The sequence below is a fragment of the Talpa europaea genome, assembly GCF_964194135.1.
Source record: "Talpa europaea genome assembly, chromosome: 12".
NCBI classification, from domain to species: Eukaryota; Metazoa; Chordata; class Mammalia; order Eulipotyphla; family Talpidae; genus Talpa; species Talpa europaea.
Window position 1 is genome coordinate 64,927,015 of NC_140079.1, and position 288,358 is coordinate 65,215,372.

The window sequence follows — 288,358 nt, forward strand, 5'->3', positions numbered from 1 at the left end:
CTCAGCCTAGGAACTATGCTCAACTTAGTCAAGGCCAAATTTGTCTTGGCCAAACCATGATTAATAGTCAATTTATTTTGCCTTCTAGTCCAGATTCAAATTCCTTGCGGGTACATAGTGGGGTAGAGAAACATCCTTTATGAAATGAGACAGAGCTCGATGAAATAACGGCATACACTATTCTGACTTGAGGCTGTTAATGTCATATTTCCCTTCTTAGTAATATTCATACTAAAGATCACAAAATAATTGAAGGGGAGAGTCTACTTTCCAATCACAGGGCATATTCTCAGTTTTACTACAGAAAACAATAACGTTCTATTTCATGTAAAGCTGGTTGGTCAATATTTTTGTAGGGAAATTCCAAACTGTCACTTCAGAGCCAGGTGCTCTGTAAATTTTCATCTGACAAGATAGTTGTAACTTAAGTCCTTTTTGTAATCAATCAACCAATCAAACTTCCACCTTTTTCTTAGTTTTTTTTTTCCTTAGTATATATTGTAAGTAAGCTACACATATGTGAAAATTATGGGAAATAAAATAGTTAAAAATTCAAAATCCTAGCAGTCAGCATGATTGCTGTCATTTAAGGTGTTTTCTTCCAATCTTGGCTTCCATGAAATGTTTAAATGTTATCAAGATCATGCTGCATATTGTGTCTTACATGTTATTCACTAAATCACAAGTTCATGTTGCTAGAAACTGTTCATAGAGATGGCTTAGCATGTCTGCAGAATATTTTCTCAGATCAATCTATCCCAGCTAGCAAATAATGGTCTATATTAGCATTCTGTTACAGATGACAGAACCCCTAGTGAAAGTAATTTAAGCAACAAAAAGGAGCTCATGATCTTAAAATATCCCTCCAGGACTCAGTTCTCATCCTTCCATTGTGCAGGTCTTAAGTGCAGCCAGCATTCTGAGAGTGGAAGGTGCCTCTTTTCTGACCAGGGGAGTAATTTCTGAGCAATAGCTGTGTTGGGAGTGGGGTACCCTCATCGGCGAGGCCCAGGTCCTGTATATCCTTCCCTATATTCAGGGCTTCAGCTCAGCACCATGAGGACCACAGGGACAAAGAAAATTTGGAGGGGCATCTGAACACGAAGAAGAAATGCTAACTGAAGAGGCATAGAACAGGCAAAAGTTTCAGGCTATTCCTATTTTTGACACCCCAATGTTTCAACATTTTTGTTACTTCCAGGTTTTCCTGTTATAAGAGAAAGCTCTTTATGCAGAAAATATTTTCTACATTGCTGATGATTTTCTTAGGGTTCCCAGTCAAAGGCTATAGAGTACAAGTTACAAATAGCTCTGAAGAATTTATAACAATGTACAGTCCTGCAAGTTAGAGACACATATCTGATTTCACTTATAGATGGAATTAAAAAAAACCAAAAACCCAAAACTCAGAAAGACAGAAAACAGATTGATGGTAATCAGAGGGGAAGAGTTGGGGGTGGGTGAAATGGGTGGAGAGAAGCAAGACAAACAAACTTCCAGTTGTAAGTCAAGGAGATGTAATGGACAGCATGGGGACTATAACCAATAAGATGGTCTTGCAAATTAGAAAGTTGTTAAGAAAGTACAGCAAACAGACTTATTGTAATGATCATTTTGCCACATGTACAAATGCTGAATCATTATGTTGTACATCTAAAACGAGAATAATACATGTCAATTATATGCTCATTTAAAAAAATATAAGAACAAGCCACGACACCAAAAGCACGAGCAACAAAAGCAAAAATCACCAAATGGGACCCTAGCAAACTAGAAAACTTATGTACAGAAAAAGAAACAACAAAATGAAAAGACAACCTACAGAATAGGAGAAAATTTTCAAATCATAAATCTGTTCCGGGATTGATGTTCAAAAAATATAAGACACTCATACAACTCGATAGCAAAAAAGCAAATAATCCAATTAAAAAAATGAGCAGAGGAACTGAATAGACATTATTCCAAAGAGGACATATAGACGGGCCTCCCTGGTGGCACAGGGGTTAAAGACAGCACAATCAAGCTATTGCCAGCCACTGCAGCATGAGTTCCATCTCCCACCCGCCCCCGCGGGCCAGGGAGCAACTCACATGGCGCAGCAGACTTCTCCTGTCTCACCCACTGCTCCCCTCAGCAGTGTATTTCAGTAGATCTGCCTGTTCTGCTCCCCACTCTGTCTCTGCTGAATCCTCTCACCCCCGCCCCTCTGGCTTACACCCAGTTCTTGTATGCATAAATAAGTACATCTTAAAAAAAAAAGAAGACATAGAGACAACAGGTACATAAAAAGAGGTTCGGCACCACTAATCATCAGGGAAATGCATATCAAAACCACAGTGAAATGTCACCTCACATGTGCTACAATGGCTATTATCAAAAAAGGCTAGAGATAACTACCATCTGATCTGGCAATCTTTCTTCTGGTTATATCTCCAAAAGAAATGAGGTCAGGATCTTGAAGCAATACCTGCACTCTCATATTCACTGCAACATTATTCACAATAGCCAAGACGTAGAAACAACCAAAGTGTACACGAACAGGTGAATGGATGAATAATGAAGATGTGGTCTATATTCACAATGGAATATTACCCAGCCATGAAAAGAAGGAAATCCTGTCACTTGTGACAACATAGATGGAAAGTGGAGGCATTATGTTAAATGAAATAAGTCAGGCAGCGAAAGATAAATACTGTATGGTATCACTCATAGAAACGAAGTTAGTGGTAGTTAATAGGGACGGGAAGTGGGGGAAATGAGCAATGTTGGTCAAAAGACACAAATTTCCATTTATAAGATGAATAAGTTGTTTGAGGCTACCAGAAGAGGAGGGTCAGAAGGTAGAAGGAAATAGGGGAAGGGGCACAATAGATTCTGGTAGAAGATTTGTTGGGCTTTGGTGGTGGGTGCGGTGTGGTAACATACATTTGTGGAGGTGTGAACCCATACCCCTAAAACACATCTTAGGAAACCATTACCTCAATAAACATAATTTTTAAAAGAAATGAACGAGTTCTGAGGTATAACATGGCCATTAAATACTTGAGCATTGCTGAGGGAGTAGATCTCAAATGTTCTCACCTTGAAAAAGAGCTGGTAATTAGTTGAGATGACGGATGTGTTAACTAACCCAACTGCGGTAATTGTTCCCGTAAGGTATTAGTGTATCAAATCGACATGCAGAGCATTTTAAACACACACCGCTAAAGTTAGAGGACAAAACCAAAAACAACAACAAAGAAAATGAAATATGTTGCTGAGAGGTGGGGGCCTAGCGTGGAGTTTGCAAAGACATCCCTGTGCTCTGTGACCTCCTGACCCTCACCACCCCCAGCATGAGGCTCTGGGCTACTCTAGCTACACCACCGGTTCTGGCCAGGAGTAACACAGAATATGGAATGGGAGAGGAAGAAGTGGAAAGCTGGGCATAAAAAACCCCTATGTCTATCAGAGTACCCCATCTCCTGGGAAGCAGCACCCCACACCACCATAGCAGCTGAACTCTGGCACGAGCTAGCTCTGTCGTCTTCAACAAGTCTTTTACCTTTCCGGGACTCTGTTCTCTCCTTTGAAAAATGGAAGTTTATGTTAGAGGGCTTCTCGCCTCCATCTAACCGGGAGGGTCTCTGACACAATAGTAAACACTTTACACCCAGGTGTAACCAATCAGGCTTTACCTGTTCCTCCAGGGCCTTTGCATCTGAATGAAGAAAGAGGGCCCCAATTTCTTTACTTCCTGGCCAACATTTTCTGTCATTTTTATTCCAGGCATCCTGGTAGGTTCTGTCATTTTTATTCTGCCTAGAATAAAAATTCCTAGTGGGTGCAGGTATAAGTCATTGTAGTTTTGATTTGCATTTCCCTAAGGGCTGGTGATGTTGAACACCTTCATGTGTTTATTGATCCTTGTATATTTTCTTTGGGAAAATGTTTTTTTTAATTAATTAATTTATGTATATTTTACATCATTGTTCATTTTTAAACAATGTTTCCTTTTTTTATACCCCTCAGGTGTAGTCCCCATAGAATTTCCTCCACCAATTCACCGGAGCACCATCACCACAGTCCCCTGTGCTCCTCCCTCCCTCCCTCCCTTCCTGGAATCCCTCTCCCTCCCCCATCCCTGCAGGATGTCTCTGGTTTATAATTGTCTGTTTGTTTTTGTTTTGTTTTATTGTGTTTTGCATTGTTATTATTTTTTACCCCTCATGTCTTATTTGGCTCGCCTATATTTTCTTCCATAAGTGAAACCATCCGATATTTTTCTTTTTCCGTCTGACTTATTTCACTGAGCATAATTCCTTCTAGCTCTGAGAAGTGTTTACTCACATCTTTGGTCAAATTTTTTTCTGACGAATTAAGCAGAAATTTTATTTCCAGGCTCTTCAAAGATGATTCTTAACAATCTAAAGGTGGCCCAATTTAAATCAAAGGCACATCAACAAAATAAGATACTCGTGACATTTAATTCATTTTAGTTCTATTTTCATATAAATTTGGTAATCATTTGCGTTTAAGTCACACTTTAAACATTTTTTGAAGACATGAGATAATGCATTATTTTTTTTTTTTAAATACAACCACCGCTATAAAGTAGAGTAACTTAAGAAGACAAAGATCAAATCTGCTTCACACACAGGATGGAACAATCTAATACACAACACAATATTATTCTTTTCAAACAAGTTTGCTAAGAAACTGTTTTCATACAAAAATAAAACAATCCTCTTGCTTAGAAAACTCAAGACATCATTTGATTAATAAAGTCATCCTTCTTCCAATTTCACACTCACTTGTCTTCATTTAGAAGTTATTAATAATACATGAAAGTAAAACAAATTCTGCTATTGCGCATATATCTTGGGAACAACAAATTACAAATATTCAAAATTTTAAATAAACAAAAATATTTCCCTTCCCCAAACAAAAGTAAAAACCCAGTAAATGACCATACATAATAATTCAGCTATTGATACACTAACAATTCACTTATGAAAGATGTATTTTGGAATATTTGCTGGTAAAGTTTCTGTTTGTCTTCAGGGTAGAACACTAAATGAATCAAGTCATTATTATTTAAAATTCTACTCCATTAAGTTTCCTTATTTGATTTATAGTTTCTCTAGAATTTTGGCTGCAAGATCAAGTGACAGGAAAGATCTGAAATAGTGAAGTCTTTTGGTGAGAGAAAAGTGTTTTACTGATGAACTACTTCGCGTTTGATCACGTTCCTCAACTGCTCTTCATTCTTCAGAGGAAAGCACTGGATCTGGGCTGGGGGCAGGGGTTGCATCAGGGTGGCCTTGGAAGACATTAAGATGCTGGACACTAAGGGGAGGTCATCAGGGTCCTTAGGCCAATTTTTCATTTTTTTTTTAATTGTTGTAGTTGTAGGAATTATTTCTATACTCTGCATACTTGACTCTTATTAACATATAATTTGGAAATCTTTTCTCCCATTCTATGGATTGCGTTTTTTACTTTCTTGATAGTTTCCTTTATGCACAAAACTTTCAATTTTCGTAATTTGTGCTTTCAGTGTCCTGGCTATTCTTGTAACCTTTTCGTGTAATTTTTGAAGCCAGTTTGTCTTGTTCTAGAACTTTCTCGTTGGTCTTGCAGTAAGACTGACTGATTAATTCAGGGAGAACAATGGGCTGCTTAAGAGGGAGCTTTTTATTAAAGACCGGATTATAATTTTTCACTTACCCAAGTCTTTTCTCTGTGTCTTTTTTTAAGTAATGTTTTCTGTAACTTTTTCATGTAATTTTTGAAGCCAGTTTGTCTTGTTCTGGAACTTTTGTTGGTCTTGCAGTAAGATTGATTGATTAATTCAGGGAGAATACTGGGTTGCTGAAGAGGGAGCTTTTTATTAAAGACCGGATTATAATTTTTCACGTACCCAAGTCTTTTCTCTGTGTCTTTTTTTTTAGTAATGTTTTCTGTAACTTTTTTCATGTAATTTTTAAAGCCAGTTTGTCTTGTTCTGGAACTTTCGTTGGTCTTGCAGTAAGACTGACTGATTAACTCAGGGAGAATCATGGGCTGCTTAAGAGGGAGCTTTTTATTAAAGACTGGATTATATGTTTTCACTTACCCAAGTCTTTTCTCTGTCTTTTTTTTAAGTAATGTTTTCAAGTTTGTTTCATGTAAGTGTTATACTTTTTATCAAGTTTATTTCTGGATATTTATCTTTTTATTATTGTAAACCACTCCAATATTTAAATGCTGATAACTAAAAAAACATGTCTGATAGTCCATGTGAGCTGTAGTATTTCAGACTCTTACATCGTACAAATTCAGGCCGCATTCAGAGCTGCAACCTCAGATTGACTCCAGCAATTTGCTTTATAGATAAGGTCACTGAAGCCTAGAGATGCTGAGTGACTTACTCAAGGCCACACAGCAAGTAGGTGACAGAAATGTCACTAAATCGAGTATTTTTTCTCTACATTTAGTGTGACTCTGAATCCAGAGCGCTCTCATTTTACCAAGCTTCATAATATGTTTGAGCTACTAGGAAAAGAGCAAACGTTCTTACAGATATGGGGACTCTGCTAGGGACTAAATTCAGCCATTAAGAAATTAGCAAAAATACGAAAAAAGGGAAAACAAAACAAAAGTTAAACAAGAGTTAGAGCAAAATTCACACAGGCAGATGCACGTACACACACACACCAAACCCTCAAACCTCCCCTGGCTTCCTGCCTATGAACCAAAAGGGGGAGTGTGAGTTTCTTGGCGCTGTAGGCAGGTGCCTTCTTCTCAAAGGCCCCATCATCCTCCACTTCCTGAGGTGGCAGCGGCAGAACAAAGCCGGCAGAGTCTCCTTGTCTTTGTCCCAGCCAAGGCCTCACAGCCTCTGCCTCCCAGCGATTCCTGGGGGAAGCTTCAAGATGAAGTGGAAGGCACTTGTCATCACCTCCATCCTGCAGGCGCAGCTCCCCGTTACAGGTAAGTGGACTCATGGATGGACCTTTTAAAAATTATTTGTGCATGTTGGGGAGGGATGGAGAGAGGCGAAGAGCGGGTGTCTCCTTCAGACTCCATCTCCCCAAATCAACGGGCAGCTGAGCAGAGGCAGGTCAGGCTCAGCCGTGGCACCTCCTCATATCAGCCAAGGTGGGCATCAGTTCAGAGCCCACTGCTTGAATGCACACCTGCCCAAAGTGGAGATCTTTCCAGTGATAAGAGAGAAAAGTTGGGGAGGAGGTGAGCAGAAAAGCAACCGAGGCAGACCCAGTGTGGAGAAAAGGAAGGAATTTAACAGAAGCTGGATGGGGCAGGAAAGTGTCAAGTGGGCCAGGTTTTGTGTTACGACATTTTTGTCTCTGCATCTCCTTCTTTGACCCCTTTGCTGGCGCATCACTCAGCCCCCTTCCCTCTTCCTTCGACAAAGAACATTTCGCTGGTTGTCAGGCAGGCTCACGCCACGCCACAGCCCTGGCTGCCTTGAAGGCCCCCATGCGCCAGGGCTGAGTGGGGTTGGCGAAGGAGGGAGGTGGCCTCCGCAGGGTTTGGGCGGGTGGTTTGTCTTGGGTGCGCCTGCTCCCCATGTCCTAAGCAAGGGTTGTCCTGTTCCACACTCACCCCAGGCTCAGTGATGCACCACCTCCTCTCACTCCAGGCAGCTCTAGCTGAGGCCAGAAAGCCAGAGATGCTGACAGAATGTGGGGGACAGAGGAGAGGGTGTCACTTAGACATCTTAGTATCAACCAACCAGCCAACAAGAAAGCGCACTCCTCAGCACGTTCCAGTTCAGGGGAGCCTGGTTTTTCGACAATTCTTTCATTTCTATCATGTTTTCTGGCTGCGAAAATGAGAAGAACTAATGAGGAGACAAAATGGACCGTCTTAAGGGGTTGGCGTCGTGGCATTTTTACAAGAAATGAGGCAAGCTAGATTTGAATCTAAAGAAACAGGGAGGAGAGACACAGGCAAGAGTCATTCCAACACCTAACAGCCCACCTCCATGTGGGGAAGTGTTTCTGGACAATGGTGGGAGGGCCAGAGGCCTCCCGTACATCTGTTCCTGCCAGGGACTGTGGCTCAGCCTTGGCCTCACACCCAAGGGATCCTGGGGATGAAGCCATGGCAGGTTTTCTGTAAGATCGCAGCTCTCTTCTCAGAAAAGCCTTGTCATGTATGAGTCACTTGCACAGTGGGTTGGGGACACCAGAGCGATCCCAGAGCTGCCCGTGCTTGGGATATATGGGGGGAAACAAAGGACATGATGCTCAAACAGCTTGTGAATCCAGAGATTTGAGGGGCAGGTCAGATTCTGGTCTCCAGGCCTGAGAATTGCACTTGGCAGGATGTTTCACGACACAGAGTTTCCTCCCGGTCCAACTGTGTTGGCCGTGGGGCTAAAGCAAAGATGAAGTGAATTAGATGAGAAAATGAACGGTTGCTTGGATGTTGATGGTTGCCAGCAGACAAGATGGGGGCCAGGCCCCATTTCCATAAATAACATTCAGGAGGAAAAAACTTTAGACTCATAGAAATTTTTTGACCTTTCAAATGTCACTTGCTTTGCCAGTGTGGAGAGTGAAATTTCAGCTATTTTCAGATGAGGCAACTAGACAAAAGTTTTTCAAGGTGTCCTACCCTGGATGAGATCAGGGAAGGGGGAACTTAAGAGAGGCCTTCAACACCGACGGCTGCTGCTGACAATTTAAGTGGAAGTCACCTCTCTTTTCTTGCTCAGTTCAATTATTCACCCCCAGGCCCTGCTGAAACACCTACCATTTGCTAAGACTTTTTTACTGTGTTTCCTCATAAATGCCCAGATAATTAGGATCAAAGGAAACAACGATCTAACCCGTCTACAGGAGGAGGTAGTCCTCTGCCGACACAGTCACAGGGCCTGAGATTAGAAGAGATAAATGGGGCCCAAATGGCACGGCCATGTTTTTGCCTTCAGAGCCCTCAGGTCCTCAGCACCTCGAGCCCTGCTCCACTGTAGCTATGAGCACACCCAGTGGTCAGTGTGGCCTTTGTTCTTTGTCCAGGGAGGAGAGGCTCAGTCACAGGTCTCAGGAAAAGCAAGCTCCCAGGCTTGGGAGCAACTCTGCTTCAAGGAAGAAGGTAGCTGGCTATGGTGGGAAGAGTCAGGTCAACCACAGATGGAATCCCAGCACTGCAGCTTTTTTAGCTGTGCAACCTTAGGTACATTTCTTAACCTCTCTGAGCTTCAGTTTTCTCACTCTAATAGAAGGGTCATCTTCCTTGCAGAGCTGTGAAAAAGGGAAGTGACTGCACAGCATCTGATATAGAGCAGAAAGCTTATTACACCCTGGCCTTTTCTCTTGCTCTCAACATCCTGAAATAGGAAATAGAAAAGCCCATGGTTAGGGTCCTTAATTTGCTTTCAGTTCTGTTAGAAAGAAGCACAGGGCATTTTCTTTATTTGTTGAAATCCATTTCATCCTTGTTTGATTTTTGAACAGACCCGTAGTTGCACAGGAACAGAGTTGGAAGATAGTAGGTGGCAGGCAGAATTGAGAACTAAATATTTATTTATTTATTTTAAAGATTTGTTTATTTATGCATACAAGAACTGGGGTGCAAGCCAGAAGTGCAGGAGGTGAGAGGATTCACCAGAGACAGAGTGGGGAGCAGAACAGACAGATGTACTGAAATACACTGCTGAGGGGAGCAGCGGGCAAGACAGGAGAGGTCTGCTGCGTCATGTGTGTTGCTCCCTGGGTGCTAGGGATCGAACTCATGCTGTAGTGGCCGGCAGTAGCTTGACAGCGCTGTCTTTAATCCCTGCACCACCAGGGAGAATCCCTACTTATTTTTTAAAGATATATTTATTTATGGGCCTCCCCTAGTGGCTCAGCGGTTGAGCGCTGGGCTACAAAGCTGCCTGCAGCCTCTTCAGCACCGGTTCGATCCCCAGCCACCGGGCGAGGGTCCCACATGGCGCACAGAACTCTCCTGCCGCTCCCGATGCTCCCCTCAGCGGTGTATTTTGTTGGGGTCTGCCTGTTCTGTTCTCCGCTCTGGCTCTGGTGAATTCTCTCACCATCCCGTGCTTCTGACTGTACCCAGTGCTTGTATAAATAAATAAATAAATCTTAAAAAAATGTTAAAAAAAGATATATTTATTTATGCATACAAGAGCTGGGGTGCAGGCCAGAGGTATGTAGGGTGAGAGGATTCACCTGAGACAGAGTGGGGAGCAGAGCAGGCGGATCTACTGAAATACTCTGCTGAGGGGAGCAGCGGGCAAGACAGGAGAGGTCTGCTGCGTTGTGTGGGTAGCTCCCTGGCCAGGGATCACACTTGTGCTGCAGTGGCTGCAGAGAGCTTCATAGTGCTGACACTTAACTCCTTGCACCACCAGGGAGGCCCCCCATTTTTATTTTTTAAACACTTATTCCATAGGGGCTATCCCTCTCCTTTTCCCTCTCCCACCCCACAAGTGAAAAAACACTTGAAAAACATACAATATAAATAGTTTAGGGGAGGATATTGGAGCCAGGTCCACCTGGTCATCACTGGTCAGGGTGTCCATTCAGATTTTGAAGCCAAATGGTTGGTGTGGGTGCCTGATGACTGGCTATTTATATGGAAATTTCCTGTTTTTTAAAAATTGAAGTAACATTGGTTTACAGCATTGTAAGTGGAAATTTTTAAACACTAGATATTTGCTTAACCTGCTTGGGACTAGATTGGATGGTAGTTTTTAAGTGACACTGTGCCAGTTTTTCATCCATGACATTATCACCAGTGGTTTATTCGAAACTCCATCACCTAGCTCTGCTCATCCAGATTGAGCTCTTTTGTTTTCAGCCTTGGCATGTCTCAAACTTGCTTGCCTAGAGCCCACATCAGCAGTCACCAAATAAAAACAGTTCTAGGGAGCCCTTGCTTAGGTGATTAGCAATGCTGTATTTATTTAAAGTCTTTGTCTTAAAAAATTTAATTTAATTTTCACTAGATATACCCTTTTACTTTCAAGAGACCCAAGCTTTGGGTCTCACATTTTATTTGGAAATGTTTGGCACCGCTAGACAACCGTCTTGTATTAGCATTGTCCAAATGCACCCCGGGAATCCTTTCTCTCTTGAATCTTATTTACCTATGGGTCAGCTAATTGATTAAATAAATCGCAGGAATAGTTCCAAATAATTGTCCTCTCTGCTTGAGCCAACGTTAGTTCTTTTTCATAGGAAAGTGATGATAGATTCGATCAGTTCGAACAAACGTTCAGCCAATTTGGTTGAATGGGCCTGTTCGTTAAAACAAAATGATCATTTAGTCAGTGCAAGTACAGAGTCATTTCTTTCAGCCTAAACAGTCGATCATGTTTATGGTCCCTGAGGAAAATGACACCTCAGTTTTGCTCAGAGACACATCCCAGCATGCAGCACAGTAGTAATCTCTGTGGAGTGAATTAAAAAGTGGGTATATGAGGGAATTCTATATGCTTCCATGTGATTCACTGATTTAATTGAGATAGTATATTGGAGGGGCATTGTGGGACTTTTTCTCTAGGGAACTTCATGTTAAAATACTTAAAAAAATCAGACTGGTATAGGAGATAAGGTAGTTTAGGCAAATAGGATGATTCAAAATTAGTTGCAAGGATGGCTGAAGATAAACCTGCAGTTATTAAAATTTTCCAGTTGTAAAATTTCTGGTATTCCTTTATTTTTGGAACTATGAAAATAATCATTTCATATGATGGACCAATGTTATAGCTCAAAAATAAACAAAAAAAACCACATTTTTTTCTGACTTGCTTTTGACACTAGTGAAAAGCGGAACATAAAAAACGCTGTTGGAGAATATTAACTAATGGACTAATATACTAATGAAAGATGAATGGATAAAAGGAAGCGCCTGCAGATGACAGTATAATCCAGGGAATCCAGTTGCTCGATTGCCTCAGAATATGGGAACAAAAAGCAGTATATTTAACCATAATAGTCTAGCTTGGCCTCAGTTACTAAATCCATATTCCAAGTAGCTATCACTCCCCCTCCCCCTTAATTTGAGTTATTTTAGCAAACATATCATAAATTCAGTGAGTTACAAAATTTTTTAAATCCATAATCTTTCAAAGTCAGCTCAGTAACTTTCATTTTCATTTCATGTCACATTCCAATATTTTTTGCAAGTATATATGCATATATTCATAGATGTATGGAATATTTTTTGTGCTTTTTAAAACTATCCTTTTTTAAAAAGAGCATTTTTTCATACTTAGCCTTCATGATTGTTTTTAATTGCTATGTAAACTTCCAAAGTTTATGTATCGTATTTTCTTCACTATTTCCTTATTGTTGGGCACTTGGACTGTTTCTAACTTTTGTTACTGTAACCTTAACATTTTCTTTTGAATTACTTCCTTCGGCTAATTTCTCCCAGACTGGCAATTAAAAGAATAGGCTAAAGTTAAAAAAAAAAAAAAAAACAAAAACAAACAAAAAACACAGTTTGCAAGATCCTTTAACCTCTGTTGAAAATAACTCTGTCGGGAAAGAAAGTTCTTTCCCAACTCCCTGTGACCATCTGCAAGGATTTGTGGCTGCAGGAAGCAGACAATGTGATGGAAGCAGATGGAGACAGAGGCCATGGAGTCAGAAAGAGGGAGATCGAGGCCCTCCCCAGCTCCTCACCCTGCGGCTGCCCACCTTTAGGGCTCGCACTTCCTCTGTAAGATGGCGATCACAACTTGAGCCTCTGCCCGAGGATGGTGGAGTAGAGATGCTAATTGGAAGTGTCTCCACACAAAAGGTGCTTGAAAGACAGTTTCCATTATCATATATGCCTCAGTTTCCCAAGCTGCACAATAAGAGTATCACTCCAATCTACCCTCCCTTACCATCACCCCCCTCCCTCACCTCCCTGTGCAAGAAAGTAGGAGCACTGGTACTAACATGCTTTCTTTTTCTTCCTTTGTTACGAAATTACAGTATAAACTTGGGCAAAAATCTGTCCCTGGGTTTCAGTTTTTCTAAGGATGAAAGAGATTTTCAACTAAAAAATGAATTGCATGTGGTCGTGACATTGCAAACCTTTAAAGAACAATTAGTTACCTAGCTCCCACCCCGTTGGCTAGGCTCACAGAATTAGGAACCTAAACTTCATTTTCGACTGCTGCTCCAAATCCTTTAAAAAAAAAAAAAAAGATTTATTTATTTATGCATACAAGAGCTGGGATACAGGCCAGAGATGTCGGGGGGGGGGGGGGGGGGTGAGAGGATTCTCCAGAGACAGAGTGGGGAACAGAACAGGCAGACTGACTGAAATACACTGCTGAGGGGAGCAGTGGGCGAGGCAGGAGAGGTCTGCTATGCCAAGTGGGTAGCTCCCTGGCCGGGGATGGAACTCGTGCTGCAGAGGCTGCGGATTGCTTCATAGTGCAGTGCTTAACCCCTTGCACCACCAGGGAGGCCCCTGCTCCAAATCCTTTTTAAAATCTGGACTTGCCAAAATTTCTAACTCTAGCCAGTGCCTCTGTTGTGAAAACGCAAAAATGAGGTCCAATGCCTTCTGGCAGGTCCCTCCTGCCTGGGCATCAGTTGCAGATTTACTGGGGACCCCCCAAGGACTTTGCCGGTGAGAGTCTGGTTGTGAAAGCCGGCTCGAAAAGAAAGCAGGTTGCTGTGTGATGCAGCCAAACAGCAGCGGTGGAAATGTTAGTTGCTTCCACTCGTCACTTTGCTTGCGTTATGATGTGCACACTCAGCAACAAGCTGGAGAGGGAGCAAGTGAAACAAATGCATGGAAACATTAAAAGTAGGGCGGCAGGGCCCCTGCCCAGTCCAGACCTTGTCCTCTTACTGCAGCCTTCCCTTCCTAGTTACGAAGCCTTTCCCTGCGTTTTCGCTGGCTGCACCCTCTCGTCGTAACAATCCTACAAAAGGCAGAAAAGGTAGTAGGATCCTCTTTTTATAAATGAAGAAAATGAAATTCTGAGGGTTGATGGCATGCCTAAGTGTAGAAGGCGGCCCCAAACAACAGTTGGGCTGATCCCTTGTTCCGGATGGTGCTCTAGAATGTTCTATACAGTCTCCGTACCAGGTCTGTGCTCATCAGTTGCAATATCATAAAACCAATGAGTGAATTCAAAGCAGATTTTTGAAGGTATTTCCCTTGGGAAGCACTTCTTACTATTTTCCTCTCAATTGTTGAAGTAAATTCTTGTTTTGATGATGAATATTCTCATTTCATATAAATTTTTCTGCTAAATTTTGAAATGTTTGTTAATGTAGAATTATGTTTTTCTCTGGTATATTATTATAGTCTGAACTCGCATTTTCACCAAATCTGGTAAAGTCCCTATTTTCCATTTTATTGTTAACAATGCATCTATTGTGGAGTTTTCTTAAGAAGGAAGGGCCTCGGTTTGCAATTCAACTTTTTTTTTGAGACTTATTTATTTATTTATGCATACAAGAGCTGGGGTACAGGCCAGAGATGTGGGGGGGGGGTGAGAGGACTCACCAGAGACAGAGAGAAACAGAACAGGTAGACTGACTGAAATACACTGCTGAGGGGAGCAGCAGGCGAGACAGGAGGGGACTGCCTTGACATGTGGATTGCTCCCCGGTTGGGGATTGAATTCATGCAGATTGCTTCATAGTGCGTAGCTTAACCCCTTGCGCCACCAGGGAGGCCCTGCATTTCAACTTGTTTTTATACTCACGAGTACACCACAACCAAATGGGTGGAACAAATAGGTAAATCGAAATATAAATTAAATCATATATAAGAGACGGTTCTAAATACTAGCCTGTAATTGATCTCTATAAGAAAGAATCTTCACATGGTGTGTAAAGGTTTGTGTGCATGAGGTTTTCTAGAAGAATAGCAGACCGCAACACACAGCCTCCGAACTGAGACTTCCCTGCAAAATCCTTGGGGAGTGGGAAAATTGCCTTTGAATGAAAATGTTTACAATGAATTCTCAATTATTTGTGTCATATTTTTGCTTCAAGTCCCCATGCATCTGCCTGGGCTGAGCAGAGCAAACACACGGTCAATTAAAGAGCCAAATATTTCAATATCTGTGACCCAGTGGCTGCTCCCAAAGCTGGCTGAGAAGAAGGTTGGGGAAAGAAAGGAGAGTTGTCCCAGAGACAGCAGAACATGAATGTGGGGGAGGGGTCATTTGTACATTGCCTTTGCCAAACTGTGGTTGGGGAGCATGCCTCCTAGTGTAAATCAACACCATTTAGGTTGGTGTTACATTTAGGATCAAACAAATCCTGATTTCTTCTATTGCTGTAGCTGCAAGTCAAGTGTCTTGTTGTGTTTCCCCATTGTGCGCTGTTATATTGGTTCTAAGACTCAACGTGGATGGCAGCGTAGTATGAAGTGAGGTAGAACTGCCATTTTGTCTTGGGGGTTGGGAGTGAGGGCGGAATTGGAGAAGAGGTTATGGGGAAGAGTAGAGAGGGCTAGCCTTCCTCGGTCCAGGATCGGGGATGATAGTTGTGGCCTATTGCACAGGAGGCTGACTGGCCAGAGCAGCAAGCTCCAGAGGGAAGGCAGTTGAGTCCGGTGCATCCATCATGGTAACAGCCCACGCCTGAGCCCCGTCCTGTGGGGCATAGCTCAGCATAGGCGCTGGCAAACCAGCAGGTCAAGCTATGTTTACCAGTGTGTTCTGATGGGGATGCAGGTGTCCACACCCCAGGATGCATGTGCTAGACTATATGGTGTTGTGCTGCATGTGCTAGACTGTATGGTGCTATGTGTTCGGGTGTGTTCCAAGGTGAGTGTACAGATGTGAATGTACTGGTGTACCTGATGCATGCGTGTGAGTGTCTGTTTGCTGATGGATGTGTATTGGCTCTGAAGGTCTGTGTTCTGTGTGCACCAGTGTGTGGTTTTGTGTGTCTGGTGTGTGACGTTAAGAAGAGGGGGGCTGCGGTAGGACACTTGGGTAGAAGGAAGGGCCAGCATCGCATGAGCTTGGATTTGGCAATCTGTGTAGGTGAAGAGCAGGTCTGAGATATCCCTGAGCACATTCTAAGGGTTCTGTGCAGAAGGGACACAAGAAAGGGGCGTCGAAACTGGAAGATTATGGAAAAGTGGGAGTTACTTCCTCATGGACGCACGACTTCTTCGGTTGGTGAGGTCCAGCTCCCCTTAGATGTCTCCCGTCTCCCAAGTAAGGCTGGCGTCTTTCCTTCTTTGATTTCCTCCCATTCCCTCTGCTTAGAATGCTGACTCTACCCCACCCCCACCTGTGGAAAACTTGTCCACCCCCTTAAATTCAAGCCCAGATGCGTGGGGATCTCCCTGGCCCACTGTTGACATTGTTACCAGAGTTAAGTTGACAAAAGAAGGTGGAAAATTATTGTTGTTCTCAGAATTCAGGGTTAAAAACCCAACACAAATAACTCCTTTAGATGAGTCCTTCTCATGGTGGAGGCCCAGCACACAAATAACTGTCGGCAAAAATATCAGCAGCTCCCCAAATTCTCACCAGTTCTTCTATCTTCTGAGTTTGGGCTAAAATAGCCCGACGGCATTTGGCACTTTTCTTTTTTTCTGCCCCAATAATAGATTGACCAACAGCCCTCTCAGGTGGCTCCTTGGCCAGCAAGAGTTGGTATGGCCAGACTGATGGTTATTTTTAATATCTGATTACTCAAACCATTCTGTCAGTCACGCAACTCATTGGTGAGTAAATATTTACCAAGCAGCAGTCACATTCCCCAAGTGAAACCAACAATCCCACAATCGACCCAACTGGCCTGTTGTCCAAACCAGTATTTGGAGATGGAAGTTGATGACTGAAAGTTCATAAGTAAAAGAAAGCTCCCCTGGTCCTCAGGATATGTTCTCGCGGTTTATGATAGTGACTTAATTTGCCTGTAGGCTTACTTCTGTGTGGTGTGGTTTAATTTTTATCATTTCGTGAGCCCATGCTAATTTCCATGCTGAGTTTAATAACAAAGGAGGTGAATATCAGGAGATACCACCCAGGACTGTTTTCAGCTAGGCTAGAGAGCTTCAAAAAGTCCCTCTTTAATTCTTCAGATTAGAGAGAAATCTTTGTCTTTTCTCCCACTTAACGATCAATGCTTCAAAGCCCAGACCTATATAAAATACACAAATGCTTTCTGGACAAAATGAATCTTGTTCATTTTCTTTGAATTTCAGTGGGAACAATAAAGATTGAGCTACAAAAGGTTGTCAAAGAGGATTATTCTTTTTCTTTCTATTAAGTATAGAGGCTTCAAAAGAACAGCTCAGAGAGTCAAATAATTGTATCCACTGCAGCTCACCCATCCATCTCCCTGCTGACCTGGCCTGTGAAATCCCCTTTAAAAACTTGGCCAGCTCTCACCTACCCATTGCAAATGCTGTATTGTTAAATGTTCCCAACCATAATTCCACGAGGGAGGCTGCTATAAAGCAAACTCCTTCCATTTCCACATAGCACGTTGTCAGGAATAGCTTTTCAGGGGGAGGGGAGAGGAGCCTCTAATTTTCAAAGCTTTGTAAGCTCATCTTGGAAAGGAAGCTACTTGGAAACCAGAATTGGGTTGTGAATAAAGTTATAATCACAAGCGTTTGCAATCCAAAGGGGCCAGCAGAGAGAATGTGGAAGGGAAGACTTAGAGAGCAGTTTTTGATCTTTGTGGCAATTTCTTGATTTCATTGGTTTGGAAAAAATACATCCATTAGTTTCTAGCTATGGCTCTAACCACAAAGTCTCAGACTTGAAGCTGATTGAATTCCTGGTTTGGATTCAGACCCTTGGGTCCTCAGAAATTCCTGTCAGCCATTTTGAAGAGCACAAAATGGCTCCTCGATGCTGAGATAGTGAGATTTGACTAATTGGGGATTTCTAATTTAGGATTGAGCATTTTCTAGCAGCATTCACATCTGGAGTGATTTCTATTAAAAAGGAAGGAAGGAAGGAGGAAAGAAACCTTATCTCAAAATTGAACAATCATTTCAAGTTCAGTGAAGAATGATTTCCCAAGGGTCCTCTCTAGGGGGTCCTCTCTATGGCCCTGGATGCTCACCCTACTGCATTCCTTCATACCCATGGCATTTCTCCGTCAAGTATGACCCTGTGTCATCACCTCTTTCCCATCACCACCATGCATTTTAAAAATAATCCTTCCAGAGGGAATATACAAGTAACATTTAATGGCATTTTGAATTATGCAAATTCAAAATAATGCAATACAAAAAGGCTAATAAAGCAGCAATTTATGTGCACTCTGCAGAATAAGATGACTTAATTTTACATTTATTCTTTTGAGAAAGTAACTTGAATTTTGCAAAGTCGTCAGGAATCACCTCTTGTATCATGTAACTTCCTTCTAATTAGAAGTGGTGATATCATGACTAGGCTGGGGTGGGAGTTGGGGATGCTGTCAGTGAATTTTGCCTTCAGTAACAGAAGAGTAGATGGAGACTTTTGGGAAAATTATCTATCACAATGGGGCTGACCTGATATGACGGAGTTAGAGAACATTCCAGCTGAAAAGGAGAGATAGCTTCTAGATTTTCCCGAGGAAGAAATGGTGGTCCTAAGGATAAATAAACCAGCCAAATGTCAGATAATCAGCAAGAGGCAGAGTTAGTACTTAAACTCAGGACTTTTGATTCTTTCTCCAACCATCTATCCCCTGGACCACCAGGTTGCCCTGTTCGAAGTAAATGGTGCTTCTTACTCTGGCTACTTGAATCTTACTCTCTGTGAAGAGGCTTCCTGTTGGAATAACAACCCCAAGAGAACTGCAGGGGCAGAAAGGGGGGTGGTGGCTGGTCTTGTTAGATCAGTCTGCCTGTCCGGAGTCCCTGCTAGTGGCAGACCAGCCACTTCCACGAGCAGGGAAAGAGCCTTTAACTGTCTCAGGAGGTTGCACAGGTATTGGATCCTCCCTACACTAAGAGCCCACCCTCAATGGCTAGGTTCACAATGCTGATGAACCTCGTTTGATCTCCCTCCCCTCCAGTCTCTACCGGCCATACTTTTGTTGTCTGGGTTTTTTTTGAGGGGGGGTGCCACAGGCCTAAACCTGCCCATGCACAGGACTACAGACTGTGTGAGGACCGGTAGCAGCCCTGGGGCCTGGCTTCACATCATCTGCTCTCTGGCAGCCGCTGGGAGAAAATCAAGTGAGCAATCTACCCTGAATCCTTTCAGAAAGAAGGCAAGCAGGGAATAGGCAGAAAGACAGCTGTGAACACACACACATCCCGAAATAAAATACAGTGGGGGGGGCTTTTAGTCTGTGTAGGTGTTCAATAGAAGACTAATGAATGAGTAACCCTATATTATTACTCTGTCTAGATTAAGCAAATATCTTATACAGCAAAACTTTTTTTTTTTTTAAATGGGGTTATGCAAAAGGGGAGCTTTTCCCACTTGATGAGTTTCCTGGAAAGTTTTGGTCAAGAGAATATTATAACAATGTTGAGACATACATTGCTGAATCCTTTAGTTATGCAAAAATTCATTTTCTTATTGAGCTGTTGTCATGTGTGTGGATTTTCATGTACTGGATTTTGTAGAGTGGCCAGATGTCTTTCATTTTCTTTCTTTTTTTTCTTTTTTTAAAAGATGTATTTATTTATTTATTTATATAAGCACTGGGTACAGTCAGAAGCGCGGGAGGGTGAGAGAATTCACCAGAGCCAGAGCGGGGAGCAGAGCAGGCAGAAGGACCGGAGCACACTGCTGAGGGGAGCAGCGGGCGGCAGGAGAGGTCTGCGCGCCATGTGGGACCCTCCTCCGGTGGCCGGGGAGCAGCCGGGGATCAAACCAGCTCCACGGAGGCTGCAGGCAGCTTCGCAACCCAGCGCTCAACCACTGCGCCACCGGGAGGCCTTGTCTTTCATTTTCTTAAACAGAGGTGTGCCCGGCTGCTTACCAAAGAATGGCCTCCCAGGCAGGATTGACCCCTAGGAGCTGGAAGGATTTCCTTTTTGAAGGTTTTTTTTTGTGATGCACTTTTACCTGGGATTCCCACGCCCACCTGGTCTGCCCTTCATGACTCAGAGGGACAGATAAATCCTTCATCCTGCTGATAAATTACTGACATTTCTGACTTCTCCGCTTAGACTGTCCAGGACTGTAGTGATCACAAGGACAGCGGCCCCTGAGCCAAGGCTCTGGCAGCCAAACTCACCTCTACTGGCAGATGGCATCTGTTATAATCACCTAGTTAACCTAACTAGAGAAGACTAAAACCAATGCGAGAAGAGCGAGTAATTTTCCTATTAGGGTATACTTTAACAAGATACTTCATTAACAGCTTGCAAAGGTGAAAATAAAACAGAGTGGAGCCAGTGCAGCCAAGTTACGAAAAGGAGATTTTTTTTCTTTTTGGGGTGACTATTGGAGGAGTAATTAAAGTTTGCCTGCGTGTGGAGAAGGGATTAGAAAGAGCAGATCTGGGGTCTCACCCCGCCCCGGCACCTCTGGCCTATACCTCAGTTCTTGTATGCATAAATAAATAAATCTTAAAAAAAATGAAAGAGCAGATCTGGTAGAGGGAATTGGAAATCAGGAAACACCAGAAGGGAGCTTGGCTGTTCCTCCCCGCCCTCTCCAGCCTTACTCCCCACCCTCCGTGGTTCTGGGATGAAGAGACTGGGGAAACCACTCATACATGGCCTTTGGAACCCGGATCTGTAACCTCCTCTACCAGGCCCGGTCCTTACTTGCCCGGTGGGGGACATGCTCTCTCGAGCCTCCTTCCTTGTCCAAAACAGTCAACTCACAAAGCTCTTCTTCACTGAAGTGTATAATGAAGGTTATTCCCCAAACTCTATCCTGTAAGATGGGGATACCCCACCACCCAAAGTGGGTTGTACATTTTGGAAACAATAGTTTTAACAAAGTCAAGGCAGGTTTTGTTTCTTATCTCACTGTAGGACTTTTCAGAACTTTCTTTCTGCAAATGTGCATTACCCTCCCCAAGGCTGGGCAATTGATGTGACCCCATTTGGCACTATCGTTGCTGTTGTTTTTCCCACTTATTTCAGGGAACATCTACCAAGTGTCCTGAAGAACACAGTTTGAGAAAGGCTCAGTACTAGACTATGTTGAGTGGCTCAGAAAGTCAGAGCTCTGGGAGGGACTTCTAAGAAGGGGGATGCATGGGGCAGGGGGTGGGGGCCTGGAACACACGGCGTGTGGTGGGGGGCTGACAGGACTGGAAGGGGCAGAATTTAATGCAAGGAGAAGGACAGGAAGTCACCGTGAGAGGGGAAGCTGCATGATCAAAGGCGTGAGCACAAATGCTGCAGATAAGGGGCTCTAACTCCTTCCTTTGGAGCAGCTTCCAGGCCTGCCCAGGGCCCATGGCAATCAGGACAGGCAAATGACTGGGGGGAGCAGTGAGGGGCCCTGAAAGACAGGATTGCCCCATTATATAAAGAGACCAGCCACACTTTACCCGTCTTAATAACCTCCGTGTTCAATTCTACAGCAAAACCTACCAACATCCCAAAGATTTAATGCACCCTTTGTAGCAGATGCATCAGGTCCCATCCATACCCCTGGCCTCCTGCTCTGTGCTCCGGCAGTTCCGCCTGCACCTCTGGGTCAAGGCCTCTCTCTGGCTCTGGAGACTGCTCCGCCTGTGCATCTGCAAGCTAGAAGGGCAAAGGTCCAATGCAAGGGTCTGACTTCAGAGCAGCTCCACCAGCCCACACGGCCTTGCGCCTCGCTGGGGTAACTGCGGTCCCCTTTCCATTCCATTTCCTCAAATTTGCCAGCATGAGGAAGCTCCAGCTGTCAGCACTGATAACGAGCTCGATAATGCTCCCTTGATTGATTTCCTCCCCTTTCCTGCCGCACTGCCCACATATCTATTGTATCTGTATCTGAGGGTTGGTTTAAGCACCAAATATTTATTCTCTCACAAGCCTGGAGGCTAGAGGTCCAAAATCAAGGTATCAGCAGACTTGGTTGCTTGTGTGGAAGGATTTGCTCCTCTCCCAGCTCTCTCTAGTTTCCGGTGGTTGTCTGGCTGTTTTCCGTACTCCCCCTAGATGCCTTACCCTGATCTCTGACTTCATCTTCACGTGGCCTTCTCCATGTCCGCACGTCTGTCTCTGCATCCAAACTTCGGAAAGGCACAGTCACCCTGAATTAGGACCCACCCTCATGACCTCATCACAATTTGATCATCTAAATACCCTATTTCCAAAGCAGGTCACACCCCCAGGTATGGGAACTTGGGACCTGGACTATCTTTTGCATCATGGGGCTATTCAACCCACGACACCTACGCCTACCTGGGGACAATATCCCAATAAGCTGCCTGGACTTTAATCTTTGTCTCAGGGTCTATTCTAAAAGGACCCAAACTAAGACATGCTTTTAAAATGGCACTTTTTTTTAAAAAAAAAAAAGATTTATTTATTTATACAAGAACCGGGGTACAGGTCAGATGCGCGGGAGGGTGAGAGGACTCACCGGAGACAGAACGGGGAACAAAACAGGCAGACTGATGAAGCACACCGCTTTGGGGAGCAGCGGGCAAGACAGGAGAGTTCTGTCTCACCATGTGGGATTCTCGCTGGCCAGCCAGGATCGAACCCACGCTGCAGAGGCCGTGCACGGACAACCTCACAATGCGGCGCTCAACAGCCTGCGCCACCAGGGAGGCCCCTAAAATGGCACTTCTGGGCCTCCCTGGTGGCACAGGGGTTAAAGTTGCAGCACTATCAAGCTGTTGCCAACCACTGCAGCATGCAAATTTGATCCCTGGCCAGGGAGCTAACCCACATGGCGCAGCAGACCTCTCCTGTCTCGTCCGCTGCTCCCCTCAGCAGTGTATTTCAGTAGATCTGCCTCTTCTGCTCTCTACTCTGTCTCTGGTGAATCCTCTCACCCCTCACACTTCTGGCCTGCGTCCCAGTTCTTGTATGCATAAATGAATAAAAATAACTCTTTTAAAAAATAACAATAAAATAAAAGGACACCTCAAAGGTTTCAGGAGAGATTGTGAAACTTTCCTAGCACCATATAACAAGGCCCTCACAGAAATAATGATTTGAGTCAGCTTTTTAATTTCTGACTGAAACAAGAATAGATTTCTCCTAAATAATCTGGCAAAGTTGTTCCTGTAATGGCCCAATTTATTTGTTTTGAACACCAGTTGCTATAAAACCATGACAGGGCTCGCTGGGGAATAGTGTCAATACACAACCCAGGCTCCAGGCTTCATCCCTAGGCATCAAGAAGTGCAGGTCGCTTCACCTTGTGGCCTGGACATTCATTTCCAGCTGAGCTGACTATCAAGTCCCCTGCTGAAATGGCACAGATGCAGGTTGTGGGGTTGCTGGCCCAGTTCTGTGTCCTCCCAATGTCCGGAAGATGGAATAAATATGTCAGAAGCCAGGGTGCCTCCCAGCTCGGGAGCACCGGGGTTGCCCTTCAGAAAAACATTGCCAGCACATTCTGCAATCTCGAAATGATTCTAATTCAAGCAGCAGTGCTCTTCTGGATTTTAGACATCCTTTTCTCTGTTCTAGATTCTCCTCTTCCCAACTCTGACATTGTGGCTCTCCATGGCCATGGTCTGAACAGCAGAGATACCATGCTGGAGGGAGAGGCCACGATGGTGGCTGTGGGTGGCCCCTCCTGCCTTCTGCACAGCCTCCTTCTGGTGAGGGAAGAACAAAGTTGTGTTTTCAGGTCGCAGCTGCCAGGGGCCCCAGCTGTGAGGGGGGGAGATTCCACTTCAGTTCTGAGTCAAATGCTTCAATCATGTCCTCCTTGGGAAGAGTCACAAGGAATGGCCGTTTCTGTGTGTAGCTCTTGGCAGTTGTGAACAGTCAAGAAACCCCATCAGGATCCAGCCCTGACTTGCAAACAGCAGTTACAAGCAAGTCCCTTGAAGAACTTTTCTTATACCTGAACAGTGTGAGTGCAAGTTCATTAGGAGTAAACTGTAAATCTAGTGAGACTTGCTTGTTTACAAAATAGGTATATAGGTTAGGACTACAGATGACCTTGGTTTTCTCTATTGCCAAAAGATTGTGTGTGTGTGTGTGTGTGTGTGTGTGTGAGAGAGAGAGAGAGAGAGAGAGAGAGAGAGAGAGAATTAGGATGCAGGAAGGGATGGGAAGATTCTTTGATAGGATATTCATGAAAAGGACATACTTGATACCTCAGGTGAGCTCTGGAAATGGGTGTAGAAGGAGGAGAATGTGTTGTAAGAAGAGAATGTGCTGACTGGCGGCAGCGTGCTTGTGTTCTGCTGCTACAGGATGGTGCCCTTCTTTGTGGGAGAAGGCCAGTTGTGGGTTCATTCCTTGCTAAGGAGTCCACCAACTTGGCAGAAAGGAGTCACATCCAAAATGGAATAGTCTTCCTTTATTCCAGATTCCTCCCCCTGTGACCAACTTTCCATTTACCTTAAAATTCTGTTTCTAAGGATATTTACCTCATCCCTTCGGTATTTCCACGTAGGGCTCCCTCTGATAGCTCATTCACTCCTATGACATCCCTCTGAGGTTGGCATAAGTCCTCTATTTTATGGGTGAGAAAAGCAAATACTAAGTTCTAAGATTTGTTTGAGGATTAGTGTGACTAATAAGTGGTATAACCCTGTTTTGGAGCCCGGGTCTCTGATGCCTTTCTTTTTCAGTTTCCCCAATATGCTGAGCCTCACCATTAAGATGTTTCAGGAAGAGGTGCTGTCAGGAGGGCACAGCAGTATTGGATATGAGACAAATCTGAGTAGGCTCTCCTTTGGGTGACTGGAGCGTCCAGGACCACGTGTCTCCCATCAAGGTCTAATGGAGACCTGCCTGCCCAGAGACACCAGAATCATTGTCCACACCTCCCAGCACCTCCTACAGCTCCATGTCCAGTTGCTCAGCCCCAGCCACTGATGGATAGTGATTGAGGTTGCATGCAGTCAACAGGGGTCCTAATGTAACTACTTACGCAGAAGTCCCAGAGCAGTTAGTCCTAGCTGGGTCCCCTCCCCAGGGCGCCCTGGTGGTTAATGTAATGTCATCTCCCCCCAATAGGGAGGAGTGTTTCTCATCCATCTTGGTATTGTACAGACCCCACCTCTGCTTTGAAGCCTTTGCAGCCCACCCCAGCCCATAATAATCTCCGCTCCTTGAACTCCTGAGAACTTCAATTTTTGTCCCATTCAACTGATGGTGAAGAGCATGGGTTCTGGAGTCACATTTATTGGGTCAAATTCTACCTTCAGTGCTTTTTAGCTGTGTATCTCTGGGGCAAAGAAAGTCTCCCTGGGCCTGGGGCTCTTCAGCTGTTACGTATGAGTAATAATATCTGCCTCAAGGGGGTTTTGTGAGTGACAGGTTCTATATGCATGAAAAGTCTTGGGCTTCAAGCCCAGCACATAAATACTTGATATACTCTGGCTCATGGATCACCTCTCCATGCCATAGTTGATCGCTGAATCATGTCATGGTCCATTCTTGGTTCTTAATTAACTTTTCGTGCAGTTGCACTTTGTTTTTCCAATTGAAAGATTCTTGGGCAAGGACCTTGGCGTTTGCTTCTTGATGTTTTCCTAAATGCCTATAGCATTTACCAGTGGACTGCCTCAAATGAAACACAGTGGCTAGACAATGGTCAGCAAATTTTTTCTCCAAAGGACCAGAGAGTAAACATCATGTGCTCTTTGGACCACGTGGTATCTTTTGCTACCACTCAACTTGGCTGGTGTAGCACAAACACAGCCATAGACAAAATATCAGCCAATGAGTATGGCGATGTTCCAATAAAGATTCATACATAAAACGGGCAGCTACCTGGATTTGGGCCACAGGGTGTACTTTGCCAACCCCTGGTTAAGAGCAATGGAATCAGAAGTCAGACGCTTGGGTCCAAATCTGTCTTCGTAACTTCTCATGTCTGGCTTTCCATGTCTGTTTTTTGTAAACAGGTACTGTTGGTATCTCATAAGACATATCTTACAAGATGCCTGTTCCCTTTCCACAGCACCAGAGACACACCTGAAGTCCCTCCTTACGCAGACACACAGCTGGGGGTGCATCTGTAAGCAGAGAGCACAGGTGCTAAGAACTAAAATGACATACATTTGTTGGGGGAACTTCCTCAAGGCCAATAACCTCTTGCTAAAGTGAAATGGAAAACCAAATGTGATGTGGCTGGTCTGCATAATGAAAGTTTTGTTACTATTCTCTGATTTGCTCTGTTAATGGAGAGTTTAGTCACAGGAGTTTCTATTCTCGGGAACTCACAGCCCAGCAGTGTGTAACTCAATTTGTCCACAAAAATAACTCTACTCTGCATAACAAGCCTTTACAGGCAAGAGGGGGGGAGTTATAAGAAACCATGTGTGTCAGAATTGCTACAAATGCTTTGAGATCATCAGATAAAAATTAATGAACAGCCCACATATACGTGCAGGCCACCTCTCTAATTCATACTGAAGATCAGGTTGAAATCGAAGGCATTTTCTATTTTACATTTTTATAATTCTTGAAATTGTGTTGATTTTTAAATGAAAAACCTAGTGTCTTGTTAAGAAGAGACAAACACAGATGAGAATTAGAGACCGGTGAGCCTCTGAGCTAAGGTGGTGAAAATTATTGTAGAACGATAAAGCTTTGGGTGGTGCAAGTTACATCACTTGGAAAATGAAAACTTAAATCGTAAATGTTGTAGTCATCCTAAAGCCATTGGAATGGGATGTAGTGGGCTCGCAGAATAACCGCCTTTGGATCACAAGTAAAGTAAATTGGATTCAATTTTCCATTTCACAATATAAAAAACAGCCCTCCAGTGCAGTATGAGAAATAGAACACTGCCTGGGAGAAAGCTGCATAGTCAGCTATAATGGAGAAGTCTTATAAGAGAATCCACGTGCCCATGGCGAGAAGTCCACTGTGCATTATCGTCACTAGGTTTACCAAGTGCTGTTACCTGAATTACTTGGTGTAAAAACCACAGTCTTTTAGGATGACTGGGGACAGCTCCCTTTGATGGAGAAGTTAAAATTTAAAGAAGGTATGTGATTTGCTCAAGATTAATTATTGCTAGGGCCTCCCCGGTGGCGCAGCGGTTGAGCGCTGGGCTGTGAAGCTGCCTGCAGCCTCTGCAGCGCTGGTTCAATCCCCGGCCACCGGCAAGGGTCCGACACGGTGTGCAGACCTCTCCTGCCGGTCCCACTGCTCCCCTCAGCAGTGTACCTCGTCAGTCTGCCTGTTCTGTTCCCCACTCTGGCTCTGGTGAATTCTCTTACCCTCCCGCGCTTCCGACTGTACCCAGTGCTTGTATAAATAAATAAATCTTTAAAAAAAAAACTTAAAAAAAATTAATTATTGATGAGTTAGAATTTGAATTCTGTTCTTCCAGGTTAAAAATCCAAGCTCTCCCCCTACACAGTTATGTGGGCAGGTTATGTATATGTCTGTGACTTGGAGGCGGCCTGCGAGAGAGTGAGCAACCCTGTAGAAAAGAATACACTCAATTAAGAGTTGCACAAGTGCTTCCATCTTCCATTATTACACCCACCTGTCTTTTCTGCTTGTTTTCTTCTTAGAGGTTATATTTTCCATTCTTGATTTTAACCCAAAGAAAGGCTAAGTAAATTCCATGGGCCACTCTAGAATAAGACAAACTGGAAAAAAATAAACAATGCCCACTGACAAGCCTTAACAGGATGTGTGGTTCCTTGGCCCCGGCTAAAATGTTGGTAGTTTAACCCAGGAATGAAAGAGCTGTTTTTGCTGATATTTGGTTAATCTCCAGCTGCGTGAAATCCTCCTTGATTGAATGTGTGGAGTGGGGTTTCTTAGCCTCTGCACTATGACAGTAGGGGGCAGATATTTCTCCATGGTGGGAGGCTGTCTGTGCCTGGATGATTAGCATCATCCCTGACTTCTACCCACTAGATGCCAATAGTACTTCCAAGTTGTGACAGCCCCAAATGCCTTTAGATAGTGCGAAGATCCTAATCCCAGGGGAGGTAAAATCCTCCCCTGGTTGAGAACCAATGGACTGAAGTCATCGTTTTTGTTGGCCAGTCACTCAGCAATGGACTGAACCATGATGGGTAATAATCCAGCCTGGCTCATTTTTATCATTAAACTGACCAGTTCAGGAGACTGGCAACTGAGCCATTGCTAAGCCTGTTCCCCAACATTAGTTTAAATGATGGCTTCAGGGGTGCCCTGCAGGCATGACTTTTGGAATGACCACAGAAAACAACCACTTGATGTTGGGGGGGCCCAGATGGCAATAGCCCCCTTCTTTCTTCCACTTACATTTCCGTGTAGGTGTTGGGGTTTAGGGAGGTCAGTCTCAGCAGGAAATGGCAAGAGCATAGATTTGTGAGGCTACCAGGCTTAAATTTAAATTCTGGCTTAATGACTCTCTAGCTATGTGACCTTGGAGAAGTTAATAGAACTCTGAGAAACTGTGTTCTCCCTTATAAAATGAAGATGGCTCTACCGATCCTAAATGGCTGTTGGGAGAATTAAAGTTAATGTGTATAAAGGGCCCAATGTTAGGCACATAGCGCCACTGTAAAAAAAAGGTATTTCCCATAACTATAATTTTAAAAAAAATGAATAACTAAACAAACTGAGTAGAAATGCCAGTAGCATGTCTGAGATATCTCCAGGGGAAATGCCAGTGGTCATGTCCATCCTTGGTCTCAAGGGTCACCTATGATCCCTGAAACATATTCTTACTCTAGTTTCTTCAAGCTCCCAACCACCTGACATCACCCCAATTGTCCTGCTCCTCTGAAACTTGGGGGAACAGAGCATTCCAGAGCAGAGGGTTGGGAACACGTAGATTCATGTAAAGACAAGGCATTGATTATTTCAGCAGCTCATCTAACCTAGGGAGTGAAAAGCAACAATAGTTTCTGAGTCACAGGGTGATAGAAATAAGAACAGATTGGATCTGAGCAGCACAGAAACTGCTGAGTTAGACAGACTAGCAGAGAAGTTGTGGACAGGAGGGGACAGAGGGCTGCCACAGCCCAGCATGTCCAGAACTAAGCTGCTTGCCCCCTGCACCCATCTGCATCAGGGCAGACCCTAGACACCAAGATGAAAGGGCCAGACCTTCCATAGACTATTTGACTAGAACAGGTAAACTACAAAGGAGGCTTTTCCAGCACCACCTCTTTCTCCCTTCTGCAGCAGGAAATCTGTGCTTGGTAAAGGACCTTTGAGATCTCTTACCCCAGCCCCTTTATTTCATTGACCTAAGAACAGAGGTGGTGGAATTACAAAGCTGGTTAGACCAGAAAGACGCAGCAGCCGTAGTGAAATTCAGATCCTGGATTAGGTTGAGTGCTCCTTGAGTAAGGAATTCTGAGTTTATCCCAGGTGAGAGTTTGTGATTCTAGATCTGCAGCCCAGGGCTGACTCTTAGCCCAATGCTCTTCCTCCTGTGCCAGTGACTTCTGTGTCTTATTTTATTTATTATTGCTCTGTCTTATTTTTTTAAAAAGATTTATTTTATTTATTTATGTGTACAAGAGCTGGAGTCTAGGCCAGAGGTGCTTGGGAGGTGAGAGGATTCACCAGAGACAGAGTGGGGAGCAGAACGGACAGGTCCACTGAAATACACTGCTGAGGGGAGCAGTGGGTGAGACAGGAGAGGGCTGCTGCCCCATATGTGGGTTAGCTCCCTGGTCGGGGATCAAACTCGTGCTGCAGTGGCTGCCGATAGCTTCATAGTGTCAAGACTTAATTCCTTGCGCATCAGGGAGGCCCCTGCTCTGTCTCATTTTAACTCTAAATTCTACGATATCAGGTATTCAAAGAGATCACTACTGTCTCCAAATCAAATACCAACAGCATTATCAAGTTTATGTCCTTATCTATTTAATGCTGCCATTAAATGTAGTAATTTACCACCAAGAAAGTTTCTTTTGCCCTAAAATAGTAAAGAAAATGAGAAATAAGCCAAAGGTGACCTAGAAGTCAGCAATCCCACGTCCTCCTATTTAAAACTGGAAGAATTTTATTTTCTGCATTTAGAAACTAACATACACACTCTGAAAGTTAATATTTTTCATATTTTAATGATTACAAGGTCAAAGCACACTTATTGTTGGAAAACATGGAAAATATGGGAAAAAAAACAAAGAAAGCAAAGATCATTTTGAAAACTGTTGCCGCTAAGACTCATTAGCATGCTGGAGACCATCCTTCTAGGTTTGAATATGTGCATTTAGTTTTGTGACTATCCTTGTCACTTAACAATAAATCATGGCCCTCTTTCCCTGTTGTTAAATATTTCTGTACATCAATTTTAGTGCCTATAGAGTACTGTAATTTATTACTCCGCTGCCAATTGTTGGACACTTAGATGGCTTTACGCCCTGAGGAGTTATGAATGGTGCTGCCATGGACATTCCTGCGCATATATCTGTGTCTACATTTGGGGTTATTCCCTGGGCATAACTTTCCAGCAATCGTGTCTCTATGTCTCCCTCACTGTCACTGTCCCTGCTTCCTGGGGCCCATCCTGGCACCTTCATGGGCCTTTGCATTACCTACCTCCCTGGGCAAATTTTCTAAACTCCATCTGATGACCATCTCTCCGTGTCACAGTAAATGTCACACCCCTCCTGGCCTTGCTCGCCAAGGGACAAGCTGAAGACCATTTGTAGCCATGGTGATCAAGACCAAGAAGAGCAGTGAAAGGACCACAATAGTCTTGGTGTTCTTATCCAAAGCACCTCCCAAAGGCAGAAATACAAGGAGGCTGTTTAGGAACAGCCCCCAAATCTCAGCTTTCTAACCCATTTGTTCTCTGCTTACATAATTGTCTGGCCTGGTGGCATCCTTCCCCCCACCCTGGAAGCCCCGCTCGCCAGCTGACCTGCTCATTCCTAATAGCCCATCATCTTTGAGGTCCTCTGAGAACCCCTTCTGGGTTCCCTCTTCCGGTCCTTGGTCCCTCTTTGCAGGGGAGTCAGACCCTCCACGGGATGGAGCAGTCTTCCAGGCCCAAGTGATAAAACTTAGTTGCTTCAGGGATTGGTGGCAAGCTTTACTTCTGAGCAGACCCCTAGCTTATGTGTGAAAGGCCAGTTCCCTCTCTGCTCAGTAGGTGATAAAGCCAAACAGGGAGAGCACTGACTTCCCACCTCCCAGGCAAGCCACAGCGCTCTGCTTCCCAGACATCTTCGCGCTGGATAAAGACCCACAATAGGCCTCTACCCTCCTTCCAGCTCAGAATCCCAAGGAGCCTACACTCTCATGTGCCACTTCCTCACCCCTCACACTGGGTTTCTGATGCAACCTCACCCTCCACACCTGTGGCTTTAACAACTACTCCTCTGTCTGCAGTTGTACCAGGGACACAAATGCAAGGCAGAGCACCCAGCCTCCAAGGAGCACACAAGTCCTCATCTTCTCTGATCCTTAAAACAATCCAATGGTGTGGGGGTGTAAGGAAAGTCACAGAGCAAGATAAGATGGGACAACACCCTGGAACAGTGCTTTTCTCTGGGAATTACTGAGAGGTGCCCTCCTGACAGGGAGGCGAGATCCCAGTGACATGCACTGTTTATTCCAAGGTCTGCGCATACTGGTGTGGAAGAACCATTGCCTTTATTGCCTCCAAATCTTCAGGCCAACCCAACAGTCTCTAACATATTCTGAGTACCTGCCATTCCCCAGTGTAGAAGGAGAACGCCTGGCCCCTTCAGGAAGGAGGATACCGACCCTAAGCGTTGTCAGGGGCTTAGGGAGCTGGCCCCAGGCTTCCAGCTGGACTGTGGCCCACACAGTAAACACAGAGAGACAGCACAGGCCCTTCAGAAACACATTTACTCTCCAGCCACCGCCCCTCACCCCTTCTGTCCTCCATCAGTCACTCCTGACCCAGCTCCAGCCAAACGTTTTATTGCATTACACTTTATTACATGTTGCGGACACTGTTTTTACAAACGAAGGTTTGTGTGTGAAGCATGTCTGTTGGCGCCATTCTCCCAATGGCTTGTGCTCACCTCATGTCTCTGTGGCATGTTTAATTAAGGTGTGTGCATTGTTTTCTAGACGTAATGCAATTACAAGCTTAATAGACAGCAGCATAGTGTAAACCTAACTTGTATAATCACTGGGAAACCAAAGAATGCATGTGGTTTGCTTTATTGCAATATTCACTTAATTGCTGTGATCTGGAATCGAACCTGCAATATCTCTGAAAAGTGCCTCCTGCTCCCCTAACTACGATTGGGAGACAGTCCAGATCACCCTACGATCTCCCCAAACTGCATCCTCATTATGCAGCCCCTGATACCCCACAGTTGAGCCCCAGGAAGGGCTACAGATTCAGCAAAACTAAAAGCATCCCAGGTGTTCTCATTCTAGGGGTTGGTGGGGGAGGGGGGCAGTTGCTGATTCTGTGTCTGGCAGGGTGTTTGCTAAGCACTTCCGGACATGATTCTGGATAAGTTAACCTAGCAGGAGAAGGCCTCTTAAACAGGAAGCATCTCAGAATTAGGCAGCCAGCTTCTGGGTCTGCCACTAAACCAGCTGTGCGGCCTTACCCTGGTCATTTGATATCTCTGACGCTGTTATCTTCTGTATGCTAACGGAGCTTTGGGCAGGAATGATTAGTAAGATTCCTTCTAGTACTGAAACTCAGTCCACTCTGGAAAAGACAGGCAGGGAAAAAATCCACATGGATGTGACGATCAGAATGTGAACATGAGCTTGCTGCCTCCCTCCTCCCCCCATCAGTCAAAATGCTTCCCCATTCCCTACCAACGCCTTTATCACCAGGCTCTTGCCTCCAGAAAAGGAAGAGGAAGCCCTGGAGGAAGAAGGAGAGGGAGCAGGAAGGAGAATTTGCAAAATAGACAGCAACACAGTGAGTCTGTGTTCTGAAGGCCAACCATCAAGGCTCAAATCACTGCTGTCCATATTCTAGCTGTGTGACCTTTGACAGGTCACTGAGCCTCTCCAAGCCTCAGCATTCCCAGCTGAAAATTGGCACAGCAGAACCTATCTCATAAGGCTGTTGCGAGTACCCCAAGATCTCACCCACATTAGCCCTTCACACATGGGCTGTCACAGAGGAAGGACTCAACTGATAGCAGCTATTTCTACATGCTGATGCTTACATTACTCTGTGAATCAGAAAGGGGAAGATGAAAAGACAAATTACAAAAATGGAAGTGGGGAAGAAGCAGGAAAGTTTTGAGGATGATACTGGAATCGTTTTCACTTGCCCAGAATTGCAATGATACACATGGACTCCAAAAAATATCCCTCTCTCCCCCTATCACTTTGCTCTCTGCCCTTAGCAGACCCCCTGGCACCCCAGGAAGGAGGGAGGCCAGTGGGGTGTCCTGGACAGGATTGCCAGCTGGGCCTCCTCCCCTCACACCCACCCTGCGAGGAGTGCCTGTGAGATGGATTTGAGTGGTTTCCCACCTCCCACAGCAGGGGAAGTGTCAGTTCACGAAGGAGGTTTTGGAGGGCGGGGTGTCCCCCATACAGGGTTAACCCTGGTCAAAGAGGTTGTTTATGATTTGCAGCTGAAGAAAACAGCCTATGCAACCAGGGAGGAAAATTCCCCTCCTACTAGATGAGAGGCTTCACAGACCTCATCAACCTCTTGTTTTCTTGTGATTTTTCTTCTTTGTGCTCACACCAGTTTCTACACGGTGCAAGCTGTTGTCTGCCTTTACCTCTGAAAGCAGCAGAAAACATTGGACACACAATAGTACGTGAGGGTCGAGAGGAGATTACCACACAGCCAGGCCAGGGCGCTGTTGTCCTGGGGCTGCAGGGGTTGAGCCTTTCTGGGGGACAAGCAGCTGCCTCCCTGGCTCCACCCCCACCAGCCCACCTCTGTCTTCAGCCCCCTCGCAAACACAGAACGTGAACGAAGTAGATCCGCACCTCCCCAACACACACACACACACAGTCTTCAAGCTTTAGACAGCTTGTATCATCTATGCTTCTAAACCTCCCGCTAAATCTACCATTGTAACCTTTCCTAAGTGTCCAGTGGCATGAAATACATCCATACTGTTGTGGAAGGAGCACCACCATCCATAGAACAGTTTTCATCTTGCAAAACTGTAAGTCTGTCCCCAGCAAATGCTGACTGTCCCCAGCTTCTCCCCAGACCTTGGTAAGCACTTTCTGTCTCCATGAATTTGACCACTCAAATGACCTCAAATAAGTGGAATCCTACAAAATTTTGTTCTTCTGCATCTGGCCCATTTCACTTAGTATCATGTCCTCCGGGTTCCTCCTCCTTGTAGCAGGAGTCAGGATTTCCTTCCTACCCATTGTACGGACAGACCAGTTTCAGCTCAGCCATTCATCCAAGAGTCACTGGGGTTGCTTCCACCTTTTGGCTGGTTGTGAGTAATGCTGCCGTGAACATGGCAGTGCAAACATTTCTTCAAGATCCTCCTTTCAGTTCTCTTGGATATATATCCAGAAGTGGAATTGTTGGATCATTTGCTAGTTCTATTTTTACTTTTCTGAGGAATACCAAACTGTCTTCCAGCGTGGCCACACCCTGTTATGCTCCCACCTACAGTACAATTTCACCACATCCTGGCCAATACTTGAATTATTAACTTTTTTCAGATAATCGTCATTTTAATGAAAATGAGGTGAAGAAATGCCAAACTAAAATGCTTGGATTTCAAAAATTATACATATAGAATAAAATACATTAAGTGTGACAAATCTATTTAACAAATTAATGACTTTAACATGCACATGAAGGTATCACTGCTTATGTAAATGCCTTCAGATGTCGAAAGAAGGAAAAGGAAAGAGGAAATAGAGCAGGAGAAGAAAAATTAAGTAAAATAGGGCACAATGAGGGAAAAGGGTGAAGAAGCTCTAAGGGCAACATCTGGAAGAAATTTGTTGGACTCATGAGGTCATTTCCCCCCCACCCCTCCATGTACCTCAACCCAGCCACCCTCAGGCTCAGATCCTGGAAGTATATTTCTGCTTAGGGACAGCGCGTACTTTCTGTAAAGTGTCCGTGCTGGGAAGAACACAAAGAGGAGCAAGCCACGGTTCCTTACTTGGGCCAGAAGGCCAGGAAAAGGGGTGGAAATGGGGCAGTCCCTGCCTCCCTGGCCTGGAGGCCAGCTTCCTCGCCAGGCCCCGCAGCACCAACACGGCTGCTGCGTGGGCGCAGGCCAGAGGTGGGGCTGGGTAAGGCATTCAATCTTGAGTTTCATGCATTTTTAAAAACCACTTTTGAAGGAGCCAATGTACCACAGTTCTTTCATTTCAGGGAAACTGCCTGTGAGGAAGGGGGAGGTGGGGAAAATTCTGGAACCCGGAAGGGACTCCCCTGGGTTTTGGTCATACAAAGCCACTGCTTCTCAGCAGCTGGGCTCCAGCCCTCAGCCTGAGACCCCTCAGCCTTTCCTGCTGCCCGGTCATGTCACTTGTTAGATCTCAGGCCAAAGGCCACGTGCCTGCACTGTGTCTCTCTGGATTTGTGTCCCTTCATCACTGAAGTATGGTTTGTTTCCCGGCAAACAGCCTTTAAGTGACCAGATGATTTTGCTTCCCCCATCCCTGAGTGGGGTCAACCTTTCATGAAATTCTACCACCAAATCAGATGAATAGAAAGATCACTGTGCAGGGCCTCCCCGGTGGCGCAGCGGTTGAGCGCTGGGTTGCGAAGCTGCCCGCAGCCTCTGCGGCACCGGTTCGATCCCCGGCTGCTCCCCGGCCACTGGAGGAGGGTCCCACATGGCGCGCAGACCTCTCCTGCCGCCCGCTGCTCCCCTCAGCAGTGTACTTCGGTCCTTCTGCCTGCTCTGCTCCCCACTCTGGCTCTGGTGAATTCTCTCACCCTCCCGTGCTTCTGACTGTACCCAGTGCATGTATAAACAAAACAAACAAACAAACAAATAAATAAATAAGTAAAAACATGCATCTATATAAAAAAAAAAAAAAGAAAGATCACTGTGCAGAGTCCACCAAGTAGGCAGGGTGTTGCTGGAGCTCAGTGGGGTATCACCTATTCACCAAGGAGTCAGGGGATCTGTCATTAACCCTTGTGCCCAGACATGGTAACATTTCATCCTATTTGAAAATATATTTTCAAAGGTGGGAGCACCTTTTGTTGTTGGAGGGCTAATTTCACACCTGTGTATTTTATTTTATTTTATTTTTTAAAGATTTATTTATTTATTCATACAAGAACTGGGGTATAGGCCAGAGGTGCGAGGGATGGAAGGATTCACCAGAGACAGAATGGGGAGCAGAACAGGCAGGCTGAGTGAAATACACTGCTGAGGGGAGCAGCGACCGAGTGAGGAGAGGTCTGCTGCGCCATGTGGGTTACTCCCTGGCTGTGGTCGAACTCTTGCTGCCGTGGCTGCAGAAAGCTTTATAGATTGCGTCATAACCCCTTGCGCCACCAGGGAGGCCCACCTGTGTATTTTAAACTGTCCTATTGGCCACAAAACCTTTACTTATACACACAGAATGTGCGCGGGGGACTTAGGAACTCTCCTTTTATCTCATCCATTTTTATTTCACAGTGAAACATCCCTCTTGGGAAAATCCTGACCGGATTGCTAATCTTCGGAAGGTTGTTGGGAAAACCTCACAAATGTATTATGTGTTTCTGGGCCCTGCCTTTCAAGTTGCCTCTGTGAGATGAGGGCAGCTGCCCAAGGACACCCCATTCTTCACACCACCACCAGAACAGGTTTCCCCCTGGCACTCACCAGAGACTCATTTTCCTGACTTGATTCAGAGCTATTTGACCTACAAGAATATGCTCATGTGTGTGGTGGAAACACCTGCAGGAAGAGAAATCTTTGTTTTGCTCTATCCAGGGGGTGTTTCTCTATATTTTCCCCCAATATTACTCAATATTGTCACTAAGGCCTTTTAGCAATAAGCTCTTTTAGAAATTTGGTGAGTACATCAGATAATATTCTTTCAGAGCTGTGTCCTGATTTCTACTTTACAAAGTGCCTCCTAAGAAAGATCGTAAGAGAGTGATTGCCCACCGACTAGATGGGGACGCTGGGGTTCTGGGAAGACGACGGAGCTTCTCAGGGAAGAACACAGTTAGAATATCATATTGCACAACCAGGGTCCATATCTTCTAACTCCCAGTCCATTCTGTTTGTCCGTGTTGCTTTGTCACAAAAAGACACCGGGCAGAGTGTCGTAGAAGATTGGTGGATGTGGGCCTTGCTGCACGACAGCAGTGACTGCTCCCCTCAGCATCTGAAATGTGGTTATCAGATGCTGGACAAAAGTACCAGGTTGAGGCTGCTGGGGGGGTCTGGAAGCTACCTGCGTGCCCCACAGTGCCAGCCAAAGGTGTCTGCCTGGAGGATAGGGTTTGGACTGGCCGAGGCCCAGCCTCCCTCCACGGAGGCATCTCTTTCTAATTCACACAAAGAAGTTGGAGCAGCTTGCCAGGTCCGGCGTGGATGGTGACAGTTCTTTCCAGGGCGGGAAGGAGTGTTTCTGTGCTCACCCTCCCTTAGGCAGCAGGTCCCACAAGCCAGGGTGAAAGGATGTGGTAGCAGAGACTGCCTCTGTAGCGAGGGAAATGGTTTCGTGCAATGGGCTTGTGCCTGCCGAGCCGCAGGCTGTGCCGGAGAGCATGTAGGGTGCCAGACAGGGGGCTGGGCCTGCGGACTCCTGGGCTCCATTCCCACTTGTTCCACCGGCCACTTCTGTTTCTTTTTTGTTTTCCAGTTTAGAAATATGTTCACGCAAGTTAGCTCAGCCAATCTCCACCACCAATCTGGACTTGACCCATTCCCAGTTTTGCTCTGATGCTCAGAGAGGTTAAGCCATCTGCCTGGAATCCTCAGCACTTCTGCCTCCAAGGCCAGGGAGGGCCCCTTGCCACCTCCTAAGGTGTTACTGATGAGCTGCGGTGATTCGAGCAGGCCCCATGTTCCTTCTGAATTTGATTTCTCATATGAAAAATGAGGGGGTTGGTGCAAGAATTAAACCAGCTCCTTGATCTTGCTGTGATGAGAACACATTTTCTTTCCATTGACTTTTCCATGTTACTCATTTCTTCAATCTGGTGATGCTCCCTGATGGGAGCAATAGAAGTGGGGCCAACTGCCTCTCCAAGTATGGGGGTATGACCTTGAAGGGGTCCCAGGAATCACATGGACAGGTGGGAAGGGAAGGAAGCTTCTGGAAGGTGGCCAGAAACAAGTCTTACCTTTCTCCTGCTCTAGTTCTAGGGTCATGTTCTTCGGTGAATGATCTGTTCGTCAGAGCCCTGGCTTCTTTCCATGTCTATCCAATCTCCCCTGGTCTCCCCTGGAACTCAGCCAGAGGGAAATAGGAAGCAAAATTCGCATTGTTTTTGGTGGGAAATAGTCCAGATGAGCCATACTCACCGAAAGGGTCCCTGGAGGCTTGGGGTTGGGATAGGTCTGGAAGGGGGCTTTCTTCATGTCACCCCACCCATGGCCGGGTTTTAACTGCTAAGGAACCAAGCCAGGCAGATCTTCTCCCCAACAGAGCCAGGGCCTCTGAGCCCTTCCTTGTGGAGCCAGCACTGCAGCTCTGAGGAGGAGACAGGGGACCCTGGTCTCAGGGGGTTCACAGGGATTCATAAGAGGCAGATGAATAAGCAGCTCATTTCATTGAGTGTCACGAATCCATGCCTGGGGTGAGTTTCTGCAGCTTTTACTGCAAAACTGTAAATCACTCTCCCAGCCGTGGGACTCTGCTCAGGGATGTCAGGGAGGGTGCTAAATAGGAAGGGACAGGGCCACTCAGTACCGCCCTCCGGCCCTGAGCTCCACCCCTCACCCTGCCTGGGGGTCAACTGTGGATCTGCCTTTCCTCAACACCCTTGTTATTTTCATGACGTGGCAATGATGGGGTTAAATGTCAGGCATGCTCTCTGCTTCCTCCCTTAAAGCCTCCAGAACTTCTCCTTGGCCTCTGAGCTCCCAGAGGGAAGGGGCCCTGAGGGAGTGGCAGAGAGCCCAGAGAAGCCCCCCTGTCCTTGTCACTGAGATGGAGCCTTAAGAAGCTCATGACCACAGCAGCTGTGGGGAAGGGGAGAAAGCAGGAGGAGGGTGGGTAGGGTGGCAGGTGCTGTCTGTCTGATCATCTGAGGTAAAGGAATTGGTCTCCTGAAGATCAAGTTGCTCCCAGAGAAACCGTGGGGGTCACTGGCCTCAACCCAGAGCAGGAGGAGGACATTGCAGAGAGCTTAGGCTGCAGCCGCCTCCGCTTCTCTCTTCAGCATTAGCAACTGCGGTGCAACATCTTTTGCTCACTGGGGAAAAGGGGTGGGCTTGTAGCGTTGGGTTTGAAAGGGGGAGACACAGAGAGAGACAGAGACAATGTCATTTTGACCCCTTTGATCCCGGAGCAATGCGGCGGGTTCAGTGCTGTTTCCAGTGGGGTGAGATGGGGGCACTGCAGCCATAACTGTGGGATCATGATCATCCTCAGGTCCTGGGGATGCCTCTAATTCCTGCACAAACTGTTCAATAGCTAAACTCCCTTCTAGAAGGTGTCCAGGGAGAACAATAGGAGGTCCCCAGGAAGTTTTGGCTGAGAGGCAGCAAAAGAGAGGGCAGGCTGCTTTGGCGGGGGTCACACCAGAAGGACAGACCAGCACTGCTGCAAGGGACCCCAAACCAGCAGCAAGAGAGGCCTAGGCTTCCTCTCAGAGCCAGTCATCATGCCTGGACATGACCCCTATGAAATGGGCAAATAGGAATCTCACAGGACTGCAAGATATGATGATGCTGAGATCCCCACTGCTCTTTCTAGAGAAAGATGACACATGGCTCCATCTGGATGCTGGTGTATCAGTCATTTCAACAAGCTACTTCCTAAGCCCCAAGCGCTCGGTACAGGTGGGGGTCACAAGTGTACTGTGTCTGCCTCACTACACTTCTGGCTTTGAAAAGAAGTGAGAAACTTTACCACACAGAATAATCAGAGCAGTAATTCTGGATTTTTCTTTCCACCTTAACCCGCATTAAGGACGGCACATAAATATGTTTCCTCTGTGCTTGCAAATTTCCACCCACATCCCCCCCTGCCCCCCCAAGTCTGAAAAGTGTTTAGAAAGCAAATGAGGGCGTCCCTGGTGATGCAAGGGGTTAAGCACAGCGCTATGAATCTATCCACGCCCCTGCAGCACCATTTCTATCCCCCTACCCACATGGCGCGGCAGACCTCTCCTGTCTCGCCTGCTGCTCCCCTCAGCAGTTTATTTCAGTCAGTCTGCCTGTTCTGCTCCCCGCTCTGTCTCTGTGAATCTTCTTACCCCTTGCAACTCTGACCTGTACCCCAGCTCTTGTATGCATAAATACATAAGTCTTTAAAAAAATAAAAAACAACTGAGTGAAAATTATGTTAATTTATTATACTATGTTATATATATTAATATGTTTAATGTAATAATTTAATGTAGATATAGCTTTGACTCCTCTTTAAATTTTTCTTTTTTTTTTAAGATTTATTTATTCATGCATACAAGAGCTGGGGTACAGGCCAGAGGTGTGGGGGGTGAGAGGACTCACCAGAGACAGAGTGGGGAACAGAACAGGCAGATCTACTGAAATACACTGCTGAGGGGAGCAGCAGGAGAGACAGGAGAGGTCTGCTGCACCATGTGGGTAGCTCCCTGGCCGGCCAGGGATCGAATCTGTGCTGCAGTGGCTGCGGATTGCTTCATAGGTTGCATCTTAACCCCTTGCACCACCAGGAAGGCCCCTCTTTAAAGTTTTCAATAGAAGTAAGTTATCTACGAGTTTCTACAGTCTATTATAAATAACAGTTTTCTGGAATCATCTAATTCACAATGGCCAAGATCCAGTATTCTGTTCTGTGGCACAGTTTTTAGTTCTGGGTCAAAGAACTTCCAAAAGATGACTTAGAGGCACCTGTCTGAGAAGTGTTAGTACCTGTCTTTTGTAACTAAGGGTAATAGGTTGACAAGGGGTCATTTGTTGGAGGTGTTCAATTTCGATGAGGGTTGCTTGGGCTGAATGACTAGGCAGAAAAAAGTGGGCCCGCCCCATGTCCTAATTTTGAATTTTACTTTTACTTTTTGGCTAGTTTTAAAAATTCATTTTAAAAAAGATCCACTATCCTAAGCATTGGGTCTTGTAAACACTGTAATTACGCTCTATATCAACTTTACTATTGCCTTAAATATTCACATAAATCTCACAAGTGAAAACCAGCTGTAGGTTAGAGTTGTTTCACAACACAAAAATTCCCAAGCCTGCACCATAAAAGTCAAGCAATTGTAGCCTATCACAAATGAAATGAATGGTTCAAAACCAAGTCGTTTCAAAAGCAAAATTATAAAAGTACTTTCAAATCTTTGTATAGCAAAGTAACTGTATTTTATGTAGCATTCATGTGTGTCTTCATGTTTGATTCAGTGCAGGGTGGGCTGAAGAGCAAAAAGTTTTAAAAAGATCCTGCTTCACCTTCTGCAATGTATTTTTATTTTCTTTAAAATCACCTGAGAAGGATGTCAAGCATTGTGCTTGTTTGCATGCTTCAGAGACTGCGGTCTCAGGTTAAAGAGCCACCATCTAACCGTGCAGGCTGGAAGGACTCTGGCATGGCTGGTTGAGCAGCAGGGATCTGCAGGTGTTGGAGTCAGGGTTGGGAAGAAGGGGTGTCTCTGAAAGGGGAGGTAGCACTAGTAGCGTGTGCAACTGCCAGTTTTCTTACATATTAAAGACTTTAGTGTGCGCTCCTGTCAAGTCTTTTTCCAGCTCTATTAATTGGGTTCTCTTTACTTTTTACTCTACTTTCAAAGCAGTTTGCCATTTTTATGACCCTACATAGGCTTTTCCAGATCTTTTCCATTTGGCAAAGGTCGCCATGCAATAAATTGAACACTCCCATCAGAGAAAAAGCAAGAAAACTTTTCTTTCCCTGTAGAACTGGAATGTGCCTTAACAGTGGGTGACCCTGATGAATTGCCTTGAACTGGGAGGAGCCACTGGATCCATTCTTTCTGGATCCAAGGACTGTCTGCCTGCTCATGTCCCAGCCTTGCTGCTGGGTCTGCATGTTAGACCACAGACACTCAGTTATATGGTCCCAGCAGGGTGTGTTCTGGATTCTGAGCTCAGAGCTAGATGTTTTGGTCTGAGACCCTGGATTTACCAGTGAAGTAGAAAATGAGATTCCATGCTCAAGTAACTCACACCCCAGTGGGAGAGGGGAGCCTAGAGTGACGAAGCCACCAAGAGTGCCATTATGATGCCTTGTCTGGTGCTGGAAAGGATCTGGTATTCCCAGGAATTGCTCCATGGAAGGGGCAACCTTGACCGATGGGTAGAATAGGGATTGATGGAGGGAAATCTGAGGTGGGGGGTCCTGGTGAAGGATCAGACCAGGCTTGGAAAGGTGTTATTGAGGCTCCCAGGAGATAGACCCGGTTGGTTGGGAGAGATCTAGACCAGTGACAGAGGTGGAAAATTGGGTGACCAAACTGAGACCCCGAAGCCACACCAGTGGGAGGTAGGTTTGCGATGTGATGCAAAAACAAGCCGGAACTCCTGGGTGGTTTTTGAGTCGGTGGGGAGGAGGGTGACCACCGCCGGGCTGCGCTGTCTGGTGGATGCAGGCGGATGCTCTTGTCATGTAATTGCCACCATCTTGTGGTCACACAAACATGGTCGTGGAAACTAGATCGGCAGGTCTATAGGGGCTTTCACGCTCATCTAGACTGACCTCCTTTTCTTTCCCTTTTTTTAGTTTAGTTTTCATTTCTAGTTTCAATGTAATGCACATTTAATTTAGAAACTTCTAAAAGTACAGGAAAGGATAAAGAAACAAACAAAGTCCATTCTCATCCATCTCTGTAGAGTAACAACGGTTACCTGGGTCACCTATTTCCTTCCAGGATTTATTTCTATAAACTGGTTGTTGTTTTTATGGTTGGGAATGAACAGTGTAAATAACCCAATGTCCATTCGCCATGTGGGTTTTCAGAGAATTGTTGGTTTAAATCCTTAAAGTGACCAGCATCTCACTGTATTTTTAAGCACACCTTGCTTTAGAAAACAGAGATGGAATTTTAAATGCTTTTCTGTTTTTTGAAGTAGTATTTGCTTACCTAGACAATATAAAATGTAAAATTTTAGGAAACTAGGTTTTTGTCGATGAGCATAATGTAGCACATGCAGATGTTGTACACCCAAAATCTATATAGTGTTATAAACCAATGCTACTTCAATAAAATTTTTCTAAAAAAGAAAAATAAAGAGGCAGGAGGAAGAAAATTGTAAAAATGTAAGTGGTCTGCAATTCTATTTTCCAGCAATTACTTAATTTCTTGTTGATACTTTATGGTATTTTCTTCTAGAATGCTTCCAAAATAAGGTGCATTTGAGAACAAGACTGGCACCACACCACATATGATTAGCATCTTGCTTCTTAATTTCATCATATCGTAAAAGTTTCCATTTTCTGACAGTTGTAAGCTTTCTCTTGACCTAACATTATCCAGTATTTAGCATGAACCAGGCCATCCAAAGCATTTTACATGTTTTAACTCACTTAGTTACCACAACGACCCTTGGAGATCAGTACTATTTTTATCCTCACTTCACAGACGAGGTAACTGAGGCACAAAAGGTGGTATTTGAGGCCAGGTATTCTGACCACAGAGCCTATACCCCGTCACCAAACTGCCTCTCCAGTCAGTTCTAAAAGCTTCTTTTACTCAAGTTCTCACACACAAACACATTGACACACAGACCCACATCTACACATACCCACACAACATACATATTTAGCAACGTGCAGACGTACACACACATTCCTGAGTTGTTTTCTATGAGACAAACTTTCACATGTTGAAAACGGCCCTGAGGTGCCCACTCTGGCCTCTCACATGCTCTCTGGAGCCAAAGGCCCTGGGCCATGTTGGTTTTCCCTCAGGCATGTCTGCTCCGGTGTCCCTTTAACGGGGTAGTTGGAAACAAAAGCATCACTGAGGGGTAACCTTCCCAAAGCAGGTGCTTCTCCACCATGTGTGCTGGGCACCAGACACCCACCGCTGTGGCCGGAGGGGCTTTTACAAACAGCGGCTGACTTTCAGTGAGGCCAGTGAGCAGCTAAGCCAGTGTTGAGCAGAGCAGAGCACCTTCTGAAAGGAACCTTCCATTTGCTTGGCAGGGTTTAGGGAGAGCCTTCCCATGGGCCACCCTAGTCCAAGAGAAGCCCTAGCATCAGATCACACCTTCTGGAAGCTTATCCGAATCTAAGAGAAAGTATCCGCAGCCTCAGGAAGGTGCTATTTCACCCCTAACATTGTAGTTACCAGCAGTGTTTTGCCTCCAACCAACTCCCTGCCATCTGAAGGGAAAACCAGGAGGAATTCATGCTCCAAACATTAATAATAAGTGGAGAAAATTATACAATGTGCCATATGTACTTATTTCGGCATGTATCTCCAAAAGATAGCCTTAAAAAAAAGAAAACACACAAAAAATACCACTTTTATGTTTTACCTTACCTACAAATTTGCATTAATTCCTTTGGATCATCAAATATCTAGTTGGTGTTTAAATTTCCCCACCTCTCTCTCTCTCTCTTTCTCTCTCTCTCTCTCTCTCTCTCCTCTCTCTCTCTCTCTCTCTCTCTCTCTCTTACCTTACAGCTTGTTTAAATTAAAAGCCAACTGGCTTATATGTTTTTTACTCTCTCTTCTATGGTTTCCTTCCCCCACACCCTACCCTCCCTCCACCCTCTCTTTATTTCCTTGAAGTGTATTTGTCCAGGAAGCAAGGTTGTTTGTCCCACAGAATTTCCCGCAGCCTGGATTTCATTGATTGCACCCCTGAGGTGTCCTGGGACCTCTGCCCTTGTATTTTTCTAAGGTGGCAGGTGGATCTGGAGGCTTAATTGACTCAGGCGTGAGGGCAGCACATGCCGAGGCTTGGTGTGCTTCCAGCAGGAGCCCAGGACATCCCGCGCCTGCTCTTTGGGCTTTTTGGTGACGTTGAAAGCCCTCCTCCATCACTGCCTAGAGACACTTTCATTAGGGGTCAGCTCTTTTTTTATCTTTCTGGTGAACTACTTCTACAAAGGGAAACATCTCATCCACTGGTCACCCTGATAAATGCCCAAGATGAATGCTTGACTCCTTCCTTATATTTACAATGGTTTGTTATTAAAAGACAAAGCGATTCACTTGATGCCCGTGATTTGATTCAAAATACTCCTGGGAGGGCCTCCCCGGTGGCGCAGCGGTTGAGCGCTGGGTTGCGAAGCTGCCCGCGGCCTCTGCTGCGCCGGTTCGATCCCCGGCTGCTCCCCGGCCACCGGAGGAGGATCCCACATGGTGCGCAGACCTCTCCTGCCGCCCGCTGCTCCCCTCAGCAGTGTACTTCGGTCCTTCTGCCTGCTCTGCTCCCCGCTCTGGCTCCGGTGAATTCTCTCACCCTCCCGCGCTTCTGACTGTACCCAGTGCATGTATAAACAAAACAAACAAACAAATATAATAAATAAATAAATAAACATGCCTCTAAAAAAAAAAAATACTCCTGGGGAGAGGAGCGGGGAGGCATGTAGAAGAAGAGCTGTGAGCTCATCTTGTTGCAGCCGAGTGATAGGTTCACAGAAGTTCCTTCTGCGAGACTATTTTTGTGTATGCTTGATGTATTTTATAACAAGAAGCTTTTTTTTACCAGTCAAAAAGTTAAGTAATGATTTGTTTCACGAGCATTCTTAGAAGGGGGGCAAGGTGGGTGCTGGTTGGTTGGTTTTAGTATCATGATGTCTGCATGGATTTGAATATATCGACATGTTTTAATTTGTTACATTTACTTTTCTTACTGTTGTTTAAGTTGTTCTGTTGTTGGCCAGTCAAAGACTCTTCAAATGGGCATCGAGATTCTTTTATTTTTATTTTTTAAAAGATTTATTTATTTATGCATACAGGAGCTGGGGTACAGGCCAGATATGTGGGGAGTGAGAGGATCCACCAGAGACAGAGTGGGGGACAGAACAGGCAGACCGACTGAAGTACACCGATGAGGGGAGCAGTGGGCAAGACAGGAGAGGTCTGCTGCACCATATGGGCTGCTCCCTGGCTGGCCGGGGATCGAACTCGTGCTGCAGAGGCTGCGGATTGCTTCATAGTGCGGTGCTTAACCCCTTGCACCACCAGGGAGTTCCCAAAGTTCTTTTAGACTTGAGTGCAATGGCCGTGGATGGTGAATGCCCCTTCAGTGTGACCTGTCCTATCTGTGCTATGTGTTCCCTCCCCAGACCTGGGCCATTTGTCCATGGTAGGCCCCTGGCTTCTGCTAAAGATCTCGATTGTATCTGGATACTATCACCTAATCACTTTGAGGTTCCAGTTGCTCTCTGTAACCAGGAGTAGAATTTTCCTCCCCGTACACCAAATAAGTGCCTCAGCCTCCCCCTACCCCCACTACCGCTGCACCCCGCCCCCACCCAAGCAGGTGTCTCAGCCATGCGTTGACTGCTCCGGTGGGTGGGTGGAGGGGAAGGAGATTAGAATCTGACTTTAAAGACTCAGGCAGTAACTTGGTTGAGGCTGGCTCCCCTTCCCCAGCCGCAGTCGCACCCCCGACTCAGACCCAGAGAAAAGGAAAGGAGGGCAGGGAGGGTACCCAGTATCTCTATCTATCTATCTATGCTTAGGCAGATTGATCTTGTGATGAATGGGAGACAAACATTTGGGGAGGAGGCAGTGGGCTGCCTCTGGTTCACACGGCTTTATCTAATCTGCAGGGGTTGCAGTTGTGGGGGTGCCCAGAGCAGCAGAGCCCTTCAGAGACAAGCGCAAGGCAAGTGGGCATAGAAGACTAGCGGGGTGTAGACCACAAAGGGCTTAGGGGTGGATATTCGAGGTGCTACCAAGTAGAAGACAGAGCGTGCTGGCTGACTTCTGAGCATGGAGGGAGACTATGTGGGTGGGTGTGACGAGGATGCTGGTGACGAGTAAGACCACCCAGTAGTGGAGTGAAGTTCTTGCACAAGGAGCAGAGAGCTCTCCTTAACAGGGACTGTCCCAGAGTCTCTGGTGAAGAATGTAGGGGAAGGGGGTTCCCATATGAGAACGGGCACATGGTGCAGGAGAGGGTGTGGATTTGCATGTGGCTGAGGAGAAAGGACTCAGAGCCGACAGGCGCGGGCACCAGCTATGTGGACTTGACTTGAGGAGGTGCACCTTCCCGAGGCTGTCGACGAGGTGGAGTCACGTGTCATCCTCAGGGTGCTGTGGAATGTGAAAGGGGTCGGTGAGTGAGCAACCCTGTGATCACGGACTGAGGGAGCCTCAGGACTGAGGGAGCCTCAGGTCTCTTCTGTGATTCCATGACGATGGGGAATCTGAGGAGACCAAGAAGCCACATTTGTTTTCAAAATGATGTCCAGGCTAACGTTGCTCTCAAATGGAAGTTGGATAATAGAAAGTCCAGCGTAGAAGAGATGGAAAGGGAGAGAGAAGCCACGCTTGCCCCCAGGCACCAGATGGAGGCTCTGGGGACTTGGTCGTTCCAGGGGCTAGAACCCACCTGAGGCCCTAAAAGTACATGGAACTACCGCTTTGGCAGGGAAGATCTCAGAATGGACCTCTCTGTAAGATTATTGGGGTGTGTGTGTGTGTGTGTGTGTGTGTGTTTGCGTGTATACATGCATGCGTGCATGTGTGTGTGCGTGAAATTTAAAGAAAAGAAATGGTAGCAGACATCTAAGCAGCCATCATCTGGCACCTCCCGGGCCTGAGTTACAGGTGGTGTGAGTGGGCTGAAAGCAAAGAACAGAGGAGGCCCTGCAGGGGAGGCTGGGAAAGCCAGAATCAAGGGTTCCCAAGCCCTACCAAGTGTCCCAAGCTGCACGGGTGTGGAGCAGGCTCAAGGGAACCCTTCAGGACATAGAAGCCACTAGACCGCGGTGTCTATGATCAATGCGAGATGGGCAGCCCCCTCACGCATGAATAGATACACATTTCCAGCATTTCCTACAGATGCCTCTGCCCCTGTGATTTTCATTTCTTAAAAAAAAATACAAAAAAACTATGATAAGTTAAATAAACAAGTTGCAGAAGGACGGGTCAGCAAAATCCTAATAGAAATGTAAATGACGCCCTCCCTAACCTTGCTGTAAGACAGTAGCCCGCCTGTGTTGTTACTGCCCCTTTGAAAAAAATCCACATTTTTTTTTGCCTTCTTAATTTAATTCTTCCTTCTTGATTTTGCTGCTTCTAAATAGATGGAGTGGGTTCCAGCAGACTGCTCCCCAACATGTGCACTGTGCCCACAAGTGTGTTCACATGCACTGCACAACAATCAGTTAACCCGGCTGGTAATTTTCTATTGTGAATTTACTCCTAATTTTCTAGTGTGAATATTTTTAGGACACTATCGGAAATAGTAACGTGTCATCCTGAGGTTGCTGTGAGTGAACATAAATTTCATTTCAAAATGAGAATTTTCTAAGCATAAGCATAAAAGCAAAAAAAAAAAATTAAACTACTTAAATTTTAATTTCTGTGTGTCAGAGAGACCAAGTGAAAAGTAGAAGACAAAATGAGAAGATACTCACAAAATAGACAATAAGGAAAGGGCAAATATCCCCAAGTGTAACATACTTTTTTAGTAACCACTTCTTAAGAAGACACCTCAAATAAATAAAAAAATCAAAATTTATCACCATACAATTCAAAAGATGAGAAACATACAAAATGAAAACAAAACACATGACAGAAAAACCTTCAGCATTACTAATAATCAAAGAAATGTAAATTTAAAAATTAATTTTTTGCTCTTTGCTTATCGGGTAGATTGTTGTGTGGGGGGAGAATACATGGGATTGGCACCATCGTTCTGGAGAGTAATTCAGCCCTATGTTCAAAGAGTCAAAAATACTTATTTGTTTGGCCACATAGTTCCATGTGTCTTCATTATTCTTAAGAAATAATTAGATGGATAAAAACATTTATGTTCTAGAATGTTTATTGCAACACTATAATTCTCAAAAATTGACAATAACCTATATTTCTAACTACAAAAGGAATGGTTAGATGCATCATTAAAATAATAATAGCTAAAAATAGTGGAAAAAAATAGATAGTACTAAGTGAAACAAAACAAGCAAACAAAATCCCTAAGGATACAAGCCCATTTGGGGGGAAAAAATGTATTAGAATACATATTGGAAAGGAATATAGTAAAATGTTAATGGCACTCAATTTTGAGTACTGGGTTGTGGGTAATTTTTATTTTATTTCTCATGCTTTTCTAGATTTTTCAATTTTTTTATAACTGAAATTTTTTACATTTTTTATAATGTAAGTGTATCAGCATTTTGATTTCTGTAATGGGGAATGTTAAGCAGAATATAAAAATGATTTCCCCCAGTTTGAATTGAGAAGTAAAATTCAACCTAACGTTCCCCAGTGACCCCAGAAGGAGCAGGTGAAGTGGGGGAAAAGTAAGGATTTCTGCTCAGGATGTGCTGAGTTGTCCCTTGGATGTCCATGTGATCTCAGGATTTCAGAGGAATCCTGGGGCCGCAGATCTAAACGCTGGGTGGACAGCCTCTGGGTGGTATTTTAAAGCCCTGAGAGTGAATGGATGAGATTCCAAAAGGAGTGAGTTGAAGATTAGAGAAGAGGCCTGAGGCCTGACCCTTGAGATTCTGAACACCTTGGGGGAGACTGAAGCCTCAACAGAGAAACCTGTGCTAGTGACCGCCACGATGCCCGCAACAGGCACTTAGTAGCCATTTCTGCAACAAACAAATGAACTCCAGGGACTGATTTATTCTAAAAGTTTAGCCCTTTGCCTGGGAATGTTCATTTTCTTCCCCTTTCAGGCCCAATTCCTGGGTAACAAAAGGAGGAGAGGTCATGCATATTCTTGAAAATAAAGTAATGTTTGAGAAACAACATGTCAAATTAAAACATGTTGACTTGATGCCTGTGAACATCCTATAAGTGTGTGTAAATGTATCAGCATCTACAACCTCTGGGAAGTTGTTTAGTCCTGGGGGCCCAGAGGCCAGATTCCTTCCACAGGGAATCCTCTTGATGGAATGTTTTGCTGGGTCTGATAACTGAAAATCAAATGAGTCTCCAACTTGCAATTTAAGTGATTAGTCCTGTGGCTCTTTAGTTTGGAGCCACCCTTCATTCACAATGCATCAGGAGCCACAGGTTGGCTGGGAAGGGAGGTTTTAGCCGCAGTCAATTTGTTGATTACAATTTAGCAGAAGGCCGGGCTAGTGGCAGAGATGGGGAGAGAAATGTAAGGTTCCCTAGCCTCAGTTTCCCCCTTTTGGGAGCAAGGCAGACTGGGGTAGAGAAACCAGCCCTCCCTCCCCTGTGAGAGCCAGACACACAGGCACCCAGTGTAGGTCACTGACACTAACTCGAAGGAAGGCGGCTCTGGAATGGCCGTGCGGGCTACAGGGAGCTGACTTGGAGGCCTCTTGGCATTAAACTGATGGATGGCCTCTCCGTGTCTGGGAGAGGTGTTTTGGCTCCGCATCAGAGGTCCCATCCATATGAGAGGCTTGAAAAATGGTTCAGATGAAAAAATTGACTCTGTTCAATAATAAATTATAACAATGCTTTGTATTTATAGAGCATCCTTCAACTGGGAGAGCTCTAAGTTCTTTATGGATATTAACTCACCTTTCCCACAATAGAGAAAAGGTAATTGCATCAATTCAATACTTTTGTATCCTTTTTTTTAATGGGGGGGATGGCTTTTTCAGAAATGTTTTCTTATATTAACTTGGTGGCAATAAATCTTCCTTTCCTTTGTTTTTACCACTGGAAATTTTCTCTTATTGAATATTACAGAAGAAATTAAAAATGGATAGCAATGTCTAAAATATGTGAGTATGTGTGTTTATATGTTTGTGTGGCGTAGTATCTATATAAATATTTAATTTTTATGGTTGAAGCCTTCTCCCTCAGTTTTCACAAGCTAGAATTTATTAGCTACTGAACTGTAGGGCTATTACTATTTGCTTTTCACTTAAATGATTTAAAAGTCAATTATAAATTGGTGAAGGCGATTGGAGAACTGTGGCATGTAATATAGTTCCCGCAATTTCAGTTTGTTACCAAATGTCTGGAATGAGGAAGTGTCCGGGGCGGGAAACAGCTCGCAGATGTACCATGATATTAAACCCACCAGACTCAGGCACTAGGTCGTGGGATGTGAGCAATTTTGCTGGGGTTCATCTGGGTGGGTCAGGGGGTGGGCGCACAGGGTGATGGTGGATGTACAGCAGACACATAAATCTGAGAATGAAGCAGAACCCAGGACTGGCCAGAACAATGTCTTAAAACCTGGAAAAGCCAAGACTGATCATAACAACTAGCCCTCGACAGCTCTGTGCTCACACTCCCAGCAACCAACAGAGCAGGCTCCGGTCTGCTCCAGGGTCCCCAGGGAGGGAATGTAAACATTTACTGCATTTCCCATTTATCTGCAAAGGGCCTCTTCTGAGTCACTAAGGCAGAGAAGCAAGCTGCAGGGTGGTAATAACCCAATACAACAGAGTTATTTGTCGAATGGAAAATTCCCCTATGAAATTCATGTCCTCTGAAGATTCCAAATGGGAGATGGAAGTTTTCTGATGGGAAAGAAAGGTGGGAAAAAGGCAGGCACAATACACGGCTGGATCCTGCACAGGGGGCTTTATGACTGTGTTTGCAAGAAGCTCTACTGGAATCAGATTATGTTAACCTCGAAATTAGCTAGGGGCAAATGGCAAATCTTTGCTAACAAGCTTAGAGTTGGCAATAAATTTTAAAAAGTGATGGTGCATCACAATGAGCATTCATAATAAATCTTCAGCTGCCTCCGGGGCTGACCTGGAAGTTGAAAAGGATAAAGTATTCTCAGAACAAGAGGCTTGACTTTGGAGGCCTTTATTAACTAGCTAATCAAAGTGCCCCAGCCTGCCAGTGTCCTGCTGCCTGATTACTAGTCACTTGACTTCTTAATAGTCCCCACTCTTGAAAATTAAAATTGCTGTACTGCAGACATTACGCACTTACACACACACACGTAGGCACATCTGTATATAAGTATATATACCACACGTGTGTAAATATGTATATATAAGTGGTATATATATATACACATACACACACACACACATATATACACGCAGCACTTTTTTGTGTTTTTTTTTTTTTTTTTTTAAGATTTATTTATTTATTTATACAAGCACTGGGTACAGTCAGAAGCGCAGGAGTGTGAGAGAATCCACCAGAGCCAGAGCAGGGAGCAGAACAGGCAGAAGGACCGAAGTACACTGCTAAGGGGAGCAGTGGGCGGCAGGAGAGGTCTGCGCGCCATGTGGGACCCTTGACCGGCAGCCAGGGATCGAACTGGTGTTGCAGAGGCTGCGGGCAGCTTTGCAGCCCAGCCCTCAACCACTGTGCCACCAGAGAGGCCCTTTGTGTGTTTTTTATCCCTAGTAAGTGAAACTGAATTTTAAGAATTTAGTTAATAAAATGAAATCTTATTTTCAGAAAGTTGGGGTTGAAAAATCAGATTAGTGGAATAAATTATTCTGTAGGTTCTCTCTAATGGCAATTTCCCCAAAATCATTAGTTCCAAATTCTAATATTAGAAAAATAAATAACTAAAGTGGCACAATATGCAGATGGACTTAAACTCAACACATAACACCATCTAGTATGTCGGGCCATTCCAAAAGACAGACTGATTTTTTTCCCTAAAGGTCGTCAGAGTTAACCTGGCAAATGGCCAGAAGAGCCTGCAAGGGGGGAGTTCTTTCTTTGTTAATTCCTTTGACGGGGGTACTCCTAAGCACCAGAATTGGGACCAATCATGAGATTTGTGCTGAGCGGCAAACTCCAAAGCAGCAACCAGAGCCCCAAAGAAGTTAATTAAGTTCGAGTCTCTGGCTGGCTGATGCCAGAATAAATCTAATATGTTGTCAGCAGCTATGCCAGACGACAGAGCTCCAACGAGGAATTTCTATGCAGTAAATATCACTTAAATTCCTCTCAAAGTTGGAACTGGTGTCAAAGTCCAAAAAAGCAATATTCCCTGGCAAACGCTGTCAGGAGTGTGTTTGAGCCTGGCCATGTATCATCTGAACGCTCAGATTAGCAGAGAAGAAAGATAGTGAGTTAATATCACCCAGCTGACTGCTCAAAGAACCGCTTTCACTGTAGCCAGAGAAATATGGAGAGGGCACAGCCAGTCATCAATGACCTCCAAGTGGCTACACACTCAGAATTTTCTGGCAGCCTGGGCTGGATAAATAATTCCTGCTGTGAAATAAATTCCCTGAAATATTCAAGAAGGCCCGTGCTTTCCACTTCCTGATTGGTCGGTTACAAGGGGCAGGAGAAACCCTGGTGAAGAGGTGGGGAAGGAGGGGAGTCTAGGAATGGTCTCTAGCCCAGTGCCCTTGCTGAATGAGGGAATGGTCACCCCAGTGAGCTTGGCATGGTGGGCACTGGTAGGAGATTTTCCAAGGAATCTGTATGTGAGGTTGTGAATACATGATTCCATGTCTGGCCTTTGGAAGGGAGGGAGGGAAAGAAGGAAATATATGGAGAAGGGAAGATTGGAAATGGGAGAAAGAGAGAGAAGAGAAAGGCGAGTGGCAGTGAAATAAAAAAAAAAAAATCAATAAAATCCATCAACAAAATTAATAAAAAAAAGGAAATAAAGGCCAGGGAGGAGATGGGATAAAACTACAAGGCTCTGAAGTAAGAGGCACCTTATTTTTTTTTTTAACGGCACACACACTGCAGTAAATACTGCAGCTGTACTTCTGTGTTTCTTTCCCTTTGCTTTTTAATTTTTTTGTTAAAAATATTTCGCTTTTAAACCGAGACAACTGAAGCTTCGGGTTAGAGCTGTTGCCTCAGTTTTCGATTGTTTCAGAGCTAGAACTACAAAATTCTTCCTTTTCACCCCGGCTCCTTTCCCTCACCCTGCTGCCCAGATTTTCTGCTTTCAAAAATGCAGTTGAGAAAGAGACCAGTGGCTTAGGGGAGTTCAAGGTCTTGCAGGAGACAGCCAGTCAGTCCTGAGCCCGAAAGCATCTTCTCCCAGGGGACTTACCAGGGGAACTATTTCTGAGCCATTCTTGGAGGAAGCAACCTCTGGAGATGTTCCAAATGGGACCTCCTGCCCTAAAAGAAAACCGGGGTGTCTGGGACCCACCACGCAGCGGGTCGGCAGCCTCTGTATTTGGAGTTAAGTGTTTGTAAAAAGCCTTTCAGACAAGCGGGTGGGGGAAATAAACACACTGCTTCCTGCACAATACAAATTGGGAATGCAGAAAACTGGGGCTCCCTGCTGGGCTCGCTTGCAATTCCCCGCGGTGATTTGGTTCAAAGAGAGTGGCATTTGCTTGGGAGGAAATTATAAACTTATTATTTCCGTTTATAAATTAAGCTGCTCAAAGGAAGGCAACTTCAAAAACAGTTTTATTACTGCCTAATGAAAAGACAATGGCTCCCGGCCACAATTAGCACATTCTGGAAGACAACGCACAAGCCAGCCAGCCATTCAGAGACTGGGGCTTCTTTTTGTCACCTTTATTAAAGGCATGTGTCTTCTTAGCCAGGGTCAGGATTTCTGGGGGTGTTTATTATCTCGGGGAATGAGAAGGTCATTTCCAGGGCTGCATTTCTCAAGTTAGCAAACAAAACATTTAAAAAAAACAACCAACCTGCTTTTCTTCGTCCCCTGTCACTGACCAAAGCCCTTTAAACAAGTAGGACACAGAATTCACAGGAAAAAAAGGAAAATTCTATAGTCCAAATGAATCACTAGCTTTAATTCCCCCAAAAGGTTGACATTGTCCTTAATGTAATTGTGTTGGGAAGTAAATCTATGCAGATTCAGATCAAATCCAAACCATTCATTTGAAAGAGGTCTATTTATTTAAGTTTCAAAGTTTGAATTCGTTCCACAAAATAACGGCTCTTTGAATTTGATGTTCAAGTAATAAATGGTCACAATTGAGTTCAAGCTGCTACTAATTGGAGGCTGACATGCAGGCTCAGGAGGAAAGAGACACAAGTTGCAAACCTACATACTAGATGCCCCAACCGACTAATTCCACAAAACTGACTTTTATTTTTTGTGAATAAGTATATGTGTGTTACCTTTCCCTTCCCCTTTCTCCATTTACCAAAAAAAAAAAAAAAAGAAGAAGAAGAAGAAGAAGAAGTGATGAATTTTCAGTCTCTGCTTCCAGAAATGAAGGGCTTTGGGTATTTGAAGTCAGCCGGGAGGCAGGATAGAGCACGGCTAATTGGGCGCATCCCGGTGCGCTGATATAAAAGGGCAGCCATGGAGCTGCGGGTTTCTGAGCTTGCTGTATGTCCTGGCCTGTCTGGGGATTAAGAAAAGCTGGCTCACCCTCCACACCTCTGGCCTGTACCCCAATTCTTGTATGCATAAATAAATAAATCTTTAAAAAAAGAAAGAAAGAAAAACTGGCTGGCCCCATGTCACAGGTCCCATTGCAGACTTGCCTGCAGTTCCCTGGATGATTCCTATACCAGAGCAGGCATTGTGACTTCTTTATAAAGAGCCATGAACGGCTCTTGCTGGAGGGGTGCCACAGGAAAACCACATACAGATGTTAGGAAGGATGCCAGGGTGACCCAGTGAGCACGCAGTCGCTATAGAGACAGCTGGATCCTTATGGCCAGGGCTGCTGGACAACATGTCACCACGGCTCTCCAGGTGACAGCTATGATGCCACCTTGGGAAGGGACAATTTTGTACTTGGTGGAGGAGGAACAGGATTATATGATAGTGGGAAGGGAAAAAACGTCTGGTGGGGAGAATGGCGGGGGAAAATGCAAGGAAGAGGAGGAACCACAGGGAAGAGATGTGTGTGCCTCAAGACACAGGAGAGGGGACCAGGGAGGTGGGCTGGAAGGCAGTCTTAAAGCAGGCAGAATGGCTTTTCCCAGAGGCAGAAGAGTTCATCTGGCCTTCTTGGACTGGCTGCTCACAACATTCTGAGAGTGAGAGAGGTGGTCGGGGAAGTACCCAGTGCCTCTTCTCTGTTTTAGGCTGGGAGAAAAGACTTTCCTTTGAAAGTCCCTGGTTGGACCCGGTCTGGAGGAATGTCTCACCTCTTTTCCTGATTCAGACCCTCTAAGAGTCTGGCGTGGGCCCTGGCACTTGTGTTTATAGGTACACATTTACCAGGCTCCCAGCTCCCAAGCTGGGTCATGCCATCTCTGTGTTCAGGATGCCCCCAGAACACCAGCACCTGCCCACAGCTCAGGCTTTGCTCCCTGAATCACACTAGCCCAGAGCACGTCCAGACCCAGTGTCCGGCACACACAGCCCTTTTCTGTGATCAGGGGCCACAGCTACATTTTGGTAGGAGTTCCGGGGATACAGGCCTTTGGCCTTAAAGCAACAAATCCCCAACCTGGTCCTTGTCCCCAGGTGAAAGGAATATCAAGCTCTGAGTGGGAAGAGGTAAAAGATGTGCAACCATCCCTGCTTGCAGTGAGTCCGGGGGTCAGGATCTGAGTTCCAGGCAGGCTCGGCACTTACTCACCCGGACAGCAGCCACATCTTGTGTGACTTTTACCTTGAGAAATGTCCAGCTTTCTTCCGGAGGGCCTCTACTACTCCCGGACTAGGTCAGAACCAACCCAGACCTCCAGCACCCCCTCAGTCACCCACTGCCTGCTGGTGTGTTCATGAAGAATGCAGAATAATTTAGAGATTCATTTTAAATTAGTTTAGATATTCTAAAGTGCAACTAAGAATGGGGTGGGGGGCAGTTAGTACAGGGCATCAAAAATACACTTGCACTATTGTATTTTCTCTTATTTCAAAGTTTTTTATTCCTAAACTAAAGTTGGAAAGTAGGAAAGTAGGCATAAAAAATACTTAAATGACCCATAATTCCACAAACCAGAGACACAGTCACTGTTCACATTTGCTGTCCTTCCTATTGGCAGCTTTTCTCCCATGATATCTATGTCTCTCTTTGTTTAGGGTTAATAATCTAGGTTTAGAATCAAATAGGGCTCTCCAGCTGCCACCTCATGGATTCCTTGTGGTCCTTCTGGGACATCCTGATGATCCAAATAATAGGGATACAGAGACAGTAAGAGGGGAGGAGGTAGACCCAAGTCTCACCCTCTTCCCGTACCCCACCTTGAAATGGGGGGCACTCCCTTCCTTGGGAGAGCGCCACCATGGGAGGTGGCAGCCCCACAGGCTGGCTCTCAGCGGGTGATCGCCCACGTCTCCAGTGCAGGGGCGACAGGCTTTGTGGGGCTTTTGATCCATGCGAACCAAGTACGTCACAGGCGAGCGCTAGCAGGCGTGGGCTGGGCACACAGAGGGTTGCCAAACTGACAAACACACCTCCAGGAAAGCCTCCCAGCTCGGCTCTGCTTCAATTCAGCTGCCTGGCCCCGCTGTCTCACGAATGAGATGCAAAGGAGATTGGAAATGCATGTGACCCTGTCTCCCTGTGCCCCTAACTGGGACTCAATAGAGTTTAGAGATAACACACCCAGCTTGGGGGACTAGTCCACGATCAGGGAGGTGAGAAGCTGGGTCTTCCTGCTACACCTTACTGCACAGATTTTTCTGAAGCCCACATAGTTCTCTTTGACATCTGAGACAGAAAGCACTTGGTCTCAATCATATTGCTTCTTGTCAAACTTTCAGGTATTATAGAAAGAAAGTAGAATACTCAGGAATGAGAGAGGCAGCTCATTCTGGGCTCACTCCCAGAGTAAGGGTTTGGGTAAAACCTATCTACCATTTATTCATTCATCAAACCCTTATGATCACTTCCTTAATGCCAAAACTAGTTAGGGATTGTAGAGTCAAAGACAATTAAAATAGAGCCAGAACTTGTAGAGTTTAACTTTTAACAGGGACAGACTTGTCACCCAATAGTTAGTTCTTGAGAAAATACCTCAAGAACTAGTTTGAAAAGTCAAAAATGTGACCATCAATTTCTTTTTAAACCAGGTTAGCTAGGTTTTCAAATAATAAGTACAATATTTTTTTTTCAGCCTCCAGACACACTTGCAGGAAGTTTCAAATTTAGAGAAATGAATCCAATTATGATCAAAGTATAAGAAATAGATTACAGTGTCCATGAAGCCTGCAGAACAAAGAAAATAGTGTATTTCTTGTATCTTTTTTCTTTTTATAAAATTAACAATTTGATCCATTTATTTAAAGTTACTTTGTTTGAAAAGATAGCTGAAGACTGAAGGAAAACATATTGACTATAGTACTGGAAGATACAACTGAGATTATGCTTCACAAATTTAACCTGTGATCCTGACTTTTCAGGCAGCCTGTAGAATAGAAGGCCATGCCCATTGTGGGGAAATTAGCTCTGCCCGAAGGAAGTGCAGGAGGTAACACTTGAGCTGAGCCTTGAAAGATGAGTACGTTTGTCAAACTGAAGCATTGAGTGGAAGGCGAGCTAAGCCATTTTACTGGAAACTTCTGGGCCCTCTCAGAAGGCCGCAGCCTCTTTCGGGGAGAATCTTGGCCTGCTCTTGTTCAGGTTGGTCTGTAGGATGTTGTCCTGAGTGGCAGTTCTGTTGGCAGGACTGGGCCTGAATCAAATGCAAGGCAGTGGTGGGTCCATGCTGAGAAAGGCCGCACCAGCCTCCCTCCCTCAAGGCCCAAGGCCATCCTTATCCCACTGACTTAAGCCCTATCCAGGGTTTCAGGGACAACAGGGAAGGAGGAGGGCACATTTGGGAATCTGACACTTTGTGACAGCTGCTCATTAAGAAACTTTAAGTAGTTTTCTTCCTGGTGACAAGCTTGCGTCTGCATTACAGAACGGGCACATCTGGAGCAGCCAAACAGATTGTTAAGAGTAAAACCCTTATTTTGGAAGTAAAGAAACCAATGGGGGTAGTGGGGTGGTGGTGGTGGTGGTGGTGTGTGAGTGAAAAGCAACTTCCCTAAGGTCACACATTGGGTGATAGCATTAGCTCAGTCTCCCATAAAAGGAATAACTTGGGTCTCACAAGACCTTTAAAATGTAAGAGGCAAAATGCATTCATTGTGGGGCATTAATGACCATCAGTCAATCAACCTCTCAATCATCTAAGCAATTATGTAATCACTGAGGCCTGGTGATGCCTCACCCTGGGTTCCTAAGGTGGAACTAAAGAACGAGAAGCCTTGCCTTTACCTTTGAGCAACCTACAATCTAGTCAAGCAGCTAAGAACCCCTTGTGCACGATGAGTGTAACCAAGTATTTTTGCAGGAAAAAGAAATTAATGCAGTTGAAGTTGGTGTGGGCTGGAGCTCTGGGAGGAGGTCGCCTTAGGGAAGGTAAGAGCTGAGAAAGGCTTGGAAACAATTGGTGGAGGCAAAGGCAGAAACAGTACCTGGGTAGAGGATGGTGTCAAACATTAAGGAAAAGTCAAAAGCGCCCATTTACATGCAAGCTGGCTTCATTACGCTGCTCTCCCAGGACTAGGAGGTGACTTGCCCTTCCTCCATCTAGGATAAATCAATGGAGGGTCTACAGACGAGGCGGCAGCTCCATCTTGGTTGCAGCATCTCTTTGTTCTTTCCTCCTTCACTGGTCATTCTGGGCTGTTTGTGAATGAGACTTGTTCTCTTCAGCCAACTAACTCTGCAAGGCAGACTAAAGCAGGCTATAGGGAACTCAGCTCCCCCATCCCATTTCCACACAGCCCTGAGCTAATGACTAGGGCCCCTAAATCGCCCAGAACAGCTGGTAGTTCCTTACCAGGAGCAAAGGACCCTGGAGACAGGTGATAGCGTGAGGCACACCGCCCCCCACCCCAGCCCCAGCCTGGCATCTTCCACCTACCATTCAGAAGCCCACAAGTGGGTCTGAGGTCTTCAAGGGGGCTCCCACATTCAGCACATGACCAGATAAGAAGGAAGCAGAGCTAGAAGGAGAACTGTCCTCTTTAGAGTGTTTTAAAGAAAGCAGATCCTCAGCAGCCACGTTAGGTGTGGCATGGTGCCCACGTGAAATTACTGCATATGGACATGATGAAACACGGGGAACAAACCAAGCTGGCCCCATAATGTCAAAGTCATGACTCCCTCAGCGTTTCTCTGACAAAAGACACAGAGTCTGGGGGTACTTGTCCCTGTGGGCTGCTTTTTATCTGCTGCAGAGAGCTTTGGGGCTGCCCTCCTTCAAGGAGCAGTCTGCCTGCAAATACTCAGGTGGATCTGGATACATTCTTAGAACCTTCCAGATCCAATCAACCCAGAAGGCCGTGGTCCATGAAGGGCGTAGTGTACATGAGAACATGGGGGCATGTTAGGCGGCCTTCAGAGACTGGATTATTTAGCTGCCCTGTGTGATTCTGACACAGGCTCCTGTCCACATTGGGTGTGCTGCTACGGGTCAGAAGGAATTAGCTCAACCTGTATTTGCTGGCCTGTATCTGTGCTTGTTATAAACACTTTCCTGATTCTCTTGAGTTAGCAAACAGCAGAAAAAGCTGCAGCGGCCATCTCCTGGCCACCCCTGCTACACCATGTCCCTCACCCCAGGGTTCGTGAGTAAGAATGTAGCCCTGGACACAGGCATCCTGGGTAGATCCTGAAGCTGCACAGAAATGCCCGATCGGAGGGAAATAAAATTCAGAGCTCTCACCTGCTGGGCGTGCACCCCAGGAAAGCCCCATGCCTGCTCACGGGGCTCCAAAATGAAAGCAGCTGTCGGCTCAGGGAGTGGCGGCTTTGACGACATTGGAGTCCCCCTGTGTGACAACACAGAGACCCCTTGTGCTTCCTTGGGGGTTCTCTGACAAAGGGGGAGGAGCTCTCCAGAGGGGGCTGGGGATGGCAGGTGGGGCAGGTTATCTGCGCCTTCAGATAGGGAGGGAGCGGTCTGACTAGGTGGCTGTGCCACTGTGGACACAAGTGCATGAGGCGTTAACCACTATGGACACGTTTGTGTGCGAGTCTGGCCAGTCAGAGCCAGGCCACCTCCCAGTGACTGCCCCAGAGTCAGTGCCGCCTCCCGCTTCCCCAGCAGGCCCCAGGGAATGGCCGGGACCCTGATTCTCGGAGACCCTTGCATAGCCCTCCATGACATCTGGGAGCGGCCCCTCGCTCGACCCCAGGACAGATCCACCCAGCCTGGAGGACTTCTCAGCACAGGGCTGGGGGCGGTGCGGTCGGGGGAGGGGACCGCAAGTGGGGGCGGGCGCCTGAGTGAACGCGCCGTTCAGATGGGAGATCACTCGTGATAACCCCGCCTGGATGGCAGCTCAACAGGAAACCTCGAGCGAGGAGACAGCTGGGGCCTCGGGGAGGGCTGCTGCTCCCGTAACCGCACTGAGAGCCTCGGTGGGACGGGACCGCGCAGTGCCAGCGCCAGGGAGCCCACCCTGGCTGCGTGGGGAGGAAGCCCACCTCCGTCTCTGGGGGAGGGCTGCCCTTTCAGAATCTGAGGGGTGACTTTGGGGCTGAGGTCCAGCACATCCCAGCTCTGGGGCGCTTGGAGAGGAGTCCAGTACCGGAGTGCAGCCCCTGAGGGCTTTGACAGCCTGAGAAGTTCCCACCCTGAGTTGTATGTGGGGACCCAGGTGCAGTGGGCGGGCGTGAGCACAGGTCCTGTAGCCAGTACTATGTCTCCTCTTGCATCCAAGAGAGACCCCAACACCCAACACCAAGGACAACTAGTAGGGCAGCCTTGGAAGGCTCAGTCTAAGCTCCTAAAATGCCAGGGGTTATTTAACCCATGAGGCATCTTTGTTGATTGAAAATAAAAATAGTGTTTTCTCCCCCAGTCTAGGAGAAGCTTGATTCAGTGGGAAGCTGCTGCATGGGCCTCATCCCTGCCCACGCACATGCTGCCCACACACAGACATAGAGCTGTCCACACACATGCGTGGAGGCTGCGAAGCCCAGGAGGCCTGACTCTTGGCTAGGGAGACTCTGTGGGAGGGGGTGTCAGGAACCAGATAGAGACACAGCTTTCTGCACGGCTCTGCTTTCTCCCAAAGAGGTGTCCTCGGCAGCCTTGCTGACAGGATAGTGCCCAGAGGGTAGGTGTCCCAGGCCCCTTTCACCCCGTGGTCTCCCTTGGGTTGCCCAGGCAGCTCAGTTCTAAGTACCCAGAAATCTGCTTGGCCCCTGGAGTGCCTGACTCCTAGCACTGGCTCCCTCTGAAATTTCATCCCATTTCACCTGCCCGGCTCACTGGTGCACAGGTTGGGATGGGAGAAGCGATAGTTAATAACAATTAATAATAATAAATAATGCTTGTTTTTGTGTTCATACATAAATGTAATCATATTCCCAAAATACCATTATAGTGAAAATTTTTGTATTATTTGAGATCCAGACAAACCCCAGTAAGTCATTGCCAGAAATGTACTGAGTCACAGCCAGGTTCAAATAAAATAAAGAAATATATATGTATTATATAAAAATTATGATAATTTAATATATATTGCATGTTATATATTGTATGACTGTGTAGTATATTATAATATGTCTACTATATATATAATTGTATAATATGCAATGTACAATTTACCATTTTAAGCATTTTTACATGAATAATTCAAAGGCACAAAGTACACACAATGTTATTGCAACTATCACCACTATGCATTTCTTGAACTCTTTCATCATCCCCAGAACTTCATCAAGATATATTTTATGCATGTATAAATATACATATGTAGCCTACATAATGTCTTTTTTTGGGCACACAAATACCCATTCTCAAGCTTGCTTTTTTTCTTGCCTAATTTATCTTGGCGATCTGTCCACACTAGCATATACAGATCTCTCTGCTGTGTTGTTGTTGTTGTTTCAAACAGGTATGTATGAATATACCCAAATTTATCAGGTCTCCAGTTAATAAATGTTTACTTTCTTTTTTTGGTTTTGGTTTTTCTTTTTTTGCTCCTGCAGATAGTGACACAATAAATATTCTTGTACCTATATCTGCATACTGTAAAGGCTTATCAGCAGAATAAAGCCTCAGGGAAGTGGCAGCTTCCTGCTAGAATTTTGACATAAGAAGGTTTGATCTAAAGTGGCTCTCTTTTTTAATGACACTAATGTTCAAGAGGATACTGTGGGGTTATGTGCTGTGCAGGGGAAGCACCAGGGCCAGGCGAGCACCAGTCTCTTCCCCACCTCTGCTACACTGCCAACCCCTCCCACGTCTATGACCTCAGGGCAGCCACTTCACCTCCCTGACCTTCGGTCTCTTCATCTGCAAAGAGGAGGCCAGCTTAACTCACTCAACTGTTGTTAGGATCAAATAAAGTCAAGAGTATGAAAGACTTTTGTAAATGCTAAGTATGGAGCAAGTGTTTGATATGGTCGTGATTGTTATAACATCAATCCCCACAGTCAACCAGGGAAACCTTGTGTCCAGACTGGCATCGTGAGGTGAGAATGAGGAGTTGATAGACAGACAGACAGATGATAGATAGGTGGCTAGATGAGCTTACAGAAATATATAGCACATGCACACATACATATTATGTGTATGCATTGCTCTCTTCTCCCTGTGGCTAGTACCATGCTTGGCACACAGCCAGGCTAAAATGAGAGCCTTGTCCACTGACCTTGTGGGGGCTGCTGGGAGGATAGAATGAGTGTAAGTAACTGAAAGGTGAACTCAGATCACCAAAGGCAGTTAACTGCCTGCTATCACTGTTCTCCTCCCAGAGTAAGGCTGTGGGCATGGCCTCTCCCCACGTCCTTCCATAGCACCCTGTGCATCTCCCTCATTGGGGGGCATGGGGTGCTATTTACTTGCTCACTCCCTGCTGAAGAGGCTAGGCTTGTGTTCTTCCCATACTCTTCACTGCGCAGCCCAGTGGATGACCACCTCTGTGTCTGAGTTCCTACCACATGCTCTTGCTTACCTGTAACATGCTTCCTTTTCACACATACCTGGAATTATGAATTATGGTGGCTATTTTCAGAAAAGAAAGCTTTTAGTTTGCTAGAGCTGCCATAAGAGAACACCATGGGCCAGGTGGCTTAAACAGCAGAAATTTATCTCCTGGTGGTTCTGGAGGCTGGACGTCTGAGATCAGGGTGTCGGCAGAGTGAGGCTACTGGGAAGCCTCTCTCCTTGCCTTGCTGATGACTCTGCCCACTGTGTCTTCACGAGGTCTCCCTCTGTGTGTGTGTGTGTGCGTCTCCTAATCTTCTCTTCTCATGAGGACACAGTCACATTGGGTTAGGGCCGTCCTAAAACCTCACTTCAAATAGCCTGTCTCTGAAGGTGGTCACATTCTTAGGTACTGGGTGTCAGGACTTCAACATATGAACTTGGGGGTGGGGTGAAGGACAGAATTCTGCCCAACACAGAAATGAAGGCTTGTGATCAATACGTGTTAATGAAGGATGAAAAGGCAGAAGAATAAATGGACCTGCATCCCTTCAGTAAAAACGAAACCACTTTATTGAAAAAAAACCATTGCTTGGTTCATGGTATGTACAGGATGATGTCAGGAAGAAATAAAGATAACCGCATTTGGGTGAATGCAGACAGTCATCAAGGGTCCCACCCTCTCATCACCCTTTGTCCCCCTCTAGTCTCCATCATTCATGCCACCTTGGTCACATCCCTCCTTGCTATTCAGACACAGCAACCCTGATTCTGTCACAGGGCCTTTGCACCTGCTGTTTCTCTGCCAGGAATACTTTTCTTCCCCATATTCCCACAGCTGATGCCTGCTGACCACTTGCAAAAATAAAAACCTGAAAAACAGAATCCATTTCTCTGTCACTTTGTACTTTCATTTCCCTAACCAGTCGTAAGACTGAGTGTCTTTCTATAAGCAATTTGTTTTTCTTCCTCTGAGAATTGCCTATTTATATCATTTGCTGATTCTTCTCTTGGACTTTTTGTCTTAGCTTTCATTTTTCAAAGTATTATTGATTGAATTTTAAACTTGCAAAAAGCTCTAGGAATGAAGCTTTTTATCATAGAATTATTTACACAGGTGAAAAACTGGAAACAAATCAATGAGGGAAATGATTAAATAAATAGTGGAAGGATTCTCATAAAACCATAAAAGAGGATATTCAGTAAAACTATGAAGTAACAAGAAATGCAAACTATGAATATGTGAAATTACGTGAAAATATGAAGTCATAAAACTAACCGAAAAAAGGGACTCTTCTCAGGGCAGAATTTTTTAATATAGAATGATTACAATTTATAAATAACAAACACTATGGTGTGTGATCTACTATCATGATAATAGAGGTTATATTTGAATGTAGTAGTCTTATAGGCAATTTTAATTTTTCAACTTTTCTGCAAGTTTATAATGACCTGATTTCCTTAAAAAATAAAAATGGGGGCCTCCCCGGTGGCGCAGCGGTAGAGCACTGGGTTGCGAAGCTGCCCGCAGCCTCTGCGGCGCTGGTTCGATCCCCAGCTGCTCCCCGGCCACCGGAGGAGGGTCCCACATGGCGCGCAGACCTCTCCTGCCGCCCGCTGCTCCCCTCAGCAGTGTACTTCGGTCCTTCTGCCTGCTCTGCTCCCCGCTCTGGCTCTGGTGAATTCTCTCACCCTCCCACGCTTCTGACTGTACCCAGTGCATGCATAAACAAAACAAACAAACAAATAAATAAATAAAGCATGCCTCTATTAAAAAATAAATAAATAAAAATGATTATAGGAAAAAAATTTAAGTATTACACAAACCATAACAAGTTTAATGGAAATAAAAATATAAGAAGGGGAAAATTTGCCCATAATCCTGTTACCCCATAATCCTTGGAACCTTTTTCTATGGACATATATGGTGTAGTTGCTGTGACATGATTAGAATGCAGGCTGTTGTGATATAAGTTTAGTGCTACAACAAAAACACAGTATTTGAAATCTAACACAAAGGAGGTGTGGCATATTAATGGGGTAATGATAAAACACATGGTGCCAATAAATTATATAGGTGTGTTCTGCAGATCAAGATGAGGGTGTCACCAGGTGGGTCAGCTTCTAGGGACATTCACTAGAAGATCTATTGATCCTACTGGTAAGGAATCCTCCTTCCCAGCCGAGGACCAGTAAGTCACAATGGTAGTTAGGATTCTCGACCAAATGGTATTTGGGTTCCACCTGGCTCTAGACCTTGGACATGTCATTAAGCTTCTCTGAGTTTCAGTTTCCTCAGCTATAAAGTCTCAGTCACTATGAAGATTGCATAAGAAAACTTCTATGTGCTTCCTGTCATAAAATACTTCAACTCACAGTTGTAATTATTATCCGTGTGTGTCTAGCCTGTATCTGCACCACTGCAGTTAAAATTAATTGCTCAATGAAAAGGAGCAACCCCTCAGGGGAGGTCTGGGAACCCAGGTTGCTGTGGTCAAAGGGTTGGGCATCATACCCAGAACAGATTACCCCCTCACCGCCCCCCACCCCGCTGCTGCCACTGCCTTCCTGAAAGCACATGATTTCCTGTTTTCTAAATTCTTAGCTGCACTGTCATCACCACTTGCTGGTGTTGGAGCCTGGGGGTAGGGCTGGGCAGTAGCAGGACCCTGGGCTAAAAGTTGGAGATGCAAAAAGGAGGTCCGGGGACTAGGCAACTGGCTGCTCCTACCTGAACCACGGGGTAGTAAGATTAACTCTGATGCCATTAACTGCAGTGAACTGAGAGCTGATCAGGTACCAAGCTCACCCCCACCTCCCTGTCCCGTGCCTGGGGAGGTAGATGTGACTGTTCCCTGGTCACACAGCCCGTCAAGCGGCGGAGCCAGGACTGGGGCTCAAGTGTCCACTTCCAAAGTCTCTGTTTTTGCTGTGATGGTAACATACTTCCTACTAAGAGGGGACAAGCTAGACGGGTGGGATTCTAAGGCTGCCCCATGGGAGTGAAAAAATCTGTGGTTTTTGCACTTTTGAAGGCAGAACAAGGACAAAGGTTTTTTGGTGGTGGTGGGTTTTTTTTTGAAGCTGAAAATTAGAGCTCTCCACCAGCTATTGATGGGCAGTGAGCCCCCTGTCAACTGAAGTATGCCAGCAGAGATGGGGGCTGCAGAGTAGAAGTTCCCACAAAATGTGGCAAACTTGGAGAGAAAGCCCAGAGGCACCAGCATACCCCAGAGACAACTGACTCAGCACCAGGCATGCTGGGAACTTTCCAGTTCAGTGACCTTCCTGAGCTTTAATTTCCTCATGTGCAAAACAGAATTGGTAGTAACTCTGCCCATATCAAACCCGAGGATTAAATCAGGTGTCACAGAAAAGGATTCTCTAAAGTGTATGCTGAGTGTAAATATAAGTTACCTTATTTTCAATTTGGGAAGCCAGGAGTCCTCAGAACATCCCTAAAGTGCTGAGTTCCTGCTGTCTGCCAGCCCCTTTGTTCATGGTCTGATCTTAACTTTACACACCGAAAGGTGGGTATCTCCAGCTTGAGCTGGGAATCTGAGAAGTTGCACTCCCACTGCTGCTTTTGCCCACAGATCCTCCATAGTGGCCAAGATAGTCACTTGATACTGGGGCTCATGAGAGCCATGGGGCAGGGCATTACCCCATACAGTATCTCATCTCATTTGCATAATTACCCTTGAAGTCGGTCTCTTTAAACCCCCCTTGCAGGGTGGGGAGGCGAAGCTCAGAGAGCTTGAGAACACTCTCCCCAAACACAAAGTCAGTCACCAAGTGCTGGGTGAGGAGGCAAATTCGCAAGTGAAACAAAAATGCATCATCTGTGCTTTCCAGGGCTTGTTGGGAAGGGGACACATAAAACAGCCATGACTCAGTGTCAAAAGGTGGTGAACAGCAAGGGCTGTGAGTTCAGAGCAGTGAAAATTCTGAGGCTCACCTGAGGCAGAGAGGTGAGAAGGGCACCTGACATCAGGAGAGCCAGGAATCCCATCCAGCTCTGCCACTGACCTGCAGGAGTCCTGGGGATTACTTTGTTGCTCCTCTGGTCTCAGTTTATGGACCTGTGAATTGGGTCCAAATAACCCCCTTGCCTGCCTGTAGGGTGCTTCAGAGAACCAAATCTGATCAGGCCCCAGAAATACAAATTGGGGGGGCTCAAATGAGAGGTGCCCTTGTTAGTTGGGTGGGAGGGATTTCTGCCATGCCCTGCTCCCCAGCAGGGTTTGCTGGAGGAGGCTCACTGCGGGGAGCTGCCCTGTGCTTGCAGTACGACCATGGCAGGGCCGGGCGGATGACAATCTTGCCTCAGAAGCTCCAGGCTGGGAGACAGACATATGTTTCAGATACATCTCACTCAGAGAAACCAGATTCTAAAAAGGCACTCCCCAAACCCCCTCCTGCCCAGGCAGTCCTCTGGGGTCCCAGCATCTTCCTGTTACTAGGCAGTGGGGTGGAAATTCTTGAACATGTGAAGATAACAGAAGGGCTTGGGAGATGCTTGCTCATGCTGGCCGACGAGACTCCGAGATGTTTGACATAGTGAGTGCCTGGATGGTTACTCTGTCCTTGGGCTGCCCTTGGACGCTCCCTGGGCAGAGTCTCCCACCGTCTGTTGCAGTATCCTACTGTGCCTAGTCTTGGTGGTGCTCTGGAGGCTCCCAACATGGCCATTTGAGGGACCGGGCCAAACCCTGCTGCCTCTGAGCTCCATTAGATTGTCAAAGAGATGCTGCGGCTCAGATTCTTCCTCATTTTGTGCTCCGCCTCCGGGGAGATGTGGTTTCTACTCCCAGCCTTGCAGAGGCTGTGACCTGCTGGCCTGACTCATCAATGCCTGTAGAATCCAGATTCCCAGTTCAGCCAGGCCCTGACCACACCAGGTTTGTGACCGCGATGGCGGCGACCTTGCTGGTGGGGAGCAAGGGGCTGTGAGTGACTCAGGGCTGCAACCGTGCTCCCTTCTCACTCCCCAGTGTCCAAATCTGAGATCCGCTGCTGAAAGTACCCAGGCATGCAGGACCAGCTTTCCCGTGGGCGACATCAGAACTTTGCTTGGTCCTGGAGTAACCTGAATCCCCTAAAACAAAAACACACACTCTCAGTCTGGCCATGGTGGTTTGAGGGGTCTGCTCATGTTAGGGTGCCTGCAAGATCCCTGCATCTCAGCCACACCTAGACATGTGTTCTGCCTTCCCCCATTGTACATCCATATTTGCTGTGTGTCCGTGTAGTTGCAGAGATCTGGTCAGGCTGGAGTGGATCACCTGTTCGACCTAGGAAAGTTGGGGTACCCTCAGGGAATTGAGGCAATTTCCCCTTACTTTGCCGGTTCACCAACTCTGTCTTGTACAGGGCCCGGAGAAGGGATTGTGGAGACCTGGATGGGATGGATAAAGGCTCACGGGGTCAGAGCCACCCTCAGGGTTTGCTTTGTAAATAGGGCAAGAGCCCGTCTCTCCAGGCCACCACCGAGTCCTGGCCTATGCCAGGAGGCCATCGCTAGGTCTGCCTTTGTTTTTCCTCAGCACCTTTGTTCTGACACAAAGACAGTGGCTTCTGAGTGGGAAATCACGTGACTGCTCCGAATGTGTCCCCCTCATCAAATGCTCTCGTGGGTTCCAGATGACGCCACAGATGCAGGAGCCGGTTATCTGTGCAGCTGCGAACAGGCCGAAGTCAGGAGCTCGGTGGCTCTTAGTCCTACCCAGTTTAAAAGTTACTGATAACATTTGACTCTTCCCCCTCAAATAAATGTACGGATGGTAATTTGAGGGCAAAGATCAGAGTGATGACGATCGCTGATATCCTGCAGCACGTATTATTTGCCAGGTCCTGCCCCTCAAAAGAATTATTTAATCCTCGCTGCCAACTCACGAAAGAGGTAATACAATCCCCATTTCACAGATGGGAGAACTGAGGCTCAGAGAAGTCCTGTGACACGCAGCACACAACAGCGAGTCTGTGAGAGGGACTGGGGCTATAATTTTGTTCATCCTCTCTGTTTGAAGGTGAACTTTATACTTGTGGGAGGTGTGGCTGCAGCAGCATGCTCTCAGCTCTGGTCTGTGTTCAGGTCCAACTGCGATGGAGAAGGGATGGAGAGCCTGGTGAGACCCTCAAGGTCCCTGGGTTCCCTTTCAAATGCCAGAGTTCTCTCAGGTGCCCTGGATCTGGGGCAGAGGAGAGGAAAGCATGAGATAAATCAGCTTTGCCAGTTTGCTAGCAAGGGCCTGGGAGTTCCCTTTGGGACCGAACGTGGTAGAAATAGAAATAGGTGCAAAAGCAGCTCAGGGGAGGAGCAGAGCAGTCTCTACTTGGGGAAGGCGGTGGGGAAGAAGCTGAGACCCAGAAGGGAGTGGCTGTGGTTCTTGTCTTTGAGTTGGCATTCCGGAAAGCTGCTTTTTCAGAGAAGCCACCCCCGCCCCCTGCCATGTGTGTGGGCTCTTGAGCTAAACCCTAAGCCCCAAGAGGGCAGAAGACCCTACCCAAATGTTAGACATCACTGTCCTTCTAGAGGAAATTTACAAAAACACCCATTATCTCATTTAATTCTCACCATACCCCTTAAGGTAGATATGATCACCCTCCAGTTTACAAACGGAGAAACTGAGGCCCAGGGAAGTGAGGTGACTTGACTTGCCCAAGATCCCACAACTACTCAGTGGTAGGGAAAAGGCTAGAACCTGCCTGATACCTGCATCCTCTGGCATCGAGCTGATGTCCAATGACTAGTTAACCCAGTATGTAATTTTCCTGGGTCCCGAGTTCCTTTGTGGGGTCCTCAACTTGGGAAGTGCGTGCAGTCTAGTTCCCCTCCTCAGCCAAACCGGCACAGCACAGTGTCACGGGCCATAAAATCGCGCTGCTCTTTACAAAGAAAGAAAGAAAACCTGTTCCGATTACTTATCTCTGGGGAGGCACCCAGCCCCCCGCCCCCACTGCACTGACTCTGCACAACACAAAGAAATATTTCTTCTTATTTGTTCTAAATTTACTGTCCAGTAGTTTTTCTGTTCTCATTTTATGTGGCAGGCAACTGAGCGATTTCTCCCAGCCCTTTTTCTGAATCTCAACCACCCCTATAAATCGCTGCTGACACCTTCCCTCCAGGACTAAATGAAAAACTCTCCCCAGCTTTGGTGGCCTCTGCTGGGGGCTGGTTGGTCTCCCAAAGGCCATTAGAGTCCTATTTCAGTCGGCTGCGGCTTTGGGGACTACCCTAGGGCTAGGGCTCAGCCAGCTGAGGGCAGAGCCAGGTGTCTTCCCTGAAAATTTCCTGACCTCTAATGACTGTCTGCCGGAGCCTTGAGCTCTGATGTGGGGGTGGCAGACACGGAGATGCAGAAGATGCATTGGTCGCCAGCACTTAGAGCCTAGACTTTTATCCCCCGACAGGTTGTTTCTGCAGTGTTTTGGGGGAGGCAGGCTCTGTGGGAGCAGCACCCTAATTTTCACCAGGGGCTCAGGTGGCAGGACCTGAGTGGGTTTCAGTGGCTGCTGAATGGAGGGGCCACGCTAGCAATGGCAGGCATTGTCTGCCATTGGAACTGGCCCACATGAAGTCAGCCGCAGGAGTGGGGTCATCGTGAAGGGAGGGCGTGTCGGGAGCTGGGCCAGGGCTGGTCAGTCAGGGCCCTTGGCAGGGCTGGACGGGGAGTCTGGGCTTCAATTTGAGTGACTGGGCCAACAGTTGAGGCGGGGGATGGGACTATGGGAAGTTTACAGAGACCAGCTGCTGAGGACGCAGAGGGAATCCAGGTGGTAATCAAATGTTTGAGGTCAGAGGGATTCATGGGGGGCAGTGGAGATGCTGGGGCAGCCCTGAATCACCAGTCCCCACGGGTCATGGGGCAAACGTCTGCATCAGGATGGGCAGGCAGGGGGAGGAAGAACCACAGACAGACACTGCTTGGGGCAGTATTGGGAGACTCTCTCTTGCCCTGTGTGCTCCTGGGTACACCTGAAGATCTCTGTGCCTCAGTTTCCATCTGGTACTGCTGGGAGGATCTGACAAAGAATGACATCAAAGCAGTGTCTGACACAAAGGAAACACCAAAGAAATGTACTGTTTACACTTTACACTCTGCTTAACAGAAGAGGCAGCTGAAACAGGGTTAACAGCCTGCAGCAAGTCACATAAGCAGGTCAACGCTCCTGATCTGGTCCTTTGCCCAAGAAAAGGCTGCAGCAGCCAGCAGGTGGCGCCCCGGGTTGGGACGAGCCTGCGGTGGATGGTCCAGCCTGGCACCGCTGTCCCTGCACACCACTGGGCGTGAGAAATGCTATGCCCAGCTTTACAGGCTGAGCTGCTGACATGTACCTGGTAGAAGTACAGAACAGACGAACATGCGTGTCTCCTCACCCACTGGGCAGTGAACTTTCAAATACAAATGGCTTATTTTATTTAACCTGAATACCTTTTGTACCTACCTCCCCAACCCCGTTGTACTTCAATGCCAGCGCCAACGACATGTACACTAATTATAGTTTGACAAAGGTTACTATGGCAGTGAGTGGTTAGAAGTTCCTTGGAAATTTGGGGCGGGAGATAGGCTTAACAGAGAGGCAATTTAAGCTGCATTTTGTAGAATGTATCAGATTTTATCAGATGGCAGCAGGGAATATGTAGCAGGGAGGCAAATGGAAGAAACAGGTATGTCCTGGGACTGGCCAGTGGGCCAGGGCTGAGTTGTGGGGCAGGACTGGTGGGCAGGGAGAGGTGGGGCAGGGAGAGGGGGATCATAAGTCTGTTTTTCATGAGACCTCTCCAGGGTCTAGCCCCAGACCCCACAGGGGAGATCCAGTTCAGGGCCTGGCTTCGGAGGACACAGGAGTCAGGGGGGAAGTTAACTCAAAGCCTCACTGTCCTAATTGTGTTGGAGATCGGAAGGATCTCATTCCCCCACCAGGCCTGGTGCCTCCCTGTGGAACCAAGTGCCCTAATTCAGGTGGTGCCATTCATCTGGATATGGGCATCTTACAGAAACTCCCAAGGTACGGGAGCGTACAGGACTCATGCACCCCCGAACCCCATGCCCCCAAGACTGAAGTCCTATGCACACTGAACGTCACCATCCCCCCTACTTTTTGTCTCCCTCCTATCATCCCAGGCTCTGTGGCCCCTCCAGGCTCTACTTCCACTGTTGGGGCAAGCTAGGTTTTCTCAGGCTCTGGGGCAGAGGAGTTGGTCAGATGGGCATGGGGATTGGATCCAGTCTCCTGTCATGATTTTCTTTTCATTTTTAAGATTTATTTATTTATTTATATAAGCACTGGGTACAGTCAGAAGCACAGGAGGGTGAGAGAATTCACCAGAGCCAGAGCGGGGAGCAGAACAGGCAGACTGATGAAATACGTTGCTGAGGGGAGCAGTGGGCAGCAGGAGAGGTCTGCCACGCCGTGTGGGACCCTCGCAGGTGGCCGGGGATCAAACCAGTGCTGCAGAGGCTGCGGGCAGCTTCACAGCCCAGCGCTCAACTGCTGCGCCACCAGGGAGGCCCTGTCACGATTTTCTTGACCAGTCGGGCCACGCTGGGGTGGTAAGGATGTGTCCTCTTACCTGGGGCTGGCTGACCATCTTCTCTCCTGGCACAGAGGCACAGGCCTTTGGCATGCTGGACCCCAGACTCTGCTACCTGCTGGATGGGTTCCTCTTCATCTATGGTGTGGTCATCACTGCCCTTTTCCTGAGAGCCAAGGTGAGTGCCACTGGGCCCTGGGAAGGAGGGTGTGGACGCCCTCACTCTGTGGCTGTTTGGAGAGGCCTTGAACTTGGAAAGTCTCAAGCTTGGTGGCCACTGGCAAAGCTGAGATTAAGCTCTGCAGGCCACACATTGGGCGGGCCGGGGAGGGGCACAGGGATGTCTGGTTGAGCACAGAAAAGAGGCTGCAGAGCCACCAGCCCTGCAGGGAGGGGAGATGAATGGTTTCAAGAGCCAGGCAGTAACGCGCTGCACTCTTTTTCAGTTCAGCCGAAGTGCAGAAGCCCCCGTGTATCCACAAGGCCAGAACCTGGTCTACAACGTAAGTCAGCCCCATGGAGGGAGGTGTGGTCCTCGGCCTGGCACAGGAGAAGGGCCTCCCGGGGGGCACTGGGTGTAGGTCTGAAGCCTCCCCCCCCGCCCAGGGCTCAGATTTTTAACCATCAATCAAGGGATCGTAACTGTACCTGCCTCCTGGGTGTGCCGCGAGGTTGACAGCTGTAAGGATTTGATAGCTGGAAAGCACCACAGTGCTCTGGAGTCTCTTAATGTGGGGTGCAGATTCTGAGAATTTCGTTAAGCCACTTCCTGGTCGTGCAAACGTCATAGAGTCACTGCACCCCTAAGCTGGATGGTGCAGACTGCTAGGTCCCCTTCTCCCATGTTTTCCATCAGTGACCCACATGACTGCATGAGTGAGCTTGAAGCCCTGTGAGGTAGCACAGGCCTGGGGATCAGGGTAGGGGGAGCAGGAAGGTAATAGAATTTTCATGGGGGCAGGACAGCAATTCATTTTCCCTCTACAGTGGGACTTGAGTGGAGCTGGGTAAGCTCTGCACACTGCTATTTCTTTACTTTCTGAGGGGGGCGGGTATTACTTCTCACCCCACGTGGCTGACCAGCAGGGAGAAAGCACTGATGCCCTTGGGGGAACCCGTCCCGTCAGGGTAATAATGCCTGTTCTCTGACACGATGGCTTCTGAGGAGCCCCTTACTGCACCACACCTGGCTCCTGCCCCTTTCTTTTTGAGCCTCTGTGAGTCAGCCTGGCTGCCCCCGCCTGCCCCTGCCCCTCCTCTGAGGTTTTCCTGTCTGTTTAGGAGCTCAATCTGGGACGAAGAGAGGAGTACGATGTTCTGGATAAGAGGCGCGGCCGGGACCCTGAGATGGGAGGGAAACAGGTAGGGTGGTCCCCTCCGGGGCTCCGTGTAAGCTCCCCTCCGTGTTTGGGGCGGGGGGCAGCTGGGAGGAGCAGGCATTGAAGAGGGGCTCCTGAATGCCACCACACTCCACCCTAGCAAGTGCGGGGCCTGGGGCAAGAGACAGCCGGAGGCGCCCACGCTCCAGTAGGCGCCCTAGCCCTCAAGTCCCAGCACCTTCTTGCTCCCCTCAAACTACTCCTCAGCCACGCTGGCGGGTACACACAGTGGCATTGTCTACCCCCAGGAGGAACGACCTGGGCAAGAGGTCTGCAGAGCAAGGGTATAAGCCACAGGGCAAGACTTGGGGCCCAGGTACCCCTATAAGCATAGGGAAGCTCTGGGAAGACCACCTTGCCTGTGGGGAGAGGAACAGCTGGATGAAGCCCAGGAAGTGTCCTCTTAAGAGCAGGGCTCAGTGTAAAGGCCTGGGCTGCCCAGTGGCCTTGATGTCTCTGGTCACAACTGTCCCCTGCAGGCCCTCTGAGCTCTGAGCTAGAAGGTTATTGTTGGAGTGAAGGAGCGAGCAAGAGAGGCCCTCCGCTTCTTTAACCCCCACCCCCACCTCAGCTCTTCTCCCCCGCTGTGGACAAGGGTGCAGGGGCACAAAGGGCCTGTCTCTGTATGGTGAGACTCCTTCCGCCCTGTCTGGCCCTTCTCCAGACAAGGCTCCCCGTGCCTTTCATCTTCAGCCCCAAATCCCACTTGTAAGCCTGTGACAGTGTGGAAATACATCTGCAAGGGGACAGAGGGGCCAGCCCCCAGCACACTCCCCTGCCCCAGGCAAGGCTGCACCACGCTGGCCCTCGGGAGGTACACCAGGGAGCAGGGGATGGACAAGCGTGCATTGAGGGCTCTGGGGGGGCTGGGAGTCCCCAGAGGGAAAGAAGGGACTCAGGCACCCAGGAAAGGGAGATGCTGATGGTGGAGCCCACAAAGGATGGGGGTGTGGGATGAAAACTCTGCTGGCCTAGATTCCTGAGTCTCCCCATGACGTGCTGCCCTTATCTTTTCTAGCAGAGAAGAAAGAATCCCCAGGAAGCTGTGTACAACGTGAGTAGAGGAGGTGGCACATTTGCCCATAAAAGTTTGGAAAGAAGTGCTGGGAAGGGACTCAGAATGGAGGAGGGGGTTGGCGCCATACTCCCCTGGCTGACCCTGCCTTGACCTTCACTTTCCTGGGTCAGATAATGCCTCCCCTGCTTGCTGCCTGCGGGGCGGCTGCTGGGAAAGACCCTTCACATGTCTTCGCTCCCTCGGCCCCCGAGCCTGATGCTGAAGCTCCTGCATCAAGCTGGGGGGAGGTACAGTGAGGTCAGGCTGAGCAGCCCCTCTGGGGGGCTTCTGTCCTGGGGATGTTTTCCTTTACTGTTGAAAGGACATCCTCACCATCCTGGATGGGGATCTGGTTGTGCTTCCAGTTTGTTGGCCAGGTCTGCCATGAAGGGCAGTTGCTCCTTCCCTCCCGTGGTTGCTTGGCCCACGGTCCGTGGCGGTGGCTGTGTAAAAGGGACATTTCACTCAGATAAATGATCCTGGGGGTTCCACCTGAGCCCTTGTCTGGTCCAACACTTGTGTCCTTTGGCAGAATGCCCCCTCTTATCTTGTTGAGCTTCTCAACTCAGTGCAAAGGGCTGGCAGCTCAGAGGAGATTCCAGAGGGCTGAGCAGGAAGAGGGTAGGGTTGGGGCAGAGATGTCTGTACAAATAAGGCCTGGAACCTCAATTCTGGGAGTCAGTGTTCTTTTATTAGTTAGTAATCCAGTATCTCCCTCCCTCTTCTCCAGGCCCTGCAGAAAGACAAGATGGCGGAAGCTTACAGCGAGATTGGGAGGAAGGGAGATGTGAGTGTTGATCTTTCCTCATTCCCAAGGATTGGGGGGTAGGGGGACACTATAAGGGCATTCTCATGGTCTTCTTGACACACCTGCTGAAGGTCTCCATTGCCATCCATTTCTCACGCCACCCATACAAGCCCCCGTGACGGCGCAGAGACAAAGGAAAATCTGGCTCTCACTGCTGGACACAAGATTTGAAGAAGGGGTTGATTCAAGTATTTGAAGTGCACTAATGTGTCTTCGGCACTCAGGACTTGCTCATAAAGAAATAAAAATTTCCAAATGGGGGAAGGGAGTGCTGGACCCTCTAAGCAGGGCCCTGTGGGACTGCTCAGGTTGTATGTCCAGGAAGCCACCTGGTCTGTGCCTGGCTAGGTAGATGGTCTCACTGAATCCCCACAATAACCCAGAGAGAATCGTGGGCCTTCGAGTCCCAGGTTAATTAACTTTTGCAGCCAACACAGCTGGTACTTGGGGAGCCAGAATTTGGAAGGACTCAGCCAGAACTGTGAGCTACTACATGGCTGCCATTTCCAGGGAGTGTTGGTGATGAGTCAGCATTTCCAGGACTGTGGGAGGCCCATTTATTCCAAGCAGTGGACCAGGTGGTCAGCTGCCTGTGACCTAGATCCTATGAGGACCTGAGTGGGCCTGAGCAAGCCTGGGCCTCCTCAGGTGAGGCCTGTCCTCAGGGGAGGCTCCGAGTGTGGCCTGAGGGCCCTTTTCTCCTGGAGAGGCAAGGGTGCTGCTGGGCAACAGTAGCCTCTGATTCTCTGGAGGCCCTGGCATGGGGTCCTTGAGCAGGAAGGCCTCTACTAACTGATTGCTCACCCTTTTCTGGTTTTACTCTCACAGAACCAGCGGCGCAGAGGCAAAGGAAACGATGCCCTTTACCAGGTGAGAGCCGATGGCGGTGCCTCAGGTCTACCTCTTCCCAAGATGGCACCCTCAAACCAGGGCTGAGGTCCAGGCACCCACTATTTGCTTCTTGGAGGTACCAATTGTTGCCAACAGCTGGGCAGGGCAAGCCCGGGCCTCCTCTGCCTGGCAGCCCTGGAGCAGGGGCACTGGCCACACAAGTCACTGCAGAAGCCTTGCCCTGCCCTGTGTCCTTAGAGCTACCATGGGAGGGTGGGTAGACTGAAGGAAAAAACATCAAGGTAAAGAACAACTTTAAAAAGAAAACATGATGTTATCAGGGTCCTGGTTTATGCAAATCAGTGTAAATAATTATATTCTAAAATACAATCCCTTGGGTTTCCATTAGCTACCTGGACTGACTTCAGAGTGGCAAGCTCTGCTGGTGTGTGTTCAGGGTGACATCAGAGAGCCACCAGAATTTACTCTGGGGGCCTGGACCCCCAGAGAAGTGTCCGGTGACATTGGGCCTGCCTGTCTACCTGGCCTCAGACAAATAGCACAAATGTTTTTGCCTGGCCTGGGAGGAGGCTTGGGAGGGATTGCTGAGGTCAAGGAGCCCCTCTTTCCAGCTGCCAGTGACAGCAGGTAGTCTGGGGAAGCCTGGGCTCTTCCCTCATTCCAGTTCAGTCTTCTGCTTGGGGGACTGTCCTTCCTCTTTGGCCTGACAGGAGCTGGCTGGTCCCAACCACTGCAGCACTTGGAAACTGGCCAGAGGGGAGATGTTAACAGGAAAGGAATGGCTGCAAGGCCACTCCCAGCAGGGCAAAGATCCTCAGGGTGAAGCTCCCCACCTGTTATATGAGGGGGCTATTCCAGGGGTTCTGGAGGCTGGTTAGGGGCTGTGCTGTGGAAGATAACTTTAGGCCTCTGAGTGCCGACCAGGGCTTCTGACCTGCTTCTTTTTCTGATTTTCTGACAGGGGCTCAGCACAGCCACCAAGGACACCTATGATGCCCTCCACATGCAAGCCCTGCCCCCTCGCTAAGGGCACGGATTCTACCACTCACAGACCAGAACCACAGACGCCCAGACTGTTAAAGACACCGGATAAAGCATTTATAGCCCAGCTCACTTGTCTCTTCTCCACCGCCCAAGAATACCTCTTTATGAAAGTTGTAACATGTGGTCACGTCAATTCCAGACTGTCACACAGACTCCTTGTCCCTGGATGCTCTGAGAGTGTGACCCCAGGGTTACAGCCTTGTCCCCTCAAGCCCTGCTCTGGGAGCCTGAGAGGCGGGTGCAGCATGCTCTGTGGGTAGCACTGTCTGGGCAGCTCCCGGCTCCCACCTGGGAGACAGACACACCCTGCCGCAGCCAGGTGTTGAGTCTGTGACCTGTAAATTCCCCTGAGCAACCCCCAATGTCAGCACATGTCCTAATAGGCTGCATTGTTCTGTCAGTATATGAGTGGCTTCGTGCCTGCTGTAAATTTGGCTTCTATGTTAACCTTCCTCCTCATTTCAATATAACTTGTGATTGGGGTGACGAGGCTGTTGAGCCCAGTGAGTGGGTTGGGCGGAGGCAGGATGGCATGAGCGCCTTGACAAGTGGACACCAGCCAGCGGGGGATGAGGTGTGAGCAGGGAACCATCATGGAGGCTCAGCTAGAGCCCTGGGGAGACGGGAAGGGCCCCCTCAGGCAGACATTCCGTTACAGAATGGGTGTGCCAGGTTCCAGGGGCACCCAGCGAGGAGTGAGCGCCCATGTCCTGGTGGAGCTCACAAGAGCTCAGGGGCTGTGAGAGCTGAACAAGCTGCGGTAAAGAACAGATTGTCAGCCCAGACACAACAAAGCATGGGGGGACCACAAGGGGGGCACTGGTTCACCTCACCTTGGATGACCCCCCGCATTGTAAGGCTGGAAGGAAGACCAACACCCTATGGGCGCACGGGGCCACCTCGGTTCACCCACTTGAACGTTGCTGTGTGATGAGAAGGCGCGTGGCCATGGACAGAGCACCCCTCTCTGCTTGGGTTTAATTTATACTGGTTGCTACTCCTTACTCTTTTGCATAATAAATGCTTTAGTGAAAATGAGCTTTCCTCTAAGCTTTATTTCCAGAGCTGAGACTGCATTGGAGATCTAGTCAGCAGGAAGTCAGCTGCTGCCCAGAGAGGTGCAGCCACAGACTCAGGATGCCACCAGGGGCAGCGTCACTTCCTTCAGAGACGGAAGAGGGTGGCATCCTGGTTGGTGGCAGTGCAGAGGGACCCTGAGAGTCGCACCAGGTGCCGTATAGTCTGCAGAATGGGTCAGGCTTTTGTGGGAACAAGAGAGGCTGATGGGAAAGGAGCAGTTGGGGTGCAGGGTGTAGGGGCTGCTGGAAAGGAGCCTCCTTATCAGAACACTGTGGGCTCAGGGGGCTGGGAATCAAAAGGGCAGCTGATGCCACAGCACAGCTCAGTCCATAGATCCTGGGAGGGATGGAGGACAGAGGACTTTTCCCTCACAAATGGTCGCTCTCTCCCCCTCAGTCTTTCCTCCACCTGTGCTGGTTCTACATGTGGCCCCAACTCATCCAACCTCTGGTCCATAGTGGGTTGAGACTTGGAAACAGAAACAAAGTCCAAGGCCATGGCCATTAAAAGCCCCTGAGTGGGCCTCCCCGGTGGTGCAGCAAGTTGAGCGCCTCGCGGTGAAGCTGTCCGCAGCCTCTGCAGCGCGGGTTCGATTCCGGGTCAGCCAGAGAGAAACCCACATGGCGAGCAGACCTTTCTTGTCTCGCCCATTGCTCCCCTCAGCAGTGTCTTCAGTCTGTCTGTCTGTTCTGCTCCCCACTCTGTCTCTGGTGAATCCTCTCACCCTCCCGTGCCTCTGGCCTGTACCCCAGTTCTTGCATAAATGAAGTAAAATCTTAAAAAAAAAAAAAAAAGACCCTGAGCATCTGGGATTCCCAAACACATCTCTGTAGGGTGAAATTGTAGTAACCAGGGCATTTAATTTGTAACCTGGCCTTCTAGGGGAATTCAAGTCCACTCACCAAACACCTGCCTAGCACCCACCTATTCTTGGTCCAGCACTTCCTAGCTATCCAGGGTGGATAGAGAGAAAAGCATCATCCCAGAGTCAGGGATGTAAAATTTCATCAGATTTCAACCACATCATAAAAAAGAATCTGGTGTCACTGCTGTCCTGAGACACAGAGGACAGGCTGGTGGCAGCAGTGAGGTGGATGTGAGTAGCTATAATTAGGGGTGCAGGCAGAACCCAGAGAGGTACTGGGTTCACAGGAGGAATGGCCTGAGAACAGGACATTGAAAGATAGTGACCTCCAATGATGCCACCTGGTCATGAGGCAAAGGATTCTACTGGCCCAAGTTCATTAAGACAATGGACAGTCCCTCTGAGCTGCTTTTCCTTTATCTTCTACTTGCTGGGGTTTTTTAAACCAACATTGGATTCATCTATTGTAAAAGTGAGCAAGTAGGCCTCAGACTTAGTTCCAAGGCTGTTGGCTGAGGAGAGCTTGACCCAATTCTGTCAAGAATATGATTTAAGAGGCAAGAGCAAAGTGGAAGTCAGTGGTGGGTGTCAGGCTGACTGGACAGGGCATGAAGACTTACCAGACAACATGCAAGAGAACCACAGAGACAAAGCAGCTGGGAGAGAAATGAGTGGACATGTTCAGATCCCCAGTGAGGGTGGCCATCCCAGACAATGCTGCCATGCTGGGCACTACGGGGGCTCCCCCTTCCTGAAGTCTGGAAGCTCCCTCTCCACAGTGTAACTGGATTCCCTCAGTCCCAAGAAGTTACAGTTCATATAATACAACGTGCCATCCACTTACTTTAAGTAAAAACGGCACACTTTACATAAACATCCTATTTCATAAGTGTTAAAATATGAAGGTCGGTGTCTTAGATATCAAGGAAGTAGGTCACTTATTTGCAAAGAGAAACCAAAATATGCATGTGTGTGTGTGTGTGTGTGTGTGTGTGTGTGTACGTGTGAAGATGGAAGCTTTCAATATTTTAAAAAAATTGCATTACTTTTATGTCATGAACTAGAGGTAGGGAGGGTGTGGCTTTTTTTGAACAGTATTTTTTCAAGGCTCCTGGTTTACAAACATTTGGCTGAACCCAGATTTGACAGGTAAAAACAGGGCCCCTAAGCAATGCAAACTAGGGGGACAGCTCGGAGGGGCCTAGGCAGGGTCATCTGCTTGGCCCTTCAACAGTAGCCTTGTTCTGTCTGTAACTCATGATGCATTTTGGTAGCCGGGGTGGACATTTCTGTGAACTGGTGACTAAATTCTAACTACAGATGTCCTCTGCCTTCAAACCCAGCAATAAAAGCAGGTATTAGTCACATCCTCTTATAGGGAAGTCAGAGTGGTGGATGTGACTGGACGTGGCTCAGAATAGAGCAACCTTTTTATAAAGGTTGGCGGGGTGATAGGATCTCATCTGCACTTTATCTTCATTCCTTAGGATGTGACAAATAGATTTTGCTTTCTAAAGTCTTCCTCATGCTGGACAGTTGACAACTCTTCCAAGCAGGATTTCTGTTACAAACTTGTACTGTATTAATAACCTCATAAATTTAAATGCAAGCTATACATATAAGGAGGGGTGGAATGAAAAGAAAAAGCTCTTTGAGGCAGAAGTAGGGGAGATGAGGACCCATACAATATTTCCCTTTCCATTTGGGGCCCTTGGCAAGATGGCCACCAGGTCCCGAGACAACAGCTCTCTCCACCTCCCAATCCCAGGAGGGCACACTTGAGTGCCCTCTGCTCACTGGTTACACACCTCCCAACCTCTTCAACAAGCTGAAGTTATCTCTGTGGCAAATTCATTTTGAGTCATATTTTTTTTTATGCAGTTAACTAATTTGTTGAAGACACAAAGTGTTGAGTAGTGAAGGAAGCTAAGCTCTGTCCCTCAGATGGGAGCCCAGACGCCAAGTTCAGGATTAGCTTCCTTCAGAGAATGCTCAGGTGGCAGGAAATGCCAGCGGGTCACTTCAGTTTCAACAATAAATGTGACAAAGTTGAGTTCAATGCCAGTTCTGCAGTCACATACAGTGAGACAGGAGCTTTGAAGTGCTCTCTTGCAGGATCAATCAGGACCTGTGCCTATGATCACACAGAGACCTCAGGTCTGGAGATTTCTGCTGCTGGAATCAGGGTCCCACTAAACCACGAGGGCCTGGGGTGGGGAGGGAGCGATGTGGTGGCCACAGTGGCACCTGGTGCACAGGGGGACCCACTCAGGAGGACTGGGCGAGGAACCAATGTGATGACATGATTTTGGGGCCTCTGAGAACACCCACTGGGAGAAGTCAGCTGGGAGGCTTGCGTGCGCAGTCTGAGTGGGAATGTAACTGTGAGCATCCAGAATGCCAACACAACTTCAAAGAAGCGCAAACAATGTGAAAACACTTGAAAAATGGTTTAATGATGTTTTACAACAGAAATGAACTGTACAGTTACAGTAAGTTTAATATATATAAAAAATTACAGCAGACAAATGCATCTACACAAAATCTACCATTTCATTCTGATTCACTGTCGCCTACACAATCTCTCCCAAGCCTGCAGCCTCTGCAGGCGGTCCCAGGAGGGGGAATCATATAAAGGGCACTTTTAAAGAGACAGCACCGCTCACGTTCCCCACCACCTCCTCTGGCCTCGGGAGGCATCAGCTAATTCCCACAAATGTCAGGTTGCTTGTGTTTCAGGTTTTCAAAACCGAGAAAATGTGTTTCCTTCCCAGGGGCCCAGGTAACAAGGTCCCCAAACTCCAAGTGATCAGCTGATTCTTATAAAATAGTCCTATCAGAGGGGAAATGGCTAGCCGGGCGCTCTGGGGCAGTAAGGCTACACAATAGCCACCCAGATCGCCAAATATCTAAGGAGAAATGTAAAAGGACTCCCAACAAACTACTCAGGAATTGTCACTGCCTCATTAAAGCTGCTGGACAATCTTGGAAAGAATCATTTACACCACATCTTAAGTTTCCACAAAAGAGAACTCAAACTCACATTTTAAAGTTAAGTACATAAAACAAAAAGTTTTGGGAGGCCAAGGGGCCAGTTCCCCCTTGTGTCCCCTCCCTTGACAACAGTGGAAAAACACCCCTGAATCAATGTTCAAAAAATAGTAAGAAAAAGGTGGGGGGGGGGAGGGAGTTAAGATATTTAAAGACAGAGAGAAAGAACACATCTTTAGAAAAACACTATCGCTGTCTCTTTCAAACAAAACAAACTCTCAGTTGGAACAGTGATCAGCGAATATGCAATCCAAATTGAACCTGGTGGAAGTTTATTACCAAATATTATGTACACTCAGGACTTTCTCGTTTTCTTCTTTATTATGAACACCTAGGCAGTGAAAACTGTTAATACATACATAGACACACCCAGAACATACAAAAATACTATTATTTCAAACTACTAAGAATAGGACAGTTATTTTCATGCTATGACTTTAAGAGCATTACACTGAAACAAACAAGAATTTAAACGACATTTTTTTTTTAATATCCCAGAAATATACCAAAATATACATCTAAGCTTTGGAATTACTGAGGTTAGACTAATGCAAGTGCTGGGTAATCGTACTTAATACACAAGTCTAAGGTTCTGCAGGAAAGAAATTATCTTTGGTATCTGCATCAGGCTAATATTATTAACATTTGGATTTTGCTTTGGGATAGAGCTTGTATGACCCTAGAACCAAATACCCCCCCACCCCCAATCAACTGAGATTAAAAAGATCCATGTAAAAAGTTCATTTGTAACCCTCCCACCCCCCAAGTTAAAAAGTCACAGGCATCTACCTAGCACAAAAGGTTGTGAAATACAATGCATAGTTGCACAGTGGTGCTGCAGAAAAGGAACCAACTACAAGAAGGAGAAATGAAAAGCTTGATCATCGTTCTGCAGGTTTTCTCACAAACAGCACAGCCACTTCCAAGCAGTTCCAGTAAAGGAAAAGAGAAAAGAGGCTCAGAAGGGCACCTCGGCATGTATTCACGTCCCCGTCCCCGAGGTTAAAGCACCCAGCAGAGCAGCCAGTCCTGCGCCAGGTCTTCAACTTCCCCCACTCTGTGGAGTCCAAGCACATCCACAGTCACCGGCCCCACTGGTCCTGCTAAGCCCTGCGGTGACTGTGGTTGCTGAGGGTGGATTATTGTGGTGATGGGTCCGGGCTATTGTTTGGAAAATCTGAAAGGCCAATTTGTTCCTCGGCATGTTCACAGTTGGCAGGAGTCGGGGCAACTGGTGCATGGCGCTCTACAAGCCCCAGAACATGGAAAGGGACTCCCTGCTTCTGGGCTGGGCAGGGCCCCCACATGACCTCACTCCTCCAAATGCCAGGACACCACAGACTGGATTGACGCTGAAGACTTCCCTTTTCTTTGGTTTTTTTGTTTGTTTTGAGTTTATACAATCATTAAGAAATCTTTGGTTTTGGCTGGAAATTTAAAAAACAAAACAAAACAAAACAAAGAAACCACCCTCCCCTGGCTTATAGCAGCAGTATTAAGACCTGGCAAAGCTTTTTGTCAACAGTGTGGGGTGGGAATTGAAGGTTGGGAACTACATTCAAAGAAAAGGTGAAAGGGCTGGGGGTGCAGCTTCGAGAGAGCCCATTGGAGAGAAGATTGTCAAATAATAATAATATTAATAATAATAAAAACTTAAATATTTGGATTTTTTTTTTTTTTTGGTCATGTCAAAGGAAAAAAAGTGAGATGTATATGCAGCAGTCAGCTTAGAGGAGCCTTTAGTGTCTTCCCTTCCACCCAAAGTCCTGAAAATCAGCAGAGCCCTGAGGCCTCAGAGGGGACGGCCTCCACCCCACCAGGGACAAGGCAAGGGCCAGTGGTGTGTGGCCAGCTGGTGGGTCAGATATTCGGGTGGGGGGGGGCGAAGGGGAGAACTGGTCAGCCCCTAAAGGCAGGGTGGTGGGGAAAGCAGGTGTTAAGAGACCCTGGAAGACCCCTGGAAACAAAAAAGAAGAGAGAGAGAGAGAGAGAGAGAGAGAGAGAGAGAGAGAGAGAGAGAGAGAGAGAGAGAAGATTGCAATTTGCCCTCAGTTTGCAGTAGCTTTTAAGCAGCGACATTCAGAGGCTCTAGGAGATCCCACCCTCGGCTGCAGGTCCCATGATGCTATAGGCCAGAGTTCAATATGACTTTGAGGAGGGAGGGCAGACTTGGCAACTCTGGAGGGTTTAGAAAGTTAAAGCAAGTTACTCAGTCACGAGTTAGAAATGAGGTATACAATAGCTCCTGGACTCATGGTGGAGAGAAAGCCCACACTTACTCGCCTAGTCTTTGCCATGAGTAGATGCGGGCAGTGAACTACAGTCTGCTGGCACAGGAGGAGGGCGTTTCCGAGGACAGTGAGACCTCTTGTGCACTGAGCCATGCACACGTGCCCACTCAGGTGGAGGTAAGAAGCTGGAAAAGTCTGTCTGTCTTCCCCTGTCACCTGATCTCAGGGGAAACATCGTTCATGCTGCAGAAGCCAATGTCAGAAGAGGGTCGTGAGATCTTGGGCGCCCTCCTGTTTCCTTTCCTTCCCAACTGTCTGCAGTTATAAACACAGCCGGGCTGGCCTCGGTCGACTCTGCTCTGAGTCTGTGCCTTCTGCAGACCTGTGCAGGGTCAGAACCGAAGACATGGTCCCCCGCCTGCCTACAACGACAGCCTTTCCTAACAGAACCAGCGTTTTTTGCTTCTGAAAGTGCATTTCATTTCCTGCTGTATTGTTCGGACTTTGAGACACCGTGAAGGCTAGGTGGGAGCAGAGTCTTTTCTTTACTTGGCTCTGTCCTTGTTCATTCGAGGGAGATCCAATTTTCAGGAAGTATTTGGATGTCTCATTTCTTAAACAGCACTGTATCCGGCTGTCTGCCTGCAGACTTGGGGATATAAAGTCAGAGAGCTCAATGCTGCTGCCAGGTTATGAAAGAGCTGTAAAGCTGCTTTGTGAGGCGGTGGCCAACTTAACACAATGATGAACAAGTACACGGAGAAAACACAGGGGGCTTTGCAGCAGACCTCAGCGTTTTTTAGAGTAAATTAGTTTTGGGGCTGGAACTTTCTGACACTGACCTAGGTTTGAGCCAGAAGGTGACTCACCAGTGGGTGGCGCAGACCTGTGCAGAGCGGGCAGATTTGGGGACACAGAATCATAGCCCGCACCTTCCCTCCCCAGGCCCCCCAGGAGCTCCACTTCCATGCTCGAAGTGGAGCACTCTGTTTCTAGCGCTCTTCTCTCCAACATCCCTATTACCTACTCACAAATCTATCTAGCACTTTGAGAGTCACACAGCATTAATACCATTTTTACATAATGTCAGAACAATCAGATTATTAGTAAAACTTTCAAGAAGCTCTGCCAGCTGATCATTTTTTGATGGCATATTAAGAAAGCTACAAGTTTCTTTTCCATCTCGCTTTCCTTGTTCCAATAGCACAGCGAAACAATGAACTGCTCCACTCGGAGCCTGGCTATTTCAGAACCATATAGCTCCATAGGAGAGTGAAGGAAGGTCTTTGGGTTTCCCATGTGTAATCCTGCTCTTGCAAATGCTTATCCTTTACAAGTGACAGAACAGAGAGCGCGCATCTAAATACCACTTGAACTCAAACAAGGGAAATAAAGAATTCTAGCCCCATCTTTTGCCCTCCCCCAAATCTCCCAGCAATCCCCAGAAAATCACTGCCATACTGAGCAACCCTACCTGGGTTTACAGAGCCAGCAGAGTGAAAATAAAGAAGTCTCTCTTCCAAAGCCAGGCTAACCAATAAGAATTCTTTTAAAAACCCAGGAAAGCAGGGAAGGAAAGCAGGGAGAAGAAAAGGAAAGAGACAAAAGCAAAGCCTTGCTAAATTTGAGCTTTCTGCTCTATTCCCTCTGCATATAAGGATAAACAGTGACATAGCAATGTCTTTGGTATCTGAATCCCACCTAAGTTCTGTGAGGTGGCTCGTTTATTTTAAATCACCTTGTTGGACATACCATCTATATTTGAACTCAGGGAGCTGGGAAACTGTCCCAGAGTCTGGGCAGAAAGGGCTTTTATTTTTGCCTAAACCAGCATCATTCCTCATTCACATCCCCACCAAGGACAACAGTCTCCTCGATCTCACCAGCCAGTAGTCCCTAAAGGCCACACCTGATCACTGGTGTGAGGCAAACGGGTTGGCTTTCAATTTCTTGGTCTAGTTTATCTTCGTTTTTCATTTGATCCAGACAGAATTAGCCTCGGTATGAGAAAAGGAAGTTAGGTTTTACAATGTTGTGCACAACAATCAGTAACATCACAGAGGGGAACAAAAAGAACCTGTTTTAGTTTTCCTAGATTAAGATGCATCGGCCGCTCATGTCTCCTTTCCTCTCCAAGTTAAATGGTGCATGTCTACTTCTGCCTCTATTTTTCAACCACACACTTGAACATTCACACTTCCATCCTTTGCCTAAGCTCTTGCTATATCCAGAGGTAATAAATCACTGGGTGAGGCTGTCAGGGCCTGGGGGGCACAGGAAGCCATAGGAAAAGATATAAATGCCCTAGGGGACCCTGAACCTACAGACCACCCAGGTGTAACCTGCATGCCACCACACACTGCAGGTCGGACCACAGAGAGCCCAACAAATCCCAAACCAACTCATGGGGATAATCAAGTTTCCTTTGGCAAGACAGATAAAAGGAAAAACACACACACGAGCAACGTTTTCCTTCTAACATAATCAACTTCTCTTCCCCCACCCCAGCCCTCCCTAACCCTATAAATTGTAACCTATAAACAGGATCCCAAATACATACAGCATCAATCATGTTTATCAATCATAATAAACATCAGTTCAACTAAATGCTACAGCTAGAAATATCTCCACTATTTATAAAGGTTTTTCTTTTTATTTATTTATTTGGTTTTTAGTAAAACCAGTTCTGCAACAATGCTAAGCTATGCTGAGGTATTTTATGAAGGTGCCAGAAGCTAGCCATTACCCTCTAGCATTATCCTCACAGATTAAGGTATCATCACTCAAAGAGAAGAGAGGAAAGGAGATCCAGATTTCAGAATCACCATAAGATTCCCTCAAGTTTACTTCTAGCAAAAGCCAAGAGTAGAAGAGCCAAATCAAGGAAGCGCTTCATGAATGAGGATGGTTAGAAGAAGGCAACAGTTCACAAACAATATGGACATCTGGCCAGCCAACACAGAAAAGACATATTCCCCACCCTCCCAATGGAATCCTTCAAATATCTTGTGGACACTGGAGGGGTGTCCCATTTAGTCTCTCTGGACTAAGAAAAGAATGAGGCAGAACAGGATTAGTACCAGCCTTTAATGATAAAAGCCATTTATTCTATTCCTACCCTGTTCATGTCTGTATTGTGTGTGCCATCTATGCAAACGGCTACTCTTAGTTATTCTTCTTAAAGGAGTAGCAAAGGATACTTTTCCCCTTCTCAAAAGTGAAGGTAGATGCTAAAATAGATTTACCATTTTATAAAGAGTCCTCAAAATGTTTTAAAACTGAAAATAACTTCAAAATGGCTAGGGCCATGCTTATATGAACAATGTCACTTTTTAAAGGTTTTCACACACACACATACACTGAACCCCTAATGGTATGATCAAATTAATCCATCAATTCTTGCCCATTTGAATAATTTTAAAATTCAAGCCTAGTCTTTTTCTTCATGAGCACTGGTGGTCTTTTGAAGTATTGATCAAATTCCCAGAATAAATTGTTGAGGCTCTTCTTTAACTGAGGATTCTCAAATTGCAGGCTGGTATCTGAGGTTGGGGGGCCCTCAAGGGTCCAAGGCCAAAATAGACAGTTGGTCTGAGGTCTGAAGTGGGGATCACATACTCTTGCCTCCTCCTCACCAGCCCAGGTGTCCAGGGTCCCCTGGCTTCTCCCTGTCAACACTTCTCTTTTTTCTTCCTATCTCAGTGATTTTACTGTTTTCTTGGTAAGCAAGTTTTGTGAGGATGAAATGGTTTAGGAACAACTTTGAACTACAAAGGGTTTCTTCTGTAAGTCAAGTGTTTATTATACACTAATTGCAATGTCTACTATCAGGATTTATAACTTTAAAAAAATCTACATTAATTTCCTATAGTTGTAAATGTGTCCAGCTTTCCCAGCAATTTAAATAGAAAATTAAATGTTAAAGATTGAGCTGAATTTAAATATTGTGTTGAGCAAATATCTGTGCTTCTGGGTAAGATAGACAAGATGCCCATTCTCCCCCCACAACCCCCCCCCCCAAATAAGGGCTAATGGGACAAAATAACATCAAAAAGAGGTATAATTGTGCTTCTCCCCCAGCAATGAATTATGTAGAACAAATTGGCAAGATAACCTCACTAAAAATCTTTTAATTAATTCTATTTTCCCTTAAAAAATCATTAATTTCTAATAATGCTTCCATGAAGTACAAATAGATTATGGTGCTACACATAACAAAAGTTGGATTCCTTTGGTTCCATTTCTTGAGTCATAAGTTGAGTGAATGGGGATGGTACTGACCTTCTAATCTAATAAATAAGAGAAAGTGTCCGTTATATCAGCTAATGTATATGAACAATTTTTTTTAATACTACAAAGCTGCCTATATAACATCAGAAACATTTAAACAAATACAGCACTCAACTTATTTCTTTAATTAAGAACAATAATGTTCCTAAGAGAAGCCCTTTTCTAGGTCTTTCTGCTCTGTCCTTTAGATGTATACAGGGTATAAATAAAGTTCATAACCAAACTGCACTGCTTATGATAAGCAGGATTCAAACAATTACATTCACTACTCCCTAGGGAGGGCCCATCACAATGGGCAAATATAGTATCACTATAAATGTATTTAGAATTAGTCTTTGGCTTAATATGTGTTAACCAAATTCAGGGATGGATAAAACTTACATAAACATTAGGGGAAAAAAAGAAAAAGAATACAATGGATTATAATGACCATCAGGCCCTTCTTCCTAGAAATGCAAAAACTAACAAAAGTCTCTTTTTGGTCAAATGGCCCCCCTAAATTTCTAGACCCTCCCACATAAGGTGGCGAAAAGTTAAGTCTGAGTACCTTACTTATTAGCTTAGGAGATTCACTCAATCAAAAAGCATTTCTTGAGATGATTAAGAAAAATGATATACAGTAAAAATGACTAGGTGGAGTCATGAAGCAATATGATCAGTAGACTATCTGGGGATGGTGACAGGGACAGGGAGCGATTTTAAGCTAAACACCCAACAACAAGTTGTTTTAGTGTTTCATGTGTACATGTATAAATGTACCTTTCATTTCACAACTTGTTTTTAAATAAGGGGGGGGGGTAAGTAGTTTTAAAAGTTACCTCTAAGTATCTATTTCTTCTTTTAAACACAGATTTTTATGCTGGTTTAAGGTTTATCTTCATAAAGTGATCCACACACACAAAAAGGCAGAATCCCCTTATCCCAAATTGACTAGAGAATACAGAGAGGGCAGGGAATAGAAGACCATCGTACTGACATTTAAAGCTTAGTATCTCTTTTAATATTAAAGTCTGTTGGTGAATCTGATTTGGGAGAGGGGGCATATTCTGAACCACATAGCTAGCAAGCAAGCAAGCAAGCAAGCAAGCAAGCAAGCAAGCAAGCAAACAGTCTTTCCTGGCCCTTCCTCTTAATCCACTGGGCCCGAGTCCCTTGGGACTCAACACTTCCTTTGGTAGCAATTTGGGGAAATTAGTGCTATAACCTCTAATCCAGTATGGTGGGTATCAGCATTTCCCTCCCTGAATCCTTCCTCCTAAAACTTTCACCTCTCCCAAGGGAGGGATTCATTACTATGGATGCTACAGTATTATTGATAGCTCTAAAATCATTTGCACAAGCTAAAGTTAGAAATGTTAAGTCAGGATAAAAGATTACATTTAACTACATCAGAGAAAAATGGGATGGAGAGGAGAAAAGTTAGTAACTGACATTGCCATACTATTTACACACCCAACTACATAAACTAGTTAAAAATCAAGTTAATGTCTGCCCAGAGGATATTACAATGTACTAACATAAAAGATTAAAACAAGCAGCAACTTTTATATAAAATTAATAAAGACAAATGAAAAAAGAAATTGTCAGTAGCATCTATCTCCTCAATGTGTCTGAACTGCACGTCATAAACTAGTCCATTAGTACAGCAGCTTGCTAAAAATTGACTTTGGTTCAAGCTTAGTTAAAAAAAAAACATAAAAAAACACACCACACATAAAAAAAGGTGGATGGACATTTGTTAGTTTCCCTGCTTGCAGTTCACTGATTTTGGAGGAATTTTAGAGAAGGTGAAGATTGAGAAGAGGAAATTTAGGGTGGTCATTAAATACTTCATGAAATAAAATAGAAAGACAGAACAAAAGAAAATTAACAAGGAGGACTAAATATTTCTGGCCTTTTAATACTAATGTATCTGTCTTCCACTTGGATGGTCACAAACAAAAATACACTCTGAGTCTGTATCACCGCCTTTCCCGACACTGCGAAGAGACAAATACATAGCATCCAAGCTCCGCTGTAGATACAAGCAGAGCAATTAGAACAAGATAACCTGCCTGCTCTCTCAACCCCCAGCTCGGAAAGGGGGAAAAGCACAGTCCTGGGGTAAGTGAGTACCTGGACAACAAACAGGACCTTGAATGCCAATAAGAAGGGAGCTCAGATGAGCCTGCTTTGTGGTGATCCAGTGTTCTGGGCAATTTGGGGGTACAGACTATACCGCAGTCCATTGACAAAAGGGGGAGTTTCATTTTCAAGTTATCCTCATTCCTCTTCCTCTACTTCCATACTCTTCCTTTTCATGGGTTCATTTACATAGTCTAGAAACACCCAGAAATAGAAGCTAATCACTTCCTACCTTGAATAGAGAGCTGTGTATTATTTGAGACCTACCTAGCAGGAGCAATCACTAACAAACCAGAAAGACACTTTAGGTACGTGCAAAGTTCCTGCTTAAAGTCCTCAAAGGTTTGAGAGACCCCTAACCCCAGCTAACCAGGGCCTTCTCTAGTCAGAGAGCCAAGCAGGGTTTCAGGGTGAGAGGGATTCATAAGCCATCGGTGAAAAGGAAGTCTGTGGTTAGAGGAAAAGGTGGTAACCTCTGTCTCTTCTCATCACACCTCTTTTGGTGAAATATAATCGAAGGGATATAGTCTAGTAGAGTTCCTTTAGAAAACAAAAGGAGGGAAACCTTTCCCAGTTTCAATAAGTCATTTTGTTCTTTGCCAAGTAAGTTAAAGGAAGATTGGATGAAAAACTTTCAGAAAATGAAACAAACAAACGAACACACCAACAGTAGGAGCATTTTTCAGGAGATAAGGAATCAGGAGAACCACCAAGTCAGGTGTCTGCAGTAGTCTTTGCTCTCCGGAACCCAATCGTGCCCCGCAACGCATGCGGCCATTCCCATGGAGAGTAGTGGAGCGGCATGGCGGTGCCACAGGATCTGGGCCTCGGGTCATTCAATGATTTGGGGTGAGTGAGAGCTACAGTTCAGCAGGAATTCCTTCCTACACAAAAGTGCTCCAAAGGCACCACCTGATGGAGGGAGGGGCGTGTGTGAAGTGGGAGTGTTTGCACACACTGCCTTCAGCTTCTGCACCAAGCCTCTTGCATAAGTGGCAAAAGAAAATAATTTTCTAGCACCTCTGTAAGAGTCATCAAGGATAAGGAAACCAGCAAGAACATTCCCCGCAGTTAAGAACATTAAGTCCCCCCTTACCCCAAACCCTCCCTTCCCCACAGTGTGGGAGCTCACTGAAATAGGATCCAGGAGCAAGAGATAAACATGTCCAAACTATATATATATATATATGTATATATATATAAAAACAATAACAACAACAATAATAATAGAGATACAGTAATACAGGCCTGCCTAAATTGTACCAGTTAAGAAAGGAACCCCCAACACAATTGATACGATTATAAACACCTTGTTATGACTTAATGGCCTGTACAACAGACCCATAAAAATGATTTTTTAAGAAAAGAAATTTAGACGAACAAGAAATCCCCTTCCTATATTGGAATTGGTAACCCACCTTAACTTGTCATCATGACTGCTGGAAATAAGTAGTCCTTTCACTTATTTTTTTTTGTTTGTTTGCTTGTTTTTGATTTTTTGTTTCTGTTTTTTTTTTTTTTTTTTAATTTTTGGTTAGAAAGTTCTCCAATCCATGAAGCAATCCTGAAAAGACAGTGTTTTATTACAAAATTAGGCAAATGTTGTCCCGTCTCCATCTTTGTTTTCGCAGTATATGTTTCTCCTTCTCTCTCTTGCCCTCGAAACACTGCAAGAGGAAGCCAATCACATTTCCAGTCCCAGCCTGGCTGGCAGCCCCGCAGCCCTGCTCACTGTGCCTTGGAGGCGGTGGTGGTGGTGGAAGCAGCCCCACTGGCAGAGGCCACTGTGAAGAGAGAGTTCTGAATGGACTCAGCTGAGGTGGAGGTGGCATGGAGGCTGGCGACAGGTCCAGAGTTCCCTGCGGAGGCCGCAGCGGCAGAAACCAAGCTGACGGGGTTGCTGGTGAGCAGAGAGAGATTCTGCGGGTTCAGGAAGAGAGGTGCAGTCACGATGTTGGGGGCCCCTCCTGCATTGGCAAATACCAGGTTCCCAGTGGCATCCAGTGATGTTATTGGAAGAGAGCCACCAGAAGCAAGAGCTACAGATAAAACCCCAGAACAGGCAGGAAGGAGAACGTTAACATTATCCTGGAGAAGTCAAACAACACATCACATCAAATGTCTACAGTTTTCCTACACTCAGTGCGGCCCTTAATTGATTTGTGTTCTTAATCACAGTGCTATATTGCCAACTAAAGTTTTTTTTTTTTTATAATTTTGAAAGCGCCTAAAGGGCTGGAAAATTTAATTTAGTGGGCATGAGCAGGACAGGTGAGAGGGAGAGTTAAGAACTCGAATAAATCATTCACATTATTCTATCTTGAAATCACAATTTTATTTCACCTACCTACAAGATTTGTTAAGTCCAATAATTTTGTTTTTACTAAAGATTACTGATTTTTAAAGTTCGTCCATTCAAAAGATTACACAGGCTTAGGTATTAAAATTATCTTTCATAAGGGCAATTGGCATTACTAACAAATTTGAAAACTATATAGTAGGATATACAAGATGAAAACTATTTCAAAAAAGGTTTTAGTTCTAAAATAAGTTATGTATTACTAAATAAAGCACATGATGTGATTAATTTTCCACTTCAGAGGCAATCCACTATGATTTACTTGTACAAAGGAGAATGAGTAGTCTATTACAGGAGGAAATCAGATACATAGTGGGTGTAGGTGGCCCTCGGTAGCTTATCTTATATTAGGACTTGCTATAATGGGTGAGAATTTTTTCTGGGATGCTACTGCTTCTCCATAGAAGGCATTATCAAAATTTTACTTAAAATAATTAGGCATTCTCATTTAGTATCTTATCCTGTTATCTGACAATTTCCTAATATCCTCCCACCCATATAAACACTCCCGCATGTAGATTTGAGAGCTTTTCCAATGACATTAAATATTTGGTTAATTTCTTTCATGATATATAAAGAAGCTAGAACTAAAGGAATGCCCTTGACTTTGGACATGGCCATACAAAGAATGCAGAATAGTGAGACTTGGTGCAGTCTGAAGCTTTTTCAGGTTTCAGCTTAGGATAACAGAACAGGTTTAGATCTTCCAAGAACACCTATTTCTACTATCAATTGTGCCTGAGAGATGACTATTTGCCTCTGTAACACCCCTATAGCTTAACACAATGTTAAGTGAAAAGTGATTTACTACAAATCTTATTCCAAAAAGTTAGAGCTTTACAGGTCTAACCATCAGTTTCAGGTATGACTGAGTCATTAGAAAGTCAATATACTGTGGTCATCTAAGGCCATGTCTTCATTTTGTCTGTAACTAATATTGTCTATGCAGCATGGTAGAGAGAAAACACTGATGTGATTTGAAACACTAATCTTAATGAAACTGACCAGTAGCTTATTTTTGGTTTTTTTTGGTTTTGTTTTGTTTTTTAAAGATTTATTTATTTATGCATACAAGAGCTGGGCACAGGCTAGAGATGCGGGGGGTAAGAGGATCCACCAGAGACAGAGTAGGGAGCAGAACAGGCAGACCGACTGAAATACACTGCTGAGGGGAGCAGTGGACGAGTCAGGAGAGGTCTGCTGTGCCATGTGGGTTGCTCCCTGGCTGGGGATCGAACTTGTGCTGCAGAGGCTGCAGAGGTTGCAGACAGCTTCATAGGTTGCATCTTAACCCCTTGCACCACCAAAGAGGCCCACCAATAGCTTATTTTTGGCCTGAAGAACTCCCATTTAAACACAAACATTTTTAAGAAAAAAATTCTTTGAATAATACACTGATGTCTCTTAAACTGTTTCCCTGAATCATATAACAGCAAGCATCTTCAGGCACAAAGCCCAGACACTAATAAACAAGGCAAACTCTTCACTCTGGCTTGAATGCATCTAGAAGGGGCCCAAGCAGCTTGGAAAAGCATCATTACAGTTCAAGAAAATAGATGCTGTACAAAGATGGGGTATACAAAGGGCAGAACCTAATAAGGAAGTTATTCCGAAAGTCTGCATGATGCACTCTTTGTTCATTCATTGTAAGGCCTTCTTCTCCCATGTGGCCCACTTGGGGGGCTGAGGAGAGTTGGGAAATTTTATTTGATCAATTTGCTTGGAGATGAGTTTTGGGTGACTATATGAATAAACTTAGCTGGGGGGAAGACTGGCCAAATTTATTCCACATAAGAAGGGAAATATCAGCATGACAACCCTGGCTTCTTATAATACACCAAACTAAGTCTATTTCCATTCTTACAAACTAATACTTTGACATTTTTTACATGGACATTTTCTTGGTCCTTAAGTTGGTGAGCTTTTTCAATTCAACTATTTTTCCCCATCAACTTTATCTTAAGCAAAAGCAGCCTTCCTTCATCGAAAAAATAAGTAAAAAGGAGCTCAGTAAAGAGAGAGGTTCTACTGACCTTGAATAGTTGCCAGTGTACTGTTGCTCATCAGAGCCGGGCTGAGAGCACCGCCCAGGGTCCCTGGATTGAGACTGAGTAAGGCACCTCTGCAAGTTCAAGAGAGCATCACTTACTACCCAGCAGACACAGCTGTCAGCTTGACAACACATCCAAAGGGCTAAGAGACAGGAAAAACTAGCTGGGGATAAATATGGAAGTATCTGTTCTCATATTCTTTTTGGTTTGGCTACTACCTCTGAATTACTGTTTCCTTGATACCCACTTCTACAGCGCAAGATAAGGTCATAATCTGCACACAATATCAAACTTGCACTGCCATTTGACTCTTCTTTGAAGTACATCTTTCTCTCCCCCCCCCCAAAAAAAAAAACAAAAAGAAAAAATGTCAGAGAAGGGAGTATATTGACAAAGTAATTCTTATGTTTGGTAACACAACATTGGGAATCTTATGGCTATAAATCTTATTTATGTTTGAGAGTTATAAAGCAGACAGTTAAGAGAATTTAACAGAAATGACTAAGGGTAAGAGCAAAAATTCTGGGCTTGCTTTCTGACCTCATCACTTAGATACCAAGTGGCCTGGTGCTCCTGTCTTCATCTGGAAATAAAGGCATGATTACTGCTTTTCCAGGGCACTCACAAACTTAATCCAATTATAATCGAGAGGCGCATGCTACTATAGAGGAACCCATTTCAAAGGGATTAAATGTACCCATGAGTAACTCCAGGCATGACTTCCTACTTGCTTTTCAGATGTGAATGAGATGAGAGAAACATCTTACCCAGCCGCAAACTGTGAGGGTGCCATCAGGCCTGGGTTCAGTCCCGCAGCAGCAGCCATGGCAGCAAGACTGGCATTTGCTGGCAACTGTGCAGCTCCTTGGAGGGCGGCGGCTGCTGCTGTCTGCAACCCCGATGCCGTCACCATCACCTGGCTGGTCCCAAGAGGAGAGGATAGAGGAGTGGAGGTGGTCTGTGTTGTGCTGGTCTCACTGGCACTAGATGCCTCGGAGGTGGAGGCTGAGGCAGAAGGGGAGGGGCTGAGGGAGGGAGAAGCAACTGCGGAGGGTGCAGGAGGCGCTGTGGAAATCACGGTTGCAGTGTTGTTAGAGGTGGTATCTGTAGTGCCTGAAAGGAGACTTGAATTAGAAGGTGACTGTGAATGTTTCTGGAAGATGATAGCTTTATTCAGCCATCTCTAGAATGCAATTTAATCTAGCACTCAGTAGCCCCCAAATTCATCCTTCTTCACTTACATAGTTTAGTGTTTCTATGGAAATTAACCACAAAAATAAACATGTTAGAATCAAAACCAGAAACTTTAAGAGTCTAAAACAACAAAAATAACCACGGTGGGGCAGAACATAGTTTTTCATTGATAATTTCTTGTTCAAAAAATAGAAGAATCACAGAAGCTAGAACCATGGAGCACAAGTGCTCAGGGGAAGAAACATATAAGCAAAACATCTCTGCTTCTCAAAAGTTCCTTTCATTCAGAAACCTCCTCTGTAGTCTCCATAGAAAAATCTAAACAAAACGAAGGCAAGCAAAACAAAGTGACATATTTTTTTAAAATAAGTGTCAATAACAATGAAAATAACTAGGGTCTCCCCGGTGGCGCAGAGGTTGAGCACTGGGTTGCGAAGCTGCCCGCAGCTTCTGCAGCGCCGGTTCGATCCCAGCCGCCGGGCGAGGGTCCCACATGGCTTGCAGACCTCTCCTGCTGCCCGCTGCTCCCCTCAGCAGTGTACTTTGTCAGTCTGCCTGCTCTGCTCTCCTCTCTGGCTCTGGTGAATTCTCTCACCCTCCCGCGCCTCTGACTGTATCCCGTGCTTGTATCCTTAAATAAATAAATAAATCTTTAAAAAAAGAAAATAACTAAAGGCATATGTTTACATGCCCTTTGTTTTGTATTAAAAAATTTTAGTAACCCTCTAATCATATCAACTTCCAAATACCTATTGCGGTAAACATTTTTTTCATGGAAATGACAACATTTATTGATATAATCAATCTTATAAAAGCATAAAAATGTAGGAAATTTCTATTTAAGAGGTCTTAGGGGAAAAAACTAAGGCTTTAGGAGAAGAACAAACATTTGGATTCAAATGGCTAGTTGACATTAAAAATATCATTACTGAAAAGTAAAATACATTCACTGTTATTGTTTCATGTCTGAGATCAGTTTTGTCCAACAGAAATATAATTCATATTTAATTTTGGATGTTTCAATAGTCCCATTGAAAACAGAAAAAAGAAATCAGTTAAATTAATTTAAATATAGTTTATTTAACTATATACACATGTATATCTGACAATGCTTCTTGGCATTCTAAGATCAAAAATAGTATCTTTTCTTATCAGTTCAATATATCCAAAATATTATTTCAACATGACATCATTATTGGACATTTATGAATTAGTTACTTTCTTCCATAAGTCTTTGAAAATACTGTGTATTTCATGTTTGTAGTACATTTCAATTTGAAATGCACTTAATTAAGGTCCCACACATGGCTAGTGGTACCAATCTCTGTGGTACATTTTTTAAGATAGAACTCAAAAAAGACTAAGTACATCTATAAATCTTTAATACACTCTTTCTGCTGAATCATAGAAGACTGGATATGTTATAGAAGAATGAGACCAATCAAAATTAAATATTTCAAATCTAGAAGGTTAGTACACACTGGAACAGTCTTATGTAAAAAGAAAGGCATTTTTTAAATAAAATCTATCACTATGCTGCAAAAGACTCTTTTAATGTCCTTATCAAAAATTCTGGCAGTTTTGTTCTAAAATCTACTTTGAAGGCTTCTTCTGTCCTAACTAAGAATATCTGGAATTTAACTCTCATTACAACTTAAGGTAATGTTTTACGTATTATAGAGAGGGGAGAAACTGAGACATCACCTGTTTTAGTACTGACTCAACTCTTCCCAACTCCCATCAGGCTGCACAAAAATGTTTTGAAGCTAAAATGGCCCATTTTCATGAGATCCTGTATCTTGAGGTTAAAGGCTAAACACAATCTTGTCCCTACCCTTCACAGTCACTTTCAGACTGTGTATCACATTCTTAAAATCCCAGAGATACAAAGAAAAGATCCCAGTGAAATCTCAACACGGAATTTAACCTGAGTTAGGAGATAATGAATCCAGAAACCATTTAAAGTTGTTCCTGGCTGTGACCTTCCAGGGATCCCAGCCAGTGAATCACATCTTAACAACATGTCTTTCATGACCTTAAATTCTTGGCAACTTAACTACTTGTACAACCTTGATCAGGGAACTTAGGCTTGCTGAACCTCAATATCCTCTACAGCAAAACAAGATGCTACTGGTCACCTCACAGGACTAGCAGGAAGTTATGTCCAAGTGCACAAGATGCTGTACAATTGTACAAGTGTACAATTTGCCTCACATAGTTGGAAAGAAGTTATAAGTGAACGTATCAAGAGAGGCACATCCTCATTTCTTACCTCATCCCTCATCTTTTCTAAAAAATAGCTTTATTGAGCCATAAACCTGGCTCATTTTAAGTAAAAAATTCAATGAAGTTTAATACACTCATGGGTTTATACAATCATCACCCCATTTTACATTTCCACCATCCAAAAAAAGATTCTTTGTACCTATTTACACTCACTTCCCTGCTTCCATATACAATCTCTCTCTTTTTTTTTTCCTTCACAGTTCATCTAAAGTCATCTGTTTTTTGTTTCTACAGATTTACCTTTATGGATATTTCAAATAAATGGAACCAAACAATTTGCAGTCTTTTGCATCTAGCTTCCTTTAGTTAGCATACTGTTTTCAAGGTTTATCCATGTTGTAGCATGAATCAATACATCTTTTTTCTGGCTGAAAAGTATTTCACTGTATGCATATACTCCCCAGCTGATGGGCACTGGCTTGTTTCCAGGTTTTGATTATTATGAAGAACACTGCCACCATCATCTGTGTTAAAGTTTTTATATGAACTCATACATATACTCATGGGTTTTCTTTTCTCTTGGGGAACTGCTGGGTAGGATGAAGAACTTAATGCTTCACCATTAAAGAAACCATCATTTTCATTAGCACCAGCAATGTATGATGGTTCCAGTTTTTCTAAATCCTCACTGATTTGTTATTTTGGTCTTTTTTGATTACAGTGATCCTAGTGACTATGAACTAGTTATCTTATTATGGTTTTAATTTGTATTTCCCAAAGAGTAAGAATGTTCAGCATCTTTTCATGGGCTTTCATTTTACTAGTTATTCCAACACTTCTTTGGTAAAATGTATATTAAAATCTTTTGCTCATTTAAGAATCAGGTTGTTTAAATTTTTATTATTCAATTGCAAGAATTCATATGATATAGTACACTTCCTTCATCATATTTATGATTTACAAATTATTTTCTACCAGTCTACAGTTTTTTTCATTTTCTTGAAAGTGTCTTTTTGAAGTACAAAGATTTTGCTTTTGATAGAGCCCAATTTATAAGTATTTTTTTCTTTTATGGATTGTGTTTTCGATGCTGTGTCTACGGTCTCTTTTGTCTAATCCAAGGTTTTCTCTTGCTTTCTTTCTAGAAATTTTATTTCTTTGATTCATTCTAATTACTTTTTGTGAATAATAAGGATCTAAATTCACCCTCATGCATATGGATCTCCAATTGTCCCAGAATCATTTGTTGAGGAATGCCCTTTCCCAACTGAATTTCCTTGGCACCTTTGTCAAAAATCAACAGAGCATAAATTTAAAGGTTTGTTTCTGGACCAAGTCTCATTAATTTACATGTTTAGCCACATGTTATCACACTGCCCTGACCACTGTAGCTTTTTAGTAGATTCTGAAATCAGGATATTTAAATCTTCCAAGTTCATTCTTTTTCAAAATTGTTTTGACTGTTCTGGGCTCCTTCCATGTGTATTTTAGAATAAAATGACAACAAATAAACCTGCTGTTTCTATGATTGTACTGAATCTACAGACCAATTTAGAGAAAGTTGTCACCTGAGTCTCCAACTATGAAACAAACTATAAACTGTCTCTCCATGTAGTCAATCTTTTTTAAATTTCTCTAAGCAAATTGTAGTTTTCACTGTGTAAGTCTTATACTTCTTTTGTTAAATTTATTCCTAACCATTTTATTCTTTTTGTAGCTACTATGAATAATTTTTTAAATTTCAATTTTAGATTGCTCATCAGTAGTATATACAAGTGATTTATGTATACTGATCCTACAACCTGCAAGAATACTAAATTCATTTATTGGTCCCAGTAGATTTTCCTGTGTGTAGATTCCTTGGGCATTATTAGCTTCCCTTCCCAAGTCAATGTTTTTTATTTCCCTCCCTTTGTTAAACTGATTATAACTTTCAGTACAATGTTAATTAGCAGTTGCAAGAACAACACTTTTATTTCAATCTTGAGAGGCAATGTGTGTTAGGGAGTAAGGGTGGGGAATTCAGTCTTTTACCACTAATTATGCTGTTAGCTGTTTTTAGGTAAGGAAATTATTATTTATTTCAGGTTAAAAGTTTTTATCATCAACTGGTGCTAGATTTTGTCAAATGCTTTTTCTTTATTTACTGAAATGATTATGTGATCAGCTCTGTCATCTCTGGTCTTTGTATATTACTATGGCATATTACATTAATTGATGGTCAGATATTAAACCAACCTTACACTAAGACATGATATATAACCTTTCAATCTTTTTACTATGTTGCTGGATTTGATTTGTCAACATTTTATTGAAAATTTTGAGTCTATTTTCATGAGGGATGTGGGTCTATAGTTTTTTTTTTTATTGTGATAGCTTTGTCTGGCTTTACTATCAGGATTAGTTTGGCCCATTTACAATGAAGTTGTCCTTTTCCCTCTATTTTCTTGAGGAGGATGTTTAAGATTAACTTCATTTCTCCTTTTTATCTGGTAGAACTCGCTGCTAAAGCCATCTGTGCCTGGGCTTTTCTTTGTGGGAAGGCTTTCAATTAAAGTTTCATTTATTTTACTTGTCTTAGGTCTATTTAGTTTTTCTATTCCCTTTCTTTTTAGTTTGTTTTGGTAATCCTTCTGCAATTTGTCCATTTCATTTAAGTTGCCTAATTTTGGGGGCATAAAGTTGTTTATAATATTCCTGTATGTTACATAACGTACAATTCATTCCTAAGAATATACCCAAGCAAACTGAAAAGATATATCCACATAAAAATTCGGAAATGAATGCTCACAGCAGCAGTATTCAAAATGTCCTGACTTAAATGTCCGTCATCTCATGAAAGAAATAAAATGTGATATATCCATACCATGAAATATACCATTCAGCCACAAAAATGAAGTACTTAAAATATTCTGCAACATGAGCAAACTTTAAAAATACTATATTAAATGAAAGAAACCAGACACAGAAGGGCACATATTATAAAATTTCATTTATATGGATGTCCAAGACAGGAAAATCCATAGAGACAGAATAAATTAGTTGTTGCCAAGAGTAGGGGATGAGTGAATGGGGAGGAACTAATAATAAGCATGTGATTCATTATGAAATGGTATTCTGGAAAAAGAATTGATCGCAAAGAATGTTCAGTTGAGATTATTAAGGATTATAGAGATTTTGCAATCAGAAAACATGTCTTTCTGGAGTAGAACAATAATGATCATTCTTGTATCTATTCTAGAAAAGTTTACCAAAGGACGTATGATGTGCTAAGTATTGTGCTGGATACTGGAAAAAATCAAAATGACCCTGCCAATCAGGTACGACTTCTCTTAGAAGATGGTAGACTGAGGATATCTGTGGTTTTCTTCTTCATTTCTACAATCCTATTTTGAATGATGGCAAAGAACTAAAAAGGGGAATGAGACACCTGGGATAAGGACTTGAGATTTTGATAGGTTTGCTGAAATGAAAAAGAGGTTGAAATTGGGTGGGAGAGAAACCAACTTAGTTCAGAAGACTATAGCAGGAGACTATGCTGAGAGTCGAATAGGGATCAGGGCAGAGAATAGGTAGATTAAACAACGTTCACACATCAGCTCTGACAGCAGGCCTTTCACTACATCTACCAGACAGGCCTCTCAGATGAGCAGAACTACTGACATCTATTACCCCTCAAAAAAGACTTTGGAAGACTAAGCACTCTAACATAGGCACTGGCAGGCATGAGTGACGCTCCCTCTCCTTTTAGGAAGGTGTAAGGGTAAAGCCTAGTTGGCCTGCCTACTTTCTATCCATTTGCCCTAAAATAAAGTTTGACAATTCTCTACCCATACTCACAGCTGAGAGAACAAGTGAAAACATGAAAGCTAATACAGTAAGATTCTAACATTTGGAGAATCTGAGGGAAGAGATTTAGGATTTTTTTGTACTACAATCTGAAATTGTGTCAAAATAAATTACAAAAGTGCTCATGACAACATTATAGTAGTGAATACTACTATATAAGGGATACGACAGTGAACAAGTGAGACAAGTTATGTGGCTTAGAGATTGAGGGATTTCTTTTTTTTTTTTAATTAATTTATTTATTTATACAAGCACTGGGTACAGTCAGAAGCGCAGGAAGGTGAGAGAATTCACCAGACACAGAGCGGAGAACAGAACAGGCAGACTGACGAAATACACTGCTGAAGGGAGCAGCGGGCAGCAGGTGAGGTCTGCATGCCATGGGACCCTCGCCCGGTGGCCGGGGATCGAACCAGCGCTGCAGAGGCTGCGGGCAGCTTCGCAACCCAGCGCTCAACTGCTGCACCACCCAGAGGCCTGAGATTGAGGGATTTCCTGAGGTGCAAGATTTGCTGGGCTCAGACTGGAAAAGTTGGTCACTTGGGTAAAACTTAACCATGATGATGCCATATGGAAATCTTTACTCAATTATACAACAACCATTTGATGTAACAAGGACAAAGTAAAGTAGAAATGTAAAAACTCTAGTAACAGAGTAAGATACTTACTGTAAGATGTTAAGAGAAAAAAAGAAGGGCATTAGGATCACCAAAATTGATTTTAAAAAAATGTAGCTAGTTTTGAGTATGTGTATCTCCTTAAAATGACCTTCTAATTCAGACTTTTGCCACATTTTAGGAAATTTCAAAGCCACTTGATTCTTAAAGTCTGAATTATTAGGAATTTTTCTGCAGAAGATGTTTATCTTTGGAATTAATATAACTTAAAATTTCTTGGGAAGGCAAAGTCTAGTTCCTAATGTACCAGATGCTGGCAGTTATGGTAGACAGTTCTGCAGAGGCAGGAACTTCATATTCCTGGGTCCAACACAATGACAACCCATCACCCACAGCTGGCTAAGAAAGCTGAAGAACTACATACTCAAGCAGAGGTTCTGGACTTAGAATTTTGAGGCATCCTCAAATGATTCCTAATAGGGATTCTCACTTATAAATCTTAAATTTTACTAAAAATTGTGTGTATCTATTTTGTGAGGGGAAAATATATAGCTTTCATCAGATTTTCAAAGAGGTTCAAGAACCAAAGGGAGGTCAAGAATACTGTTCTAAGTAAACATAATGATGAGATTTTCTAATAACTTATAAATCAGTAACTATGTAAAGTCATTCATTCGATTTTTACATCATGGTTAGGTAACAGGCAAAGAGGTGTCATGAACTTAAAACGTGAGTGAAAAAATGTAAAATTCCCTAATACTGTGTTAGATTCAAGTTTGTGAAATATCACAAATCCATCCAATGATTTGCTAGCACTTAATCAACCTGGTGAGTAATTACAGAATGCCTCATGCATTATATTTCACTAAAAAACTTCTGATGATAATGCTAATTTATTTTAAATGTATTTGGAAAATGTGCTATTTAAATGAGATCAAAGTAAACATTTTTATTAATCCATTTTATAGTGAGTGTCAGGCACTAAGAAAAATCAAGATTTCAAAAAGAATATTCAGATATTTTGAGAAGTGCTCTACTGGGAAAGACAGAGGAGTAAAAATGCAATTATTTATAATATAGACAGGTGCAAATGAATAATTTCCTCAGGAGGTAAAGGAATATTGTCAAGAAGAACTGATATCTAAGCTGGAATAATTTCACTGCCATCAAGAAGGCAGGTGGAATTGTCAACATATGAGGCTGAGGGGATGTTGGAAAAGTTATTGGTGGACTATGTTGAGGACAGTATGGAAGCAAGACTAGTGAAAGATCAGGGGTCCAGACAAGAAATAACTTTCTTTGAACTGGTGATGAATTTAGATGTTTTCCTCAATGTAAAAAGCTACAGTTATTGAAGGTTATAAGAAGTGTTACTTAGGAAAAAAAATTGTTATTTCTGAAAGTTCTCGAAGCAATGGAGAAGATGCACTAACGTAGGAAAGAAAAAAGAAAATTTTAATGTGAGAGTATTTTGACTAGCCTAATTTCTTTTTGGAATTCAGGTTTTCATATACAACTTTTTAAAAAAGCAATCCATATTCTTAGCCAGAGACTTAATTCACAATCAAATGGCAGATTCGCATAGAAACCCACTATGGGCTTGACCTTAGCCTAGCAGTTGCTTACCTGTAACAGAAAGATTAGTTACCGCAGCGCTGGTCAGAGGGAGAACTGGATTGACTGTAAGGGTGGTTGCCGTACTGCTCGTCACAAGGCTTGGTGTGGTTGCCACCTAGAGGTCAAAAATGAGAATATGCAAGAGCATCTAAAAATCAATATACAGACATTTTTAAGTCCATATTGTGGACTTGTTTTTCCTGTAAAATTTTAAAATTCCAGGCATAACATAATAAAAGAGCCTAAAAATTCATAATTTCCTAAAGGAATTCATAATTACTCTTTGATCTTGGAACTGAAAAATTTGGCATATGGTAGACAGGCCATGATTAGCTGTTTTATTCACTGATATGACAAATAGCTTGAACTAGGATTTAAGAAGAAATAAAAAATTTCTAAATTTTGATATTTCTAAATCGATAATAAATATCATAGTAACTTTTAACCAAAATAAGAAAACTATTCAATAGGATCAAGGAATCTGAGTCTCTTGCATTGACTTATTTTTTCACTGTGGGGGGAGAAAGAAGAGTGTCCAGATGGTCTTGGTTTTGTTTTTAATTGATATGAAAAATATTAAATAAAAAAATTTAAAAACTGAGTTTCTTTTCTGAAATAACCTTCAATATTTGTTTTACAATAGCCTTTGTTCAAGGACAAATAAATCCAAAACACAAAATAGTCATCTAAACATAACAAAACTGTATCTAATGACTATCTTTTTTATAATTATGATTTCATGAATTTTATAATTAAAGTTCACTATTTAACAAAACAGAGTTCACTTTAATAAACCAGTTTGTATTTTTAATACTGACTTTAGTTTGAAAAGACTCCCAATACAAAATGATATTCAAATAAAATAAAAACAAATTAAGAAGAATGGATTAGAAATGTAAATTCAACAATGTTCCCATCTTTGGAACAATGGCTGCCAATTTGGAGTCTCATTTACAGACCTTCTGAAAAAGATCAAGGGAGTTGCATGGGTTTTCTGTGCCCATTCAGTCCAGGAAAACTATTTCAATGCAAACAGCAGAAGCGACTGTGAGGTTATAGTTGAAAGGCCCACATGCTTCAAAGTGAAGATATGAGATGACCGTTTATTTATTTATTTAATCTTTTTTTTACATAGTTGTTCATTTTAAAACAGTATTTGCTCCCCCCCACCCCCAAGGTGTAATCCCCATGGAATTTCCTTCCCCGATGCACCTGTGCACCATCACCTCAGTCCCCTGTGCTCCTCCCTCCCTCCCTCTGATCCCTCTTTCTTCCTCCTCCCCTGCAGGATGTCTCTGATTTATAATTGTCTGTTTTTGCTTTGTTGTGTTTGTACTATTATTTTTTTACACTGATGTCTTATTTGGTTCCCCTATATTCCTGCTATAAGTGAAACCATCTGATATTTTTCATTTTCCTTCTAACTTATTTCACTGAGCATATTCCTTCTAGCTCCATCTACATGGCTGCAAATGGCATAAGTTTATCATTTTTGATTGCTGAATAATATTTCATTGTGTATGTATACCACATGAAATGACTGTTTTAATGCAAATTCAGAACTTGAGGTTATACAGGACTTTGCCATCATTTAGCCATGTAAGTCTAAGTTTAATAGACTGAGCTTTAGGTCCCAATATGAATAAAAAGCAATTAAAGATTTTTTTTCTCAGATAACTGGAATCAGCAGCAAATTTACTTCATGGTTACACAGTAACCAAATAAACTACATCAGAGAAGAGAAAAATAGAACTGCAGTGAAACAGGAAAGAATTAAAAATTGTTTTACTTCAAGAAACATCAGTAAATCCTTGTCACCAACAAGATAAGGTTTAAATTCTTTGTTAACATTTAAAACATGAATTTATATACATTTATCCAGTGTGAATATACATAATAAATTCCTAATTATCATGAAATAAATTAATTTAATAGGCTTTAATAGGTTTAATTTAACTAGCCCATAAGTTTACATCCCCTTTTCTGCTTACCAGTGAGGTTGGGCTGGGGAAAATTGCTTTGATAGGTGAGCTGCTGGTCCCACCACTGCTGGGTGGGTTGATTCGTTTTTCTTTCTGGCGGCGGTTACAAAACCAAACTCGAATCACCTCCTTTTCCATATTGAGCTGTTCAGCAATCATGGTGATCTCTTCCGAGGTAGGCTTTTGATTCTGAAGGGGAGAAATGATCTTCAGCATAACTTTTTAAACTACATGCATAACCTTGTCATTACATAAACAAATGGAGAGGGACAAGTCATAATGAAGGACATATATGTTCAGAATGTTAGGACATATATGACCTACTTAGCCTATTTTTATTTTTTTAAAGATATATTTAATTATGCATGCAAGAACTGGGGTACAGGCCAGACGTGTGAAGGGGCGAGAGGGTTCACCAGAGACAGAGTGGGGAGCAGAACAGGCGGCTTGACTGAAATACACTGCTGAGGAGAGCAGCGGGGAAGTCAAGAGAGGTCTGCTGCACCATGTGGGTCACCTCCCGTGCTGCAGTGGCTGCGGATAGCTTCATAATGCTGAGTCTTAACCCCCTGCACCACCAGGGAGGTCCCAACTTATCCAATTTTTAACAAAAAACTTCTATAGATAGTTTCATGAACATATATTTACTAAATTTATCTATATTAACTTAAAATAAGCTTATTGTTGAATATTTACATTTTTTCATTTTAAAGGTTATTTTAATATAAACATTACTATTAATAATCTTATTGGTTAATAAAGTTTACAATCAATGCAACTTTATGCATTACAGGAATTTAAGAGTTTTATCAGGGTTCATACACACATCTGTCCTTACTTGGACCTCATAATAAGCCTGTGAGACAAGAAAGGCAGGTATTTCAGATGAAAGGACCTCTGCTTGAGAAACTAACTCAACCAATCACACAGTTAATAAATGACAGACCTGATGAAGACTCCTGATTCATGGTCCCTTTTAAATTTTTGTTGGAAGCTTTGATTATGATATTCCCTGGTACAAGAAAAATATTGCCAAATATCTCTTGGCTGAACTTGAAACTCCACAGCTAACATTCAAGGTTTTTAGTGTTCTGGTCTCAACCAACTATTCCAGGCATGCAGATACTAGGAGCCAAGCCACATTATACATGTTCCCCTGATACACTGTCGTCGTCGGTGCATTTCCTACCCAGTGTGGAATACCCATGGATCCAGAGCTCTTGTCTGACTCCCAGGTTAATAGTAAAACTTTATTTTCTCCACTACTTTATCAGCATCCACAGGGGGGAGGCTGTCAAGTTTACCCTGTAAAAACCACAGTGCCAAACACCAGAACAACTGAATAATCCTATATACAATAAGAGTAAAAATCTCAATAACCTCCAAGAAACTCTTCTCTAAGGCCACACGGATGTTGGTCTCTATGCTGGTGCGTTTCTTCCTCCTACGGTTCAAGCCCTCAACTCCCATCCCTGGAGAATTCAGGGCACTTGGGCTGGAGAGAGCTGAATCAGATGAGAGGTTCTCTGCAAGAAAGAAAAAATTACAGAAATCAAATTAGCTGAGCATGATTCATGTGTATAATACGGATCTTAACATCATCAATAACAAACTTAACCAATACAACTTATGTTACAAGTAGGCATGAAAAGATTTTTACAACCTACATTAAGATAGTATAATGGATCTTTCTACTGCTCTTACCGACATTCTTTGTCTCAGGAAGCTTGGCTATATTGTGACTGCTACTTTTTGATTTCTGTTCCTGAGAAAAAAAGTTCACTGGTCTTCCTTTTAGACTCAGCTCTTCTGCTTCTGAATTCTGTTTTATGTTTTGGCTTTGTTTGCTTATTTAGGTATTAGTTCTTGGGACAAAATGAAGAATGCTTCTAGGAAATTACTGAATACTTAATATTTATCTTGCAAATGATGTTTTACTGGTATAGTTTAGGGCGATTCCCCCCAAACAAATCAAGAATGAAAAACTTCTAAATTCTTTAAAGTTAAAACAGGGTTTTGTCATTTATTGGTTTGGTTACCGTAGGTGTATCATACGAGGTGAATGGAGCAGACCCGTGGGTCTTACCTGAGGAAGTCAGTAAAGTTACAAAAGTTGGGGCCTAACCCTGAGCTAAATAAACAGAAATGACCACAGGTGGGAATTACAAAGACCTGATTTTTGTTCACATGTACATTGTCTAGGGAATCTCTGTTGTCCCTTACAGTGCTTAATGATAGTCTATGACTCTGTCACTCAAAATTCAAATTTCCTAAAAGGTAACCTCAACATAAAATATAAGGTACAACTGGTAGCTCTTTTATCCTAAAGATTTATTTATTTATGCATACAAGAACTGGGGTACAGGCCAGAGGTGTAGAGGTGAGAGGATTCACCAGAGACAGAGTAGGGAACAAAACAGGCAGACTGACTGAAAAACACTGCTGAGGGGAGCAGGGAACGAGACAGGAGAGGTCTGCTGTGTCATGTGGGTTGCTCCTTGCCTAGCCGGGGATCGAACTCATGCTGCAGTGGCTGAGGAGAGCCTCACAGTGCTGTGCTCAATCTCTTGTGCTACCAGGGAGGCCCCTGGCAGCTCAACTTTTTATGTATGAAATATGAGGTCATTCTTAACAACGAAAGCAGAAATGTTACCAGGAAAAAGTTTATCATAATTCATTGAGGACAAATAAACTTGTTAACAAATAAACTTGTTTTTCAAGTTCATTTAAAATATATAGGCCTTAACCTTTTCCTCTAACTGCCCATAACCTGTCCAACTCAAGAAATATTCTGAAGCTAAAAATTTCCACTGATTGTATATTACTATAATTACTAAACCATTTAAATGAATTTAGTGCTCAAGTTATATAGACATAATTTATATTGCTCCCCCCATATTAGTAAGCTTCAAGATTCTGTAGTACCAATAATGCAGTAAGAAATATAGACTCCAACTTAATACAGCAATCCTTTGTAAAATTCCAATGGACAATGAGGAAATTTCTTACATATTCACTGACCTGCATCATTTAGCCACTTCTCCAAAAGTGGCTTTAACTTGCACATATTCTTAAAGCTGAGGTTCAAGGCTTCAAAGCGAGAGATGGTAGTTTGGCTGAAGTCATTTCCATACAGTTTACCCATAGCGAGCCCAACATCGCCCTGCACAGTAAGACAGAGCAGAGAGGGGAGAGGAAGAAAAGAGATTCATCTCACTAATGTTTACAGACTTCATTTTAGGGTATCATTCCGATCACTGCTCTAAGCAAAAAACGACAACAAGAACAACAATCTTTCCATTTACTGGATCTCACAAAATCATCCATCCCTAAGCTGGACATGGGACTCCAATGAGGACTGCTAGTGAGGACTTGTTCATGACAACATTAAAATCTGTCCTGCATTCTCTCATTCTCTCCATTTTGAATCTATTCGTGTTACCTTATGTAAGAATGTAGATATCAAATATTTTTACTAAGTCTCATAGTGCTGATATTCTAACAAGAATCTTCATTGATGCAAGTGAAGTGATTTAAGAAATCTTTAAAAATCAGTTTACGTACATCACCTATAGTATTAATAGATATAACTGTCTAGATAAACTTAAGTATTTCTGAGCAAACCAAACTTCCCATAAATCACTTTGAAATCTAGAAGTGATTCTTAGTTTTTTGTTTTTTTCTTTTTTGTTTCCAGTTACATATTTCTGGAGCTGTGGAAAAATCTATTTTTCATTCTTAGTTTGGAATTCAAAGTTTTACCAAAAAATAGATATTCTAAAAAACTACTTTTGTAACCATTATAGAGGTAGAAATTCACAGTAGAGAGGGTTGACCCATTTAGTAAAACCTTCATGGGCACCAGCAAGTTGGTAACCTTAGAGCAATAGAACAATGCTCTCCTGAATATATCACAAAAGATGTCTCTTTCGATAAGCCTATAATCTTTGAAATGTATACAGTGCTTTTCTCTCTAGTTAAAGCTGGGAAAAAAAAAAGCCATTTCTTAATAGTTATTTTATATACAAGTAACACAAGTTATAAGTTCACCCTCTCATTTCAATCTGGTTAGTCACAGGGCAGAAAGGCAACATTTCTCATTGAAAGGACCACATGGGTAATTCTACTATTTTGAGTTACACAACTCCCAACTATCCTGGAAACATTCATTTTAAATAGGGATTATTCCAGTCCTTTGATTTGCCATCTGGTATTTCACCTTTTGGATACTACATTTTAATTAGTACATTCATTAGGTGGTTGTCAGGAAAAAGAAAATTTTTTAAATTTCTTTCTTTCTTTTTTACTGGTAAGCAACTTCTGGTAAAAAGTTTAACAGAGAAGAAATGTTGGAACTATAAGACAAAATGAGGCATAGAGAATACCTGAACTTCAGTTATCAATAGCCTATGCCTTCCCATAGGACAACCACTATCTACATGTGACTATTTAAATTTAAATAAATAAAAAAAATTCAGCTCTTCAGCACCTTTCAAGTCCTCCATAGCCACAGGAGATGGCTATCACAGTGGCCAGCATAGATATGGAATGCTCCCTCATAACAGACAATTTTGTTGATAGTTCTGAGTAGCTGTCTCTAACAAGAATAAAGTGCAATGCTTATTGACTTCCTCCCAATTACAGAAAAACTGAGAGAACCAGCACAGCGTGAGAGGGCATATATCATATATGCATTATCTATGTATGATTCTATCTATGATGTATATTTATTGACATCTCTATAGATTTACTATATCACACATCACTCAATCCATAAACTTTCACTAGGAGCCTGCTATATCAGACACTAACATGCTTTGTTTGGCACATATATTTACATGATGGTCACTGTGTTTAGGATAGCTTTCTAAAAAAGTGGGGCCAACTAAACTTGGAATTCTTTGGGTAGAAAGATATATTGTAGCAGTCAGATGGCAATAAAAAGTTTTCTGACATTGTGTGTGTGTCTGCACCATTTGGTAAGAATTTTTTACAAACTTCTATAATACCTTCCTATGCAAAGCAGTAATACAGATAAGTAAATAAAAAATAAAATACCTGTTTAAACACATACGTAGTGGGAGACTTCAACACACCACTATCAACAATGGATAGATCAACAAGACAAAAAATAAGTAAAGAAACTAAAGCTCTAAGCTCTAAATAAGGACCTAGAGCAATTGGGCTTAACAGACATCTATAGAACACTAAACCCCAAAAAAACAGAGTACACATTTTTCTCAAGCACACACGGATCATTCTCCAGGATCGATCACATACTGGGGCACAAGACAAACATCAACAGATACACAAAGATTGAAATCATACCAACCATCTTTTCTGACCATGAAGGCATCAAACTAGAAATAAACCATAAAAAGAAGGCAAGGAACTTTCCTACCTCATGGAGATTAAAAACCACACTACTGGAAGACCACTGGACTAATGAGGAGATCAAAGAAGAAATTAAAAAATTCTTTGAATTGAATGACAAGGAGGACACCAATATCCTAAATGTATGGGATGCAGCAAAAGCAGTAATAAGAGGAAAATATATAGCTATAGAAGCTCACATCAAGAAACAAGAAAGAGGGCCTCCCCAGTGGCGCAGCGGTTGAGCGCTGGGTTGCGAAGCTGCCCGCAGCCTCTGCGGCGCCGGTTCGATCCCCGGCTGCTCCCCAGCCACTGGAGAAGGGTCCCACATGGCGCGCAAACCTCTCCTGCCGCCCGCTGCTCCCCTCAGCAGTGTACTTCGGTCCTTCTGCCTGCTCTGCTCCCTGCTCTGGTGAATTCTCTCACCCTCCCGTGCTTCTGACTGTACCCAGTGCATGTATAAACAAAACAAACAAACAAATAAATAAATATAAATAAACATGCCTCTATAAAATTAAAAAAAAAAAAAGAAACAAGAAAGAACTCAAAGAAACAACCTAATCTCGAAGCTCAAAGATCTAGAAAAAGAACAACAAAAAAACCCCAAAACCAGTAGAAGAAAAGAAATAATAAAAACCAAAGCAGAAATAAATGAAATTGAAACTAAAAAAACAATCCAAAAGATCAATGAAACCAAGAGCTGGTTCTTTGAAAAAATCAATAAAATAGACAAACCCCTAGCCAGGCTCACAAAGGAAAAAAGGGAGAAAGCACAAATAAACAGGATCACAAATGAAAGAGGAGAAATCACAACGGACGCAGCAGAAATCAAAAGAATAATCAGTAACTACTGTGAACAGTTGTATGGAAACAAGTTCAACAATCTAGAGGATATGGACAAATTCCTACAACTCTACAATCACCCAAAGCTAGATAAAGAAGAAATAGAACACCTAAACAGACCAATTACAAGCAGCGAAACTGAAATGGTAATCAAAAACCTCCTCAAAAACAAAAGCCCAGGACCTAATGGATTTACAAATGAATTCTACCAAACATTCAGAGACGAATTAGTGCCTATCCTTCACAAACTCTTCCAAAAAATTGAGAAGGAAGGGACAATACCAAACACGTTCTATGAAGCCAACATTATACTAATACCAAAACCGAACAAGGACAACACAAAAAAGGAAAACTACAGGCCAATCTCCCTAATGAACACTGATGCAAAAATCCTCAATAAAATTTTAGCTATCAGAATCCAACAATGTATCCATAAGATAATTCACCATGACCAAGTAGGATTCATTCCAGGGGCACAAGGATGGTTTAACATCCGAAAATCAATCAACGTTATTCAACACATCAACAAAAAGAAATATAAAAACCAAATGATAATATCAATAGATGCTGAGAAAGCTTTTGACAAAGTGCAACACCCATTCATGATAAAAACCCTTGAAATTCTTGGGATACAAGGAACATACCTCAACATCATAAAGGCCATCTATGACAAGCCAACAGCCAGTATCATTCTCAATGGTGAAAAGCTGAAAGCAATTCCACTAAGATCTGGAACAAGACAAGGATGTCCACTCTCACCACTGCTTTTCAATATAATACTGGAAGTCCTAGCCAGAGCAATAAGACAAGAGAAAGACATCCAAGGAATCCAAATAGGAAAAGAAGGAGTCAAACTATCACTATTTGCAGATGATATGATAATATACATAGAGAACCCCAAAAATTCCACAGAAAAACTAATTCAACTAATCAATCAGTTCAGTAAAGTGGCAGGATACAAAATCAACATGCAAAAGTCAGTAGCCTTCCTATACACAAACAATAAATCTGAAGAAGAAGAAATAAAAAAAACCATCCCTTTTATTATTGAAACAAAAAAAAATCAAATATTTGGGAATAAATCTAACAAAAGAGGTAAAGGACCTATACAAAGAAAACTATAAAACACTGTTAAAAGAAATAGAAGAAGACACAAAGAAATGGAAAGACATCCCCTGCTCATGGATTGGAAGAATAAACATTATTAAAATGGCCATCCTTCCAAAAGCAATATACAGATTCAATGCTATTCCAATCAAAATTTCAATGTCATTCTTCAAAGAAATAGACCAATTATTGATGAAATTCATATGGAATCACAAAAAACCCCGAATAGCCAAAGCTCTCCTGAAAAAAAAAAAGAAGGGAATGGAGGCATCACACTCCCAGACTTCAAACTATACTACAAAGCCATAATCATCAAAACTGCATGGTATTGGAACAAGAACAGACATACAGACCAATGGAATTGAATAGAAAATCCAGAAATAAACCCACAGATTTATGGTCAACTAATCTTTGACAAAGGAGCAAAGACTATGAATTGGAGCAAAGAAAGTTTGTTCAATAAATGGTGCTGGGAAAACTGGGTCGCTACATGCAAAAGAATGAAGCTTGACCACTACCTCACACCATACACAAAAATCAACTCAAAATGGATTAAAGAACTAGACATAAGACCTGAAACCATAAAATACATAGAAGGAAATATAGGCGAAACACTACGGGATTTGCACATCAAAGACATCTTTACAGACACATCACCCAAAGCAGTGATAGTGAAGGCAAAGATAAACAGCTGGGACTACATCAAATTAAAGAGTTTCTGCACAGCAAAAGAGACAATAACAAAAACAAAGAGAAACCCCACCAACTGGGAGAACATTTTTGCACCCAACACTAATGATAAAGGACTGATCACAAAAATCTGCAAAGAGCTGATGAGACTCAACAACAACAAAGAAAATAATCCAGTCCAAAAATGGGCAGAAGCTAAAAAGAAACTTCTCTGAAGAGGAAAGGCAAATGGCCAACAGGCATATGAAAAAATGTTCAACATCACTTGTAATCAGGGAAATGCAAATCAAAACTACCATGAGATACCATCTTACACCAGTGAGAATGGCACATATTAAAAAAACTAGCAACAACAAATGTTGGCGAGGGTGTGGAGAAAAAGGAACTCTTCTGCACTGTTGGTGGGAGTGCAAACTGGTCCAACCACTGTGGAAAGCTGTGTGGAGATTTCTGGACCTACTAAACATAGAGCTTCCATATGATCCAGCAATTCCACTCCTAGGTATTTACCCAAAGGACACAGAAACATCAATTCCAAAGAGCACCTGCACCCCTATGTTTATAGCAGCACTGTTTACAATAGCTAAGCTTTGGAAACAACCCAAATGCCCAAAAATAGATGACTGGATCAAGAAGATGTGGTCCATATATACCATGGAATATTACTCAGCATTCAAAAAAGATAAACACATGCAATTTGCTGCAACATGGATGGCTCTGGAAGGGATCATGCTCAGCGAAATAAGCCAAAAAGAAAAAGAAAAATACCGGATGGTCTCACTCATAGCAGGAATCTAGAAAACTTAAATAAGGGACCAGGAAAATGAATAACTATAAGAAAGTGAAAATCAAAATCAACAAAAAACTATGAACCAGAGACACTTTTAGGGGGGCGGGGGCGGGAGGGGAGGGATTGGGGTCAGAATGGGGGGCTGCAATTGTATGGGGAATATAACAATAAAATTTAAAAAAAAAAAAAAAGTTAAATGGTGGGCCTCCCCGGTGGTGCAGCAGTTGTGAAGCTGCCCGCATCCTCTGGGTCTACGGTTCAATCCCCGGCTGCTCCCCAGCCACCGGAGGAGGGTCCCACATGGCGCGCAGACCTCTCCTGCCGCCCGCTGCTCCCCTCAGCAGTGTACTTCGGTCCTTCTGCCTGCTCTGCTCCCTGCTCTGGCTCTGGTGAATTCTCTCACCCTCCCGCACTTCTGACTGTACCCAGTGCTTGAATAAATAAATAAATAAATAAATAAATAAATAAATCTTTTCTTAAAAAAAAAAAAAAAAAAAAAGACATCTTTACAGACACATCACCCAAAGCAGTGATAGTGAAGGCAAAGATAAACAGCTGGGACTACATCAAATTAAAGAGTTTCTGCACAGCAAAAGAGACAATAACAAAAACAAAGAGAAACCCCACCAACTGGGAGAACATTTTTGCACCCAACACTAATGATAAAGGACTGATCACAAAAATCTGCAAAGAGCTGATGAGACTCAACAACAACAAAGAAAATAATCCAGTCCAAAAATGGGCAGAAGCTAAAAAGAAACTTCTCTGAAGAGGAAAGGCAAATGGCCAACAGGCATATGAAAAAATGTTCAACATCACTTGTAATCAGGGAAATGCAAATCAAAACTACCATGAGATACCATCTTACACCAGTGAGAATGGCACATATTAAAAAAACTAGCAACAACAAATGTTGGCGAGGGTGTGGAGAAAAAGGAACTCTTCTGCACTGTTGGTGGGAGTGCAAACTGGTCCAACCACTATGGAGAGCTGTGTGGAGATTTCTGGACCTACTAAACATAGAGCTTCCATATGATCCAGCAATTCCACTCCTAGGTATTCACCCAAAGGACACAGAAACATCAATTCCAACGAACACCTGCACCCCTATGTTTATAGCAGCACTGTTTACAATAGCTAAGCTTTGGAAACAGCCCAAATGCCCAAAAATAGATGAGTGGATCAAGAAGATGTGGCACATATATACCATGGAATATTACTCAGCATTCAAAAAAGATAAACACATGCAATGTGTTTGGCGCTGGAAGCAACATGGATGGCGCTGGAAGGGATCATGCTCAGCAAAATAAGCCAAAAAGAAAAAGAAAAATACCGGATGGTCTCAGTCATAGCAGGAATCTAGAAAACTTAAATAAGGGACCAGGAAAATGAATAACTATAAGAAAGTGAAAATCAAAATCAACAAAAAACTATGAACCAGAGACACTTTTTTGGGGGTGGGGGGGGAGGGGAGGGATTGGGGTCAGAATGGGGGGGTTGCAATTGTATGGGGGAATATAAAAATAAAATTTGTTATTAAAAAAAAATAAAAAAAAATACCTGTTTAAATATCACTTCATAATAAGGATAAAAACTAACATTTTAAGTTGGTGACTGGAAATAAAACTACCATCAACTAAAACTATGGCACTAAATAACACTTAATTGAAACTTTGAATACAATTTTACTTTATATTTAAATTATTTAAATGAATAAAAAGCAACAGGTCACTTGGGTAATACACTAATTTTCATTAGTTTGATACTTGGGTAATACACTAATTTTCATTAGCTTGGTTTAGTGCTCTTGTAACTCATAACCATCTTGGGTTCTACCTCACAAAAGTAAATGTTATAAGCAGTTGATTAACACATAATCTGGCCTATATTATATCTTTTGATATGTTTTAAAGCAAACGGGCAAAAGGAACAACGGTATTAGGAAACACTGAATGTACCATAGGTGATGAAAGTGTCATACTATAGTATGCCTTCTAATTAGAGATTGACATTTATAGTAATCCTTTAGTAACTAATTATGTAATTAAACAACTAGGTGTTAAGACATCCAATAATATGTATACTAAGGAAATAGACTATTTTTGCTTTTAACTAGTAATCTGAATGTTTAACTTCCCCTTGATACGTGCACATAATTAAATTGAAACCTTTCAAAACTACAATTGAGGAATATGATATAAAAACAAAGGTTGACTTTCCCATTTTTTTTAAAGGATTTATTTATTTATTTATACAAGAACTGGGGTACAGGCCAGATGTGCGGGAGGGTGAGAGGATTCACCAGAGACAGAGCGGGGAGCAGAACAAGCAGATTGACGAAATACACTGCTGAGGGGAGCAGCAGGCGAGACAGGAGAGGTCTGCCCGCCATGTGGGACCCTCGCTGGCCAGCTGGGATCAAACTGGCGCTGCAGAGGCTGCGGACAGCTTCACAGTGCGGCATTCCACCGCCTGCGCCACCAGGGGAGGCCCGACTTTCCCATTTCTATTTATTTATTTTTTAAAGATTTATTTTATTTATCTATGCATAGAAGAGCTGGGAGGGGCAGGCCATAGGTAGGGGGGAGATGAGAGGATTCACCAGAGACAGAATGGGGAACAGAACAGGCAGACTGACTGAAATACACTGCTGAAGGAGCAGTGGGAGACAGGAGAGGTCTGCTGCACCATGGGGGTCAGCTCCCTGGCCGGCCTGGGGATCAAACTTGTGCTACAGTGGCTGCTGATAGCTTCATAATGTTGAGACTTAACTCCTCGAGCCACCAGGGAGGATGAACTCTCCCGTTTTTAAATTAAACCATGCAGTCAAGGTTTGTGAAATGTTGCCACTGCTATGTCAAATGCTTTTTTGAAAGAAGGAACAGACATGCCAACTAATAGGATAAAACCATAGAGCAGAACACAAGACCATAGGGACTCTCCTTTATACAAGGCAGGGAGAAAGAGAAGCAAGAGCGAGAGGGAGGGGAACACAATAATAGTACTATGTTGGGTCAAATGCCACAGAAAGGTAAACCAATATTTGGGTAAAAAAGATTTTTAAAAGTCTTAACATCCCTGGCATATGACTTAAGCTACAATTTCCTAGGGAACCTAAGAGTATGCTGTGCTGATTGCTTCAAAGCTGAAACACTGTGAAATATGCCAACCTTATACTTATTTAAGATTAACATGTCCCTATCATTCTAGCTATACCATTAGCTTTCTTTTTTAAAAATAAGTCAGATCATTTAGATGCTAAAAAGTGCCAAATCTTTCTGACTTGAAATTTGTCTCTTCTCAAATGAAATTCTTCACAAATGTAATGGCATTTTCTCTAAAATTATATCTAATTAAAAAATCATTTTATGGTCCCAACAGATAATTAGTTTTCATGAGCAAAAATAAATTACCAAAAATAAAATGACATCAAGTAAAACAAAGAAGGAACATTGAAAGTATCTTTTTAAAAACACACAGAACACAGGCAGGGATACCATCTCTGGTTTTTGATCTACCAGAGTAGGTGGTGCATCATTTTACTTTCAACCCAAAATAATTTAGATAGTATTTAAGCTGTGGTTTAAATTTCAAATGGTATTTATATTCACTGGAAAGAAAATGCCATTCCCCCCCTGATTTCATAACCATACCCAATCTAATCTATATTTCAGTAAACTTTTCCACCTAATGATCCCATATCATTTTGCATAAATGTTATCAGTTTAATTCCTTTCCTGTTAAAAGTATTGTTTGTGAGATATTGATCACAGAGTAAGTCTGTGGCAGTGCTTGAATCAAAAATGCTATATACTCAATTGCCTATTTAAACCATTAAACTTACTCCATTTTAAAAGCCCTCTGCTGGGTGACCTTAAAAAAATAATGTGAATTTTTCACCTCACACAGATTCTTACTTGATTAGTTTCAGTTTGGACTTAATTTTGTGTGTGTGTGTGTGTGTGTGTGTGTGTGTGTGTGTGTGTGTCTGTCTGTCTGTCTACAGTTCCCCTTTCTCGGGGATGGGGGGATGGTGGCAGAGGGAGACTATTTTAAACAAGTTCTTCAACCTTTTCCCCTTTCAGCTACTACTGAAAAGACCCTGTAATCTCCACTCTCTCAACTGCACATATATAGCACTAAGAACCAGGTGTAGGTGTTCCTCAAATAATAAAACTGTCAGTACAACTACATCAACCTCCAACCTGATCTTTTAAATTTTCACCATTATTGGTTTAATTGTAATTTCCAGAGGCCTGTGTTCTAAGAAAAGTCTTTAGGCTCTCAACCTAACATTAAATCATAAATTTATAACAATATGTATTACATGTAATAATTTAAACTTGTCAATGAAAGAAATGGCTAAGTATTACAGTCTAAAACTAGTAAACAACAAAGTTGAGGAATATACATGGATTCATAAAGGAAATTTAGATCAAGCTGAAGAGAGAAATCTCTAGGTTAAAGGTGGGTTCATCCTACCTGAGTGAATCCAAGTTTGATTCGTCTTTGTTTGAAAGTCTTGGCAAACTGCTCAAGCTCCTCAAGGTCACTGGGCTCCTCCAAGCTGGGAGTATCAATTCGCTTTGGTGTAGACTGGCTCTGTGGAAGTGTCTGAATTGGGGTTGCTGCTATTGTGCGTGTTGGGGTTGCTGGCTGTTAAAGAAGGAGCCATATACAGGTTATTTGTTATAACTGTAATGTCCTGCAAGTAACAACTTAAGGAAACAGTTATATTCCTGGAGAATTAAGGAGATAATATAACACTATAGAAGACACCAATGTGAAACTATGTATACTATAAATACAAGGTTCAATACATAAACCTATGAAAAAAAAGTTGAATACAAAAAAAAATGAAACATGTTATAGGGGTGTGTGTGTGTGTATACAGATATACATACATATACACACTTTGTGCTTTAAATAAATTTGTCTTCAAAAACACTTCATAAATATGTCACTGTACTACAAGTCCCTAAACAGCAGGGACCGTATGTCTTTATTATTACTATCATACCCCTAACTATGACACAAATATAAGATTATCAAAACCATTTTAAGGGGGAAATATAAATCACCTACAGCTTCATTTTTGTGTATTCAAGTTTTCTTTCACAGGTCTATATTATTTTACCCTGTTTTTAATTTATTGCACTGATAAATTAATTAATCACAAACTTTCTTTCACAAATTGTAAGTAATTTTCAAATCTTCAATAACCAGGTGTGTGTCCCGCAGAGCAGAATAATTTTTATAATAAGATTAAGATTTTAAAAGGCACAAAATCAAAGAGAAAACTTTATTTTATTGAGATATAACTGACATACAAATATGCTGTAAGTTCAATGTCTATATCCTTTTTGAGTTTGAAGATAAGTGTGCACCCAGGGATATACAGCATCACCATATACACTCTAAATGTTTCCTCCCTTCCTCAGATCTATATTTTAGTTTGTAACAGCAATTATGTTAAACATAGTTTTATACTGTTTTTTGCACTTAATATTATCTTTACTCTTTTTTCCTATGGTGTTTCAGTGTTCATAATGAATAAGTTATTCCCCAAAGGTGGCAGAAGCAATAATCATAATTTATTTAATAATTCCTTCATCACTAGACACTTTCATGTAGTTTTCACCAACACAAGTAATATCACAATAAAAAATAATTTGTGCATATTTTCTTCACCTTTGTGATTCTGTAAGGTATATTCATAGAGGATTTTCTATAACTGGAAAAGGAACACCATAAACAATTTCATGGTTTTTGAGATACATCATAATGTTGGTTCTTGGTATACAAGGCTCTCCACATGATTTGAAATAGTTGTTTTTAACAATGTTTGGCTAATTCAGGGACTAAATGGTACTTGACTTTTGCTTTAATTTCTATTATTATTATTATTACTTAAAGTAAAAATTTTCCCAGTGTCAGTTATTATGTCATTTCCTTTGATGTGAAGTGGATTTACATCCATAACCACTTACATAGTAATGATATCTTCTTAAAGAGCTCATTAAATGTAAAAGATTTTTACCCATTACATTAAATAATTTTCCCAATTTGTTTTTACTTTTTAGTGTACATAAATTTTAAATTATCTTTTGGGTGAACTTTTTTGTCCTTTCTAATATCTTCTGTTACTTCAAATCTGAGAAACCTTTTACTTAGTTCTAACTCACATAAAATTCTTTTTAATATTCTGCTAGCTGCCTCTAGGCATTTAAAAATATTTAATTATTTAAATCCAACTAAAATTCACTTGGATGAACACAATCTTTCCTTTTTGTAAAAAAAAAAAAATATTAAATTTCCCTGTTACAGAAACACGAGGTTACTCTGGTTTCCTCACAATCCCTGAGTAGAACCCAGCCTCTGGAGTGTTGACAGGGGGAGGAACAGCCCTGACGCTGCATCATACCTGCTCAGTTGACCCTTCCTGTAGACAGAGTCCAGGTGAACAATGACAGGCCAGGCTTGCAGATCAAACCTGAGGCTGTGAGCTTTCTTCTCGTAATTTACATGGGTCATACACCTTTAATTTTGACCTCATTAGTAATGTGCTCTCTCCAACTGAACTAACTGGCTCACAAAACTACAACAGGCATTAAACAGCCCTATAATTAGGGTAACCTCCTCTCTGCCATCCTGCTTCCTGTTGTTGAAGATAACAAAGCACACTTCTATATGATATGATGACACTGAATAATTTTCAACCTGACCATCTTGGAGTAGCCCAGAACAGTGCCAACCATAGTAGAATCCTTTGTAGTTGTACAATTTCCAGTAGAACTGGTGGATAGGTAGAGGTGAGTCTCAAGTATTAGACTGTTACTTCATCTCTGGGCTTTGTGGAGCCCCATTCTCTGATAATAAAGGACTAAAAACAGGTTGGGTACCTTTAGGTGGGGTGGTTACAGATATGTTACCCCAACTCCAGAAACCTCAGGTTGAATTGGGCCAGATCTAGAAATAGTAGAGTAGAATTCAGTGAGCAGGAATTGGGATGAAGCCACCACAGCCCTGCCACTGTGCACACAGATGTATCCCAGGAAGGAGTCACTAGTATAGGTTTTTTGCAAAACTGCAACCTTAAGTTTATATTCAACATATTTACAATTAAATGTACCATTTAAAAGTATAGTTTTCTGTGTTTTGACAACTGGATATAGCAAAGACAACAATTAAGATATACAACTTTTCCACTGCCCCCAAAAGTTCCCTTGTGTCCTATGCTGTCAATCCCCAACCCATAGCCCCTGGCAACCTCTGCTAAGACTTCTGTCCCTAAAGTTCTGTCTGTTCTAAAATGCCATATAAATTGAACCATACAGTATACAGTCCTTTATATTTGGCCTCTTTCACTTATCACACATTGCTGAAGGTATCAGAGGCACATTTCTTTCTATCATTTATTTTGCACACAAACCCTTTTTAAAGATTTCTGAGTTTAATGCATCCTTTATATATTCTGGATATTTTTTTTATCAGATAAGAGTTATAAGAATATTTCATTACAGTCCATAACTTTTCTTTTTATTCTTTTAAGAGAAACTTTTAATTTTTATGAAATTAAATTTATTAATTTTTCTTTTATTGTTAGTGGTTTGTGTTCACTTAAGAAATCATTACCCTAATCCAAACACACAAAAATTTTCCCATTTCATGAAGTTTATCTGAGTACTGCAATTTTCTTTGTAATTTCAACTCCCAAATGATCACTGTTTATAGATTTTTGTTTACAGAGTTTGTATTCTAAACATGTTGAATTTGGTCAAATCTAATAATGGGTTAGTATTAAGTGACAATTTCCATGATACAGAGTATCAAAGCTGTAAGGGAGATTCAGGATGGGCCAGTTTCATCACCTGCTTTATGGACAGATAGGAAAGTGGAGGTCCAGAGACGTAAAATGACACGTTCAAAGTCACAACTAATGAGAAATTTAAAACCTTTAAATGACCAGACTTGTGCTTTTCATACAGTTAAACTCTGGTGGAAATGAGATAAAACAACATCTGAACTGTGAGAGGAAAGAAAACACAGACATCAGAGTTTCTTTGCTGCATCTGACAGAGGACAAAGGGTATTGATGGGTTTTAACTGAAGCTCAAGTTTCTATTTCAAGTGGTAGTTTCTACTGCCAACGATGGGAAAATGGGGGTCTGAATAGCCAGAACTCATTACTTATTTACACTAACACATATTCTTGAAGGTTTTCAAAGATTACATCAATTCGGTAGTAATGATCAGTCAAGCTGGTAAGCCCAGCTTTGATTCTTTGTCAGATTTTGAAAATTTGTGTTATTTTTATTAAGATATTGAGGAAGATTGCTGTTATTGTTTTTTAAGTTAAATAAAGTCCAAAATAATAGGAATGCAACCCCCATGAAAGAACACTGACCTGGGAGGTGAGGGTGATGCTTGGCTGCGACTGTAGGAGGTTGGCTTGGCTTTGCTGAGGTAGTTGCGTTAAAAGATTTTGCGCTTGCAGGAGACCTGTAAAATAGAAACATGTTATGCCAAAAACAAAAACAAAAAAAACTACTCTGAATGAATGGCAAAAAAAATAAGGTGAAGTGAAAATTGCCAAATGATCTCCTAACAGTTTAGTCTGCCTAAACGTCAACCTTGTTAAGTACAACTTGAGCATGAAGATTCGGAACAGTTAACTAAAATTGGTAATCTTTAATGTATAACCTAAATAACCACTGATTGGCAAATTCTTTATCTTAGTAAGGAATGGATGAAAATGAAAAAGTATTCTAAATGGAAGCAGCTTGAAATTCCCCAAGAGCTCAATTTCTTTACCCAGAATTCATCAGAAAATGCAATTGCATACAAAACCAGAGAATTCTCTATTTCAAGAGCAGGCTACCCCGGAAGTGGAATACATATTTACATAAAAAAAAGATATCAGAATGCATGATCAAGAAGAAAAAAGGTTAAAAAAAAAAAAACAGAAATAGTGAGGAAACAGTAGAGATGCCCCAATGTTCCTTGGGTTGAGGTTTTGCTATCCTCAAACTCTCATGGATCCATTCCATTAACCAATATTACAAACGTGACTGAACTTCATTGTCTGATACAGAAATCACACAATTATACTTTAAAAGGCCTCAAAGATATTTTTAATAACTTAACCACATTTGCACCTTTCCATCTCAAATTTTAAAAGTAATGATTGTTAGAAGCATATGCTTTCGTTATCTACCCACATTCTTCAAATACATCCCCATTAAAAACTATCAAAACACTAAAACAATTTATCCAGTTTATGTTCAGCATGTTGAAGGATTTCATTTAAATTTTTGGCCTAACTCTTGGTTCCTCTGTAAGTAGTAGGTAGAGGAGAGGCCACGAAAAATGACCTTCAATAATGTGGTAATACATGACAAAAAAAAATTATTATATGGATATTGAGTTAAAGTTAAATAAAACTTAATAAAAACATTGTTTTCATAGCCAGTTTCAGGAGTGGGTCACATATGGAAACTGGCACCACAGACACACTCCAGAGATGCTTACCCTGCTGGCCCTGGGGCGTCTGTGAGATGATAAACTGCGCTGGTTGCAAATTGGTAGTCGGATGCACCAACACAAACTGCTGCAGGTTGAGATTCTGCTGTTGAAGCTGTTGCAGTTGTTGCAGATCCTAAAAAAAATAGAATTAAAACATGAACTGGAGATTCTGGAATAGGCGCTAACTTAATAATAAGTTTCCCAGACGATGAAGTCTGTCATATTCAAATAGTCAGTATTTTAATACTTATTTTCACATACTTCCAAAGAGGGTGTGCTCCGGGGGTATTTTTTTTAATTTAAATTTTATTTTTTATATTCCCTATACAATTACAATCTATTTTTTTTCCCTGGGGGTATGTTTTAAATTGAGTGAAGAAACCTAAAGCCACAGCAGAAATTCGTATTTGTGTGGGTGTATATTGTAGCATGATTTACACTGAGCCTAACTTTCAATAGTTATTAAACTCTTAGAACAAATGGCTACAGTTGAGTTGAATTTTATATTTAGAGAGCAATATCGGTTCTGAAAAATAAAGTGAGGAAAAACACATGTTGAATTTTTAAATATTTGATTTTTCTTGTTATATTAAAATTGGGAGTGCTATATCTAAACTCCCATCAATAAATTAGTAGATCTATAATGATTCATAAAATCTGACACCAACTGAGGAAACAGTGTAAAATTTAAAAAAAAAAAAAAAAAGCTATCCATACACAAATCTGGTTCCCTAGCAAATCAATAATACTGGCCTAGTGTTATATAATTTTTAATATGCTTTTATTTTTTTTAGTTTTTTAGAAGAATGTCAAATGTCTCACAGCATAGGCACTAAAAACATTTATTTATTGGTGAAGTGACCAAAATAAAAATATTACCTCGATAACAGACATAAAGATTAGTCTAACATCTACTCCTCACATTTACAATTACCTGGGTTGTTTTTTATTTTTTAAAAGATTTATTTATTTATGCACACAAGAACAGGGGTACAGGCCAGGAGTGTGGGGGATGAGAGGATTCATCAGAGACAGAGTGGGGAGCAGAACAGGCAGATCTACTGAATACACTGCTGAGGGAAAGCAGCGGTTGAGTCAGGAGAGGTCTGTCGCTCCATGTGGGTAGTTCCCTAGCCGGGGATCGAACTCATGCTGTAGAGGCTGCGTTAGCTTCACAGTGCTGTGCTTAACCCCTTGCGCCACCAGGGAGGCCCCCACCTGGGTTGTTTTTTTTTTTTTTTTTAAATAATAAATTTTATTTTTATATTCCCCCATACAATTGCAAACGCCCCATTCTGACCCCAATCCTTCCCCTCCCGCCCTCCACCCCCCAAAAAGTGTCTCTGGTTCATAGTTTTTTGTTGATTTTGATTTTCACTTTCTTATATTCATTTTCCTGGTCCCTTATTTAAGTTTTCTAGATTCCTGCTATGAGTGAGACCATCCGGTATTTTTCTTTTTCTTTTTGGCTTATTTTGCTGAGCATGATCCCTTCCAGCGCCATCCATGTTGCTGCAAATTGCATGTGTTTATCTTTTTTGAATGCTGAGTAATATTCCATGGTATATATGTACCACATCATCTTGATCCAGTCATCTATTTTTGGGCATTTGGGTTGTTTCCAAAGCTTAGCTATTGTAAACAGTGCTGCTATAAACATAAGGGTGCAGGGTTGTTTTAATGTCTAGCCAAACTCTAGCTACAATTTAAGCCCATTCCTGAGTCTGCTTTGGGGGTAAGGATAATTGGGACTAGACTCAAAAGAACTCTTCATCTATTTTACTGATATAGTTATCTATACCTTTTCCTCTCTTGGAGATAAAGGATTTCATTTATCTTTCCTCTCTGGTTGTATAATATGTGCCTCTTAAATGAATTGGTATTATCTCTGGATGCTTTAACCTAAATGTGAAAACTGAAACCAGACAATATTCTAATGCAGTTCTGCACAAAGCTAATCACTCTGCAGTGGAGAGATGACTCGCTGTCTCTCTCACACATGGGTGGCAATGTTCACTGCAGAGCACATGAAAGAACCCATGCCTGCCGTAATTAGCTAATTAAAATAAATACAGTAATCCCCTGCTTCAGAAATATGCCAGCTAATTATTCAAGTATTGTCACTTAACATAAACAGGCAGTTAGTCAAAGAATCAGTTATGTGTTTATAACATCAATTCAAATAAGGAAACAAATGTATTATTTCTAGTTCAGTGGTCAGGAAGGTTAACATTCATTTCACTGACCCAAAGCTCCCAGGGCCTACTGGCCAACACAAATAATCAGAAAGTGACCTTGCCGTAAAGAAAATCTACCTCCCATCCTTTGAGGTGGTCACTCACCTGTGCAATCTGTATGGGCTGAGACAGGGGGATTTGCGTCATGGGCGTGGCGGCGGAGGCTGAGATGGTAGCCCCAGCAGCACTGTGCTGTTGGCTGGCAGAATGTTGTTGCACAGCGGCGGCCAGTAGCTGTGCCTGTGCCTGAGCCTGCTGTAGTAGCAACTGCTGCTGGGCTGGCGTCAAAGTCAGCTAAACAAAATTAGGACAATCAGACAGGGTTGAAGGAGAAGAGCTCCTAGTGCAAGCCTAGACCTTTGAAGTTGGTAACCCAAAATGGTATTAGACCTTAACTACTGACTTCACAAGGTTAGCAGACAACCTTCATTAGTGGTCATGCTAATGACCATTAGCAGACTATCTGAATTAAAATGGTAGCCCTCATTCTGGCCTTAAATAATCATTCAAGCTTGCTCAGGGCTCTAGGGTTCAGGCAAAAAAAGTAATTAACTAGTAAGCAAGAAAAAAAGAATCAATGCTGACAGGATATGAAAAGAAATTTACACCCAACAGAACAGCAAGTGATTATATTCAGATGAATGAGGAACAAGGATGCTGGATCTGACCACAGAAAGAACTGATAAGGCCCAGCTGCTTCCCATTAGCATGAATTCCTGCCATATTCCATCATTTCCATTATGTCCTAAGATATGAGTAAAGAATATGAGCTTCATTTGTTTCTTTTCCAAGTCTCCCTATAGCCACCTCCCCAGCACAATCTTTTCTGTTATTAAAAGCCTTGGGTCTCTGCAACTTTACATCCCTTTTCCAACACATTATCTCCATGAAACAGGTGGTGACAGGCACCCACTTTACATGCAAATGAATCCTAATGCCCAGGTTTAATAGAAGATCCAACCACATGAACCTGGAATCCCAAGTGTCTCTTACTATTGCAGACTAGTTACCAAAAACAAAATCCAAAGATTAAGACAGGAAATATATTTAGAGCATTTAAATTTGCCTTCATACTGCAACTTATTTCGAACACACACCAAAGTAGTAACTATTTTCTTCCTTCCTTTTGGTGACATGCTCTGATCAAAGAAGAATCAGTAATATTCTGAAGTACATGTACAGTCAGTGGCACAACCCTCCTTTATAAAGGGCCCAATACAATTTGTGCGTTAGAGACATAAGAATCAAAATCAAACCAGTCAAAAGTGTAATACCCTTAAGATATATATTTATAAATATTTTATACAACACATAAGCTAATACTAAAACTAATACTAATCTCTGATGGGATTTTGTAAGCAATTTTGCAACAATTCTTAAGAGTCTCCCACTGTCAAAACAGAAATGAAATAAAAATTTTTGTCGGTTAATATGATATGAATTGAATAATAACAAGTAACTCTTCCTTATAACTGCCCCCAGTTACCCCCATCAACAAAAAGAAGAGTTAATAGACAAATTTTCAACAGCAGAAAAACATTCTGAATAGTTGTCTTTAAATAGAGACAATTGGAAAGTAAAAGACTAACATAACATACACAAATAGGTTATTACCAATAAAAATAAATGACATTTATTGAATATTATGTGCCTAGCACTGCTCTATGAGCTATACATGTTATTACTCCTAATTGCTATAATGATATTGTGAGATAGTATTATTAACATCTCCATTTAACTGAAGGAAAACTGAGGCACAGGGAGATGAAGTAATGAGCCCATACAATAAATTACAGAACCAAGAAACAAAACCATCAGAGAATACTACACAGCAACTTAATAATTTTTTTTTATTTTGTAGGTTTTAATCCATTCTTTACTTCTATTCTGCATTGATGTCATAACTCTAAACTGACAACTTACAATTTCTTCAGTATAGTGGTCTCCACCATACGGAGATAATGACTCCACAAAAGATGAAGCAACAATTAAAATGTGGATTTAGAGAAATTTTTAGTTTATCTGCAATGGTAATAAAAAAATACCCTGAAAACCTATGACGAAGATATAATTCCTTTTTCAGAGCTGCTTATGGTGTAGGAGGTTCCTTAAAGACGTAATAGTGCCAGGCATAGCCAAGTTACTGTCTCCTATTCTAATCAGTTCTAATCAGATATTGGCCAATGACAGTTCTGACACAGAGAAAGTATATTACAATTCCCCCAGTGAAGACTTACCCCAGTTATCTGTCCTCCAGCCAGCATAAGCTGGGTCTGGGGGATGGCTGCCTGCACAGAAGGCTGCTGGGAAGGCTGGCTTGGCTGCTGTGAATCCCCCGATTCTTCATTTGATTTAGACTGGGGGGTAGGGAGAATAAGAGATTTCAAATAGTTAATTAAAAGAAGTTTATTTAATAATTCTCCTTAAGAATTATTTAAAATACAGGACTTATTAACGGTTTCCTGATTTTACTTTTTTTCTTTCTGATAAATCTTTTTTTTTTTTAATTTTTTTTTTTTAATTTTCTAGAGGCATGTCTTATTTATTTATTTATTATTTGTTTGTTTGTTTGGTTTATACATGCACTGGGTACAGTCAGAAGCGCGGGAGGGTGAGAGAATTCACCGGAACCAGAGCAGGGAGCAGAGCAGGCAGAAGGACCGAAGTACACTGCTGAGGGGAGCAGCAGGCGGCAGGAGAGGTCTCCACACCATGTGGGACCCTGAGCAGCAGGCGGCAGGAGAGGTCTGCACACCATGTGGGACCCTCCTCCGGTGGCCGGGGAGCAACCGGGGATCGAACCGGCGCCGCAGAGGCCGCAGGTAGCTTCGCAACCCAGCGCTCAACCGCTGCGCCACCGGGGAGGCCCTCTTTCTGATAAATCTTTGTATTCTCCTAGTTTTACATATTAGTTTTCAGCTTTTGGTCCGATGCCAGCAAAGCTGCAATTATAGTTTTTAAAAAGAAAAAAATTTTCTGGTCCTCCACAAGCCAACAGTTTTTCACAAAACCAAATCTTCAACTCTGGAAAAAAGGAGTAAGGAAAGGGCATATTTTCAATCCATCTCTACATTAGCTCCTCCATCCCAACATTCTGACAAGCAATTGGTAGTCAGTCTGAAACTTCTCTATGTACCATTTCAGAGATTGATCACTGAACAACAGAACCTTTGATGTAATAGTTTAAAGAACTGTAAATTTAACATCTCCCATTAAGCAACATATAGACTTAGAGGAAAAATGGTGCAGTCAAGAGGTAAAGAGAATATGTTCCTGAAAGGGGCACTGAGAAAATTTCATGGTAATTAAAACTGGTTATGCAGAACATTAAAATTCTGCATAGATTTGCATATTTCCCACCACCTGTTTTGGGGACTGCAGCAAGGCTAATTAACATAAAGGCTCTGATTAATTCTGCCAGTCATTGAGAGATAATTACAGAGCAGGACTGTAAACATTCTGCACTGGAGATACAGCCTGTTTGCCAACATCTCTCTAAGGGATGAAAGTTTACCATGGCAACCAAAGCAATTTTCCGCCTCCTCTCCCTCCGAAAGGAAGGTCACATTATCTCCTTTTCTTTCTCTTCTTATTTCCATGTGTTACTAGGTCCATATTCCACTGGGTTTCATGGGATGCTCAACCCAAGGTCTCTAGTCATTAGCAACACTGAAATCAATCTTCCAGAATACTGTTTTCCCTCTTGACTGTTAGTCATCTAAACACTATAATGAAAAGAAGCAGTAGGTGGATTGAAATATTATGGAGTAATGCATAATACTTGAACTTTGTATGTTTTGCCATAAGGTTCATAGACGCAAAGTAGCCTGATTTTTGTTTCAAATTTTTTACTGTATGAAGACCATCAATGTCACAATCCTCAGAATCATAACACCTTTGAGCAGAGAGGAACCCTGGCAATCCTCTATACTCCCCCACTTAAATACAGATAGGAAAAAAATGAGTCCCAGGAGATTAAGTGATGTGGCAAAAGTCACATAGCTAGTTGTGGCAGAATGAGAATTCAAGCCTTAGACCTGTCTTAGTCTAGTGCTCTTTCCTCAATGTTATATTTCTCTTAAGACATGAAAAATGATAGATAAAGACATTAGGGAACAAAATGGGATTTGAGATATGATTGGCTTTGTGTTTAGGTATGTGATATAGCTACATACCTAACTCAGAAACATTTTTTACTGAACTTAACCTAAATCTTTGAAAGTAGACTTGTCTTGATTACTGTTGGTCATTCACAGTAGCATGATTTAAATTGATTTTCTTATTGTCAATGATAATCATTTGGCTCTTTATGAGAATCAGTAATAATATTTCTATTTCCTACTTTAAAATTATCACATGTCCACTACAGAAAGTTAGAAAAACAAAAAAAATTAAATAGAAAAACTAATCCATAGCCCCATATCCCAGCTTACCTGTACATTTAAAGACTGAGCAGCAGCCTGTAAACTTGTTCCAGCGAGCTGGACCTATAAATAAAGCAGTCAGGACAATTTAGAGTCTACCATGTTCGACGGTTGTCATTAAGAAGTTAGCATCCGGAAATATTTGAAGAAACTACTAGGTTTATGTCATTGAATTAGAACTGAAAATACAAAGAGGTTTCTCTTAGGGGGTTAAAACTTTATAAACAAGCTTACAGTCCCTTCACCTCCCTTGAGAACATGCTGTTAACATTTCTGAAGCTATTTTCCCATACTAAATTAGCATCATCAGGCATGCTACACTTGTATTAGGGATTCCCTATGTAACATTCATTTGTATTCACTTAAACTCTAAAAACTTAATTCACCTTCCACATTGTCCTCAAGAAACGGGAAAATAATCTACTTATGTACATTTTTTAACATAAATGATCAGAATTATATACTCATTCTATTTCGAAAGTTCCATGTATTCATAACTTTTGGCTAAAATAAAGAATCTGACCTATAAATCACAAATGAAAGTCTGTCACACACACATTTCACATATTTAGAAAGTTCAAACCATGGTGATATTAAAATAAGGGTCATCATTTGGCAACCACAATGATAACTGACTCAGGTAAGCATCAGGAATGGATGAATGCTTTAACTAATAGGTGAAATTTGAAGAGTTACAGAATATTCACATTTCCCATTATCTTGCCATAGATACCTGTTAATTATCAAGGTAAAATAAACTTTTCCTGGGGAAACCTGGAAGTGATTGCAGTTAAAATCACCAATAATGACATCTATCCCTTCTGGTTGGATATAAGAACACAGTGGTCATCAGGAAACATCAAACCCAATTAGAGCAACACTGTACAAAATAACTGGGTTTTCATTCTTCAAAAATGTAAACTTCCTGAAAGCAAAGAAAAATTAAATATAGAGAAAAAGATTGTAAACAAGGGTAGAACAAATGGAAGCCTGAACTAGAATGAGCCGCATTCTAGTGAAAGGCCTTATAAGGTACTACGTAAGGATCCTGGCAACTGACTGGGCACAGATAAAGAAAAAAAATCATGAACTATCCCAGTGTTCAAATCTAGAAGACTACAAAAAACAGTGATGCCATTAGCAGAAAGATGAGTTCCATTTTGGATAGGAACTATAGCATTAAGGTTTCCTAAAATGAAAAGAAAGTATCGGAATGGGGTTAGGGTAGAGTTCAGAGCTAATATTGATGCTGGCCTTTATTTATAAAGGAGAGTCCTACACTTTAGAAAACTCAAACATTCCCCAAACAAGGGATTCACTGTCAAATAAAGTTTCTGAAAAGCTACCCAAATCAAAATGGTTTGAACTTCTTTAAAGGAAGGCTATAAGTTCTGAGCCCCGAGTCTCACACAGCAGGTCGTAGGCAATGGCGGCTACATCATGTTGGATGTCTGTAATTTACTCCCTTCAGTGAACCATCACAGACTCACACTCAGATATCAATAACCAGTTTTACACGTACACTGTTCAAAACAAGAAATTTTCTTTTTCACAAAGCTGTGGGGTCAACAGTTTTAAAGTCAACTGAGCCATAGGATTCCACACCAATCATTTAGAATGACACAAACAGAAACAATTAGCATGAGGCTTTAATCAACTTAAGAATCTCATCTCATATACTAAAATATTTTCCCCAGCCCCAAACAGCCATGTCTTCATTTTTACTCTCACTTGCGCTTGCGCAGAACACCGTACCTGATGGAGATGTCCAAGGAAAGCCTGGGCCTGGGCTGTTGAGATTGCTCCTCCAACAGGAACGGGCTGCTTTTGAAAGTCCAGACCATTGGTTTGTGTGCCTAGAATTCAAGTAAAATAATACAGCCATTAAAACAATAAATTCAATTAAAATAAAGCACTAGACTTCAGTTACCAACATTTATCAGGCACCTATTTCATCAGCATTTTTCTAAAAGACCTCCCAGGAAGATTTGAAAGAAATAGGAAATACAGTTAAATAATTTCTTTTCTAAAGGCACAAGTGCAGGACAAGTAAGCAAACACAGAAAATAAATAAGAAATAAAACAAAAAATAAAATAATGAATTATAATCATATGATAGAAACTTTAGAAGTGAATGCAGTGACTGTACCCATGTACCTAGCATGGGAACAAGCATGCCCTGCACAGGGTGGTAAGAGGCAGTTATCATGTTGTGCAGAGTGACAGACAAGGCACCAGGCTCTCCTCGTTTCACCCTTCTGAATATTTGGCTTGGATAGAAGAAATTCACTGGTAACTTTGCCAAGAGCAAGACAGACTGACTTTTAAGAGCTTTAATGAATGACAGTCTGACATCAAAAGCAACCCTTTATATGACAGAAAAAAATACTTTTACTAAATTCTTTGATCGCAAAGTATAGATTGTGGCATATACCTAATAGGTAAGGGCTCTGCTAGAACTATAATTTTCTAAATGTTATGCTAATGCTTTTTTGCCAATTGTGCTACAATTTGATGTTGGACTAGAACTAATTTATGGAAAGACAGACACCTTAATACTCAGAAATATTTTCTAAGGGATATAATACATTATTTTCAAATTACTGTTCCAGCTATTACTTAGAAATAACCAGAACATTTCTGGCTGAATAAAATATAACAGAGTATAGGAATCAGCAAGAACCATTGAGATACTTGAATATGGTTTACACTTCCATTTCCTACTATTTGAATATCACATATTCTCCTCCAGCCTCTCATACACAGAGCAGACCAGTTAGGACAATATGAGGTACAACCTTAAAAACAGTACCCTTGGGTACTAGCTTCTGCTGTGATATATCCTAACCAATTTCTAGCAAGCATATCATTTTAATAAGAATAATTAGGTAGGTAGCATGATCCAAAATAGCTATTTAAGGTTTCCTTGAGGTAATAAAAAAAGGAATATATGCATATTTGACCTCTTTAATAATCTCATGGTAATTATTCTTTTTAAAAAAAAAATTTATTTATTTATTTATTTATTCATTCATTCATTCATTCATTCATTCATACATACATACAACCACTGGGTACAGTCAGAAGCGTGGGAGGGTGAGAGAATCCACCAGAGCCAGAGCGGGGAGCATTCATTCATTCATTCATTTATACATACATATAACCACTGGGTACAGTCAGAAGCGCGGGAGGGTGAGAGAATCCACCAGAGCCAGAGTGGGGAGCAGAACAGGCAGAAGGACCTAAGTACACTGCTGAGGGGAGCAGCGGGCGGCAGGAGAGGTCTGTGCACCATGTGGGACCCTCCTCCAGTGGCCGGGGAGCAGCCGGGGATTGAACCAGCGCTGCAGAGGAAGCACAGCTTCGCAACCCAGCGCTCAACCGCTGCGCCACAGGGGAGGCCCTCATAGTAATTATTCTTATGGTATTTTCCCCCTAATTTTCCCATGAATAGGAAACTACAGAACTACCTAGACATATACAGTTAATGAAATTAAAAGAGAACACACTGTGTAAAGTAATGCAAAACTAGTATGAAATAAAATTTAAAGTAATTAGGGTCACTTTCATAGAGTTTAAAATTGCACTTTTTGTTTTAGCTATATCTCTATATCATTTCTGTGAACCACTGTACATGATTGTGCATTAGAGAAATACGCTCATGATATATTAAATTGACAAAGCCAAGAGAAGACAAGATTTTGAAAACCAGAGAAGCACTTAGTGATTAAACACATCACCAATTACAAAGTCTTTTAGAATCAAATATTTCACTCTCATGGAGACCATAAACATTCTACCCATTGGTTCCACTTTCAAGTTCCCATAAAAATGATCCCTTGTAAATCATAAATTACTACATAACACAAGACTGATTGCTTTCTGGTATCCCGGTCACAAAGTATAATATAAGAGTCTATAGATATTTAAGTGCTCTGGTGCTGCCCAGGTTGGGGGTAGAGGAGGGATATGGTATAAAAGTATTTTGTCTAAAACTAGTAGGGTAAAAAATAATATTCTTAGAGAACAACTTAGATAAACAGATTTAGGAATCAAAAGTAGGTATGGTTTTTAGTAAGGTGGTGAGGCTACACTGGGCAGTGAAGGAAAGTAGGAATAGATAGAAACCATTCTTGTAAAAGACAAAGGCATAATCTGGGCTAAAAGGAAAGGAGAGGGGAACAGATACACACACATTATAATCAGACTTGAGTATAAAGACAGTAACGGGAGACAAGGATGTTGGGAAGTCAAACCAAATAACATGTGGTTTCGTGCGCTTGGGAAAATAAAACATCCAAATGAGAAAATGAGGGAATTAATAGGTTGGGAGAGAAAGTAAATTATGTAAGATTCATATAAGACATGTAGAACTTGAGAAACCCTCACAAAACAACTAAGAAAAGTGGTCCAGAAACGGCATTTAGAAACGGCAGAGGCCAGAGTTAAAGATTCTATAAGGTTATAATATTAAGAAAGTATTCCTGAGGTGAGCTTCAGAGGTCATATATTGCTCAAGATGAGACAAGTTAAGTGGAAAGAACAAGACATGGAATAGTTTCCTTGATTCTGTCTAGTCACAGAGCAGTGAGGACTGAAATTAAGAGAGTAAATGTATATATCAATTTAGAACAGAAACAGAGAAAGGAAGGTTGGCGATAAGAGAGTATCTACAATAAGAGATGTGAAGACAAAGAGAGTCAGAGGGAAGAAATTAGAAAAGTAGAAAAAAGTCTCAAGACTAGTGTGTCTCAGGAGTCAGGGAGCAAAAGCTACAGGGGGGTAGATTAGTACTGTCAAGCGGTACAGAAAAAATGGTCAGAGCACTAACAAAAAAACCCAAAAAGAATAGAGGCAAACAAAACAAAATTTCACGAAACAGAAAAAAAAAAAAAAACCACATAATAAAAACAGCAACTTGGCTTTTTCCAAAGAATTACATAAATTATAAATTTCTGGTAATGGAGAACAAAAAAAGAGAAGTTACAAACAATTTAAGAATAACAAAGAGCACATTAAAAAAAACTGCAGATACTAAAAAGAAGTTATCATGAACCAATAGAATTCATGATGATAAAATTAAAACTTAGAAATGGTTAACTCTCTAGAAAAAATAAGTGATCCAGACTGACTCAAAAAGAAACAGAAATTCCAAACAGTCCCACAGCATTTAAAGTAACCAAATTAGTAGCTAAGTAAACATTTTCTGCAAAAGACAATAGAAAGTCTGGTTAATTTCACTCTTCTTATTTCTAAAAATTCAAGGAATAAATCATTCCAATCTTACACACCTTTCTTTTTTTTTTGAGGGGAGGGTAATACACACACATTAACATTGCATTACAAAATGTTGATTCTTGATGTACGCATGAATCTTACACAATGCAATATGACTAAAAAAAAGTCCTGACACCAAATCTATCAAAATATAACAAGGCCTATATAAGTAAAAAAATTTTTTTAAATTATTTAAAAATAATAAAACAACATAAATAAATGCTCATTTATTTAAAAACTCAACATTATAAAGATATAAATTCTTCCCAAACTGATCTATGGATTCAAAGGAATTTCATATAAAAACTTCAATGAGTTATTTTCTTTCTCTTATTATTTCATTCTCTATTTCAGAATGGGGGTGGAAAATGTGTATGTGACAGGCTGAATCCAAATGTAAATAGGTCAAAGAGCCAGGATACTCTTTAAAAAGACCAAAGTGGTGGGGTTTTCACTATCAAGACTTCAACACTTAATATAGAGCAATAATAATTAGGATAATATGGTATTTGTTCAGGGATAAACAAAAAGACCACAACAGAATCTGGAAACAGACATTTAAAACATGGTGGGCCTCCCCGGTGGCACAGCGGTTGCCCGCAGACTCTGCAGCGCCGGTTCAATCCCCAGCCGCTGGGCGAGGGTCCCACATGGCTTGCAGACCTCTCCTGCCGCCCGCTGCTCCCCTCAGCAGTGTACTTCGTCACTCTGTCTGTTCTACTCTCCGCTCTGGTGAATTCTCTCACCCTCCACGCCTCTGACTGTACCCAGTGCTTGTATAAATAAACAAATCTTAAAAAAAAAAAAAAGATAAAAAAATAAAACATGGCAGAGGTGGGTACTGCAGATGAGTGAGGGAAGGGTAGAGTTTTCACTAAATGGATAACAAGGTATTCATTAGGGAAAAAAATGAAATTAGACCAATACACAACATACTCCCTCACCCCCAAAAGAAAAAAAACTTCAGGAGGATGGAAATGAACTGCAAAATGGCTACATCTTCATCATTATAATCTTGGGAAAGAGAAGGAATTCTTTATCAAGATCTCAAAAAAGGAAATACATAATTTAAGCTTTGTTCATCAAAGGACTAAGAAAGTGAGTGAAAGGACAAAATATTGGCACACATACAAACAACCAAAGGTTAGTATCCAGAATATACCAATAAAAAAGCCAATGCAAGAGAAAAATTGGGCAAAAGAAATGAATAGGAATTTCAAAAAAGAAATATAAATGGCCCAGAAATACAAAAGATGTTAATCTCCCTGGAAACTAGGAAAACACAAATTAAAATATCAATAAAATACCATCTTACACCCAACTAAATTGGCTAAAATTACAAAATAATGGCAAGACTGAAATTCTCATCCCTTGTTTGTAGCAGTGTAAACCCGTTCAAATGTTTTGAAAACTGGCTGGCAGTACTGAGTAACACTGGAACAAGTTCAGCAATTACACTATTAAGTAAACATTCTGGAGACTTTTCCCACACATATGCTTTTTCACACATATTTATAGCCATAATGTTTGTAATAGCAAAGTCTAAAAATAACCCAAATGTCCATCAATAATGGAATCGATAGAAAAACTTAATATAGTCATATAATAGAATCTTGTATCCAGAGAAAATGAAGTACAAATACATGTACTAACTTGGATGACATTCATCCAACACTGAGCAAAAGAAAAAAGTCACAGAAAATAGTGTGATTTAATTTATATAATGGAAACAGGTAAATCTAATGTATTATTTGAGGAAAATAAAAGAAAAGATGAAAAAGTTTTTCAAAGAAAGCAATGTGGAGGTATGTGAGTTCTGGAAGATGGGGAAAGAATAAGGAGACTGGGCTTGCCACTTCCCCATTAACAAAAAAAATCTTTTTTTTTTAAAAGATTTATGTATGCATACAAGAACTGGGGTACAGGGCAGAGATGCAGGGGGTGAAAGGATTCACCAGAGACAGAGTGGGGAACAGAACAGGCAGACTGACTAATACACTGCTGGGGGGAGCAGCAGGGGAGACAGGAGAGGTCTGCTATGCCATGTGGGTTGCTCCCTGGCCGGCCAGGGATAGAACTCATGCTGCAGAGGCTGTGGATTGCTTCATAGTGCAGTGCTTAACCCCTTGTGCCACCAGGGAGGCCCCCTCCCCAAAATCTTTCTTGATAGAAAGAAAAACCTGAAAGATAACCAGAGGACCCTTGTTTTTTGCAGGGAAAAGAGACGTGGCAGAGAAGGTTGGAAAAATTGCAAAACAATTTTGCCTGGAATGCTACCAGGGCAGCACAATCCAAGAGAGGGTTGGTACGGTTGCAACATGGAACCTTTCTTTTGTTGGTAACTGAAGGGCTCGTGCCCATTGGAGACTACAGAATCTGAGACTTTAGACTGCATGGGAGTTGGGGGCCCAGGGGAATGTACATGACCAGGTATGGAAAATGGGGGGTCTGACTCTGGAGAATAATAGGATTTGGAGCAGTACATATATTTGGCCTAACATAGGGAGAACAGATAGATGCTAGCCAGAGCAAATGCTGTACTGCTAGTTATCAACCAGAGTGAAGGCCAGAGGGCATATACCTTGCACTTCTGCCATTAAGGGGTGCTCAAGGTCACTGACAGTCCTTGCACACGGCTGCATAAGACTTGTCTAAGGTGGTAACTGTCAGCTTGATCCTCTGTCCTCCAGATACAGGCATTTGAAGTTCAAGTCAATGAAGAAGGCCTAGTTAGAAAACCCTGATTTGTGTGAAAAAATATTTACCTTGGGCTCTGCACCTAAGAGGCTTCTCTCTACAAGTGGCTTCTGTGTCATGTGAACTACCTGTCCCATCCTACCTGGGCCCAATGCTAGGATATAACATTCACCTATCCTGCCTCTGCTTCTAATCAAAGTTTAAAGTACCTAGGCACCTAGGCAGCAGGAGCTTCCTCAGGGGAAGGCTCAGTACATGAAAGCCGCTGGAAACAGACACCCCTTACTTGCAACCCTGACCACAGCCACCTCTGGTGCCACAACCTTTAAAAAAGGACTCAGAGAGGGCCACAAAGGAGGTAATCTTTTATGAAAGGTACCTACAAGCCCTGACACTTTCTGATCCACTTATGATTACAGCTAGAACTGCAGCCTGAGGACAATAGAAAGCCACAATTCCCAGATCACTTTGCTCCTGACAGCAACCCTGGAAAAAGTGGTCACAGAACCCTCAAATCAGCAATGGACCACAGCTAAGGGGCTAGTGTTAGCGTTCTGGGGAAATTCTAAGAGACTGGTCTAGAGGAGGTAGTCATTGCAGACTTCTCCCCTTCTGCTCAGGCACCTACTGCTCCTTAGAAGGCTTGAACTCTTGGCACTACCTCATAGCAATCTCTCAATTCCCCACTGCCCGAGTTCCTGCTCTTCACCAAGCACTAGATAGCCAGTCATCCAGGATAACCTCGAAACAAAAACCCACAGAACAAACTGTAAGAAAGTGGAAAAGGAACTCAAACGTAACACAAAAGATGATAAAGCACAAAGAAGACAAGAGAAAGCAAAAGAACAAAGACAAACTACAAAGACACAAAACCAAAAAAACACCAAAGCAACAAAAATGGCAATGAACACTTATATTTCAATAATTATCTCAAAGATACATGACTTGAATCCATCATTAAAAAGGTATAGAGCAGTTGAATGGATCAGAAAAGAAAACTCAACTCTGGCTATCCACAGAAAACTCATCATTGCACGAAAGACAAAAGTAGGCATACAGTAAAAGTCTGAAACACAACCCTAAAAGCAAATGGTAATTAAAAAAAAGCAAATATAGTTATAACAGATAAAACAGCCTTCCAGTTAAAAAAAGTTAGTAAGAGACAGGGACATTATATCATGATTAAGGGCTTAATATAGTAATATAGTTATACAGCACTAACATATATATACACCAAATGAGGGGGCATCAAAATACATAAAGCAATTATTAATAGAACTAATGAGCGACACTGATAACAACATAATAGGGGATTTTTAACAGCCCACTCACAACTACAGACAGACTAACAAGCCAGGGAATAAAAAGGGAAAATGATGTGCTTAATCAGAAATGATGAGCTTAAATGATGTGCTTGATCAGAAGGCCCTAACAGACACTGACAGGGCATTACATTCAAAACAGAAGAATTTACATTTTTCTTAAGTGCACATGGGACATCCTCAAGGATAGGCCAAACGCTGTAACACAAATGCAGTGTTAATCAACTTATGAAGACTGAAATTATATCAGAAAAAGAAAACAGAAGAAACCTCCAATACATTAAGACTAAATAACATGTTTTTCAATAATCACTGGGTCATTAAGAAAATTAAAGCAAAAATTAAAAAACACCTGGGGAGACAAGTGAAAATGAAGATACAGTTATGAGACTCTATTGGTGCAGCAAAGGCAGAACCAAGAGGGAATTTAATTGCAATACAGGTCTAGATTAAGAAATAAGAAACATCTCAAACAATTTAATCTTATGCCTAAAGCAACTTGAAAATGAAGAACAAAGTCAAAATTCAGAAGAAAATAAAAATCAGAGAAAAAATGGAAGCAAAGAAAACAATATAAAAGATCAATGAAACCAAAAGTTCCTCAAAAACATAAACAAAATCTATAAACCTTTAGCCAGACTCACAAAGAGAAAAAATAAACAGAATTAGAAATGAACGACAATAACAACAGATACCATAATTATGAGCGACTATATTCCAACAAATTGGTAATTTTGAATTGGCAAAACTTTAGAGCACTATAGTATACCAATACAGAACCAGTAGAAACGGAAAATTTTAAATGAATGATCACAATCATCGAAATTGGGGTACTTTAAAATCTACCAAAAACAAAAGTCCAGGACCAGTTGGCTTTAAGTGAATTCTACCAAATCTCCACAGAACATATACCTATTTTAGTCTTTCAAAAAAACTGAAGAGGGAACATTTCCTAATACATTCTATGAGGGAAACATTACCCTAATGCCAAAACCACAAAAGGACATTACAAAAAAAAAAAATACAAACCAGTATCTCTGATGAACTTAAATGTGAAAATTCTCGACAAAATACTAGCAAACTGATTTCAACAGTACATTAAAAGGATCACGAACAAGACCAAGTGGGATGGTTTAACATACACAAATCAATATACCACATCAATAATGGAAGTACAAAAATCTTCTGATCATTATCAATAGCTGCAGAGAGCATCTACTGATTTTGGATGATCTTAGATGATCTAAGATCTTGGATAATTTCACCTATATGTGCAATAATAGAAAGCAGAGCAGATAAATGGACAAAGCAAAATAAAAATAAACCAGTAGACACTGATAACTAACCTAAGGTTACCAGAGGTGAAGTGGGTTTGGGTGGCAATGATGATAAAGGAAGTATAATGGATAGTGGAAGGTGTTGTTTTGTTTTTGTTTTTCTTAAAAAAAAAAAAAAAAAAAGACCTACAATGTGACCATTAACACTAAATTCGGATTACAGTTACCTCTGTGGTAGAAGAATGTAATATGATAAGGCTGGATATATAGTGGCCTTCTGGGTAATGGTAACATTCTATTTTGTGGCCTAGTAGTAGAAATATGCGTGTTTAAAACATACATCCATGTTTATATGAGGCTTTTACAATTATTACCTTTACTTTTAAACAGAAAAAGAAACACACACAAAAATAAAACAACAAAAAAAGACAAAACAACAAGAAAAACACCAAATATGACAAAATAGATGCAGTGAAATTTTAGGGACTCTTCCCGCCCTCAAAGAGCAAAACAGGTGATGATGAGCTATGCTGGTAAGTGGGGCTCATTCCTCTAGCACCTGGGGTAGTGCTGGAAGCAAGGGAGATGGCTGTTCAAAGGGCAGATGGTAGAGAGGGTGGAAGGAATGGTTTACCGGCAGATGAAAGCTGAGCACACTTAAAAAGACTGAGGAGAGAAGGGGGTGGAAGAGACACTACATATGTAAGAAAAACCCTGGGTTAAAATAAAGAATGAGAAGTAGAGGGTTATAATAGATGTAAAAGAAAAGGAGACAGTTAGCAAAAAAGATAAAATGTAAAGCCTCAAGGAGGGAGACTGTGGGACTTGAATTAGAGAGCTACATTTTGTCAAAATCCAAAGGTAGTCATATTTCAAAAACAAAACAAGACGACAAAAATAAGGCACAAAAGTTCTGGAGAAAGAAAAGGCTTGGGAATATGTAATGCAGAATGAGGGAATCAATTAGAGATGACTACAAGGACAGATAGCACTGATTACAGCTGAGTTACACTTGTATGGAGTCAAGAGTAGGTGAATGGCCATCTCTCATAAAGTTCTGCTTCTCTCTTCAGAGTGCATCCAAACCTGAGAAAACCACATACTTCTCTTTAAGATTAGCTCAGGTTCCCAGCTTCACACAGATTTCAGACTTAATAGTACCAGCCAGGCTCTAAGACTATCTTCCGTCATGTTTTTGCACTGTAACTCAAAAGCATTACAGTCACTTGTCACTCAATGAGTGGGACAGATTCTGAGAAATGCACTGTTGGGTGATTTCGTCACTGTGCGAACATCTAGAGTGTGATTACACGAATCTGGCTGGTACCGCCTACTGCACACCTAGATGGCATGGTACAGCCTACTGGGGCCACCATATATATATATATATATATATATATATATATATATATATATATATACACACACACACACACATATGTATTATATATATACACACACACTGTATATATAATATACAGTCCATCCTTGATCAAATCATCCAGTAACACATGAGAGTAATATATATCTTACTACTATAACATATTTGGTCCTTCTCCAAGATTTTGTGGAAGGGAAGAAAAGAGATAAAACTGAACAAGACACACAACAATACAGATGAATCTCAAACTCCTGTGCTAAGTGAAAGAAGCCAGACTCAAAAGCTCCAGAGCTCCAGCTGTATGATTCCATTTATATGATATTTAAGAAAAAGCAAAACTGAAAGGGACCATCAAAAAGAAATAACTAACTGGCCTGACTTGCAAACGAGAAAAACAAAACAGAAATGTTTCTGCTGAAATAACTGAGCTGGATAGTAACTGAGCCCAGCCTAAAACTGGACTCGCTTCCTTGCTCCAATGACCAGGAAATCCAACTCAACACTTATCTGCAAAGAATATTAACTCACCAACAATTGCAGCCAAGGTCAGAATCATACAAAGACAGCAGATGATGAGGGGTAAGAATTTTGAGTCTTTGGTTTCTAGCTCACAGCTTATTACTCCAGAAATATTTATTTTATAACAAAATTGAAAAGTTCCAAATGGATCAAATCAAATTTGACAGTTAATGAGAAATACTACCATATTAAAGAAACACAGCTTTAAAAGTTAAGTTTAACAGATATATTAATCTATATTTTCCAGTTCTTTATTATGAGTATTATAACTAATGATAACAACTTTAATTTTTGTTCAGTTTCACTTTTCCTAAAATGAGCCTCCTTTCAATTAATCCTTTAATGTTGTCTAAAAGGAGAGATTGATTTCTGCTGTTTAAACTCTGTCTAGAACCACATTTATTATTTTTGTAGGGTGAGGACAGTGTTCTCGTTTTTTCTACTTGTTATCCCTCCATAAACAAGAATGATAAACTTTGCCCAATGAACATTAGTTAAAAAATGTCTGTGTTATTTTTAATCTATTGCAATAATGACTACATTGAAATATGAACACAGCAATTACTCAGCTGCTTCCTAACTTACAACTTCTTCACCAACAGGATTGTCCATCTTTACAATTCCTATTTCTTTTTTTGAATGAATGATTTTACTTTTATAGGAAATAGGTTTTGATAAACCTATTATGCTTATACATAAAATACATATGATTGAATCAAATCCTTTTGCAGTGAGGCAATTCTTTGTTGCTTATGTGCATTTTCTGTTATGTACATTTAGGAATAACAAATAACAAAAGAAAACCAAGGAAATCATGAGGAAAAAAAGAGTCTCCAATAAGAATAAATACTACATTCAATAAACATTTATTGAGCACTGATGTGCCGGGAGCACCATCCTTGCTCTTAAGTAGTTCTCTGATCTGTCCATTCACTGCTAAAAGAAATACCTACTGAGCAAGTACTGTGTGGCAGACACTGTTCTAGATGAGACAGATGCAAAAGGGAAGAACAGAGACAGAAATACCTTTATCAAGTTCACAATCTAATATGGGAAAATATATAGTAAAAATTAGTGAATATTAGATGAAAATAAAAGATATGGAAAACAAAAAGGAAAGGGGATAAGTAGTGTGGTAGGGGTATTTCCATTCTAATATGGAGAAGTGGATAGTATATAAAAACTATTGAATATCAAAAGTAAAAGCTATGGAAATTAAAGAGGAAAAGGGCTAGGGAGAAGGTACAAGTACACAGGGAAGAAAGGAGAAAGTGATTTTACTTTCAAAAAAAAATATGTATATATGTATGTGTATACACACACACACACACAACATTGAAAGTGCTACAGCAGAGGGCCTCCCTGGTGGCACAGGAGGTTGAACACCGCACTGTGAAGCTGTCCACAGCCTCTGCAGCGCTGGTTCCATTCCCGCCGGCCGGCGAGAATCCCACATGGCGAAGCAGACCTCTTCCTGTCTCGCCCGCTGCTCCCCTCAGCAGTGTATTTCGTCGGTCTGCCTGTTCTGTTCCTGCTCTGCCTCCGGTGAATCCTCTCACCCTCCCGCGCATCTGGCCTGTACCCCAGTTCTTGTATAAAAATAAATAAATCTTAAAAAAAAAAAGAAAGAAAAGAAAGTGCAACAGCAGAGACACACAAGAGTATGACCAGAATATACAGAGAGGACTTTAAAGGGAAGGGAAGATGCAATGTAAGAGAAAACTTCCTGGAGGTGAAAATTCAGTGGAACATTAAGAGGATGAGATGGAATTAACTATAAATAACTGAATAAGGGGGAAATGTCAATACTTTTATACCAAAAGGACAAGGCAGTATGTACAAGCTAAAATATAAAATCCAGGAATCCAAACTAACAATTTTAGATATTCTATAGATCCTTGCTCCACAAAGATGAGTCAAGTTCCATACCACAAACTGCTCACTGGTAGGTATGAGCAACAGACAAGAAAATAATTGTAACATAAAAGATAACTTCTATAAAAGTTAAATACAAAACAGTAGTGGAAGGTGGGATGCAAACAAAATAAGGTACTGTCTCTGTTCTCAACCAAAGCAAGGGAGAATACAGTATTTGCTCCAAGAAAGGTATAAAATGCTTTGAGGATGCTAGTGTGCTAAGAGGGAACTGAGGTTGTAAAAGTGGTTTGGATTCACAGAGAAAGGCCTGGACCACCAAGGTGAGGAAAGCAAAAGTCTAATGGTTCACATGTAATCATACTTCATTACTATGCATTGCTCATTTCATTATTATAAGACATTCTGACCACAATATATAGAGAGATGCACAAGGACACTGTGCATCTTAATCCATTAAGATGGCAATAAAGGTAGGTGGGGTGAAGAGAATAACAAGTACCAGCAAGGATGTAGAATCCTTGTACACTGGAATGGATCACACTGGAAATACAAGCTGGTTTATCTATTGTGGAAAAGAGTTTGGTAGTTCTTCAAAATGTTAAATAATTACTATAGGAGCCATCAACTCCACTGCTAGGTATATACCCAAAAGAACTGAAATCAGGGCCTCCCCGGTGGCGCAGCGGTTGAGCGCTGGGTTGCGAAGCTGCCCGCAGCGTCTGCGGCGCCGGTTCGATCCCCCGGCTGCTCCCCGGCCACCGGAGGAGGGTCCCACATGGCGCGCAGACCTCTCCTGCCGCCCGCTGCTCCCCTCAGCAGTGTACTTCGGTCCTTCTGCCTGCTCTGCTCCCCGCTCTGGCTCTGGTGAATTCTCTCACCCTCCCGCGCTTCTGACTGTACCCAGTGCATGTATAAACAAACAAACAAAAAAAACAAACAAAGAAATAAATAAATAAGTAAAAGCATGCCTCAAAAAAAAAAAAAAAAAAAGAACTGAAATCAAATAGATTCTTATACATGAACGCGCATAGCAGCACTATTCACAATAGCCCCAAGGCAGAATTAACCCAAATGCCCATCAACAGATGACTGCACAAACTAATTATGGCATATCCAAATAGTGGAATATTAGTGAGTCAAAAAGAGGAATTAGGGCCACAAAGATGGCTACAGAATGGGTGAACCTCAATAACATCATGCTAAGGGAATAATGACACAAAAGGTCACATACTTTATGTTCCCATTTATACGAAATATCTGGAATAGGTAAGTCCATAAAGACACAACACAGATCATGGCTGCTAGGTACTGGAAGAGGAGAAAAAATGATGAGCAACTGCTTCATGGGTACAAAATTTCCTTTTGGGGTGATGAAAACATTTTAGAAATAAACAGAAATGGTGGCTGCACACTGTCAATGTAAACGTCATTGAATCAGTCACTTGAAATGATTATTTTTGTTATATGCATTTCACCTCAATTAAAACAAAAAATCCACAGCTCCAGTACAAATCTTACTGTATTATCACAGTTCAGCTGCCTGTAGCAGCAATCCCCACCTATCTAATTGGCCATTTACAAGCTGCTAGAGGGCAAGTCACATGGGATTTGCCCCTGGGGGAACTGTATGTGGAAAAAAGAGTAACAATTTTGTGAATTAGGACTGAGAAATTTGGAACATGTAATTTGTGAGAGCTGTTTTTCATGACTCAACAGCTATACTTTCAATAACAGAGTAACAGTGTACTGTGTTTAATCTGTAATGAGAATTATATATTACTTCAATTAAACCTATGCAATAGGTAGAAAATATATTATTCACAGATTTCCATTTGCCAGTAAATTTAAGGTAGTGAAAGAGAAATAGCCTAAATTTCTGAATCTCTACTAGAAAAAAAAGACAATAATCTGTGTCAGTCACTACATTACCTTTACAATAAGCAGCACAAATTTCAAATAAGTTTACAAAAAAAGAATAGCCATGAGGCATAACTAACATAAATAACAGCTGAGAGATCATGAAGGAAAACTCTGCTTCTACTCATTTTTTTGTGAATGTATATATGGAGGTGGTATCTTCCAGCTGAGCCACCACAAAATGGGAGGAACATGGGATAAAGGAAACCCAGAAATTTCTGTTACTACAAAAACAAAAGGCATAATCAAAATCGACGCTCTCAATCATCTACAGAACAGATGACTGTTACATATCTGCTAAAAATTTCCATTGCTACTGCATTGTACGTTCTGACATAGGCTTTATTTTTTAAATTGCTTTTATATATCCCCTTGCAGATGACTACACATCAGTGATGCATGACAGCTTTTCCATAAATGGTTAATGTTTGAATTACTAAATCTATCTGAATGAAATGTTCTATTAAGACAGATTTTTAGTAATTTTTAGTATTCTTAATTGTAGAAAAATAAATGACTTGAGACTTAACAGATTAAGACAGTCTTTTTCAAGTAACTTAAACATGTCACATAAGGGGAATACTTTGAGGACCAACAAAGCCAGAAAGTTCTTATTTTAAAATTCTAATAATTAAGACTTTTGTTGGCCAAAAAAAAAAAAAAAAAAAAAACCTTAATCAAACATTCACCCTGTTCCATTGTTCCATTTTCCTTCTGTCTCCTAACCTAGTCAAACGCTCCTTACTCATCTATACCTTCTATACCTTTAAGATATGAGCAGTCAAATGATGGCAGTTTCCTGCCTTCTGTAGAAACACAAAAGTCCCTGAAAAGCTCCAGTGTAATTCTTTTATCCTCTTATTTTATCTGATGTCAGAGCTCCTAGCTTGAATTATGATCCTTTGCTACCAATTCATCTTATATTGCTTATTTATCTGGATGAACTATCTACTCCCAAGCTTCTTTATTGCCTCCTATTCTCTGGTTTCATTTTCCCACTCTCATAAGGACAAGTCTCTGTACCTAATTCTATCTAGAGTGCTTTCTTACCTTCCCGCTATCTAAAAACTGATTATACCTATTATCTGTATCTTTACTTTCCCATTTCTCTATCATAAAAAAAAAAGAAGTTGGGGGGAGAGCCTTCCTCTACTTTTAGTTATTTCCTCTACCAGTGCTCTGATTAACACCTCCCTTCTCCTTACTAACTTTGATTCATGAATCATCCATTCTTTCTTGAACATATCCTTCTTACTGGTTTCTCCTTGGCATACAAACATACCTGACCTCCTCTATCTTTCCTTCCCTCTATTTAATATACCATCACCGTCATCTTCCTCTTCCTCACCATCCTTACAATAAAGTTAACAATTATTGAGCACTTACTAAGTCACACATCTACTTGCTTTCCAAATACACATGAATTCTACACAATGGATTATTTTTATTTATATTGTTATAAATGGATTTTTATAAATATAAATGGGTATTTATTTCTTGGCGCGGGCCATGCTACTCATGCTGTCTGACAAGGTCTGGGCATGAGGGAAAACTGAAAAGTCAGGAATCTCATGCTGTCTGACAAGGTCTGGGTATGAAGGAAAACCCATGAAAAGTCAAGGTCCGGGCATGAGGAAAGTTTCTGAAGAGTCAGAAAAACTCCACAGCTGGCTCCTGCTACTTCCTTTCATTTGTTTGTGGCAGTTATTGAAACCATGGAAATTTTCTATAAGCTTTAGAATAACACAATGAGTGTTGGCATCAATGCCAGTTTCGGTAATGCACACTTCAGTAGTTTGAGAAAAGTACCTTCCAACATGATTGATAATGAAACGGTTTCCAATATTTCTCCATGTCTTCCAATTTGTAATTCAGTTACCATGAGTAACACTGAGTTTTCTAACAAACCACGCTTGATAGAACTGATGGAACTGAGCCCGGTAAAAGTCCCCACTAGAGAAGGCCCTGAGGTGCCCCGGGAAGTGAAATGGTCCGAGAGAAACACACCACTTATTGTTCCCATGGTACCAGGACCCTTTGGTTCTATATAGAAAATAGGAAGCCGCCTTCAATTTTACAATGCCTGCTTTGCTTTGTTTTAGTTATCTAGCTTGACTGTATAAATCATGTTGAGCATAGCACCTGTTTCTATTTTCTGAATAACATACATCACCTAGGGAAATAATATAACCAAGTTAATGTAACCAAGTAGCCAAGTTAATCATAGACTAGGAAAATTAGAAAAAGGATTGTGCACTGTTAATGATCATTAATAATTTCTGAAACAACGTAAAAGTAAAATCAGTCATGATTGCATGATGTAATGATCAAGTAACAATTTCTGATGTATAAATAAAGACCCTCTGAGACCCTCAGTGGGAGATGTCTGCACCCTTATCAAGTGTCAGTGTCTCCTCACTACCTCATCTCCCCCTGCCCTCATCCCTCCACTTCGCTGACGCCATCTCGTCCTTGTGGGGACCCTGCCCCGGTCGGAGCTGGACTCCAGCAATTTTTATATTTTAATTCATTTTATAGCTCAGAAAAATGGAGCACAAGAAAAAAAATAATTTGTCCAAGGTTATACACTCCAGTAGTAAGAAATAACTAGCAGCTGAATCCAGATAGTTTGGTTTCAGGCCTGAGCTCTTAACCACTAGGTTATACAGCTGCTCACAGAGCTTCCATTAAAAGAGGTGCCTGTATTTTTCATTTTCCTTCCTCAACCATTCACTTCTTTCTACTTCCTACTTTCTACCACTGATTTTCTTTCCTACTTCCTACCACTGATCTTTTAAAAGGTCCCCGGTAACTATTAATAGTCAAATCCAAAGGTTACATTTTAATTTTCCTGTCTTGGCCTCTCTGTAGGACTTGACTACACTGAATACTAACTCCATAAACTCGCTGCCTGGTTCATTTCTGATCTCCATGGTTGCTCTTACTTGTCTCACTGGAAATTCCTACGGTGATGGAAATATTATATAGATATGTGATATAATATGAAGTCACTACCACAGGTGGCTAGAATGACTGAATTTTTAAACTTTATTTTAATATCCACATGTGGTCAATGTTCCTCTACTGGCCAGTACACAGTTACTTCATGGGCTCCTTTTCCCCAGCCAGCCCTTTCAGTGCTATAGAAGAGCGCTTCTCAGCACATCTACCTGTGGACGTCACACCTATACAAATGGCCCAAATTCTTTCCTCAGGAACATATCTCTATTTTAACTGCTCACCTATTCACCTACAAGTACCACAAGGCCCCCAAGTGCAACACTTTCAGAACTGAAGGTATCACCTTGCTGTCACATCTACTCCCTCTTAGGCAGTCCCTACACAGATAAGGCACCCATACATCTGGGACTCAAGTCAAACACAGATGCACATGGAGAGTATGCCCTTTCCTTCTTGCCTCAATATCTACTCTTCCTCCCCAAATGCTCATTAAATTTGACCACTAGTTTCTATCTCTACCACTCTCCACCAGGATGCAATATGTCAGACCTAGTTTGTTTGTTTGTTTTTCGCTCCAAGCAAATGTAAAGATAGCATGGCTGAAAATTCTTTTATATTTTTAGGAAAAAAAAAAAAAAACCCACAAAAATAGTACTATGACTTGGAACTAAACCGCCCTCTAAGGGAGAAGGGAGAAAATTACTATCTCAAAATCTGAACCTTAAGCAGTCTTTTAGATACAAATCCTCTTATTAATGCCCAAATTTCTATAGTAATGAATAAAAATAAAATAGAAATAAAATGGATAAAATAAAATAAAATGGATACTAACTTCCAAATTCTAAAATTGTTATTGGGTTGTCTCTTGGCAAGGATCATCTGCTTATTCATAATTCAAATACCACTCCCCACCCCATCAATCAATAAATCCTCACCAACAGTCAAGACCAAGGTAAATCTCTCAATATCTGGTGGTCAGAATCTCTTAAAAGAGATTCTGTTACATCATACACTGGGGAGAGAGCAATCTTTCTAAAAGGTGTTTGCTTTTTGCTTCTAGATCACCGAGGACAGAATAATATACCCTTCTCTGTGTTCCTGAGTTTTTCTAAAAGAACTCCAGACACTTTCATTGACGCACAAAACTACCCACTATTCAAAACATCATTATGAAGAAATTTCAAGAAAATTCGATATTGGTATTTACACCCTCAGGCTTACAAGAGCACTTTAGCCAATGCAGAATATAGTCCACAGAGTAAAATATATAATAACTGTTAAAATAACAGTAATAATAATATTACTGAATTAGAATTAGAAATGCCTCTTGGATAAACATAAGTTCAAAGGAAAAAGAGCCCTTCAGAGTCGGAGATCTGCAATTGCTCCACTCTGCTCTGATAAGAATATCTCCCCCTCTGTTCCTCAGAGAATTTCCGAAGCATCTCCTGAAAACACTATTATTTTATCTGGAAATGTTTTCCAAAACTAGTTTTGGACACCGAGATTTTTCAATTACTATGAAGGATAGCAGGTCAATCCACTGGCACTGGCTCTTTTCAGATCTTTCCTTTTCATCTTACAGAAACAGGTGTCTGATCATGTTCTCTTATGAACAGAATTTCCTAAAACCAACTTAGGCACCAGTAAATGCCACATAACTAGTATATCACCAATTGCTAGGAACTGTTGATAATATTTTTGGAAATCTATTTCACAAACATATATTAGGTCATATTAATAAATTTCTCTGAGCTTTTTAGTTTCCAAACAGACCTTGATATTATTATTCTGGGGGTAAAAACCATCTGAATGAAAAATCAAGTGAACAAGGATAGAATAGGCAAGTCTTAATCTCTATCATAATTTAAGTGAACAAAGACATATTCACTGACTACAAATTCAATGAAGTAACAAGTGAGTTAGATGCTTTCAAAGAAAATAAGTTTAAAAAAAAGTAAAGAAAGTTTTTATATTTCAAAGCAGCTAAATATTATCAGGTGGGAAAATAACATATAAAATTTTAACCTCATGCCATTTTCACCTTTGTTCATTATAAAAATAGCTATAATAAGCCAATGGTAAGTTTTCAAAAATAACAATGATAAAGCCTGTGGTAATGGTAATGGCTGCACTGAAGTCTGCAGAATTGGAATACTGTCTAATTCCGAGAAGGACTACATGTTAAAGCCTTTAGAAATCACATGACATGATTAGAAAGGAACTAGAAGGAATCTGAAGGAATTATGAGACTTTTATGATAGATTTCTTTCTCCTCATTTTAGCTTTTACTATTTGTTCATGCTGAACATATACTGCCTACCACCATCAAATTTAAATCCTACCCAGCCTTCGAAGTTCAGTTTAAACCTATCTTAATGCTTTCCCTGATCCTCCCAGCTAGAAACAATTTCTTCTCATGTTGAGTTCTCATGGACTTGTATATACTTCTTATGAATCCTATTACATTTTCACACATTTTCTCTATAAATTTCTTGAGAATAAAGTCAATATTTTGTTTGACTTTAGGGATCCTATTGAAATAGAGGAGCAGCAGTACCTGGTACATTGGAGGCTAAACATAAGGAATAACATATCTCAAAGGATAAGAAAATGGCTACTTCCATTTTAGATATGTGGGTTCTTTGTCAAGTGACTAAACATCTCTAGGTCTCAATTCCCTGATCAATAAAATGAGAAAACTAGCACCTTATAAAATTATTATAAGGATTAAATGAGATCATCTATACAAAGTATTTAGCACAATTAATAATAATGACTGGCAGTTACTATTACTATAGTATTGTAAAAGTTACTTTATAACTATACTATTTTATAAAATTATTACTTTGTTTCTCTGAAGAGGAAATGCAAATGGCCAACAGGCATATGAAAAAATGTTCAACATCACTTGCCATCAGGGAAATGCAAATCAAAACTACCATGAGATACCATCTTACACCAGTGAGAATGGCACATATTAAAAAAACTAGCAACAACAAATGCTGGCGAGGGTGTGGAGAAAAAGGAGCTCTTCTACACTGTTGGTGGGAGTGCAAACTGGTCCAACCACTGTGGAAAGCTGTGTGGAGATTTCTGGACCTACTAAACATAGAGCTTCCATATGATCCAGCAATTCCACTCCTAGGTATTTACCCAAAGGACACAGAAACATCAATTCCAAAGAACACCTGCACCCCTATGTTTATAGCAGCACTGTTTACAATAGCTAAGCTTTGGAAACAACCCAAATGCCCAAAAATAGATGACTGGATCAAGAAGATGTGGTCCATATATACCATGGAATATTACTCAGCATTCAAAAAAGATAAACACATGCAATTTGCAGCAACATGGATGGCGCTGGAAGGGATCATGCTCAGCGAAATAAGCCAAAAAGAAAAAGAAAAATACCGGATGGTCTCACTCATAGCAGGAATCTAGAAAACTTAAATAAGGGACCAGGAAAATGAATAACTATAAGAAAGTAAAAATCAAAATCAACAAAAAACTATGAACCAGAGACACTTTTAGGGGGGCGGGAGGGGAGGGATTGGGGTCAGAATGGGGGGGCTGCAATTGTATGGGGAATATAACAATAAAATTAAAAAAAAATTATTACTTTGTAATAAATCAGTTTATAATAAAGTTTATAATAAATGGAAATTTAAAATAGGACAATGGTTTCTTGAAGAAGTTTCATTTTTTAGTAATTTAATTTATGTTACTCTTAAAGATAGAATTCAAAAGAAAATAGGTAATAAAATTCTATCACAACAGTATAGGCTATATAATAACTACTGTTCCCAGCCCATGAATAAGACAGCACAGGGCAGATGAACATTTGTCAGAGTACTAAAGAAAAAAGTATGTCCTTCTTTTGATGGAAAGTGAGCACGGTTTTAATGTTTATCCAATACTTTTTTTTAAAGATTTATTTATTTATGCATACAAGAACTGGGGTACAGGCCAGAGGTGTGGGGGGTAAGAAGATTCACCAGAGACAGAGTGGGGAACAGAACAGGCAGATCGACTGAAATATATTGCTGAGGGGAACAGCAGGCAAGTAAGGAGAGGTCTGCTGCGCCATGTGGGATGCTCCCTGGCCTGGGATTGAACTTGTGCTGCAGTGGCTGTGGATAGCTTCATAGGTTGCATCTCAACCCCTTGTGTCACCAGGGAGGCCCTCCAATACTTTTTACATTTAAAAAAAAAAATGCATGTTTTTCTACTGACATTTATAAAACTATATACCACTTCTTTATTTTTCCAAATATCAGCTATATAACAATGGATCTGGTTTACTTTAGGATAAAATGCTGTTGTAAAGTAGAACAACAGTCATTCAAAGATATCCACTTCTTAATCCCCAGAAGCTATGAACAGTTACCTTACATAGCAAAAAGGATTTTTGCAAATCTGGTCTAGAAATGGGGGATATTTTCCTCAATTATCTGGGTGAACCCACTATAATTACAATAGCCCTTCTAATAGAGAGAGGCAAGGAAGTCAGAGATGTGATCACGAAAGGGAAGAGGAGGAGAGCAAGAAATTGGGGGCAGGATCTGGCTTTGAAGATGGAGGAAGAGGCCATAACACAAGAAATGCACGGAGCTTAAAGAAGCTGGAAAAGGGAAGGAAGCATGTTCTCCATAGAGCCTCCAGAAGGAGCATAGTCCTTCCAACACCTTGATTTTAGGACTTTTGATGCCCAAAACTTTAAGATAATAAATTTGTGCTGTTTTACCCAGCAATTTCACTACTAGTTTTATACCCCCAAAGAGCTGAAAACAGGGCTCTAAGATACATGTGCACCAATGTTCACTACAGCATTATTCACAATAGCTAAAAAGTGTAACAACCCAAGTGTTCATCAACAAATGTGGTTTATACACACAATGGAATTTATTCAGTTATATATGCTACAACATAAATGAATCCTGAAAATATGCTAAATGATATAAGGCAGACACAAAAGGACAAATACTGTATGATTTTACTTATATAAAATATCTAAATAGGCAAATTCACAGAGACAGAGTAGACTAATTGCCAAGGGCTGAGAGGAGGAAGAAATGGAGAGTTATTATTTCCCCTAGGAGAGGCATTCTTGGCCATATCCTTGGCCAAAAGAATTGTTACAAGCTACATTTTTATCCAGATGGGCAATTTTTTTTAAAGAATATCTTATGGTAAAATAATCCAATCTTCTGTTTTCTTCGATTGAGCTACTCTATAGAAAGGTCCCATAACCACATTGGCTAGATGACTACATATTTGTTTTCTTCAGATTGAGCCTGACCTTCAATAAGCTTATTAATATTTTTATTCATTCATTCATTCATTCATTCAAATCAATTCCTTAAAGGTAACTATGTCAAAACTCATATTCAACCCCCAAATCCATTTCATTCCATCTTTCTGCCAATGTGAGATAATACGAGGTAATGAAAGGTTCACAGTCTTTGTAAAATACTAAACAGTTATGAATTTAATTCTCTTATCTATAAAATAATACTATAACCTCCTAGAAGTATTTCAATTATGAAACAAAATACATATAATAAAGTGGCTAGTCACACATACATATTAAGAATTCAACAAATGGTAGTTAGGCTGCTGCCATTTTTATACCTATTATCCTGCTTTTCTCTTCGATGACCACCTCAACTACTTTTTTTGAGAAATAAGAAAAATGCAGCAATATAATTGGAATTATTTCTCATTGTTTTTCTCCCTTTCCCCTCAATTTTATATCATTGTTAAGTCTTACCTTCTCCACAATTTTAGAAAAAGGGTGTAACTTTTCTCATTTTCAGAGTTAAACCTCCATTTTGAATACTGGCCCTTCTCCCCTATCTTGATTCGATCAACTGTTTTTCTTTCATCAATCTCTTCCTATCTGGGGGTTCCTTTAACCTAGCCTATAAACACACTCAAATTTTCTCAAAACAAAACAAATAAACACTACTATAGTAGTTTCTTATTCCTCCTTTTGAATCACCATACTCTATTATTATCTGACTCTATTATCTGATTATCTGTCTCATCTGGGATACAGGTCAGAGATGCGGGGGGTGAGAGGATCCACCAGCGACAGAGTGGGGAACAGAACAGGCAGATCCACTGAAATATACCGCTGAGGGGAGCAGTGGGCGAGACAGGAGAGGTCTGCCTCGCCATGTGGGTTTCTCCCTGGCCAGCCAGGGATCGAACTCGTGCTGCAGAGGCTTTGGAACTCGTGCTGTGGAATGCTTCATAGTGTGGTGCTTAACCTCTTGCACCACCAGAGAGGCCCATGTCTCATCTCTTGATGAATTGCTCAAAGACTGTGGGTGTCTTACCTGTTTGCAATAGTATCTCCTAATAACTTAAGTGCAATACTTTATATATAGGACAGGCACTTATTGAATAAATTAAGATTCCTAAACTGTAGATTTTCTGTGAAGCTGTCAAAAGCCTATCTGACAAATGTACATTGTCAGATTTAGGTGGTTAACTTAAATAAATCACTGAGTAGGAGAAAGGCAAGGAAGTAACATATCAACACAATCTCCATTTTACAAAGTATCCTCCTTAACAATGTCATAAATAAAAATGCTAAGGGTTCTTTCTATTGAAATTGTACTTATGCATAAACTAGTGAAAACTAAGAGCCCGTAATTCTTTAAATCAAACAATCTTCAGGCTTGTTAGCTATATTTTAAAATGAAAGCCAATTTGTAAGTATCTGAATAAACTGTAGTTTTTCATCTAATATATCAAACATGGTAATTTAACATGCAAACTGGACTTAAATGTACTTTTCTATTCCTATACTAACAAACTGACATCAGTGGGAGATGCTAAGAACATAGAGACAGACCTTTAATATTTGAGAGACTGACATTCAAGGTTTCATTATTCTCAAATGAACATAAAGGTCCATAATGTGCATGTAATGTGCAATTTTACGAAGTCAATAAATGCTATATGACATAGAGGAAGTGAGTGGTGACTCCAGAGTCAGGCTGGCTGGTCATCTCATATTTAATCTGACTGCTGTATATTATTGCATTAGTGTAACTTTTTGCATAAAAGCAATAAAATTTTCCTCTATTTGTAGGGAAAAGGAAAACTGACAGCTAGAGGTGGTGATGGAAGAATTCTAAAATGTTTCAGTTGTTAACCACAAAAATCAGAGTTTTAGAGATATCAAAAATAAAATATCTAAGCTGATGTCACTCAGTTCTACGGTGGTAATGAGCTTGCCACACATCCTATATTAGAACAGAGCAAGAAATTCATGAAAATATTTCAACACGTGCACCACCTAAAACTCACCTTATACAGCCCTGAAAATGACTTTAGACCTGAACAAATACAAAGTGTTGATCAATTCTGATCTTATTTTACTGCAGTTCATGCACAAACCATATACAGATGCAAATCCTGATCCTGCCTTCATTTCCTGCCTGGTTTTGTGCCTCAATCCCTACTCCTTAAAAGAATAATATCTCAATTGCAGAGCTGTCATAAGAATGCAAATTGAAATCCAGTAATGCATACAGCGCTTATTAAGATTGCTAAGACTGTGTCATGGGGGAAGCAGATGATGTTATTAAATGATACAGGCACTTAATAAATGGTAGCAACTAAACTTCTCTTACAGAAATGGACTCCCCATGAGTTCGATGTAGTGGACTGTTTCAGTGTTCTCCAATCATTTTGCGAGTCTGTTCATCTTCCCTTAGAAATAAATGCTGCCTCTTCTGTGAAGCTGTTCTTTAGGCTCTGAGGTCCTGCTCCCTTTCCCCTAATGGCTTAATGCAATCAACTGCATCACTTCTCTCTGTAAACAAGTCACACCTCAGCAGGTAGCCAGAGCACCAATACTGGCAGAGGGACCAGGGCTACAGAACAATGAAAGACAGGGTCCAAACAAGCAACAGAGAAACAGCGGAAAAGAGAATGTGGCTGACAAATCAGACAGATGAGAATGCTGCCCTTGCCCTTTTCTCAGGAGGTGCCAGAAGGTCTACCTGGTCAGCCTCAGAGTAATTTGAGAAACATGTTCAACAACAGGAAGCCCCATGGCTAGGTTTCACATAAAGAGGCAAGTATACTTTAGAGATTAAAAGACTCACAGGTATCTCCAAATATAGAGCAGTTTAGAATGAAAGATAAATAAGGCAAAAGGCTACTATTGATATACTGATTAAACTCATCTACAAATTAAAAGATTTTGTGGCCAGGAGGGGTAGAAAGCAAAAAGTGACTCCACTTCTTATCATATCCTTAAAAGAAGAGGTCAAAGGGTGACACTCTGCAATTAAAAAACCTGATTTACTTTAGAAACTATTACTCTTCCATGTATCCCTAACCATAATTCCATCTTATTTGGTTGAGTATTTTAATTGATGCTTTTACCAGAAACTGTGGCAGTCCCTATATCATCTCTGGCAGATGATAAAGACATATAGTCTAATGTCTTCTAAGCCTCTAAAGCCTATTTGGCAAAAGCACTTTGTCAACTGAATTAAGCCATGAACCGAATTAAGAACAGAGACCTTGGTGATTCTCTTTTATGGACTTACCGTTCTCTCATAAGACCACAGCTTTCACTTTTATATAACATTAATTTTCTCCTGATAATTCATTTAATAACCAAATAAAAGGATACACTAGAAATAGGTATGTGTTTTAAACTACAGCTATACCATAACTTTAATATGATCTACAGTGAATGTGGGGTGGATAAGATTTCACTATTTTGATCAACACTTAATAATGAGAGTGATCTCTGACTGAAGGTTAGTGTGTAGCTTAAACTGTGCTCAACACTTCTCCAGTACCATGCACTACCACCTGTGAAATATATTATGCCCATTTCATAGTTGACTAAATTAAGCCATAGTTAGGAAATGGCAAATCCATAATTCACACCCACAACTATCTGACCTAAAGGACTCTCTCAACTATTCCACAGTTTTTCTGAGAGCAGCAAAAATGATGAAGGAAACTATAGAAGAAATCAGATAAGCTTAAGCAAACACCACCCAGTACCTACAAATACAAAATTCTAGTTGACATCTCAATTCTCAGATCAGTCTTGCCAAGTATGAGGCACAGTTGAATGGAGAGTTTCTTTCATTAGCTCTATTAAATCTAATTAAAAAGGTGGCTCTGAGAGGCATCTCTTACCTGTATTGCTGTCTCCACTCTCCATAGATGGTTTACTGGTTTCTGACGGATTGTTCATTCTTGAGTCTGCAATAAACAGGTGAAGAAGGCTTTTTTAAAAATTAGGAATGTAAGGTTAGGAAGGCAAAGTTGTAGCAGAGGAAAGGGTTAAGAATACTTCGTGTTACAATCCTACAGTTCAAGGAGAGACAGCATAATACTAAAACATCAGAAACTGCAAAGAAAGTTTATCTGAAAGAAATTCAATATTCCGGAATCTAAACCCTGAAGTAAACTACAAATAAACTATCTTCCGAAAGAATTTTAAGATTGTTCCAAGAAAGGTAAGAGAAATCTAACTTGAAAAAATTTATAATAGTCTAACATATAAAAGGAATAAATTCTTCAAAAGCATAAAATATGTAAAAGCCACAGAAGATATGGAATACTTCACAAAGTAAAGCATGTTAGTATCAAATAAAGTTTTTTCCCCATAAGTAAAGATATTAATTATAACCAAAACAATGTTGTCATATTCATAATAGACTGAACAGTAACTTAACGTCACAGGATAAATAGAAAACATGTGTAAGAAAAATGCCTAATATACTCTCCCATTCCCAAATTACACTAAATATATATTAAAGGAATATATGCCAAGTTCGTACCTCAGTCATAATCGATAGAAGAGTTGTATCACCAGGCATAACAGATATAGCTAATAATTTCAAAATTACATCATAACCACACCCACTTAAAAATTATATTATCTTGGTACCTAAATGAACTTGTCAATGTGGGTTTCTTTCTTACAGGGATATCTGTTTAATGAGGGTTTCATTGCAAAAATATGTAATACTAAGTATCCTGGAAGATCTGTAAGAGACAGAGCAATCTGCTTTTCTTCTACCTCTTCAAAGGGACAAAGACTAAATACAGTATATATCTCACTCTATTTTTGCAAACTGATCTTACCATATTTATAATCAAACAAGTTTACTATGAGGCAAATTCTGCCTTTGCCCATAATAAGCTTAAGACTCATTTAACTATAACTGTTAGTTGAGAATACTTAAATTATATTGTATATGATTTGTCAACCAAAGAGTACATTAGTAGTCCCAAACAAGTTGTCCAGTTGCATTATCCCCAAGCATAATGGATGAGAATCAGGAGTTCTTCTCCCCATAAATTTCATTTCCAACACAGAAGCTGTATACTAGTTGTTCTAATACAGTCTTGACAACAGAAGCTTGTCTTACGGATTTATAAAATTCTATCATATCTTTGGTTCAAATGTTCAAAAGGTTCAAATTCTGAGTCATAAATAATGGTGGTTCCATAACTTCTTCCCCACACCTACTGTACAGAAAAATTTTAAGAATCATCTGAAGACACACTAAGGTTTGAAAGGAACAGGTGTACAACTTGGTGAAAATCAGCTTTCTGAATGACTTAGCCAAAATCTTAGGAGAGTCAAAATCACAACAGATATAATAAAGTAATAAAAATGATGAACCAGTTAACATTCATAAAAAGGACAATTTTCCACACATCATAAAAACAAAAAAAGGTATAATTCTTAACAAGTCTCACCTTGTCCAGTTCATACCCTAATTTCCACATCTATAAATTAAAGATTACATCACAAGTATTCTACGTGAATCTGAAGAATTTTCCATTGTATTTTCAAGAGCTTCAAAAATATTTAACAAAATTGCAAAAAATAAAACAGCAAAATTTGGATTAACTGTGCAACTATGAGAAGACTATTTAAATATTATTCACTGCTAACTGAAAATAACAGAGATGTAATTTAATGGCAAGTATTTCAAAAAGGTACTTTAAAAGATACTTTCCTCAGTTCCCAACTTAGTAGATATAAAAGAGTAATTTTTTCCCCTGATATTTGAAGTTCTTTTTTCTCTCAACTGACTGTACAAGAAGTCTAATACACAGTCTACAAGTTGCTGTGGGGTGGGATTCTTGACCTCCATTTGTTGTTGTCATTTGCCCTTTTAACAGTGGTTTTCACCATGCAGTACAGATATTACTGCTATCTTGGATTTAGGCCATGCCTTCTGCCTAAGAAATCAAACATTTTCGGAATTATAGTTCTATTTTATTCTTGACAACTGTGAAGGTGATAGGGGCAGCCTTATTTTTCATTTGGGAAAAATAAGATACTAAGAAAAATATCATTTTCAAGGGTCTTAAAAGAGAGATAACAAAATCCTAAGAGGTCATATCATCTGATTCTCTAAGTGACCAGAGTAAGTTAAAGAAGTTTTGATAATTTTGCATACAGAAAAAACTCAGCACAAACGATGGCCAATGAGCCATTGTATATCTAAAAACTAAAGTGTCTTAATCTATTTTAAATAGTTACCAAAGACAGTTTCTATATTCAAAGCAGACATGTCCCTCCCCAAAGGCTTGTTGGTCTATAGGGAAAATTAAAAAAAGAAAAACAAAACAAAACAAAACAAAAACTTTTATGAAGAACAGAAGTTAGCTTTTATAACTAAAAAAAAAAATTATATCAGACCAAGTTTAAAAACAGTTAATAGTTTCTAAAATGCAAAAATTTACAGTCTTATTGTAGTAACCTTCTTACATTAGCATTTATGCACTATGACTCCACCTTCTTTTCCATTAAGCCTTTTTGGTTTTTATGTAACTCAGCTGTATTAAATATGCAAAATATATTATTAATATGTATATATTATTTAGGTACACGTTATACCTTATTTAAAATTCAGAATGTTTTTAGAACTTCATGAAATGCTCTCAAATAGACATTTCCAAAAAGCAAAAATGTCCTCCACTCAAATTGAATTCTAAATCCACACTATTTACTGAAAATATCCTCTGAACCAGAAGAACTAGTGGTAGGGAGGGACCTACTGCAAATTCCAGGATGCTTGTGCTTTGCAAATGCTTTCCTCCTTCCCTGCTCAATCCACTGTTCCCCCTCCCAGGAGCTGGTTGCATATGCGATTAAGCATTTATGCATAGTCAACCCCACACATGCTATTTCCATATTAAAGCTTATAAGAAAGAACTGTGCTGGTACCCACCTAGAACATAGTCACTGCAGTCCAGCATTGCTGTGAAATCTTCTAGAGGTTCAAACAGTCCAAAGCAAGGAAGAAACAGGTATCGGTTTGGGATGAGGGAAAGAAGGTGCTACTATTTCTAACAAATCTACACTAAATTCTTAACAGAACAAGGGTGGGAGGTGGAAGGTGGATCAAGGGGAGAAGAAAATACAACTTCAGTTACACCATAGCAATCTTCAACTGAATAAAGAAACTTCAGTTGCTCAGAGGAGTTTTAGTCTCTCCTACCAGCTAGGACTGACACTGTCAAGGCAACTGAAGCATGAAAAGTTCCCCTTTTTGTAATAAAATAGAAACAAAGATTGCAGCTGGCAGTTTCCATAATGAAGCTTAATCAGTATGCGCGTGATTAGGGCCTTATGCAAATCTCTCCTCGTTAGCACAGCAGCCAGCACTTTGAAGTCCAGGAACAATTCATTTACAGAATACACTGAAAGCACTCCCTGCATAATTTAAATCATTGCATAAATATTTATCAGCCTATTTGCATATTAATTGGCAGTGCATGAAGGGAAAAATTATCTCCTGAGTGCCAGCATAATAATTAGGAGGATAAAATGAGATTTCTTCCAATGGCCTGGCTTCTCGGACCTAACTTGAGATAGTACTGGGGGAGAAGGGAGGGACAGGAGACAGTTCTGTTAATATGCCACTGAAATGACACGTACAAATTAGAAACAACTCTACAGACTTAAGCACCTTTAATCTTATTCCTGCTGGCAACAATGACTTCAGTAATAAGAGGATTTGCAATAAAGCTTTCCACACAATCCAAATAATCCCAAGGAAACAATTAGCAAGGTAGAAGCAGAACACAGGACTGTCAAGATGGTGCTAGCCTTCTGATAGGGAATTTTCAAAATATTAACGTATACTGTTCAGGGAAAAGATCTCCTTAAAACAAGGCAACAATATAAACCCAGAAGAAGTGCAGGATCTATAAAATGATGTTCAGGAACACAAAATCTATTATCTACAAATCTTTTTATATTACAGACTTAACAGACTAGATTAGCTGAATGCAGTATAACCCCCCTCAAAATCAATCTGAAGTAAAACACAGTTTGCTACTTACATCGATTGTCCAAAAAATGGACCATATAATTACCTAGTATTTTACTTAGTATTTTAAAGTAAGTTTCACTTAATGAATATTTCTCTCTTACTTAACAATGCTTATTGTTTTAAAGGGAATTTACAAGGTAAAGCATCAACTCAAAACTATTTAGGCAAAACAACATGGTAACATTCCATTCAAATCATCACAGACAACTCAAGAGATACATTTAAAAAAATCCATGAAGTATCAGTACTCTGTTTTTAAAAATAAGTAAACAGAGGCAGAGATAGCTAAAACACTTTACCCAATGTCACACTAATAATTTAGAGTCATGATTCAAAACTGATTTTGCTGACATCAATATCTGAGTTTTTGGCTATTACTACACATTATGGACAGGTTATACATTAGGGGAACTAGCAGGCATGAACAAAAGCAGAGACAAAGATGGCTTGTTTTCAGTGCAGTGAGGAAACCAGTAATTGGTGACAAAGGTTTTGTGTTTAAACGTCAAGTATGTACAGATAAACAGCGAGTGTTCTAGGTTTGAGGACAGTACTCAAGGACACTGTGCCATTAGTAAACTTCGTTTATTTACAACCAGCCTCTAAGCATGGCAAGCGTCCGATTTAAACATGTTTATACATGAAGGTATATATAAAATATATCTTTTCCCCAACATTAGGATTGAAACTAAACTCAACATGCATATGAAAAAATAAAAAAGACATGGTTTTTATAAGGGACTTAAAAATAAAATTACCTTGCAAGTCAATAACAGAATAGCACCAAAAACTTTTTTCAGCTTTTGGATCAGCACTCTATTTCTTTTGCTAGTTTTTCTATTTTACAAAATTATAAAAATACATGTGAGGAGAAACTTAATACTACCATTTATACCTGTGAAACTTGTATAGATTCCTTCCCTGTTTGAACCTTAATTTTTTCATCTGTAAAAGGATAACACTGTCATGAGGCTGCTGTCAGGATAAATGTGCTCACACCTCTCAGACTAAGTCATGGACTAGAGCATGGGTAGTCATGTCACTTTTCAAGAGCATCAATTTTATTCAATAATAATTCACAACAGTGTGATAAAACAAGCAAGAATATATGCTAGAACATAATAAAAAATTCTAATGAGTCTTTAGGACAGAATGTTTTGGACTATCAAGTTCTGCTTGGAGGGAAAAGATGAGAAGCATGATGAAGGTGACTAGAACATAGATGTCAATAAATGTTTCTCTCCTCTTCTGTTTTTGTTGAATTTTACATTTCCAACCCGTACTTTATAGCATATATCTGCAATTCGCCTTCTATCTTTTGCAGTAACACCTCTGTACTTCCCTTCGTATGCCAATTTGGTCATTCCTAAAACTAAGGATGACTTGGAACTAGAGCCAGATAGTCACAGCTAACTAAGGAATGTTTGCTGGAAGGTAACTTGAAGGAGCAGGACCTCAGTAATTAATAATCACCCCTGCAGGGCCTCTGCACAGCAGGGGACTCATGAAGTACCAACTCAGATAAAGCACTCTCTCCACCTTCCCCTCTAGGGCACACTTACCATCTCCACTCCAGTTGCAGAGGGAGAGATGGGGGGCAGAAGGAGGCGGCACTGAGATGGTACTGAGATTCAGCTCTCCAGGTGACAGGCAGCTGACATTCTAACAAGGGAAAGACAACAAAACTCCCTTTCTGCCACTCTTAATATGGTGTGTTCTCGAGATAAAGTTTAAAAACTGGGAGGTTGTTCAGGTCTCTATACATGGACCATGGACGGGGGATGGATGGCAACCATCTTTTCCCTCAACTCCTCCAATCATAACGTAGGTAGGTATGAGAGAAGGGAATAAACAGCCTTTCCTCCGAAGTCTCATATGTTCAGTACACTTAATCCTTTACCTGAAATATCAAATTAACACTTAACCTAAAAAGAATATCCTTGTCAAAAAAAGAAAATCATTGCTGGAAGGTTTGTGGGATTTTTCAGTCATTCATACATTAGCGAGAATTAATCCAATTCAGTTGCTTTCCTTTAACACCTAGTTTAGGAGTTGATTAGTGACATAGTAGTTGTTTCCATTGGAAAAGGAGCCAATACACTTTTAAAATAAATGTTTATATGACCTGGACTTGGAGAGAGGGACGGGGTGGGGGGTGGGGCAAAGGGTTCATAAAGGTAGTAAAAATACCAAATTTACATGTAGAAGTATAAAAAGGAGCTGAAAGGGCAAAATTAAAATTCACTTATTTCAAAATTATACGTAATATTGAGCCTTTTCTCTTAAAGAAAGGAAGAACTGCTCTTTGGGAACCGAGAATTCATGGCTAACGCTAATTTATTAGAACGACTTTTCACTCATGGCCTTATGGACTTACAGGCCAGAAATAAAATAGAAGACAATGACAACTGAATTACAAACTAGCTTTTAAAAAACATACCTTTTATGAGTGAGTGAAATAAGGTCAGCCTGTACTCAACCTACCTAAATCACTGAATTCCAAAGTGGTCACATCCCATGTGAAAAGCCATTTGCACATACTATTCTGGACTGGCTGCCCAATGAGTACACCTGGCCGGTTCAATGTGTGGGAATTTTTGAGTCAACATTATTCCCACCCCCACCTCACTCTACCCCATAGTGAGGTTTCCATTTCATAGCTCCACAGGTTTCACCTACAGTCAATCTCAAGCATACTCAAATATCCCTTTTCATCTTTATCCCTTTTCAAAATCTGCTATTACTTTGGCATCCTATTAGCTTACTTACAGAAAACAATGATGCTGCCTCAACTACTGCTCAATAATACAAATGCTTATTTTACAAAAAAATTCATCCTAAAACCCATCACCCACATACAGCTTAAAATAATTTACTAGTGCCCCAAATCAAAAGAACATTACAGGATTTGAAAATTTCTTAGAGCACATTATGGGTATGAGCACTGCCACTATTTTTACACATTTATATCACCATATATATGAAACATGTCCTGAGGCTACAATATGGGTGTTTCAGGGATCTTTAAAAAAAAAAAAACAAAACAGGTTTTAAAATGAAGAGTCTCTCATTTCTAAAAATCTAATTTGCAAATGACAAGAAAGAATTTACTGTACCCATTTGGTCATTAAGCGCTGCCAAATAACCAGATATCTGAAGTATGACTTTTTTTTAAAAGAATACTTTGTCCAAAGGAGCAAAGACTATGAATTGGAGCAAAGAAAGTTTGTTCAATAAATGGTGCTGGGAAAACTGGGTCGCTACATGCAAAAGAATGAAGCTTGACCACTACCTCACACCATACACGAAAATCAACTCAAAATGGATTAAAGAACTAGACATAAGACCTGAAACCATAAAATACATAGAAGGAAATATAGGCGAAACACTACGGGATTTGCACATCAAAGACATCTTTACAGACACATCACCCAAAGCAGTGATAGTGAAGGCAAAGATAAACAGCTGGGACTACATCAAATTAAAGAGCTTCTGCACAGCAAAAGAGACAATAACAGAAACAAAGAGAAACCCCACCAACTGGGAGAACATTTTTGCACCCAACACTAATGATAAAGGACTGATCACAAAAATCTGCAAAGAGCTGATGAGACTCAACAACAACAAAGAAAATAATCCAGTCAAAAAATGGGCAGAAGAGCTAAAAAGAAACTTCTCTGAAGAAGAAATGCAAATGACCAACAGGCATATGAAAAAATGTTCAACATCACTTGTAATCAGGGAAATGCAAATCAAAACTACCATGAGATACCATCTTACACCAGTGAGAATGGCACATATTAAAAAAACTAGCAATAACAAATGTTGGCGAGGGTGTGGAGAAAAAGGAACTCTTCTGCACTGTTGGTGGGAGTGCAAACTGGTCCATCCACTATGGAGAGCTGTGTGGAGATTTCTGGACCTACTAAACACAGAGCTTCCATATGATCCAGCAATTCCACTCCTAGGTATTTACCCAAAGGACACAGAAACATCAATTCCAAAGAACACCTGCACCCCTATGTTTATAGCAGCACTATTTACAATAGCTAAGCTTTGGAAACAACCCAAATGCCCAAAAATAGATGACTGGATCAAGAAGATGTGGTGCATATATACCATGGAATATTACTCAGCATTCAAAAAAGATAAACACATGCAATTTGCAGCAACATGGATGGCGCTGGAAGGGATCATGCTCAGCAAAATAAGCCAGAAAGAAAAAGAAAAATACCGGATGGTCTCACTCATAGCAGGAACCTAGAAAACTTAAATAAGGGACCAGGAAAATGAATAACTATAAGAAAGTGAAAGTCAAAATCAACAAAAAACTATGAACCAGAGACACTCTATGGGGGGTAGAGGGCGTGAGGGGAGGGATTGGGGTCAGAATGGGGGGTTGCAATTGTATGGGGAATATAAAAATAAAATTTATTAATAATAAAAAAAGATACACTGCTGAGGGAAAAACTGGGCGAGACCGGAGAGGTATGTTGTAAAAAAAAAAAAAAAGAATACTTTGTCCCTAATATTTTATAGCTGTCTTGTTCATGTCTAATTCAACATATCACAGAAACATCACTCTTTTCCTTGATTTATAAATAATTATTTAAATAGTCTAATTAAAGGGGCCTCCCTGGTGGCGCAAGGGGTTAAGCACAGCACTGTGAAGCTATCCACAGCTTCTGCAGCAAGAGTTTAATCAGGCCAGCCAGGGAGCTACCCACATGGCACAGCAGACCTCTTCTGCCTCTCCCGCTACTCCCCTCAGCAGTGTACTTAGGTCAGTCTGCCTGTTCTGTTCCCCGCTCTTTCTCTGGTGAATCCTCTCACTCTCCACACCTCTGGCCTTTACCCCAGTTCTTGTATGCATAAATAAATAAATCATAAAAAAAATAGTGTAATTAAAAATAAGAAGTACAACAAGTATGAACAGGTTTGGAAGCACAAACAAGTAAATGAGTCTTGATACCCATACGCACTACTAGGAGGAAATAACATAAACTACTAAGTAAGCACTCAGCATACTGCAGGGCATGTTTTTTGTTTTTGTTTTAAAAGATTTATTTATTAATTTTTGTATAGAAGAACTGGGGTATAGGACAAAGGTGCAAGGTGAGAGGACTCACCATAGAGAGTGAGGAACTAAACAAGAGGATTTTACTGAAATACACTGCTAAGGGGAGCTGAGGGCGAGATGGGAGAGCTCTGTTGCACTATATGTGGCTTAGCTCCCTAGCCAGGACAAGAACTCAGGCCGTATGTTGATAGCACTGAGACTAATTCCTCGGCCACCAGGGAGCATCCACAGGGAATGTATTAATCTAATCAGTGATTTGAGGGTTGGTTCATTTACAAAGGGACCATGTTGTAGAGCAGCTAGTGTTAGGTGGTCCATGTATCGGTCTTTCTCTTAAACTGCTATCTTGTATTTCTACAGCCATGTACAGAATTCATCCACTACTCAGTCTAAAACTCTGGCATCTTTTAGTAAACATTACAAAATTCAATCCTAAATTTCTTACTTGTAAAAACTCAAATCTTACATAACTCTTAAGTTTCACCATTGCACTCGACATCTATCCATCTGTTCATTACACTAGACTATCCTATAGTATCATCCTGTTACTTTATTGCTATTGTTATAACTGCCTTTTCTTCATTCTAGTTTAAAATAAAGAGTTTTGCAAAGTAATGAATACTTCCAACAAGTATACTTACTAAGTGCTGCCAGGCACTGGGGATACAATGTTGGACCACAGAATGCTTACAATTGTTAGTGGGGAGAAATATTAAGCAATCATCCAAATAGGTAATTACAAACTGTAACAATACCTTGGAGTAAAAAAGTGACTACAAGGCTTAAAGGCAGGCCTATAATTTGACTGGTATCTTGACTAATATTAGAGTTCTCTCCTACTTTAAGGATGGGAATATGACGTTTTCTCGGTCTCCACTTCTTGAATGCATGAAAAACAGGTTTTGTTCTTCTTAAAACCACAAGATGCTTTGATTATTCCCACCCATCCTTTGAACTACTCTTTCATTTCTGATATTGGTAATTTGTATCTTCTCTCTTTTCTTAGTTTCAGGCTTCATGAATTTGTGTTGACAACAAGAGTAGCAAGTTCTACATGACATTCAAAATTTTAACACACATTCCACCATTCAATTAATTAAATTGCTCTTCATACTAACTGGATGTTATCTAATGTCCTAATAATTAATAGATTAATGGCAATAACAGTAGCAGTAAAACATCTCGATCCTTTATGCAAAAAAAATCTACCTAATCTATAAAGACAGGTTTAAAATTTACAAATGAGATCTTTTTTCATTACCCTTGTCAAATAACTATTTGTTCTTCTGAAACCCTAGCACAGTAATATTTTTTTTAACTTTCTATTTTGATAAGTTGGACAAAATAAGTAAAAAGTAATCAGAAATTATAACCTTCACTCAAATTATGCATGAATCCATGTAGATACAAATAGGGTGAAGACAAAGTTTTTCTTACAGTAGAATGCCAAATAACAAATACAGAGAATAATATAATTAGAAAATCAACATTTGGAAACCATCATAGAAATACATTCAGTCACGAAGCAACAGATGCTAAATCTAGTGGAAAAAAATTTACAGTTTCCCCAAAAAAAAGGTCATTAATTACAAAAGGGTGAAGTGTAATTTTACATTGGACAAGCCTACCAAAGATCACTTAATCAAGTGATCAAAAGTGATCAAATATCACTTAATCAAGTGATCAAATATCACTTCTGTGATATTGCTATCAAAGATGCAAAACCTGAATGTAATCTTGAGAACTATCAGATAAACTCTAATTCAAAGAAATTTCATAAAAGATATTCTTTTAAATTGTCATAATCCTGAAAACCAAGGGGAGGCTAGGGAACTATTCCAGATCGAAAAATAGTAGAGCTATGACAACTAAACTCAAGGCTCAGGGCCTCCTCAGTGGTGCAAAGAGCTGAGACAGCACTATGAACCTGTCTGCAGCTACTGCAACACGAGTTCAATCCCAGGCCAGGGGGTGACCCATGTGGCGCAGCAGACCTCTCTTGACTGCCCGCTACTCCCCTCAGCAATGCATTTCAGTCAGTCCACCTGTTCTGTCCCCCACTCTGTCTCTGGTGAATCCTCTCACCCCATGTGGCTCTGGCCTGTACCCCAGTTCTTGTATGCATAAATAATCTTAAAAAAAATAAACTCAAGGCTTAACTCTGACTGTATTCTTTTGCTATGAAGGACATTTTGGGGGCAATTAGCAAAATCTGAATACAGTCTACGAATGTATCACTTAATTTCCTGAGTTTGATCATTGTATTGTAACTATAAAAGAATGTCCTTATTTGTAGGAATTACATGCTAAAGTTTTGTGGACTAATGGAGCATCAAGTTGAAAAGTTACTCTCAAAGGTTCAGGGAAAAAGTAAGTTATTAAGAGTGGAAATTTTCTGTGGGTCTTAGATTGGTTTAAAATATCAAGAAAAGGAGCAAAGAAAGAAAAAAATCCATACACACAGCATAGTTAATAATATTGAATTGAATATTTGAAAATCACTCAGTAAATTGTAAAATTATATATTGCCAGGTTCTTTTAAAACTGTTATTTATTTTCAGTCTTAGTAGAAGGTGATATATTTAGCTTTCCTACTTAAAAGGCCCTGAGTATCTGTTATAAATTGTACTGTTTTCTCAAAAGATGTTAAAAGCTAATCCCCAGGATCTGTGAATGTGACCTTAGTTGGAAAGAGGGTCTCTTGTACATGACAGTTAACATGAGGTCATTAGGATGGGCTGCAATCCTAAACTATTGCTGTCCTTACGTAAAGGGGAAATTTGCACACAGAGACACAAACATATGAAGGGAACATGAGAAGAGAGGTGTGGCATAGACTCTACCTCAGAGCCTTCAGGAAGAATGATTCTTGTTAACATCTTTATCCAAAATTTCTAGAACAATGAGACAGTAAGTTTCTGTTTTTTAAGCTACCCAGTTTGTAAGTAAGAAATTTAACACAACATCTGAACCACAATTTTCTCATTTGAAAAATGGGGATAATTATGCTATCTCCCAAGACTGTTATCAAAATTAAATTGAAAATGTGTTGTTTTGGGCCAGGGGTTAAAGTCTCAGCACTATCAAGCTATAGCCAGCCACTGTGGCATGAATTCAATCCCCAGCCAGGAAGCTAACCCATATGGCACAACAGACCTCTGCTCTGGTCAGCAGTGTATTTCAGTAGATTCACCTGTTCTGATCCCTTCTCTGTCTCTGGTGAATCATCTCACCCCTTATACCTCTGGCCTACACCCCAGTTCTTGTATGCATTAATAAATAAAAATAAATCTTTATAAAAGAAAATATGTTGTTTTGAATAATCAGGAATTATAAAAATAATATTGGTAATAATAATCTCTTGGTAAATATTTAATAGATACTATTAAGACTTTTCTCATGTTATAACAAAAGCTTTTATTTAAGTGGTACAGTTCAATATTTCCATGTTTTTCAACTGATTCTTAACCCAGGTTAAAAAAAACATATTTACCATATTTACTATACATAACAAGAATAGAGTCAATAATAATAGGACTATCTGAGTATGGGTCAAGTACTTGTTTGTTTTTTCCCACATGTTTTAATCCCTAAATAACATTTAAGTACATGTTTTCTTTTGAAAACTTTGAAGAACCACTTTATTGAGGTATGATCAACATATAAAAAACTATACATTTAATGTACCCAACTTAGTAAAAGATATACACCTATGAGATCAAGGTCATAAATTTATCCATCCAGCAGTTTGCTTTCATCCCCCATATTTTTTGTTTTTAATTAAAAGAAAAACTGGGGGGGGGGTGGAGATGAGCAAGAACACTTAACATAAAATCTACTCTCTTGGCTAATTTTTAAGGCTATAATACAGTAATATTAACAATGGTCTGCTGAAAACTTAAAATTTGGAGCCTCCCTGGTGGCCTAGGGGTTAAGTCTCTGCACTATCACCACCAAGGCCTGAGTTTGATCCCCACCAGGGAGCTAACCCAGGTATGACAAGGCAGATGTCTCCTATCTGGGACTACTGGTCCCCTCAGCAGTATATTTCAGTAAATCTGTCTGTTCTGTAATCTGCTCTCCACTCTGTCTCTGGTGAATCCTCTCACCCCCTGCACCTCTGGCCTACACCCTAGTTCTTCTATGCAAAAAGAAAAAAAAAACTTAAAATTTGAACCTCTCCCCCAAAAGAATAACCTCCCAAAAGAATGAATGAGCCTTTGGTCACATAAGCACTCTACAGTGATTCCAGGTAGATGTGATTCAGAGCCCTGGAAACAATTAATAGTATTTGGTGCTCCCAAATTCTATGATGAAAGAATATGGAATGTTAACAAGTTGATTATACAGACAAAGAGCAAAACATAGTTTTGCGCATAATGCTGTTTTTCCTTTTGTTCTACTGCCTGGACTCCTATACTCTATGATATCCAAAATGAAAGCATAAATGTAGAGATAATCTAGTTTATGCCTAGTAGTGTGGGTATTCCAAAATGTATTTTAAATATATTTATAATATACAAATATTTTACAAGCACCCTTTTTAAGGGGGTATAAGAACTAATACCTTTAATATAAATTCTCAAAATAGCTAACATGATTCCTATAGTTAAAATCATTTCAGAGGAAAATGCGGTTTCTCCAAGTCACCTCAATGTGTCTCTTATGTGTTCATTATTTTTGGATAGGTAAAATTAAGAGAAGAAATTATTCCATAATCAGTTCAGTTAACATGGGGTGGACTGGAACTATGATTAAATTTTAATTCCAAAAATAAAAAATGAATAGGTTTCATAGTTTAGTAATGGACTTTGAAATCAAAGAGAACTGTGTTTAAACTCTAAGTCCTAACATTGTGAACTCTATGACACTGTAAGCCTGTTTCCTCATTTGTGTAACTGGTAAAATACTGCTACCAATGGTCCTTCTCAGTCTAAAAGCTTTAATAGCTCCAGGCACTTAATTAAAGGTTTCTAATAGATAAAATATTATATGTAGAATAAATAAAGCCCTTGTATCTTCTCTGTTCTCACATGAATATTTTAAATTACACAAAATGAAAACCCATGAAACATAAATATAGCTTAGACATATTAATTTATACTTAAGATACTTAAAAAAGTAAAAATCTTTAAAAGGCACTACACTAGGAGTCAAAATATGTAGATTTTTTTCTTAGCCCCACAATGTGCAGCTGAACTTCCTTAAGCAAATTATTTGATCTCATTAATCTTCACTAACTCCTTTGTAAAATGGTGAAATGTAGGTTGAAATAGTCTAATTACTAGATTTTATAAAAATTTTATTTACAAATAATTCTGTTAAACTCTCATACAGGGATTATTACTAATGTTGTATGTTCACAGAATAAAGTAATACTTAACATAAAAATATATATACCCTACATGCATTAATTTTGCAACTTTTTCAAAAGAAATTCTGAATTATTTTTCACTGCTGGCTAGAGCACAGGCATTCCAAGCATCATTCAATTATATCAATAATATTAACAAAAAAGTAAAAAATATCAAACAGATTTCAGAGTTAAAAATGAAATATATATAGAGAGATAAGCTATTTTTATTGTTAATCCACAAAATTAAAGGCAATCATCATAACACCTGGATTTATCAGAGGCTACTAAATTAATAGCTTTTATTAGCAGAAAATATTTACCAGGTATAGAAAGACTGCATTCTTTCTTTGAATTGATTCATTGAAAACTGAGAGTAGTTTGGTAATTAAAAAGGCAGGAAAGCTCTTCTTACTTTTCCAGTCTATGAATACAAAAAGAGAAAAAGGCAAGACTGAGTAAGCTGTATAAAATAACCTAACAATTAAAAGGGGAACAATTATGCACGGTGGGGAACACTGGACTACTACAAGCTATGTCTAGCTCCCTTAGGCTGGCACCTTTCTTGTGTCTCTTTCTTCATCTACAGAGAATCTTCATCTGTCACTACTGCATAACACAGAGGTCAAGTAAGAAAGTTCTTGGAACACATATTATGTTATCTTTCATGAAGCTGGTTTTATAAAACAGTCTACTTTGTATTTTCTTTAAAAGGGCATATTTAATTAACATTAAAAAAAGGTGAAAAGATATTCAACACACTTATTATTAAAGAAATGCAGTCAAACCATAAAGTTATCACCTTACATTTGAGAATGAATATTATCAAAAAGACATGAAATAACAAGTGTTGGTGACAAAGTGGAGAAAAGGAAACCCCTTGTATGCTGTTGGTGAAAATGTAAATTGATGTAGTCATTATGAAAAACAGTATGGAGATTTCTCAAAAAAATTAATAGAAATGCCATATGGTCCAGCTATTCCACTTCTGGGTACTTGCCCAAAGAATATGAACGTAATAATTTGAAAAGATACACGGCACCCCTGTATTCACTGCAGTGTTATGTACAAATAGTCAAGATGTGTAAATAACCTAAGTGCCTATCAACAGATGAATGAATGAAAAAATACACAATGAAATACAACTTGGCTGTTAAAAAAAAAAAAATCTTGGCATCTGTGACAACATAAATGGACCCTGAGGATATTATGCTAAGTGCAATATAAAGAAACAAAGCAAATGTCCGAACAAAACAAAATAAAAACAAACTCTTAGACACAGAGAACAGATTGATGGTTACCAGAAAGGAGGGTGGGGGAGACATATAAAAAGGGCAAAAGGGGTCAATTGTATAGTGATGGAAGGAAACTAGACTTTGGATGGTGATCCCAATGTAGAGTATACAGATGCCAAATTATGAGGGTTTAACACATGAAAAATAAAAACAAAGTGCAGATCCCTGGAGAGAAATAAAGACCCGCAAAATCCAACATTAATTTCCCTCCAAATTTACAAGTATCTACTTAATGATTTTATACACACACACACACGATAGATATTGGTAGACTGATATAGATTGCTATCACTGTAAAGTGGTCTGGAGAAAAAAAAGAACAAAATTACATTTTATCTTTAGAAAATGAGAAACACAAATACTTGACACACACAGGTATGGAAATTCACTGTCACTGGTTGACCTCCAAAATCTTTAACATGAGGCAGCAGAATCTTGATCATTAGAGTTCAGCGAGGAGTTGGTTCCCGCTGACTCTTACATATACTTGTACTATCTAGCTATTACTGAATTAGTGACTAATCAATCTGAGAAAGCAGTGTTAAGTAATACCATCTGTTTTATAGAATTGTACTCAGTGCCCATGTAACTAGTGCATCTAAGTTTTTCCCTGTATAGTAAGTGATGTTACAATTTCATGAACCTTGAACAAAGGGCTTAAGGTGAAAACAAAATCAAATACGTAAATTCAAACTGCCTTTTTTTAAAATGGGTTACTTTTGTCATAGAATAGTAGTCATAATACTTGAAAGTAAAGATCAACATAAAATTCTGCCATAATTCTCAAACAGTGAGTAAAACTGAGACATTTTATTATATTACACAACTGAAAAGAAACTAATGTTTTTTTCTCTCATGAAACAAAAGTCTGATCTGTATGCATGTCTTTCATTTCTTTTACAGAATTTTAAAGTTCATTAAATTGTAAGAAGATACATCTAAAACAAAATGCAAGACAAAACAAAACAAGCACTGAGACAAATATATATAAAACAAATACAAACTTTAGTATGCCTAGCAAAACTCTCCAGAGCAGTAATTGTAATGAAAAAGGAAAATCCAGCCACCTTTCTTCTTTTACATCAATATGGTAGTCACAAAGAGACAAGATCTTTCTGGCTGCCCATAGGCATTAACCACAGATCTTTTATTCTTCTGAAATTTCCCCAACTTAAATTCGATGCAAATAAGCCAGGTGTGATCCCTAAAAAAACAGTAATCCTGCCTAGTCCCTACTGAGTTTCCATAGAAACACACACAGCTGGCAATGGGTAGAAGTTGTACTGGTCTCTCTGGTTTAAACCGTTTCAATACTCGTTGAGTGAAACAACATTTATAGCAGCTTAGCAATATACAAAAAAAAAAAAAAAAATCCTATCATTGCTTGAAACATTAAGTAAAATAAAGTGAAGTATTTTCTTCTAGTACAAAAGTGGTTTTTAGTCTAGTAGCAATAACTACTGTGTCTATGAAAAGCTACAAGATACAATCACCAAATGGTGACAATTCTTTGACTAAAGAAATAAAATGTTTTATGAGAATATCCCCTGTGGTTCACTTAAAGAAATAACCAATACCCAGAAAGAGAGAAACCAATATAAAAATCTAATTTAAGTTATATTAAATACTTTTCATTTTTTCCCTTAATTCAATATGACTATTCCTCGACTATAGTGAAAATATCTTTATAGCAGTGATTCTCTAAGAGCAGTAACTAAATCAGCATCATTAGCACCGCTTGGAAACTTACTAGTAACAAATTCTTGGCCCATACCTCAGACCTACAGAGTAAGAAGCTTTGGGGGTGGACACGTAGCAATTTGAATTTCATAAACCCTCCAAAGAATATGCTAATACATACTAAAGTTTGAGAAATACTGATTTACTATCAAATCTGAGAGCAGAAAAATATGAAACAGAAAATGCAATGCTTTGTCTTACTTTTTGGAACTAAGGTATGATAGTACAATAAAATATGAAGAACTACTCACTGGTATGCTGAATTCAGTCTGTTGGCTACCATCTCGTAAAACATCTACAGTGCTCAGCAGTGGCTCATCATTTCTTTACTACACATGCCAGCATAAAGAGAAAATCCAAGGTAGTCTACCCATGATCACCCAAGGACAGGAGAGAAGATGAAGGTTCTTGTACCTAAGACACTCAATGCACTACTTCTCATAAACTATTACTAATCACAGCCCATTTCTATCCACTGAGGTGTTCAGAGACAGGGCAACAAACCTAACCATCTATTTATAATAAAAGAGTAGAAACTATTCCAAGATATCAAATATGTATTTAGGGATGAGTATGAAGTGAATCATAAAGTCTAATATTCCTCACTATTTGTAAGAATTTTTTTAATGTGTTCTATTTATTAGGTAAAAGTGATGTATAAAAATGATACTAGTTTCAAGTGTTTCACATACTGATTCGGTATTTGTATATATTGCCAAATGATTGCCACAGAAAGTATAAATAAAAACTTTTAAAAAAACATACAAGATGTAGTTTTTCTTTAGTATATGACTCATTACATATAGCATTCATATTCTATAAAATAATTTTCATTTTTCCTTTAACTTCAATATACCCATTTATAATTTCCTTCCCTGTTTCCTCTAAGGAAATGGGCACTTCAAAGAAACAGCGAATTGGTGACATTAAAGTAACCACAGATAGAGAGAGGTAATGGAGGAAAACTACGGAGCAAAAAAAAAAAAAAATGCTAAATGCTGCTGGAATTGCAGGATTCCAGGCATAATTAAAAATTAATTACTAAATACCTTCAGTATTAAAACTCAGACTATACTTTTAAAGCTATACTTCAAGTGAACTGAAGACCAGTCACAATTTACAAAAAAAAAAAAAAAAAAAAAATCGAGGCAATTCAAAGGGAAGTGTTTTGTTACTTAATTCCCAGAATTATTCTGTAATTTGTTTTATCACAAGAAATATGATTAGAGTTATTTAAAAGTCAGATTTTTTACGTTACATACAAATCAGAGAATAAGCACACACATTTGTCTTGCTTTCTTCTGCTTGTCATTTTTTTTCTGTTAAGTTAGAAAATTTCTGAATCATAGAATTTTTTCATCGATGTTCAAGGAACATTTTAACTTAAGGAATAAATTCAAATCTCAATACCTAACATTAGTGTATGTCTAGCAATTATTATATTCTTCTGGGAAAAAGATATATAAAAGAAACAAGTCCTAGGGTAGCAGCAAGACAGGAAACCTCAGTAGGAAATTGATTCACAGGCTTGGAGCATCCCAGGTCCTCCTCTCACTACACCAGTGACTGTGAATGTATTATCTTTGTGACACAAGTGGGCCCAAATGGATCCCAAAATATACTAATTCTGTTGATTTTGATATTTGACTGCAGGCAACACACGCCAGTACATGCTGGTTGCCATTTCAACTCTTCCCTGGTTGGATGAGAGCAATGACATTTAGCAAAAGACCTCAGCTCAAAGGAAAGACCCGAATGACTAATTCCATCAGCCTACCTAGTGACTTGTTCAGGAATGGGCTACGTCCTAAATTTTACTAGATTCTGCCAATGAAATCAATGCAAAAGGTTCTGGCCCTTCTGGGACAGTCTCCACTTTCCATTGTTGTAAGTGTCTATTCTATTTCCATTGTTGTAAGTGTCTATTCTCCTTTCTCAGACACAAACAAGGAAGCATATTTCCTGGGCAGCTGCTGGCAGTTGTTTTGCCACTATGATGGAAAAAAAACTGAGGGCAAAGCAACATAAAGAGCCCATCTCTACCGGTCCTGAAGTCTCTGGTCTCTTGTGTTTATATCAGTTTCAGTTTCTGCAATCTTTTAATTGAAAGCAAACTACCAGTAACATAAGAGCTGCTAAGAATGCTGAACTGGCATTCACACATTAAAATTAGTTACGAGAGTTTACTAAGGATTATTCTGTTTTCTGCAAAGAAATGTGCCTCCACATTTGGCAACTTTTCAAAACTATTATAGGTGCACATTATGGACAAATTGAAATTTCCAAAACTTAGTCTTGTTATTTCATGTACAAGTGACATAAGTTATGGTTTTCTAGTCTCAATTCTTCCTCTCTTTCTATCACTTTAACTATATGCTTATATATGTGCACCAACATTTCTAGCTTACAATTTTTCAAAACTTAGTTTTCATGATATCATTAATGTTCAAAGCACCCATATTTCACAGTACAGTGTTCTGCATATAGTAAGAACAGGTCAGGAGTTACAGATCTAACTATATGCATAAATATGCAAATAGAAAAAGCACTATTAGTTTTATACCCATAAAAAAGCATACTTGAGTTTTAATGGATAAAGTTTTTGTAAAACTTCTCTTTTATAATTAAACATTTTTAGCTAAATTCTATACTTTCTCAATGTCTTTGGTTGGCTCCCAAGAATTTGACAAATTACTTTTACTTTGTTGCCCTAAATCAGCATAACTGAAAGAGCAAGGCTGTGCACTCAGTTTTCATTACCTTGTTGTAAAGAACCTCTCACAAGAATTCTTCCAGGTAAAAGCCAAGATGAACCTGCAGGGGTCTGACCAGAGGCTCCACACAGAAAAAAAATTTTTTTTAAGGTTTATTTATTTATACAAGAGCTGGGGTACAGGCCAGAGATGCAGGAAGGTGAAAGAATTTACCAGAGACAGAGTGGGGAGCAGAACAGGCAGATGGGCCAAAGACACTGTGGAGGGAAGCAGCGGGCGAGACAGGAGAGGTCTGCGGCGCCATGTGGGTATCTCCCTGGCTGGCCGGGAATCAAACCAGCGCTGTAGAGGCTGTGGACAGATTCACAGGACTGTGCTCAACCCACTGCGCCACAGGGGAGGCCCTCCACACAGAAATTTTAAGAAAATTTCAGAACAAGTAAGAAAACTTAAGCATGAAAACAATAATGATTTTAAATAAAAAGACGTTACAATATGAGAAAGTTCTAAAATAAAGAGGAAACAGGCAAATACGAAAGATTTTTGAATACCAAGCTTAGACTGCTTAGAAATAATATACAACTGGATTCTTATTGACCATATCTCTATTTGGCTTGAATTTAAGTCTCATTTTACCTGAATGCAAAAAACAAACAAAATGTTCCACTTAGGCCTCCCTGGTGGCACAAGGAGTTAAGTATAGTACTGTGAAGCTATCCTCAGCTTCTGGGCACTAGTTCAATACCCGCCCAGGGAGCAACCCACATGGTGCAGCAGACCTCTTCTGTCTCATCTGCTGCTCCCCTCAGCAGTGTATTTCAGTCAAACCGCCTGTTCTGTTCCCCACTGTGTCTCTGGTGATTCTCTCACCCCCCCACCCCACGTACTTCTGGCCTGTACCCCAGTTCTTGTATGCATAAATAAATATTTATTTAAAAAAGTAATAAAACAAAATGTTCCATTCATTCTGAGTCTCACTATTTCCTGATGCTAACTGAAGACTTAATTATATATGAACTAAAGAAAATTTCCTACTGTGTAATTTAAGAGAAAATAAAAATGTTAAAGACTTTTTAAAATATTAATGGCAGCTACTTTCTGAATTATCTCTAGTAGAATACAGTAGCTCCAGAATATACCTCTATTACAGACTCCACTTATTTCCTATTCAAACTCACTCATCAACTACAAGAAAAATTTCAGTGACATTTAAGGATTTCCGTATTACCCTGGTAGAGAAAAAAGCCTTCTTCAACCCATTCACGTTCATTACAATGGTTGTGATAACACCAAGCAACTGACTCAGCAGAAGGCCACTAAAAGAAATATTCTATTATAATTTTGGCCTCTGTTATAATGTTCATAGCTACACAAAAATAATGGCAGCACTTTCTAAAGACTTAGATGAAAATCCTAAAGCCATTAGCCCATCAGCAGATGATTCTATTAACCCTGCTCCAGACAGCAAACCTGATGCACTTAACAACTGCCAATAACTTCCAAAATGCAAAGTCAAGATAAAAATTCTAAGCAATGAGGAATGGTTGCCTATTATTAGAAATAGCATCAATAAGTAGGGTACATTTTAGCTAAATCAGATCAAGATTCTGTCTTGAATGAGTACAGAGTCTGGGCTGTCATTTCTCCTTCTAATATAATAGATATTATAAAAGAGACTAAAATGATGGTATGAGGGGGAAAAAGCACAATCTACTTTACCAGTAAGGAACCTCAGTAGCTCTTTCTCCCCAGTTCACCAGCTCTGAAAAGTGATAATTAATGTAATATAAATGTTTTTGAGTGTGTATGCATACAAGTATGCACACACACACAATTTTCTAACATGATTTTGAAAGAAAGCAACTAAGACAGTGTAACGAGCATGCCAGAGCAGGAGCACCTAGCCAGCAGCTCTATGAAACAGGTCTTGATGAAGTGATCATGATTCTGTATTCTAAGCTTGAATATACTATTGAACAGATTTTCACTTCAGAAACTGAGGAAATTTTAGGAAACTGCTATTTTGTTGGCTTATATAAAAACCTGGGTTTATAATTCAACTAACTTTAGCAAATATTTTACTTTACAGTGGTGTAGTGGCAGGAAGGGATGGAGCAGGATCTCTATGAACCTATGCAAATGGGTGAAGTAGAAAGTCCTGGAGCCCTCGGTGGCTTTTCAGGCTTTACCAAGTGGGGGGGAGGGGGGGAGATGATGATGATGATGATGATATCCCGGGAGGCTCTCCCAGTCCCCAGTAAGTCCTCACTCTCTCTGCTTCTCTGCTGGTGGTTCCGTTTCCATGACCACTGGGCGCAGCCCTTAAAAGCCCCTTCTCAGTCCAGGTAAATCCCACCTACTAATGCCCACACCCTAATCCAGGCGCCAGCCACCAGGCATGCATTCTGTACCGTAGGGATCCATCATTAATCTTAATGGCAGGAGGGCAGAAAAACATGCCAATTATTTACCCTACAAATGGGTTCACTAAAAATTGTCTATATGAGAACTAAGCACAAACCAGCAAATAAATCAAATTCCCCTGACCTAATGTTCTAAAGTGGGTTCTTAAAACCACTAATTGAATACAAAGTAGGGTTAAAATTAGGGTTATTTATAACTCAAGTCAGTAAACGAGGGATTTCAATTATGACAATACAGTGTGATCTTTACATCTTCATAAAATCAAAACTAATTTCCATTAAATGTTAGGCCACAGTGACCATCACGTAACCACACCCTCTCGGCACAGGATCACAGGAATTGGGCCTTTGCAATTTCTGTTCCTTCGGTGGAGGATTATTCTGCCCAGGTGCTGCCCACCATTTCAGTCTCTATCTGAATGTCATCTTCCCTGATTTTCACTCTAAAGAACATCCTCTCCTAAGTCACCCTGTTTTGTTCTATGTTATCTTAACTTTGAAACTTGTCTATTTGCCCCACTAGAAGGCAAGATCCTGAGCACAGACATGGGATTAGCCTTGTTCACTACAGTCACCTTCACACATGGCAAACCTGACAGGGACTGAGGGACTCAGTTGTTAAAAGAATGAACGCTTTGGGGCCTCCCCACTGGCACAGCGGGTTGAGCGCAGCAATGTGAAGTTGTCCTCAGCCTCTGCAGCACGGGTTCGATTCCTGGCCGGCCAGGGAGCGGCCCACATGAAACGGCAGACCTCCCCTATTGCACCTGGGGCTCCCCTCAGCAGTGTATTTTGGTCCATCTGCCTGCTCTGCTCCCCTCTGTCTCTGGTGAATCCTCTCACCCTCCCGTGCCTCTGGCCTGTGCCCCAACTCTTGTATTAAAAAATAAAATAAAATAAATCCTTAAAAAAAAAAAAAGAATGAATGCTTACCTAGAAAGTAAATAAATATTAATTCAAGGCTATCAGTTTACATCTGTAAGAAACTATTTCCAAAAAATGATATAAAATAAATATGCATTTATGGAATTCACCTACTGATTCTGAATAAAGGAAGTCCCATTAACAAAATCCTACTACAAGCATATCCCAGACAGCAGGTCCAAAATTTAATAGTCAAAAAAAAAACCACAAAAAACTGTCTAGCTAACACTTTTTTTTTTTTTTTTAGGTCTTGATCATAAGGGAGAGAGAGTAGCTTCTGGTTTATAATGTTCTTGGCCATTTAAGAAGTATTAAGTTCTATCTTATTATGTTTATAATGTCCCTCCTAGATTAGCATAGGTTCTCATAAACAATAAATTCAGAGCAACGTTCTAATTAGTGGATATGAAACCTGAGGACATTTTGAAACCTGAGGACATTTTGAGTAGAAACTCCAGATTCAAACTTTATTTTTTTTTTTCCAAGATTTATTTATTTATGGGGGCCTCCCTGGTGGTGCAAGGGGTTAAGACACAACTTATGAAGCTATCCACAGCCACTGCAGCACGAGTTTGATCCCCGGCCAGGAAGCTGATCCATATGGCGCAGCAGACCTCTCCTGTCTTACCCGCTGCTCCCCTTAGCAGTCAGTGTATTTCGGTCAATCTGCCTATTTTGTTCCCCACTCTGTCTCTGGTGAATCCTCTCACCCGCCCCCCATGCTGGGGTACAGGCCAGAGGTACAAAGGTGGGGGGGTGAGAGGATTCACCAGAGACAGAGTGGGGAGCAGGATTCACCAGAGACAGAATGGGGGGCAGAAGAGGCAGACTGACTGAAATACACTGCTAAGGAGAGTGGCAGGTAAGACAGGAGACATCTGCTGCACCCTGTTGGTCACCTCCCTGGCCGGGGATCAAACTCACGCTGTGGTAGCTGTGGATTGCTTCATAGTGCTGACACTTAACCCCTTGCGCCACCAAGGAGGCTGCCCAGATTCAAACTTTAAATCAAGACTAGCATTTAAAATCTTGGTAAACAGAGAATAAAGTGAGTTAATACCTAAAATAGAATTTGTTCAGCAGGCCATAAATAGACATAAATCTTTCAAGAAACTTAGCCATTCCAACTCACATGACAGAGACTGTCTCTACTTTGAAGAAAAAAAAAAGACTATGTTGAGGGTCTGGGTTTAGAGTCCAACTACTCTTTGACAAATTTTGAAAACGATGTCAATAAGATAGCAATAGTTGCCATGGTTGAATAAGAAAGCACAATATTTCAGGAAGCTGATAAATTATTTATCTGTTAGCAAGCATTTACTAAGTACCAAGGTCTTAAAATAGGTGTGCAGCGTTTACTTAGACTTACCTACGTGATCAATTTCTTTGCTCACCATTCCCTCTTGCATCTCAGTCTTTTGAGTTCAATTTCCTTCCTTCTTACGTATATCCTTTAAAAATTCCTTTGGTGAAAGGAATTTTATTTGCCTACAAATGTTGTTTTATCTTTATTCTTGAAGAAAAGTTCAGTCGGGTACAAATAAGACTGGTGTTTACTTTCACTCAACATTTTACAATTTTATTTTCTTCAGGCTTCTACTGTTGGTACTATGAAATGTGGCTCTTTTATGGGCAATTATCAATTCTTCCTGTTCCCTATTAAGATAGTCTCGTTATATTTGATTTTCTGGTATAGAATTTTTTGTCAATCCTGCTTTAGATTTAATTGTACTTTCGAAAGCTGAGAATGCATGCCTTTCATCAATTTTAGAAAATTCTCAGCCAGTATATATACGTGAACTGATAATCGCTAAGAATATTCCTATTCTTTCTAGAACACCAATTAAATTCAATCTAAATCTTGTTCTATCCTCCACATCTCTTTAACGCCGCTTTCTATTTTTCATCCACAGCTACTGCTACTGTAGCTGATTAATTTCCTAGAGATGTAGCATTAATTCACTGTTCAAACCATTTTAACTTTTCATTGAGTTTCTAGATTTCAAAGACCACTTTTTCCTTTCTAGAGATTGTCAATTTTTTCACAGCTTATTGCCCATGTTTTTAACTACTCCTTTAATTAGTAAACTATTTTAAAGTTAATTTAAATAAAAAATCTGAATAACCTGATAACCTGAAATTCTTGGAATCTATTTATTGTTGGTTATGTATTATAAATTTGATGTTGGCTTGTTCCTTCTTAGATTCTATAATTTTGGTTTATAAATTCATGTTTGGAAACCTAATCTGGAAGGATCAAAGAAGTTTGGTTTAAAAGTACATTCCTTCGGTAAAGCCATACATTTCCTCTGCTCCACCAGACACAATTTTACCTCTTTCATTTCTTAGAGTTTGCATATTCAAAAAAGCTATGATTATGAATTCTCAGGAATGACTCCTACCTAGATTTAAGGTTAAGAAAGCAAACCTTCACCCTACACTTTGCTGATAGGTGAATTTTGTTCCTATCCTATTCTTATGTTAAGGTGTTTAGGAGTCCCACTTTATGTAATGATCTCAGTCCCATTTCTCCATGCTGAAAAGTCTATTAATAGTTTCCTGTCTAAAGCAGACATTAAAATACAAGAATTTGGACTATGGCTTGAACAAAAGCTCTTAGGGCAGCTCCAGTGTTAGGCTGATGACTGTATGTTTTCCTCTATCACTGGCCTGATTGTTGAGTTTGCAGGGCAAACATGTAAAGGGATATTATAGGCATTTGTAGGCATTTCATGGGATTTTTCAGAGTAATCCATTATCATGTTAGAATACGAGATAAGTTTCAAAATGAACAATTTCAATCTTAAAAAAGAAAACTTCAAATCAGTATTGTCTGCTCTATCTGTGATCTACCACACAGTGTACACTCCATCAAAGCTCTTCTTTAATCCACCTTTTCTCCTCCACTGCCAGCCTTTAATAGACACCTCAGTGCTCAGTAATCTAAGGAAACACAATGACAAGAGCTCAGTGGTTCCCCTCTGGGTTACAACAAGAAAATAAGAATTAGTCGACTATTTCTTTAGTTTCATGATAACTTTGGCAAGAAGGGCCGAGGGTAGTGACTTAGTTTGCAATACATTCTGCATTTTTTTGAGAATGGACACCAAAGGTTTTAATGAAATGCCCTAAAGAGGTGAACAGGAATGGAAATTTACTGGTTGATTCTGGGTGACATATGACAGTAATCTAAGAAAATGATGACGGTTGCTTAAATTTAGATAGTAGCAGCAGGGACAGATTCTGTATGTATTTTACAGATAAAACTGACCTAGTATCTTATTTGATGTGAGGGATGAGAAAGGGATCAAGTCTGTAAGACTACAAAGAATAAGCTAGAACAAAGGGGTTGAAAGTTAAAACAAGGGGGCCTATTTAAAATTAAAGGAGAACTGTTTTTAAATTAGCACATTTATTTTAAAATGGAATGGTTCTGATTATATTTTCCCAGTTAAAATGTTCAGTAACAGGAGGCCAAAATGCAGAGATGCACCCAGACCTCTCCTATGGGTCCTAATCTTTCCCAGGCATATATTTCTTTATTCCTTGGCCTTCTCTAAGCTCCATTTAAATGGAATTACTCATATCCATCATTTTCTGTGACTGCCTTGTATCTTCTCTCCTTTGTTCCACTTGCTCCAATAGTCAGAACCCCCCGAAACATTCAGAGTCCACTCATCCTTCAAGATCTAGCTCCACTGTTATCTTTCACATAAAACCTGCCTGAACAACCTTCATAAGAAGTATCAGTACCTTATTTAACTCTGCAATTTCCTGAAAATACCAGACAGTGCTTTGTCTGAAGAAAAAACTTAAGAACTGAGAAATGAATATTTCATGGTGGGGGGAGACTAGAGAAGAAATTAAATTCTTAGAAGGGAAGACTGGGCCTAAACTCTCTAATACTATAGTTTTATAATTGTATAAAACCTCTATTAAAATAGTCTTAAGATACACCTAGAGAACAATTTACTTAATGTGGTAAACATTTATTAAATTGTTCATGTTATCAGGTAATGTTCTAGGTAGGCTTATACGCAATTCCATTTAATCCTAACAAAACTCTAAGAAGCAGTTATTCTTTATTTTATAGAAGAGGGAAAGGAGGTTAGATAGACTGTCCTAATGAAAATGCTATACAAGTGGCAGAATCAAGGCATTAACAATCTTTTAACATTGAGCATATTGCTCTTATACCAACATCACAACTATCAACTGATTCAGAAAATAATTTAATTCCCACCCACATCTAATAAATACACAGAAAATATCAGAGACATGAATGAATCCAGTATAGGTAGCAAATAACCACGGGCTATTCTTTTACACTTACAGGAAAAAAAATTTCTGCCAAGTGGAACAATTCAAAAGCAGCTTCAATTCAACGAACACTTACTGTAAAAGGCATTAACAGAATTTAAAAAAAAAAAAAACTAAGAATGATATTAAAGTGGAAATTCTGTGCTCCTCTCCTCTCCTTCCGATCAAGCCCCCTTTTGTTATGAACCTGAAGCACCATAATTATGTGCCAGCATTCTATAAACAGGAATATTTACATACTACTGGATGGCATTTTCCAATGGGTCCAATCTTCAGTCCAGTTGTAAACTAGACTTATGACACATTTGTTCCCTAAGTCTTTAAGAAGTTTTAGTGTTCTTCAACTTAATAGTTACCATGTACTGAGGCCTCACTATGCTTCTTTAACTGTCCAATTTGCAGAGGAGGCATCCAAGGCAAAGAGAAGAAGGGAGCCCAGGATTCCCACGCAGGCAGTTTGACTGTAAAACCCCACTCTCATTCAACACAGTCTAGAAACTAAAGAATTGGTGAAATCAGCCAGTTCCTGAACTGGAATTGAATCTGTTCACCTGTCCTGACATATTTCCTAAAGATGTGATGACTCAGGGATTTTGCTTTAATTCATCAAACATTTGAGGCCTATGTGATACCAAACACTTTGCAGACCTTAATTGACAAACTCCCATAACTTATCTTTTAGTGGAATTCAAAGTAATTTTAAACCTAGATTTGGTTTCCAAGAACTATTTCACATGGGTACATATTTGGTCTTTGGGTAAGATTCTTTAAACACAGCACTTTTTTTTTTTTTAATTTTATTTTTATATTCCCCATTCAATTGCAACCCCCTTATTTTGACTCCAATCCCTCCTTTCCCCGCCCCCCCCCCCTTAGTGTGTCTCTGGTTCATAGTTTAAACACAGCACTTTATAAGCAAAGTGTTCTTATATATTTTTTCATTTGACCATGGTTAGTTGTGTAAATTCTCTAATTGTTACTGGAACAAGACTTGTGTCCCCAAATTCTTCTGCTTCCCCTGACCATAATGGTACCATAATTAAGTCTATTTAATGAGCATATGTAATATGTAGAGTACTTCCCAAATATTTGGTGGAGAGTGGATATATTTAACAAATTTCATTAATGGATAAGACTTAGCAAACATTTTTCAAGGAAACAGCTAACACAAGAAATTCAGTCCTTTGCTTTATAAATGTAATACAAATAACTTCTGTGTTAGGATGCAGACCAAGAGCTGTTACAAGTTTTCAAGTAGGTTTATACTGAGCCAGTTCTATTTCTTATAGATGTTCCTCCCCACCATGACAGAACATACACCCATGAAAGGAAAATCCTGGCCTCTACCATAGCAACTCAGACAAATGCAGTACCTGATAATTTAATTATAAGAGTGTGAAGACATATAAAAGGCGAAAAGAAGTATGACTTGAAGTTGGGGGAGAAAATGCAGTTCTTGGTAGAGGGAACCACAACAAAAATACTCCAGGAACCTCCCTGGTGGCCAAGGGGTTAAGTCTCAGCACTGTCACCCCTAAGGCCTGAGTATGATACCCATACCAGGGAGCTAAACCACATATGACACAACAGACCCCTCCTGTCTCACCGGCTGCTCCCCTTAGCAGTACATTTCAACAGTCTGCCTGTTCTGCTCCCTACTCTGTCTCTGGTGATTCCTCTCACCCCCTCTCCTCCCCTCTGCACCTCTGGCCTACACCCTAATTCTTCTACATATAAATAAATAAGTCTTAAAAAAATATTCCAAAAGAACAAATAGTGGCAGGGATGATAAATGAAACTAAACAAAAGATTTAGCAAGGTTTACTTATCTAGAGTGAGAAAAAGGTGGTGATTAGTGGGACTGTGTTTGAAAACAGGCTAATTAGTGGGACTGTGTTTGAATTCTGACTTGACAAATTGTCTTGTATTATAAAACATAAGAGATAAACTTTCCTCTGTGGGTTTTGTGAAAATAAAAGTCCACATGATAGGTAGCAAAGAAGGTGGAACTTAATATTTTAAATGAGATTTTATAATTATTTTTACTTATCTTTGTTTTTTAAAGTTTTTACTGCTTTTCCACAGGAAATGTGGAAAAACAACAGAACACTGCCTACCAGTGAATATGTTGCTAGGCTCTCAACAGAACAATTTCCACAGTCAGTTGTTGGGTGCATGTCCCCCAAAATTACTTAAAATTATGAACAGTATTGACAGTTACCTCAAAAAAGACAGCCAACATTAGATTTTTACGTGATCTGTACTTTTTTAAAGGTAAAGGTCAAGATGTATTATGAGACAGATTTGCTGTTTTACTTTGAGAGCATTTTAATTTAGGTTTTTGTGAATGTTTGACCTCCCATTTTACTGATATTTTCTTCAAAAATTCTTTTTACAGTCTCAACCTTATTTTTTCAGTTTAACCATAAAAAGATTTTCCTTCTTAACCCTTTCCCTGAAATTGTGCTAAATGATAAGATTCTTAGATTTCAAGTAATATTAATGTCAAAGGCATTTATTTAGCGCCCATATGTGCTTGTTACTATGTTAAGTGTTGTAGCAATAAAATGTGAACACATGCCATTCACATCTATTAAGTGCTTTTAAAGTGCCAGGTAGCACTAATGCAAATCATATTATCAACCATGCCTCCAAGCTGAGTGCCTTAAATTCTTTAAGTTTACATTCCCATAAGAGAATGGTAAAGTACTTAGTCTTCATTTGGATCTGGTTTTGATGAAGAAATCTAAGTTACACAGTTCAGAAGTTCACTGTAGGCTGGTCTTTCTTAAAATGTACATTATGTGGCATAATGTAGCAGAATGCCCAGGACTGTTTTTGTAATAAGGAAAAATGGTAACGAACTACATAGTATGTAAGTTTAAAGTAATGTGTTTTGGGGTAAACATTCCAGTTTATACTCTTAGTATGATGGTTTTCAAGCTATTAGGAGGGAAGGAAATAATTTAGCAAGTATTGTTATTATTCGAAGATAACAAGTCAATAGGCTCTGGCCAAAAGATTAGCTCTGGATTTTACGAGAAGTTATTTGAAACAGAAATACTATTTGGGACTCCCTTGTGGCCTAAGGGTTAAGTCTCAGCCTATCACCTCTAAGGACTGAATTCAATCCCTGGCCAGGGAGCTAATCCACATGGGGCAGCAGACCTCTCCTTCTTGCCCACTGCTCCCCTTAGCAGTGTATTTCAGTCAATCCGCCAGTCCTGCTCCCCACTCTGTCTCTGATGAATCCTCTCACCCTCCGCACCTCTGGTCTACACCCCAGTTCTTCTAAAAATAAATAAATAAATAAATAAAATAATAATAGTGAGAAACCTTAAGAGAAAATACTTTTCTACTCATTAACCCAAAATGATCTCTTCATACTATATATAGATTTGGACACAGTGCTCAAAGGAGGGTATAAAAGAGGGATGCTCAAGGATCAGAAAGACAAAATAACTGAAGCACTTCAATCTGGATTATTACAAAAATTTAGGATGTTTTAGGGATTCATTTAACCAGTTATTTACTGAGGAAAACAAACTATGTTTTAAAGCCATATATTTGTCTCAAAAAGTGTTGATACCTCTGTCAGACATAATACTATTGTATACAAACCAAACATTTGTTTTTCTTAATGCTCTTAAAGGTAAAACAGAAGAACAAGAACTGTAAACCAGGTTGTATATGAAGGTTGTATATGAAGTCAGGTCATAAAAACTTGAATCAGTGGAGTAGATGCAGAGTTATTTGTCAACATTTGGGAGACAGGGGATATGGATTGAGAAATGATATAAAAAAGGCCCCACTAACATAAGGATTGAGACATGAAGCATAGAGGGTGTAGGGAATACTCTTAGGTTGCTGGCTTAGACACCTGGCATAAATAAGGTGGTGTTCCCTCCACAGGAGCTGGAAGATGGCATGCAGCAGCAACAGTAACCACTAAAGTTATGGAGGTGGACACTTTTGCCAGGCTGTAGAATGAAGAGAATATAGGAGTCAAGTACTGGGTCTTAATGAACTCCACTATCTAAAGACAATAAAAAAGATAAAGAAATAAGAGAAAAATAGAGAAATGAGAGGAAAACCAAGACAGCACGTTACAGTCTCCAGGGGGACAATATTTCAATGAAGACAATGATCAAGAATGTCAACTGTTAGAAATGAATTAAGTTCTGGGAAAATATCTACTGGATTTCATGGCCTAGCGGTCACTGATAATCAAATAAGAATACTTCACAGCATGGTGCATTCACATCAGTATTCACATATTACACACCACATTTCCCCTTCCTTATTTCTGATTATCAGTTCTTATTTACATGCTCGCCTGCCTTTAGTATAAGCTTTTTCCTTTTGTTCCCCCACTTATTTCTTCTTTGTACTTTACTGTTACCTCCTCTGCCTTTCTCTCCCTTACTTGATTACAATATGAAATTGAAAATATTTATTTTTTGATTGAAGACTATTCTCCCTGACCATATTTTTAACATTTTACACTCTGAACTCATGGGAGGGGCACATTCCTTCTTATATAGGAATAGTCTTCTAATATAAATTCATTGCTTTGCTCCTACAGCATTAATTTCTTGGTGTTATATAGTCCAACCACCATTTTGTTATAAACTTTAAAGTCATTAAATAGGATCTCCTGAACACTTCTGGGCATGAAGGTATTTTTATATCAAAACTCTGAATGGAAAATGGTTAAGGTACCAGCAGCATTTTACAGAACCATCAAATCGGTATTTATTAGGGTTTCTCAATTTTGATTTGTTACTTGCCCAATCATCATTCCTTACACCTCCCCCATCGTCCTCCCCTTTTTTGGGGGGGTGAGGACAGGGGAGATGAGAGAATCTAAAATTCACCATTATTATGAGAGAAAGCCAGTAAGCACAGTATTTTTAGATGTCTGTTTCTTGCCCTAAACCTTCAGAACTATTTGGGTAGTCTTCAAAGGTAACGATTCTGTAACTGCCTACATGGTTAGACTCAAACAAACACTAAAACTTTAAAAAGTGTTAAATGGAATGGAAAATCTGAACAGCTGAAACAAAGATAGTACCTAGCCCAATCTTCCAATTCATTAGAAAGAATGACTACAGAGGTTTAATAGCCATTGTGGCCTACCGTAATATTACTGAAAAGTCATTTACATTTATGACTATAATCATGTTAAAACAAGCCTCAAAATAAATGTCCAGAGAGAAAATGCCATTGGTGGGAGCAAGGTCTTCCCTCACCAATCTGATCCCTGCTTACCAGTGAAGGAAAAGTCTCAGTTGAGGTTGCTGGGGGCTGTCAATAATAGTATTAATGATAGCAACAACAATACTACTGCCCCCACCTTCCCCAACCTCCAGAATCTCATTCAGTATTCACAGTGGCAAACAGAGGGTTTAGGACAAGACCTTGTGGCAAGAAGTAATAGAACAAGGATTTACTCAAGGGCCTGAATCTAAGGCTACTGGTTGTCATCTGTGATGCTGGCCTCTTCAGGGACCTCTCTTTGCTACCTGAACACCATTGAAGGGTCTCAACCCAGTCTTCCCCCAGCTTGATGAACCTTCTGTGTCAGTTCCCTCTGTACCTTGATATACTGATTCAAATTTTACTGGTTAATATTTAATGATATTTTCTATCATAAGTCCTCACCACAAACCACTTATCTGATAAGCTATCCTATTCATGATTTACCTATTATTAGAGGTGTGCCACTGGAACACACCCATTCTTTAGTAGTTATGAGTTTAACTTATTTTTTTTTAATAGAGGCATGCTTTATTTATTTGTTTGCTGGTTTGTTTTTTTTGTTTTTGTTTATACATGCACTGGGTACAGTCAGAAGCGCGGGAGGGTGAGAGAATTCACCAGAGCCAGAGCGGGGAGCAGAGCAGGCAGAAGGACCGAAGTACACTGCTGAGGGGAGCAGCGGGCGGCAGGAGAGGTCTGCGCACCATGTGGGACCCTCCTCCGGTGGCCGGGGAGCAGCTGGGGATCGAACCAGCGCCGCAGTCCACGGGCAGCTTCGCAACCCAGCACTCAACCGCTGCGCCACCGGGGAGGCCCCTTAACTTATTTTTGGATGAAGATTTTGTGATTCTCTGAAATGTGCTCACAAGCAAAGGCACAACAACCTTTGATGGACTCTGAGGTATGTACACAGCTACATTTGCTCCACAAGTATTCTGAGTACCTACTATGTGTTCTGTTTACTGTTCAGGTACTGGGGATAGAGCAGAGAACAAGCTGGCAATACCTGTGCCCTCATGGAGCGGGGCAAATTGTAATTTGTTTTTAATAAATACAAAAATAAAATGCTAAGTAGGAAATTAATTAGACTAAAGGAAATGAAGCTATTAAATACTATGACTGGGTTTCTTGTGTGGTTTAATCAGCTCTATTACTTTATTATAGACATATCAAGGGGAGTTACTAAATAGTAAGATGAAATCCCTAATTTGCAGGGAAAAAATCAATACGATCAATCATTTCAAGAATGGCAAAATTAAATTAAACCACCCCTCTATGTTTGCAACAGAACTCTCACCCTCTGTAAGATAAATTGGTAATGCTCCTTACCTCTACCAAACTAACTTTACTGTTGCAATATATGTAAGAACTTTCAAAAGAAAGAAAACACTATGGATCTTATATTCTTTTCCACTATCAATACTTATTATCACATTCATTTGACTACATTTTAACCTGTAATTCAGCAGCTATAAATCTCAGAACTAAAAATGGCATATTGCAGAAGAGCATCATTGAAAAGACAAAGAAAAAGATGGAAAACAAGAAAGGACTGTAAATGAAAGTGAAGGATTGCCTATATTCTTCAATGGAGATGTTGGCATTAACAAAAAGTGGTAAGAATTCTTGCAAGCACTGGATTTATAAGAAAACATAACTTGGGTCTCCCTGGTGGCACAAGGGGTTAAGTCTCAGCACTATCAAGCTATTGCCAGCCACTGCAACATGAGTTCCATCCCCTGCCAGGGAGTAACCCACATGGTGCAGCAGACTTCTCCAGTCTTGTCTGGTGCTCCCCTCAGCAGTGTATTTCAGTAGATCTGCCTGTTCTGCCCCGTTCTCTGTCTCTGGTGAATCCTCTCACTCCCCCCCCCCCCCCGCCCCACCTCTGGCCTATATCCCAGTTCTTGTATGCATAAATGAATAAATCTTTAAAAAAATTACCAAAAAAAAAAGTAAACCAGTTACAACTGGTAAACATATTATGTTCAACTATGTTAAAACTCAGAGTGATGAAAAGACTGCTAGTTTCTAAGGCAGAATATAGCACCAAATACATAGCAGACTTGGCTAAAAGCAAGGCCAGTAAATAGGAGGAATGGTAATTATTTTTAATTTAAAATCAAGCCTGCACTTAAATAGCTCCACATCTCCTTAAGAAATGTGCCTGAAAAGGTAAATTATAGGCAATACTTAAAAACCTTAAAAAAAAGGAAAAAGACTAGGAAAGCAGTGTAATTAGTTCTATAGTCACATGGATTTTTGATAGCTTCATTCTCTACTTAGGCACATTGTAATGACTCTTTAAACTTGACCTAAATGGGGGGCGGGGGAGTCATGGAGAAACTGCATCGCTTTATGTGATAGAATGATAGTTCCAATAAATGAGAAAAAAAGATGTATACAAGACTGATACACAGTATTTTCTAAAAATCCTGCACAAAGCAATACAAGTGAACCATAATGAAGTAAAGGAAAAGATCAACCTTATCGTTGCTTGGACATCATTAGGAACAAGAAAACTTATGGAGGGATGTGATTTTAGTTTGTAGCTGGTGGTCATTCAGAATAAATTAAGAGTTTGATCTCTGATTACTACCTTTGTTTCTAGAGATTAATCATAAACCCTTCATGCGCTCCTGGTTCAGGCTCAACTGTTTAAGACAAGCAAATCACGTAACTCATTTCAGCAATGACTCTTGTATCTTTGAAAACCAAATAACTTATCTCACTATACCATTTCTAAATCCGTCATTTTTACTGTCCTAACTAAGCACATGAAACTGATAGGAGTTACTTTCCTAACAACTACCATACTCTGCCCAGTATAATAGACAGGAGCTATTGGTCCTGAGGCCGAGATAAAGAGTGGAATTTTAAAGAATAAGTCTAGAATGTAATCCTCTTAGTGCACCTCAAAATTCCTGATTTACAAATTTGGGAAGGCCTAAATGCTCTCAAAAAAGATCACCCATTTTAATGGCTCAAATGTGACAAAACTTGCCTGTATAAATCTAAGTTCTCAAACTTTCCCAAACATCAGTGCACAGCAATGGGATCTCCCATTATCTAAAGAAGAGAAAGCAACAAAGTTCTCAGCAGACCTGGAATTCAGTGCTGCATATAGTTTGACTTTTTAAAATCCTAATGAGCATGAAATGCATACATTGTGCAAAAATGAAAAAAAATGTAAAAATATATAAAATGAAAAAATCTTAATGAGCATGGAATATACTTAAGGAACAAGAGTATCCACCTTCTTTAAAAAAAAGGTAGTTATTTACTATCCTGGCATTTTGCAGAATTAATGAAACAAATACTCTAGAAAAAGCACTGATTCATGCTGAACAACTATAACACAGAAACAAACTTACTAATGGCAAACATTCCCAGACTTAGGGAAAACGGTATACTCTTCATTCTAACATGATGTAGGCAATCCTTTATTAACATGAACTTGCTCCGCAAAGGGTCAGCAAGCAAACATTTTATTTCAGTCTTTATGAACCATCAGTCTAGTCACAACTACTCAGCTCTGCAGTTGTAACACCAAGTGCAGCAATGGGCATGACATAGATAACACAAAAAAAATCGGATGTGGCTATGCCCCAAAAAACTCTATAAATACAGAAATTTCAATTTGATATAATTTTCACATCATGAAATATTGCGCTTTTTAATTTTTTTCCATTTTAAAATGCAGAACTCCTTCTTAGTTCATGGACCACATTAAAAACAGAAAGCATGCCAGATTTGCCCAGAAGACCACTTATACCTACTCCTGCGTTAGTTCATCAATGTTTATAGAAATAAAAATTTACAAATGTCTATAAGAATATTTTCTTTATGTTTCATTAAATTTTCTCCATTCTCAGTTGCAAATCTTTCATGGAAACTTTCTGAAATTCTAATTTCATTAGATTTCTTCCCTCCCTGCTCATCCTTCTTCCCAGGGCATTGCTTGCCAGTGCCTTGAATGTTTTTAAAATCAACATCTACCCATGTCGGGGGAAAATGTTACAATCACAATTTTTCATAAATTCTACTTCCTTGAACTACACTTAAAGCTCCAAATTTTTTTTATGCTCAACCTCTCAATAAATACAGGTTTGACCAATCTTATTATGCCTTCCCTTTCAACCATCATTTAAGTGTGATTCTATACAATGAGGTTGTAGCAGTTAGACTGCTTTTTCAAGAAGACAGGTTTTAGTCACAGATACATTGAATGTCTAAAACTTGCCAGTGACTGTTCAAATTGTTTTTTAGGGAAAGAACTGGCCTATTGTTTTAAATTGCTGCTCTCTCCACCTTCCAGTTAGGTTTCTTTTTCTTTTTATTATTTACCTATTTTTCTAATTATTATTACTAGATATTGTTTTCAAATTTTCCATTTCTTTAAATTTGACCAACTATTAAATAATTAAAACAGTGTAAGAATACATTCAACTCATCAGAGTATAATACTTGATACATGTTAAAACCAATAGTAACATGGAAAATAATAGTCATAAATTTGGAAAATGGCAAGAAATCATTAATTTCATAAATGTTCCTATTAATTTAATAAATGTTCCTATTCTGGGAACTATGTAAAAGGATACCCTCTTCTGATTAACACAGAAACATTCAGGAGTAGTGGAAGGCCACGGAGAGGGGGGCAGAACTGTGTTTCTGAAAGGTGATGAGGGAGATGGAACATTCAGCAGAAAATGAGAATTCACTTTCCATCTCTCCCCATCTAAGTAACAAATGTTTAAATGCACCTATATTAAAACCATTCCCAGTGTATTCAGCCTAACAGTTAAGCGCAAAAGTGCCACAGTTCAGCAATCTGTGCTTGACTGTAAAGTGATTCTCCTCAAAACAGATGCCCCCCCAAGGAACAAAAACGGAAAAACAATGCAATGTATGACCAGAGGCAAAAGCAAAAAAAGATTAGAACTGCAAGTCTCTCACCCCCAGCCCTCCCGTGAGAGTCCCAGGCTACATCTTGAGAACATCCCGCACAGACAACAGAAATGGTAATTTTCTACACAATACAAAGCAAGAAGCTCTTTGCCTTTTATTCTGCTGCCAAGTATATAAACCAAAGAACTTCTTGCAAACCACTGGTCCCCCAACAGTAGAGACCAAGGGATATGGCTCCTGAAAAGCAACATCCAGGGTTCATTAAAGGTCAAATATTCCCTCCAGTAGTTAGCATACCTAATTCCTTTCTTGACTTCAAGAGCTAGTCAGGTTTTAATACTAAAAGAAATCCGTAAGGCGCCCCCCCAAAAGAGGTTGAATGACTATGTATTTTTATTTGCATACCGTGTGGGAGAAAAAACAGAAATGCTAAAAATCTCCTTATGGAATTTTCAAAATGAAGGAATTATATCTCTAATCCTTTCAATGTACTTTTTAACCTCACTAAATTACTTCTATAATCCTAAAAAAGCATATCTATACTCACTATACGTGAAGTCACAAACTGCCCACCACTAGTTGGACATCATATAAAAAGAAAACAGTCAAAAAGTTCAATCTTAAAAATACGAAATAAGGAAAAGGAAATTATTTTCTCACCCCTTCATTACTTGCTCTCTTCTATCTCTTTTACCACACCCAAAACCTGGACACTGACTATCCAATTTCTTTGAAATAAATCTATGGTCCAAATCTCCAATTACCAGATTATTTCATCTTTACAGTGAACTAAGAATGTCTCTAGCTATTTCAACAGATTTGAAACAGATTTGCTAACTTGATAGTGTTTTCCTCAACAACTTAAAATAGGCAGATATCTAGAATCACACACTAGTTTTACAAAAGCAACTAATGTTTGTCAGCAACATTTGAACAATTTTATAACAAGGAGGTTAATTTCAAAACTATGAAATTTCAATCATTTCTAAATTGTTTGGTTCAACATAGAATATTTATCCCTTTTCTAATTTGCCATTTAAAACGTTTTCTTCTGTTATTTTTCTGTTCTATTCCAATGACAAGTAATGTAAGACAAAACAAGCCTATAGTTAAGTCATCTACATGACAAGAAAAAACAAATATTCAATGAGAACAGATTAGCACAAGTTTCTCATTATTACAAGAACTGTTCACAACAGTTAAATTTATTCCCCTTTGCCTATTATATAGAAAAAGAGAGGACAAACTAACTCACCAATCTATAGTGAATGTAAATCAAAGTTATTATTTTTAAAATACAGGATATTAAAATGCACAGAGCAGAAGAACAATAGAAGTGAAGTCTTTGGTTCCTTCCACCTGCCCTGGATTCTTGGGTTGCAGTTTCTCTAACAGCTCATTTTCTCTTCTTGTGGGGTTTTCCTTGGTCTGTACTGCTCTACACTTCCATTTCTACCCCGTAGTTTTTTTTTTTTTTTTTTAAAGGAGATAAAGCAACTGTATAAGAAAGCCTAAAGACATCAAAGACCTAAAGCTCACTGGTTGTGTGTGGTATAGGAGGAAGAGGAGGAAAACGTGAGGTAATGAGGATCTACTGTATTTACCTTATGTGCAGGGCATGTGGACAACAATAGAAACCATGTAGGGTGCACTTTTGGTCAAAAAAGAACATGGCAGCCTAATGGGAGGCCTTTGTTCTTCAAAAGGGTCTCCTTTCCCCCTTTTGTGCTTCACTTAATTCATGGCATCTGAGCTACTCTTGAACTTGACAGACCGAAAGAAAGAAAGGGAGAAGAGAGGGGGAGTCAGACACACAAAGAGAAGGGAAAGGGGAGGACTTCAAAGAGAATTCATTTGAAAAAATTAGTTCTACTGCCAGTTTTGATGAAGTTTTGGAACTTTAAAGGAGTTAGCATATCTTTCAGTGTTGAAATAAATTTAATTTTCCCAGAAATGGTAACGTGTAGTGAAGTAGATAATTAAGGAACAAAATGAATTATGTCAAGAAACTGTTATAAATTTTATTTTCTGCTACACTGTATTTCTTGAAATAACTAAGAAAATATCTGCTTTTCAACAATTACATAAAAGAGAGCATTCTAAAAGCAGGGTCAGTAATTAAATGATTTCCCACTTTAGGGGAATTTTACTAGTGAAAACGCTACAAAACTACCAGCGCCACCTGCAGGATCGATACAGATGAGCATTCGGCAACATGTTTCAGAACCTAAAATTTTAAAAAATGAAACATTCACAACTAACCTTTGGCAGCTTTACTTTCAAGTCAGGTATTTATATTTTTTAAAAAGTCAGAGAATAACTTCAGATGAAAATGAAAGCCCTAGGAACCTACAGCTAATTTTAGGTATTCATATATAGAAACATAGCACTTCTGAAGGAAACTTGACTCTAACATGTATTATACAAGACTGCTTCAAAACAATAAAATTTCTGACTATAAAGTAAGATGATTATTCCATGGCTTTAAAAAAATATATACTGCCTTTTTTCTAACTGTTTAATTCATTATTATTTAATTCATTATTGTTTGGACATGGGAGTTATCCTAAAAGAAGCTAAGTTATTCCCACTGTTAGATTTTTCATTATTCCAGGTCTTTCCTATGTATATTTTCCATATATAATTTTGTATTGCATGCCACAGGTACCAGTTTGGGTGCTTTCCCCCCCTACTTCTCCCCCAACACCATTTAAAATATTTTATACTTCCTGTCCTATAAACCCATACATCCCAAAAAAATTGGCAGTGTATAGAACTCCACTGAAAAAAGGTACTAATGATTTGTGATCACTGTGTTGTTGTTGGGTCTCTGGATTGTTTCTATTTTTTTCACTTTACAATCAAAACTTTAAGAAATAGTACTATGCATGTGTATATTTGCTTACTCCTATGTTTCGTAAATTAAAGGCTAGAAGTACAATGCCTAACTAAAAAGGTACAAACATGTTAAAATTTTAATGATATTATGGAATTGCTCTCCAAAAGTTGCGCCAAGTTACCACCTTTCTGACAATATGAAAGAGGATCTATTTCCCCAATCCTAGATAAAACTCTTAATTATTTGACATTTTGGTAAACACTGCTTTTGTTTTAAATCATTCTAGAGCTTTCATATACATATTCCCTTTCAAAATGACTACATTTATTCCTAATATTTATTGATGACACTTTCATTTTTTTAATTGTAGTATTTTTTATTGCAGTAACATTGGTTTACAACACTGCATACAATTTAGGGTTCACACCTTCTCGGACAAAAATATTTTATAAAAGCATTTACTTTAAACTATTTTAAAAGCTAATAATCACCATACAGACATATCTCAATTTCATCTTATAACATAGCGTTACTACTCAACCTCATTCAAAAACACTCAAAAGCACTGAATGCTTTCAAATCCACCCTCAGGAGGAAAAAACTGGCATCAATAAGAATATTTAAGGGATTTGCTGAAGGTCTTAAAGGCATTTGCTGAAGGTAAAAAAGGCAGAACCACAGAAAGCAAATAACCTTTTGAAGGGAACTATTTTAAAGACACAGCTTTCAACAAGATTTAAATACATGAGCTGTAAATGACAAGAAATTATACAAATCTGTGGATGGAACAGAGTAACTGCTGGTTTAGCACTGATACAAGGTCAAGTCTGAGTTTCAGGGTTTCTCAACCTCAGCACTTTTGTTTTTTGGACAGACCATTCTGTTGCACAAAGAGGGAAGACCTGTGTGCTAGAATATCACTAAATGCCTCTGGCACCACCCATCAGAAGGGACAACCAAAAATGTCTCAAACATTGCCAAACGTTCTCTGAGGGCAAAATCATACCCAGTTGAGAACCACAGCCTTAGGTTAACTAAAAGAATGATGACATGTTATTCACTACTGCCTGCACGGTCTCACAAGTTTGGCTTTAAAAGTACACAAATATTTTAAATGTTTATCAAATTTCTGTTAACCTTCACCATACTCTGAAGCCATGAGTAAATACGGCCGCATCAAAAGACACAGATTTTTGGTGTCTAACTACTAATTTACATTACTAATAATGATGTTTAATGGAAACAAAATTTGTGGGTAAAATTGAGTTATTTTAATTATTATGAACCATCCTGTTGATTCTATCTCCAACATATCTTTAATTTGTTTCTCCGCATCTTCCACAACCTTCATCTCAGCCAAGATCATCCCTCACCAAAACAAAGGGCTTTTTTCCCAGTTTTCAGCTTCTGGGGCCTCCTGAGGTCTAGGGGTTAAGTCTCAGCACTATCACCACTAAGTTGCATCCCTGCCCAGGAGCTAAACCACGTATGGCACAGCAGACCTCTGTCTCTCCCACTGCTCCCCTTAGCAGTATATTTCAGTAAATTCGACTGCTCTGCTCCCCACGCTGTCTCTGGTGAATGCCCTCACCACCACACCTCTGACCTACACCCCAGTTCTTCTATGCAAAAATAAATAAAATCTTTTAAAAAAGCTAGTTCTCAGCTTCTGCTCTGAATTCCTCCAAATCATTCTCCATTCATTCATCCATCCATTAATGCAGATATTATTGAGTATCTGCTATATGCTAAGCAGTCTAAGCAATGAAAATACAACAATGCATGAAACTCTCACAAACTCCCTTACTTTATGAAACCTACATTCTAGTATAAAGTAAATCAGAAGGCACTAGTGTTTTACAGAAAAAGTAGGGAAGGATGTACAGATGTGGGGTCTGGTGTTAAACAGCGTATCAGGGGATGGATTCACCCGCTGTATAAAGACCTGAAGAAGGTAAGGAAGCGAACCACATAGGTATCTGAGATTCTGCGCAAAGATCATAGCAAGTATAAAGGCTCTGAGGTGGAAGCATGTCCCTGATTTTACTCTGTGTGAAATGGGAAATCACTGGAAGAATTAAGGCAGGAGAGTCGTGCTCTAACATTTTAAAGGAAAACACTAGCAACTAAGTCAAGAGTAGGGCTACAAGGATGGAGACAAGTTAGTTTATAAGAGATTTAGACCAGGGTGAGGTAGTAGAGATAATAATTGACTATATTTGGAACATAATATTAAATCACAGTGACTTTAAATACATAAATTGAAGTGTGTCATTCCTTTATTCAAAAGTCCTTCAACTGCCACTTTCTTTCCAATATCCTTCATATAAAATCCAAAACCCTTAATATAACTTGTAAAGTTCTACGTGATATGATCTCTGCCTAACTCTCCAGCCTCAACTTACTTGCTAGTAACCAAAATCTATTCTGGCCTCATTGACTTCTCAGATCCTCTACTAACCCAAACTCCCTGCCCCCCTTCCCCTGGCAGGAAAAAGCACACAAGTGTTCTCTCTGCCAGGAATGCCATTCCCACTCTGCCTATACCCTCTGGCTCTCACATTTCAGTTCTCAGCTTAAAACTCACTTCCTCCAAGATACCTTCCCTGACATGCCACTCCGAATTAGCTTCACTCCCTTTCCCTATTATATTCTGTCAGAATATCCCAACACCCCCACCCTTCTACACCCCCCCAGCCCCCTCCCTCCCCGGGTATAGGACCCACCCAGTTAATAATTACAAGCTATACAGAACAGGGACCACTGCTATTTCACTTATCACCACATCCTCAGGGTGGCACAACACCTGGTACAAAGTAAGTACAAAAAATACTTGTAGAACAAATGATAGAACTTTCCTCTCAGCTCTGCCAGCTATGATCGAGTAGTCACTTGAGTTCTCAGGACCTCAGCATGTTTGTCCCCTTTTAAACTTATGACTCCAAGGTCACAGAAACTAGAGTACATGAGTACAAAGAAATAGGAAATCACAAGGAGTCTTAAAAACAGTTTTTCTGAAACAGTCAGAGGAGTGATGAGAGTAGAAGACATGAATGAGGGCAGGTTTTGACTGTTATGAAGTTCAGAATTTATTATGCCGCCAAATATGGGGGCAGGGAGAGCAGGTGGTGGTCAAGTGGGCATTTGAAGCTTTTTTGAGCAGTGCAATGCCACAATCAGAACTATTTGCTGGAATATGAGGTGTATAAACGCAATGAAAAAGAGTCTAAATGCAAAATTTTTAATTTTAATTCAATAGGTAAATAGGGTCTCAATAAATTTTTAAAAAGTTTTAAGAAAACAAATATATATCTATTTTTCTTACGTATCCATTAATGAAGATTCTTAGCATTGTTAGTAACTAAATTAAGTGTACATTTACTTTAGTTATGTTTATACAGAAAACAAAAAAATGATCCAACAATGGAAAATACTTTCATTTTCCCATTCATTCATTACTCACAATGTGACCAGATTAATCTTCCAAAAGCATGGAAGATTATATTACTCAGATCATATTACTCAAAAAAACTTTAGTGGCTCCCCACTGTCTACTGAATTAAATCCAAACACCTTAGCCTGATATTTAAGACCCTATACTTTAAACTGGCCCCAACTTACTTTAACTCTCCTATATTCTAGCCAAACTGAAGCACTTTTCTCCCAAACATAGCCAGCTGGTTCTGCCTCTACCAGGCTTGGTTCATATTGTGCCGTTTTTCTAAAATGTAATCCCACCCTCTATTCCTGTTCCACACGTCAAACACTTGCCTTCCCTTTCCAGGGCCCAGGCTCGCACATGCTACTGACACCCCAGGTCTTTCTTCAGTCCACCCCAAGTACAAAATGCTTCTCCCTCTTCTACCACCACCCAGAATGCTGGTGCTTTGTAACTTACTATGTGGTATCTTTTAAAAAAAAAAAAAGATTTATTTCTTTATTTGTTTATTTATTTATGCAAGAATGGGGTACAGGCTAGATGCGCGGGAGGGTGAGAGGATTCACCAGAGTGGGGAACAGAACAGGCAGACTAACTGAAATACACTGCTGAGGGGAGAAGCAGGCCAGACAGGAGAGGTCTGCCGCGCCATGTGGGTATCTCCGCATGCGGCCAGGATCGAAGCTACGCTGCAGCGGCTGCAGACAGATTCACAGCACTGCGCTCAGCCGCCTGCGCCACCAAGGAGGCCCTACTACGTGATAATCTTGAATGACTTTTTTTTCTTTGATGTTCCCAATCACCTTAGTGAAACTAAGATGGGTACATATGTATATAAAAACAAACAACCATCCTAAAAGTCTACTTGTGAGTGTAGTAACTATTCACCTTTTGTTTCTGGTAATTCTTTGAACAAAGTATGTACTTAACAACTTTGTTGAATAGCATAGTCCAACATTTTAATTTGAAAATTTGTCCTTCTCATTCCAGTTTTACTCATTCATCCACATTGGGGGGAAAAAAAGAATTTATTAAGCACATATACTAAAACGAGCTACTATGCTAAGAAACAAGCTATTTTCCTTCCAGTTTTCTCCATATACAATGATCTCAAAGACAATCATTTTAGAAAGTCAAAGTAAATTCTAAGAAATAAATCTTTATGGTCCCTGCCTGACTTACTCTAACAATTACCTCCTTAAACACCAGTAATTAGACGTATTTTAGCTAGCTAATTTAGACAAAATTTAGCTAGAAGCTGTTCTCACACCTGTTCAAATGTTTCACATTAGAAAAATCACTTATAAAATCATTCTCTCTCCTATCCTCTTTCTCACCCCTAACTCCCTGAAACTCCTGCACAACATGTGCACAAGGAGATATATACAAGATTGTTCACAGCAGCATTGCTCTAAGTGACATAAATGAGAAACAGTCAAAATGTCCATCAATAACAATGAATAAATCAACTTTGGCATATTCAGTCAATAAAATACTATATAACTAACAATTTATTGTGGTAGATTTTCTGCTAAGCTTGTAACAATTACTCCCTTCCTTGTATCCATGACACTCTGTACTGTGCTTCACTGCTACTTCCTTCCATGAAGAGCAGCATCCCACCAATTTCACATAGCCTTTTAACAGGGTGCAATGTCCTGTCCCTGGTCTAAGTCTGAAGAGGTCTTACATGCTTCCATTTGTTCTTATCACCCTGCTCAGCTACCAGGTGAACAAGACTAGGTTGGCCTCCTGCAAGATGAAAATATATGAGGCAGAAATAAGCTGTCTCCATGAAGCATCTCAACCTAACCAACTCCAGTCAACCCAGCAGTAGTTCACAGACAAAGGAGAAGTCTCATCAAGATCAGAAATATCACCTACTTGACACATAGTCTCAGGAGCAATAATAAGTGGTTGTTATTTTAAATCTGTAAGTTTTGAGATTTGTTACAAAGCAATAGATAACTGATGCATGAATTAATCAAAGTTACATATTAAATATGAGTAAATGTGACAATATTGCATTAAAAAGCTGCACAAAAATATATAAATGCTGTCATACTGTACATGAAAGCATTGCTTAGAGATATACTACATATGTATGCAGAACAGTGGTTACCTTGGGGTTTGAGGGGAGGAAAATGCCATTGGGGTAGTATATAAAGGGACTTGGAGCTTTTCAGTGAGACCTTCCCTAGTCACCCTACCTAAATTGCAATTCTCATGACATTCCCTATCCTGCTTTATTTTTCCACATAGTACTGAATATCAGCTAATTCTACAATTGCTGGGAATTATGTTTGTCACTGAACAACCCCCCCCTTGCTCCAGGAACAACAATTAGTGGAAATTCTAAATTGAAATTCCCCAGGTAACTCAAATGTGCACCGTGGATTGAGGAGCCCCACTTCACTGAGAGTGAGTGACAAGGTATCATTTTAAAAAGTGAATTAGTAAATTACTGCGTGTAGGCAAAATCTGGCAAACTGCCTGTTTTTGTAAGGTCCACAAGCTTAAGAATAGTTCTTAGGAAAGAATATTTATAATACATTTGATGATAGGAAACACTAACTTTTTTGTTTTGCTTGTTTTATTTATGTATAGATATTTTACATCATTGTACAATATTTGCTTTCTCGTCTCAGGTGTAGTCCCCATAAAATTCCTACCACCAATTCACCTGTGCACCATCACCATACTCCCTCTTGCTCTTCCCTCCCCTGTTTTTCTCCCTCTCCCTCCCCCTACCCTGCAAAAAGTCTGATTTATAGTTGCCTGTTAATTTTGGGTTTTTATTTATTATTATTTTTCCTGACTCCTTATTTGTTTCCCCTATATTCCTCCTCTAAGTGAAACCACCCAATATTTTTCTTTTTCTGACTCATTTCACTGAGCATAATCCCTTCCACCTCCATCCAAGTTGCTGCAAATAGCATGCGTTTACCTTTTCTGATTGCTGAGTAATATTCCATTGTGTATATATACCACATCTTCTTGATCCAGTCACCTATTTTTTGGGTATTTGGGTTGTTACCATATCTTACCTATTGTAAATAGTGCTGCACTAAACATAGGGGTGCAGGTATCTTTTTAAATGTTTTTGTGTTTGGGGGGTAGATTCTAGGAGTGGAATTGCTGGGTCATATGGTAGCTCCATTTTGAGTAGTTTCAGGAATCTCCACACAGCTTTCCATAGTGGTTGGACTAGGTCTGTATTCCCACCAGCAGTGTAGGAGAGTTCCTTTTTCTCCACATCCTTGCCAACATTTGCTGTACTCTGTTACTTTAGTATGTGCCATTCTCACTGGTGAAAGGTAGTATCTCATTGTGGTTTTAATTTGCATTACTGATTATAAGTGATGTTGAACATTTTTTTCATATACCTGCTGGCTATTTGCAATTCCTCTTTGGAGAAGTGTCTGTTTAGGTCTCTGCCCATTTTTTGACTAGATTGTTTACTTGTTTTTGTTAAGTTGTGTGAGCTCTTTGTAGATGTTTGTAATCAGCTCCTTATCAGTTGTATGGAGTGCAATTTTTTTCTCCCAATCAGTAGGGTGTCCCTTTGTTTTGGTTAATGTCCCTATTGCTGTACAGAAGCTTTTTAGTTTGATGTAATTTCAGCTGTTTATCTTTTCCTTCACTTTCTTTGCTATGGGGGATGAGTCTTTAAAGATGTTACTGAGATGGATGTCATGTAGTGTTTTGCTATATTTTCTTCTATATATTTTATGGCTTCAGGTCTTCTGTTCAATGCTTTTATCCATTTTGAGTTGGTTTTTGTGCATGGTATGAGGTAGTAGCTAGTTTCATTCTTTTGCATGTGATGGTCCAGTTTTCCTAGCACCATTTATTAAACAAACTGTCCTTGTTCCATTGCATATTTATTGCTCTTTTGTCAACGATTAGTTGTCCACATATGTGTGGCTTTATTTCTGGGTTTCCTATTCGATTCCATTGGTGTGTCTGTTTTTGTTCCAGTATCATAGTGTTTTAATTTTTAATCCAGTACAGTTTTAAGTATGGGAGTGCGATACCTCCAGTCTCCTTTTTAGTCAGGAGAGCTTTGGCTATTTGAGGTGCTTTGTGGCTCCACATGAATTTCATCAATATTTGTTCTATTTCTTTGAAGAATGTCATTGAGATTTTTATTGGGATTGCATTACATCTGTAAATTGCTTTTGGTAGGATGGCCATTTTAATAATATTAACTCTTCCAAGCCATAAGCAGGGGCTTTCTTTCCATCTCTTTGTATCTTCTTCTATTTCTTTTAGCAATGTTTTATAATTTTCTTTGTATAGGTCACTCACCTCCTTTGTTAGGTTTATTCCCAGGTATCTGATTTTCTTTGTTTCAGTTGTAAATGGGGTGGTTTTCTTAATTTCTTCTTCTTCAGATTGATCGTATGCCTATAGGAAGGCTATTAATTTTTGTGTGTTGATTCTGTATGCTACTTTACTAAACTGATTGTTTTGATTAGCTTTTCTGTGGAGTTTTAGGGTTCTCTCTATATATATACTATCATATCATCTGCAAATAGTGATAGTTTTACTTGTTCTTTCCTTATTTGGATTCCTTGTCTTTCTCTCATCTTATTGCTCCGACTAGGACTTCCATTATGATATTGAAAAGCAGTGGCGAGAGTGGGCATCTTTGTCTTGGGGAACACTTTGAACCCCAATTAAGTTAAATGTTATCCCCCCAAAGAATCATATTCTCTTCATTAGTAGACTTGTATTACAACAATTTTTAGTAATTAATGTTAACTGTATTTTGAACTTCATCAATAAAATTTATGCAAATTTGCTTTCTCTCTTGTTATATAAGTGCCTATATAATATACTTGATTTTGCGTCTTGGCTCACAAAGCCTATAAAAGCATCTACCACATGGCTGGCTCTTCACAGAAAAAGCTTGCCAATCTCTAATGAAAAGCAATAGCTCTGAATTTGACTCTTGTATAAACTTAGCTAATTCTTAAGCTTTTTATACCTTAGTTTCTCACTATATCTATCTGAAATAATTGTGGTTAGAACAACAGAATATATATAGAACACACCTGGCCATTAAAAAGAGTTCAAGGGCCTCCCTGGTGGCGCAGTGGGTTGAACACAGTGCTGTGAAGCTGTCTGCAGCCTCTGCAGTGCAGGTTCGATTCCCAGCTGGCCTGGGAAATTCCCACATGGCATGGCAGACCTCTCCTGTCGTGCCCACTGAGCCCCTCAGCAGTGTATTTTGGTCATCTGCCTGTTCTGCTCCCCGCTGTCTCTGGTGAATCCTCTCACCCTCCCGTGCCTCTGGCCTATAACCCAACTCTTGTATAAAAATAAATAAATCTTTAAAAAAAAAAAAAGAATAAGAAGAGTTCAATAACTACTAAATATTCATTATTAATGAAGAAGAAAACAACACAAAAAAACAATGAAAGTAATACAACTACACAGGGTGGGTTTTTTGTTTGTTTGCAGTTTATACTAAGTGTTATGAAGGAAAAAAAGGCTTGGGATAATCATCATCTCCAAAAATGGCCAAGAATCAAAGTGTGGCACATTAAGAAATAAAATCATTGTCCCCTTCAGTCATCTCCCCAAAAAGAGTGAAAGGCACCCCAGCTATGTGAAATAGCAGAAAGTGAGATAAACTTTATCTGTATCACTTCTGAGTCAGAACACAGAGGTAGTAGGGTATATTGGTTAGAAGCGGGTATGAGAATCACCTTGCATATTTTCAGATATCAGCTCTGAAACTCATGACTTACTTTTGAAACACTGGGCAAGTAATTTAACCTGTATCTCAAGATTTCTCTTCTAAACTGGGGGGTTAAAACCACTACATGCCTCCTGAGACTCAAATAAGATGTCACAATTATGCCCAGAATCTGGCACATCATCAGGGCTCCATAATGTTGGACATTATTATTACCACCAGTTGCCAAAGTCGCCTTTAAATAGATCTCTGAATATTTCCAACAAAGCCATCATTTATAGTCTGCTTTCTATTTTCCCCAAGTCTTCTGCCTCGAATAATATTTAACAAAGCTTTTATTTCCCATCTCAGCAAACTTCTTCACATTTGAAGCTTCTATACATTCCCAGTCTTGTATATTTCTAACATTTTCAACTGAAAATCAATGTTGGGGCTCAAAAGAAAGGCATTTTTCTAGGGGAAAGAATTATAGTAACTGACACTGGGCCACAATGCCATCCACTTTTCATCATTTGAACGTAGGTATATATAATGCTACTGTTGTGCTCTTCCTCGTTTTTATTCTCCATAGAACAAATAAAATAGAGCCAATACCTCAAAAGAAGTTGTTTTAAAGTTATCTTTCTCATGCTCATATGAGCATTTGCTGGTTTTTCTGTTTAAATCAAAGAAAAAGTAGTGCCAATGTCAGGTTTTAAAGTGAGAGGCCATTTGATGCCCAAAATGAGACATGATTCCTCAGCACTACCTATTCTTGTACAAAACAATAAATGGTTCCCTGCAGGACACAGGCTACAGCTTACCTACCCAACTTAATAACAATCTTATCACCAGAAGTACCTTGAGCAATAGACAGCATGAAGAAGTGACTCTGTTATAAATTTAGGAACAAAATTAAAGGTCCTAGGGAGACATTTTCCACAAGCACATCCAGACAGTGAAAGGGGACTGCCAAATTCAAACAGGATTTTACTGCTTTCTAAGTGTCTTTCTCCCTGCAGCAACTCAAAGTTATGACTGCCTCAAAATAAAGATTTGTGTAGCTATAACCAGTGTACCCAGACCCTAATATATCAATATTCACTGAGGCTCTTCTGAACAGAAAAGTTATTGTACTGATGTACCCCAAAGAGTTTTCAAATACAAAATCCAAACAGATAAGAGCCATAAATGAGAGCACAGCATAAATGAGATACTACAGTATTAATTAACATCACAAAGCTGGGAGTCCGAGATCTGAATTCTAGTCTCAGCTAGATGCTGATGCTTGACCTTCTGCAAGTCACTTAATATCACTTATTTTCAACTTTACCTAGGAACTCAAGATTATTTGTTGTCAATATCCTAACCAGCTCTTCATCTAAAAATTTCACATTCTCTCCACCACCTCATCTCCTGGCTCAACAACAACAAAAAAAATCATTGTATTTTTCTTTATCAGTTAGGACTCTAAATTTCAAGGACAGAAAACAACACAAACTGAGCTAAGCAAAAGGAAAAAGGGGGTTGGTTAATTGACTTAAGTTACTGAATAGCCAGAGGTAAAGCAGAACTTATTACAGACACATAGTCCTCAAGATCTGCTATCTATTTCTTTCTCCCTTGCTCTCTCCTTCCCCTCTCACCCCCATCTCTTCCTATTTTGACTTTTTCTCAGGCTTCATTTGGTGGCCAAATAACTTCAGCCCCTCTCGCCTTTCATCAATTGGGGCTTAAGTCCAGCAAGTCCCATAGCTCAATAAAAAGCAATAGTTATAACTACCATCACTTGAGAAATGTGTGTACCCTGAAACAACACATGACTGGGGGAAGAGAATCCCTAATGCCAGTGCAGAGTTAGCACCACCCATTAGACATGGACTAAAAGTGGGGAAGGGGGCCTCCCCTGGTGGTGCAGCGGTTGTGCGCTGGGCTGCGAGGCTGCCTGCAGCCTCTGCAGCACCGGTTAGCTCCCTAGCCACTGGGGAGGGTCCCACCAAAAAAAAAAAAAAAAAGGGCGGGGAAGAAGCAACTCTCTCCAATCAAAAACGTGTGTTCTTTACACCTTCCCCCATTCCAGGTAAATCGCTCCACTGAGAGCCCTATTCCCTGTCTCTCCACCCACCCGCATCCCACAGGTCAGCTATATCCTTGGCCCTATTACCTTCTTTCAAAACCCTTGAAATCCTCACCGTAAAGCCTGGCAGACCATCCATACTATTCATACACTATCTCTTTCTCTTCCTATATCAAATCACTCATCAATTCTCAAAGATTCCACCTTCTTGGTTTCTTTTTCCAACCCTCCTCTTCCCCAACTGCTATTTAGTATGGCCTCTGCATCATCATTCTTACCTGACTACTGTGATGGTTCCAACCCATCTAATCTCCCTAACTCTAGTCTCATACCACTCCAATTCAATTCCATACTGTCAGCTTTCTAAAATCTAAGTCTACCTTACGCAACTTTCTTTATAGCTTTTAATGCCTCCTTGTTTTCTGCAGTATAAAACCACCTTATGTCTGACCATCTTCACCATGCAGTTTAATTATACCAACTATTTGCAATTTCCATAATTTAGTAAGTTGTTTCACACTTGTCCTCTTGTTCACACCACTGTCCAGTCTGGAATTTACTTGTGCCACTCTGTGGATTCAGGGGCTCCCCGTTACCCTAAAACACCTTTGAGAAGTTCAGCAAAGATGTTTCTCCTTTCAAGATAGCTTCATAGAGCTATCAAGACAGAGCTCACTAGGACTCCTTTGTGCACTATGCTACACCCAATATGGTTCTCTCTCACAGCACCTAACTCTTTATGGTACCCAACACATTTACAGACTTAAGCCTCATGCCTATGATTCTCAAAAGCAAACATTCGAATCATTTGAAAAGTTCTGTAAAAGCGCAGATGCATGAACCTACACCACACTAAATATACCAAACCAGAGTTAGGGTCCAGGCAAATACACTGGAAAAACATCAAGACAATTAATATTACCAGCACCCACCTCTCTAGGTAAAAACCACTTCAGATGACAATCTAGTTAAGAAAACAATTCTTTTTTAATATGTCCAGCACTTCAAACTGTTCCTGGCATTAAGGAAACAAAAAGTGTCATGAAATAGAAGTTTTATACATTATAGTAGCTCATAGTCACCAAAAATCACGCAATAAATGAACTGTTCAGGTATTCCAACTAAATAAAAATTTTTTAAACATTGGATGGGGGAATGAGGAAAGGGAAGCTATGACCTGAATCACCATTTTCTCTAATAATCAAGAACAGAACATTATCCCATGCATTTAATCTCTGGACTCAAGAATAATATTTCTGAGTTTAGTTTCAAGATCCTCTATGGTTATGAGTCATACTCTAAATAGTACTTGCTGCTTTTTAACATCAAATAAAACTAATACTGCCTTCTGCATAAGCTTTCTACACAGCAAGAATCAAGTTACATGTGATACACAGGTCAGGTAGTCTGCTATATTAGGAGGGAGGAAAAGAAGGCTGAAGGGGTACTCCCAGGGAGCTGAGAAACAAATACCTGCAACTAAAGAACATCAGTAATGTTATTCAAATAATTTACATTAAGTAGAATTTAGACTGTCAAATATTTACTTGCCTTCCATCATAACCTCTAAATCAAATTAATATTCTTAGCTTATTTTTTAAAAAACACTAAGGCATCTTCCTGGTTTGAAGCAGCTTATCAAAAACTTTCCTCTTCAAAAACTGAATAATGTGTACAGAGGCTTTAAGAAACTGAAAGTGCCACTGAAACAATTTAATTCATCATATAATACAGAAATTTTATCCAAGGACCCAACGAAGCCAGAAAAGACACTATTCCACATCCTATCAAAAATCAAATTGACAGCTTTTCTTATGTGGGCCAGGCAGAACAGCTCCTACAAAAAAGGGCGGCAAGAAGAAGGGCCCGTCTGCTATCTACGAGGTAGTGACCAGAGAAGACATAATCCACAAGCACATCCAAGGAGTAGGTTTCAAGAACTGTGCCCCTCAAGCTCAAAAGAGATCTAGAAATTTCCATGAAGGAAATGGGCACGCCAGATGTACAACTACTTGACACCAGATTTACAAAGCTAGCTGAGCCAAAGAAACAAGGATTATGACCCATTCTGTACCCACGTGCGGTTGTCCAGAAAATGTAATGAGAAGATTCACAAAACAGGCTGTATATGTTGGTTACCTATGTATCTGTCACTGTTTTAAAAAATATCTACAGATAGTCAATGTGAATAAGAAGCACAATTTGTCAAAAAAAAAAAAAAAAAAGGCTTTAAAAATATGGACCCCTCCTGCCCTCCCCCAAAAACCCAAATGGTATAAAACTCCCTATATACTGTTAGAGTCTGGGTGTTATTGAAGGTGCTTTCTTCCCTAGTTAAATCTGAAAAGCACAGAGCAAATAGTAAAATGAATACAGCAAAGATATAAAAACTTTTCTCTTCCCCAATGGTACAGGTAAATGTGGCACCAAAAAGAAAAAAATCTGAGAAGAACATTATTTGTTTAAATTAAAAAAAAAAAAAATCCTTATCCAACTATTGTTTCAAGCTTCACTCTGGGAAAGAAAAAAGAAAAACTGGAAAAATAAATGAAACTTGACAGTAGGAAGAAATGACACCTGCTATACAAGAGAGTAAATTCCAGAATTCACAAAAGCTAAAAGTTTTGTTTCTGACCATCAAGTACAAACTCTTAGGCTGATGAGAGATAAAAACATACTAATTCAGGACATTGAGCTGACTCTCTTTTGGCCTAATAAGTACAGTTGTCCCTTGATAATCAAGTCTGCCCAAGTTTCAGAAGCATTTCATTAGCAAATTCATCATATCGTGCTCTTTGGACCATCCCATTTTAAAATATTCATTGTACATGAACACTGTACTGCAATAAAACAAGGCCATTTTTTAAAAACCCAAAGGCCCAATTAGATTATGTAAATTTAAATTAAATACATACATAAATCAGTCACCACCCAAAGCTCCTGGCAAAATGCCAGCCAACACAGTCTTTGGCATAGAAATATGAGAGATGCCATCCTGGAAGGATACATTTTCTCTAGTGTCATCACACATCAGATTGGAAGTTCTAAGCTGGTCATTCTTGCTAACCTGACTCCCCTATGAGCAAGAAACTATCAAATTCAGTTACATTCTCAAAGATTTATTTAAGCTTTTCTATTATCCAGAAACACTTTGACTCTTTTTGCCACTTATTGCTCAATTATGAACATTCTTTGGTTTACAGTTTAGAAAAAAAGGAAAAGCCAGATCTAACACAACTTGTAACTTAACTGCCCAACTACACAGAATACAGATGGATAATCTGGTTGATGCTCTCAAATTATGATGTGGTTCTCTTTCACCATGAGAAAAATATTGACACTAGAAGTTGGGAACCTGGGGTCTCCTTAAGGGACTCAATGGTAGGCTTTTTCAATGCAGGAAATACAAAGAATAAGAGTTTGGACAGCACTGTGGGAAAGCATACTATACAAACTAAGAGAGAAATTAGTGGAGACTGCTGTTTGTAAGGTATAGTCTACCCCACCCCCTCTCCCCCCGCAAAAAAAACTTATAAACATCTGTACTGCTCGTCACTTGCAAAAACATAACACATGAAACCTGAAGAGTTCTAAATATACTCTCCACAGAGAGCTGTTCATAGCATCCTAGTAGCAAACAGGATGGCCTCTGTTTGTAGAAGCATCTAAAGGAAGCCTGTTATCAGATATAAGAGATTTAAAAACCTGGAGAAAATGGTCAAACCTTAGAAAATATATTTTACTTAAATAACCAACTTATAAAGAATAAGCAGGAAAAATTTTATTATCATATGCCCTATTTTCACATAATTTTTAATCAAATAGAGGGAATTTAATCATTATACATTACCCACCCTAAAGTCTGTAACACCATACAGCCCATGATGACAAAAATGCTATCATGTTTTCACACACTTTTCTAAACCTAACTTGTCAAGCAGGAAACATACTTGATAGTCAAACCAACGGGTTGTCTATATAACAGGCTGTAAGACCAGGTGAGTTCCAGGAAGTATGACCTTTACTTTTTAATGGAAAAATGCCATGTTCCTAGTACTCAATATATAGAAACATGAAAGAAGTCAAAACAAAAATTTCCAACTAATACATTGAAACTCTCTCTCCAAATTCTATCTCCATACTCAGCAAAATAAACATGGACTTGATAAATACTGTCCTAATAATTTATTAATGTACAAACTGATTCAAGATTAGATTTAAAGCTAAAAACCTCATAGTCTGCTCATGAGATTTTCTTGTTATACCACTCATACACATAACAAAAAACTCACTATTATTATCTGAAATGTTGTTAAATCATTATTACTGATCACTAAGGAACACAATTTTGAGATTACTATCACTAAAATGATATATTAATTTGCTTCTAGAATTCTAGCAAGACAAACTAAAGCTATGTATGCATATTCATTTGTTTTTTTTTTTAATTTTATAGAGGCATGTTTTATTTATTTATTTATTTGTTTGTTTGTTTGCTTTTGTTATTATACATGCACTGGATACAGTCAGAAGCGCAGGAGGGTGAGAGAATTCACCAGAGCCAGAGTGGGGAGCAGAGCAGGCAGAATGACCAAAGTACACTGCTGAGGGGAGCAGCGGGCGGCAGGCAAGGTCTGCGCGCCATGTGGGACCCTTCTCCGGTGGCTGGGGAGCAGCCGGGGATCGAACCGGTGCGGCAGAGGTTGCGGGCAGGTTTGTAACCCAGCGCTCAACCGCTGCACCACCGGGGAGGCCCTGCATGTTCATTTGTAATCTAGTCTAAACTAAGCTTAATTAGGAAAGGCAACAAAATTTGAAGAAATAAATTATATAGACAATAGGGTGTTATTAAAGTATTTTTTATAATTTATAAATTATAATTTACATAATTATAAAGAGATAGGGTGCTATTATTATAAATTATTTAAAATAATGCCCTAGTATACCAGAAAACTAATATTCTAGACCCTTAGATTTCTTGTTTATCAGATTACTAAAAACCATCTATAGAGTCAATTTAATCCATTTTATTGAATTTTTTTTTTAAAAAAAGGCTTCCAGACTCCACCAAAGATTGTGTTATGCCAAACTTTATAGAAAACCAACAGACTGCACACCTTTGTTATTTGTATACATCAACGTTCTATCCCAAACTCTCAGGGGAATGCTAAACTAAACTAATTCTCTCAAACCTAAGATTACTTTTTGTCCCTGATGTTCCCATGTTACCATGGGAACAAGAATAAAAAATATTATTAAGCACCATTTTCCATTAATTTAAATTCTGAGAAGCACCTACACTATTCCACCTAGACACAATTAAAACAAACAATAACATAAAGAAAACAATATCCCCAAGTTATGATTATTGTTTTCTTTCTACCTAACCCATGACTATGGCTATCCCCCAAAGCTATCAGCATAATTAAAGCCGCCTGAAAGATGAGTCTCTATCCATTTGTTCTTCATCTCATGTCCTCTTCTCTTCTTTATTTTCTAGAAAGAAAACGCCAGAACAGATTGTGCAGAATGATTGAAAGGATTAAAATGCTATTAATTTAAGTTGTTATGCTAGGAAATAAATAAAAAATAGAACACATGGAAGAATTTGATCACAGTAAAGTGCCTTTTCACTTAAGCTTTTGCATTATGCTACGTAAATAAGAATAAATTGTCAATTACAAAGGTAAATATAATCCCTGTTAATATCTAGCATTTGACAGCAATCAAGGGGCCAAAACAATAACAAAGAACACCTTGAAAATGATGCTTCCATGGTTCATCATAGTACTATCTCCATAAGCACACAAACCCATGCCCCCCAGGTGAATCCACAACCTCAACTCTAAGGAACTTCAGTCTTTCTCACCAATGGGCAGATCTTAAACTGACGACAACCAAAACTGCTCCACCCAATACTTTATACTCTCTATCCAACAGCACTCCTTATTGATCTCATTTCCTCACTTCCATTTAATACCTATTCTACTCATCCAGACTTTCCCTCCATTGTTCCCTGGATGAGGATTTGCTCCTCCACTTCCTGCTCAATTCCACTGAGACCCGAGGGTACATCAGTGACTCTGTCAATACTTTCCTCTCTAGCATCTTTTATGGCTGTATACCCCAACGATGCCTCCAATTCTGGAGGGTGCCATATGATTGCCTTCTCCCCTTATACAACTTGGGCTAACCAGCAACATTACAAAAATAAAAACAAGAAAAGGCATAACCCTACAGGCTCATCTTCCACTACCTATTTTTTTCATAAATCTCATTAGAATCCAGATTTCAGTGGGCGAAAGAGGGAATGAAAGGCGCACAGAAGGAAGAGGAAGTTTAGAGGTATATACATTGTGTTCAAAGAAGCTTGGCAATAAGAAGAAAAAGGATGGTATCAAGAGGAAGCAGAAACAAAATGTGAGTGTGCTGAGGTATAAGTGGGCTGGTAGCTGGGGAAAGTTTGAAAGCAAAAAGATGAAGGATGTCAAACAAGGATGTTTACAGAAAGTAATGGATAGGATCAACTGCTTAAATTTTACAAAAATAGCATTTGCTTCAGTAACACAAGTTAATTGAAAAGGGTTTATTCCCAGTGCAACCCAGCATTTAACTTCTTGCATAGTAAAATCCCAAATTCTGAAATCAGATAGTCTAGGTGTGAACGCCACTTTTTCAACTTCCTAATTATGTGATCTTAGCTAATTTCAACTAATGTGCCTCAGTTTCCTCATGTGTAAAAAAGAGGGTAGTTATGATACCTCAATAAGAGGATTGTCGTGACAATTGAACTAATACATAAAATATACAAAGTTCTTAGAATAGTGACTAGCACATTATTAGCACTAAAATAAATGTTAGCCATTATTGTGATTTAAAAAAATACTTAAAATTTTATTTGATGTTCTTTTGGCCATTTAGTACTTAGAAGACTCTGGGTCTTTGAGAAGTCTTTCCTGACTTCCTTCTCTCCACTCCCTAAATAGAACAGAATTGCTTCTATTCTTCCATAGCAAGCTAGATGGTTTGTTGGTATAATTATTATTCTACCTATACTTTTTAAGCTAACTTTTAAAAGCATGCCTTTTAAAACATATGTATGTAAAATATGTATCCACGCCCAATTACTTTTCCAATAATTCACAAAGATATGTTTTATTTACCTATTGACCAACAACAGAATTCCTATCCAAAGTTAACATTATGGTACATACCAGCATGTATACTGAATAATTAGAAACTGAAAAAAGAAAACTTAAAAATAACGTAATGTTCCAACTACTAAGGCAGAAGCCTAGTGACCATTACATAGCTCAAAACAGAAATTCAAGTGGGGATGTAATATTTTCACAAATTTGGAAACAATAAACAAAAAAGAGAAAGAAGATTCAAAGAGGAAAAAGAATGTGGGGGAAGCAAATTGGGGTGAAAATTTAAACACGTGCTTTATAAATGTGTTTTACAAATCCAAACTCATTTTAAATTGGGAATATAGAAACTGAATAATGACTATAACCTGATTTATTTAGAAAATTATACTTAACACTAAACTAAAAGCACCATTTGTTCACAAAGATATCAATTTACTTGTATTTTTACAGCAACTAAAGTTATAAACATATAAATTTTTTAAATCTGGTAACACTTCATATTTCTTTAACCTACAAGAAACAGACAAAAATCTAAGGAGAAATTACCAACATAAAAGAAAAGATATGGTCTTCCTGTCTTCCATACAATGCTAGCAGATACAGAAATCACTAAGCTTCAGTTTTTAAATAATGACTATAAATTTCCTGCTTATACCAATATTCAGATTTTCCAATTCTTAAAATTTGGTAAATTTCAAATATTTTAAGTCCACTATATGAAAGCAAACACATTTTACTTTGAAATCTAAAATTTGGAGTCACATTTTAAACTACAAGACCTTATGTCCAGTAATTAACTCCAAATGAGGAAGCAGTCTGTGGACTTCAAGCCCCTTCCAGATGTAAAAATCATATATTTTTTTAACTCTTTATTAAATAAGTTTCAGATTTTCACTCCTCCCACCCATCCTGCATGCATGCCTATGCACAACACACCCCTCTTGTTGTTAGGGAGGCTCCAGGAGAAGCAGTCCTGAATGCAGGTAGCATCACACCCCAGGGCTTCTATTTCTTGCATATATGCCCTAGGGCTTTACTATATTATAGTAGCCAGATGATCTCAAACAAGTTAATTCAGCTTTCTGCACTTGTTAAAAGAAGATGAATAAAAGTACCTACCCTCATAAGGTTGAACATTAAAAGATAAAGTGCTTAGCATAGTTCTGCAGCACAGTAAGAGACCCAATTAATGCTAGAGCCATTTAGTTCGGTGATTTTTAAAAATGGAATTATACCTTCCATCAAGTAGATTGATATGAAATTTACTTAACAATCCCATGTAGGTTGCTTCTAGATTTTACCTTTTTTAAATAAATTGGAAATATGTATCTTTGTGCATACAGTTTTTCCCCAAATATAAGGAACTTCCTTTGGATATATTCAAGACGTTAGATCATTAGAGCAAAAGGCATGTGGAAGGTTATACAGATTTACACTCCCCTGTCCAATTCACTGCACCTACATAAATCAGCACTGAAAATCATCATTATTTTCATTTCTTGCATCTTAACTTGTTTTTCAAAAAATATATAATGGTTACCAGAGGGGAAAGGGAAGGGAGGGTGACAGGAATGGGTACAGGGATTCAACTTGATAATGATGACTGGCACCAGAACTATGGTGGTGGGTACAGCACAGTATATACAACACATATGTGGAGGTGTGAGGGTGTACTCTTAAAACTTTAGTATTGAAAACCGTTAGTATATCAATAATAATTGTATTTGGGAAAAAAATGCTTCTCAATGTTGCTATAACTGGTTTTCTTTGATTACTTGTAAGGCTGAGAATTTTTCAGTGTATTAACATTTCACAAGAATAATCACATTCACAGACATTTTAAGTAAAAAGAGAAAAATATAAAACATGGAAGGAAAATAAGAGGAGTTAAAAAAGATTAAATGATAAAAAGATCATAAACTTCAATGTAAATATGGTAAAGTATTAACTAAAGCGTAATTTGGCACCAAGATTCCCAGTGGTGAAAGTAAAGAAGAAAATGTACTTAACTTTGTTTGGGAAGGTGGGAGTGGGGACAGCAGCATTCCATTCCCCAGGAGGAAAACTTTTCTTAAGTAGTTAACATCTGAAAGATGTTTCTTAGTGACTTAAGGACAACATTCTCAGCAACAACAAATCTCACAGAAGTGTTCATTTGTTGCAATTGTATTTCTTAAATTCAAAAATACAAGAAAATAATTCACTAAGCATAAGTTTGGGGACATGAAATTTAGTATTGTATTGATAATTATTTCCTGAATAATTATTATACTTTGAACAAGCAATTTCTGCTTCTTCTAATCCTCTATTTCTATCTTGACAAATTTCTAGCACTAAGGGTTTGATTAAATTGAAATAGTGCCATGTATTAAATTTCTCAAATTCTTTTATTTTATATAGTTGCAAAGAAAGCCAGATCTATGAATATTGTCTAGAAAAGGTATATGAACTCAGTAGTGTGCCAAAGAGGGCCTGTCTCATGCTACAAGATGAGATAGATGAGTTAAAACCAAATATATAACTATATTTTATATCCTGAAACATTTTAAACTATCTTTCCAATATCAAATGTTAAAATCTTTCAGGTTTTCTAATGATGTCTAATATTAACTCTATTTTTATATGTGATTTTTGATATAACAATATGGCTTAGCTAACATCAACATTCTTCTCAATCACCATGCTTTAATATTTATAACCAGAAATAAACTTACTCTCAAAAAGTATTATTTTGTCTTGTCATTTAGAAAGGAACAAGTATAAAAAATTCATCTTCTTGTTCAAACTGAATGATTGATATAAATAATTTTACAATAAAATTTCATCACAACTTTAGGAAAGTATTTGGATCATGTAAAAGTCTTCAGACATACTAGAGTTTTACCTGAATGAAACATTTCAATACCATTTAAAAAATTGCTACCCCAAATTCCTTCACTTTCAGAATTGAATTCTAGAGTTTCATAAAGGGCAACATACAAAGATTCTCTAAAAAAATAGTTTTGCTTTGCCAGAATGTTTTACTCTTATCTCCTACGTCTTACCTCTATAATTAATCCTATTTAATTATATATAATATTTATGAGAATGGTTCATATCAAAAAAACTTTGAACTAATGTTGACAAACGTGGAGAAAAAAGAACCCTCATACACTGTTGGTGGGAATGTAGATTGGTCCAGCCCCTGTGGAAAACAATATAGCAGTTCCTCACAATATTGAAAATAGATCATAGATCTATCACTGCAGCACTATTTACAACAGCCAACAACCCAAGTGCGCAAGGACATGAGTTAGAAAAAATATGCACAATATGACAAATACACATAATAAACTATCACTCAGCTACAAGAAAAGATGAACTCTTGCCATTTGCGACAATGAGTGGAACGGAAGGGATAATGCTAAGTAAAATGTCAGAAGGAGAAAGACAGATTCCATACAGTATCACTTAAATGTGGAATACAGAGAAGCAAAACAAAGGGTGGGTGAGATAAAACCAAACCATTAACAAACCCTAGAAAACTGTCTGTACAATCAAGGATACAAAGGAGGGGAGTATAATGCATGATGGTGAAGGGCTATGGGTGCCTTGATGGTAGGTGTGGTGTGAGGACATGCATCTGGTGTGATCCTATCCCCCTGAATCACAAAGAATGTTGTGAACCAATGTTACCTTAATTAAAACAAAAAAGTAAACAAACTTTGCATATATATTCATGCATGCTTAATAGAGGTTTTAAATGAAAGGAAAGAGAGGCAACAAAGACAAAGGAAAGATGAATAAGACATTAAGAAATTTCATAAATTTATAAAATTTTGCCTGTAGTCACTGTTTATCACAGATCTAGCCATTCATTTTCTTCCCACTCCAACTCAAGCCACGTTAAGGAATTCTGAAGATAGATGGAAACTTCTTCACCATGATTCCATTTTACAGATGAATAAATTTTAGTCCAAGAAGATGAAGACCACAGTGCAAAACTGGAAGGAGAATCTTTTCAAAAGTTGGACAAGAAACCAAGTATTCTAATTTTTTCTATCCTACAAGATTGTGCAAATATTATCTAGATGCTCTTCTTCCATCTCTCAATCAAGTACCCTAAGTATCTGATATCAATGCATATTTCTTCCTATTAATGACATGGCTTTTCAAGACTATGACGAAATTGTGCTTCACGTTCTCATGACAGCTACTTAACTGTTTCACGATTTTCCTCTTCTAAAGCAATAAATCTACCAAGTATATATATATATAAAAAAAAAAAAACCGCTGTTGCACTGCCTCTAAATCATGGTCAGTAATCTTTTTGACTCTATTTTTCCTTCAAACATGTTAATTTCCCACAATCTCATCAAAAGTACATTTTCTTATTTCTTCATCTTGAAGGTTTCTTTTTTTTTTTTTAAGATTTATTTATTTATGCAAGCACTGGGTACAGTCAGAAACGCGGGAGGGTAACAGAATTCACCAGAGCCAGAGTGGGGAGCAGAACAGGCAGACGGTCAAAATACACTGCAGAGGGGAGCAGCGGGCGTGGCAGGAGAGGTCTGTGGGACGCTCGCCAGCGGCTGGGGATTGAACCGGCACTGCAGAGGCTGCAGGCAGCTTCGCAGCCCAGCGCTCAACCACTGCACCACCATGGAGGCCCTTGAAGGTTTCTTTCTAACCTGAAGAAAGTTCTAAAGTTGAGGCTCTTCATCATGTTTTATGTTTATACTCTTAGTCTAAGTCAATTGCCTACTCATACATTGGAGTGTATGTCATTTATTAGTTGTCTAAGTACTTACTATATCAAGAAAAATTAACTATCTTTCACATAAGCTATTAATATTTTCTTCTATATAATTAATTTGTAGAGTATTTTGGCAGGTGAATCTTAAATATTTTACATAATTCAATTCCTTTTATAACATCTGAATTGTGTGTCAGGTTAAAAAATCTTTCTATCGGGCCACCCTTCCCAGCCGGCCAGGAAGAAACCCACATGGCGCGGCAGACTTCTCCTGCCTCGCCCGCTGCTCTGTCTGCCTGTTCTGATCCCTGCTCTGTCTCTGGTGAATTCTCTCACCCTCCTGTGCCTCTGACTGTACCCCAGTTCTTGTATAAATCAATAAATCTTTAAAAAAAAAACCCACAAAACTACAAAAAAAATCTTTCTATCCCTGTAACAAGTTATTCCTACTTTTTTCCTAATACTTTCCTAAGATTTTATTTAAACATTCCAATCTTTAAAATTTCCATAACTCATTTTTGTATACTGCATAAGTTATGATCCTGACACACAATTCTTTTCAAATGGACAGCCAACTGTCCCCCTACTAGCTGGTTCCTTCACTTAATGTCAATTTCAGTCATTCCTCACTTCTAAACTCTGATTTCATGCAGACAGGAAAATAATTAATTTTGCAAAGTATACCGTTATTAGAAGGGCTATGTATTCTGCTTTCAGGATTTCTAGCACCTGCTAGAATAAAAATAAAAGAGAAAGATGGGGAGTGTCAAATTTGACTATAATGCCACATTATAGCCATTTAAGCCACCAGAGCAGTTTACTATAAAGTATGTATGAATACCTGTAGCACGCACTAAAAGTAAGACCTGCATTGCTGCCTGTGTACAGCACTTTTAGGTGTGTTCTAAGCAGTGAAAACTATACAAAGATAAGCACTCTATTTATTAAAATGGGAAGTTAACTACGTATTGACCACATGGCAAGAACAAAAACAACATGGGAAGCTGAGGTTCACCAATAATCCAAATATTTAATTTCAACATTTCCGTTTACTTAAAAATATCTTTTCCATGGACTATTTAACCTACTGTTCTCTTTCTGTCAGTGGCAATGTTTTAAAGGACAATGTGCCTGAATTGAAAATAAAAAAGGGAACCCTGGAGAAGAAAAATTTCCAGAATGTGTCCTATAACATTCAGGACAAAATTCACTATAGCCAACAAAGACAGTATGGCCTGACCATTAGCATCATTAATAAATGTCCATAGCCAGAACCAAGGAAGAACCATTAAGCTACTCTTCTGATCATAATTTGGCTTCCTCTAAAAGGAAATAATATACTGCTGACTGGTAGAGAATTTTAGCCCTACTTCGAAATTCTATTTCTCATAATAGGTTTATAGGTTAACACAAACAGGCAGTGTTTCTATTTCTGTCTATCCTATATTTGGTTAACAAGAGTCAGTTTCCTTGAACTCAATTACCTGCAAGTATGGTAACAAAATTGAGTTTCTGAGAAGCAGGCTGCCAATGAGCCAAAGTAATGTTTCCCTGTGAGGTGTCTCCCTAAATAGCATGACCATCATCTTTCTCTAACTTCAAAAATAAACACTAACAAATATCATTTCAAATCCAGTACTGTCTGGTATTTACTCTGAAGACTTCTTTGATAGTCTCCACAGCACCGCTCTAACACTGTAATAATGTGAGCAAAACAGATATATGCCTGTCTTCATGAAGTTTATAACCTATAAAAAGCTGAAAGAATATTTTTGAAAGATAGCCTAAGGGATATGTAATTCTCCATTCTTCTAATTATTGCAAATTCTTTTTCCCTTTTAAGGTGGACTGTTTTGAATTGTCCTCACCGCCCCACCATGTACATGGTCTCAGTGAAGATTCCCTGGTACAATGCCCTGGGGAGGGGTATTAGGAAGTTTGCTGGTATATCCACAGAACGACTACTGTGAGGCCACTATTACTTCCATTACATAGGGATCAGTTGTGTGTGTGTGTCTGTGTTTTTTAAGGATTTATTTATACATATAAGAACTGGGGTATAGGCCAGAGGTGTGTGAGAGGGTTCACCACAGAGTGGGGAGCAGAACAGGCAAATCTACTAAAATACACTGCTGAGGTCTGTTGCACCATATGGATGGCTCCCTGGCTGGCTGGGGATTGAACTCATGAGGCAGTGGCTGCCATAACCCCTGTACCACCAGGGAAGCCCCACATAGGGACCAGTTTTTAAGAAAGTTCCTTCTAATCAGGAATTGTGCTTTCCTTAAAAGTTTGTTTGCTTTTAAATGTTATAAACATAAATTGACTAGGTTTTGTTTATTGCACCATGTAATACAAAGTTTGGAGAAATATTTGTCCCTTACTGAAAACAATATAGTTTACAAATCTCAATAAGCCACCTTAAGGCAGAGGGTGGGGCAAAATGAAAAAAAGGATAAAGTTTTCATTAAGGCATTAATGCATCATAAGGAAAATTCTCTTCATAAATTTAAGGGGTCAGGAAAAAATGTCACATAAGATGTCAGGGAAAGAAAGGATTTTGCAAATATCATACTTGGTTTTAAAAAATAAAAGACATTAAACTCTTAATTGAGAGCTGAAAACTGTAGAGACAGGGAAAGATTATCATAAAGAGAAGGGGAGCAGAGGAAAGATAGGTGAATACCAAGCAATTTCTTTATTTATAGAAATGAGAAACCTTAGTAAAAGAGGACTTTGTGTAAACTTAAACTTACCATATTGGCAAAGTCACATATAATATCTAGAAATGTTTATTATTCCACAACCATCGCGCAGAATGGTAAAAGTAACAACCACAGTTGATAATGGAAACACAGAAATTACTTGATAAAAACCCCTGGAAAAACAAACAGACTGTTATTGTAAACTGTTTCTTATCTGAGCCCTTGCCCCACCCTCAAATAATAGGGAAAATGCTAGGTATTGCTATGAAATAATCTGAGTCTACTGATGTCTTAACTTTCTAAATAACCCAAAAGAGTCTGAGAAGGTGTTTAAACTCCACAATATGTACGATCATGTTCTTAATAAGAGAGTTTTTATCCTTCAAGGTCACTGCCATTTTTCCTCAACACCAAGGGACTTTACAACACTGTCACTGATGTATGTCAACTGTGGTTCACATATAACACTGTTGTGCTATCTCACTCAGAAGTTAAATTATCTTACTCCTTATTATCAGCTTCCTTAAATTTCTTGTTGCCCATGTTCCAGAGAACCCCAAGCTTGCTGAGAGGTTAGACTACTGTTTAACCCAGCATTGAAAAAAAAATGTAGGTTAGTCAGCTCCTATGTAGGTAATACATAAATACCTGCATTATCTTTGCATTCCCCTTTAACCCTTCCCTTCCAAATATATGATTATAAATTAATGCTGTAAGAGCAGGCAAGCCAAAAACATTATACTCACTCTAGTTCCCCTTTACTAAAAGAAACATTTTTGTTCAAGGGTAAGATAGGTTCTGCTCTCCAGACAACAATGCCACAGCACATCTGTCTCCATCCAGACTGCCATCAGCCCCACCTATAAAGGATGAGCTAATAGGTGACTCCAAGTAAAATATCTGACTACCAACCAGACAGACACAAGTCTAATATTTATGGTTACTACACAGGGGTCAATGAGAGATCATTTACAATATGTAGATGATTTTGCTGATCATTTTTTTTATTCTCTCAAAAATGCACTATTTACTCTATGGTTGGTCTGCATACCAGTTGGTCACAGATAAATAAGATTTGGCTGTCACTGAAGTTCTGCTAACTAGTCAGGAAATTAGCTACAGATCCAGAGGAAGGAAGGCAAAAGCATTCCAGTCACAAGGAAGAGAACATGACACATGGTATACTCCATAAAGACAAGCACTCTCACTCTGACTATCACAAACTCAGGAAAAGACAGAGACTTGGCGAATTACAGATACTTTAGAAAAAAATAGCTATGAATAAACTCATTAAGTGAAATAAATTTTTGCAAAGTACTATATAAAAAGCCTGAAAAACTAGCTTACTGATCCTATCAGTAAGTGGCAAAATCAGCATTCAAACTCAAGTCTCCCTGGTCTAGAGTTAGGCTCTATTCACTTCACATACGCCTCCTCTTTCAGGATATCCATTATGCCTAGGACCTCTGGCAGAGTAATCAATGCACACAGCATAAACATGCTCCATCTTTCTGGAAAGTACATTTTACTCAAAGTGGAATAATTTAAATATATAACAGACTGAAACAGAATTAAAAAATTCGTAAGTAACAATTTTAGATTATAAAGATCATATTGTGGGGTAGCCTCAAGTTCTCTTAAGGACACAAATTCATTCTTATATTAAAAAATATGAAAAAAGGAATACACAGTAAAAGAAAAGCAGAAAATCAAAAAAATATTGACTACTTAATGAGCACCAAGTGCACAGCAAGCATTAAGTGTGCAGGATAAAATGTAGTCCCTAACCTCATAGAGCGTAAAATAATCTGGAAAATAACAAGTTAACCAATAATTAAAAGTGCTAAGACAGAAGACTGAAGGGGGACCACAGCATTCAAAAAACCCTGACTCTGTGTTTGGGAAGACTTGGAGGAAGCTATGGGAAATGCTGAAGTTTCCAGGGAGGGACACACAGTGTACTCTTATCCCAAAGCTACTTCTTAAAAATGGGGTTAAGAATTAATTGTGGGGAAGGAGGAAAATGGTACTCATGGAAAAAGAATATTTAAGGGCCTCCCCTGGCGGCGCAGCGGTTGAGCACTGGGTTGCAAGGCTGCCCACAGCCTCTGCAGCGCCAGTTCGATCCCCAGCCACCAGCGAGGGTCCCACAAAAAAAAAAAAAGAAGGAAAAAAAAGAATATTTAAGAAGTTGCAAATTTCTAGCTGAAAGAGATAGAACCAGTGGAATAGAAGAAACCATTTTTCACATTACATTTGAAAAATATGAAAAAAATATATAGAATTAAAAATTTAATAAGATGCTCAACTTTTAGTCAAAATATAAAATTAAAAACAATGACTCATTTTTCATCTACCAACCTAGCAAAAACTTTAGAGACAGTAGAAAAATGACCTAATAAATACTGTAAATAAATACATGGCACACACATATATATAAAAACTTTTAAGTGTGTAGTTTTTAACTCTACAAGTCTATGCATATGACTTTATATTTAAAAATAAAACATTGTGGATGGGTGCTTATAACAATGGGAAAAATCTTATATATATCAAAAAAGATCAAGCAACATGCTGATCCATCAATACAATTAAATACTGTGCAGCCATTTAACAGGATGAGCTGGGCTTCCTTGGTGGCGCGGGCGTTAAAATCTAAGTACTATCACGCTATCCTCAGCCACTGAGGCATGAGTTGATCGCCAGCCAAGGAGCTGACCACATGGCACAGCAGACCTCTCCTGTCTCTCCTGCTGCTCCCCTTAGCAGTGTAGTTCAGCGAGTCTGCCTGTTATGCTCCCCACTCAGTCTCTGGTGAATCCTCTCACCCCCTGCACCTCTGGCCTACACCCCCCCCAGTTTTTCTATGCATAAGTTAAGTCTTTAAAAATAAATAAAAAGTATGAGGTAAGATGTAGAAGGATAGTTGTAAAAATTTGTGGGTAAAAATAGTTTTTGAAGAACTGAAACCTGCAGACATGTCAGTATTTCCAGTTTTATAAGACAAGTCAAGGTGAAAACTATCCTTCTGCTGACTTCCTGGGCCTTTCTGACTAACCTTTCTGAATCACCCTTTATCAGCTACAGCCACCCTGAATAACAATTCAACAATCAATTTATCATTTGTTATTTGTATCACTAAGTTACCCAACTAAAGTTCAGATACCTTAAAAAAAAAAAAAAAAAGTCCGCTTTGAAATTACCCAGAAGGTTACACCTAGCAATTAAACAATATATGTATGTTTATTTACCTGGGTAAATTCTATAGAAGGGTTTGCCAAAAAAAAAAAAAAAAGGCGGGGGGTGGGGGGAAGAAGGGAGTTCAAGGATGTATACTGTGATTTCTTTTTTAAATTATCTTCAGGATTTATGGGTTATCAGGATCAGCATTCCAACACAAACATCTTCAAAATAATATATTTATAATAAACATCTGGAGATTCCTGAAAGCTAAGTTAACTTTAGACCTGGCATTCAATTGTCCACCCCTCCAAATTGCAAGATAGAGTTAACAATACACCATTGATTCTAGACCACACAATCTGGACCTGGGAACTGCGTAAGAGCACACAGGATAAATTTAGAAATAACAGTTGTTACATGCATTATCATTCAAGTGAGTGAAGCAGAAGTTAATGGTTTAGAACATGTTGATGCTCTTAATTTGCCCACTGTCATGACCACGACCAAAAAGGTCAGAGATGTAGGTGTGTCACTTCACCTCTTTAAACTGCAGATGCCTTACCTGAAAGATGAAGATAACACCTGTACCCACCTCCTGGGGTCACTGTAAATACTAATCTGAAAATGCATGTAAAGTATTTAGTACAGTCACTTGCACAATGACATGGTAATATTATTTATTATTGTTACTAGACAGTAATACATTTGTTGGAAGGTACAGAATCACTTCCGAAAATTTTACCTGTGTACTTGCCCATTAAAAAAGATCAAGAAAACAGTTTCATAATTTGAAAATCACCTTCAGCTATTCAACCAAATTTTACTCTTCCTGGACCAGCCATATTGTGTTTTCACACCTTTCAAGAATTACATATATATTGTTCCCTTTACTTAGAACATTCTCAACCCACATCCTACTCTCAGACTTAGACTGATTTAATTTGCTATTACTGTAAAATATCACTTCCTCATAGAGCCCTTCCTAAATCCTCTTGTCCAGATTAGGTATCCTTATCTTGTTTATGTCCCTGTCTTATTCGGAGTACTCTGAATAATCCATATTTTCCTCAATTTACTATGAGCAGTTTTATTTAATGTATGACTTGCCCATCACATTATAAGCTTTGAGAGAGCAGAAACAGTATCTGTCTTATTTACTACTCTATCTCCAGTGCTGGAAAAGTAACAAGGAATGGAAGAAGCTCTACAAATATTTATTGAATTAAATGAATGCAAAGAGGCTAGTTATGTTGGTTAATTATAATCTAGTTCATGCTCACGTTAAGAACTACCATAGTTGCTGACAAGCTTACTATTTCCAGACTACCTATTCTCTGTTGGTAAGACAGGATCAAGTCTATCATATGCTCTATATTCTGAAATATCTATTAAACTGGTATACAGAACGGTTACTGTTGAGTATCTTTGGTTGACTGGCCTACACCCAAGAGATGTTTTTGAAGAATTTCACGGCTTCAAGAGAAAAAAAGTAAGAAAACAATACACAATTTATCAATAAGAATACGTACTATGGGCCAGAAAAGTTAAATAAAAGCTACAAACAAACTGAGTAAAGATCCAGGTTCCCACTCCTCAATTTGTCTTTTCATTATAGAATCTTTTGGATGCATTGAGAACCTTTGTTCAGGGTATTCTATGCAATAACCTTGAAATGCAAGAAGTAATCATTTAACAATATCAAATCACTGTGAAGATTTTTAAACTACAGAATGCCAGACCTCCACTGTAATAGAAACTCAGGAAGTAAGCCCTGGGTGTTTGCATGCTGAAAAAGTTCCATGAGTGATACCCCAGCAAAGACTGAAAAATACACCAAATTTAATCAATTATTGTCACACGTCTGTTTTCCCTTGCAATGTGTTATTGCTCTCATGGCTCTTAGGAGAAAACAGATTTACTCATACGAATCAATTAGGGAAAAAAGTAAGACTGTATAACAAAGTGCTGTTCAATGAACACAAATTAAGGGCTAAATTCAAGAAAGTGGGACAGAAGCACAGGCTTGAGAGTTCAGATATTTGTGGAGATAGAATAAAGAATAGATAAGCCTCTAATAATAAAACAGGATTAATAGTTTTCAAACAGTGCCCCCAGTAGGAGTGCTAAGGATGCTGTGAAAATGCCTTTGAGACCACATGGAAGGTGGAGAAAGGATGCTTTCCACCCCCTTGGTCCCACTGCAATAGGAACAGCTTCATCCTGACCGTTGACAGTAAACTCCTGCCTAAAATTCATTTTTAACATAATTCCAATGGCTTTTGAACAATTTGAAACTCTATTTACAAATGAAAAAAAAAAAGTAAAAGAAAAAATCAGAGATGAAGTAACTCATCCCAAAGACACAAAGCTAATTAGTAATCTAGAAACCTAGGTCTCTCAACTCCCAGTGCCCTTTCACCATTTGGCACCAATTCCAAAGGAGTGGATACTCACTGCGCATGCCAAATACTGGCCTGACCAAAAACAAACAAACAAACAAAAAAACAGTGGCTTTATTTTCATGTCATGTGTCTCAAACAGGCCAGGGACAGCAGAGGGTCCCTGAGGGGGACTAAGAGTGTAAAGAGAAGAGCCAAATAACACTAGAACAAAATATCGCCACCCTCTCAGAACAGCTCTTCAAGGCAATGTTTTAGGAACACCTTTTAAAAAACTAAAACCTGGGCTTCCCTGGTGGTGCAAGGGGTTGTCTCAGCACTATGAAACTTTGGGCAACCACTGCAGCACGTTTAATCCCAGGCCAGGATGCTGACGCACATGGCACAGCAGACCTCTCCTGGCTCGCCTGCTGCTCTCCTCAGCAGTATATTTCAGTAGATCCACCTGTTCTGCTCCCGGCTCTGTCTCTGGTGAATCCTCTCTCACACACACACATATCTACCCTCCACCCCCCCCCCCCCCCGCCCCTCGCCAGCCTACATCCCAGCTCTTGTATGCATAAATAAAATAAACCTTTAAAAAAAAAAAAAACAGATAAAAGAAAGACTTTATGGTGGGCCTAAACGGGGACTTCCAGGGTAGAACTGTTGAGTCATTTTCTATTTAAGGAAGTAGTAAAAGATAAGAATGCACATGCAGAGTGGGTGCTAAATAACAGAAAGCTTTGAAATCAAAGACAAATTTGTATTTGCTGAAATGGAGCACCCTCACTGTATAAAGTTTTGAAAAGAATATTAGGGAGTATTATCTACCAAAGACTAAACTGCACATGGAAACGGAGACCCTGCAGTAAGCTGCCACACAGAATCAACCTACAGCTTCTCTTCCGCAGCACCCAAGGAATAAAACTGCTGATTGCACTTTTGTGCACACAAGTACTACTACAGTGCTTTAAAAATGCTTCTGCTATCAACTTGTTACTCCCCACAATATCCCTTAAATACCTGCATTATCACCTTCAGATTGTTCAAAGAAACAACTACAGAAGTAGGTACCAAATTAAGTGAGCTATCTAGAGTTCACAACATTCAGGCTCAATGTCCAATAAACACACACACACACACACACACACACACAGTGACATAAGCATAAATCTCAATCCTAATATTTGGATTTTTATCACACATTTAATTCAGTAATAATACTTTGATTTTCACAAGGAATTTAAAACCTAATATAACCCACCCAATCATGTCTCAAAAGATAGGTCTAAAAGGAATAGATTGCAAATGGCTCCCTCTTCCAACTTCTCTACCTCTGTTCATGGCACTGCTCTTGATAATGTAAACTTACAATCTTTCCATCCCACCCCTTTACTACAACTAGCTGCTAAACACTTTATATTAAGGGCTCTGGTCATGGTATAGTCCAGAACAATAAAATTCCATAACTTCCTACTGCCTAGCAAACAAAATCCAATTTCCTACACCAACACAGCACATTCAGAGCTCTCCAAAACAGAGTTCCAACCTGCCTACCACTACTCCCCCATATAAACAATAAATAATAGCTAATCTGGAAGTCTTGCTGTTCCCCAAACACACTCAGTGCTTATTAATAAGCACATGACATTGGGAAAGTCACTTAATGTGAACTTTATTTTACTCAGCTATAAAATGGGTATATTAATATTTGCCTGGAAGGATCAACAGAGGTCAGGAAAATAGGAGTGTGGCTATAAATTCTAAGGTACTATAAAAATACAGACATTATCATTATGTTATGTTTATAGTAATTTTATTTTATACCTGCCTTGTTCCAGAAAGGATATAACTCAATTCACATAAAACACAAAACAACAAGAGTTTAAAGATGGAAGCAATAAAAGAGGTACAAAACAAACGCTAAGGACATAAAAATGGCACTGGGAATGAGATTTTTAAAAAGTGTATCATAACTGCCCATCTAACCTTTCAGAGTGAAAATTCAGCTTAAACACTGTCATTTTAAGGAAACAATTAGACAGTTCAGTATCTAAAGACTATAAACAAAACCATTAGAAATAAAATAGTTCCTACTGTAAAGATCAGGTAAGAATTTCTCCTAAAGTTCCTTATTCCATGTGAGGTAACTAGAAATATCTTCAACATCTTTTTTTTTTTATAATGGGTTATCTATTAAATCAAAGCCTCCTGAAATCAGGTCTTATTATGTTTGTACCACAGCAGCACTTAAGCAGCTGGTCAACTAACCACATATCTCAATTTTATATTCTGGTTTCCATGGATCCAATCTTTCCCTTTCTATTTCAAGTAACCCTGCATACCACCATGTTAATCCTAAAACATCACTTTTATCACAGGATTCCCTACTCAAAACCTCCAACCACCTCCCTTTTTCTCCCTCCTTACCTTACAGGACAGAGATGAACTCAACCTGCAATGCCCTTCCCTATCTTCCCATTCCTCTAACTTATTTTTCCCCTTTTTAAACTCTACTTTAAAATCTCACCTTCTACTTGAGGCCTTCTCTGATTAGCAGCAATGTGGCAGAGGGAGAGATTGGGGGCTTGGGCAGGAAGAAACTACTAAATCTTATGTTCTCTGTTACTCAACAGTTAAGAGACTGAGGCAAGTCACTAAACCACTGTGAGAATATTTCCTCATCTGCAAAGGCTCTAGGATAGATTGTATCTTAATTACTTCCAGCTATAACAGCTGTAGGATGCTTTAGGTCCTTAACTTGGCACACTCTGAAGTCTACTGTGATCATTATTATCTGTTACATATTTTAATATGTAATTTTATACATTGTTTTAAATTTTCCCTAATTTAGTAAACATACCAACTCTTCCACAGCAGACTCCTATCTCTTTGTTACCCCAAAGACAACTGTCACAGAATAGGGTACATAGTAGATACATTTTGTAAACTAAGAAATGTTTAAATAATTATTTTTAAAAGACTGATTATAATAAACTCAGTTGCTGCCGTATGAATCAGCAAAAAAGCATTTTTTTTCCATTAAGCAGTTAAAATAATTATACCATAAAACAAGAAAATAGCAAGGTTACTTCTCTCTTAAAAATATTTACTTTGTAGATTACAAAGCCAGTTAGTACAACTAAAAGATGATCACGTGTTAAAACACAAGGAGTTGTTTAACATCCTAGGTCTACTTTGTATTTACTAGTGCAAAGAGAAAGTTCATTAGCTTAAAAAAAAAAAGGCCTACCATAATTTTTGTTACTGATTTAACTTTATACATGCTGCTTAGATTCTAATGTAAAAACTAATAAAGTTACACAATCAGGACATAAATCATGTAACAAATTGTACTTGCAATGACTTTCAGTATTGCAATCAAAGTAAAGCAACTACTAACTCCTGTACTGAGCTTAGTTTTGTGCTTTCCATGTTGTCTCCTTTTCTGGAGAAATACCCAGTTTCCTAGATAGTACTTTAAGAGAAGGTGACAAATACAGAGGTTTGCTGATTCTTCTTTTGCTCATAACTAATCCTGTCAGCAAAAAACTAGGCAACACTGAAAACCTGAGCAGTTGCTCAACTGGAAAATAAATGAAAAACAAAGGAGCAGTATCAGTCACCAAGTACAAAGAAGATATCCTATCAATGCTCAGTAAATTAACATCCAATAGTATAAACAGAGAACCCTACAAACTACATGCACACAAAATTTTCTTCAAATTCAAGGTTCTAAAACTTAATGACAATTCTCATATTCTGAATTCTAAGTATATTGTATATGAATCAGTAAGTCAGGCAATGGATCCATTCAGACTATTTTTTGTTTCCATTGCTATCATTGCCAAAAAAGTTTAAAGAGCTTATGATCAATTTAGAAAACAGTGAGAAATATTTCAGCACAAAATAAAACTGACTGAGTCCTAAAAAGAAATATAAGCCTACAAAGTTATTCGATTCTCTTTATTCACAAAATGTCAATAAAGTGCAAAACTGTTCAGCAAAAGGACACTTATTCTCTATGAAACTATGATTAATTCTATCAACCTTGATTCCACCCAAAAAGATATTTATCTTTTTTAAGCAACACAATAAAGAATTAAGCAAAAGTCTGACCCAAAGAGTGCCCCCACACCCAGAAAAAGGAAAGGAGGAAAGAATTCATTCAGGAGAGATAACATCTATAACAATCAAATCCACATACTATAATGCCCAATATTAGAGTTCCTTGAAGAAATAATAAACATGTTTGTTCAGACATTTAACATTAAAGGAAGCATCAGAAAGAAGAATGAACACAGGTGACCCCAAAAGGGTCATGTCTTGTTAGGATCCGTAAACAATGATTATTTGAATAGTTCCAAACGCAATCCCTTCCAGTTGGAAAAGCACATCTTAAAATTAGGCTTCTGAGTCTTTACTAATCACAAAAACTGTATAATTAAACCAGTACTGTTGTATAAAAGCAAATTATTGGCAATCACAACAGTATTTTTAAAAGAAAAGTAATTTTCATAGTGTTTGAAAGATGATTAATATGTAAACATGACAGTCGTGAGTTTTCAACATTAAAAACACAAAAGTAACTAAGAACAAGACAATCACCACTACATAACATTATACACACACACACATATAGTCTTCTTAATACAAAGGAAACAGATATTCATTAAAGTGAGTGATTAATTTTAAAGCCATCACTTAAGCACGCATACACATACAACTAAACTGAAGCTCAAACAATACAGATCCAAGAAACTTCAAATTGTCATGTTTAATAGAAAGACACTAATAAAAATGACATTCAAATTTCCAGTTATCATTTAGAACCAACTGCCTAAGATATTCTAGGCTCTTTTAAGCATCTTTGGTGACTTGATAAAAACAATGTGAAATTCTGAGTCCAAAACTTATTCTGAAACCCATTGGTCAGATGAATAACAGATTAACAATCACTTCAACATAGGCAGCAATTTTATTTCTTCTGCTTTATACCACTTATCTGTGAGTAGCAAATTAAACATAAAAGATAATACTACACCATTTAAACATGAATAATAGTGTTCTTTTTTTTGGCTACTGGGATTTCTGACAATGCCAAAATGAAAGGCATTAGAAGACCGGAGAAGAGGTCAGTAATTTGTACAGTGATGGCTTGGAAGCAGAACAGTTCTTTAGAAATTAAAAACATTTGGTCAGCTGTCACATGAATTTTTAAGCCATAAAATCTAAAGTACCATTGTAATTAATAAATGGAACAAGAAGGGAAATGACAAGGGGTTTCTGAAAACCTGTGGGAAGCAACCTGTCATATGCAAAAAGAAGGGCAGGTTATAAAGTTATGAAGACTCAAAAGTAGCCTAAAATACTCTACCAAGCTTGGCTGATAAAACAGCAAATTTTACTGCATTCTAATCATCACTTACAGATAAACTAGCTAAAATACAATGAAAAATGTCTAACAGGAAAGTCAAAACTTTTCGTGGACTCACCACCTCACAATGGCACAAGTTTAAAAATCAAATACATAAATTTGTCCCAATTAAAGATAATCCAAAAAGAATTCCAAATTATTTTTTTAAAAACTGTTTGCAAAGCAATGCTTTCTTGTATTTTAAACACTGTAATTTCAACCTTAAAGAATTTATAGCCCTTTCTCTTCAGCTTCCCTTTATTCATTTAAATAGATTCTAAGGCAAATAATTTCATGTCTTTAGCCTGAACTGTTCTCTAAGCCAAGAAGTGATGCCTTATTGTCAATCAGTTTGGGATCACAAAGAATATTGGAATATTGGATCACAAAGAATCCATCTGAAATAAGCCCACATGCATCATTTTTATGATTATACTTGTTTAAAACTCAGTCTCTATCTGAAAATTTGAGGAAATAAATTTTCACAATAGCACCAATAGCACAGAAAGCAAAGCAAAATATAACATCAGTTAACAATGCTCATCCTTTTCCATATTACAAAAATTTTAACAGTGAAATTTTGTTTGTAAAATGCAATGTACATTTTATCATCTTGGATAAAATACCTATACCCTCAGTAGTGGCTAAATTGCAGCTATCAAGGAAATTGTACCACGATAAATGGTTTCCCTATGAGAAGGTTTCACTGCTACACTTCACCTCAGGACAATAAATCAAATTAACTGCACCTTGTCCTCTGTCCAGTGACATCATCAGTTTGACCACATCTTGGGAATCGGGTGCAAAAACATATGCTATTTAAGGCATGAAATCATATCACTGCTTTTTGTCCACCCAACCTCATGCTCCAGGTCTCTGAAGCAGTCATTCCCTGAACCTTCTTGTGAACGCTAATTTTTTTTTTTTCCCTGCTGCTTTCAGGGTCTACCTGCTGAAGGTGAAAGAGGAAAAATAGTGAGAACTGGTTATTAGAAAGTGGCTTCCTATTAGTCCATCAAATCTAGAGTTTTACAAAAATTGAGCTGAAAGCTAGCTCAAAAAATATGTAGCTAACAAATGGACAAAAAATGTCTTAATATAATCTCAAAGATTTAGCACATTAGTGCTAAGCACATTTCTCTAAAATGGTACTAGAGCTGGGGTTTTTAAAAAAACGACCAAACAGCACAACATTTAAAAAAAAAAAAAAAAAACCTACAAACATACAAAATAAAAAGGAAAGAAAACTTCACCAAGGAAAAGGTCAAAATCAAAATTACTGTTTTTTCGAAGTAGCAAAAGTTAATCTGCCTTTCACAATTTAACTCCCCTAAATCTACATACAACATGAAATCAATTTGACAACTTAAAGAAGAGGGCGGGTGTGCTGGGAGGGGAATAAGTTCCAAGATCAGGTGGACACAATGCCTGTTTATTCTTCTATTTTCACACATTTAACCATGACACAAGCACTCAAAGGCATCATAACCCCATTTCTGTTTTCAGGAGTGCTACAATTAAAATAAGCAAGTACATGACAATGAGAACAAAAAATTTTAAATTAGAATGAAGAGACAGATAAGGGAACACAGCACTGAGAAATGTTGAAATTGTTAACTTAAATACTTAGTTAAAGCATTTCTAAAATACTTAGCTATTCCCCAACCCCTAGAAACAAAACTACGGGTTTTACGAATCCTGCAGACCTCTACAAAGTAGTTTAACTTGGGGGAGTTCAATCTAGGGGAGGAGGGAATTACCCCAAAACAAAGTGATTCATTTGTATTAAACCAAAAGTTTCATTCGCCTAAAAATGAGAAGACAGATTTTTTTTTTTCCTTAGGCCCAGTAGTACTGCAAACTATAAGGAAAGTCTTCTTGAGAAAAAACATAACACGGCAGAGTTGATGCTTAGCTAGGAACTGTTTTAATGCTAGTGAGGCCCAGAGAGGACTTGTTTTGCCCGCGGAGGAGGGGTTCAAGTGTGCAAGTTGAGGGTGGGGGGGTCATTTTGGTTATTAGTAAATAAATCAAGTGGCAGAGAATATGAGGCCTAGGCAACTGCTGGAGGAGCCACGGCCTAGCTCTCCCCGTCTCTTCCCAACACAGCCTGGGTTTGATCTCAGAGCCCTGTGGATTGCCAAGGAAAAAAAAAAAAAGAATCATATCGAACCACAAAAGCACATGGGGCGAATGTAAAATATAAACACGGCGTTGGGCTGTGAGTGGCTGTTATTAAAGGTCTGAATTACTAAACATGAGAGGCGGGGAAAGCCAGGCGGCCATTTCAATAATATAAACCTCCCCGAATTAGACATTATTCAAATGAGAGAGGTTAGCCCAAGCCGAGGGTGGAGAGGACCCAGAACCTAGCTCCTCAACCCAGCACAGAGCCCAGGAGGGGGATCCCCGCCCCTGCCCAACTCCCACCGGAGAAGGGAAAGCAGAAACATTATCAACTTGTCAGGCAGCCACCTCTGGGGCAGGAGGGCAGGTCTGAACGTCCGAGTTCTGGGGAGGCCTCCGAGCACGAGAGGCCTGAGGGCCAGAGTCAGATGAGTGCGGGGGGCGCCGGGTGCACGGCGAGACAAGAAGGGATCACGTCTGGCACCTCCAACCCCGTCCCCCCGGGACACACGGACGCCCGGGAATAGGGGTGCTTTTCCAGGACGCACGGGGATTGAGAAACGACGGCCCCAAACACATGGGGCGGCCCCCGAGGGCACCCCCGCTACGGCGGGGAACTTTCCCCGAGGGCCGCCCGGCCCCCCAGTCCGTCCCCGAGGGGGCGTCCCCGCCCCCGACGCCCCGAGAGGCCACCGCGTCGCGCCCGCGCCCGCTCGCCCCTACCCACCTCGAGCGCAGGCCCGGCTCGGGTCAGGCCGCCACACGGGGGGCCGGCGGGGCGCGGCCGCGGGGCCCGGAGCCGTGACCCCCGGGCTCGGCCCCGCTCGGCCCCCCGCGCGGCGGCGGCGGGACACGGGCTGGGCGCTCTCCCCGGGCGCGCCCCCCCAACCCGGCCCGCTCCCGGGGGGCACGCGGGCCGCTGTCCGGCCGCCGGGGTCCGCTCCGGCCCCGCCGCCTCCCGGGCATTGTGCTCGCCGCCACCTCCACGCCCCCCCACCCGCGCCGCCCGGCCCGGGGCGCCCGCCCGCGCGCGCCGCGCCCCGCCGCGCCCCGCCGGCCCGGTAGCTATGAATATGTAAAACGTCTTTATTGTCCTCTCCCTCCGCTCCGGCCCGCCGCCCCGCCGCGGACCCGCTCGGTTCGGGCTCCGGGGCGCGGAGGCGCGGCGGCGGCGGCCGGCGGGGGAGGAGGGCCGGGCGGCGGGCGAGCGGGGCAGGGGGAGGGCGCGGGCTCGCGGCCCCCGTGGCCCCTCGGCGTCCCCCTCCGCCAGACCACTCCGAGCCTCCTTCCCCCTCCGCTCGGCGCCCGGCGGGGGCTCCGTGCTCCCCGGCCCCCCATCTCCCCGCCGTTAATTATAATAATCCTGAGTACTAATAAATTATGCTAAGTCGCGGGGGGGGCAGCGGGAGCCGGGGTTGAGTATGAATATGAATATGTAAAATGCTGTAATGATTACCTGCTGCTGCTGCCGCCGCGGCTGAACTCTCATCTTGACTCGCTGCTCCTCCGTCCGCCATTTTGAATATTTTAACCAAAATCGCCCGGTCGATAAACCCTCCCTCGCTCCCGCTCCCCTCCCCCCTCCCGCCCTCCAGGCCTCCTCCCTCCTCTCCGCCCCCCTCCCGTTCCTTCCTCTCCCCGGGCGCGCGCCAGGGGGCGCGCGAGGCCGCCCCCTCGGAGGAGCCCCACCCACTCGCGCGCTCTGCGCACGCGCCTCTTGGCCGCGGTGGCGCTTCAGGAGCTAAAGCGCCCTCCGCCTGCCAGTCACGCCGTGTCTTTATTTTTAGCTCTCAGTTTCACGCCTGCGCAAAGCCCTGCGAGCGCGTGAAAGGCGATGGGCGCATGCGCCGCCTCCTGTGGGCGCCCTCAGAAGTGTAGCCGCGCTAAGTGTGGTGTGTCTGGGCGCTCGGCGGAGTTTACTACTGTCCCTTCCCCTCCCGCCTCACTCTCCCCCACGGCTTTGCCCCGCGGCTTTCTGAGGGAGCCAGCGGCCTTCTAGGGCTAGGGCAGGGGGCGCCGCAGACGGACCCGTGGCGAGGCTGGGGGGCCCCCGGGCCAACCAGCAGCCGGGTCCCCTCACCCCCACACTTTTTAAGCCCCTCGGCGCTGTTGAAACGCCGACAACAAAGCAGGGGCCTCGCCCCAGCTAGGTAACTTCCGGCCCTCCGGACAGGTAGGGGCGGAAACGAGGGCCCCGGGAGCGGGGCGCCAGGCACCTGCCGAGCCCCGCGCGGCCTCCCGCTTTAAATTTGAATCCGAACGAATCCCCGCCCCCAAGTCTGAGAGCGCCGGAGCCCCGGCCGCGGCAGGGGGAGTGTCCTGGCGGAGTTAATTAGCCCCGAAACGCTTCTGCTCTGCTGGATCCTGACACCCCCCGCCTGGCCTCCGCGCGAGCGGGGCGTCTCATTAAGCCCCTGATTTCCGCCCCGACCCTTCCTTCGGCTCCACGCGCCCCGAGCGCGGCTCTGCGGGTCGAGACAAATAGCCCCCCCCTAGGCTGTGGCCCTGCAGCCCCCTTTCTGCGTCTTCGGAACAGCTAAACCTAGAAATGAGTTGGGAGCCGATGACCTAATAAAAATGTCGACATCAGCTGCGGTTTCATCATGCATTTTACTTTGCCCTGCTTCGTAAATATGACAAGAGAATTTCCGTTCTAAATAGTTACGTTTGCAACTAGTCGTGATGTTCCAAAGTGGCCCAGGACAAACCCGTAGCTAATTATTTCGTGAATTCTTAATAAAGCCCTAAAATTTTTCTAGGTTTGGGTTTGTTTGTTTTTGTAAATTAAAAAAAAAAAGGTTTATGGTAACCAAAGAAAAGTGTTGTTTTTTCTTGGTTGCTTTTCTTTTTAAGATGAGCCGTAGGTAATCCTGTTTGAAGAGAGACATGACTGAAGTTTAAATTGGGTAGAATTGCAGGTTTTACGTTGAAGAAAATCTGATCTCTAAGAGATAGTCAGCAGATTTTTTAATGGCTTAGGTTTTCATGGGTTTTAGCCTGCTCAATGAATTCTTTACACTGTGTGAGGACAGTTGAAACTATTGTCAGTGACAGCCAGTGAATTTTGGGTGGAATTGATTTATTCATGGTAATTAAGCCGTAGGGTGTGTGCGTGGCTGTTTAAACCAAATAATTGGGCCACCCTATAATCTCATTATTTCAAGCCATACCAACAAGCACGAGAAAAATGCAGATTTTAATCATATTACAATTAATTTGGGAAGAGGGTCTAAGTTATATTCATCAGCTTTACTAGAGGGGAAGTGTCAGACTCATCAGTCTTTCTGAAAAAAGTTAAATATATGTCCCTGCTCTGAGGAACATGAATTTGAAATCATCTCCATTAAGAAAAAGAACTCAAATGCCCTTAATTAAATTCCTATCTTCTATTTAATCTTTGTTTTACTGTTTCAACAAGTAAATTAGTGGGACTTTCAGAAAGTAATCGAAGTCAGTGTATGTGCTATTCATTCTTTATATTTCTCTGTGAGAAAAAAAAATAGTTTAAAATATCCTGTATCGATTCATTTTCCTCTTAATGAAAGTATTTGTTTCAAACTGTTTGCCCATGGCCGAACACAATGATTCGATATAGTAGGTACCCTAAATACTTGTTGAATAAAAAAATGATGTACAGTTATACTTGTTAGGGTATTTGTGTGTGTGTGTGTTATAAGTTATTTATTCAACAAATATGAGAGATTTCATCATATTTGAGAAAGAAGTTTGCTATAAAAAACTGACTCACACAATTATGGAGGCTGAGAAATTTCCGAATTTTTAGTCTGAAAATCCAAGAACCAGCGAAGCCAGAGGTGTAAATCCCAGTCTGAGTTATATTCCTACTACCAGTATCTCTGTAGGGTAGGTAACAGGTATCAGGCTTTTCTGCCCTCCTGCCATTAGGATAGATCCTCAATGCATGACTGATGGCACCTGACACCTGGGCTGAGAGAGTGGACTTTTAAGGGCAGGGTCACAGGGATGCCAGCAGGACCAGGAGAGAGGGAGGGAAGGGGGGGGGGGGGAGAGAGAGGGAGAAAGAGAGAGAGAAGACTTGCTGGGGGCTGGGAGGCCTGCCAGTCTCCCAGCCCCCCCAGTACCCCTGGCTGCTGTGTACCTGGTAAACCCCAATAAAAGACTGCAAAACAGCCGTGTCATTCCTGACTCTATAATCCCACACTCTTTTTTTTTTTTAAAGATTTTATTTATGCAACAAGAGCTGGGGTGCAGGCCAGAGGTGTGGTGGGGTGAGAGGATTCACCAGAGACAGAGTGGGGCACAAAACAGGGGCTCTACTGAAATACACTGGTGAGGGGAGCAGCAGGCTAGGACAGGAGAGGTCTGCCACGCCATGTGGGTTAGCTCCCTGGCAGGGGATCGAATTCCTGCTGCAGTGGCTGCAGCTAGCTTCATAATGCTGCAACTTAAGGCCTTGTGCCAACCAAGGAGGGCCCATTATCTCATTCTCTTAATGTCGATTCTCACACATTTCCTGGATTTCTGTCTGTATAAATTAGAAAACTCAAATAGTTCTTTTGGAGGGTCATGTACCTCTCATCAGTACGATAGTAATACCCAGTTCATGATGGACAGCCCAGGTCACATGGCAGTTTAATGTTCACACTTAAGCATTCAATCTGTACTAAAGTCTAGAAACAAGTCAAGAGCTGTTTCTCAAAATGAGAGTAGTCATCCATAAAGGATGACAGGGCTTTGCCCCAAAATCCTTAGAGTGTGCTCTCAAATACACCTATTATGACTTGTCAGAAGCTCCCAATTAGCATCCCTATCCACTACTGAGGCTTCAAATACCCTTACATTTGCTGGCTCATGTGGCCCAAGTGGCAGAGCAGCTTGGACAGCAATCCAGACCTGTGGCACAGCCTTCTCTTGTTCTGGGCTCCATTCAAAACCATCAGCTTTTCAGGTCACTTTGTGAAAGGACTGAAATAATACATCCAAATGAATATGTTGCCTCCAAAATCCAAGAGATCCAGTAGGTATTGTGAGTCTTTTTTGGTTGTAGTAGTGATCAGATGCAACAATTTATCCTTTATCTTAGAAGGTATATCTTGGTTTGTCCCACACCACAGGAAGCCTAGAAATTTCACTGAGGTAGAAGGTCCCTGAATTTTTGTCAGATTTATTTATTTATTACTGCTAACACAATGTGTTAGCAGTAAGCCTAGAGAAGTTGCTACTTTTTGCTTGCTAGATCCAGTCAGCATGGTGTCACCAATGTATGATAGCTTGAAAAAAAAGAAAGATGGTCAAGATTTCTGCAAACTAAATTATGACAAGGCCAGAGAGTTAACATTCTCTGAAGTAGGACAGTGAAGGTGTATTGCTAGCCTTGCTAGTTGAAAGCAAAGTAATTCTGATGGGTCTTATTGACAGGGTTGGAGAAGAGTCATTAACTAGCTACCACATTCCAGATAGATACCAGGGGAAGTGTTAATTTGCTCAAGTAATGAAACCACATGTGGCATAGCAACTGCAAGTGGAGTCACCCCCTAGTTAAGTTTACAATAATCTACCGTCATTCTCCAAAATCCATCTGTCTTCTGCATAGGGCAAATAGAAGAGTAAAATGGGAATGTGGTAGCAATGACCATTCCTGCTTCTTTCATGTCCTTTAATGGTGACACTAACCCCCGCAATTCCTCTAGGAATTCAGTGTTGCTTTAGGTTTACTATCTTCCTAACTAAAGAAAGGTCTTGTGGCTTCTACTTGGCCTTTTCTACATTATTCCACAGGTCAAGGAGTAATGTGGGTTCTGCCTACTACTTCAGTATTCCAGGACCAGAGAAAGTGAAGTGTAGAGGTCTTAAGTAATTTACCCAATGTCACACCACTATTAAACATTACCGTTGAGGGTGGCGCAGCAGGTTGAGCTCCACGCTGTGAAGCTATCCACAGCCTCTGCAGCGCAGGTTCGATCCCGGCCAGCTGGCGAGAATCCCACATGGCTCAGCAGACCTCTCCTGTCTCACCCGCTGCTCCCCCAGCAGTGTATTTTGTCAGCCTGCCTGTTCTGTTTCCTGCTCTGTCTCTGGTGTGTCCTTTCACCCTCCCGCACATCTGGCCTGTACCCTGGTTCTTGCATAAATAAATAAATCTTAATAAATAAATAAATAAATAAACATTTGACCTGCAAGCACAGGTCAAGAGCTATACTTTAACTATTACACTGTACTGCTTGCTTTGGATTGAAGGAATCCTATAGATGTGAATATAATTCAGTACAGGAAGGAATCAAATTAACAAATTTATTTTAATTCCAATTTTCTATTTAATCTTTGTAAATCTTGCCTGAGTTCAATCCCCAAGCAGGAAGCTGACCTACATGGCACAGCAGACCTCTCCTGTTTTACCTGCTGCTCCCCTCAGCAGTGCATTTCAGTAGCTGTGCCTGTTCTGCACCCCACTCTGTTGATGGTGAATCCTCTCACCCCCAGCACCTCTGGTCTATACCCCAGTTCTTGTATGCATATATACATCTTTAAAAAAATAAGAGTGGTAATGTGCTTTTTTAATGGTTGTAATGGATCAATGAGAATGTGTCAAACTGTCTTGCTGATGGAAAAAGAGAGACACCTTCTTTAGAGCCATGTGGTTAAATTAATTGAGCCATGTGACTACTGAGCTATGAGGAGCTGTTGCATGGGACTTCTGGGAGCGCCCTTAAAAGAAGCAAGTTAATTTTTTTCTTCCCTGTTTTTCTTTCCTTAAATATAGATGTGAAGACTGAAACAATGGCAGGAGTGCCATTGTTCTCAAGAGACCAGATCGAGTTAAAAGCAACAAGCAAATTAGATTTTCTCTTTCCACCAGTTGAGAAAGGAAGCCTGGACTGGGACTGAGGCTGGCTCAGCCTTCCTTGCACTAAAGTTTACCTTTGAAGTCACTACAGAGTTTGTTAAAGACTGAGCCATCTAGGCTCTGGGAAATGTGTTTTACTTTTGTGTTTTAATTACTTATAATTACTTTGAGTGACTAAATTTAAACTTATCATTTTTTATAACTCTCCAAAATTTCACCTGTTATTATTCTCCTATAGCAAATTAATTTGTTCAGTAACCTATGGGTGCATTTCACAAGTAATTAATCTTTTAGCAGAGGCTTTCAAGCCAAGTTTCATGAAACTCCAAGGTCCAACATTCAGGAGGGATGAAAACAAGCCCCTCTACCTCCTTCACAGTCAGAATAGCTCTGCTTTACCTACAATGGAGCTCAAGATAAGATTCTGTTGAAAAACCATGTAACATCACTTTTCAAAATTATATACAGGGCCTCCCTGGTGGCACAAGGGATTAAGCACCACACTATGAAGCAATCCACAGCCTCTGCAGCATGAATTCGATCCCCAGCTAGCCAGGGAGCTACCCACATGGCGCAGCAGACCTCTCCTGACTCCCCCGCTGCTCCCCTTGGCAGTCTACTTCAGTATATCTGCCAGTTCTATTCCCCATTCTGTCTCTGGTGAATCCTCTCACCCCCCCACATCTCTGGCCTGTACCCCAGCTCTTGAATGCATAAATAAATAAATCTTAAAAATATATATACATAATTTATACTTGAAATTATATTCATATAACATGTAAATGAAATTTACTGTCTTAAAAGAGTCAGTTGTGATATTTCATTGTTTAAAGATAAATATATACTAATAATTTTTTAAAGTAAAACAGGCTTAGCAACAGTAACTTTAACTTTATTTTTTTAACTTATTAATAGAATTGTTATATGAGATAAATTTCTAAGTGAACATTTCAAGTTGCCAAATAGTTTGCACATTATGATTCAATTTGGTTAAAAAAATACATATATACAAATAAGACTGGAAATGTATATTAAAATTTTAATAAAAGTTATTTATAATGATGGATGGACTTTTATATTTATTTTGATCATTCTTACTTTTGATTTTTATTTATTTTTTCCCTATTCTTTTTTAATATTTTTTTAAATCATTGTTCATTTTTAAACAAGGTTTACTTACCCCCTGCCCCCTCAGGTGTAGTCCCCATAGAATTTCCTTCATCATTACACCCGTGCACTATCGCCACAGTCCCCTGTTCTCCTCCCTCTGATCCCTCTCCCTCCTCTTCCTCTGCAGGATGTCTCTGATTTATAATTGTCTGTAGCAACAGTAACTTTAAATACAGCTTTTCAGATCATTTTACATGAGACATAGGAATCTTGATTTCCTTGTGTTTCATTTCTTACCATAAACACTGTAGTTTTTCCAAGGAAATTTTGATATTCCATGATGTTCATGGAATTGATATTCCATGGCCATCTTCGTTGAGTACATAGAGCAATAACTCTTAAATTAATGAATATACCCTAATCACATACCTTATCATTAATAAAGGGATGTCAGGCCTACCGACTATAGCTGATGCTGCAATTTATGTTTCTTCCATTAATGTACAATGTAGAGTATTTGTACTTCTCAGAGAATGTACATTGAAATCTTTACAAGTCAATACTTATCAAAGGACTCAATATCATTTATGGAGAACTACATGATGGATACATAACCCATTTCCCTGTCTGGTTTCAGGGTCAGCAAATTCATGATCTTGCTACTACTACCCCTACAAAGCCCCTGGCCAGGTTCTTTAATCCATAGCCCTTTCTAATGCTGAGCCTAGACTCTTACTCAAATGTGATTCTTCCCAAAGAGTGCATCCAGCAGTCACTGGCATCTCATCTGCTTTGGCATGCCTGATGAAATCCATTTATAATTCCTTTCTCTAGATACTCTTAAAAGCCAAACTGTCAGAAAGTCATGCACTTGAAATACATCATTTTGTCCCCTGGTAAGATTCTTTCCTAGAATTTTGCTTGGACTTACATCATCAGCCTACATTAAAAGCACAAGAAAAAATTCTGAAAGATGCATCATATTTATTATAGGAATATTTTTGGAGTGTTTGTCTTCTTTCTCAGGATTTTTTAAAAGATTTTATTTATTTTTGCATAGAAGAACAGGGGTGCAGGCCAGAGGTGCAGGGTGGAGAAGGTGAAAGGATTCACCAGAGACAGAGTGGGGAGAACCCACAGATCTACTGCAAAACACAGCTGAGGGGAGCAGCAGGCAAGACAGGAGAGGTCTGCTGCTCCATGGGTTAGCTCCCTCTCTGGGGATGGAACTCATGCTCTGGGAGTGGTAGTACTGAGGCTTAACACCTAGGCCACCAGGGAGGCCCTCTGAGGATTCTTTTTTGATTTATTTTAAAAATTTGTTTAAATTATGTATATTGAGGTATAATTGGTTTATAACGATACATATATATATATATATATATATATTAGAACTATGGGTTTACATTTCCACAAATGTATGTTATCACAGCACACATACCACCAAAATCCCAATTCTTAATATCTGAAGGACACATAGTAAAGAACAGAGCTATGAACTCAACCAAAGATTGCCTGACTCCATGTCCTCTCTGCTTTTCCTTTCTGGGCTCTAGGTTTACTCCCTGACTTGGCTGCCAACAACTTCCCCAATCTGCCTTCTGCGTTCAGACCTTCAGTCTTTTGCTTTATTCCCATGAATTTTGGTGCCTACTTTCCCCCTGACTCACTGATTCCATTTTTGCTCTTCCTTTTTTCCCCCCTGCCTCTTCCTATCCTTCTTCACAAGTTCTTTCTAGATAAATTCTTCCTGCATTTACTCACAATCCATTACAGTCTGACATTTACTCCAATTGTTCTCCAGAAATTACTTTATTGGAAGTCACTGATGACCTCCTAACTGCCAAATCTAATAACATCTTCACTCCTCATCTTGCCCCATCTCTCGGCAATTTGACAATGTTGCTCATCCCTTCCTACGTAAAACCATTTCTCTAACTGACTTCAATGACAAATTGCTTTCCAATTTCTCCTCTTATCTCTCTTAACATGTCTTGGTTGTCCTCACTGGATCTTCTTCTTCCCATTGAATGTAGGTACCTTCCAAGAATCTGTCCCTGTCCTGAAACTCATGGTTGAAGCTATTCAATATATTGTTTATTCTGTCCCTACAATTTCAAGCATTATCTCTCTGAAGACAACCCCCAAATCTGTCCCTTCAGTCCTGATTTCCCCCACCTATGCCAATGGGAGACTATGTTTGTTATGTTTGTCTTTTTCACTAGAGTATAAACTATTCAAGGACTGGGTTAACTTTCTCATTGTTTTTTGTTATCTTTTTATGTTTAATGTTATAGCACAGGGTCTGTATGTTTTGCAGCTTTTTAGAAATAAATTTTTTTGCATGCTTTCCCCTAATTTCAGTCACCACCCACTGTCATGTAAGAAGTCTCATTTTCTCATAAACATTCATTGTGTAGCTACCCTGTACTTGGCTTTGCTCTGGAGGAAACATTTCCTTTTGGCTTTTGTAACTTGTTGGGATCAGTACATATTTAATTTGAACTTTTTATCTTCCAAGTCTATATCTATAATCCTATATTTTACCTATACTAAAATGCACATTTTCCTATTTTCTGAAATAAGTACATTTTACAAGGGATGTAATAAAAAAGCATTGTGTCAGTTTAATTGGCAGCATTTGTAATAATGCAAAGGACAATGGAGTGACTTTAAAATATAATGGTATATTTTACAGTCAATGGCATTTTAAACTCTATGAAATGCAGTATTTTATATCAGAAATTGAGGTTTAGAAATTCATTGCAATAGGTTTTATCATTCAAGAAATATTTATTCTGAGTACATGGACTTTCGAAGGCAAGAAAAGAGTTGTTTTTTTTTTTTTTTTTTAAAGATTTCCAGTAATAAGGGTTAAAGGAGAGGAAAAGGCCTTCCATGAGCAAAGAAGTTTCACACATCCAGGCATTTCTTCTGCTCTAAATATACAGCAATGATCAATAAAATGCAATGAGAGGAAACCAAAAAGAAATGGGCTCAACGCCATTATCATTTCCATGATAAGAAAAGCACAAAAATACAAACCATAAGTGAGTGTGCTGCTGGGAACCAGTTGACAGTGAGGTTGGAGGCAAGCAGTGGTGCCTGGAATTTTAGAACCACAGGAAGGAAGTGCCAGAACCAGTTCATGACATGAAACATCCCTGCTCTTGTCTCCCCAACACTTTCACACACACCTTTTGCAATTGGTGGGGCTTTTTTATAATTTCATCTTACAGGGCCTCCCTGGTGACGCAGACAGTTGAGCTCAGCGCTGTGAAGCTGCCCGTGGCCTCTGCAGTGCTGGTTCAATCCCCGCCGGCTGCGGAGATGCCCACATGGCAAGGCACACCTCTCCTGTCTCGCCTGCTGCTCCCCTCAGCAGTATATTTCATCAGTCTGCCTGTTCTGGTTCTGGTGAATCCGCTCTGTCTGGTGAATCCTCTCACCCTCCTGCACATATGGCCTGTACCCCGGTTCTTGTATGCATAAATAAATCTTTAAAAAATTTTTCATCTTACATGTATCTTATATAAATCATCTTACATAGATATATGTTGCATAAACCAGAAATCAAACTAGCATTTTATGAATGAATCTCATGTTTTTCCAAACCCCACATTCCTTCCTCTTTAGAAAACCACTTTTACTAATGTGTTAACTTTTCTTCTTCCAACTACATAAATTCTTATTTTTCTACCTTTTCATGCACAAAGATTACATTCCATGTATATAGTACTGTACCTTGCTTTTTTCACTTAACTGTGCATTCAGTAGATTGTGCTTTATGAAGACATGGAGACTTAACTCATCTCATCCATGGCTGTGTGTACATTGTTGTGTGTGTGAACCATGGTTTATTCAACCTATACCCTCTTGCTGGACACAGGCTATTTACAAATGTTCCTGTTCCCAATATTGTCACAGTGAGTAACCCTGCTTACACACACCTTTGTAAAGACAAGCCTGAGTAAAATTACTGCCTAACTGCTGTCTTATGCTCTAACTTTATAGCAACTTGAGAATTAGTTAATTAGGAAGACAAGACAGCCTTGCAACCAGGAAGTGAATGGAACTGCTTCTTGGGATTGTCTTAAAGTTTCAGGGGCCTCTAACCATCATCGAAAAGACCTAGTTATGAACTAGAAGCCTGGAAACTGAGATGGAGGTAACTACGAAACTACTGGAGAGAGAAAAAGGAGAGACTTCAGCATAAATCCATAACTATATGTGCATATAAGTACATATATTTCAAAACAAAACATATATGTATTAATATATGTTAAATATTAAATATTAAATTAAAATTATATTTGCTTAATTTTAAGCTACATTTAATTTATTCAAAACCATTTATTCCATTTTTAAAATTGGGACTGCACCTCAGACTAAGGCGAGGACCAATTTCCAGTGGTTCAAAGATTTAAATATAAAAATAAAAATAAAAGTGCTGGAAGAAAACATGCATAAACTCCTTTATAAGAAAGTTATTTGGCAATGTTATAATCAGAAAATTTGGAGTTTAAAGCAAAAAGAAAGAAATCACAGCATACAAAATGTCAATCCATTATGCAATTATGAATTGCATGCAACTGGCAACCTACAGTGACATGTATAAAATAAAAACTGACAAAGTTACAGAAAGATTGGTAAGATCACAAGCATAGCAGCTTTTGATACAAAAAGAATTTCTCCTTCATCCTACTTAACATTCAGAAATGCACACTAATGATGGCCATTCCCTTCTGATTATAACCAAGTGAGTTGGAACTGAGTTCAAACTGTATACCATTAATGTTCAGTTGTAGCTGAACATATCTAGAATGAAATAGATCAACAGAAGTCTGTCTGCTTGGAGGTCGAAGGAAACTTCTAGGAGAAAAACTGTCCTAAATGTTCCTGGCATTGACAACTTCACCATGTATACAAATCTATCTTGGTCTTTCAAGAGCATAAGCAACAACAATTTGAGCACGCTGCCCATTTGTTACTCTGGTTCGACTTCTGGCTCAGATTCCCATGAGCAGATATCTGTGATGCCCATGGAGAAATAGTTCTAAAAGTAGAGGTGACATCCAGTACAGTACAAGCATTGACCAAACAGAGCAGACAACTAACCCTCAGAGCAGATGCCAGCTTTGCCCCAACCCTTGGCAGGACATACTTGATGGATTTCAGCCCTATCCCTAAAGACCAACTTTCTACAGGATAATGAGACACAAGGAGAACTGATACCACTCAGATAGAGTAGTGCAGGAAGAAAAGAGAAAACTAGCTAGGAAGAAGGAAGGGGAGAAAACTTGGACACCACTAGTTTCCAAGTTGGGTGGAAAGGGACCCCCATAAAGATAAGACAACCCAGGGGAACCACAGTTGGAGGTGAGGACCAGCATATTGTGAGTTTTGCATGGGTTTGCAAACCAAGGGGACATATTGGAGAAAAGTGAAACATGTACACTTTTTCAATAAATATTATACCATCCTTGGGAAGCAAGGCTCATTTCCATTGCATGACAGTCTGAAGCACTGAGGTTCAGAGAAATTTAGTGATTTTTCCAAAGTTGCATATGCACTGAGATTTGCACCTAGGCCCACCTTCCATCAGCTGTTCTCACTCAGACCGGCTGCCCTAACTCGGGAGAGAGAACGCAGTATTTCTCATGACCAGATCGTTCTGATTGCTCTGTACTTTGTTGTCTATTTCATATTATGATAATGTTTTCCTGGAATTGGATGATATAATACTAGAAATTGAAGATGTTTATTCGCTACAAAGATTACATATGCAGGCTTCCTGTCATAATCAAGGGATGTTGTTGGCATCATTTATGATTTCCAGTCTTTGTATCTGATAATGCTTATTTTAAGAAATCTCTTTTCACTAAGCCTGCTGATCTTCAAGAAAAAAAGGCAGAGGCAGGACAGCGATGTACCCTGTTGCTATTTATCAAGTATGGCATCTGTCTTAAATTAGTTTGCTGGGAAGCAGTGCATGTGATGAATGGCATAGTATTTAAATGATGTTGTGGATGTTCTCCCTTGTAATAAAGTCAATTACTCCAACAAAACTATTTTGTTTCATTTCTTCATACAAAATTCATGTTTGAATTTCATCTAGGTCCTAAAATTTTAAATTTCCATAACAAGTTTTATGCATTATTAAATTTTATACACCACTGCATTATGCTTTTGAAACTGATTGTACAATCTAATTAATTCAGAATATTAACTACAATTTCCATAAAATGAATAGGATAATGTTGATCGGGGTGAGATGTAGGACTATGATCATCTCTCCCCCTCTCCCCAGGATCTCAATTACATGTACACTAAAAATTGACTCTCTGGAAATCTCTCATCTAGTAACTTCAATTTGGAGGAATATAGCCAAAATCAAAAGCTAATTTTAAATGCCTCCAAATAGAGAAATATCTTAAAGACCTGCACTTTATTCCTAGGCAACCCTTTCTAGCCCTTTGTTAGAGTAAAATCCATTTTTTCTCTTTCCCTTTTTAGGCAGTCTTTTCACAAGACATGTTTTCTAGATCCAAAGCAGATTAAATATAAAATTAAAAGGATGGTGGAGATACTGTAGATTCTTAGAAACTGTCTCATGAGAAAGGCAAGAAATGTCTACTGACAGTTTAATAATAGTGGAGGAGAGGAAAAGAACCAAAAGCGGATACAAGAATTCAGAAAGCAAGACCAACCGTCAAGGCACAATTATCTCCAGAGAGGACAGCCCTCCGTATGTCCAGTCCTGGGGACCTCCCCATATTATCCACACATACCATAGGAAAAGGCATCCATGCTCACGATAGCTTGGAGACACCAGGAAATGGTTACATTCATCTTTTCTCTCCACTTTAGAAAGTAGCAACGTGTATAATATATTTTGGCAGGCTTTCCATCAGAAAGATTAAAATGTTATAAATCTTAAAGGGCTGTTTCAATCATTTGGAAAATTGACTTAGTTGGAATTTCATATTTCCTAACAATGTGACTTAAATGAGGGTCTTATGATATATTATATGCACAATCAACTAGGAACAGGGGTTGAGATTCAGTTAGATTACATGTATTTGAAATTCTTAGCAAGAAATTTTTAGGACCTCCCTCATGGCTCAAGGGTTAAGATGCAACCTATGAAGCTGTCTGCAGCTCCTGCTGCACGGGTTCAATTCCTGGCCAGCCGGGGGCAACCCACCAACCCATGGTGCAGCAGACCTCTTCTGGCTCACCCGCTGCTCTCCTCAGCAGTGTGCTTCGGTCAATCTGCCTGTTCTGTTCCCTACTCTGTCTCTGGTGAATCCTCTCACCCGCCCCCCTCCCCACCTCTGGCCTATACCCCAGCTCTTGTGTGCATAAATGGATAAATCTTTAAAAAAAAAAAAAAAAGAAATTTGTAAAGGCGTTATATGGAGCAGCAATTTTTCCTAATCATGGAAACTTATCGTAAAAACAAACCTTACTCAGAAACTCCCCTTTCCAGGGAACTGCCATCCACACAGTAGCATCCTAAACCAAGGGCAATGGTCTGGTAAAATTTGAGCATGCTCCTCCCCTATTAACATGTCATTCACTATTTGAATTCTGAATTCAATCTTCACTACAGATCTCCTTCCATATACAGTGAGGTCACGTCCAAATAAACCCATTTTTAACTTGAATATGTCATAAGTCAAAAATGCATTTAATATACCTAACCTACCAAATATCATAGCTTACCTCTCCTACCTTTCTTGAACTTGCTCAGAACACTTACATTAGCTTACAGTTGAGCAAATTATCTAACACAAGGCCTAATTTATACTAAAGTGTTGAATAGGTCATGTAATTTATTGAATACTGTACTGGAAGGGAAAACCAGGATCGCTGCACTGGTTTTCGTCATTATAGCACACTGCTGAAAGCACCCGAGGCCTGAAGAAAGTTTGAATCATTGAGCTAAAGTTAACTCCCAGATGATGCGGATGCTACAGTGACAGGGTCATCAATTTCTCTCTTTTGCAAGGAGGCTCAGAACAGCTGGCAGGCAGCTGTTTGGTTTCCCCTCAGTCATGCCATAGCTGAGCAGGAGCCGTGGATCATTGCCCCTGCTGCCTAGCATAATGAGAGGATCCTACCTAACAAATCACTAGCCCAGGAAAAGATCAAAATTCAAACTCCTAAGTACAGCTTCTACTGAACGCATATTTATTTTGCTCCATCATAAAGTTGAAAAACTTGAAAGGGGAACCATTGTAAGTCAGGGATCATCTTGACACTACCCGAAAATCTTTTTTCATATTCTTTAATCACTCTAGGGAAAGAAGAAAATAACACTGTCCACTGTCTCTGACAGGCCCTGTTTTACCTCTACCTGGCAGGACTCAGTGGCAGTTGAAGAGTACATGCAACACAGTTATAGATATACGGTGTGGCCAGCGTTCCAGAACCGCAAATTCAGTGCACAAACAGCTGGCTTGAGAATCTTGACTGTGCTTTGGCGAACCTGTTCTATGCAAATCTCTCTCTCTCTAAAACTCCCACATTGAGTTTTTGTTTCAGGACTTGAAAAAGACAGCCAAGTAGATTGATGAGAATAATAACACTCTCATCACAGCATAAATTCTGTAGAGTTTTCTTAACAACCAATGCATGGCTACAGGTGTACCCCAATTTTTAAAGTTGGCATTCTGCAACTTCACTTTTACAAAAGAACTGCATTAATCCCTTTGTTCCACAACAGAAAGAAATCCAAAGGGGGCTTCCACTTGCATGACAAAAGGCGAAAATCAACACTAACCTCAGGGTGGACTTTAGTTCCAGTGGCAGGGATGCTGGAGCCGCCAGAGTGGGCCCTGCCCACTGCCTCCCAGGGAACTGCTTTCTGCAGGTTGGCCACGTGTATCTTCCTGATTTTATTCTTATGTAAGTGTGACTTTAGGTTTGATGTGTTATTTGGTATGATTTGATAGATTATTTTTGGCATCAGCAACTCACAAATTTTTCCATTATAAATGAATAGTAATTTCTTCTTTGTTTTATACCACTTAGCCTTGGGAAAAATTTCATAGCTTTAGGATAACAGGGAAAACATGTTTATATATATCGACTTAAAACAATGTTTGATGATTACTATAAAACAATTCTATCATTAATCTTTGAGAACCGCTTATGATTGTCCTAAAAGGAGGAATTTTATCCCATAAGCATTCTTCCTGCAGGCTAACATCTGATTATCCTAGAACTTGCGGAGTCTCTCCTTGAGGTTTTCATTTGCATCTCCCCATCTCCCACAATGGACAAAGGTTGGTAAATTTTTGTATATTTGTCAGCTATTTTGTAAAAGGTCTTTTCAAAGCTTTTTCTCATTTTCCTATAGTATTGTCTCATCAATTTGTAGGAGTGCAGCCAATGCAAGCCCTTTGTGGGTTAAACATTTTGTAAATGTCTCCTTCTATCCTGTGTGCTTTTTCATGCTCAGTGATGTCTTTTTTTTTAGAAGTGGGGTACAGGCCAGAGTTGTGGGGGCTGAGAAGATTCACCAGAGAGAGCAGGGAGTAGAACAGGCAGATGTACCAAAATACACTGCTCAGGGGAGCAGCGAGCCAGACAGGAGAGGTCTGCTGTGCCATGTGGGTTGCTCCTGGCTGCCCTGGGATCAAACTCACACCACAAAGGCCTTGGACAGCTTCACAGTGCTGCGCTCAACCCCCTGGGTCACCAGGAAGGCCCTCAGGAATGTCTTTGGATGAACCAAGAAGTTCTTAGTTTTAATGTAGTGCGCTTTGTCAGTCTTTCCTCCTGTGGGTTAGTGTGACTTACCATTCCAGTTTGCCTGGGTTAAGGGATTTCCCAGGGCATGGGGTGGCAATGGGAATGCAAGGCTAGTCCCAGGTAAACCAGAATGGTGGGTCACCTCAGACTAGGCAGATCTTATTGTTTTAGGGGAGGGGTCCAGTCCTAAATAGGTCACAAATCTATTTCCCAATGTTATCTTCCAGAAGTTCTGTTGTTTTATCTGTCATATTTACATACAACATCCATTTGGAATTGACATTTATTTATATTTTACATCATTGTTCATTTTTGTACAATGTTTGCTTTCTCCTCTCAGATATATTCCCTGTAAATTTCCCACCACCAATTCACGTGCGCACCATCACCATAGTCCCTTGTGCTCTTCCCTCCCCTGTTTTGATCCTTCTTCCTCCTCCTCCCCTACAAAATGTCTCTGATTTATAGTTGCCTGTTAATTTTGTTTATTTATTATTATTTTTTCCTGATCCCTTATTTGGTTTCCTCCGTGGAATTGATTTTTTTTTGTGTGATGTGAAGTAGAGGTCGACTTTCAATTTTTTCCCCACCCAGCACAATTTATGGAAAAGGCCAACCTTTTTCCATTGGTTTGCAAGATTTGAGAATCAGGGTACTTCACACTGATTTTTAACTATGTTACATATTCATAATTTGAACCTGCTTTACACGGCTTGCACCCTCAAAATGACTTTGCACTCTCCCACATGAGGAAGAGGATAGACTGATAATAAACGTGGCCGAGGGCAGGTGGAAGGTTGAAGAATAGTGGCAGAAGCAGAAGAAAGCTGCTAGGGTTACAGTTTCAAAAGAAATTCTCATATTTGGACTGAAAATAGCAGACATATCTGGATGGAGCTTGAGAAGTCTTGTATTTGATGTGCTCAGAACTCTGACACAGATCACTCTGAAAAGCATGACATATACATCTCCAGGGGGATTTGCATAAATCGCATCTGTGAGATCAAGCACCGTGCATGCATAATATGACAATTTTAAGTCTCAGTGCAGAGCTAGAAGTGTGTTATTTTGAGTGATGGCATTTTCCTTTATTGATTGTCACCCACACAGCATTAGCAGCTTTTGAGTTATCATTCCCTTGAAATTTTCTAATTGTTTTAAACAAAAAGGAGTTGCCACATCTCATTTGCTAAGAGGTAAACTCACAGAGGGAGGGCTTGTGCTCTAGTTCTTACCTTTGTTTAGAAGGAAGACGAGCCAAGTAAGTACAAGTGCCTTTCTTATACACACACACACACACAATATTGCTTTTGACTGAAAGTATGTTGGACTCTTAAGGTTTATCAATCTTTTGCTAAAATAGAAAGTGAGTCAGAAGTCCTAGAGTGCTCATTATAAACCAGTTTTTCAGCTTCAGGAACTAACATTTATAGAGCACAACAACATATAAAGTATGGTTTTTACTTTTCCTTTTGTACATGTTAACTCATTAAAAATTTCCAACAACCTAAGTGGAAGTTATAGAGCCTACTTCATAGATGAAGAAACTCAGGTGAATGACAGCCCAAGTTCACACACACACAAAGGTGAAGCCAGGCATCAAAGTCCAAGTCAGTGTATCTCCCAGCAGAGCTTCCCCAGCAACTCAAGGCAGCCCTGGCTCTGCATTTAGTAGCTGCTCTCCTAGTACTGGCTCACTTGAAAAATGCCATGAGCATTTAATATATGTCATCAGAATAACAAGTGGTGATAGAAAGATACAAACCACCATGGGCACCACATATGTTCTGAATACTTTTGTGCGAATGTTCTGTAACAGTGGTTAATGTAATAGTAATAACAACAATAATAATATCTTAAATACATACAATATAAAGTAGTTGGCAAAGCACTTTCACATGTTATCTCCATATAGTGTAGATTATCCAGATCTAGATTCAAACAGAGACTTCAACTTGGGTGTCAAGTCCAAAGACTGGTAGCTTCCTGTAATTCAGCACCAAAAAGAGTCCAAGCATCATAACAGGATCAGTAGGAATCGGGTTATGATTGATTAGTCATGTCTGCCATGGCAAAAGAGTTAGAAGTAACAGCATATTAGCCTATGTTTGCTATTTCCTGTCTATTCTATTCTTCTCTTTTTACACATGAATAAATGACTTTCTCTAGTGTGTTGTGTAGTAAGTGGCTGAGCTAAAACCAAAGCTCAGGTTTCCTTCAACCTGTTTTCATTACTATTAGACCATATTCTAGGTGGAGATTTAAACACTCTGAAATTTAGTATTCAAATGGGCTGAATTTATTATACAGTTTTGAGCTCACTAATATTTAATCTAGAACAAAATGAGATGCCATCTCCAGCAAGATGTAAATAAAAGTTGCTACAACTCATGACTAGTCACATAGGAATGGCCTCAGGCACACACCTGCTGCTCAGCACACATACTACCTGGGCGGATCCACACATGTGCTGGCGTAACTTCACTGTGTGCTCTTACCTAACGGATAATACCTGTAAAGCCCAATAAGCTCAAAAGCCTATGTCAAATGCCAAGAACATTTTCATAGTGGCAGGTGAGCATCAGCCTAGTCATCACATAAGTCTCAAAGCTGACACAGCAATAAGTATGACCAATCTTTTAGTTAATTTAGAGCACATCCAGCTTCTTGAGGGATTTTACTAGTGCAGTGTTTATGCAGCTTAGCTGAAAAAAAAAAAAAAAGAGAAGACTAATAACTACAGGTAGGTAAGCAGCCACACATGGTGACCTTCTGAATGAAAGCAACATCTACCAGCTTGCTATGGCTTATTCAAAATAAAAGTGGTACACGGTGTAAAGTCATGGGCTCCAATGAGGCTTGTGAAGAATAGTTATACAGCAGAAACACAGTACCGTCCCCAGTGTGGGTCACAGGTTCTGACACTGTGGCCACACTCTCCACTGTCAGCAGAGTTCTCTTTGAATACAAAAGACAAGAAGGTACATACATTTAGTCAGCTGTGGCCATCAAAGGCCAAAGAGCTTTTTCTGCCAGCTGCAGCAACCTGCCGGACTATGCAATACCCAAGGCCCAGGGCGGTGGAGTGGCAGGGTAGCCACCCCTCCACTTAGCCCCAGCCACCTCTGACAGCGCAGCCAGGGATTTCTTACAGCTTTGCACACTGCTTTTGTTGGCTGTTTCCAAGGTGACAAAGTGTTCTGTCCTTTGCTGTAAATAAAGACAGGAGCAAAGGGATCCAACTCTTTCCTCCTCCTCAATTAGCTTCTGTCACGTTCAGTGGCCTCCTTCTTGCAAAGGTACGTGTGAAAGCCCCATTTTCCAGAGTCAGGCCCTCCTTGGGGTTTTTTGTTTGTTTGTTGGTTGTGCATATGGGACTTAGCTGTCAATCATGGAGCCTTGTAGCTGGCATTCAAAACCCTCTGATTCTTACTACTACTTCTCTACAGAATGTTTTCTCATCAGGAAAGAAACACATTCCAACATTGTTGAAAATTGTATTCTATGTTCCCAGTTACTCCCTGTGAGAGAATTACATTGTCACAAACTACTGACACCAGCATGGCATATAACATGCTTTGGCCAAATATGCTCTGAGAGGAAGTGAGGTATACCATGTTCCAGCAAAGGTTTTAAGAATTACCTCGTGGCTCTGCCATTGCTAATGTGTAATAAGAGTGAAAAATATATGCCTATTGGGAAATGATTGAATAAAGAAGATGTAGTTGATATACACAATGGAATACTACTCAGCTATTAAAAAAAGATGAAATTCTGGTGTCCCTGGTGGTTCAAGGGGCTAAGCACAGCACTATGAAGCTATCCGCAACTTCTGTAAGACAGGTTTGATCCCCAGCCGGCCAGGGAGCTACCCACATGACGCAGCAGACCTCTCCTGTCTTGATTGCTGCTCCCCTCAGCAGTGTATTTCAGTTAGTCTGCCTGTTCTGTTCCCCACTCTATCTCTGATGAATCTACTCACTCCCTGCACCTTTGGCCGGTATCCTAGTTCTTGTATGCATAAATAAATAAATCTTAAAAAAATAAGATGAAATCCTGCCATTTGCAACAACATAGATGATCCTAAAGGGGATTATGATAAGTGATATGAGTTCGATGGGGAGAGACAAACACCACATCTTTTGATTTCACTCATATGTGGAACATAAAGAAACAAAGGAAACAAACAAAACAAAAACACACTCATACACTATAAGAATAAAAGAATTACCAGAAGGGAAGGAGGCAAGAGGGTGAATAAATCCAATAAAAGGAGTCAATTGTATGATGAAGAAAGGAAACCAGACTTTTGGTGGAGACATGATGTGCTATATACAGTACATATACTCTAATAATACATATACTCCATCCCCAAATCCATCTTCAAGTTCAGGTTTGCAAACACTTCTATGCTAATCTTGCACCATAGCAAAACTAGTCCATTCATTGCTCTCCAACATCACTCATGCTCCCTACTTCTCCCTACTTCTGTGCCCTCTCACCTCTACCCTATTCCTAAGTCCCCTGTTTTCAAGGTCTTTGTCACATTCTCCTTCTTCCACTTTCGCAAACAGAGTATCCATCTAGGAATTTCTATTGTATATTGTAGATAGAATTTTGCAAATTCCTTTAATGTTATTTATCTTGTTACCTACAAATTCTACCCTTTGAAAGTCTATATGCCCACTGAACATAGAGGCAATAGCTTAGAGACTGTATAGACCTTGTTATAAATTGTTTTATACCTTAACAACCAACATAAGTTTTTGGTATCCTTAGTGCCCCAAACACATAATAGATACTAAAGTAACATTTTATATGGCTGTCTTGTTGGTTCAGGTGAAAACCCATTGTCAATGATCTGCTTCTCAGGTTCTTGAAAACAAAGGATGAAAAGTCAGAAAGGAGTCAAATGCTAGATACTTACTTGACTAGTTCTCCATCTAGAGTATATAGCTCATAAAAAAACAACACTAATTCAGGTCTGAATGTGGCACACACAAATCTTCCTAACACCTGGCCTTTTCTGCAGATTAGGTTCTGTCTGCATCCGTATATACAATTAGGGATAGACTATCAAGTTTAATCCATTTCACCTGGAATTGAGTTCAGTTTTATGTGAAACATCCTTGTAAGACATTTATTTTTTTATGTTTTTAAAAGATTTATTTTATTTACACAAGAGCTGGGGTACAGACCAGAGGTGCAAGAGGGTGAGAGGATTCACCAGAGACAGAGCAGGAAGCAGAATAGGCAGACTGACCAGAAGAAGTACTGCTGAGGGGAGCAGCGGGCGAGACAGGAGAGGTCTGCCACACCATGTGGGATTCTCGCCGGCCAGCAGGTATTGAACCCGCACTGCAGGGGCTGCGGACAGCTTCACAGCGCTGCGCTCAACCCCCTGTGCCACCGGGGAAGCCCTATAACATGCTTTGGCCAAATATCCTCTGAGAGGAAGTGAGGTATACCATGTTCCAGCAAAGGTTTCAAGAGTTACCTTGTGGCTCTGCCATTGCTAATGTGTAATAAGAGTGAAAAATATGTGCCAAATATTCTCTGAATTTTTAAATTGTTTTATATCTTAACAACCAACATAAGACATGCCATTCGTAAAAAAGGACATTTTAATTTTTCAAACTGCTGGTACATTCTTTTAAAAAAATTTTTAAATTTATTTATGCATATAAGATCTGGGGTGTAGGGCAGAGGTACAGGGAGTCGGGGGAGGGTGGTGGTGAGAGGATTCACCAGACACAGAGTGGGGAGCAGAACAGGCAGATTTACTGAAATACACTGCTGAGGGGAGCAGAGGGCGAGTGAGGCAGGAGAGGCCATATGGGTTAGCTCCCTGGCCAGGAATAGAACTCATGCTGCAGTGGCTGGAGATAGCTTGATAGCACTAAGACTTTAACCCCTGTGCCACCAGGGAGGCCCCTGCTGTTTCCTTCTTTCAGTACTTTTTGAGGGTGAGGGGACAGGGCATGGTTCATGTATGCCATCACCGTTGTAGTATTTTTGGTAAACCTCAGTATAAGCTTATTGAGGGAACAAATGATTTACAGTTAACCCCTGAGCAACATAGGTTTGATTTGTTTTCTCTTTGCAGCTTCTGCATTCAGATTTCACCAACTTAACATGTGGGTTGGCTGAATCCTGGGATGTAGAACCCATGGATACTGAGGGCCAATTATGAGACTTGAGCATCCGGGGATTTTGGTATGATGTGCAGGGGAGTGTACTGAAACCAATCTCCCATGAATACCAAGGGATGATTGTAGTTAAATTTGAGAGAGTCTAAAGTTACACTCAGATATTTGACTGCACTGGATCAGTGTCTTTACCTGCTAGCATTGTTCAAAGTTCAACTGTAATGAAATGCTTTAGTACTGCAGGTGTTTTTTTTCCAGCATAGACAGATTAAATTCCCACTACACCCCCTAGTTCCTAATCCACACTGATTTAACCCCTATAATTTTAGCTTTTTTTAAAGCAATTCTGCACAAATAGTATTCCTAATTTCCCCGAGAGCCTAAACACCAGGAGAATCTAGTTCTTTAATTAGTAAGTACTTACAATGAGTGTTTTCTTGTAATTTAAAAGTGATTTTTTCAGTACACATGTGAAAAAGAGCCAAAACACTCAATCGTATTAAAGCAATTACAAGATCTAAGACTAGAAAAATAACATCAGAGTCAAAACAAATCACTTGGAAATATATTACTTTCTTTTGGCACCTGGGATTAATTTAAACAACTCCCCACCATCCCATGGTTTTGTCTGACATTTCCAGCACATGACAATGAACACCTCACTTTGTCAAATTAGATCAAGTCAAGCTGTTGTATTATGAGATTCTGAAACCATATGGCCCTATGTCTAGGATGTTCTAGGACACTGATTTCATGCCATTTTAATCTTTTTAATAAAGGCAGTTTGTTAAGTATATATCTAAATATGAAGTCATTTTACCTTACTACAAGATTTCATATAATAAATTCACAATTAAGAAAACTTTCTCCATTACCATTCAGTTCAATTCAATTCAACCAATGTTTAATGGCTGAACAAATCTACGCTATGCCTAAGTTAAAGCAAGGTGATGTAGAGGTAAATATGACATAATCCCTGCCCTTAAGGCTCTTACAAAGTAAACAATAAATTATAATTTGGTGATTCATTGTAAAGGGTCAGGAAGACCACAGTGCAGGTTTTCTGATCCCATGCAGACTGGGTAAAGGAGGAGTCAGAGTCCTCAGTGGCTTTTTGCAGGTTTTTTTATTGGGATTTAGCGGGTACATGGCAGGCAGGAGTGCTGGGGGCCAGGAGGCTGGCGGTCCTCCCAGCCCCCAGCAAATATTCACTCCATCTGGGCCCTCCGGTGCTCTCCGCTTCTCTCTCAGCCTCCACTACATTTCTCTCGGCCTCTCCCTCAGCCTCTGCTGCTCTTACGTTAGTTCTGCTGCTTCTTGGCTTCTTTTCGTTCTTGGTTTCTACTGGTGTCCCCTTGACACCGCCCTTAAAAGCACAGTCTCAGCCCAGGTGAATCCCACCTACCTAGGCCCACACCCTACTCCAGGTGCCCGCCATCAGACATGCATTCAGGACCGCAAGGATCCATCTTCTATCCTGATGGCGGGAGGGCAGAAAAGCCTGACATTTTTCCTTACCCTATATTCATGTTATATTCATAACATTCAAGAGGTGTTTCAATCACAATGAAGTATATAATTTTATTTATTATGGAGGTAGGACAGACAGTAAAAGGGAAGACTTCCCAGAAGAGGTCACTGGTTGAGTTTTGAAGGATGAATAGAAGTTGACTGGGTATGGGTCCTGACATTCCAAGCAGAGGGATAGTTTGTTTATGTCTTGATTTCTTTCTAGGAAATTAGGATAAGATATACCAGAATGAAGAACCTAAAAAAGAACCAGCGGTCTGATGGTACTTATTATAGTTCAGAAATGTTTCTGGAATTTTGAGTTTGGCTTAAAATGAGGCTCTAACTAGCCTAGTTTGGGAAGAAAATTTATTGTTGGGTACTTTTTTGTTTAAAAACCATGTAAAATGCTTCTTGGATTTCATTTTTGTTGTAGGGTAAATGAGTTAATCAGGCTTTTTACTCCACCAGCCTCTGTGGCTATCACCTGTGGCCTTGATTGTGCTAACGCAGAGGCACATGAGTGTGGGGCACGCATGCCTGATTGTGCACACCTGTGCCTAGGAGGGAGGGAATAAAAAGGTGGCGTCACTCTGGGGGCAGAGGGACTCAAGTTGCTGTCTCCCTGCTGGTGTGCTTGCCCTGCTTACTATTAAAACCTGTGAAGATGATGCCAAAGGCTCCAAATTTCTCTTTTAAATCGTTAGACCTGATGGTGAACCTAACCAGCCTGGGATGGTTGCAAAACAGTTGTCTATGGACAAGGTGGATCACTAATTTCTTATTCTTAAAAGACAATATGGGGCCTCCCTGGTGGTCCAAGGCATTAAATCTCAGCACTATGAAGCTGTCTGCAGCCACTGCAGCACGAGTTCGATCCCCGGCCAGGTAACTGACCCACATGGTGTAGCAGAACTCTCCTGTCTCTTCTGCTGCTCCCCTCAGCAGTCTATTTCAGTCAGTCTGCCTGTTCTGTTCCCCACTCTATGTCTGTTGACTCCTTTCACCCCCCCCCCGGCACCTCTGGCCTGTACCCCAGTTCTTGTATGCACAAATAAATCTTCAAAAAAAAAAAAAAGACAATATATATCCTGGACAATAATCGCTTTTAAATCTTTGGGGAAGACATCTCTTCAGGCATCTTAGTTATTCCTCTACTATGCATATCCTGGGTGCCCACATGGACAGACACTTGCTGGGCATTGTGGCAAAGCCCAAGTTGTATGTGGTTTTGTTCTGTCCTCGAGGGACATCTTGTGTGAGAGAGGGAGGATCCCCTGGGCAACATGATCTGGATCTCTGCACTGAGGCTTTCAAAGTCCACAAAATGAGTAGAAAAACATTTCCAGGCCACTTTTAGGAGATCTCACACAGTAATGAGAAGACTCACATCCTTGCTTGGTTGAGGGGAAAAGGTAGCCCCAGCTCCACTGGACTCATCACACTGTAAGGAGGATGATGAATCTCTCCCCGCCTGGGCTGTGAAAACCTCCTAAAAAGCTTCTGAATGCAACTCCTGCTACAGAGAAACTCAAAGAACAGCCAAATTACTCACCTCATTTCTTTCGCCTCCTTCCATCTTCTGGCAGCCCAAGTCATCTCCGCACATCCACTCCCTGCTGCTCTTCTCTCCACCACGCCTCTTAGCTGGGATATTTTTAGAGCCCGAACACAATCCAAGCTTAGTCCACTTCTGTGCCACACGAGGAATGTGTACGTGGCCTCTGAACAGAGCTGAAATCTACCTGCTGGTGGGACCAAGATAAAATGGAAGTGAGAGCTAGGTTTGTTGGAAACCACTTGTTTGTAAAATCACATAACACTTTCTCTTAGAAGACACCTGCTATTTTAGCTCTTACACTTTTGAAAAAGGGAAAGAGTGACCTGTGTAGAGGGTTGATGGGGATGGTATAGGGAGCAGGGGCAAAGGAATAATGTTGAATTTGCAATAGCCCAGTAATCGACCAGTTAGCCATGACCTCAATGCAAAGGAGACTCAATAGTCAACTCATATTTGGGAATGAGACACTAAAGTGATGGAAAGTTCTATGTGCTTAGACAGAGATTGTTAACTAGAACACTAGTCATAGGAAGTATACTCATTAGGAGACCCTAAATGTCAGGAACTGTAGGACTTTTTTCTTGGCATCTTCCACAGGAGGGAATCTTCTTAACTGCTTCTGGGAGTGGTGGATAGCTGACAGCATTCTGGAATTCAAGAAAGGAATCTGGGAGTTCTTACCCTTCAGTAGACTTCAATTAATCAATCAAAATGGCACCTCCTTCCATACTTAGCAGTGCCCTATCCATAAGCTCAGGGACTCTCTGCTTCAACTTTAGGCAATAACCACTTCTCTGCTATTGGGATGGAGAGGGTTGCCTCACAGTTACATAGGTTGAAGGAGACCTGAGCTTTATACAGGCTTTTAACCAATATCCTAGTTGAGAATTCCATCTTGCATGTCTTTGGAATACAGGTTATCTGGAATTCCTTAATTTCGTCACTAGAACAAGTTGGCTCTTTCAACAGATTCTCTTCCACTATGTCAGAGACCACTCATTCATTCATTCTCTCTTTTCCAAAAATGTGTTTGTTCTGCAACCATCCCAGGCTGGGTAGGTTTATCATCAGTTCAGCCAGCTTGAAAGAGAATCTTGGGACCCTTGGTAGCATCCTCACAGGTTAGGGGAAACAAGCCAGCAGGGACACAGCCACGTGAGACCTCCTGCAAATCCCTATATGCTCTTTACTCTCTTAGCTGTTCTCTGACGCTCTGCGCTATCCTCCGCTGCATGGTCCTGTGCCATCCTGTCCTTATATGCTCAATCTTTTGACTCAGATGCTCCCACTTTCGCACGCCCACATCACGCTCCCGGTGTCCACCATCAGGCATGCGTGTCAGCCCACAGGTGTTGATCATTGATGCTCATGGTGGGAAGGCGGAACAAACTTGATCACTTCCATTTACCCTACAGAGTTGATACCTTTAAATTGTTGTCATCTTTGCTTCCATTTGCTTTCCCTTTGTTTATAACTTATTATCTCTTTACTATTATTTTAGTTGTATTTTTTTTTAAAAGATTTCTTTATTTGTTCATACTGGGTACAGTCAGAGTGTGGGAGGGTGAGAGAATTCACCAGAGCCAGAGTGGGGAACAGAACAGGCAGACTGATGAAATACACTGCTGAGGGGAGCAGCGGGCACGGCAGGAGAGGTCTGTCGCGCCATGTGGGACCCTCTCCGGGGGCCGGGGATCGAACCGGCACTGAAGAGGCTGCAGGCAGCTTCGCAGCCCAGCACTCAACCGCTGAGCCACCAGGGGAGGCCCTATTTTAGTTGTGTTTTAAGAAGAAACAGGTATGTCCTTTTCGGCCAGTCACTAAGTCTCAGTGCTGGCACTTCCCGGACAAACTTATCAACCCTCGTGCTTTACTTTTCACCAAATGTATAGCAAAGACCTCTCTGAAGCCTAAGTCATCAGGATGTAACACCTATAATTGCTTTCCTCACCTCACCTGCTACTGGTTTCCCCATCCTTCAAAATAATAGTAATATTAGTCACAGCAGGAAGAGCCACTGGGGATTCAGGGCACATACTCTGGATCCCGCTCTCACTGCCTAGCTGTCTCCACCAGAAAATTGCTAATTTCTGATGCCTCATCCTCCTTGTCCTGAGAATGCAAGATAAGGGAAGTGCCTACCTTCTAGAGTGGTGGTGAGGTAGAACAGATAGAAGATTCCACAGTCTCTGGTAGTAACTCTGTGCCTTCATGAATCAGGAGCTGGCTGATTCTGTGCTGTCCCTGTGTTCAGGTCATTCTCTGAGAGCCCTGTGAAGTTTTGGGGGGACTTGTCCAATGCCAGAGCACAGACTCTTTAAGTCCAGACATACTGCACTGTTCACCCCTAGCAGAGGTGGGCAACCCCTCCCCTCTCTCACCACCTTACAGATGTTGAGCTCACATCACTCACCACCTCATAACTGTGGTCCTGGGCACCAGTCCCCTTCCAGGCTTTCAGCTTCTTCTGTGAAGACCCGGCTTCATCCTGTGCCCCCAGTAGAGTGCTTGGTGTTATTTCATGATGAATTCATGAAAATGTTTGTGGAAATGGCTATTCTACCTCCTTTTTTCTTCCAGGTAGTGTATAATATGCCAGTTATTTAAAAATGCCTTTTCATTACATTGCATCACATGTTTATTATAGAAAATTTACCTGTTTACACCCAGAGTATAACATGTGTCTGATGTGTAAGTCCTTCCAGAGGCAATGGCCTCATCCTTGAGTCCGGTCTCTCAGTGACTCACACCTTTTTTTAAATAAACTTTTTATTTTAGAATAGTCACAGGGGAGCCATCCAGTGTAGCTGAGAACCCCCACAGAGCACTTCTTTGTCAGCTGGTTGTCTAATTAGGCCAATTTTCTGGCGATTTTTCTCCCACTTCTTACTTCAGGCTTTCCCTTGCATCTTGCCAGCTCTCTGAGGAGAGAAGCAAACTGCCCTCCTGCTCTCCCCGGAACAGACATTTGCCTGACCTTCCCTGCTGCCCAGCTCTTGCCTCACACCCACGCATTTCGACCAAGTCCTGAACCTGGGAAGGTGGAAATTAGTGCCCCATCGTCCCCTCTGCCAGTGTTAACCACATTAGCCACACTCCTGACTGGCCTTTCCTGTCTTCTTTGAATTGCCTTCCTTCCTTCCCTCCTTCCATCTCTCCCTCCCTCCTTTATCCCTTTCTCTCTCCCTCACACTCTCCTTCCCCCATCTCCATTCCTAACTCTTGGTTAGGGGAGAGAGAAAGAGAGAGAGAGAGAGAGAGAGAGAGAGAGAGAGAATGAATGTTTAAGCTTGTTATTCTGATCTATTTCTTCTCCTTTCCTAAGCTGAATTCCAAGTGGGTAATTGCATTAGTCATCCCCAAATCCAGCCTTCCCTGTCATGCTTGCTCCGACCTCTCTCTCCCTCAGTTTTATTGCGGAGCTGCGGCAAAGTTTATAGAAGCCATTGCCTCTGCGTCTCCACTCTGTACTCTTTTTGGAAACCCATCCCTTCCCAGAGACCAGTTAACACAGTCACTTGAAACTGCAAAGGTGTCCAGAATCCAACCTTTGTCCTTGTCACACCTTCTACCTTGCAACCACGGAGAGCTAGGTGCTGCTGCAGCTCCAAGGAGGATGGGTTTAGATAAGGTTAGTGGGGGCTCTGCTGAAAATGGAGTCTGATCCCTGGGCTGAGATGAGATGGGATTTATGAAATGGGATTTATGAAAGTCTGGGTTGAATGTGACTTTGTGCAAACCATCCAGAATTCTAGCACTGCTGGTAAAGAATTAAGAAGAGATTTGTCCATTTCCTCTACAAGTCTGGCATTTTCTCCAGTGTGGCTCTGGCTCTCTGTTTTGTGAACAGGGCATGGGTAATTTCCCTAGTACTGGTCACTCTATCTCCTTCTCTGGCTTCGACACCCCAATACATATTGTGGTATTTGAAGTAGGCACCACCTGCCCTCATGGAATTTCTCTTTCATTAAACAAATGTATTTAAACCTGCAATTTGCAATTTGTCCTCTGTACTCACAGGTACCCTACAACCCACAGCCCTTTGTGAGGAAGGCTATGTTTTTGCTATGTGGCTCAGGATCAGAAATAAGAAATTTTCTGGGCTTCTCTGGTGGCGCAGGGGGTTAAGCACCACACTGTGAGGCAATCCGCGGCCTCTGCAGCATGAGTTTGAGCCCCGGCTGGCCAGGGAGCAACCCACATGGCGCAGCAGACCTTGCCTGTGTCGCCTGCTGCTCCCCTCAGCTGTGTATTTCAGTCAATCTGCCTGTTCTGCTCCCCACTCTGTCTCTGGTGAATCCTCTCAACCCCCACACCTCTGGCCTGTACCCCAGCTCTTGTATGCATAAATAAATAAATCTTTAAAAAATGAACTATGATGTAAAATATAGAAACATAAATTATATTTCAAAAAATTAAAAATATATAAAAAAAGAAATTTAGTTGGTATTTATAACTTTTGTCAAAGATGCGTGGGAGGATGAATAGATAGAACATAGACAACAGATAGATGGAGCAGCAAGGTGCATGGCTCTCTTACAGTGTGAGGTGCTGGGGATAGAGCGAGGAACAGGATATACCCGGCCCTTGAAGAGCCCAGATAATAGAGAGAAGCAGACTTGATAACAGAAAAATGATGTGTGTGCAAAAGTACATTATATGCTGTGACAGAAACATCAACAGATTGCTATGAAGGGACAGGGAGCGCACCTACTTAGGGAGAGTGAAGAAAGATTCACCAAAGAACTGGTCTTCTGTGATTCAGTTGTGAAACTAACCTCCCTGAGTTAGCACAGACCCCAAAAATTTAGGGCACAGTCCCCACAAGACCTCTCTCACTTCAGATACCAGCCATGTTAGGGGGTCCTCAGGTCACACACTCTTCCAAATTATTGGTTATAAGTTCAGAGGAACTGATGACCCCTTCAGATTCCATAATTTGCTAGAACAGCTGACAGAACTAAGGAAAGTATTATATTACAAGTACACCTATAATAAAAGAGGTTTGGGGCCAAATAAGCAAAGAGGATAACAGGGAGAGGTTTGTGGGGATCCTGTAACCACTTCTTGTGGAGTGGGGGTATATTACCTTCCCAGCGTATTACAGTGTTCACCAGCCAGGAAACTCCACTGAACTTTGGTGTCCAGAGTTTTACTGAGGTTTTATTAGATGGGCATAAGTGATTAAATCATTGACCCCATGATTAAAGCCAATCTCTAGTTCCTCTTCACTGCCTGGAGGTTGAATTGCCTCATAGACCCAAGTACCTGATCACAGTTGGTCTTCCTGGTGACCAGCTTCCATTCCATAGCACTCTAGAGCCCATGGTGAGTCACTTTATTAACAAAATGATGACAGTGACCAAGAGGCTCATGAAGGACAGGAATACTTACATCACTCCAAAAATTCCCAGGGTTTTAGGAGTTCCTTGCCAGGGGTAATATCAAATTCTCCATAACAACTTCTTTACACCAACATTAGGGATGATGAGTAGAACATTCCATGAAAAGATTTGGGTTGCTGGAAGCGTAGATTTGAGGGCAGTTGGGCCTAAACTGCAAAAACTAAGCTGCAGATTTCCCTTGCTCCCTGAAAGAAGGGTAGAAGCACCTTAGCAGGCATTAAGGATAGTCCAGGTCACCTTGTTTTTCCTCTCTCTGAATCACTTTGTCAGAGGGGACATGTGGAGCAGTGACATGTTGAGACACTTAGAAGTGACACTTGGAAGAGACACATGGGCAACAGACACATGGGGGAGGCCGCTCAGGTTCTTGGCAGAGAAATTGGCAGCTGTTATCTTGATCTCACTGTGGACTATGTGGTATATTTTGAATTTTGACTCTCTCCTGTCCCAACTCTTTTGGACCTGCCTAACCCCTTTCATGTGGCTCCCTGCCAAAAGTTTCCTTAGTCTTGGGCCTCAGCTGCTCTGCTTGGGGTCAGGCTGTTTGGCTGGGCATTTGCCCATGATGGATGGGTAATTTTTAGTTTTATTGGGAAACTAGTATTTTAAATTCTTTGTATTCTCTCTCTCTCTTTTTCTCTCTCTCTCTCTCTCTCCAGACCTCAGGGCTCTGTTCTCTAAGCAGTCAATGCCATCACTGCAGCTGTGGGCAGCAGGACATGGGATTGAGAGGAAAGGAGTGTAGGACACATTCTCTATCTATCAGCAGCCAAAAGGAAACATTTTCCAGAATCTGCCAGAAAAGATTTCCTGATTCATGAATTAAAACCAGAATACTGAATTCTGTTCAGCCAGTTTCATAATGAAGGAAACACAAGGTGTTTAGCTTATATGTAGTCTTGGAAAAATGCATTACATTTTATAAAAGAAGGCCAAAAACTCTTAAACACGGTACAATTTCTACATCTTCTTAACCTCATGCCAAAAGGTAGGCAATGATTAAGCCCTTGACCACCAAAGAGAAACCCATATTGGGGTTTCTCTTTGGTGGTTTTTCCCCTGGTGGCACAGGTGGTTGAGCGCCACCCTGTGAAGCTGTCCGCAGCCTCTGCAGCACGGGTTTGATCCCAGCTGGCTGGCAAGAATCCCACGTGGTGAAGCCGACCTCTCCTGTCTCCCCCACTACTCCCCTCAGCAGTGTATTTTGTCAGTCTGCCTGTTCTGTTCCCTGCTCTGTATCTGGTGAATCCTCTCACACTCTTGTGCATCTGGCCTGTACCCCAGTTCTTGTATAAAAATAAATAAATCTTTAAAAAAAAAAAAGAAAAATCCCTATTTATATGTATAAGATCAACTTTGCTAGAACATCAAATTCAGGGTATTTTCTTTTTTTTTTTTTTTTTTTTTTGGTGGAGGGTGGAGTCACTCAGGATGCCACCTTCTTTTTTTTTTTTATTTAAGATTTCTTTATTTATTTTATACAAGCACTAGGTACAATCAGAAGCGCGGGAGGGTGAGAGAATTCACCAGAGCCAGAGCAGGGAGCAGAACAGGCAGAAGGACCGAAGTACACTGCTGGGGGGAGCAGCGGGCGGCAGGAGAGGTCTGCGCGCCATGTGGGACCCTCCTCTGGTGGCCGGGGAGCAGCCGGGGATCGAACTGGCGCTGCAGAGGCTGCGGGCAGCTTCGCAACCCAGCGCTCAACCGCTGCGCCACCGGGGAGGCCCAAATTCAGGGTATTTTCAAAGACTGTTAAGACATAGTGCCTCAGACAGACACTGGAGATGAAACAAGAAACAATCTCTAATTGTTTTCTTGTCCCTATCTCATGTTCCTAAATTCCCCTCCTGATCTTGTCTCTAGTCTGCAAAACGCACTTAGAATCTCTCCACTACCTTCTCTGCACCGTCTGTGTTTCACACCGCCACTGTATCTCTTGCCGCATGGAAGATGACAATTCATTTCCACTTGGATCGCACTGTCAGCCTGCTGGTCGCATTAAACTCTGTACGGTCCCATCTGCACTACGGGCACAGCAGTGTCCAGTGGATAGAAGGAGAGATTGAGCAGGATTTGTAGAAGGGTTTCTACCTCTCACAGTCTCATGTCATTGCCATGGCTTTTCTGGAAGCACTTCTTGCCTTGAAGTCTCTGTGTGGTGCTAATCCATCCATCTCTGAGCTATACCACAGCTCTCTCCTCATCTTTGTATTTTGACTGGTTGAGATGAAGAGGTCCCTGGTTTGCATTAGTAGAGCACTGATGCATTTCAGATTGCAAAACCCAAACATGAGTTTCCATGTGCAAGCAGTGTGTGACTTCATCCACCAGTCGGAATGTGTGGAATCATCTTTCAGAGTGGAATGATGTCCTGGAAGGCTAAGATTATTTGTATGCCACAGAAAAGAAAAGAAAGATGGAAGGAAGGAAGAAGAGGAAGGGAAAGTGAAGACTATTTTAAAAGGAAACAGCTGGAAAGGACATCATTCATTCATTCATGTATTATTTGAATAGGAAAATGTATTGAATAACTAATTGAACAACTGAAATGTATTGAACAACTAATTGAGTCCCATTATCTCAGGTACGGTCCTAGGAATATGGGATATAAAAATTAACTTGACGTAAGTGGTTGTAAATCCCATGGTGTTTATGGCCTAGCACCCCACCGGAGACTGGGAATATGCCTGGCCAGGTCACATAGCTGGGATACCTAGCTGCATTCCCCCCGTTGCCATGGAGACCCCAGAGCAGAGGGAGGCCCTCTCTGATATGATCCAGCAGCCTCCAATATTCTTTCATTTTGACCTGAACCCTGTCCCTTCCTCCAGCTGCAAACACCACCCACTTTGGGCCTCTGAGAGAGGGAGAAGGAGTGGTTGACCCCTGGGGGCTCCAAGCTGAAGGTAACATATGCCATAGAGGTGGAGGAAGTAGGCTGTGCCCCAAGGCTGGGGAGCAGAGCTGCCACGCAGAAAATGATGAGGTGAATTAAACTTTAATTTGATTTTTATTTGGTTTCGGCAACCAATAAAGGGACAGCAATTTTCCAAGTCCTGTCACTGGTTGGAGAAATGCTTTGAGAACATCTGTTTTATTAACAGCCACGACAATAAAAGCCAATCCTATATTTGTAGAGGGGCTGCCTTCCAAGGCCCTCGAAGCACTTTTCCTGATCTTATCTGTTCTCCTTTCTCACAGCAGCCCCAGACAAATTGTATTTACTTGTAATTAAGCTTAACCGCTGACCCTTCCTGCAGCTCTGTCACTGCTCCCTATCCCACCACCTGCACCACCAAAGGGAGACTCGGGAGGTGGAGGTGGGGAGGTTGGCAAGGGAGAGGGAAACAGCCAGGCGGCAGCTTTCATTCGCTCATCATTCATCCTTTATTCCATGCGAACTGGGGACTCAGCATGAAGCCAGTGTAGCACTGTATGTTCTGAGTTTCCAGGTTTTAGGAAAGTCTATATAAAGAAGTACAGACACAGGGAGAAAAGTAGGAATTCATTTCTGGTTTGCATAGAATTCAATTTTTTCTTAGAGACTAGAAGAACACAGAAATTTCCTACGTTTCCCCCAAATCTTTTCTCTTCTTTCTTCCCCTTTAGCTTGTTGAGATGTCTAAATTATTTAAAAATAGACATAATTTATCTGAATGGCATGCCAGAAATTACATAATGCAATCATTTTCAGATTGACTGTACTTTAGAGACTGCAAATGATATTCTTTAAATTCTACTGGTATAATGGATAAACAACAAAATACTGGCGATCCATACAATGGAATAGTGTTGGTACATGTGACAACATGGATGAAACTGAAAAATATTATGCTATGTAAAAGAATCAATCACAAATGACAATGTATTGTATCCACTTAAGTGAAATATCAAAACTATGCACATTCATAAAGACAGAATATATTAATGTCTGAGAGGTGGGGTTGGGGAATGGAGTATCTCATCTTGATAATGGGGATTCCTTTTGGCGTGATGAAGGTGTTCTAGAATCACACAGCTGTGATAGTTGTACACCTTGTGAATGTACTAAAAAGCACTGAATTATATACTCCTTAAACAGGTTAATTTTGTACTATGTGCAATATAGCTCATTATAGTTATAAAAAAACAATTCTATAGACTGGGTAACTAAGAGTGATCCCAGAGTCTGGGTTCATTCACATTTTACTTCCAGACCCTTCGCAGGGATTTGAGATGACTCTCTGTCCTCTGAGATAGAAAATAAGAAATGTCTAGTGATTGGGATAATTCTTTAAAATGTTGCATTGGATGAGCAGAGTAAGAAAATGCATGGCATTGATTGGGAGGAGAGGAAATTTCCTTTTATCCCTCTGGGTTCTGCTTGAGCTTGTAAAGCAATCAGATTAACAGACAGATTAGTAGGAGAAAAGGAAAAATTTAATTACATACATATGGAGAATCTGTATCGATGTGGAATCTAAAAGCAATGGGGCAAAATGAGAGTATTTATCCTGAGCTGAGGAATGGGATATGACAAAGAGAGGGTGATTCATATTACAAAGATCAGATGCTCTGTACTTAAATGTTTAATGTTAAAGGTTTGCCCTGCCATATAAATAGTTTTTTCTGGGAAAAAAATCCTAATTCTGGGCTATACCTCCAAGTTTCATTCTTCTGGGTGTTTAAGGTAGTGATGAAAGTTTCGTGTGAACCTCCAAGACCTTGATTAATCTTAGCTCGAAATAACCCACATACCAAAGTGACACATCTTGGGGAGGCCTATCTGAACATCTTGGAGAAGTCTCTGAATATCTTGGGGAGAGCTGTCCTTCAGAACAGCACTGTGTCATTCATGCAAAATGGAACACACTTACATGTGTATCAACAATGCATGTGCATTGTGTGGGGATACACACGTATTCTAGACCTCAAGCAACTATGGGGAACTGGGAGCTGAGTGGCAATGAGGATTGGGGATGAAGGGAGGGTTCTTGGATGTGTTGATGATGATGGTGGTGCCGCCCTAGAAATGAAGAGTCTGATTTCCTTCTTTGTTTATTAAAATATTGCAGAAAAAATTCTTAGAAAGTAAGCTGGGGAGACAAACCAACTAAAGAACAATGTAAGGCAAAATGTAATCAAGAATAGTGTATTGCTCAACTCCTAAGTCAACTGGAAAATTCGGTTACTTTTTAAAAATTAAAATTCTTTTTCTATTAAGGAATATTATATAAGTTCCTAAGCCATGCCTTTTTTGGTTTATTTTTAAAGTTATACTCACACTGTAGTCAAACTTTGTAACCCACATTTTTCAGTTTATCAGTCATTTAATCATATTATTACAAATTTGTAATAAACATCACGGTAATCAGGTAACTTTCTGATTATATGTGCTGTTGGAAGAGAGCAGATTCAAAATGACATAACAAAATCATCTACACAAAGAGCTAGGCCATCTTTAATTAATCTGAAACTTTAGGGAATTAATTTTCATTTTCATTTACAGAATATGTCTGTACCTTAAAAGCCGTGCAATGTTCTACATGGGAGACAGAAAGTTAAACAGCACAAAGGTAGAAATATTACCTTTTCCTTACCAGTTTCTCAGAAATGTCTTTTTAAAAACTGTTCTCAGGATGAGAACAGAAGCAGACTGGAACAAAGGAGTCAATCGAGTATTTGAATGGAGTTGTTTGAAACTCATAGCTAAAACAATAGTCTTGGAAGACAAGGTACAGAGAGTGGAAAGGTTTTTTCAATTCCAAACTCTGGCTTTGAACATCAAAAGCCAAAGCTGGATGGAAGCTAGGCATATTTATCCACAAACCACGGAACAGGTGGGAAAGCGCAACAAAGAGGCTGCCTCCTGAGAACATTTATTAGAGATAAAGACTTCACAGCAGAATAGAAATCAATTTTATCACTATAAACACTGTTGAGTTCAGTTGGCACTTTTTTTTTTTTGGTACTAAGACTTTCCTGATGAAGGAAGCAATGTGTTGATTTATGAGTGGGTACAAGGTCCTTCTTGCTGCAAACCAGCACTTGGAGAAACACTGAGAGAGGATGTAACTTTCCACCCCAAAGCAGGAGGGAGAGTGAATTGGGAATGGAGAGCAAGACAGGATAACATCGTTGAGCTTCCCTGTGATAATGCTCAGAGCCCCACATCGTTCTCCTTGGGCTGAACCCCCATGCTGGCTGGAAGAGTGGTGTTATAGAAACCCCTAATGGGTTTGGGGATGAGGTCTGAGATAAGTGGGTACTGTAACTTGCTCCCCGAGGCATAGCCGAGGGAGATGGCAAGTTTGCTAGAGAATAAGCTCCCCTCCCAAGCCACGTGGCACAGCGCCATCATGGTTATTACCGTAGCTGAGTCAATTACTTGGGAACTTCCTTGCAGCTTCTCAAAGTCCAAGAGGTCCTGGGCCTCCCCGGGGGTGCAGTGGGTTGAGTGCAGCACTGTGAAGCTGTCTGCAGACTCTGCAATGCAGGTTCGATTCTCTGCCGGCCAGGAAGCTACCCACATGGCACAGCAGACCTCTCCTGTCTCCCCCGCTGCTCCCTTCAGCAGTGTTTTTGGTTCGTCTGCCTGTTCTGCTCCCCGCTCTGTCTCTGGTGAATCCTCTCATCCTCGGCGCCTCTGGCTGTACCCCAGCTCTTGTATAAATAAATCTTAAAAAAAAAAAAAAGTCCATGAGGTCCAGAGATCTGGTGTGGTGGGAGGTGAAATGTCGTGAGAGGACAATCAGACCCGGGACCTGGGGTTGGGGTGAGGAGGGGGCAGAGTGGTATGTCTGATGACCGGCGACCTCAGCAGTGCTGATGTCCACAACAGAGGGCAAGAGGAGAGTTGTGTGGCCATGATTCTAAGAAGGCAGCCATGGGGTAAAGATACCCTCATGAGCCTCTCTTTGCAATGGGGCCCTTACCTAGCCTTCCTACTCCCCCCATTATCCATAACTTAGATGTGTTCCCCAGCTCTCCGCCGCACAGGGAAGACAAGGGGTAGAAACTTCAGTTGATCAAGTACCCCCACCCTCAAAAACTGACTGAGCATAACATTGGAAGTGAGTAGAGAGGGCAAGATCGGATCTTCTGGATTGGTGAAAGTGAGGGTTTGATGGTTAAATTCAGTGAAGGGGAAGTAAAGGCAGGTTTTCATAGTCTCTAGGTTGTGACTGTGTTAGTCAGCGTAGGTTAGATTTGTGGTGGTATCAGATAATGCCCATATTTCAGGCAACAATACATCTATCTTGGGTCAACTTGGCCTCAGGTCAATGTCATCCTCACTTCAAGGCCTTTGCTGATGAGACTTGTTGGTTTACAGAAGGGAAGAAGCTCTGGGAGGTAGATTCCCATGAGTGATTAAACACCCTAGTCCAGCGGCTACACACAGCCCTTCTGTTAAAATTGATTAACCTGAATCAGACACAGACCCACCCAGGAAAGGCCAGTGTTTTCCTCCTCTGTGTCCGGAAGCAGAAATCTGAAACTGGGTGAATAGCACTAATGACTAGTCTGGTAGCTGTAAAATTCTTACCCAGTACGTGATTTAGGACTTACAATCAAAAACTAAAAAAATAAACAACAAACAATAAGATCAAACCGGCATTGCTTTTTAGAGCATTAAAAACTGGGGTTGAATTTTCATCCTGCCACTTATCAATGGTGGTGTGATAAAGAAAAGAAGCCAGATGGCTTAACCACTTTGACATTTAGGGTTTCCCTAGGGTTGGCATCAATGTTATATTAAGTAACATCCTGGTGCGTGGCAGTAACACATCAGATTTTTACTTTTTTGAAAAATCATTCTCTTTTTCTTTATAGCTTTCAATCCTAATTAAGTAAAAGTTCTAGTTGGTTGGTTCAGTTAATTGAAGCTTCTAAAGATTTTTTTGCTTTTTTAAAATGTAGTGAAATACTCAGAGATGCAGAGTCCTGGTCTTTGGGAGTCACTATGATGGCTGTCTTGACCCCCAACCTGGAAAAGACGTGCTGTTTTGTAGAACCAGGGTCAAGGTGTTATCAAGGGTGTGATCTGCACTCAATTTTGTGTGTTTTATGGATGGTAGTGAGACACAGGGCAAGCTAGGGTTATTAGGCAGTTTTAGGGACAGTGCAGGAGGGGACCTCTGAAGAATTAAGGGAGGCTTCAGAGATAAGGACAACCAAGGGAATGTAACCAATTCCACTGGGAAAAACAAACATCCCAGGACCATTGTTAACAAAATGGGAAAAACAAACTTTCCAGAACCACGGACAATATCCAGGATGGTCCTGGTTTTCTTCAGGTGATAAAGATAAAGTGTGGAGATGCTCTCCCGGAAGACTAGGCCATAAAGATAAAGATGTAACAAATGGGGAAAGACAGACTTGTTAGATAAGGAATGTGAAGATCCCCCACTCAGTAGCAAATTAAGTGAGACAGCTGAGAACTAACCAATCACAAAGAGACTGGTGGAGCTTTAGAATAATCAGGGAAAGAAGGTATATATTCCTTGAGACACGACTCCACTTTGGCTTCCTTGCCCCTTCCAGGCCTGGTTCCCTGGCCTGGGAGTCCCACTTTATTTCTGCTCTTTTTCTCCTCAATAAACTTTTTCTTTCTCAAAACAAACCTGCCTCTTCTCGCTTGCTTGCCTGAGCGTCTGCGAAGTTCCTGCTGCGGCTTCGTGGGACACCAACCCGTGGGGGTCTAGTGGCTGGGACTCAGCACTGCCCTGCAGCCTGGGATCCGTTCCTGGCTGGGAGACTAGGCCTGACAATTCCAGTATCAGTAGCAATTGGGAATGATTGCCTTCCCAGTGCCCCATGACTGATAAATGTGAAATTCAGGAGATTAACAATAGGAGAGAGACACGAGGCACACACATCGTGGGCACCTTAAATCGCTGTGAACATGACTTTCAGTTCACCCTGCCAGGATTCCCATGAGTAAATGATCCTGGCACGGCTTTCGAATGAACCCACTGAATGCATTTTGTTTTAGGTTTTGTTTACAGGTTTGGAAAGTCTCCCAACAGAAACCTGGGAATAGCAGTTCTGTCCATGTCTGCTACCTACCTGCGTGCTCTAGGATTTTGGCCTGGACTGTGGAGCACAGAGGGAATTAGGTGCGTCTCCCTAGCAGCCTTCCAAACAAGCTGTCTCTGCTCCCATGTGGAAAACTTAACTTCTTTTTTTGGAAAAGTTGACTTCTATGTAGCCATTTAAAATGGAGCCAGGCAACCATGACAGAGAATTTGCTTTACCTGTCTTTTAAACTAAAGTCTTTCAACTGGGCCAGACACCTTTGAATTGGGCTAACATCAATTGTCTTAAGAAACCAGCAGTCAAGGAAACAATTGTTTAAGAACTGATGATAATAGACTTTTAACCCAAGATCAATTGGTTTTCTTTTCATCCTTTCTAGAGAATCAGTAACAATTATGTACAGCCAAGAATAGTTTAAGCTTGTTAAGACTAATCAACTCTTTCTTTAACTATTTATCTTCCCTTTTCCTCCTGTAACCGCCCCCCCCCCCTTATCCATTCTTGGGGTTATTTTAGGTTTTCTGCTTGAATCTATGTACCCCGAATTGTAATTCTTTGATCCCAAGTAATCACGTTTTGCCTTTTTGATTGTCTTCTGAATTTTTAGGTGGACACGTCCAACCCCAGACTTCCACCAGAGAGGCAGAGGAAACACCTTGAACTGTGGGAGCTGTGTTCACATATCACTACACACCCCCCCTCCTCTTTCCTGTCCCTCCTCAGGGAAGGGGTTTAGGTGCAGGCAGCAGTAAAAGGAACACTCCTCCAGTGTGAGAAAGTGTGTGTGTGTGTGTGTGTGTGTGTGTGTGTGTGTGTGTGTGTGTGTGTGTGTAGAACAATCCCCTGCGTGTTCTTTTAATCACTGGGGGTCCAACAACTAGAGTTGAAATCAAGATGCTTAGATACTAAGAGACATCATCAAGGTGAATAGACTTGGCCTGAGGCAGAAGGAAGCTTTGTGTAGAGTGTGACTAGCCTTTCAGAAGAGCCACAGCTCACTCTGATTATGTTGTAAATTAAGCGCAAGCAGACGGTGAGCACTCACATTTCTGTTAGTTGTATCACCAGGTTTCCCATCCCCCAATAACCCCAGGAATAAAACAAAACAGAGACTCAAAAAGAATATTTTCAATACACCAACCCCCAGTACACATTCTGCAGAGGGAATAAAAAATGTCCTTCAGGGAAGGACAGCCTCAGAAATTGCCTTCCCTTTTAAAATTAATTTTAAAACCCAGTGGCAGGGGTGGGGAGAAAATCCTTTAGCATACCTTACAAAACCCAGGGTAAGGTCAGCCATAAATAGTAGAGTCCCTCTCCTCACTAGACTTGAAGGGAAGGTAAGACTGAGAGAAAGACACATGGAATAAAAGTAAGGTTTCACAAGAAAGGGAAAGCAGAATGCTGAGATGAATTAGCAGTACCTAATGAGAATGAAATTGAGATATCCTCTAGGACACAGATGTCCTCCATCACTCCTGCCTGGAAATGCTGTTGGGAGTGTGAGATTCTAGGCTTATCAGAGGCTCTGAAGCAGCAGGGCAGAACCAGGGAAAATTCTTTAGGTTTTCATGGTTGTAGGGTAAATAAAAAGTATCAGGCTTTTCTGCCCTCCCGTCATTAGGATAGATGGTGGAATTCTGTGGTCCCGAATGCATGCCTGATGGCGGGCACCTGGAGTAGGGTGTGGGCCTGTGTAGATGGGATTCACCTGGGCTAAGACTGGGCTTTTAAGGGCAGCGTCACAGGGACGCCAGCAGAAGCAGAGAAGCAGAAGCAGAAACCACCAGAGAATGCCGGAGAGCTCAGAGAGTGAAGACTTGCTGGGGGGTGGGAGGCCTGCCAGCCTCCTGGCCTCCCAGTACCCCTGCCTGATGTGTACCTGGTAAATCCCAATGAAAGCCTGAAAAGCCACTGAGGACTCTCTCCTCCTTTACCCCATCTGCTTGGGTCCATAGAAAACCAGCTCCGTGTCATTCCTGCCCCTACAATGGTGAAAACTGGAGTAACAACTATGAACAGGGAAATCAGCAGTGGGGTTGATCTTGGCCTTGGAAACTTGGGTAGAGTGCAAAATGTGTGTACACGTGTACACATGTGTTTGCAAGTAATTGTTCACAGATACGTACTGAGGGATTGAAAAGTCCTTGACGGCAGAACTGGAACCTGGGCATGTAACAGGGTGGTCCCCAGGAAAGGGGGAGGTTCCCTGCCCCACCCAAGGGAGGGTAGAGCTGAGCAGGAAGAGGAGAAGCTGCAGAAGAGACTGAGGAAGGAAGTAGGATGGAGCCAGGAGACCTGGAGTAGGCGCATGGAGCCTAGAGACACATGAAGAAACTGCGCTTGTCTTGTGGTCGTGGACTGGGTGACACAGATGTGGGTGAGACCCATGGGGAGGTGACAATGGCAGCTTTTATCTTGATGTTGATTTTGCTCTTTTCCTTCCGGGCCTGTCTGGTTGTTTCTGACCCTTTGCTGTGGGTCCCCACTGGAAGATGCTTTAGACTTGGGGCAGGCTTTGGGGCCTTGCTCTGGGCCGATCCCATATGGATGGACTTTTACCCACAAGGGGACGGGTAACTTTGGGTGCTTCATTTAGAAACTAGACTCTTTGCCTTACCTGTATTGTTTCCTAGTTTTATTAAAGTTCCTTCCCATTAAAGTCTCCTATGTTTTGTGTTGATGCGGCGGATGGCAGAACCCATTTAGAATAGGAAGGTTTGCGGGGTTTGGGCTGCCCCTCTCCCTGTCCTATAACAGGCAGACCCAGGTAAGTTAAACCCTGCTGAGGTTCCATTATGAAGGTAGAAGAGGGAAAAGAGTATAGGCAGCTATTTACCTGGACAGCCCACTCAGGGTAATGGAAAACTTGGATGTAGTTTTCAGTTAGGTATTAGTTGGGCATGCAACTAATAGATCTGTATCTCTACACACCACCTAAAGGGCTTTGTTGACCTGTGATTTTATGGAGACAGCCCAAATGGTTCCCTGAAGAGTGGCCCCACACTATGAGGACCTCTGATGGCAATTTTTTTAGAAGATTTATTTTATTTATACATACAAGATCTGGGGTATAGGCCAGAGATGTGGGGGGTGAGGGGATTCACTAGAGACATAGCAGGATAAAGAACAGGCAGATCTACTGAAATACACTGATGAGGGGAGCAGCGGGCAAGACAGGAGAGGTCTGCTGTGCCCTGTGGGTCACCTCCCGGGCTGAGGTCGAACTAGTGCTGCAGTGGCTACAGATAGCTTCATAGTACTGAGACTTAACCCCTTGCACCACTCGGGAGGCCCCTGGTGGCAGTTTTTAATCCATGACCATAAACATCAAACTGAACAAATAAACAATCTTTTATTACAATGACGGTTGAAATGCTGTCCCTGTGTGCGTGTGATTGCAAAAGCGACTTATGTTTTCTGTGTGATTTTGATGGTAACCCTCACTTTCATCTCCCGCCAGGTTGAGCACAAGTCAACTCTATCTTCATTGGTTGAATGGTTGGGTCGGCATGGCTTCTGGATTCTCTGCTGTATCGGAGCTTGTTTACAGTCCAGATCTGCATAGCAGTGGTTACTCCCTATTCAGGTTGGGCCTAGGATGAGTCTTGGTTGAGTCCTACTTGGTTGAGTGACAACTCTTTGGAAATATTAGGCAGAACTGCAAGGTCCTGTGTCCACAGAGAAGAGAGACATATTTCTACACCACCCACCCTACCATAGCACAGAATGACAAGGTGAGGATAGCAGCAAGCAAAGCCCAGTTTGGGCAGCTGGAGGACTGGGAGCAGATCGTCAGCTCTTACTCTTGCTGGACAAATAGTGGGAAGAGGCCCAGAAGCAGAAGGTGCCTTTTGGTGCCAGCCCTGGCCATGGGCATCACAAGAAGTACCTGGGCAGAAGATATAATGGAAGGAAATGGAGCAAAGCAGTTTATCAGCAGGGATAGCTGAGAGCCTTCTTTATCAGCACACAGAGTTCCTTCTGAACTTCTTAAATAACCAGTGGGCCTGTGGTGGTGGCAGGTGGAGAGGAAGCAAAGATGGACGGCCAAGAATAGCAGGTTGAAGCTAGATCTGGAGAAATCCTGTTTATGTCTGCTAATAGGACCCTATCTTAGACTCTAGGTTGGCTGACTGTCACTTTAGGGCTTTTATATAAAATATATAATTAAAATTCTTGTTTTCTCTGTCTGCAATTATGTACACTTTCTTATCTATGTCTTTATAAATTACAGAAACATAAAGTAAATCTTCAGAGCCAACCAGATGAATAGAGAACAGACCTGGGTCCAGCCATTACTCAGACACAGTAAAAAATTAATCTCACCAGGGTTCTGGGGGCAATCAGACTTGGTGGCATTGAGTACTCTTACTAAGCTCATAAAATACATCCAGTTTTACAAATGTGAAAACAAAGATGCCCATTTATTAGAATACATTTAGATTTATATCCACCAAGGTGACTAGGTGTTCTTGACCTTTAGCCTACAAATTCTCTCTCTGAAGGGAAACTACTAGGGAAGCTCATTTATTATCAGTATTCTAGGTGAGGAAGAAATGGCTGTCTGATTCACCTGTTACTGGCAGCCAGCTGGGCTGGCATCAGGCATCTATCTCCACAATGAGGAGAGATACCAGGTCAGAATTGAGAATGGGACATAATGGCTAATGGACTGTGCTCAGATGGACACTCCTCAGTCCTGTTTCTGTGGCTCTTTTTATTTCCAACTCCCCTTCTGTCTATCACATGACTTCTTTTCTTTGAAGATTTATTTATTTATGCATATAAGAACTGGAGTACAAGCCAGAGGTGCGGGGGGTGGGGAGGTGAGAGGATTCACCAGAGACAGAGTGGGGAACAGAGCAGGCAGATCTACTGAAATACACTGCTGAGGGGAGTAGCGGGTGAGTCAGGAAAGGTCTGCATCATGTGGGTAGCTCCCTGCCGGGGATTGAACTCGTGCTGCAGTGGCTGTGGACGGCTTCATAGGTTGTGTTTTAACCCCTTGTTCCACCAGGGAGGCCCTATCACATCATTCTTGAGGGAAGCCAGACTCAGGGACACAACCATAGTAAACTGGCTTATTGTGAAAACTCTATGGTGAACTGTTCTGCTTTAAGGTATCATTTTGGCAGTTTGGGGTGAATTAGTCATTCAGCAAATTAATTTTCTACACACTGGTTTTGATGAATTGGTCATTTAGTGACTTCACCTTTGACAAAAATGAATTGATTTGCATGTATTACAAATCATTAGCTGGCTTATCATTTAATCTTCTCAAGTCTTAGGCATCCCTAACTCTTTAAGATGACTTGCCAAGTTTCCAGTTAAATCCTACAGTGTTTATTTTACAGTTTACTCTCAGGGAAAGCATATTTTTAACTTCTTCATATTTTTAACTTCACTAACATAGGCTTGCATTATTTATCAGTATTTTGCTCTCAGTTGCCATTATGCCACGGAACTATTCATGCCATATACTGTGACACATAAAATTCCAGTAAATAGTTTCCTGGGGTTTCCCCAGACCTTGATTCTCAAGGGAGGTCATACCACTGGGACTATTTTAGAAATTTACACAGGCATTTTTGCTTGTCACAATGACTGAAAGGTACAACTGACATTTTAGGATGGAGGACCAACAATGCTATACTTCCTGAAATGA

The 288,358-nt window shown here is 40.8% G+C and overlaps 2 protein-coding genes across 3 annotated transcripts; one reads left to right on the forward strand and one right to left on the reverse strand.

Moving 5' to 3' along the window:
- Positions 1–6,896: 6,896 nt before the first annotated feature.
- On the forward strand, positions 6,897–78,469 carry CD247 (CD247 molecule; the record flags this gene model as incomplete). Of its 2 annotated transcripts, none has more annotated exons than XM_084250475.1 (8): positions 6,897–6,954; positions 73,421–73,524; positions 73,793–73,849; positions 74,628–74,708; positions 75,744–75,779; positions 76,513–76,569; positions 77,425–77,460; positions 78,404–78,469. In XM_084250475.1, 8 exons carry the CDS (start codon positions 6,897–6,899, stop codon positions 78,467–78,469), a joined length of 495 nt encoding a protein of 164 aa, XP_084106601.1. The 2 variants fall into 2 exon arrangements, with proteins under 2 accessions (XP_084106601.1, XP_084106602.1); XM_084250476.1 differs by having other exon boundaries at positions 75,747–75,779.
- Positions 78,470–93,855: 15,386 nt separating this feature from the next.
- On the reverse strand, positions 93,856–242,936 carry POU2F1 (POU class 2 homeobox 1; the record flags this gene model as incomplete). The annotated part of the gene is given in 17 exon segments (XM_084251446.1): positions 93,856–94,166; positions 96,520–96,608; positions 97,305–97,715; positions 97,717–97,720; positions 106,050–106,155; positions 108,032–108,211; positions 109,403–109,548; positions 111,044–111,185; positions 121,308–121,481; positions 125,233–125,327; positions 126,357–126,483; positions 128,693–128,881; positions 130,825–130,944; positions 133,021–133,074; positions 134,767–134,867; positions 161,424–161,489; positions 242,807–242,936. Coding segments are annotated over 17 exon segments (2,376 nt in total). The 5' UTR covers positions 242,868–242,936.
- Between the last annotated feature and the right edge of the window lie 45,422 nt (positions 242,937–288,358).